The 288,358-nt window shown below is 42.3% G+C and overlaps 4 protein-coding genes and 1 long non-coding RNA gene across 11 annotated transcripts in view; 2 read left to right on the top strand and 3 right to left on the bottom strand.

The window, feature by feature from the left end:
* Nucleotides 1–6,838, top strand: part of LOC115470132 (lysosomal acid lipase/cholesteryl ester hydrolase-like) — a 208,158-nt gene extending 201,320 nt beyond the window's left edge. For all 3 annotated transcript variants that reach the window (XM_030203069.1, XM_030203068.1, XM_030203071.1), the window contains exon 10: nucleotides 3,080–6,838. In XM_030203069.1, the coding sequence (XP_030058929.1) occupies nucleotides 3,080–3,316 (237 nt within the window). In that variant the 3' untranslated portion in view covers nucleotides 3,317–6,838. The remainder of the gene's footprint in view (nucleotides 1–3,079) is intronic.
* An 18,558-nt stretch (nucleotides 6,839–25,396) lies between these two features.
* Nucleotides 25,397–69,858, bottom strand: ANKRD22 (ankyrin repeat domain 22). Of its 2 annotated transcripts, XM_030203072.1 has the most exons (6): nucleotides 69,690–69,858; nucleotides 53,728–53,919; nucleotides 51,311–51,418; nucleotides 47,438–47,515; nucleotides 36,149–36,247; nucleotides 25,397–25,899 (listed from the first exon to the last, which is right to left on the bottom strand). In XM_030203072.1, exons 1-6 carry the CDS (start codon nucleotides 69,708–69,710, stop codon nucleotides 25,822–25,824), a joined length of 576 nt encoding a protein of 191 aa, XP_030058932.1. In that variant the 5' UTR covers nucleotides 69,711–69,858; the 3' UTR covers nucleotides 25,397–25,821. The 2 variants fall into 2 exon arrangements, with proteins under 2 accessions (XP_030058932.1, XP_030058933.1); XM_030203073.1 differs by lacking the exon at nucleotides 51,311–51,418.
* Nucleotides 69,859–94,171: 24,313 nt separating this feature from the next.
* LOC115470134 lies at nucleotides 94,172–103,234 on the bottom strand. Its single transcript, XR_003942128.1, has 2 exons — nucleotides 103,130–103,234; nucleotides 94,172–94,234 (listed from the first exon to the last, which is right to left on the bottom strand). It is a non-coding gene; the product is annotated as an uncharacterized LOC115470134 (long non-coding RNA).
* Nucleotides 103,235–103,328: 94 nt separating this feature from the next.
* STAMBPL1 (STAM binding protein like 1) lies at nucleotides 103,329–220,328 on the top strand. 4 transcript variants are annotated; one of them, XM_030203064.1, is made up of 11 exons: nucleotides 103,329–103,426; nucleotides 154,631–154,714; nucleotides 165,194–165,411; nucleotides 168,979–169,054; nucleotides 174,256–174,351; nucleotides 181,048–181,405; nucleotides 186,126–186,250; nucleotides 192,867–193,004; nucleotides 199,392–199,504; nucleotides 208,274–208,373; nucleotides 220,005–220,328. In XM_030203064.1, exons 2-11 carry the CDS (start codon nucleotides 154,631–154,633, stop codon nucleotides 220,059–220,061), a joined length of 1,365 nt encoding a protein of 454 aa, XP_030058924.1. In that variant the 5' UTR covers nucleotides 103,329–103,426; the 3' UTR covers nucleotides 220,062–220,328. The 4 variants fall into 4 exon arrangements, with proteins under 4 accessions (XP_030058924.1, XP_030058926.1, XP_030058925.1 ...); XM_030203066.1 differs by having other exon boundaries at nucleotides 103,349–103,414; XM_030203065.1 differs by lacking the exon at nucleotides 103,329–103,426 and adding an exon at nucleotides 103,494–103,574.
* Nucleotides 220,329–239,567: 19,239 nt separating this feature from the next.
* Nucleotides 239,568–278,325, bottom strand: ACTA2 (actin alpha 2, smooth muscle). The gene is made up of 9 exons (XM_030203063.1): nucleotides 278,227–278,325; nucleotides 276,155–276,327; nucleotides 273,379–273,507; nucleotides 262,874–262,984; nucleotides 258,697–258,781; nucleotides 257,790–257,951; nucleotides 247,229–247,420; nucleotides 243,642–243,823; nucleotides 239,568–239,861 (listed from the first exon to the last, which is right to left on the bottom strand). The coding sequence occupies exons 2-9, from the start codon at nucleotides 276,281–276,283 to the stop codon at nucleotides 239,718–239,720; spliced, it is 1,134 nt and encodes a 377-aa protein (XP_030058923.1). The 5' UTR covers nucleotides 276,284–276,327; nucleotides 278,227–278,325; the 3' UTR covers nucleotides 239,568–239,717.
* Nucleotides 278,326–288,358: the final 10,033 nt, after the last annotated feature.

Genomic DNA, 288,358 nt, shown 5'->3' with positions numbered 1-288,358 from the left:
CCAAGATTGTTTCTCGCTTCCATGTGAATCAGCAGCTCTGTCTACCCTCCTTTCGTAGGGAGGACTACCCAGAGGAGTACTCTGTTCTCAAATATCTAGATGTGAGACGAGTCATCATCAGATACTTGGAAGTGACCAATGATTTCCGGAAGTCGGATCATCTGTTTGTGCTGTTCGCAGGTCCTCGTAAGGGTCTGCAGGCTGCCAAGCCTACAGTAGCACGATGGTCAAGGAAACCATTGCAGCGGCTTATGTGGCCACGGGGAAGTTGCCGCCTATCCTGCTGAAGGCTCACTCCACTAGAGCACAGGCGGCCTCGATCGCAGAGGCCGGGTCCGTCTCCTTGGAAGAGATTTGTAGGGAGGCAACTTGGGCATCGTCTCATACCTTCTCCAGACATTACCGCTTGACTGTGGCTGCTCGGGCGGAGGCCCGGTTTGGAGCTTCAGTGTTGCGGTCAGGGATTTCTTTGTCCCGCCCTGGGTGAGTACTGCTTCAGTACATCCCACCAGTCTATGGCTTGATCGGCATGATGATATGGAAGGTAAAATTATGTATCATACCTGATAATTTTATTTCCATTAATCATAGCCAATCAATCCATAGCCCCTCCCAGATATCTGTACTGTTTATATTCTGGTTGCATTTCAGGTTCAAGTTTAGTCTTCAGTTCCTGTTCAGGAGGACTTCGTGTTCAAGTTTTTTCAATTGGATTCTTCAGGAGTTGAGACGATTTCGTGTTACAGTGAGCTGCTGCATTCCTCTCCCCTCCGTTTTACGGGGCTGGATTGAGACCTAAATTCTGCCGGCGCTCCCTCCCGCTTCGTGCTGCTGTAGGGCAGCTTTGTACCCCTCCCGCTTCGGCGGTGTTAGGGTCAGTCAGCTCCTCCCGCGGTTGCAGGATAAGCCAGATCCCACCCGCATCGGCGGGTGTGGTGTCCCTACCCCGCTCCGCGGGGATGAGCTGGACGGATTCCCCTCCCCCACTTGTGTGGGGATGAGCTGGGTTGATTCCCCTCCCCCGTTTCGGCGGTGGTGAGCTGGGCAGAGTGTCCCTTTGTGGGTGTAATTCTCTAAGTGCTGAGTCCTGCGGATGGAGCTTTGATATCGACATACTGAGGAGTTTCCGGCAGCACATGACCACATATAGGGAGGCAAAAGGATTGCTCTTTATCTCCACCTGCTGGTAGATGGACACAACCCACCAGTCTATAGATTGATCGGCTATGATTAATGGAAAGAAAATTATCAGGTATGATACATAATTTTACCATATCTATGCTGACGATGTGACTATCTACATCCCCTTTTAGTCTTCCATAGCCAAAATCTCGGCGGAAATCAGGACAGTCTCTCCATCATGGTCAATTGGGCTAACACATTCAAATTTAAACTTAATCGGGGAAAAAACACAGTGCCTCATCCTATCATCCCAGTTCAAGAAGTCTGTACCTGCAGGATATAATATTAGAGGCTGTGGATGTGTGTGAGTGTACTGGGGGTTAGGTCTTAAGGAATACTGAGGTTACTTTATGTTTTATTAGTGGGATATATGTGTCTACCTATTACCGAAATAAAGGTCATTTATAAAGTATGATGTTTTGAATAGTGAGAACAGAGTGGATTGGGTATGCTCTCTGTATGCCTACACTCATATCCCAATACTTCAGATTTCGCATGGGGACACATCACTTCCAGTACCGAGTTCTGCTGTTTGGCCCCACATCAGCTCCCAGGGTGTTTACCAAATGTCTAGCAGTAGTCGCAGCGCCGCTACGCACACTGGGAGTCCGTGTGTTTCCCTGCTTGGACGGTAGGCTGAAGAAGAGCACGTTGAAGGATGGTGCTCATCAGTCTATGCAGAGAACTGTTCAGGTGCTAGAGCTACTAGACTTCATTTTAAAACTACCCCAAGTCCCATCTATTCCCTGTTTAACTTGGAGTTCATAGGAGCCCTGCTAGATACAGTGCAGTCGTGCGCTTATCTCCTTGTGACACAAGCAGACAATCTGGTTACTCTTGCCACTCAGTTTTTTGCCAGCCATCAGGTTACAGCTCGGCAGATGAAGTTACTAGGCCACATGGCCTCCACTGTGCATGTTGCTCCCTTGGCACTTCATATGGGAACTGCCCAGTGGACCCTAGCTTCCCAGTGGTGTTAAGCCTGAGGGGACTTGGGGGATGTCATCCGAGTGACCCCAGAGTTGGTTCAGTTCCTCCTCTGGTGGATGATTGGACTCAGTCTGACCTTGGACCTTCCATTCCATTCAACTGACAATGGATGAATCTCATTTGGGGTGGGGAGCTCATGTAGATAGGCTTAACACTCAAGGCATATTTAAAAAAAATCACCTATTAATAGTACTTCCCTTTTCACAGCTATATTTTGAATGTCTTCAAATAAATCTCTGTCCACTACTTCCTTCTATGAAGGAGGCCTGTATAACACACCAGTGTAAATACATTTGCCATTCCCTTCTTCCATATTGACCCACAGTGCCTCTTCCTTACCCTGTAGTCCTGTAGTTTATCTTTTAACATATGCCACTCCCCCCTCCCTTTTTTCCTACCCTGTCTTTCCTGAACAGATTATATCCTAGTATAACTATATCTCAGACATGGTTCTCTGAACCATGTCTCTGTGATTGCCACTAAATCCAAATGCCTCTTCCATCACAGCCTCAAGATTTAAAACCTTATTTCCCATACTTATTTTCCAGACTTAACTCTAAAAGTACTCAACTAGAGCTGTACCAAATAGTATATTTATTTGGCCAGATATGAATAATGAAAAATATTCAGCCAAGTGTGAATACCGAATACGAATAATGGGGATTGAGCTTTAACACAACAAGGAAGCAATGAGAAATCAAAGATCAAGTGTTTATTTCCATATGATTTAGCACAGTAGATCCACAGATTATTCGTATTCAAATTTAAATCACTGTTTGTCCAAATACGAATAATGTATTTGGGGCACTATTTGGGCTGAATCAAATACAGATATTCAGTACAGCCCTATACTTAACTATTGATTTTTTTTTTCCCTATTCATTAAACTGTACTTTTCTTGTCTTAGTCTACTCCTCCTAGGTACAAAATAGAAGACATGGAAGTACCAACTTCAATTTGGACTGGTGGACATGATATTCTAGCAGATCCCATAGATGCTGCCATGCTACTTACTCAAATTTCCAATCTTGTCTACCACAAAGTTATTCCTGAATGGGAACATCTGGATTTTCTCTGGGGTCTTGATGCACCTGAGCGTCTGTACAAAGAAATGGTTGACTTAATGAAAAAATATTGTTGCTAAACCTATGTAGAGGAGCCAGTTTTCTTCTGTTTTGGCAACAAGACTTATTTTTTTGAAGATCAAAAGATACTCCATGATTTGCTTTCTGATCTGTTGTTTGTAATCATGTCTTTATATTTGAAATTCTGAAGGAAAAAATAGGTGTGGTAGCCATGTTAGTCCACTTTTAAAGGTAATCAATTGAAATAAAACAAAATAAAACATGGAAAATAAAATAAAACAAAATAATTCATGTTTCAGGGGAGGCTTTCTGAGGCCAACCACATTTAACATTAGAATTAGTTTTCCTGATATCTGGTGTTAACAGATAAGTTGAAATCAAAATTTTGACTGAAGTGATTGAATTTTTTGGCTTAACCAGACTGGAAATATCTAGTACAGTTAGTGATTGGGATACGTCAATTTTTTGGAATGTACTTATGCTACCTTTATTTTTGTACAGTACAAGAGGCAATGCATCTCTTTCTATATCTTGGTGTTGCACTGCATAAAGAGTCTGGTTGCTTGGGGTTTTAATTTTTGTTTGTGGTAAATTATTGGAGGGGTCTGTATGTGCCTGAGGCCAGGTATTCTGTAAGGGGTTTCTGGAGTGTAGACCCTTGGAAGGAGATGTGGCAGAAGGGCCAAATTAACTGGATTCACAAGTAATATCAGAAAAAGCATTTATTTTAAAACAAAGTAAAATTTAAAATCTATATAATTTAGTGTGAAAAATATGCAGATAGCCACCTTGTAAACCCCTTCTCACATGTTGGCCCGATTACTGTTCACTTTTCTCTAATGCAGCCTAAAATCAAAATTAGTTTGACACAACCCTGACCTACATTATTCTTCCCAGGTTTTCGTTGTCTTGTGTGTTGACCTTGATTAGATTGTAAGCTCCAAAGAGCAGAAATTGTTTATGCCTGTGTGTGTACATTACTGCATACATCTGGTATATGTTATGCAAATAATTAATAATAAGGCAGTATCAGCAATATGTTTTGTTATATTTGGAGTCTAACCAAGAAGCTATTAATATTAGTGTATAAAGCCGTGTTTACATCTCAAGTGCCTTCTCCACTATATACTTCTAAATCAGGTTTTTCATACTGTATCTTCCCAAAGAAGGTCTGACTGTGGTAGGATTGAACGTCAGGTTTTTCTCTGTTATTTATCAGTGGGCTGGAAGCCAATGAGAAGAGGGGACAACAATTTAAGCAACCGGTTATTTCCATTTTATACTAATAAGGCCAACATTAGCTGGCTCGTAAGGAGAAACTAGCCAAGAAATGTGTGATAAATACGTTAAGTGATGGATTTTATTGTTCAGGTGGCAGAGCAACATGCAAAGAATGCAACAGCTACACTGGCTCCCAGTAATGGCCAGATTTCAATTTAAGATCTTGGTGTTGACTTTTAAGGCTTTTCACGGGGACTCTACAGGTTACTTGATCAATCATTTTATATTTTTCAATAGGAATCATGGCAGAGCTACTAGAAATTTATTTTTTTAGATTTCCCTTCTGTTTGTAAATTAAAGACTTCCAAGGTAACACAAACCTTTGAGAACAACTCCGCTCAAATGTATAAAGCAGCAACCTGCAGGAATAGCAGGTGATGGTTGTAAATTGTGAGATAAATATTTTAATTACGGAGGGGAAGAAGACCTAAGACCCGTGACAATTTCTTGATCAATAAGATCACCTTAATATAGTCACTTCTGTATAATCACTGGTCTTTCTGCCAACTTCCTCCTTAGATGTACAGTTCATGCGTTTTAACATATATAAACATTCTAAAACTGAATCAAAAAATAAACCACAGCTACTTAGCTTATTGTTTGTTTGTTTGAGGGCCTCCCCAACAGTCCCGTTTCGCCACCTGGGGCTTCATCAGGGAGAGAGAACCCCTCTGCATCAAACTGTGGAAAAAACCCAGCAAACTGTTACAGCGTTAACAGTTTGCTGGGTTTTTTCCACAGTTTGATGCAGAGGGGTTCTTTCTCCCTGATGAAGCCCCAGGTGGCGAAAAGGGACCGTTGGGGAGACCCTTAAACAAACAAACAAACAATAAGCTAAGTAGCTGTGGTTTATTTTTTGATTCAGTTTTAGAATGTTTATATATGTTAAAACGCATGAACTGTACATCTAAGGAGGAAGTTGGCAGAAAGACCAGTGATTATACAGAAGTGACTATATTAAGGTGATCTTATTGATCAAGAAATTGTCACTGGTCTGAGGTCTTCTTCCCCTCTGTAATTAAAGACTTGCAATTTTCGTTATCAGGCTGCCTCTAGTTGGAACTCCCTTCCTCCTTTTTTGAGGAACACAGAGCATTATTCGGAGTTTAAGAAATTATTGAAAACATTACTGTTTAGAAAATGCTTCTAATTTATATATGTTTATTTTAATTTAGACTGGGATTATTCTGTGTAATTGTTGAACGTATGCTCTTTTTCTTCATGTTATCTGCTTAGAACTTGTTGGTTGTAGCGGGTTATGAGACCTTGATATAATGTAATGCTCACTGTTAGACTCCTAATGCCAGAAGATTTTAAAAGTCCCAATATCCAAGGGTTGTGTGTTAAAATTAAATTCTTTACAGTAAGCCACTTTGGTTAGATCTGACATATAAAAGAGGCTTACTGTATGCATGAGATGAAACATATTAAACATATTAAAAACACAACATATTGGGGTCAATGTACAGCATGTGAATATCAGCTGTGCCTGCATAACTTCCAGGCTCCATCAATGACTGGATATGGCCCAGCATTGAATATCTGGGTCTAATTTAGCTGACAACAATCATCACATAAAGAAGGAATAGTGACCTAATTAATTTTTTAATTATCAGACATTTTATATAGGTTCTTTTCTCAGAGACCCAATATAGAAGTATGTTTCTATTTGGTAGCCTTTGATTTTAGTGCTGTGTGAGTCTTTATTTTAACATGGTAACATAATGGGTGCCAGCAGATAAAGACCAGTTGATGTATCCAATTGAGATTCTACAGGTTGTGTAGATGAGCATGTTCATTCCCATATATAACTCATCACCAGCTGCCTCCTCTCCCATTTCTTTTTTTCTTGTCCTCTCAACCCCCCACTGCCCTCCATATCTGTCCCATACATGCCTAAAATCTGTTGTTTTAAGGACCCTCACCACCTGTGCTGGTAGGCCATGTCAGGAATGCTAGTCTTAAAATCTTAAAAAATTAACGATGAATACAACACCTAGTCCCCATTTTATGTCTTACTATCAAATTTTATGATAATTCCCTAGCTAGCAAAATTAGTGAAACTGTTTTAACGTTTGCCCTGGTTTATGGTGCATTTCAACAGATAATGATGACTCAGAATGTGCAGTGCATTACTGCTCCTAAGGTGATATATTGCAATTAAAACATTCTCAGAACATATAGCATAACTCTAACAGCTTTACTGTGCAGTATTTATAAATCACTATCCAGTATTTATAAATCACTATCCATGCAAATTGTACAGTATTTTGATTAAAGCTGAATGATCTGTTTTACAATGATGGTGTTCTGTTTTTTTAAATGATCTGCTATATAGTCGCATAAACAAAGCTACTACTACTTATCATTTCTAAAGCGCTACTAGACGTACGCAACGCTGTACACTTGAACATGAAGAGACAGTCCCTGCTCGACAGAGCTTACAATCAAAGCTAAGTTTAAATAGAGAAATATTCTTGAAATAAAACAGGATTTTCTTTGGGAAATACCTACAGAGATTATACTGCCTGAAAACTCTGAAGCTTCAGATAACAGTAGGTATTTTTCTGTCACTGGAGGACTTACAATCTGAATGGTGGGTTAAGTGGTTTACCCAAAATCACAGGGAACTACAGTGGCTTAAGATTCTTAAACTTTCCAAGGTCAGCTTTGTTAGCGCATGCTGAGATGGTCAGAAAATGTTTCAAAGAAGTGCTTAAGCCTCCAGCAGAGACATTTAGTGATAGCTCAGTACCTGGTTTTACCAGGTAGTAAGGGTGTAATTGGTAACAAAGATGTAAAACTGATGGATTTTTTGGAATCGCCTTCATTAGATCTTAAGCTCAAAAACTACACTTCTAGTGTCATTAGAGCTGGATAGAGATACGATCCTAAAATTATATTTGTTATATGGATCACGATTTCCTGGGTTCCAAGATTAAGATTTTTCCTGATCAATCGAGTAATACCTAGAGGCACTGCTAAGAATTCTTGGCCCTGGTCCCTCAGGCATAGGCTCTGGGGATGAGCTTTCTGCTTTGCTTTCCATGTACATAAGCACTGCCATGCTGGGAAAAGACTAGAGGTCCATCAAGCCCAGCACTCTGTCTCTGACAGCGGCCAATCCAGGCCCCAAGAACCTGGCAAAAACCCAAAATTTAATATTGATAAATGGACTTTTCCTTCAGGAATCTATCCAGACTCCTTTTAAACTCAGCAAGGCCAGCTGCCGTCACCACCTTCTCCGGCAATGAGTTCCAGAGTCTAACTACGCGCTGAGTAAAGAAAAACTTTCTCCAATTTGTTTTGAACCTACCACATTCTAATTTCATCTTGTGTCCTCTGGTTCCATTGTTAGAAAGTGTAAACAAACGCTACACATCCGTCCGCTCTACCCCACTCATTATTTTGTAGACCTCTATCATATCACCCCTCAGCCGCCTTTTCTCCAGGCTAAAGAGTCCTAGTCGTCTTAACCTCTCCTCATAGGGTAGTCGTCCCATCCCTTTTATCATTTTTGTCGCCCTTCTCTGCACCTTCTCCAATTCCTTTATATCTTTTTTGAGATGAGGTGACCAGAACTGAACACAATACTCCAGGTGTGGTCGCACCATGGAGCAATATAACGGCATTATAACATCCTCATGTTTGTTTTCCATCCCTTTTCTAATAATACTCAACATTCTGTTCGCCTTCTTAGCCGCAGCAGCAGCACATTGAGCTGAAGATTTCAACGTCCTATCCACGATGACTCCCAGATCCCTTTCTTGGTCCATAACTCCTAAAGCGGTACCTTGCATAACATAGCCGTAATTCGGGTTCCTCCTTCCCACATGCATCACTTTGCACTTGTCAACGTTGAACTTCATCTGCCATTTGGACGCCCAGTCCCCCAGTCTCACAAGGTCTTCATGCAATCTTTCACACTCCTCCTGCAACGAGACGACCCTGGATAACTTTGTTGCATCTGCGAATTTAATTACCTCACTAGTTACTCCCATCTCAAGGTCATTTATAAATATGTTAAAAATCAGCGGTCCCAGCACAGACCCCTGAGGGACCCCACTAACTTCCCTTCGCCATCGAGAATACTGACCATTCAACCCTACTCTCTGCTTCCTATCCCTAACCAGCTCTTAATCCACAATAATACACTGCCTCCGATCCCATGACTCTCCAGTTTCCTTTGGAGTCTTTCATGAGGCACTTTGTCAAACGCCTTCTGAAAATCCAGATACACAATATCCACCTGCTCCCCTTTATCCACATGTTTGTTCACCCCCTCGCAAAAATGCAGTAGATTTGTGAGGCAAGACTTCCCTTCACTAAATCTGTGCTGACTTTGTCTCATCAGCCCATGTTTTTGTATGTGCTCTGTAATTTTATTCTTAATAATAGCCTCCACCATTTTTCTCGGCGCCGATGTCAGATTCACCGGTCTATAATTTCCTGGATCTCCTCTGGAACCCTTTTTAAAAATCGGCGTTACATTGGCCACCCTCCAATCTTCTGGTACCACACCTGTTTTTAGGGATAAATTGCATATTACTACCAGTAGCTCCACAAGTTCATTTTTCAGCTCTATTAATACTCTGGGATGAATACCATCCGGTCCCGGTGATTTGCTACTTTTCAGTTTGCAGAACCTGCCCCATTACATCCTCCAAGTTTACAGAGAAATCATTTAGTCTTTCTGACTCATCCGCTTCAAATACCTTTTCCGGCACCGGTGAAGACCGAAGCAAAGAATTCATTCAATTTCTCCACTACGGCTTTGTCTTCCCTGATCGCCCCTTTAACACCACAGTCGTCCAGTGGCCCTACCGATTCTTTAGCCGGCTTCCTGCTTTTAATATACCTAAAAAAAAATTTTGCTATGTGTTTTTGCTTCTAAGGCTAACTTTTTTGCATTTGGCTTGACATTCCTTATGTTTTATCTTGTCTTCAGTCGGTTCATCTTCTGAAGGATTGTTTTTTTGCTCTAATAGCTTCCTTTACCTTACCGTTTAGCCATGCCGGCTGACGTTTGGTCTTTTTTCCTCTTTTTCTAATACGCGGAATATATTTGTCCTGTACTTCTAGGATAGTGTTTTTGAACAGCATCCATGCCTGCTTCAAGTTTTTTTTTTACCCTTTCAGCTGCTCCTTTCAGTCTTTTTTTTCACCGTTCTTCTCATTTTATTGTAATCACCTTTTCTAGAGTTAAACGCTAGTGTATTTGATTTCTTGAGTTCACTTTGTAGCCAATATCAAAACTGATCATATTATGATCACTGTTATCAAGCAGCCCTCGCACCGTTACCCCCCCCCCCCCCACAGCAGAACATGAGCTTCACTAATGAGTAAGTCTAGTATTTTTCCTTCTCTTGTAGGCTCCTGAACCAGCTGTTCCATGAAGCCGTCCTTGATTTCGTCAAGAAATTTCACCTCCCTTGCGTGTACCGATGTTTCATTAACCCAGTCTATATCGAGATAATTGAAGTCACCCATTAATATTACATTGCCCTTATTATTCACTTCCCTAATTTCCCTTGTCATTGCTGCGTCCGTCCGCTCGTCTTGGCCAGGCGAACAGTAGTACACTCCTATCACCATCCTTTTCCCCTTTTCACGTGGAATTTCAATCCACAAGGATTCCAATGGGGGTTTTGTCTCCTGTAATATTTGCAGCCTATCCAAGTCTAGGTTCTCATTTACATAAAGTGCTACCCCTCCTCCAATCCTAGCCACCCTATCGCTACGATATAATTTGTAGCCCTGTATAACTGTGTCCCATTGGTTATCTTCCTTCCACCAGGTCTCAGAGATGCCTATAATATCCAGTTTTTCATTGTGTGCAATGTACTCCAGCTGTCCCATCTTGTGCCTCAGGCTCCTGGCATTTACGTATAGACATTTCAATGTAGGCTTGCTGTTTGGTTTTTTTTATTACGTTTAATACATGGCTTTATTAATATGTTGTCCTCTGTCTGGAATCCTATCTGTTAAAGTATGTTTCTCAGCACCCTCTCAGGAACTAAACCCAGCCCCAGAGAACTCCTTCCAGGCAGCCCAGCCTTCCCAAACACAGGAATCATTCCAGCAGAAGGAAAAGGCAAATTACCAGGACAGAAATTGAACATAATTTTAACAGAAATTACTAGCCCAAAAATTTACACTAGCAAGTATAGAATAGATAAAGAGGCTTTAAGGAGACTTAGGACAGACCCAAAAGTGAGAGAACAGATTTTTTTTTTTTGCTTTTTATGCGAGATTTAGTTGAGAGAGAATCAGACAGTTTTAAGAGAGACAAACGGGTTTTGTTTTTTTTTAAAACACAGTTTAGCCTAGTCAGTCAAACCAGTTCAGAAGATCCCCCAGCAGCACAGCCCACAACTCCAAAGTAAGTGAGGTTCTGTTTTTCTGCCCCTTTTCTTAACACACTACCTAGCTGTTCCCACAGTTGATCCTCCTCCCCTGCCTGCAGACTGTTAAAACAAGCTAGATTACTTCACTAGTTAGAAAAACTCAGCACCTGCAATATAACTCCAGCAGAAGGAAAAGGCAAATTACCAAGACAGAAATTGAACACAGTTTTTTACTAGCCCAAAAATTTACACTAGCAAGTATAGAATAGGTAAAGAGGCTAACTCCAGACTCCATTCCTTCTACATTGCTGCACCGTATGCCTGGAATAAACTTCCTGAGCCGGTACGCCAAGCCTCATCTCTGGCCATCTTCAAATGTAGGCTTAAAAACCCACCTCTTCGATGCTGCTTTTAACTCCTAAACCTTCAACTGTCCCCTATCCCTATATGTCCTTACCCTTATCCCTTACTTGTCCTGTCTGTCATAATTAGATTGTAAGCTCTATTGAGCAGGGACTGTCTCTCCATGTTCAAGTTTGAAGTGCTGCGTTTGTCCAGTAGCGCTATATAAATGATTAGTAGTAGTAGTTTAAGGAGACCCAAAAGTGAAAGAACAGATTTTTTTTTTTTTGCTTTTTATGCTAGATTTAGTTAAGATATAGAGTCAGACAGTATTTGTTTTATTTCTTTTCAGAATGATTCTTATGTCTTTAGTGATGCCAGGTAACTGTTAGAATTTGTAGTTTCTAAGAAAGAGTTGAAAATAAAGACGACCTTCCTGTAGATGGATTGGGAGCATTGTTATAGCTGACTGTGGCATTTCCTTTGACTTCAACGTCTTCTCATAATTTCCTTTTAGTAATTTCTATGTTTTGGCTTCTATTACCTGGCATTGTGGACATATGGGATAAGTTTCTTGTATATTTTTCTTTTTATGAGAAATGTCTTTATTTCTTCAGTTGCATTCATTTGATGTCTCACATCACTCATACCTTTTCTTACAGAAATATGTATACCATATGTCTTTTGCCTTTTTTTTAATTCTTTATTTATCATTTTAAAGTTAATACAAAGAAACATTCTTTGAACAGATACATCCATTTTAGGTACATTAAAATTAAGGAAATATTTCTACAAAAAAAAAGAAATCTTTTTCAAATTGGATTTATAGTCCTCAAGAAGAATGGATTCAAGATGGTTATAACCAAAGGAAATTGGTATAATAAGAAATAATATATAACAAAAATCAAACAGTGGTTCCCTTTAATACATTTACGGGGGATTCTTATTGGATTTAGGTCTAGTCACTCTTCTTATCAAGGAATGATCTCAATTGTTCAGGTTCAAAAAATATATATTTCTTCTCCTTAAATATCAAAATACATTTACAAGGAAAATGTAATTGGAAAACAGCCCCTAAGCTAACAGATTCCTGTTTCATATCTAGGAATTTCTTCCGCCTCTGTTGGGTCCAACGGGCAATATCTGGAAACACTGAGACTTTGCTTCCTTTAAATACCGGGTGAACATTTTAAAAATAAAGTCTCATCAAAGATTCTTTATCTTGTATAAAGACAAACGTTACAATTAAGGTTGCCTTAGTCTCAGTGTTGTCTATAGACTGTTCAAAAAGGTTTGTTAGGTCCAAAGATTCTTGTAAATTAGCTTGTTTAGGAATATCTTGTTGCGAAGGTGCTTTTGTTTCCAAGTAGTAGATTTTTTGTAGAGGGGGCAGTGTTTGTTCAGGATAATTATATACCTCCTTTAGAAATTTGGCAAACATGTCCTTGGGGGCTACAAATTTAGATTTTGGAAAGTTTAATAGCCTTAAATTCAGGTTCCTTGTTTGATTCTCCATATTTTCTATTTTCCTGTGGATTAATATTCGATCACCTGAAATTTGGACTTGTTGTTGAAATACTTTTCCAATTTGTACTTCCAAGTCTGCTTGCCTTGCCTTTAATCCCTCAGTCTGATTTTTCAAAAAGTTTATCTGTGAGGCATTATTCAAGGAGACAGTAACAAACGAGGTACAGACCTTGTGAAGAGATTCTAACGCCGTCCAAATTGACTCCAGAGATACTTCTTGGGGTCTCACCAGAGGTTGGATCGCTAAAGCGCGGGAAATAGCTTCCTGCTCAGCTGTTATCAGCGATTCCACACTGGTTTCCCCAATTGCTGTTCCTGGTAATCTCTGGGTTCCCGGCGCCAGCCCCTGGTTCACATCAGGCGTCGCTGCTATCTCCGGAGCGCGCCACTCCTTCGAAACCACCTCACTATTGGGTTTCGGCACTGCTGTTCCGGGTGCACGCGTCGGGGTCAAGGGTCCCTGTTTGCCTTTTGATCGCCCTTTAAGCTCCCATTGTCTCCTTCCATCGTTTCAATATTTGTGTTCCTTTGTTACTTTCCTTAACGACACTTCGATTGTCTCGCATTACTCTGCACAATGTAATCCATAACCAATTTGTAACAACTGTATTCCCATCATTCATCTCATATTGTAAGCCACACTGAACCCGCAAAAAGGTGGGAAAATGGGGGATATAAATGCAATAAATAAATAAATGTGATTTGTATAACTTGAAATATGTAAAAATAAAGGCTAAAAAAAAAAAAAAGCTACAGTGGGACTTACAGTAGTGGGCTGAGGGCCAGGGGAGCTCACTTCATTAGGCTAGTCTGGCTGAATTGCCTAAGTCATGGGCCCTTTTATAAAGCATCAGTAAGCCCAACGTGGGCTTACTACACGCTAACTCAGGACTACTACCGCTCAACGCGGCTGCTGGTGGTAGTTCCGGCCCGCCAGGAAAAATATTTTTTATATTGCGGTGCTAACCTGATGGAAATTGGGCATTGTTGTGCGCTGTCCGGGTACCACCAGGTTACTACTACTACTTATCATTTCTAAATTGCTACTAGACGTACACAGCGCTGTACACTTGAACATGAAGAGACAGTCCATGCTCGACAGAGCTTACAATCTAATTAGGAGACAAACAGATAAGGGAATATTAAAGTGTGGATCATAAAATAAGGGTTCTGAACAAGTGAATAAGAGTTAGGAGTTAAAAGCAGCATCAAAAAGGTGGGCTTTTAGCTTAGATTTCAAGACGGCTAGAGATGGAGCTTGACGTACCGGCTCAGGAAGTCTATTCCAGGCATATGGTGCAGCAAGATTAAAGGAACAGAGTCTAGCGTTAGCTGTGGAGGAGAAGGGTGCAGATAAGAGATTTACCAGTGAACGGAGTTCCTGGGGAGGAATGTAGGGAGAGATGAGAGTGGAGAGGTACTGAGGTGCTGCAGAGGGAATGCACTTACAGGTCAATAAGAGGAGTATGAACTGTATGTGGAAACGGATGGGAAGCCAGTGAAGTGACTTGAGAGGGCTAATATGATCAGAACGACACTGGCGGAATATTAGTTATGCAGCAAAATTTTGAACAGATTGAAAAGGAGAGAGAGATGGCTAAGTGGGAGACCTGTGAGAAGCAAGTTGCAATAGTCTAAGCGAGAGGTGATAAGAGTGTGGATGAGGGTTCTGATAGTGTGCTCAGAAAGGAAAGGGCGAATTTTGCTGATATTATAGAGAAAGAAATGACAGGTTTTAGCAGTCTGTTGAATATGTGCAGAGAGGGAGAAGATGACCCCAAGGTTACGAGCTGATGAGACAGGAAGGGTGAGAGTGTTATCCACAGAAATAGAGAATGGGGGAGGAGGAGAGGTTGGTTTAGGAGGAAAGATAAGAAGCTCAGTCTTGGTCATGTTTAGTTTCAGATGGCGCTGAGACATGCAGGCAGCAATGTCAGACAGGCAGGCTGATACTTTGGTTACTGCTGGAGCCCTTAGTGCCACCTCAGTGGGTGGTGATAAGGGCTTCCTACCGCATGACTACTTTTTTTTGGTGGGGGGGGGGGGGGTTTAACCCACTGCAGTAAAAAGGACCCTGGTATGTGGGGAAAAATGGCCCCCGCCAATACCCCAAAGCCCTTTTCCACCCATAGAACCCCTCAGTTTGTGTAGACAAATGTTTTTTTTTTTTTTTAAATAAAATGTGTACTACTAGCTAAAGATGCATGTATATGTGGCCAGTATACAGAAATGCTGTCAATTGTATGAACAAACCCATCCAAGTCTAGTTCCAGATGGAGTACTTCTGCTTACATATTGCCATTTGTAAATGCAGATTCTGGATATTTCAAGTACGTATGCACAATAGTAGAAGGGACCCTACCTCAGAAGTCCCTCCCACTTTGTCACAGGTGTGGTGAATTTACTCCACCATCAAGCATTCCTCCAGTTCTCAAGAGACTAGTTAGTTGGGGTTATGTATGATGTTTGAGCAGGTGCAAGTATAAGTAGATCTCTGTTCTTTTAACAACATTTATATCTTCATTGTAAAATACAGAATATATACAGTGGTGGAAATAAGTATTTGATCCCTTGCTGATTTTGTAAGTTTGCCCACTGACAAAGACATGAGCAGCCCATAATTGAAGGGTAGGTTATTGGTAACAGTGAGAGATAGCACATCACAAATTAAATCCGGAAAATCACATTGTGGAAAGTATATGAATTTATTTGCATTCTGCAGAGGGAAATAAGTATTTGATCCCCCACCAACCAGTAAGAGATCTGGCCCCTACAGACCAGGTAGATGCTCCAAATCAACTCGTTACCTGCATGACAGACAGCTGTCGGCAATGGTCACCTGTATGAAAGACACCTGTCCACAGACTCAGTGAATCAGTCAGACTCTAACCTCTACAAAATGGCCAAGAGCAAGGAGCTGTCTAAGGATGTCAGGGACAAGATCATACACCTGCACAAGGCTGGAATGGGCTACAAAACCATCAGTAAGACGCTGGGCGAGAAGGAGACAACTGTTGGTGCCATAGTAAGAAAATGGAAGAAGTACAAAATGACTGTCAATCGACAAAGATCTGGGGCTCCACGCAAAATCTCACCTCGTGGGGTATCCTTGATCATGAGGAAGGTTAGAAATCAGCCTACAACTACAAGGGGGGAACTTGTCAATGATCTCAAGGCAGCTGGGACCACTGTCACCACGAAAACCATTGGTAACACATTACGACATAACGGATTGCAATCCTGCAGTGCCCGCAAGGTCCCCCTGCTCCGGAAGGCACATGTGACGGCCCGTCTGAAGTTTGCCAGTGAACACCTGGATGATGCCGAGAGTGATTGGGAGAAGGTGCTGTGGTCAGATGAGACAAAAATTGAGCTCTTTGGCATGAACTCAACTCGCCGTGTTTGGAGGAAGAGAAATGCTGTCTATGACCCAAAGAACACCGTCCCCACTGTCAAGCATGGAGGTGGAAATGTTATGTTTTGGGGGTGTTTCTCTGCTAAGGGCACAGGACTACTTCACCGCATCAATGGGAGAATGGATGGGGCCATGTACCGTACAATTCTGAGTGACAACCTCCTTCCCTCCGCCAGGGCCTTAAAAATGGGTCGTGGCTGGGTCTTCCAGCACGACAATGACCCAAAACATACAGCCAAGGCAACAAAGGAGTGGCTCAGGAAGAAGCACATTAGGGTCATGGAGTGGCCTAGCCAGTCACCAGACCTTAATCCCATTGAAAACTTATGGCGGGAGCTGAAGCTGCGAGTTGCCAAGCGACAGCCCAGAACTCTTAATGATTTAGAGATGATCTGCAAAGAGGAGTGGACCAAAATTCCTCCTGACGTGTGCAAACCTCATCATCAACTACAGAAGACGTCTGACCGCTGTGCTTGCCAACAAGGGTTTTGCCACCAAGTATTAGGTCTTGTTTGCCAGAGGGATTAAATACTTATTTCCCTCTGCAGAATGCAAATAAATTCATATACTTTCCACAATGTGATTTTCCGGATTTAATTTGTGATGTGCTATCTCTCACTGTTACCAATAACCTACCCTTCAATTATGGGCTGCTCATGTCTTTGTCAGTGGGCAAACTTACAAAATCAGCAAGGGATCAAATACTTATTTCCCCCACTGTATATACTTGAAAGGATGGCCTAGAACACACCTCCTTTCCATACATGTAAATCTCTATGCTTGCAGAGCACATGGTATGGCTGGCTTAAGCTTTGATGCCATGAGCAGGGCCTTGGTTCGCCCCTTAAGGGCACCAAAAGCCCTGACTCACTGCATCTCTTGTTGCTGCCACCTGTACAACCACAACTGTTAAACATGAGAACAGATACTTCCAGTTTTCATGTTTAAAGCTGTGGTGGTGCCAGAGCCAGCAATGGGAAAAGATGAGCAAAGCAGTGGAACTGAAGACACTCTCTCATGTTGCTATCTGGAGTAATTTGAGAAGAAGGAGGCTGACTGCAAGAGGACATGGTAAGTAGCTGATGCTGAGGTGGCTGGGACTAGAAGAGGCTGATGCTTGTGAGGGGGGGGGCTCAAAAACTGTAAGGGTGCTGGAGGGACTTGGAAGCAGGCTGGAGTTGGAAGTCTGATGGTTGAGCTGTGACAGAAGTTGATGTTGGGGGTGATACAGGAGAGAACAGCTAGCTGAATGAGATAAAGAAACAGGCATATCCAGGAGAGATGCAGAGGATGGGGCATAGGGATGGATGCTGAGGAAAGGTAGGGTCAATGGCTATTGTAGGAAGAAGTAGGTGGGTGCTTGGGAAGGGGAGGAGGCACCAGGAAGGCAGCCTACTGGGGACATGGGGGTGCAGGAGCACAGGGACTCAGACATAGGCAGAGACCCTGGGACTGGGTTGGAGGCCAGAAGACAGGCTTTAGGAGTGCCAGGGTATTTGGGAATGTAAAGCCGAATTTGGGATGTTTGTAGGATTGTGAGTGAGGACTCAGATTCAGTAAGGTGGAAGAGTGGGAACTTGGGATAGGTGTAGTAGAGACTAATAAGTTGACCAGGCATAAGATGGACAACAGGGACTAAATGTTTGGGTGAAGGGTATGGGTTGGGCTGTGAGATGACGCAGGAAGATAGGGACCAAGCCCAACCTTCAGCCATACGTCCTGCCCCCTCTGCCACCCAATGGGCAGCTCAAGGCCTGAGACCATCCCTTAGTCCAGCATATCCCCTTCTCTATATCTCCCCCCAAATAGTCCAGCATCCAACAGCCCACCAGCTCCCCTACCCTCCAGCCTCTCCCTTTTCTCACCCTACCTTCCCCTGCACATTATCCAGCATATCCCCTTCCATATCATGCACCCATTCATCATATCTCCCCCTCCCCCTTCTGTTGCTGCTGTCACTGCCCTCCTTCTTGTGGAGCTGAACAGAAATTTGAATTCAGTTCTCTTATGGGGCCTTGAAGCACAGGCTTGTGCTCGGATGCTGATGTGTCCAGCCCCCACCACTTGGAGAGGAAGCCCTGTGTGAGAGGAAAGCGAAGCAGGACATAGCACTTCAGTACAGTCCTCTTGGAGAAAAGGCGGCTGAGGGGTGATATGATAGAGATCTATAAAATAATGAGTGGAGTTGAACGGGTAGATATGAAGCATCTGTTTACTCTTTCCAAAAATACTAGGATTAATGGGCATGCAATGAAGCTACAATGTAGTACATTTAAAAAGAATCAGAAAATGTTTCTTCACTCAACGTGTAATTAAACTCTGGAATTTGTTGCCAGAGAATGTGGTAAAGGTGGTTAGCTTAGCGGAGTTTAAAAACGGTTTGGATGGCTTCCTAAAGGAAAAGTCCATAGACCATTATTAAATGGACTTGGGGAAAATCCACTATTTTCTGGGATAAGCAGTATAAAATGTTTTGTACGTTTTTGGGATCTTGCCAGGTATTTGTGACCTGGATTGGCCACTGTTGGAAACAGGATGCTGGGCTTGATGGACCTTTGGTCTTTCCCAGTATGGCAATACTTATGTACTCTGCTTCAGGGCCCCATGCTGGAACTGAAATTGGGGTTGGCTCCAAATGGAGGAGGGCAGTGGTGTGGCAGGAGCAAGAGAAAAGAGGTAAGAAACAGTACTCCTAGCCTAGTGGCAGGGCCAGCCCTGGTGGGGGGAGCAATTTGAATAATTTGGAGGGATTGAGAGGCAGTTGAAAGGAACAGCATGTAGAGAGAGAAAGCAAGGAGACCAGTTTTTGAAGGTGGTGAGAAGGGATGGAAATAGGGTAGTTAAAAGGGAGAATGGAAGCCTGCTAGGGTGTAAAACATAAGAAAAGGGATGATGAGTGACGGAACGGAAGGAGCTGAGGCTGGTGAGGGATGAGAGGCAGAAAGTGGATGAAGGGGCAGCGATGAAATAGAGAACAAAGAAGCAGAAGGATCAAGGGAAGATATGGAAAATGAAGTAAAAGAAAATGGAAATGAATCCTAGAAGAGGACTTAGAAAACCAACAAGCAGAAGTGGTAGAGTGAGACTAGGACCGCTGAATTGCAAAAATAATATGATTAACCAAGGTACCAAATTTTTATTTAACAAATTGTGTTACAGATATTTCCAAATAATGGAAAACAATATGCTACATAGCACATAATCAGTTCATAACTTTTTCTTGTGGTATTGATGCACACAAACTCTAACGTTAACTATGCGATTCATAGCCATTAACAACCTTTCTGTTTAGGTCTGTGCTTCATATGACCTGTGCCATTTTTCTTTAGCCTTCCCCAAGCATACTAAATCTAAACACCTACATGCATCTCTCCCTTTCACTCTTTATTCATCCTCTCCCCATCCTCCTCCTCCTCTTCTTCCCAGGGACAACAGCTAGAGCTATTTTGCACCTTCATGTCTCATGGGCCAATGCTCAGAACTCCTGTGTTGTATAGGGAACCACACTGGAAAATACAGTGGAACCAATGCACAAAAATAACTTCCCAGTGTTAACAGCATGTAAATTATATACACGCTGTGAAAGGGGGAGGAATGTGCATGTGCACAAGAATTTAAAAAAAAAATGCTCACTTGAAAAGTGTACATTAAAGTACAGAAAACAGGTGCCAATGTGTGTTTCCACTTTTCAGTTTTCCTCAGACTTGCACACATTTGTTTCTCACTGCTGGGGCTCAGAGGCTTGCATGGGGTGGCCTTCCTCTTTCAAATAAAATCAAAGCCATCAGATTTTATAAGGAAAATAATGAGAAATCCTAACCATTCAATGCGACCTCAGAGCTAGTGGTAGGTTTACAGTGTTAAGGCAGGGTTTTTTTGGATTGGGAAGGATTAGCTAATGACCTTATTTACATCATTTGCCTACATTTAAATACAATTTGCACTAATCTTTGGCGTGCACATTGTTTCCTGTGCTACGGCCTTCTGATCCCATTAACGCTTGCGTTAGGCCTGTGTTAATTGCCTCGAGCGCCAGTGGTTAGATTTTCAGCATCAGCCCATCAGTGCTCCACACTGCAGTCTGATTCACACATCTTGTTAAATTACTGCAAGTTGTATTGTGCTATGGCTGATTCCTTACAGCTTGCAACTACCTAGCTCTCTGCTAAGGTTGATTCATTCATGGTGTGAGGGTGTTTCTCTCCCACCAAGAGTTTAAGTATAGTCTTTATGACCATTAGCAGCACTGTTTATATGAATTTGATTTTCATCTTTTGCAGTTCACTTCATCTTGCATTGCATTATCTATGATCTCCAGTACACTTCCCAAACCCCTCCCTCCTGCAGAGAGCTCTGCCAGCTGTGGGTATTCTGGGAAAAGATGGATTCCAAGACCCCACTTTTGATTTGCAACTTCACTCCTCTCTCTTGTAGTGTATACCTTATGAGGGACTTTGTACTGCATTTCTTGCAAGCCTTCATTAGCTGTTATTAGTTGCTCTCTAACCAAGAAACTAAAATGAAAAAAAACAAATGGGGAAGACCAAATATCAACCTAAGGGTATAAACATTTAATACCAAGAAAACATAAATAGAAGTCTCACATAAACATAAAATACATTCAATGCAACCCTGCATTTCTGCGCAAAAGGTGCCTGTCTCGGGAGTCAATAGTAATCCTACAATAAAAACACAAAAAATAGTGTAATACATATTACAACAGATACATAATTATGTAATTATTCATTAAATAGGGGGGGGGTTAATAAAAATTTTATTATTTGTTGTGATACGTATTGCACCATTTTTAAAATATTGTTTTATTGTAGGATTACTATTGACACCTGAGGCAGGAGTCAATAGTAATCCTACTATTGACATCTGCCTTTTTCCTTATTATGCTCGTCTTATTCCTTCTGGGCTTACCTAAGAAACACTGAAGGCTTTGTCTTTGTAGAGCACAGGGTTCATCCTCTACCGCCTATCCCCCATGGATGAGCAATCTAAGATGGCTGTTGCGTATATATTGGCTTGGTTTTACCAAGAGGATCCCTTTTAGGAGCAGTATATAGTCCAGTTGGGCATATAGCTTATGTGCTCCTGCATAACGGATAAAGTCTACCCCAGAGGAGTTAAGGAATCTCCATACATCTATCAGGCTTAATTCAGACATTGTAAAATTTACTCCCTTTCTTGTACTATCTTTGTGTGGTGTCCTAGGAAGTTAGCAGTCTACTACAGGATTACTTGTGATCTTAAAGTTTCCTAAAACCATTCTTGGTACTTGCTATACTGTTCAGCTATTTTTGCCAGCAAGCATACAGAAAGATTTTGTGCTGGTACACATTTGAGACATAGACATGAATAAGACCTTCTCATCTCTGCAGTAGTCCTATAATCATCACATATCTGCCTTCTGGGTCTTGCTTAATTTTTTGTAATTCCCATGTGACTCTAAACTTAAAATAACCATTCCGCTCTGTTTTCTATTGAAAGCTGAGAATATCAGTTTCCAACCCAACCCCTCTTAAACTTTGTTCCCCTTGTGCTAGGTATCTTTCCTGCAGGAAGGCTATATCTGCTTCTTCCTTTTTTGCAGTGTTGGAATGCCTTAGTTCACTTTATTGGAAAGTATGCCTCTTACATTGCCTGCCCTGCTTCCCCGCATGTTGCGCATGCTCAGTTTCACTACAACCAAACATGCACGTGACAAGAGGGAAGCAGCGCTGGAGAAACACTTTAGCTGGTGGGAGTTGGGGACCCCTGCCAGCCAAACCAAGAGCCCTGGATCCATTTGGCATTGCTGACACAGCCCCATCAAAGTGAATGGGCTGTGTTGGCTGTACTGCACAGCCAGCTGCTCATGCAGCTTTGTAAATGGGGGCCTAAATTTGACTTCCAGAAGCTCCCTCCCACATTTTCCTATGTCATTGGTACCCACGAGAACCAAGACAGCAGGCTCCTCCCCAGCACTGTCTAAAATCTTATCTAGGTGTGGCCTGAGGTCCACCACCTTTTTACCAAGTAGGCAAATGATCAAGCGATCCTCACATCCATCAACCACCCAGCTATCAATGACCAAATCTCCAACTACAATGGTGAGTTGGTTAAGTAAACAAACTTACAGTGATAATGTTCTAATCACTACATACAGGGGCTTGGGCCCTGGCCTTTGTAGAATCGGTTCTGTGTCAAACTATTACAAAAATGTAAACTGGCCCACAATTACAACTTTCTCAACAAACAATGGAAACTTCATGCTGGACCACTGGTACTGTAACAAATCCAGTCAGCAACTACTTCAAGAATGATCAGCCCTATACCTCCTGCCACTGTCTCACCATCTCTCTCTCAGATCAGTCCCTTAGCAATTTCTCCATGAAGAGAAAGCTCCTGTGGTAAATCAAAAACAATTACTGATTGTGGAGGGTCAATCTCACTTTCACAGGGAATTGCAGCCTGAATTTGATCCCTCCACCGAAAAAGCGTATGTAGTATCGGGGCAGATGAGAAAAGACTGCTGGTTCTGCACTTGTGAGCCGGGTGGCAAGACATCCACACATGCATAGTGGGAGCGCTACCGCAAATTCTTAAAGCTATAGTATGCTTGGCATTGTTTCACACTGGGCACTATGGATGACATCCCCCTCATGTGAGAATTAACTAGGCTGCTTGTCTTTGAAGAACAGGTAGTTCTCACTGAAGTTTTCAGCCTTCCATCATTACTCCATAAAATGTCCCTCCTTACCACATCTGGGACACAGCTGGATTTCATTGACCAAGGTTCCTTGTGTTCACCAAACCAGACACTGTTTTGTAGTGTAGAGCCCTGCCCATTCCCCAGGCATAGCGTTACAATATATATAGAACTCTCCATTCTAGGAGATTCCCAACTTGTTCAGTGCTGAAGCTTGTAACAGTGACTCTGCTAATTTATGAGGTGAATTCATCACACTCTGTATCCAGTGCGCATGCGATACTTTGCATAAGGCTAGCTAGTGTTAACTAATTTTTCCTCTGGTTTAAAGCATTTCTGCCTTAAATCAGGGAAAATATTAGTTTATATGTCCTTCCTTTTGGTGCGTTTCTACTGGAAAGTTAATGCTGGGCAGACTTCTACAGTCTGGGTTCAGTAAATGGCAAAAAGAGGTCAGGATCAAGGCTAGTGTGGGCTTCAATGGCAACTCAAGCAATTGAGAAGTAGGACTGATGCTGGGCAGACTTCTACAGTCTATGCCCCAAAATTGGCAGGGAGAGATAGAGATTAAGAGGGGTATTTTCAATAAAATAGCTAAGTCCAATTTTGGACATTTTGCTAGAAACATCTAAAAATTGAATAGTGAACAGCCATTTTAGAACCTGAAAAACATCTATCCTTTTGATTCGAAACACCTTTTTCCTAGATGTTTTGTGCTCAGTGCAGCCTTTTTGTGTGTGTGTGTGTGTGTGAGGGGGGGGGGGGGGGGGGGGACCATGTTGGAAAATAAAATGTCCAAGAGAAAAGCACCAAAAAGCAGCCATTGGGATGTCTGGGGCCCATCATTCTTAGTAGACTGACCACACAGACATCCTAGCGAACTAGTGGGCCAGCCTAAGGGGCACTGCAGTGGACTCCACATAAAAGGCCCCAGGTGCACATCTCAGCATAACCCCCCCCCCCCCCCCTCATATTGTATGGTAAGTCCTTGTACACCCCTAAAATAGCTCTCAAGCTTGTAGGCATCACCTATATATATTTTGGAGGACTCACATATTCCACCACAAGTGTACCAATTAGACTGGTATATGGGCCGGGGTCCCTTTCTGTATAGTCTACTGCACTGATCACTAGCTACTCCTGGGACCTGCTTGCTGCTCTAATAGAAACTGCCATTATATGTGAAGCTGTCATAGAGCCTCATATATACTGTCACAGTCACATGTTAGAGGGCTGGGAGGGGTTCATGCCTTAATCCCTCTTCCAGTGGTCATTTAGGGCACCCTTTGGTCACTTACAGGCTCATTTTCGAAAGAAATGGACATCCAAAAAGTGACATAAATCAGCACTTGGATGATCCAAATCGGTATAATCGAAACCCGATTTTGGATGTCTTTGTCAGAAATCCGTTGCAAGGACGTCCAAATCTCAAGGAAGCATATCAGAGGCATGTTTGAGGCGGGACTTGGGTGTTCCTAAGACTTGGAGGTCTTTGAGCCATAATGGAACAAAGCAAATTCGCCCAGCAGTAAAACTGGGACATTTTCACCCAGACCTGTTTTTATCACGAATAAGGCACAAAAAGGTGCCCGAAATGATCAGATGACCACTGTAGGGAATCGGGGATGACCTCCTGTTACTCCCCCAGTGGTCACTAACCCCCTCCCACCCTTAAAAAACATGATTAAAAATATTACTTGCCAGCCTCAGATGTCATACTCATACTCATGTCCATGACAGCGAATGCAGGTCCCTGGAGTAGTTGAGTAGTAAGTGCAGTGCACTTCAGACAGGTGGACCCAGGCCCATACCCCCCTACCTGTTACATTGGTGGAGGAATCAGCAAGCCCTCCAGAACCCCTCTGTACCCACATATAGGTGCCCCCTTCACCCGTAAGGGCTATGGTAGTGGTGTATAATTGGGGGTTGTGGGGGGGGGGGTCGGGGGGCTCAACACACAAGTTAAGGGAGCTGTGTACCTGGGAGCATTTTATGAAGTCCACTGCAGTGCCCCCTAGGGTACCCGATTGCTGTCCTGGCATGTCAGGGGGACCAGTGTACTACAAATGCTGGCTCCTCCCATGTCCAAATGGCTTGAATTTGGACATTTTAGACTTGTACATTTTTGGTTTCGAAAATGGCCAAAATCAGATGTCCAAATCCAAGGACATCCATGATATTTTCGAACACAAAGATGGATGTCCATCTTTTTTCAAAAATCACCTTCGCCCTGCCTCTGAAAATGCCCCTCTTAGTCATTATTGAAACAGGTCTAGCCAAAAGTCTTACTTTTGCCCCTTGACATTTTCATTTTGTTCTATTATTGCAGAAAAATGTCTTATCTTTTGGGGCTGTCCATGTCCCGCACAAGTCACACCTCTATCATGCCTCCTTGAAATTTGAATGAACTGTGGAGCAAAACATCTAAAATCAGGGTGTCTAAAATTGCAACTTGGACGTTTTTGAGAGAAAATTGTTGTCCTGCCACCTTATGATGTTTTTTGGACGTGTGTTTTTTGTTGTTGTTTTTAATGAGGTTCTAAGTATACCAGTGCTTAATCATAATGAAGTGAAACCTGTGCAGAGTGCCAGATTTAGCTATGGCCACCTTGTTGGGCAGTCGGGGTGGATTGTGCAGTGGATGGATTGTGCAGGTCTTTATCTGCCAACATTTGCTATGTTGCTGGGAGTTAGAACTCCAGATGGTTTAGTTTTGCAAATACTGTGATGGAAATAAACTTTATTCCTAAACCAGGAATGGGACTATATCAGGATATCACAATTTGTACTATGATAACAGCTTGTTCTATATTTTGACAATGCAAAACTACTAAACACAGTCTTTGTCTTCTGAAAAGAAGGGCCCCATTCAAGAACCTTACCATGGCTGTTTAATAATTAAAAAAAAATATCGCTGACCCAACTTAATGAATAAGAGTCCTTAAAAAGTACAGATTAGGAGGTTTTCCTCAGCGACTGTAGAATCTTGCTGAATTTTAACTGCCTTGCTATGTCCTCTGCAGTCTCCCCATCCTGAAAGAAAGAAAAGGTAGAAGTGGATTATTCAGTTCCAGAGCTAACATACAGCTTTTATTCCAGCAGGAGAATGATGAAAATTTATAATAATGCCTTGGTGAGAAACAGGAACCGAACATAGCACAGAAATAAGTACATAAGCATTGCCATGCTAGGACAGAACAAGGGTCCATCGAGCCCAGCACCCTGTCCCCGACAGCGGCCAAAAGAACAAGCAATTTGTCCCGCCCATCCTAGAAATATTGTATTATTCCCTCGTCCATTCAATAACATTCTATGGCTTTTTTCTCCAGGAAGCCATCCAACCCTTTTTTGAAGTCTGCTAAGTTAACCGCCTTAACCACCTTTTACGGCAGCGAATTCCAGAGTTTAACTACTCGTTGAGTGAAGAAAAATTTCCTCCGATTCGTTTTAAATTTACCACACTGCAGCTTCATCGCATGCCTCCTTGTCCTAGTATTTTTGGAAAGCGTAAACAGACGCTCCACATCAACCCGTTCCATTCCACTCATCTTATAGACCTCTATCATATCTCCCCTTAGCTGCCTTTTCTCCAGGCTGAAGAGCCCCAGCCTCTTCAGCCTATCCTGATAGGGAAGTTGTTCCATCCCCTGTATCATCTTTGTCGCCCTTCTCTGCACCTTTTCCAATTCCACTATGTCTTTTTTGAGATGTAGCGACCAGAATTGAACACAATACTCATGATGCGGTCGCACCATGGAGTGATACAATGGCAGAATAATATCCTTATTTTTGTTTTCAATCCCTTTCCTAATGATACCCAACATTCTATTTGCTTTCCTAGTCACAGCAGCACATTGAGCAGCAGTTTTCAACGTATCATGTACGACGACACCTAGATCCCTTTCTCGGTCTGTGACTCCCAACGCTGAACCTTGCATGACGTAGTTATAGTTTGGGTTCCTCTTTCTCACGTGCATCACTTTGCACTTGTTCACATCAGAGGTGTAGCCAGACTTCGATGGGAGAGGGGTCCAGAGCCCGAGGTGAAAGGGCACATTTTAGCCCCCCCCCCCCCCCCCCCCCCGGCGCCGCCGACCCCCCCCACCCACCGCCAACTTTCACCTCCCGCCGCCACCGCAACCCTTTTGACCCCTTCCCACCGCCAACCCTCTCCCGCTGCGTACCTTTGCTGGTGGGGAACCCCAACCCCTGACAGCTGAAGTCCTCTTCTCGGCCATGCAGCGTTGCCGAATGATCTGATCAAGTTTGAATCTGTTTCTCTGCGTGCATCTGACGTCCTGCACGTACAACGTGCAGGACGTCAGATGCATGCACAGAAACTTGATCAGATCATTCAGCAAGCAACGTCGCGCGGCCGAGAAGAGGACTTCGGCTGGCGGGGGGGTTGGGGTCCCCCGCCAGCAAAGGTACGCAACAGTGGCAGGGGAGGGTTGGCGGCAGAAAGGAGGGTTGAAAGGGTCACAGCAGGGGGGTCCAGGGCCAAATCGACAGGGGCCCATGCCCCCATGATAGCTATACCCCTAGTTCACATTAAACATCATCTGCCATTTAGACTCCCAGTCTCGTAAGGTCCTCTTGTAGCTTTTCACAATCTTAACGCGATTTGACTATGTTGAATAACTTTGTGTCATCGGCAAATTTGATTACCTCACTAGTTACCCCCATTTCTAGGTCATTTATGAATATGTTAAAAAGCAGAGGTCCCAGCACCGATCCCTGAGGGACCCCGCTAACTACCCTTCTCCATTGCAAATATTGACCTTTTAATCCTACTCTCTGTTTCCTATCTTCCAGTTTTTAATCCACAGTAAGACACTACCTCCGATCCCATGTCCCTCTAATTTCCTCTGTAGTCTTTCATGAGGGACCTTATCAAACGCCTTCTGAAAATCTAGATACACAATATCAACCGGCTCACCTTTGTCCACATGTTTGTTTACCCCTTCAAAGAAATGCAGCAGATTGGTGAGGCAAGACTTCCCTTCACTAAATCCATGAGGAAAGAGTGAAGGAATGACCAATGAATAGCTGGTATAGAAATAGTTGTGGGTGTTCCAAGAACCAGCCTGAATATCTTTTCTACAGCAAGGAGAAATAATGCCACAAGTCAAATATCCATTTATATAATCTTGGAATTTTGCTGAATTAAGGAATAAAAAGAAAGCCAAATAGCACCCAAAAATATTGTTTTGTCCCCATTACATGGGGCAGCTTGTGCTTTCTGCTTTTGAAAGAAGACATGTCTCTATATTAAGTTGTATATATGGACCAGATCCCTGCATTTCTGCAGTCCTCTGTGACTAGACTTTATTAACACCTGTGTTCTGCACTCAGTGTTTTTTAGAGCTTTGTTACTTCTTGTCTCTAGGCATGAGAATGGAGAGAGATGGAAGCTGTGCCTAGGACCTAGTGTGTTGAGAGACCTGAATCTAATATGCTAAGGCAGTAGACTACTACTTGTTTTTCCTCTCAGGGTTGTACTTCATAATGATTTTTTACCTGTGCCTATTGATTTCAAGGTCCAAATTACCAGTCACTGCCAGTTTTTCCTCTCACACAAAGGGGTTGATCACAAACATGGACTCACTTTCCCCACCCCCTGTTTACAAAGCCATGCTAGTGGCTGGCGGTTCAGTAATGCCGACACAGCCCATTCGCTTGAATGGGATGTCGGCATTGCCGCACGGCTTTGTAAACAGGGGCTGTTGTATCTACAGATTCCCTAATCCATCTCAACTGCTTCCTCTGCACTTCCTCTGCGCTGGCCCCGCCTCTTCAAAGAGGAGGTGAGGCCGGCTGTAAGGAAGCAGTCGCAGGCAGCAGCAGACAGCCCTGGCAGTGCGCGGATTCGCTGCAGAAGAACTAGTAACAACTCTGCCGCCCAGAAAAAGATGATGACAACGGAACGGAGGGCAGCAGCGTAGCGACAGGACGGACCCGGTGCCGTGCAGCTTTGCTGTAGACTGCGACGCTGCCCGAAGGGGAGGGAGGGCCCGAGGGAAAGAAGGCCTGCAGTGTGCACCGTTGCTGGGTGGGCCTGAGCCCAAAGTGGGTGGGCCCAGGCCCACCCGTGGCTACGCCCCTGAATTGAAGTGTTAGAAAATAATCAGAGAAGCAATAATCTCAGGTTTATTAATTTCCCAAGAATTAAAACAATGTCACCAAAAGAAATGCTACTAAAATACATGAAAGATATACTTCAAGTTCCTGAAGAAGCAATTCCTCCGTTTCTACAAGTATATTACTTGCCGGTGAAAGCACCAGGAGAACAAGAGATCTCAGAATCCCCTTTGGACGTGTCACTATTACTAGAGACTTCGGACTCTGAAAAAGTTATTTCTTGTACTTTGATTGCTACAGTGGTACTGGCACCTGACAAAGGGTGAATGATGAGACTTTTCTTTAAAAATAGAAACAAAGACTTTTTTGGATTAAAAATAAGAATATTTCCGGACGTCAATTTCTTCTAAGTAGACCTGGAGTACAACAGCTGGGTGCTTCTTTCTTTTTGCATTACCCATGCAAATGCATAGTTAGATATCAATCTATTAAATATGTACTCTTTGAACCTAAACATCTCACTGAGTTCTTAGTAACCAAGAGAACTGAAAGAGAAACTCAAGTGTCCTGAGAGAAAAATGTTTCTTGCAGCTCCACAGCTTTCGCTCTTATTTTCTTCTTGTTATAATATTATTTGAGTTCCTAATTCTCCAAGTTGTAAATCTTGAATCGTATTTGTGGACTTTAGTGGTTTAAATATAAATTGGGGAATGAAACATTGTTTTGTATTCATCCCTTTTCAAGTTATCAAATTTTCTTTAAATTATCTTGTATTTAACTACTTTCTGTACAAGCGTGTTTGCTTGGATTGTAACTTTAAAAAATATAAATAAATAATAATTTAAAAAAAACATAACAGTCCTTAACAAAAACCTGAGGGCTATATTTTGATAAATATCTGCAACAAGGGTCAAGAAAGCTTTAGAAGAGCAAATAAAAAAATGAAAAAATAAATTGCATTTTCAAAAATCAATACATAATTAAAACATACCATCTCAATAATTCATTTGTAACAAACCATTCTCAACCCAAATACTAACTCATTCTCTATATATTAGAAAGAATTAGTCATATTATATACACCTTTTAACTTTTTTTTTTTTTTTTTTGTAATCTTATACAAAATTTCGATTCAGTCATCTGTGGGAGTACGAGTTATTTATAGCCTGTTTATGAACCTAGCAAACTGCTTTCAAGCATATTAGGTATAGGTTTAGATGAAGATATACTGGCCGGTATTCAAAATGAGTTAGCTACTGACGAGTTAAATCGTTTGTTCAGATCTATCCGCTAATTTTTAGTGGCATTTAACCGGTTATCACTACTGAAAATTAGGTGTTCCAGGAGTGGAGTCAGCAGCTGACCAGTTAAGGACTAATATTCAGCTCTTAACCAGTCAGGGTAACTGCATAAGTGGGACCACATAAAACCACAGTCCTATCTTTATTAATTAACCCAGAGCTGCTTAAGTTCTGAATATTGACTTGACCAGCTATGCATTAGCCAGCTCTGCATAAACTGGATATTCAATGCTGAAGCCAGGGCATGGCCTGGCATTGAATATCCAGGAAAAATGCCGACAACGGTCAGCAAAATGCTCACCACAACTGGTTAAATATTGACCCCATAATATATATGAAGTGACTGTGGGGAGAAACATTTACTGATTTAACTAACTGAAGATTAAATTGAACTATTGTTATTGGTATTATGTCTTTACATCTCTACTGCGCTTATTTTTGAAACAGAAAAACATCCAAAAAGCAGCAGATGGACATTTTTCTTGCAAAAAGGTCCAAATCGTCGTTTTCAAAAAACAGTTTTAGACATTTTTCTGTGCACTTTGTCTGCAGTGTGTCCTAATCACAAGGGGGTGGGATTTGGGCATTCCCACAACTTGGACGTTTTTCTGCCATAATGGAACAAAGCAAAAAGCGTCCTGGGCTAAAAGCTGGACGTTTTAGTCAATCATGACTGAAACAGATTCTAAGTCATAAAAGATGCCCCAAATAACCACTGGAAAGATTAAGGCATGACTCCCCTTACTCAGTCAGTGGTCACTGACCCTTTTCCATCCCCCCAAGATGTGAAAGAAAAAATATATTCTAGCCTCTATGACAGCGTCAGATGTTATGGCCATTCCTATTAGAATAGCAAGCAGGTCCCTGAAGTAGCCTAGTGATAGGTGCAGTGCACTGTACAGAAGAGGGACCCAGGCACCACTCTAACTGGTATACTTGTGGTGGAAAGCGAGAGCCCTCCAAAACCCACCATACCTACAGTGGGGGAAATAAGTATTTGATCCCTTGCTGATTTTGTAAGTTTGCCCACTGACAAAGACATGAGCAGCCCATAATTGAAGGGTAGGTTATTGGTAACAGTGAGAGATAGCACATCACAAATTAAATCCGGAAAATCACATTGTGGAAAGTATATGAATTTATTTGCATTCTGCAGAGGGAAATAAGTATTTGATCCCCCACCAACCAGTAAGAGATCTGGCCCCTACAGACCAGGTAGATGCTCCAAATCAACTCGTTACCTGCATGACAGACAGCTGTCGGCAATGGTCACCTGTATGAAAGACACCTGTCCACAGACTCAGTGAATCAGTCAGACTCTAACCTCTACAAAATGGCCAAGAGCAAGGAGCTGTCTAAGGATGTCAGGGACAAGATCATACACCTGCACAAGGCTGGAATGGGCTACAAAACCATCAGTAAGACGCTGGGCGAGAAGGAGACAACTGTTGGTGCCATAGTAAGAAAATGGAAGAAGTACAAAATGACTGTCAATCGACAAAGATCTGGGGCTCCACGCAAAATCTCACCTCGTGGGGTATCCTTGATCATGAGGAAGGTTAGAAATCAGCCTACAACTACAAGGGGGGAACTTGTCAATGATCTCAAGGCAGCTGGGACCACTGTCACCACGAAAACCATTGGTAACACATTACGACATAACGGATTGCAATCCTGCAGTGCCCGCAAGGTCCCCCTGCTCCGGAAGGCACATGTGACGGCCCGTCTGAAGTTTGCCAGTGAACACCTGGATGATGCCGAGAGTGATTGGGAGAAGGTGCTGTGGTCAGATGAGACAAAAATTGAGCTCTTTGGCATGAACTCAACTCGCCGTGTTTGGAGGAAGAGAAATGCTGCCTATGACCCAAAGAACACCGTCCCCACTGTCAAGCATGGAGGTGGAAATGTTATGTTTTGGGGGTGTTTCTCTGCTAAGGGCACAGGACTACTTCACCGCATCAATGGGAGAATGGATGGGGCCATGTACCGTACAATTCTGAGTGACAACCTCCTTCCCTCCGCCAGGGCCTTAAAAATGGGTCGTGGCTGGGTCTTCCAGCACGACAATGACCCAAAACATACAGCCAAGGCAACAAAGGAGTGGCTCAGGAAGAAGCACATTAGGGTCATGGAGTGGCCTAGCCAGTCACCAGACCTTAATCCCATTGAAAACTTATGGAGGGAGCTGAAGCTGCGAGTTGCCAAGCGACAGCCCAGAACTCTTAATGATTTAGAGATGATCTGCAAAGAGGAGTGGACCAAAATTCCTCCTGACATGTGTGCAAACCTCATCATCAACTACAGAAGACGTCTGACCGCTGTGCTTGCCAACAAGGGTTTTGCCACCAAGTATTAGGTCTTGTTTGCCAGAGGGATTAAATACTTATTTCCCTCTGCAGAATGCAAATACATTCATATACTTTCCACAATGTGATTTTCCAGATTTAATTTGTGATGTGCTATCTCTCACTGTTACCAATAACCTACCCTTCAATTATGGGCTGCTCATGTCTTTGTCAGTGGGCAAACTTACAAAATCAGCAAGGGATCAAATACTTATTTCCCCCACTGTACATATAGGTGACACCTTCAGGCAAAAGGGCTATTATACAGTTGTGAACAGTAGGTTTTTGGTGGGTTTTGTAGGGCTCCCCTTGCAATATAAAGGGGTAAGGGTGAGATGTGTACCTGGGACCTTTTATGTGAAGTCCACTGCACTGCCCCACTGCTCTGCTGGCATGTCTGTGTGGCCAGTCTACTAAGAATGCTGGCTGCTGCTACATCCAAATGGCTTGATTTTGTGCGTTTTTCACTCGGACATTTTTTTTTTTTTTCAAAAATGTCACAAATGAAAAACGCACTGAGCACAAAGTCTAGGAAATGGCCATTTTCGTAACAAAAAGATGTTTTCAGGTTCTAAAATAGCCATGTTCACCACTTGATTTTTGGATGTTTTCAGGAAAACGCCCAAAATTGGATTGAGACATTATTTCGAAAATGCCCCGCTTTGTGAACTGTTAGTTTTTGATTATGTATGTTTACTTGTAAGCTGCCTAGATTTGTAGATGAGCAGGGTATATGAGATTTTTTAAATAAATAAATACAAATCTGGTAAAAAAAAAAAGAAAAAAAAGATGATATATAAAATGGTCATTTGATATACTGCCTTTCTGTGGTACATTACATTTATTATATGCAGGTACTTTCTCTGTCCATAGTCAGCTCACAAACCAAGGCATTCTTTTACTAAGGTGCATTATAAGTACATGCTAACAAATGAGTGTGCATTAAGTGCTGTGCAACCCACAGGTATACAATAGGCTGTGTGGCATGTAGCATGCATGAAATCTGTTAGCGTACCTTAGTAAAAGAATCCCTAAGTTTTGTGTCTGGGGGAATGGAGGGCACTGACTAATTCTTATTTTATTTATACGTTTTTTTTCCTTCTTTTTTTTTTTTTTGATACTGCACAGCTTTTCTGACCCCTGATGCAAAGGTTTATCCAAACATTTTCTTAAGGACTGTAATGTTTTAGTAAAATATTGGGGTCAATATTCAAAGTGATTTAAGTGAGTTAAATCGCTTGTTCAGGGCTATTCGCTGATATTCAGTGTCACTTAACCGGTTTGTACCTCTGAATATCAGCAATGACAGCTGAACTGAAAGTCGGCTATTTTGTAGGTGGTCTGGGGCGGAGTTAGCACTTATGTAACTCAGTGCCAATATTCAACATTAAGGGGCCCTTTTACTAAGGCATGCCAAAAAATGGCCTATGCTGGTATAAGCACTTGTTTTGAACGTGCACAGGTCCATTTTTCAGCGCACCTGCAAAAAAGGCCTTTTTTGTGGCTGAAAATGGACTTGCAGCAAAATTAAAACCAGCGCACATCCATTTTCATCATGAGACCTTACGGCTACCTATTGACGTAGCGGTAAGGTCTCACACATTAACCGGGTGGCAATCGTCAGTACGCATACACTATTGATTACTGCCGGGTAAGCGCCACACGCTAGAAAATTTCTACCATGTGATTTGGACATGCTTTCTCCAATTAGTTTTAAACATTCTACCTATTAGTTTCATGAAGTGCCCCTTTGTATTATTTGAAGAAGTAAATAACTGTTCCCAACTAATCTGTTCCACACAATTCATGACTTTATAAACTTCTATTATATCCACTCTATCATCTTTTCTTCAAGTTGAGGAGCTGTAACCTGTTTAGCTTTTCATCAAATGGGAGATATTCCAATCCCTTTATAATTTTTGTTGCATTTCTCTGAACTTGTTCTAGTTCTTATATATCAGTGGCCCAGCAATGGGGGAAAAAAGCATTTCCATGTATTCTCAAAATGAATTTTTTTCAACACCAGGATAGACAAGTGACCCAAACTTTCTGATCTTAATTGTCAGCTAGGAGAATATATTTTTAACACCAAAGAAAAGTAAAATGCAGATTAATTTTTCAAAATATTATAAATAAGCAATAACACTTTAAATATAATTCTCTCATTGATCGGTAACCAATATAATTATTTAAGAACAGGGGTAAATATGTTGGAAAAGAGAACAGCCAGAAACTCATGGTAGACAGTTCTAAATAGAATGAGTTTCAAGAATCTAATCAATACTAAACTTTGCATGACGGATCTAAATCTTCCAGAGGAATGCAATCCTTCAATTTATTAACAGCCATACTTTTGACACTACATATCTGTTTTTTAAACAGATATGAGTCCAGAATTACTCCCAAAGTATGTACAAAGTATGAATGTATCTTGAAGTTTTAGGATAGCACTATCAATCGACCTATCAAAAGTGAAGAAAAATGATATCATCAGCATACATTCTATAATGTACAATAAGGGCCCTGCTTAGTAACCCTTGCTATAGGTGCGCTAGCATTTTTAGCACGCACTAACGCTAGAGAGACCCATAGGAATATATGGGTGTCTCTACCATTTAGTGCATGCTAATTTTAGCACACAATAAAAACGCTAGTGCGCCTTAGTAAACAGGGCCTAGAGACTTCAGTTTATGACACAAGGGAACAAAAAATGTTAAATAAGACAACAGAAAGTGAAGAACCTTGCAGAACACCTGCAACTAAATATCTCAAGCCAGAGATCTGATCCATAATTCAAAATTCTTGTTTCCTTCTTCCCAGAAAGGAACTGAACCTATCCAACATGGTTTCTGAAAGCCCACAAGACTTTAAGCAGTGAAGTAAGATGGGATGATTTATGATATCAAACACCGCAGAAATATCCAACATAGCAGTGGTCTTTACCCTGCCACATAACATCAGTTGTAGAAAGCAATAATGATTCTGTACTGTGGGCTCTTCAGAAACAATACTGGAAAGTGTCACGAAGTTCTGCATTTAAAAAAATATATCATCCATCTGTGACAAAACAACCCTTTCAATAATTTTGGCAAATATCGGAAAAATAGAAACTTGCCTGTAATTAGTAGGTTTCAAAAGATCTAGAGAAGTTTTTTTTTTTTCAAGAGAATTCTTAGAGTTGCCATTTTTAATGAATCAGGTAATTTACCTGTTTAAAAAAGACAAATCAGCAATGGCTGTTACAGCCAGACCTATGGTTGAACCCATTGTCTGAAGAGTATATGGAGAAAATAGACTACCAGATGAATTAACTGGCCTTGTTCAGCTACCTTCCTCATCACCATTTTTATTTCTGATTCACCTTCCCACTTTCCATGTTCAAGGCGAAGTAACATCTTACTTCACTGCCAACCTCAGGCACTCAGGTCTTATGGTAGTGTTTATCACAGATTTCAGATCATTCATCAGGTCTCCCCTCTCCTCCTGACTCTCTTTTGTAAGTTATGTGCTTATCTGATTCCTTTCTTTAGCTGGATTATCATTCTGTAGGCTTACCAAATTCTTTAGTGAGGGGTCAGCATGGGCTTCAAGAAGAATAGAAATGATTCCTTGGTTCTTCATTTTACAGGCATAATGAAGAGCAGTGTTACCATACTATAATTAAAAAAAAACTGAAAATAAATACATGCATTTTTGTCATCTGTTTTCAGTACATTTTTTAAATGAATAATCTCTTTTACTATTTCTGGCAGCAAGCAGATAATTTAATTTGGCCTTCAAAAAGTTGAGATTCAAGCATTTCAAAAGAGGTTTAATACAAAGGTTTCATTTTGATGGATGCTAGTATTAATTATTTTAGTGGGGACCTAACAACATGGTATTTTTTTTTTGTTGTTCAGATGACTACAACAGTAATAATATATCACCAAATAAGCATAACTATCAACAGCCTGCCAGAACTGGTACTGGCTAAGAGATCAATTATCTCTGTGCAAGGTTTCTAATGAATAAACAAAAACTCAGTATAGTAATCTGTACCAGGAAACAAATTCTGATCATGTGTAATTAGAACAATGGGGTATCTGAAGGCTGTTTAAATAAGTACTGCCACTGAAGTCTTTTTAGTCCATTCCTTTTTCTTACTGCTCTCATTAAGTCTTACAAGAAGCCTGAAGGTGCAGACTTTTCAATCAATCAATCAGATCTATTTATTAAGATGTTTTAATGTGTATTGTGTTGATATTGTAGGTAGCATACTATCTACCTCTATAACGTTATGCCAAGAGAAACTCAAGTGTTGTTCTCCCAGCGTGTGTCTGCCTTAGCTTCACTTATTTTAATTTATTTTACCTGGACCTCAATGCATCCACCCTTGGCACTTCACCTTTAAGGCGGACAAGCCCTTTCATTACAAAAGGACGCCAAAGTTATCAATGGAGCTGATCCTATCACAGGTCCTTTTTTTCTTTTTTACCCCGACCGGTAGTTCAGATACCAATGTAAAAAAACTATCTGTTTGAAAGTATCTGCTTTCTGTTTCCTTGATTTGAGATTTAAGATGGAGGCACGATCAATTTTAGCCTTGTAAGCAGCAAGAGAGATGAGCTCACCCCTTAATGCCGCTTTAAAAGCTTCCCAAATTGTAATCATATGAAGAGTAGAAGAGGAATTATTATTGAAAAAGTCTTTGATAAAAGCTTTTAATTTTGAAGAAATATCTTCTTCAGCAAGGAGGTTTAAAGGAAGTCGCCATAGTGGGGACCGTCTAGTATGGAGGGAGGACCAATTCAAAACTGGTGAGACCGGTGCATGATCAGAGACAATAATTGGAGAAATAGTGGAAGCAAGTACTGACTCAATGAGAAAGAAATAGGCACACTTGTTAAGGGGGGGCCACACACAACCGGGCTGAAGGCCAGCGAAGACTGAGAAGAAAGGGAGGGTACAGGGGGGATGGGCCAGCTAGTGAGTAGAGGTAGGAGCAGAGGGGGCAACAAAGGATTAACAAGGTAAAGGAGGGATAAGAAGAGGAGGAGGAAGAGAGCAGGAGCAGGAGCGAGGGACAGGAAGGGCACAGGGAAATCATTTTCAAATTAGGAGGCAGGAGAAGAGCAGCAGCTTCTGAATTTTTACAGGCACATGTGTTTTGTATCCGCCCCGGGTAGCCTTGGTCGACCTCGGCAGAGCTCGTGCAGGGTACAGGCAAGAAAGCTCTTCCAGCAAAGCAAGATATTCCAGCGAATTGAAAAACATCTTACGGTATGTGGGCTGTTATTTTTGCTGCTGAAATACGCGGGAGCTCTTGGCCCCCATTTAGCTTTTCTCCTGCCATGTACACGCGATAAAGGGCAGTGGTGGGCGTCCAACTCCGGATCCGCCTGTTCATGGTTTGGGCGTCCTTGAATGGGGACGCCTATCTCTATCTCCGAGGTACTTGGGCATCCCCACAGTTAAGGGCAGTGAAGTATGTGGGCACTTGTGGGGGGGCGCCCACCTCCCGAGGTACTTAGTCATCCTCAAGTTAGAAGGCGGTGGGGTATGGCAGTGTCCTCGCGGGACACAAGAGCACTTAACAGCGCTCATTTCAGCCGGTTACGGCGTGCTTCGAGGAAGTTGCCCATCATGAAGGCAGTTTGGCATTTGGGCGCCCTCGCGGTATAGGGCAGTTAAGAGCACTCAACAGCGTTTGTTTCATCCGATTAGGGCAGTTTTCCATCACAAGTGGAATTTTGGGCGTCCGTGCAGTACAGCACAAGCAGGGCTGCACACATGCAGTGTTCGGTCACCCAATAGGGTTGATCTGAAGGATGGACAGCCATCCCGTGCAGGGAGTTTAAGGACGTCTAACATTGGCGTGCATTTTAGCAGATTGGTAGGGATGATCTGAAGGATGGACGGCCATCCCGGGTAGGGAGTTTAAGGACGTCTAACATCGCCGGGCATTTTAGCAGATTTGGTCGGCTAAAAATAAAATAAAAACAATATGGCAGCGGCCATTTTAACCTGCACACCACTGGGGTCAGCCATTTTGGCAAAGGGCCACACCCATGATGCACGGCTCACCCTATTTTAAACAACCTCTTGTGGAGAATAGAGGAGTAGCCCTGTGGTTACAGCAGCAGACCGCAGGTTCATTTCCCACTGCAGCTAAAAAAACCCCCCCAAAAAACAGGTACAGCTTTTAATGTCAAAGTTTTAAGGGGACTGTGCATTAGAAGGGTTCTGCATTATGCTGTATTCAGGATATGTGTGCCTTAGTCTCTCCATTGCAGCAATGCCGTCACAGCTTACCAAGAAGACTACAGTCTCGGCCACAGCGGCCAAGCGGTCGGCGAATGCCACTGTGTCCAAGAAGCTGAATAATGCAACCCCAGCGTGCAGAAGCAACAGGGGAGCTGCGACCGGAGCTGTGACACCACAGGGACAACCAGCGTCGGACCTCGACGCTCTGATGGTAGAGCTGAGGAAGTAGATTGAGCAGCACGGTGTTTCCTCTGTCATGCACCAGCTGCAGTCGATGGGGTCGGGGGCACCAGCGGAGGACCCATGCAATAACAGCCATACTGCCAGTACCTGCATGTGGTAACTCCACAGACGACACCTCACTCACACCAGCACAAGGTCGTGAAACTTCATTAGTAGAGGTCATTAGAACTGCAGTGCAGGAGTATGAAGCCAGATGACTAGACCCCATTGCTCCAGGACAGTCTACGGTGGAGGCAGCAGTTAGTCCCCCTGACTCCACGTTGAGGGTACCCGGCCCGGGAACCATTCAGATTGAACGGGAGGGGGTATTTCACCCCAGGAGCGATGCACTGAGCGGCGTTTTCACCCTGTCCACTTGCGTCTCTAAGGCGATGAAGGAAAAAATTTGGAAGAAGGAGTTCATTGACATATTTTATTTTCCCTCCTTATACGGGAGCTGGATGAGGAGGTTAGCACTGTCACTGATAGATTAAATTCTCTGTTAGAACGTGATAGGAAATCCAAGATATTCAGGTCCCTCACGAACTGGATATCAGCGTTTCACATATTTATGACGGTGGTAATGGAGAAAGAGCAAGAAATGGGCTCGTACATGGTACGGTATATGGACTCTATTATTAGAGCACATAAGAGATACGGGGGATGGACATGGCTTAACTGTGACATTAAATTCTGGAGAAGCATGGCAGATAACCCCTCAATCGCATGGAAGCATAGAGTCATAGACTTATGGTTAGACGAGATGTCGGCCCATAGACCTTTTCTACAGGACAAAGGCTTTAATCAGCCAGATGGCATGGTACAGCGGCACTGGCAGCCCTTTCAGGCAACACAGTCAGGGCAGAAGCAGTATGTATAACAAGCAGGAAAGAGGCTCTGCAGGCAATATAACAATGAACATTGCACTTGGCACCCGTGTAAGTTCTGACACGCATGCTCAGTGTGTGGGGGCGGACATACTGCTGTACAATGCTGGCTTCCTAAAGACAGGAGGCAGCAAACAACTCAAGCAGGGCACGGTCCTGAGGGGAAGAGCTCCCACTCCCATCAGGCTTGAGGCCATGCGACGATGGTTAGCCCGGTCCCGGACAGAAAGGGTGCTGAGGCTGTAGCCGCAGGTTTTCAATCAGGTTACGTGATTCAATACACAGGTCCGCTGCCCCTGTCACTTCACTGCCCCAGGAATGCAACCTCCATTCACACACATCACCAAGTAACTAAGGACAAGATAACCAAGGAACTGCAGCTGGGTAGAATAGCGGGGCCATTCTTGAACCCCCCATTCTCAGCAATGATAAGTGTCCCCAATAGGCGTCATACCGAAGAAGGAGCCGGGGAAGTTTAGGCTCATTTCTCCAATATAGCATCCTTCATTACATTTTTTACACTGAATGATATATACCACATTGGAAGATGAGCAAGTGAAAGATCCCTTTATGTTGAATATCTTTCAGTGTAAAAAATGTAACTAAGGATGCTATATTGGAGAAACAGGCCAGATGCTTAAGACAAGATTCAATTTACATAGACATCACATGAACAATACAGCCAGTAGGGCCCCCACCCCGGTGGGACAGCACTTCACAGAACCAGGACACTGTACCAGTGATTTCACAGTGAGAATACTGAAAGGTAACTTTAAAACCATACAAGAACGTAAGACCTTTGAAGTCAGAATGATTGAATATTTTAACACCCAACAGAAAGGACTTAACAAGGACCTGGGGTTCCTAGCCCATTATAAACCATAAAACTGTATGTCTCTGTTGATCACCCTCCCCTCCCCTCACCTACCCACACCCATCCTGTTAGAATATCAATGATATGCTATGATGTCCCCATGCATACCTCCGACCCACCCCCATGCTCCCACCCTGTCAGACTGTCATAGTAATGCTTGAATGTTTTCACTTTTATACACTGTCAGCTAGCACATTTGCTTATTTCCGATCTGACGAAGAAGGGCAACCTTCGAAAGCTAATCAAGAAATGTATTAAGTTATGTCCAATAAAAAAGGTATCATCTTATCCATGTTTTATTTTGTTTGATTTCTATTGAAACAATATTGGAACACCATGTTTCCTTCCTAGTGAAGGAGAATCTATGGAGGATGAAATCCAATTACACTGTCTAATAAATGGTAAAGTAGAGGCACAATGGGTCTCCTGTAAGAAAATTATCTGAGGTTTATATTCACTTGTCGACTGCTGCAACATTGGCTATGCAGGGTTGCCTAGCAATCTCCTTAAATGATTACAAACAGTTCAAAATACTGCTAACTCCTCTCACATGCTAACTGTTATGACCAGTGTGTTTTTTCTAGCAAAAAAGGTGCTGGTACTCAAATGCTAGGCTACCCTTCAGGGGTGGGGTGATCACTGAGGGACTCACCCCACAATGGCCAGGTCCCCTGCAACCAGTTACTGAATCTATCACAAGACAGAATTGATGTAGAGCCTTAGCTCTATCATTAAAACTTGGGGTCCATGGGTCAATTTTAGCAGGCAATGGAAAAGGTGACAGTACTCAGTACTCCCAAGTACCCCCTCAAAAAAAAAAAACCCTGCTTATGACCATGTTTAGTCTCTCCTAGCACAGCACCACTGGCTTCCTATTTCTTTTCATGTTCAGCATAAAATTTTCATGCTGACTCATAAGGTCCTTCATTCTGGGATCCCTGTATGCTACGTTCTACCTTTAAACATTGACTCTCAGTGTCTTCAATCTATTGCTCCTGCCTTGAGTCCACCCGCCTCTTTGCTTTCTTCTAAGATGCCTCCTCCCTCTGGAACTCTTTCTGCATATCTCTGTTCTTAGCAATCCTACTAGAAATTCAGACCCACCCTCAAAACACATTTATATTCCCTGGTGTTCCCAGGGACCAAGTGAAACCAGATTGACCAGCTGATAGCTCTGTGGCCTCTCTTACCTTCTTCTTCTTCTTCCCTTCCTACTCCTTTCTCCTGATATATGTTATGTAGTTCCTTTCCTTTTTTGTTTATTTCAATTGTAAACCGCTTCAATTGTTGTTTGAAAGGCGGTATAATCAAGCGCTCACTAGGCTAAAGTAAGATTGTTCAAGCCTTATTGTGTAAGGATTGCCTCCATAGGCACAGAATGGAGGAAAGTCTTTTCTCAGATTTTAAATGTTTTAAAAAATGTTATATGTAAAAGCTCTTTGTCCTTACAGTTACTGGTTTCTGCCATTAGAGGGAGCACAGAGATTACTGCAGGAAAGTTTGGAGCCTAGATAATAAAGGGTCCTTTACTAAATTGCGTTAGGTACTTAAGCGTACCTAATGCAGCAAAAAAAAAAAAAAAAAAAAAGATAATACGGGACATGTATGTAAAGCCTGCAAGTAAACGGTACCCACAAACTTTACACATATACGGCCTAATAGATGCAGAAATTTGTGTGTGTGTGTGTGCAATTTAATTGAATAACAAGCCAATTAATGCCAAACAATGGCACTATCAATGACACTATCTCAGTTAGACTACTGTAACGTGGCATACATAAGGTGTAAGGAAAGCACAATAAAATCACTACAAACCATCCAAAACAGAGCAGCTAGACTCATTTTCAAAAAGTCAAAATATGAAAAAGTTATCCCACTACTCAAATCACTACACTGGCTGCCAATCAAAGCAAGACTAATCTTTAAAGCCAGCACCCTCATTTTAAAAATACTGTTCGGAATGACAACGGAATACGTGCAAGAAATGATAGAACTATCACCAAGAAACGCAAGTCCAGAAACCAGAAGTTACCTTCTTCACCAACCCAATTGCAGAAACATAATGTACAGAACCACCAACACAGCAGGATTCAGCTACCTGGGATCAAAATTGTGGAACTTGTTACCAAAAGCCATAAGAAGCATCTATAACTATCTTCAGTTCAGAAAAGAACTCAAAACACACCTTTTCAAAAATTTCTACAGCTAACCATACAAGTCTCACATGTCCTCTTAAGAAGCCCCGTTGAACTGAAACTTGCTTTTGGATAATACAGAGATACAAGAATGCATAAATAAATAAAAATAAATAAATAATTGGGCACTAATCAATTATTGGTGCTAATTGGCATTAATTAAAGTTGATGCACACATTTTTAGACATTGGGAATTTACGTGCAGATCTGACAAGGGAGCACAGTTATAGGAGGGGCATGGGTGGATTAGGGGCGAACCTGAAACATGTACATTTTTAAAGAATGAGTGAGAACTGCACGTAATTTAGGCACAAGAATTTGCACTTAGTGTAAATCCTCACACCTAAAATTGAGTGCTGATCCCGGAGCCAAATGCTCTTCTATAAACAATGCCTAACTAAGCACCATTTATAGAATAGCGTTTAGCTTGAAATTTTATCAGTGTCACATATAGAATTTTGGCCATATGCTTTAAAAGTTGTCCTATTACATTCTCTGTCAACACCATCTCTTTACCAAGCTGTAATTGTAATGTATGCTGAAATGTCCTGGCATATACAAATAACCGCTCTCTGAACAAACCCAGAGAAGAACTACACACACACACATGGCTCAGGGCAGTGCCAGGCAAGTGTGCGTGTCGACAGGACCCCGCGCAGCCCAAGGACGCCGCTTGCATTGAGGTAGGGGACATGACAGAATGAAACTATTAACATTTTTATCCCAACAATTTTATTGCTCTACAATTCAATCTACTTTGCTTTTAGTAAAACTAAATTTTGAAAATGATTATGACTCATCAGGGTGCGCATTAATCCACCACAGCTAAAAAGATGTTCAACAACTGCACTATCAGAAAGTGGATTATTCAGTCTGATAAAAAGTTCCTTCAAATTAGACCAGGCTGCAATATTACTGATGTCTTTTAACTGGGTCTGCAGGTCAAAAGGAATCTCTGTCTGAAACACTTGATTTCCTTATAGCAAAGAATGCTTTATCATCTGCATTAGTAGTAGTACTAATTATTACTTGCATCTTCATTATCATTGTTATTCTGTCCAATTACAGAGAAGGATTTCACAAAGTTGAAGTCATTGTCTGTTCTTGTCCAATGTTTCGTCTGATGACAAACTGACAAACTGAAAAGTTTCCATACATATGATATTCTTGCAAGAACTGATGCAAGAATATCATATGTATGGAAACTTTTCAGTCTTAAGGCCAGACAAAAAGACTATCAATCCAGTGGACAGTCACGCCAATGTAAAATTTTCCAGCAGTCTGTTGTGATAGACATATGGGTCTGTTCACCAAGAACTACAATCAGTTTCAGCTTCATCTCCACTTCAAAGTGACGAAACTCATCACTGTTTGACTGGAGACTAGTAACCAGTTTAACAAACACAGCCAACTCTACTGTTCTCATTGGCTGTATTCACTGAACACCAACACTTAAGATGAGATGATCCACTGTTTGTGTGATGAGGTTTGCAGTTGCAAAATCCTGTTCCGGGTTTTGCTGTTTCATGTGGTTTACTGAGGAATCATTATTTAGGTCTCTCTGCCACTTTTACTTTTAACTGCAAGTATCAGAAGTACCTAGGTAAAAGTAGTAAAAATTGGTAAAATTACTACTTTGGTAAAAGTAACAAAATGTTCCTGTACTTCTTTACAAGTAAAAGTAACAAAACTTTTACTTAAGTACACTAACTAGTTACATTTACTTAGTTACTATATAATATTGGCAGTGGCGTACCAAGGGGGGGGCGGTCTGCCCTGGGTGCACGCTGCTGGGGGGGGTGATGCGTGCCTGTCTGCTCCGCTGGTTCCCTGCTCTCTCTGCCCCGGAACAGGTTACTTCCTGTTCCAGGGCAGAGGGAGCAGGGAGCCAGCGGAGCCGACGGGCGCGTGGCTGCTCCTAGCAGCCAAGAAGACACCTGGGGGGGGGGTGTTGATGCGCCGAGGGGGGTGTTTGATGCGCCGGGGGAGGTGTGTGTCATGCTGCACCCTGGGGGGATGGACGGCGCTGCATCCGGGGGGGGGGGGGGGTGCACAGCGGTGATCCGCCCCGGGTGGCAGCCGACCCAGGATTGCCACTGAATACTGGCTACAAGATTGAGGTATTTAGAACTGGAGCCCACTTGCAGATTGTTGCAGCAATGAAGGGTCGCTCAGATCCTACGACAAGTAAGACTCTTGTAAGTTAATTTCAGGCTGGGAAATGTTCAAGACAAAATATACTAGTAATTCTTTAAGTGAAAACTGTAAACTACTAAACAAATGGAGGCTAGTATCATATAATTCCTCCTGGTAGTGTAGAGACCCTAAGGCTCTGACCCATAAGGAATTAGAGAGACTTCTAGTGGTTCTACTAGAGAACTTTGAGGAGCTGGCTCTCCTAACCAGTGACTGACAATTGTAGGAAAAGATACCCCTTGGAGAGAAACTCTGCTGGTGTACATATACCCAGCCCAGTAAGAGTTCCTTTCTTTCTAGCTTCTGCTTCCCTGGCTATTACACCATTACACTAAGGGAAGAGAGTCTGGCTATCTCAGGCAGTGCTATCTGAAGAAAGGAGGAATGGAAAGCAGTACTAGAGCTGATTAAGCTGCTGAACATTCACCAGGTAGAAATAAGAACTGAGAACCAACTCAGCACCATATCCTTCCAAGGAGGAGGAAAGAAATGCTGAATAATCCTGCATGAGAACAGGAGAGGGATAGATGACAGTCCCTGAAGATTTACAAGGATAAAGAAATCCAGCAGCAGAGCTCTGATTCGGGGGTGGGGGTGGGAGATACATGTATTAAGGATTCAACGGTCAATATTTAACTGGTGCAGGTCACATTTTTAAAATGTTGATCATCACTGGCTAAATTAGCTTTGAATATTCAGTGCCGGGCTATGTACGGGCACCAGCATTGAATATCAGGGCCTGTCTGGACTGAAGCTAGCAGCTGGAACTTATGTGAGTCCTGGCTAATATTCATCCAGGACCTGCATAAGATGAGTCTCGGCTGAATATAAACAGAGTCCACATATCCCCACCCCTCCCCTCAAGCACTAGAGGTTATAGTGGCCATTTTCTCTTAGGAACTGCAAAGAGCAGAAGCGAATAGGGTTTGCTCTTGCCCCAAGGACTGCTAGACCTTCCGAGCTGGTAGATAGGCCCAGAGTGGGAGAGAGGGGTGATGAGCTTCAGGCCACAGCTCACAGCTAAGTGGATGTCGACCAATATTCAGTGCTAGCACTCGCAGAGCTAACTGGGAAAAGTTAGGACTGCTATTTATGCATTCTTACATGCCAAGATAGCTTTGTGAGCACTGGCACTGAAAATTGCTAACCCCCACATAACTCCCAGCTCTTCTCCAACTCTGCCCTCTGTAATGTGATGAAAATGATAAAGGGGATGGGAATGACTTCCCTATGAGGAAAGGCTAAAGCGGCTAAGACTCTTCAGCTTGGAGAAAAGACGGCTGAGGGGAGATATGATAGAGGTCTATAAAATAATGAGTGGAGTGGAATGGGTAGACATGAATCGCTTGTTTACTCTTTCCAAAAATACTAGGACTAGGGGGAAAGCAATGAAGCTAGAAAGTAGTAAATTTAAAATGAATCAAAGAAAATATTTCTTTACTCAACATGTAATTAAACTCTGGAATTCGTTGCCAGAGAATGTAGTAAAAGCAGTTAGCTTAGCGGGGTTTAAAAAAGGTTTGGGTGGCTTTCTAAAGGAAAAATCCAAAGACCATTATTAAAATGGACTTGGGGAAAATCCACTGCTTATTTCTAGAATAAGCACCGTAAAATGTATTGTACTGTTTTGGGATCTTGCCAGGTATTTGTGACCTGGATTGGCCACTGTTGGAAACAAGATGCTGGGCCTGATGGACCTTCGGTCTGTCCCAGTATGGCAATACGTATGCTCCTTTCCTGCCCACTTTCAACATGGCTGCTTGGTGCCAATATTCAGCGACACTGCCTGGTTAAGTGTCCCTATCTGAAGCCGGCCTGCAGAGCACAATTTAAGTGGACAGGAGCCTCTCCAACCCATTTAAGTCACTTTGAATATTGGGAGCTCAGTAACTAAAGGCTCGGAGAGCCCTGAAGAAATTTATGAGACTAAAAATGTTGGAAACTATTTTTTCTACTTTACGCCTGTATATAGTTGATATTAAGCTTTGTACCATTTTTGCCTAAAGACTCCCAAGCAAAGTAAAATCCTTTTTTGTAAACACAAATTGTGGCCTGGACTGATTTATTTTGTGAAAAGAGGAGGAATGAATGGATTTTGTGAAAACTGGTCTCAGCCCTGACCTTCATACAAATCTTAAATGTTTTGTAAAAGCACCCCCCTCCCCCAGCTATCTGGGCATGAAAGGGTTAGTGTAATTTTAAAGAACCATAAGCCAAAAGTACTTACATAATCTGTAGCATTGACATCAGTACCTGCTTGAAGTAACATTCTGATTATTTTTTCATTCTGCTTACTCTTTGATATCTGTGGAAAAGCATAATGTGAAACACAAGTGAAAGTGGTCTCTAGCAGATATGATGACATGCTTTTTAAATAAGTCCCATCCAGTTTTAAATATTATTACCAGATATATTGAAAATTAAGCCTTCAAGAGGTGTATAGTCAAGGCTGGAAATGGCCAGTAGACAATTTGTTTTATTTATTTAATATTTATTAATTTTTAAAGAATCCAACCATTAAATCAAGACTCAACTAAATCAAAAGAGGAAAAGTAGTTAACAAGATGTATGTAAATCTCATACATGAGCAAAGAGAACATCCTTGTATAACTATTTTTAAAAAAAAGGTAAAATGGGAGATGGGCATCACCAAAGAAAAGAAAAACCAAAACGCCCACCAACTACAGTGTATTTTGCAAGCCTGAGACAGTGCTGTGACTCTGCCACTGACATCATCAGCCAGGACATTTAATTGCTGGAGCTGCCTGATGGTGGCTCACGTAAAGTGCGAGCAGAAGGCAAAGTGCCCCTTAGTCCCTTGGAGAACCTCGAATTATTGTAGTGACCTTTGGATGAGTTAAGTTGGGAAGGGGTTTATTGATTGAATATGTGTTTTATACAGTGTGTTCCTTCTAGCAAAAAAGGTGCCGGTACTCAAATGCTAGGCCACCCTTCAGGATTGGGGTGATCACTGAGAGACCCACCCCATAATAGCCAGGCCCCCTGCAACCAGTCACAGAATCTATGACAAGACAGAATTGGTGTGTAGAGCCTGAGCTCTATCATTAAAACTTGGGGTCCATGGATCAATTTCAACAGACAATGGAAAAGGTGCCGGTACTCAGTACCCCCAAGTACCCCCTCAAAAAAAGCCCTGGTTTTTTATCTATTCTAGTAGTGCAAGGCAGACGGCATTATGGGGATTTGGGCAGCTTGTGGAAAAGAGTGCAGAGGGAAAGAGTTTAGTCTCAGTAAAATTGAAAGAAGGGATTAAGGTGGGGGTGTGTTGCGCTGGGATTGATAATGGATTGAAGGTTGCTTTAATTAATGCTAGATCTGTTTGTAATAAGGTGCAAGTTTTGTATGATTTGCTTTTGATGTTTTATGTACTACTGAGAGTTGGTTGCTCAATTCTGATCTTGCCACTGTTTCTCAGTTAACTCCACCTGCATATGTTGCTATTTCTTGTTTACGAGGTATGGGGGTAGGGGAAGTGGGGTTTTGGTGGTTTTTAAATCTATCTTTAAAGTAGCAGCATTGTAAAGATTTTGTTATTCCTGCTTCTATGGAGTGTTTGCTTTTGAAATCATCTGCCCACTGAGGATTTCAGCTTCTCATTTATCAGCATGGATTGAGGCAGTCACGACTGCTGGTTTGTTGCCTCAGAATATTTTGATTCTAGGTGATTTCAATATACATGTGGATCAGCTTGCATCTGATTTGATAGTTTGGGATTTTATTTTTTTTGATGTCATGCTTGGGTTGGCAGAAATTTGTGTCCATCCTTACGCATGAAAGGGGACATATTTTGGATCTGTTTTTTTGTCACTCAGATTTATTTAGTGGATGGAGTTCTATAATGGGTGATTTGGGGCCTAAGTCTTTGATTGAGGCTGTGGAATGGTGGCATGAGTCTTTGGAATTAGTCATGGATAATTTGGCTCCTATTCAAATGTGTAACAGCTATTGTGCCATCTATATTGACTCTTTGTATTAAATACTGTATAATTCTCTCAAATTTTATTCAACACATTGCTACTGCTATCATGTTAAAACTTTTAACACATACCAACATCACTACATATTCTTGCAACCACTCACACCTACAAACAACATAACAAATTACGTATACTAATACAAATCTCAGTCCATATTCCTCATAGTCGCTGCAAGATGATAAAGTCTATAGTTCCTCCGTTGCAGAGAAATAATTGTTTGTAAAGTGTATTTCACGCTGACCTTTTACTTAATATTCCCATGTATCAATGCTCAATAAAACTATAATTCTCCACCAGGATAGTAGATACTTGCAAGCGTTACTGCTGTTTCCATATTCCATAAAGGACAAGAGGACCATGCGACCATGCTGTAAGAACAAGAACCAACATGGAGCCAGCAGTTTTCGGTAAAGTGATGAAGAGAGAGTCACATGGTCCTCTTGTCCTTTATGGAATATGGAAATAGCAGTAACACTTGCAAGTATCTACGATCCATTCTCTGACCTTTGCAGTGGTTGGTCCCTGTTTATGGAATGCTCTTCCTCTTTCTTTATGGCAGGTTTCTTCCTATGTTTTGTTTAGAAACCAATTAAAGGCTTTTTTGTTTTGTAGAGCTGTTGGTGGGTCTGTCTAAGGGTTGGGTTGTTTGTAGGGTATGAAGAATATGTGTTTTGTTGTTATTGTATGACATTACTGGTTTGTTTGTTTTATTGTAACCCGCTCAGAAGTTTGGATGGGCGGGCTACTGTTAAATAAATAAATAAAAAGGAAAACAAGCAGAAACATTTGCCACAATTATTTCTACAGCTTACACGCAGATATCTCCGATACTGGGAAAAGAGTGAACTAGGGAGCGTAATGTAAGATAAATTCCAGGAACCCTTTTACCAACTGTATAATAAAAAGATGAAAGGTTATAATAATCTGACACAAGACACCATGACCACTAGGTATATGAGCGAATTGCCACCTTATCTTACCATACATCTGTGATCCAGATAAAAACAAGAACAAGTATTCCAGCAACCTCTATTTTGCATATTTCATAAGTTCTTTTACTTAAAGTCTCTTATAGCTTTATAGCTTCGTACTGTTTTGAACACTTGCCATTCTGGTTATCTGTAAGATCCTGCATAGTCATTAAAACCCTTTAAATCTGATTTACCAGTCACTTAATCTTTCATTGTCTCAGGTAGAAATTTAAACTCCCTACCACCACCCTGTTATACAGCCACACTAGAGGCAGCCAGTGCGGTAATGCTGACACAGCCCATTCAACGTGAATGGGCTATGTCGGTATTGCCTCATGGCTTTGTAAAAGGTGTGTGGTTGGGGGGGGGGGGGGGGGTAGATTGTAAGCCCTCTGGGAATAAGGAAATGCCTACTGTACCTGAATGTAACTCACCTTGAACTGCAACTGAAAAAAGATATGAGTTAAATCCCCCAAATCCTTTCCCTTTCATAAATATGGAAAAACAACAGGAAATTTTGTTCCAAATAATATTCTGGAGTCTGTGTGTGTGTTGTTTTTTTTTTTTTTTTTGGGGGGGGGGAGGGGGATTTGGGAGGGGAAGCTTTAGAAGAATTTCTGCCTCAATCTAATTTCCATGATTAAAGTATTGTTATTATTTTTCCTTTAAAAGTCATATATTTACATAATAAATATATATTTTAAACTATTTGATCTGTATAAGCAAAGCAGCACATGATTAGAAAACTGATGAACCACATTTTAATAATAGACCGAGCTGAGCCCAGGGCAGGGCCGCGACTGAGACCGCAGCCACCCCCTCCACTCGGGCTGCAGCTGCCACCGCCGCCCTCTCCCAACTCAGGCCGCCTCCACCCCCCACCCCCTACCTTCCTGCTCCTGCTCTTCCCTCAGTCTGTCGCTCTCATGCTCTTGTGTGCTGGGACGGGGTTATTGCAATCATCTGGGTCCCGACATACAGGAGCAGGAGACAGACAGACACTGGCACTGGACCCCTCTTGGAGGCTGGGCCTGGGGAATCTTGCCCCCCCTCTCAGCGACCCTGACCTGGTACAGTATTTCCACACTCACTGCTCCATTTTATCTGCTTTCTAACACATGCTACACTTACCATGATAAGGTATCCAATTAGCATAACTGGCATTAGGATGATAATCAACAGGTAGTCAAGGAAGGTAAACCTTCTTCTTACAGCATAATGTAAACATGTTCTTTCTTTCTGTAATTTAAGAAAAAGAACATTTGCATTAATATTTAGAAGGGTTATTTCCCAGGGCCAGTGCTTCCATCACCTGACTAGGTAGTTGCCTATAGTGCTGAAATTCTGGAGGTAGTAAAAAGATAGTGGGCAGTGGGCAGGTAGTTTAAATAACCTCCTCCTTCATACTCCAGCATTTCCCTCAGTGGCCTGGTCTCCAGGGTTGCTAGGTAGGAGGGCATTTATTAGCATAGTTTCCCCTGCTCTACTGGGTCAGTCTCGCAACATGAACCATGAAATCCCATAATCTCGTGGCTCATATTGTGAGACTGGCCCCATGTGCCAGAGGAATCTGATATGACATTAAGCACAGTGAATGAGAGCTAGGAGAACCATTTGAGTAGGGCATCCAGGGGACAGAGAGGTAATTTAAACTACATGTCCCACTGTGCACTACCTTTTTGCCATATCCAGAATCTTGAGGTGCTGAGAGATAGGTTGTGGCTGTGGCAAGGGTAGAAAAGGTTTGCTTAGGGCAGTGTTTCCCAAACCTAGTCCTGGTCATAGATTTGCATGCAGTGGAGGCAATGCATACAAATCTCTCATGAATATTCATTGTGGATATCCTGAAAACATGACTGGCTGTGGTGCCTCCAGGCCCAGGTTTGGGAACCACTGGCTTAGGGTGTCCAGAAGCCTTGCGCCAGCTCTGTTTTTAACCATTTGAACTCATACCATATGACTTGACATTATGGGGGAAGTTTTCAAGCTGCATCGGGGCCTTAAGTGGTGGTATTTGCCCCTTAATGTGACTGAAAGGGCTCTAACACTGCTTTTCATGCCCTACTATGGTGACAGATCACCAAGGGTTACATAGTAATGAGATGCAAAACATGCAAATGCATGTAAAGCAGCTCATTACTTCATATGAATCAGAATGTAACTTGCATTGTGCATTATTCCCTGGATTCTATATATGGTGCCTAGAGTTATGAGCAGAAATCGACACGCATAACAGATTCATGCATGTAACGAGCCAATCAGTGCCGATAATTGGGTGTTAACAAGCAATTATCGGGGCCTGCTTGAATAGATAAGCTTTAAGGTGTTTTCTGAATGTAACAACATGAGTAGCTACTTGCAATTCTTCTGTATGAGAGTTCCATGAAGTGTGGGCTAACCACCACAAACCTCCAGGAGTGGTGGCTGGTCTAAATGTATAATCTGAAACAATGGAATGTATAATAGACAACAAACTTGGGGTTTGGTATATGAAGCTATATTTGAAAATCATAAACCAAAAAACATATCATATACATCCAGTACAGAGGTTTTCAATCCAGTGCTTGAGATACACTCAGTCAGGTTTTCAGTATATTCACCGTGGATATGCATGAGTTAAAATTTGCATGCACTGTAGAAAGTCACCCTCCAGTGAACACAATATCTTAAAAGATTTACGCGATCAATAAATGGAATACCAGAACATTCGCAAAATTTGAATTTAACTGATTTTCTTGAAAGGTCTGAAATTTCAGATCGAGTTACATTGCTTGTTACTTTTTCACTGGAGTCGGATAAAAACTTGGTATTGCGTACTTATTTCCAGAAAATGAATGCTATCTTTATGGAAGCTAAAATCCAGATCTTCCCAGATGTAGCGAAAGAAACTCAAATCAGGAGGAAAAAAATTGATGGTTTTCAAACCAAAAATTCTTTCACTTGGTGGAACTTTTCTTGTTAAGTTTCCTTGTAAATGTATGATTTCTCTGCATGGAGTTAATTACCTCTTTTCCTGTCCCAAAAGACTACAAGAATTCATTACTGCTAGAGAGAATGTGAAAGATACCCCTGAAATGGTATCTTCCAGTTGAATGTACTGTCTAGGTTGCATGATCCTAAAATCCTTCTGGTCAATGCGATGTATTATATAATGTTTATTTCTGACATGTATTTAATACTTGGAGCTTCTTTCCTATTCTTGGATCCTCTCATTGTGGACAAATTATTTTGAATTTTTCTTTTCTTATTAGATTTACCGTATTACATTGAATATTGTGAATTCTTAAAGCATTTTCATATCATCTTTATGTAATTTTGTGAAAATTAATAAAAGATTAAATAAAAAAAAAAAATGTGCATGCACTATTTCTTGCATATTCGTTGTGGGTATCTTGAAAACCTGACTGATAGGATTCCCGAGAACTGTATTGAAAATCATCGACTTAGTAACATGCCAAGTTATTTTCAATAATATTTTCATGAATCATAAATAGTTGCATCTTACTGTTATATATTTATTTCTGTTGGCTGTCATGCTATAATCTCACCTTGTTTCTGATGTTCACATCAGCCTTCCTGTCCAACAAGTAACGGATGATTCTAATGTGTCCTTGTCTGCAAGCACAGATAAGAGGGGTATCCCCACCAAAGCTGTCCTGAATGTTTAAATTATTCTTGTCCCGCTCCACCAGCATCTCAACTTCATTTAAGTCATTAAAGTATGAAGCCTGGCAGATAGGCTAAATTTTTAACAAGAAAGAAAAAATTATGTTCACGTTATGGGCGTAAAGTCTTATTGAAATGAATTCAAGCAATTTGCATCTCTTCAAAACATTCTACAGCTAATCACAAAGATATTGTCACCTTCCTTTCAAATCTACCTCTTCAAAAACTATATGAATAAATATCACCAAAACTCTACAATTGAACACAAAAGCTACCGCTACCTTTTCTACTTCAAATTCAAAAACTCTATGAATAAGCACACGAACTATAGATGCCCTCTAAACTTTGCACAACATTATTGCAATTCCACCAAAATGTAAGTCATTTTGAACCAAAACTTGTTTTTGGATAATAGTGGGATACAAGAGTGCATAAATAAATTGTACACATGAAGTGTAGAATCACTCTGAGAATTGTGTGTTGATAGAAGGCTAGGCAGGGGAGAAGAGGCAAATGGATGTAGGGCTATAAGGTATGGTTGAGGCCTGGGACAGATAATAAGAGTGAATCAGTACAGAGGGCAAATCACTCTGGGGTAAATCCTGACCATTCAAGACTTAGGGCCCTGTTTACTATGCTGCATTATAGGCATGTTAGTGTTTTTAATGCACATTAACCATGTACGTACGTTAACTGTGTACGTGCCTACAATATCCCTATAGGCAACTACATGCCTTAGTAAAGAGGGACCTTAGCTATTACCTGTACACTCTTCTGATTTTCATCACCTCAATCTGATTCAGATCTATGGGCTTCCAGATTAATCAGAACTAGCCTCTAGCAGGATTATAGACGTCATTCATACCTACTAGCGGTTACCCTTTCCCCCACTTTTCCTTGGCCTGGAGCCTCACACTGTGGCTGTCCCTGGAATTGGTATCAATGATGTAAATTCTTCTCAAGCAGTCCTGCCTGTGTAGAGGGAGGGGGCACTTACATTTGCAACCAAATCTTCTAAGGTAGACTTCCCTACTCTGAAGACCCTTTCAAACATTGCTGCCTGGGGGCCCTTAATTTCAGTGTTTGCTTCATCCTGCTTTTTATGTATCCAACTAGTTGTTATTGTGGGTTGGCTGAGATGCCTTCTTACCATTTCCTCCCTACCCCACAACCTCCCCCTCCCCCACCACAAACCCCCTAACCTCAGCAATTTTGAATAATACTTTCCAAGCAGGGTTGGTAAAGAGTATACAGGACATTTCTAGGCTGACAAGCTTCTTAATCTGGTCCAGGCTACTGTCTCACCCTACATGTTGCAATGTCAACACGGTTTCTATACATGAGCTTGTTGGCATGCTTTTTCAACATCCAAGGCAGCAGCACACTTGATAGCATCACAGACTAGCAGGAGGGAGGGTCTCATTGAACTTCTTCAATCCCCTGGAAGAGGGTCCAATAAAGTCTAACAATGAAGCTGTGATGACACTTTTCCTAGAGCTACCAAGTTACTCAGTTGAAAGATGCAGATTGTTGGCTAGTGCTGGATTTTTGACAACCTATTCTAATGTATCCTGGAACTTAGTGGCTCTGCCTTTCCCCAGTAAGCTGCTGAGCCTGGGAGCTCTGGTCAGCTGTCTCACACCACTGCTCCCACTTCCCCGCTTAAAAGGAGGCAGCAGCCCCTATACAATCAAATTTAAACACTTCTGTGAACCTGAATATTACATAAAAACCTTGCAAAAACAAAGCAAGAGACATGGTTTTTGCCTGGTACAGTGTTTTCATCTGTAGTTGTCCTGTTGTTCATAGGGTGAGAATAGTCCAGGAGATGCTATATAAACAAAAGAAAACACTGTACACTTAGAAAATGGAGATGAAGCAGCGAAAATTGACCAGTCATAACAGTTGAAGGTCTAGCTGGCACAGTGGAGGCAAACACCGCAAAGCTTAAGCTGGTGTGACAAGTAAAAGCATTCTAAACTGCTGGGGTATCATTAAGTAAAACATCCTTTTTGGTGATTCCCAAATATTAGTATATGAGGGATAAAAATCAAACAAAACAAGAAGGGCAAAAAGTATAAGTCAAAGTCCTTGTTTTAGTCCTTTGATATGACTAGGATTCCCTTCAAGGTATGCTCCTCTCTTCGCCATACTTCTCTGTTCCTCAGGGTCCCATGCTGGATACCCCAGAATCCTTTCAGATGTCTCTGTAAGGTATACTCAACTAAATCTTCTGTTCCACAATACTGTCAGTGTCCAATGCCATGGACTTTTAAAGAAAAATCCTACAAGGAAGGGCAAACTGGGGAACTCACTTTTCTACTCAAGAGAGTGAAAAAACAGGAATTCCTTTCAGCAAAAATCTTTAAAATGTCATTTGTGCTCAAGATAGACCAGGAAGACTACTCTCTCACACCCTGGGACTAGATTTCTCAGTGGATCTGCGATGCACTCTCTGGATATGTTATGCCCTATTCTCAAGCATCAGGATTCATATTGCAGGCATGCACGTTCTTCAACAAAATCCCTGTTTCCATGACCGTCCTGTAGTGGCTTTGCAGCATGGAAGAACTATAGGGGAAATGATTAAATTTAAATCTAGGAGAAATAGTGACTGAAATGACCGCTACACATAGTTGTTGTGGAGCTTCTCAATGGTGCCAGCTTACAATGGAAGGTAACTGCTGGACTGATCCTCATACATCTTTATACAATTTATGCGAGTAGGAATACTAATTGTACTACAAGAAATGTCATTTATATCATACAATGTCCTTGTGATAAAATATATGTCAGCAGGAGCAGCAGACCAATAAAGATTCATTTAACAAAACATAAATCTAAAATATCAGTTCATGTTGAAGATACACCATTGGTGAAGCATTGGTTAATGTTAGGCCATTCAATAGCTGATTTACATTGGTGAATTATTGACTCAGCAGTCAGTGGGTGGGAGGGTGGCAATCATGAGCAAAATTTTAATTACAAGGAACAAAATTGGATTTTATTTAGATTCAGTTGAACCTAATGGCCTGAGGGGCCCTTTTTCTAAGCCATGTAGGCGCTTAAGTGCACCCAACACATGCCAATTTGGAACTACTGCCCGGCTACCATGTGGCCCATGCGGTAATTCATTTTTGGCGCGTGTTCACTCACGTGCGCTAGAAAATATATTTTATTTTCTGGTGCATGGTGAAAATCGGGCGGTAACTCTGACTTGACATGTGTAGGCAATTACCACATGGTTCACCCGAGAGACCTTACTGCTAAGTCAATGGCTGGTGGTAAGGTCGAGGCACAAAATGGACACGCGCCAATTTTTACTTGCTGCATGTCAAACCTGGTAAGCGGGGTAAGCACCGCAGGGGGATGCCTGCCTTCAAGGGCACCGCTGCAGCGCTGCACCGCCATACCGCGCCGCCCTTGGTGCTTTAAATCTTTAATTTACCTCCGTTCCAGCAGCCACGTCATTTGAAAGCCCTGCCCCGTCTCTATCCTTCCCTCCCTCCATGAGTTCGTTTCGCAGTCCCGCCTTCTGAGGTCATGTCCTCGAGGGCGGGACTCTGAGGGAACGAACTCATGAAGGGAGGGAAGGCTAGAGACGGGGCAGGGCTTTCAAATGACGCGGCTGCTGGAACGGAGGTAAATTAAAGATTTAAAGCACCAAGTGCAGCGTGGTATGGCAGGGGATGGGGCGAAGGAAAATCGCTGGACAGGGGCAGGGTGGGAAAAGAGAGAAAGGAGATGCTGGGGGTGGGGCGCGGGCGCCAACTCATAGTCTGCTGGGGGGCGTGGGCGCCAACTCATAGTCTGCTGGGGGGCGTGGGCGCCAACTCATAGTCTGCAGGGGGGCGCCAGAGACCCTAGGACTGGCCCTGAAGCAGACGCATGTTATCATTTCCAAATTTTATAGCTCATGACTTGGGCTAAGCCTGCTTGCTAACTTGTCCCTCAAAAGGCCAAGAAGACAAAGGCTAGCTGTTTGCCCTGCTAGATCATAGATAAGGGAATAAGTTACATATACACAAAGCTGGCTGATCTCTGCAAAATTTAGACACCAGACAGCACTATACTAAACAGGCTTTTAGAAGTTGAGTCAAACGCCACGGCCACGTTGGTGTAAGGAGTGAAGAATTAAGTAATCAGTTCTGAGACTAAAAGGTATACGATCATCATGATGAATGGTACACCTTTTTTTTTTTTAAATATGTTGAGATTCTTTATTGATTTCTTTATTTCAGGGGCTTGCCTTGAAAAAGTAGAAGTGAAACATGTGTCGGTGTATTGCTCCATGAGATTTGTATGCAGGATTGGATTTTAAGTCCCCTGAAACCACTGATTAAGATAAGTACATATTTCTTGCAATTTCAAGAATTTATGAAGTGTTTTCAAGTACATTAATTTTGAAAAGTGGACCGATGGTGAGAAAAGGTGGAAACTACTACTGAACCACTAAATGAGCAGTGGAGTACCGCCTCTGATGGTCCGAAGATACTTTCTTATGTGAATGATTTTCTAATTCAGTATAACAGCAGTAGATCTTTATTGTGTGCACATGCTAATGTTGCCTTTAGCGTGCAGCCATTATCTATTTTGTACGCAGTAAGGGCTCATGCACTAACACTATATTAATCGGTTAGCATGTGGTAATGCAGATGCGCAGCTTAGCACAATTAGCACATTCTGTGCTCCCAGAATGCTCTCTCCCAGAAAAATTTTATTTTAGCATGTGCTTTGTGAGTTCACATTCGTAACTTAACGTAGGATGCCTCAGCGCAACCTGTGGTAAGCTCTTTTAAGCTGCAGTAAGCACATGCTAGTACTTACCATAGCTTACTAAAAGGAGCCCTAAGTAATAAGGATACACTTGTAGGCTTAATATTCTATAATATCTCCGGTTAGAAAATGCTAGGCCAAACTCAGTTAAGTCTGTTTTTCTATGTAGTAATAAAAAGTGATTTAAAACATTAGATCCACATCCAGCTACTGTTGCAAGTTGTAGAGGTGGAAAATGTTTGCTGTGAATCTCACATTTTGCTCTTCATAGAATTGGCTGTGTGCACTGTGATAGTGATAAAGATCTAGGTAGAGAAATATTTTCCCAGTAGCTTGATAAACCAGTTATTAAACCTTACAGGGCTCATTTCTCTTACAGATCTGCTGACAGCTTTTATTTTTCACCCATCCTCCTACATGATCTTTACCGTTCACCTCAGAAAGGTTTGAAGTTGCAATTAAAAGTATTATTTTATAAGGCTGCTCTTGGGAGCCAATCTATTTCAGCATAACAAAAGGATAGTGCTATAAGAATGTGGGTTATAATTAGAGCTTCTGATTTTGGCTTATAACCAAGCCCCCCCCCCCCCCCACCCCCCCCCAAAAAAAAAAAACCTCAGATAGGAAAATGGGATTTTGATTATACTGATAAATTACAAAACTAGGCTAGCTTCCATGCCTTCCAATGATGTCATCCAGATGCTGCTTTCGCATGAGTCAAGAAGAGATGGAAGGCAGCAGTGGATGGCATCATAGTGGTATTGACAAGTAATCCTTAATCTTGATGGAGTGCTGAGAAGGAATCGGCACTTGTGAGTTATGCACCTCCTGGGAAATCGTATTAAAGCTTGGGGAAAAGAAAGATTTGGGTTAAACTCATAAATTCTGTGTTTATATAGAAGCGTATTTTCAAAGCAATTAGACTTACAAAGTTAAACAGTAACCTATAGAACTTTGTAAGTCTAAGTGCTTTGAAAATATGCTTCATAGTCAGTTACGGCATAGCTACACAGCAAAATTCCTGTTGTGTTTATTAAAGCCAGTTCAGGCACAGCTTAGCAACCAAAACTTTCAGTTTAGTATTTAATACTTCCACCCCAACTCCCACCCACCCCAGGCTTTTGCTTTAAAAGCTATTAAACCAACTAAGAGGATAGGGAGGAAAATGTGCACCTCAAGGTTTAATTGGGCATCTTCACCAACAAGTTATTACCCCTTAGGAATAGGTACGTTTCTAGGTTCCTGCAGTTCGACTTGAAGCGAACATAACATACAGGATACCTAATAAGCTTAAGGGTCTTTAAGTTAGTTTAAGTATCCCTACTCCCTTAGCAATTTTTAAATAATTGAAGAACTCCTCAATACCAAGATGTAGACAGCAATCCAGCAGTGAGATGGAGGTTTTTGCAGGGAGTGCCACATGTATAGCTATCTTCCAGTTGGAGAGAAGTCATATGTCTATACTTGGTAAAAAAAAGCTCCTAGTTCTCAGGGAATGAGTTTGATCTATGAAGGCTCAAGTAATAGGGATGGGCAGTCAGAACATTTTTGTTTCCCATGTTGTTTATAGGAATGTTCATTTTTTTTCAAGACCCCCCCCCCCCCTTTTATTTTCATCATAGGACACAACAAAATGAAAATGTTCTGGGACCCTTTCCTGTGGCCCCTCCTGCATTCCTGTAAGCCCCCTGGTGCCTCCCTGAATCCCTGGTGGTCTAGCAGGCATCTGTCAGGGCAGGTTTGGTTCGCTCCTGCCCATGGCTGCGGCTGTATCTAGTGTGGTGATTGTGACCTTTCACCCTAGTCTCACTTACTGCTGGATTGAATGGTTGAGTAATAAAATTGTTGGGATAAAACATTGATAGCAGTTGCATTCATTGTAGTCTCAGTACTTTTACTCAAAAAGTACTATAATTGGGAATTACTTTTATTTATTTTTTTTTTACTTCTACTTAATTAAAAAAAAACAAAACAGGTATGTGTATTTTCCTGAACTTTTAAGTACTAACAAATACATTTATTTTTACTTAAGTACTTTGAACAGTGAGATTTCACCAGCTAAATTAGAACAATGTTGAGATGTAATGACAGAGTGGATGGCTTGATGGGTCTATTCAATAGGAAGCAAGCCTTGCATAAAGTGAGCAACTAAAGGGATTCATCTTCTACATGGTGATATGTCAGCTGCATTAAGGTGAATGCTAATAGAGTTCATTTTTAACTCTGACTCAGAGATGTAAAAGGTATTCACAAAGATGTAAAAGGAATACCACACAGCAAACCTCTTTTACTTAAAACCATAAGAACAGCTAAGATTTGTGATGTTCTCAGACAGATCCAGGACAACCATTGTTATCCTCTTAATATCCAGGCAAAGAAGAACTTGATGTTGGAATGCAAGTGTACCTTGTGCCTAAGCAATCAATGTTGGAGAATTCCACATTTCATTGGCCTACTTACAGGTAACTCCTAAAAGAGAGGAAACCACACCTCCCTTGGTCAAAAGGGAGCTATGAAAGTCTTCTCTAAGGGGGTCTTTTACTAAAGATTTAGCTCGAGTTAACTGCAGCAGGGCCCATAAGAATAAAATAGGCCCTGCTGCAGATAACAAGAGCTAATCTTTAGTAAAATACACCCTATGAGTGGAATCACACATACAGAAGACCTTCCCCAATCTAGGAGGATGGTAATTGAGGCTTCTCTGTTGTGAATTTCTACACTAGAGCAGAACTAAAGGAATTTCCTGTTCTGAGGAGATGCAAAGAGGTCTATCATGGATGTTCCACACTCATAAAAAGTCAAACTTGCTACTTTTGTGGTTGAAGTACATGGCTTAGCTTTTCTGTTAGATATGTGACTCCAAGAATCATACCACTTCCACATTCTGACAGTCTCCCAGTTCATGAAGAACCTGTTCTTCACTGCTTGCTGATGAATAATTTTATTGCCTAAGCAGCCTCTGAACATCTTCAGAAGAATTTCATACTGCCCTTAACTCCAGTAAATTTTTGTGATAAAGTTTTTCTTGTGATGACCAGAGACTTTCAATGTGAATGCATCTATATGGACTCTCCAGTCCAATTTGGTGAAGATAATTTGTACAAAAGAAATAGGAAAAGGAATTCTTTTGGCCATATTTCATAAGAGCATAAGAACATAAGCATTGCCATATAAGGACAGATTGAAGGTCCAACAAGCCCAGTATCCTGTTTCCAACAGTGGTCAATCCAGGTCACAAGTATCTGGCAAGATCCCAAACAGAAAACAATTTTATACTACCTATCATAGAAATAAGCAGTAGAGTCCATCTTAATAATAGGTTATGACCTTTTTTTAAGTAAATTATCCAAACCTTTTTTTAAAACCTACTAGGCTAACTGCTTTTACCACTTTCTCTAGCAATGAATTCCAGAGTTTAATTACACATTGAGCAAAGAAATATTTTCTCCAGTTTGTTTTAAATTTACTACTTACTTTTCATTGGTCCATCCACCAGGATAGAGAGTCTTTGAGAGGTTTGATGACATAGATCACATCCAATGAGCTCTGAATGGCCTGAGTCCACTGTGAGCACAAGATCCACTGGGCTTTTTCCCATTTCGAGAACCTCAACATGCCCCATGAAGTTGTCCACTGATTAATTCAAATCTCCTACACTATAGACATCAGCATGGAGAGCCCTTCTGGTGGAAGAAATTCTTTCAACTGAGTCATGTCTAGCAAAGCTCCTATGAATTCCATTTGATGTGAGGTGCTCAAGTAAAATTTTAGGTAATTTATGACAATTCCTAATGATTCCATTTCCCAGAAGATCATGTGCATGGGATCTCTGAAGCCCTTTCCTGAGATAGACTCTTGACTAACCAATCATGCAGATAGGGAACACAAGCATTCCCAGGCTGTGTAGCTGTGTCGCTACATTGGTTAGACATTTTGGACTAGATTCTATATATTACGCCTATAAAATCTGCGCTGAAATGAAATACACCTAGGCATATTCTATAAAGTACATCTTAATTTAGGTGTACTTTATAGAATAAGCCTACTTCCATGCAGTTTATACAATACTCTAAGTACACATCAGCAAAACTAAATTTAATCGTAGCCAGCTATGCAAAGTAAAACTTGGTGTAAAAGCAGATGCCTAAATTAAGCGCAGATGAGGTGTATTCTATAAAAAGGCACATAGATTTTAGAAACACCCATGATTTGCCCATTGCACACTCCCTTTGCAACTATTCAACTTAGAATTTATGCACATCATGTTATAGAATACGCTTAGACAGTTGTGCTCATAAATTCTAATTAATGCCAATTAGTGTCAATAATTGTTTAAGTGGCAATTATCAGCACTGATTGGCTTGTTAACTAATTAAGTTGTATGTGCAAATACAGAATACGACTGGATTTGTGCGTGCAACTTATCTCACGCTATATAGAATCTAGGAGTTTGTGAATAAACATGATGTTAATGCTCAGGCGAATGGCAGGACACAATGGCAGTGACTGTTCCCTATTACAAATCTGAAATATACTTCCACTGGCTGCAAATATACCTCTCTTTGGTTGTTTGCATCTTTTAGGTCCAGAGAACATAACCAATATCTTTCTGAAGGAAGAGAATTAAGGTACCTAGAGAAATCATCTTGAACTTTGCTTAAAAAAATGTGTTCAGTGCTCTTAGTTATAGGATGAGACAGAATACCTCTATTTTATTTGTGTCCTGGAAATACTTGGAGTAAAATTCGCCATCCTGTTTTCCTTGTGAATGGGTACAACAGTATTGGTCTCTAAGAGGGCGAAGTGCTCTCTGATAAGTACTTCCTGATGCTAATTTTGGCCAAGATATTCTTGATGGGCAATTTGGTGGTATGTCAAACAGACTGAGTTTGTACCCAAACTGAACAATTTATGCTATTAGGGACCAATGGTTTACATAAACCTTATGCAGAGGCCCCTAGGGTTCTACTTCACTGAGAATGTTAGAGACCTGGCTGTGTTAGGCATTGGGGTTTGTTTTTTGTAACTAATACAAGTAACATAGTAGATGACGGCAGATAACGACCTGTATAGTTCATCCAGTCTGTCCAACAAGATAAACTTATTACGTAAGTTGATCTTGATTTGTCCTTGCCATTTTCAGGGCATAGACTGTAGAAGTTTGCCAGGCACTGTCCTTGTACTAAAACTCCTGAAGTTGATGTTGAAGCCCCTGGAAAGCTGCACTCCAGCCCACTCAAATCTATTCATCCACGATCAGGGCACAGACCGTAGAAGTCTGCACAGTACTGGCCTTGTTCTTCAACTTCTGAAGCTGAATCTGTCCAGCCACAATCAAGGCACAGACCATAGAAGTCTGCCCAGTACTGGCTTTGCTTCCAAATTACTGGTGTTGCCACCTAATTTCAGATAGACTTCTTTGGATTAATTCCTTCTGAACAGGATTCCTTTGAGTTTATCCCACACATTTTTGAATTTCATTACCATTTTCATCTCTACCACCTCCTGCGGAAGGGCATTCCAGGTATTTACCACCATCTTGGTGAAAAAATATTTCCTGACAATATTCCCTTCAACCTCAATTCATGTCCTCTAATGCTACCTTTCAAATATTTGAACATCTGTATCACATCACCCCTATTTCTCCTTTCCTCCAAGGTATACATGTTCAGCTCAGGAAGTCTCTCCTCATATGTCTTGCTATGCAAACCCCATATCATTTTTGTCATTTTTCTCTGAACTGCTTCAAGTCTTTTTACGTCCTTAGCAAGATATGGCCTCCAAAACTGACAATACTCCAAGTGGGGACTTACCAATGACTTATACAGGGGCATCATCACCGCTTTCTTCTGCTGGTTTTACCCCTCTTTATGCAGCCTAGCATCCTTCAGGCCACAGCCAGCACCTTGTCGCATTGTTTCATTGCCTTAAGATCTCAGACACCATCACCCAAAGGTCCCTCTCCTGAGCCAAGCTTACCAGTCTCTCCCCTCCTATCTGGTACAACTCTTCTGGATTTCTGCACATCTTTGCATTAAATTTTAACTGCCAGACCCTTGACTATTTTTCCAACATTTGGAGATTCCTTCTCATGGTTTGTGCTCCCTCGAGGGTATCCATTCTATTGGCTATCTTCGTGTCATCTGCAAAATGGCAAACTTTTCCTTCTAACCCTTCAGTAATATCTCGAGGCACTCCACTACTCACCTTCCTTTCCTCCGAGCGGATTCCATTTACCACCACCCTCTGTCGCTTGTCGGTCAATCAGTATCCAATCCAGTTCACCACTTTGGGTCCTAAGTTCAGCCCTCTCAGCTTATTCATGAGTCTACTGTGAGAGACCGTATCAAAGGCTTTGCTGAAATCTAAGTAGATTACGTCTAGCACATGTCCTTTATCCTGTTCTTTAGTCACCCAGTCAAAGAAGCCAATCAGATTCATTTGGCAGGATTTTCCTTTGGAAAAGCCATGTTGCCTCGGATCCTGCAACCTGTTGGCATCTAGAAAGTTAACTATATTTACTTTCAGCAGCGACTTCATTATATTTTTCCCTAACACCAACGTGAGGCTTACTGACCTGCAGTTTCCCACTTCTTCCCTGTCTCTACTTTTGTAAAGAGAGACATCATCAGCTCATCTCCAATCCCATGGAACTTCTCCCATCTCTAAAGATCTATTAAATCCTTAAGAGGTCCCGCCAGGGCTTCTCTGAGCAACCTCTCTATCCTGGGATGTATCCAATCCAGCCCCATAGCTTTGTCCACTTTTAGATTTTCAAGCTGTTTATAAACGCTTTCTTCTGTGAACGGTGCAATATCCACTCCATTCCCAGATATGCCCTTGGCAGCCAACTGCGGTCTTTCTTCAGGATTTTCTTCTGTGAACACAGAAGTGAAGTATTTGTTTAGCACATTCTCTTTATCCTCATTACTCTCCACACAGCTATTTTCAGCAACTTTCAGTCTTACAATTCCATTCCTATCTTTTCTCCTTTCCCCAATATATCTGAAAAAGGTCTTGTCACCTCTCTCTACATCTTTAGCCATTTTTTCTTCTGCCTGTGCTCTTGCTTGCCATATTTCCCTCTTCGCTTCTTTGAGTTTAATCCGGTAATCTTTTCCGTGATCCTCTTGTTGCGTTCTTCTGTATTTGCTCTTATTTTTTCAGCCACTTGTTTGGAGAACCATATAGGCTTCCTGTTTCTCTTGCTTTTGCTTACTTTCCTTGTATAAAGATCTGTTGCTATATTTATAGAGGCTTTCAGTTTGGACCACTGCACTTCCACTTCTCCTATGCCTACCCATGCCATCAGCTCCTTCTTCAGGTATTCCCCCATTTTACCAACATCAGTATGTCTGAGATTTTTTTGTGTCTGCACTCCTCTTTTGCTCTTAAATCAAACCATGTTGTGTGATGATCACTATTACCTAAGTGGGTACCCACTCAGACATTGGAAACACTTCCTCCATTTGTAAAGAATAGATCCAGAATTGTTCCTTCCCTTGTGGGTTGTCACCATTTGTCTGAGAAAGGCACTTTGACAGGCATCCATGATCTCTCGACTTCTTTTGGATTCTGCTGACGGAACAGTCCAATCCACATCAGGCAAGTTGAAATCTCCCACCAATTGTGCCTCCCCTTTCATACCAAGCTTATGGATATCTTCTATCAGATCCTTGTCCAGCTTCTCCATTTGTGTACTCCAATAAACATCTGATTGATCCCTACCAATCTGCTATCTCTTCTTTACATAAACTTTATGCAGAGATCTCCAGGGTTCTATTTCACTGAGAACTGTAGAAACCTCTAGCGGTCCTAAGGTACTAGACTTGACTTGTGTAAGGAAAGATGTAAAAAGGATGGCTTTTCAACCCTGCTTTGATCGATAATGAACTCTGAAACCTTCTGTCTTTGACCAAAAGTAACTTTCCTTGTAAATACAAGACTTACCTCTAATTAATTTGGTAGGATGGTGCTTGTTTTCGGAAGTTCAGCCTGGCCACCTGGACTTGGAAAACATGTGACCATGTTCCCACAGTATGGCTTGTTTACCTATTCTCAAGCATTCTGTAATTTTCCTTAGTTCTGAACATGAGTTCTAAGCTTAATAAAAAGGGGGCCTTGTTGCAGCAGAACTTTGGGGCTCATCTGTGAGTGGACACACTGTGCAGAGGACTTGTTCCTGGTCAAAGAAGCTCCTGGCTCTCGTGAACCGGGCCCCTCCAGCTGATGTTAAGAGCCTGGATGATGTAAGGACTAGTGATGTTGTATATATAGTGTATTATTGCTTCTTTTCCTGGTCTAAGAACTTTTAGCATTGCTTAGATGTAGAGACCAGTGATGTAATGATTGTTTATATAGCTAATCATTGTGTGTATATAGCTTAATCATTATATATATATATATATCTTAATCATTGTAGATTTTAGCATCTCTAATAAAGGTTTCATTTCTCTAATACGAATCCAAAAGAATCCATGGTAATTATTGAGTAGTCTGTGTCAGTGAGACAGGCTGTAAATCCATAGCAGTACAACTTGTAATTACATCCACAACTTCTGGATCAAGGGCTGTTTCTTCTGACCAATGGCTGACATGGTAGGAGACACATAGATAAACATGGTTTAATGAGACAGTCTCAACATGGATTCAGCCAAGGGAAGTCGTGCTTCACCAATTTGCTTCATTTCTTTGAATGTGTGACTGCACATGTGGATAAAGGTGAGATGGTTGATTTAGTGTTTCTAGATTTTCAGAAACGGTTTGACAAAGTCCCTCATGAGAGACTCCTGCGAAAATTAAAAACTTATGGGATAGGAGGCAATGTTCTGTTGTGGAATAGGAATTGGTTGATGGATGGAAAACAGAGGGTAGGGTTAAATGGCCAATTCTCTCAGTGGAGAAGGGTGAATAGTGGAGTGCTCCAGGGATCTGTACTGGGACCAGTACTATTTAATATATCTATTAGTGATCTGGAAATGGGAGAGTGAGGTGATTAAATCTGCAGACAACACAAATCTATTCACAGTTGTTAAAATGCATGCAGATTGTGAAAAACTGCAGGAAGACCTTAGGAAGTTGGAAAAATGGGCATCCAAATGGCAGATGAAATTTAATGTGGGCAAGTGCAAAGTTATGCACATTGGGAAGAATAATCCAGATCATAGGTTATTTGATGCTAGGTTCCATCCCAGGAGTTGGCACCTATGAAAAAAAATCTGGGTGTCATCATTGACAATATGCTAAAATCTGCTCAGTGTATGGTGGCAGTCAAAAAAGCAAACAAAATACTAGGAATTATTAAGAAAGGAATAGAAAATAAGACCAAGAATATTATAATACCTCTGCATTGCTCCATGGTGCGACCACACCTTGAGTATTGTGAGCAATTCTTGTTGCCATATCTTAAAAAAAGATACAGCAGAATTAGAAAAGTTTCAAAGAACAAAAAAATGATAAAGGGGATGGAATTCCTCTCATATGAGAAAAAGATTACGGCTCCTCAGCTTGGAAAAGAGATGACTGAGTGGGGATATGATGGAGGTCTACAAGATACTGAGTGATGTAGAATGGGTAAATGTAAATCAATTTTTTACTCTTTCAAAAAGTACAAAGACTAGGGGACATTAAAGGAAGTTACATGGTACTACTGTTAAAATGAACAGGAGGAAATACTTTTTAACTGAACGAATAGTTAAGCTCCGGAACTCATTGCCACTAATGGGGATATAATCATATATGTAGCAGGGAATACAACAGATTGGATAGACCTGATCCTGCTACTGGACTGCTGTCTATATCTTAATGTTTTTATTTAAGGTTGTTTATAAAATGGGGATGCTTATTCCAACTTCAAGTCCCTGAAATTTATTTGGAGTATTTTATGTTAATTTGTCAATGACCTTCAAAAGTACTTCAACTGACCTATTGCTGAGTTTAGAGTTACTCACTTGTTGATGTGAATCCCTAATTGACTTGTGAAGTTTCCCTGCACCCTCTTAATTGGGATAATGGTCTATATATCAAAAAATGTTATTGGGGTGGGTGAGAAACAGAGAGTGTGACTGGGAGCCATCAAACACCACTAATCATAAAATGCTTTACAGCAACATAATGCCCTTTTGAAAAAAAACATTTTTCTTCAAATACTATGAGGCATATTTTCAAAGCACTTTGGGAGGCTAAGTTCCATAGGTTTCTATGGAACTTTGGGAGGCTAAGTGCTTTGAAAATGAGCCCGTATGTCACCCATCAATCAATGTATTATTCTATAGACACAGAATGAATTTAACCCACAAGCTTTCTCCTTTTAAAAGCTCTATCACACACAAATCAAAGAAACCCTGCAGTGCTTACCCTTCCTTCCTCTCTCCCGCCCATAAAAAGGCAGCTCCCAGATCACTAAAACAAAAACTGGACAAGATAATAGAAAATCCTTCACATTTTTTCTGAAAAATCAATTGTTCAGTTTAGGCACAATGTAAATGTGCTCAGTTGCTACAGTGCAAAAGTATTGATTAATTTCAGCTTTCGATATACCATTACATAGAATCATGCAGTTTACTTTTTATCATTTAGAATCAGAAGTAGCAAAGAAAATGATCTATGTCACCAAAATATGAGACAATCTAGTATAAATTACATGTTGCTGTTCCTTTTCCAGTCCTATTTTGTTTGACTTCAATCAAATGTCATTCCATCTATGCTAAGATTTAGCAAGTTCCTCCCAACTCTTAGCTACTGAATCAAGTGATCAGTCTTAAACAAGCCAGCTTACTACTTTCACACAGAATCTGGTTTAACCTGATGAATGAGTGAAATACATGTAGGAAGTGGGAACAGGTAATGACAGACTCATTTATTCTTGCTAGTTCATTCCAATAATCTCATTTAAAGTACAGTGTAATGAATTTATCTATTTCAGGTGCTGTAATCACCTTAAGAAATTCTTAAACATGTTAGATGTTGTATTGTTTAATATTCCACGAATAAGTATCTGTGAAGAAATCGAATGACAAATATCAACACAGCTGACGTTTCCATTCTGCATTTTGTAAATTGCACATACCTCTGAATAAAGTATCCCCATAACTGTTCTTCTTTGTGAGGCTCTGGCTAAAAGCTTGTGTTGGACACCTGACCAACAGGCTCACTGAAATTTGCCCACCACTCAAAATTGAAATAGTAGAACACTTCTGACACAGCACAGACAGAAGATTCTTGAAGCAGGCTGGAAGTGTGAGAAATGTACAGTTTGTAAAGCCCCGCCCTAGTGAGGTAACAACTTACGCAACACTAGGGAAAACCAGTATATGCTGAAACAGGTAGGGTTTTCTGAATTCTCTTGTAAATATTCATGGCTGGGCAAACTGGATGGGGTAGTCACTTTCTGATTTCATCTACTATTTCAGATTCAGACTTCAAAATGGTAAAAAAAAAAAAACCTCACAAAACATCAAGGGAATAACAATAAAGGAGGTCATTTATACAATTAGGGTAAGCACCAAACCAACCACCCACGTCAGAGTCATGGAACAGCAGCTGAGCCCAAAGATGCATGTGTATAAGCTGCGCGCACAAAAGTGCTGGCGATTTTATAAAGAAACTTGGCCAAATAATCTGTTTCCAGATTGGGAACATATTAACATATCCGGCACCATTTGAACATCTATGCTTCAAATTTTATGAATGTGCATGCACAACAGCAAGAAAGGAGAAAGTATTCATTCTCACAGGGGAGGTGGATTTTCGAGAAAGGCAGGTGAGCAAATCTCCACTATTATCCACTCCTTCAAGCCTCAGGTCGCAAAAGATTAGTCAGAGGTTATGCACGATTTTGAGCAGCTCTAATGCCAGTAGGTAAGAATGCTAAGGTATATGTAAGTCCCTGTTATAAATTATGGCTTACATGTATATTTTTGTATTATATCATTGAAGGACAATAACAATTCACCACCATCACATTATTTAAATGTCATGTTATAAATAGTATGTGTGTGAGAGTGATTCCCAGATATTCAATGCCGGGCCATGTACAGACTTCGGCATTAATATTTGGTTTCAGTTAAGTCAATATTCAGTACTTAACCAGCCATGGGTTACCACATAACCCATGGAGTGCAGGAGTGGCCTAGTGGTTAGGGTGGTGGACTTTGGTCCTGGGGAACTGAGGAACTGAGTTCGATTTCCACTTCAGGCACAGGCAGCTCCTTGTGACTCTGGGCAAGTCACTTAACCCTCCATTGCCCCATGTAAACCGCATTGAGCCTGCCATGAGTGGGAAAGTGCGGGGTACAAATGTAACAAAAAAAATAAAATAAAGAGCCCCATTTATATGGTTACCCTGGTCGGTTAAGTGCTGACTCTGCTCCCCAAAATAGCCGTTTTAACCTTAGGCGTTAACTGCTAATTTTTAGTGGTGATAACCAGTTAAGTGCCAAAGAAGAGATTTAACTGGTCTGCAGCCATTTCCAGCCAGATGAATCATTTTGAATATCGATCAGCTATTGTATAGATATATATTGTGGTATAGAGATTGAGTGCAAGGGGCTGAAAGAGACGATGAGAGGAATAATACCCCAGTTATGCCACTATAGGGAACTACATTAGAAGATGTGAACTACAACTTCCATGAGACAAAGGGGCATGCAGTCAGCAGCAGGAAGGAGCCTGGAAGAAGAGTGGAGACTCAGGGCCAGATGCACTAAACTTAACGAGCCATTAACGAGCAAGTAGTAAACCCTGGCATGCACTAAAGACTTTTTTCCCCGAGGACGGTAGCAGCAAACGAAAACGGAATGCAGATGAGCAAATTGTGTAGAAACCCTATTGTAATGAGATGCACTAACCTTTTCCGATTGCCTTAACACTGGAAAATCTAACGAGAGGTCTGTACCTCTCATTGAGGCTGCGTGGGATTGAAAAACTGCTACAAAAGTAAAAAAACAAAAAATCAGGGGAAAAAAGTCAAGTGCTTGTCAGTGCAATAATAAAAATGTCTATTTTGGCCGTCATTCCCCCACTGCAATAATAAAAACGTCTTTTTTGGCAGTGCTTCACTCAGCTGAGAGACCTTGAAGTCCCTGAGCCAGGGAGCCAGTAGGATACTAGCTGCTTTAATTAAGGAAGCCTGTTCCAGGAGATTAGGTACTACTATCAGCTTCCTTAATTACTCTCCTTAAGTGCTAAGAGCAGGGTTTAAAGACAGGGTATTCCTTTATTTCTTTGGTGGTGGAGAGAGGCAGAGGGAAGAAAGGCAGCACTCTCTACGTTCAGAGAAAGGAAGGGAAAGAAAGCTGCATTCCCTGGGTCCAGTAAGGAAGAAAATTCTCTAGCCAGAAATATTTAACCAGGGGGTTGATGTAGGACTAGAAAGGGTGACTGGGACCTGAAAGTGAGGGAGAGGAGTTTCTCTGGACCATAAGTCTTGACCCCAATGCCATGTGGTTGTTGGGGGTTGAAATAGGATCCCCAGGGGCACTGAGTATCAGAGGTGCCAAGGGGGTCTTGATTTTTGAGGGGGACATTTTAGTATATATCCCCAGCCGCCCTGCCCCACTCTGCCTTGATCCCACCCACTCTCTCATGGCTCCACCCCCTGACACACCTCAATCCCACAACTATTCTACAAAATATTTTATTTACACCAATGACTGCAGGGATGGGTAAGAGGGAGTGTTTCAGTTCACTCTATTACAGCCCTATCCAGCATCTATTCCCCCAGGGGCATAACCACAAGAGGGACTTAACTCCCCCCCCCCCCCCCCCCCCCCCACACACACACACTTTGTGCTTAAACCCACTCCAAAATTGTGGCACTGGATGAACTGTTGGCTGAGATGCCCAAGACCCGCTATCTGAAGAGGTCCACAACATGAGCCCCCTACCATGCGGCTTGAGCAGTACAGCAGTCTGCAGCATGCTTCAGCCACCAATGCCGGCCCTCCTGCATAGGCTCAGTTCAGGCACTTGCAAATGGAAAATAAGATGATACTTTTTTTTATTGGACTAGCCTAATACCTTTTTCAATTAGCTTTCAACTACTAATACTACTTATCATTTCTATAGCGCTACTAGACTTACGCAGCGCTGTACACTTGAACATGAAGAGACAGTCCCTGCTCGACAGAGCTTACAATCTAATTAGGACAAACAGGACTAATTTTAATACATTTTTGACTAGCCTTCAGAGGCCATAACCTCCTGCCTCAGGTCAGGACAATATACTGCTGTTATGGTATCCTCTCCTGACCTGAGGAAGGAAGTTTTGGCCTCTGAAGGCTAGTCAAAAATGTATTAAAATTAGTCCAATATAAAGGTATCACCTTATTTTCTATTTTGTTTTTTATTTGTATTTATTAACCTTAATTAACACAGCTACCACATTACTTTATCCTAAATTAAAAATAAAATTATTTTCTTTATCTTTGTTGTCTGGCCATTTACTTTTTCTAATTGTGTTGGTACCAGTCTCTTGTTTCTGCTTTCCTTCATCGTCTCAACTCTCTTGCCAGGGTTTCCTATCCATTTCTTATTTTTCTTTCAGCTTTCTTTCTCTACCTCTCTGTCCAGATTTAATTCAATCTTACTATCCAGTCTTTAATTTCCCTCTTTTTACTTCATCTACCTATGGCTTTTCATCTTTCCCTTATCCTTGTTCTCCCCTATGCCCCTTCCTCTTATTCTCCAGTCTTTCACTAATGCTATCCTCTCCCCCCTTTCCATCCAGCATCTCCCCTTTCTTTTCCTACCCTTTCATCCAGTGTCTTCCCTCCTTCTCCCCATCCTTCCAGTGTCTTCCCCTCTTTATAGTCTCCTCTTTCATTACCTTTCCATCCAGCATCTTCCTTCTGTCTCCCTACCATTCCATCTAGCTTCCCTCATTCTCTCCCCACCCTTTCATCCATCTACCCTTTCTTTCAGTACCCTTCCATCCAGTGTCTTCCCTCTCTCTTGCTACTGTTCCATCCAGCTTCCCTCTTTCTTGCCCCATCTTTTCATCCAGCATCTACCCTATTTCACTAGGATACTCCAGCGATCTGCTTGCTGCTCTAATAGGCCTGGCCATAACATCTGACATAAAAAAACAGTACATACCAGCCTCTTTCACATCTTTGGGGGGTATATGGTGGGGGGCTCATGCCTTAATTCCTCCACTGGTAATCTAGTCATTTAGGGCACCATTTTGTGACTTAGTTGTGATTGAAACAGGCCTGTCTAGACCAAAATGTCTAACTTTGGTCTAGACAGGGTTTCTACAGGTCAAGAACTTGAAGGTACACTGAGGTGTAAATTAACATCAGATCCAAAATTAATGTTATTGGGGTTGAGGCTATCTAAGGTTGTCTAAGGGGAGAAAATAAGGTTGGTTGATGCAAGATGTGTAATTGCTCATAAATAGAAATGTTTAGAAGTACCATTGCTGGAGGATTAGAAAGTTAAGATATATTGTTAATATGGAAATATTATAATATAAAAAAAGATTGGGGGATTGGCCTGCTCTGGATGAATGAAGGAATTTGCTCAATATTGGGGTGCTCAACACCCACAGGCACCCATTGAACTGGCTCCTCTGTTCACAATGGAGTAGTAGATGCCACTAGAGGTCTCTGTCATCTAAACAAAGCAGAACCTTAGAGGTTTCTACATATGAAAGGTGAGTAATCATGTATAGATAAATAAATAAATGAGGTAAGCCGACTATCAGCGGCAGCTAACTGTTAATTTCTCTCTGGAAACCACTCACCACAAAACGGAGTGAAAAAGTAGCACCCTCTCATTAAGCATCTGAATGTGGCAGCAGCTCTTAAAGACACAACCTCATATTCCACCTTTCTACTATTTCATAAAGTGGACTTAAATGGTCAGTTTAGGTGCAGATTAGTGATAAGTAGAAGTTAAGGTCACAATTTAAAAAGGGTCACAAATGTATTAAGTTACGCCAATAAAAAGATATCACCTTCAGCCTATTGACCCTTATGGAAACATGTTCAAATGGACTAACAGAGCTACTACAACATTTGACTCCAAGAGCCAAATACATTAACTAGAAGAAAAATGAAAAAGCAGTAGGAGCTCATTACCAAAAAGAAAGAAAGTTTTCCCAAGTTCCGTGCTTATCTCTGGTCTAATTTATTCACTTTCATCTTGTGCAGTTGTTTCACTAGATCATTCTCTCTTTCTGAAACTTTTCACACACTGCTGGTTTCTCTCTCTTAATGCAGAAGGGTTAGAAGAAAAAGTAAGACTTTCTGTTGATGACAGGAAGATTGGCAACAGAGTGGACACCCTGGAGGGAGTGGAATGCATGAAAAGTGATCTACAAATATCAGAAGCTTGGGCTAATGCTTGGCAATTAAGCTTTAATAGGCAGAAATACAAAGGAACTGTATGCAATAGAGGAAGGAGAGCATGGGGTGATAGTATCTGAGGATCTTAAGGTGGTGAAACAACATGACAAGAGCCTCTGTACAAGCTGTTGATTAAATCTTATTTATTTATTGGGATTTATTAACCACCTTTATGAAGAGATTCATCCAAGGCAGTGTACAGCAGGTACTGTTTAACATAAAAGTTGCAATTTTGTTAACAGCATAACAATAGTAAAACAACCAAATATAACTACAATAAATGAGTTAAAATAAATTGAAACCTAATAGGGCTACCATAAAACAGTATCGAAAACACACAATTAACAGCACTGAAATTCAAATATCAGCTCTGCCAAAATCTGAGTGGGCTCTGGCCAGCACATCTAGCTTGTAATGCTTCACAAAGGAATGGAGCGACGACCTGTCGCCGCCTGGCAAATCTCCATCAGGAAGTCAGCCCATGCTTCCGCCCAGGTTGCCCAAGTTCGAGTCAAGTGTGCCCTCAATCCAGGCAGAACCCTCTGTAAGTAGCCTTGATAGCCCCCCCCCCCCCAATCTGCCTGGAAACAGAGGTCTTGGAAGCTGCCTGACCCTTGAATGGTCCATGGATCAGCACGAACAGGTGATCAGAAACTCATTTGTCTCCTTCATATAGCGTAACAATGTCTGCGGACATCCAGCGTGTCCAAATTTTTACAAAAATGTTTCTGGCACCGGATGGGATTTGATATACTGCCTTTCTGTGGTTATAAACAAAGCAGTTTATATTTTATAAATAGGTACTTATTTTGTACCTGGGAAAACAGAGGGTTACAAGACTTGCCCAGATTCACAAGAAGCTGCAGTGAGAATTCAACTCAGTTCCCCGGTTCTCAGGCCACTGCACTAACCATTAGGCAATTCCTCTACTTGTCTCTATAAAAAAATCCTAACCACTGTGGCTTCCTCAGCCTTGGAGGCACTTCATCCTCCTCCAGCCATTCTTCCTCCTCTACTGGGGTACCAGGATAATCCCCGTCAAGGCTAAAATGGAATTCGTAATTCCCTCTCCACCAATGCCTCTTTCATGGAGATTTTAGGCTTCTTGGTCCCTGATGGCCCATCCCTTGGAGGATCACACATTTGCTGTCCCTTCACAGACCTTCAGCCACCAGACTCATTTAAACAAAAGGCTTTGCAAATGAACACAAATTCAGGACAAAACCCCTAAATTGTGTGCCCTGAGCTGTAAAGTGGCACTCTGCCTGCTTCAGCCCTTCCTTTAACCTCTACCTGGCTCAACACCAGAGGCCGTCATCAACTGCTTTCTCACCTGCAGTACCTAAAATGGTGTTTCATGCCAAAACTGGGGTCTTCTACTGAATTGGGATTTCTTCCCCTCAAGCTGTGGCCTGCTTCCATTGTTTGCAGTTTCTTGCTGCCTGCTGCAAGAGCTACATTAGCATGCACCACTGAACATACATGGCACTGGCCACTGAATTGCCTGAGCAGCAGGTGTCACAGATTATACAGCACTGGCCAACCAGCCGACCCTTACTGCACTCTGCTGGCTCCATGACCAACTGGAGTACTGTGTTCAGTTTTAGAGGCCATATCTTGCCAAGGATGTAAAAAGACTCAAAATCTCAAAGACTGTCAGAGGAAAGCGATCAAAATGATACGTCTGTGGCAGAAGATGTGTAAGAAGAGAGTTGAAGACTTGAATACTTATACCCTGGAGGAGAGGAGAGACAGGAGAGATATGATAGACATTTCAATTCTTGAAAGCAAGAAACAAAACAATCTTTTCCAAAAACAGAGAAGCTACAGAACTAGAGGATATGAAAAGAAGTTGCAAGGAGGAAAACTGAAAAGAAACATCAGGAAATACATTTTGATGGAGAGAGCAGTAGATGCTCTTTCATGGGAAGTGGTGGGGTTGAAAACAAGTGATGGAATTCAAAAAGGGTTGGGATAAATATAGTTCCTCTATATGGCAATGTTCTCAATCCAGTCCTTGGGGCACACCAAGCCAGTCTTGTTTTCAGGATATCCACAACGAATAGGCATGCATGCAAATCTCTCTCATGCATATTCCTGGTGGATATCCAAAAAACCAGACTGGCCAGGTGTGCCCTAAGGACTTAGTTGAGAAGCACTGCTATATGGCATGAAAATGGAATATAAGTATAAAGCAGTGGTTCTCAAACCTGTTCTGGGGGACCACCGGCCAGTTAGGTTTTCAGGATATCCCTAATGAATATGCATTACCATCATAAAATTATTGTAATATATATTTCACAAATAGCAATAAATCATTATTGTATCACAGATCTTTATTCAATAACAAATTCACAATATATAAAACCTAAACAAACCACTAGTCGGTTAGTTACAGTACCTACTATAATAGTCTTTTAACATGGCAGTCTGTATTATGCTTGTAATCCAAAATAGTTTAAATAACCGTTCCTTGAAATGAATGTCACTTACCTTCTCATTAATAGGCATCAATCATCTTGTTCGAAAAGTCTCTCTCTCATTATCTAAATCTTTCTAAGCATTCTTGAGGATTAAGAATTTATAATGCACCTTGGTTCCTTGACGATTCAGAATACGTATCTCAGTGAAACAATATAATTACAGTGTTCATTAGACCTAAGGAACTTGCCACAGATAAATTGAATAGGATGTTGGAGGATTTAAATAAGGAATTGAGAACTAAAGTAGATATGATTAAACAGAGTAGTACTGCAGTAGTATTTGACCAGCAATGGGTAGAACATCTACAGGTGATAGGTATAAACATGAAATCAGAGGGCAAAAAGTGGCCAAATATAAATGGGGTCATTTGGATTATACTAAGGGGATTTGTGTTCCCTTGGATGGATAGAACCTGCAAATCACAGAGAAATAAGAAAAATAAAAGTGACATGAATTCATTGAGCGATTCCTCAGGAGAGGACACTCAGTGATAGTGAACTTATCCATGGGAACATCTAACCCTCAGGTTTTTTTTTTAACCTACCTCCGTTCAAGGAACAACCGCGGCAGTCAGACCCCAACTTCAAGTCAGAAGGAATTAAACATGGGGCCCTATTTACTAGGGTGCGCTGGCATTTTTAATGCTTACTAAAAATTAGAAGTGCTACCCATGTAGATGCACTAAAATGCTTATGCGCCTCTAGTGCGGCTTAGTAAACAGGGCCCATAGTGTTTAATGTATCATCTAATCTTTAACTTCAGTGCAAAAATCTGTTTTAAGTTTAGGTATGTCATTTGTTCCAGCAACTCCGTATGATGTTTTTAGTGAGGTTGTTATCTACAGAGATTTTTTTGTAAACTGAGGTTGCAGGTTCACTTTGATCCTCAGCAGGACAGTGATCTGGGTCAGAGGGACCCCTTCTTCTGAGAATTACATTTCTACCATCTACTTGAGTTCCACCTGGACCAATTGATTCTATTATTATTTTTAGTGCTTGGTTATCAGGAAGATTCAGACGATGCAGACTCAGTTTGATATGAGGTATTACAATTTATCAAAGGTGCAGAAAGAAGCTTTAAAACAATTACAACAAGATCATTCTATCATAATTTTGTGAGCTGTTAAAGGTGATGGGGTAGTGGTCCAGAATATGAGGCCAGTATGTACAGGAGTCAGCTTGATGATTCTCAATATTATCGTCATTTGGCAGTGAATCCAACGAGGGAATATTTGGAGGATATAGTTCAGATTTTACAATCAGCAACACAAGGAGGTATTATTACGTCTATAAAGTTTAAATATATGTATAGGCAACATCCTATAGTGCAGGTATCTATTTTGTGCCAAAAATTCATAAGTCCCTCAGTAATCCCCCAGGGAGACCTATCATCTCTGGTAAGAGCTCCCTTATGGAGCGCTTATTGCAATACCTGGACTTTCACATCCAACGTAGAATCACTCAAGCAGATTCTTTTGTACGAGACTCATCTTATTTATTACAAAGTTTAGAGCTCTTACAGTTACCGTGTGATCAACAAATAACCCTGGTGATTATGGACATTAGTGCACTGTATATTAATGTTCCTCAGATAGCAGCACTATCATCGATTCATGCTGAGTTGATTCAGATATCATTATCTTTGGATAAAATTGAGTTTCTGGATCAGTTAGCTGAATGAGTAACATTGAAAAACTATTTCATGTTTCAAGGTGATCATTACTTGCAAATTAAGGGCCACCTTTGCCCACCTGTACATAATGGAGTATGAATACAAGTATGTATATCAATCAGTACACTCAACTCATGTATTATTATGGAAGCGATTTATAGACAATGTTCTGCTGATTTGGAGGGATGACCAACCATCTTTGGAAAGTTTTTTGCAGTATCTGAATCAAAGGGATCCTAATATTTCATTCACTTGATAAATAGGGGATACTACTGTGAATTTTTTAGATGTTCAGATTACATATACTGTAAACATGATGAGGTTAATTGTGAAGAATTGTGAGGATGGAGCTCTCACCTCAGGCTCCCAGGTCCCTCTTTCACTCAGGGTGAGCTGGTTCTTAGTATGCAGATTTTATGCAAATTCAGATCCTACCCCTTCTTACTCGGGGTGACCTGGTTCTCAAAAAAAAAGCAAACAGAGTCAGGTCTTATCAACAGGATTTCTGCCATACAAATCTTTATTCCAGCCCATGGGGCACACCTCTGTTAGCTTAAAACACTTCCACAAGCTCAACAGTTCTTCCAGCTTAACTATTTCATTTCTTCCTCTCAGTGCAATCTTCCAGTTTAAACATTTCTTCTTGCACAGTCCAATGTCCCTTTATTTCTTCCCCCTGAGCCCTTTCCCACTGGCATTTGGGCTCAGTACTAGCTCAGTCCAGGACATCCAGTCCCTCCTTGTAGCACACCGCTTTACACACCCAGTCTCTTCTCAATATTAACTCTGGGACACACAGTACCTCTTCACTGTTCTAAACACAGCCTTGGCATCTGGGACACACAGTAGCTCTCTGAACACACAGTTCTTAGCCTGGCACTCTAGGGCCTTCTTACCCCAGCCAGCTTCCCTGCCTTGCACCCAGTTCACCACAAGTCAAAAGGGCTCAGCCAGTACTTCACATGGGGATCTCCAGCTCCAGCTACCAGCACCCCTCTTCAGCTGCTAGCTCCTCTCCCCTCACACTTCAGTGGGGTATTAAGTGGATAATGACCCAAACAGGACCCAGCCCATAACCGGCTGCACCTGTTTCCACCTCCAGGACTCTCCCCGGTCCTAGCGAGCTCCAGCTATACCTCCCCTTTGACTCACCTAGCCCTTCTCCCTGGACATTTTAGGGGGGTCAGCGCCCTCTAGGGGCCTAACCAGGGTAGGACAGCCTCATAATCCTTACATACCCCCACCCTTAAGATAATTGCTGCTCAACCTCAGCAACTCTTTAAGCCTTTTCCACTGAGGAGCAGCAATTCCTCCATGAGGGCATACTCTTTTCAGGCTCATCCCTGTTCTATCCCTGGGTCTCACCAACCCCCCCCATCTAGGCTCCTCATCCCCCTCTTAGCACATCCCATGGTCCCGGGCCCTTCCCATTCACCAGGCCCTGAGGGGGTCCCCCTGCAGCGGGCCCAACCTGACCCTCTTCTCCTGCAGCCCCCTCCCACCACTTGGGCGCCCGCCAATACCATGAGCCCTCCGAGGGAGGGGTCACCTAGCTCGCCTAGGTCCCTTATCTTTCTCCTTAGCCTCACATGGCCTGGCCCTTCCCCCCCCCCGTTCCCGGAGGACCTGAGGTGCCTACCCGCAGCCGGTCCTGTCTGACCATTCCTCTGCGGCCACCTCCTACCTCCCGGGGCATCAGACTTTACCACGATCCCTCCGAGAAAGGGGTCACCTGACGACACTTCTCTTAGCACCACACATGGCCCGGGCCCTTCCCTCTCACAAAAAGGGTGCCCGCCGTTTTACCATGCTCCCCCAGGCTGGGTCCCCTGCAGTAGGTCCCTTTCAACCCTCCCCCTGCAAGTCCCAAAACCTGGTTCATAATGTCCAGCTTTAATAGCTCCTGTCCAGCGGTAGTTGACTCTGGTGAGTGCTCTGGCCTTTTCCTCTCCGGCTGGAACTTCTCTCCGGCTTCTCAGGCCTCCATCCTTCCTGGCCGTCCGCTGGGGTGCAGCCTGCAATCACAAAAACAAAATCCAAGTGTGGCCTGTTTTCTCTCCTGGCCCCCTCACTTGTGCTGCACCCTCCCTGTGTGTCCTCCTCCCCCTCCTGGGAAGGGGCTTGTGGTTCCCCCATCCCCTAAAGCCACTCCCAAACCTCCAGTTCTCACTTACGTATCCACTCTCACCTCCACCCTACTTTACCTGGGGTAGGTGAGCAAAGCGCTTTTGCTAGTGTTGCCCCCTCGCTGGGCTTCTGGAACCACCGCCTCTGGAAAATCCAAGGACACCTCCATCTCACGCCGACCCCTCATCTGTTCTGATCCGGAATCCAACTGCTCCCACGTGGATGTTCAGTATAGATCCCACCACTGCCACCATTTGTAAACATGATGAGGTTAATTGTGAAGAATTGTGAGGATGGAGCTCTCACCTCAGGCTCCCAGGTCCCTCTTTCACTCAGGGTGAGCTGGTTCTTAGTATGCAGATTTTATGCAAATTCAGATCCTACCCCTTCTTACTCGGGGTGACCTGGTTCTCAAAAAAAAAGCAAACAGAGTCAGGTCTTATCAACAGGATTTCTGCCATACAAATCTTTATTCCAGCCCATGGGGCACACCTCTGTTAGCTTAAAACACTTCCACAAGCTCAACAGTTCTTCCAGCTTAACTATTTCATTTCTTCCTCTCAGTGCAATCTTCCAGTTTAAACATTTCTTCTTGCACAGTCCAATGTCCCTTTATTTCTTCCCCCTGAGCCCTTTCCCACTGGCATTTGGGCTCAGTACTAGCTCAGTCCAGGACACCCAGTCCCTCCTTGTAGCACACCGCTTTACACACCCAGTCTCTTCTCAATATTAACTCTGGGACACACAGTACCTCTTCACTGTTCTAAACACAGCCTTGGCATCTGGGACACACAGTAGCTCTCTGAACACATAGTTCTTAGCCTGGCACTCTAGGGCCTTCTTACCCCAGCCAGCTTTCCTGCCTTGCACCCAGTTCACCACAAGTCAAAAGGGCTCAGCCAGTACTTCACATGGGGATCTCCAGCTACCAGCACCCCTCTTCAGCTGCTAGCTCCTCTCCCCTCACACTTCAGTGGGGTATTAAGTGGATAATGACCCAAACAGGACCCAGCCCATAACCGGCTGCACCTGTTTCCACCTCCAGGACTCTCCCCGGTCCTAGCGAGCTCCAGCTATACCTCCCCTTTGACTCACCTAGCCCTTCTCCCTGGACATTTTAGGGAGGTCAGCGCCCTCTAGGGGCCTAACCAGGGTAGGACAGCCTCATAATCCTTACAATACGTTTGGACAGTTTCACACTCAAATTTACCATAATGACATAAGAATACTATTCTCTAGTATAGTAGTTTTCATCCTCATCAGTCAAGAAATAATATACTGGGGGGGGGGGGGGTTGTCAATTTTTGAGGGTAAAGCGATTGTGCTCTGATCGACAATCATTTATATCTCATATCAGGTATATGGAAACATGTTTGTTTGAATTGGGGTTACCCAAGAAAAGTTATTAATAAGGCATTCAAGAGAGCTTTTAATGCTCAGAGACTGTGGCTATTTACATCATGAGATAAGTCTAGGGATCAGCGTATAACATGTGTTTTGCCTTATTTTTTGTAGGTGTATTCAATTCAACAAATAATTTGTAAACATTGGAGTATTTTCTCTTTCCACAATGGGTTTGAATTTAGACCCAGATCTGCATATACTGGGGGGTGGGGGGGAATTTGGGTGAACTGCAGAAAGGTGGCAGGCAACCTCAGGATTTATCTGCACCACAGGGACACACCAGCTGTGTGTCCCTGTGTATATTGCAGATTTGCAATTGTTACTGATAGAGTAATTAATCCTAATACTGGGAAAATATTTAGGCTGTTGCAAAATACTAATTGTTTGTCCAATCAGGTAATATATGGGATCAAGTGTCCTTGTAATCACTGGTATTTGGGACAAACTAAAAAACAAATTAAACATCAAATAGCATAGCATCTTAGTAACCTTACGTTGAATCACAGTGAAGCACTCCTCGTGTTACACTGGCAGCGAATTTGACAGAGTTGAAGACCTATGTTTTGTAGTGCTTCAGCAGATTAGATTACCACGAGGGCATATCAATGGTGTTGATTCGCAGGGAGCAGAGAATGATTTTTAATTGGAACACAGTTGAACCATGAGGTCTTAACAAGGAAACTGAGTAGGTGTGAGTAGGTTCTTTTAGGTTTTATAAACACGTCATTTCCGCTGTTTGGGCCAGATGCCACTGAGGTAGCCGAGCGTTTGACGGCTCCCCATTACAAGAACTTTTTTTCCAGGAGTACCTGAGCGAAATGTTTGCACAGCTATGTATGGTACTCAATTGGTATATTCTTTTTGTATAGTAGAATGTAGGCTGATTATTTTAGTGTGGTTTATATGTATGATTTTATTTTATCATGTTATAATTATAGTCTCCAAGATGCCATAAGGCAAAACGTGATGTCATGTCAAGACTAATAGTGTGGTTTGGAGATTAGTCCATTAGCAATTGGAAACTGTGCATGCTGTTCTTGAGCAGTGTCTGAGGAGATCCGCTTCTGCATCTGTGGAAGTTTGTTTGGCAACTATTTTCAACTCAAGAATGTTCAGCGGAATTTAGAATAAGAGAGATTTTTCCAACAAGATGATTGACGCCTATTGAAGATAAGATAAGTGACGTTCATTTCAAGGAAAGGTTACTTAAACTATTTTGGATTACAAGCATAATACAGACTGCCTTTTTGAAAGACTACTATAGTAGGCACTGTGACCAACCGACTAGCAGAGGTTTTATATTCTGTGAATAAAGATTTGTTATAGAATAACGATTTATTGGTATTTGTGAAATATGTATTACAATGATTTTATAACAGTATTGTAGATGCATCATTATTTAAACAAGATAGAACAGGTTGATTGTGAAGTAATGAATATGCATGAGATATTTGCATATAATAGAGGCAACAGGCATGCAAAACTGTCTCATGCATATTCAATATGAATATCCTGAAAACCCAACTGGTTGTGGTCCTCAGGACTGGTTTGAGAACAACTGGTACAGAGCACTTCCACTCACAGTAAAATAGCTTTCAAACTTTTAATATATAATAATAAAAACAGTATAGAGGACGGTAGACTGCATTGAGAACCAGTTACAACCCTAAAGACAAAAGAGGAATAACATCTATGAAGAGGCAGGTACAACTCCGACTGCCTTTCTGGGCAGAGTAGATTGACCATGCTGGTCTTTATCTGCAATTGTTTACTATTACTAGGCTATGGCAGTATCCACACCTCTCCCTAACCCAGCTTCTCCCTCCTTATGCATCTCCAACCTGTTGCATTTTCCCTCCTGTTCTTATGTTTCTCTCCTCCTCTACCTCTATTCATCCCCAACCTGTTCAGTCTTTTCCCTCCTATTGTTACATTTCTCCCCCCCCCCCCCCACCATCTTTCTTCCTCCGCCTCTATTAGTGTCTGCTTCTTCAAAGAGCTGCCACAGGGGTGGGGAACACACACAGTAGTAACTCCTGGTAGGTGAATGAGAGAAGCATTAGTGGGAGTTGGAGGTCAACAGACAAGAGAAGTGGCTCCACAGGATCAGGGGATCAGATGGTTTAAAGACTTCTTAACAGCAAGAACTTATCAAGTAATTTCAAACTCAAAAAGGTCAACACTATGGAAACCTGAATGTGGAGTACCACAAGGATCACCGCTCTCACCAACACTTTTTAACTTAATGATGACACCTCTAGCCAAATCACTATCCAACCAAGGACTCAACCCATACATCTATGCAGATGATGTCACGATATACATACCGTTCAAACAAGACATAACAGAAATCACAAATGAAATCACACACAGCCTCCAAATAATGAACTCATGGGCTGACACATTCCAACTAAAACTAAACACAGAAAAAACACAATGTCTCATCCTGTCCTCACAATACAACACAAACAAAACCAATACCATAAACACCCCAAACTACACACTTCCGGTCTCAGAAAGCCTGAAAATGTTGGGAGTCACAATTAACCGAAATCTCACAATTGAAGACCAAGCGAAAAACACAGCGAAGAAAATGTTCTACTCAATGTGGAAACTTAAAAGAATCAAACCTTTCTTCCCAAGGGAAGCATTCCGCGGCCTAGTACAATCAATGGTGCTAAGTCATCTAGACTACTGCAACGCCATTTATGCTGGATGCAAAGAACAAATCATTAAGAAGCTTCAAACAGCGCAAAACATAGCAGCCAGACTCATATTTGGAAAAGCGAAATATGAAAGCGCCAAACCTCTAAGAGAAAAACTACACTGGCTCCCATTAAAAGAACGAATTGTGTTCAAAGTCTGCACCCTGGTCCACAAAATCATCTACGGGGAAGCCCCGACCTACATGTCAGATCTTATAGATCTGCCTATCAGAAACGCAAAAAGATCATCACGCACATTCCTCAATCTCCACTATCCTAATTGTAAAGGGCTAAAATATAAATCCACATATGCGACCTGTTTCTCATACATCTGCACACAGCTATGGAACGCACTACCGAAGGCCATAAAAACAACACAAGACCTAACCATCTTCCGAAGGCTACTGAAAACAGATCTTTTTAAGAAAGCATACCATAAATATCCATCTTTAAACACTACATAATAACATTATACACAATCTATACTCAGGAACCTTAATGCTATACCAAAATGTATTCTTCTTTACCTTGTATGTACATACATGGTATATATATATATATATATATATATATATATATACACACACCATGATCTGCTTCATATATGTTATGCTCCATGTATGTTACCATGTATGTTTGCACCTTAACGCATTACCATTTCTTATTCTGTTACCCGGAAATGGCAACCGCTATTACGACAAATATGTTTGCACCTAACGCAATACCATTGTAATTCTGTTACCCGGAAATGGCAACCGCCATGACGGCAAATGTAAGCCACATTGAGCCTGCAAATTGGTGGGAAAATGTGGGATACAAATGCTACAAACAAATAAATAAATACTTTAGAACTAGAAAGAAGCAGCTAGAAAAACAAAGGCAGATAAAGACCATATGGCTTATCCAGTTAGCCCATCCATGTCATCTACTCTCCCTTTCATTCCCGTAGAGAGCCTATGTCCCAAACTTTCTTGAATTCAGGTACAGTTTTCATCTTTACCACCTCCACCGGGAAGCCATTCCACAAATTCCCCATCCTTTCCATGAAGAAGTATTTCCTCAGGTTATTTCCGAGTCTATCCTCTTTCACCTTCATCCAAGTCCCTCCTCATTCCAGAGCTTCCTTTCAATTGAAAGACTTGCCTCCTGTGCATTTGTGCCACATAGGTATTTATTTATTTATTTTTTTTTATTACCTTTATTCAGTTTTTATAAAATCTCACAAAATAATGAGACATTGCAATCCACATTAAATTTACAAAAGGAAAAAGAAAACTATTAAAGAATATAAATCTTTCGTCCACAATTAAAGAAAAACTGGATCCAAAACTTTAGAAATACAATATAAAGGAAAAAAGAAAAAAAAAAAAAAAGCACATTTGCTACCTCTATAGGTCTAACTCCTGCCTGCTATTCAGGGAGGGCATACAACATTCACTTCAACTCTTGCATCTAGGAAATCATTAAGCTGCTTTGGATCCATAAACTGATACTGTTTAGACTCTAGCAGTATATTACAAATGCAAGGAAAACGTAATACAAAATTTGCTCCTACAGCCTCGACTCTGGGGCGCAGCGCCAAAAAGGCCCTGCGTCTCATCTGCGTTGGCTTAGAGAGATCAGGAAAAATTCTGATTTTAGAACCCATAAACAGACTTTCTAAATGTCTTAAGGAAAGTCTTAGAACAGCATTCCGGTCTGGCTCCAACACAAAGGTGACCAACATAGTAGTCCTATGAGTGATAACTTCCAACGAGCTTTCCAGGAAAGAAGTAAGGTTCATTGCTTCACCCATTGGTTGCAGGGGGATCTCTCCCAACTTCCCTTTAGGGTTCCAGATGTATTGGGTACGCGTAATGGGGGGCAGTGAATCTTTATCCATCCCTAGAATCTCAATCATATATTTCCTCACCATCTCCAAAGGAGGAATTAAAGGAGACTTGGGGAAATTGAGGAACCTTAAGTTAAGTCTTCTAGCCTGGTTCTCCAGGTATTCTAAACGCTTATGAAGGAAATTATTGTCCTTAACCAAGGCTGCTTCTAAAGTCCCCATTTCTGAAATCTTTGATTCCACTTTTTCCATTTTAGAGGACTGCTGCGCAGTCACCTGTGCCTGCATCAGAACGGCTTCTGAAAGAATTTTAATATCATCTGTATTTTCTTTAATCATACATTGCATAGAGGAGTGAGTGCTGTAAACCATGTCCCATAGTGACTCAAGCGTCACAACGGCCGGTTTCGTTATACCACTTGTTGGTAAAGGGGGGTGTGGCAGGGCCTCACGACGCGAAAGTTTGGAAACTATTTCCTGGGGTAATACCTTTAAGGCCAATAAAGCCGAAGTCTCTCGGTCCTGGGTCCCGCTCGTATCTGCTGCAGTCTGCCCCTCTAACAGCGCTGGTTTCACCCCTCCGGTGTCCTTTCCTGCACAGGCTGCTGCAAACAACTCACTCCCCGGTTGCCGTGGTGCCGTGCGTTCCACGGGGCTCAAAGAAACCCCGTCTCCGCTCTCCATCGACGTCAACGCGTCAATAGCTGCAGAGGGAGTTGAAGCACTCAGAGGTCCTGTTTGCGTCTTCGGAAACTGCAGCGTTGTCTGTTTCATCGACGAACAGGTTCCAGGAGTTGAGGGGACCTCCCTCACCTTTCCCCTCCGCTTTCCCATCGTATTCGACGGGCCGAAGGTCGCGCAAGAAGCAGAAACCCCGCACCTTCTTTCCAGAGCAAATTCAGGTGCGTGTGGTCAGAGCGCCATCTTGGATTCCATTCCTTCGCCACACAAGTATTTAAACGTCTCTTTCATATCTCCGCTCCACCACCTGTCTTCCAAAGTATACATATAGAGATCTTTTGTCTGTTCCCATATGCTTTATGACAAAGTCCACTGATCATTTTATTAACCACCCTCTGAACTGACTCCATCCTGTTTATATCTTTTTGAAGGTGCGGTCTCCTGAACTGTACACAATATTCTAATGTGTCGATGATCAGTGCTCTGAAAATAGTGCCAGAACAGCACAGGGCTATAACGCCCCTATGATCAAAGCTAATAGCATGCAAATTTATGTGTGCTATTAGCTCTAATCATAGGGGTACTTCTGTGGGAGGACTGTGCCTGTGCATGCGCCCAAAGCACAATCCTCCCACAGAAGTTGTTTGACAGGCCTGGGCTGTCAAAAGCCTGGATCTGTCAAACAGCAGAAGAGGTTTGACAGGTCCGGGATTTTCTCCCAGACCTGTCAAACCTAAGCCCGCCCCCCCCCCCCCCCAAACACAAGACCTGAAAGTCCGGTGGACTTCAACACCCCTCCCCTCCCAAAGTACAAAAATGCCCTAGCGCTCCAGTGGGACCACTAGCTTCCCACTCCCCCCATCACACAAAAATGCCTTGGTGGTCCAGTGGGCCGCTATCTGCCCCCCTCCACCCCCCAGCGGCCTACCTCTCCATAGTGGTGGTAGTAGTTGGAGGAGGGAGAGACTAGCAGTCCAACAAGTATATAAGAGTAGGTTAGAAAAAATGTAACTTTGACCCACAGCAAAGATATTTGCTTTTCTTTGGTGCTCGTTGTAAGATATAGAGAGGAAGCAATTATATGAAGACAATTTTCAAAGGAATGTGCCCTTATAATTAAGCAGTATAAATTTCCTAGACTGAGAATTGCCCTCCACTGCAGGGGTATTCAGAAAGGTGTGCTCTGATTTATTCTTAGTGATGGGGTCACTTGGCTTTTCTTCTGTTAGACCCACCTTTCATGAAAGCAATGATGAGGACCGGTTCACTGGCGCAGAGACTCTGATGAGAGAGAGAGAGAGAGAAGGGTCGCAAAGTGTGAGAGAATGCCTTCAAACAAGAGAGCAGACATTTCTGGAAAAATTGCTATATCTGTCAGGAGGGAGGAGTAGATGGCAGTAGACAAGAACCATGATGCCTGTTTACTTATTGCTAGGCAGGGGTTTCTCTTTAACCATGAATGGTGCCCATATTGGTGTAACTTGCACAGTGTAAGGGGGAGGGGGGGTTCCCTGTGAAATCTTGTTTCAGCAGCAGTGCTCAGCAGAGCCCGGCACGGACATTGGCCAATTGTCCTGTTAAGAGCTGTGTGAAGCAGAGTTGTCTGCAAGGCTCATCTCTGTGTTTCTGCTCATCCCCTACGGTCTCTGCACATGGGAAGTGGGGATGCGATGTAGTGTTGTCACTGGCAAAAAGTATAAGCAAAGTTCTTGTGAATAACATGCTGATTGGTTTTGCTAAATAGTGCTGTTTAGTGAGGTGGGAACAAGTTCATAGATGTTTTGTGTCTGCAGGGGCAGGGACATGGAGTATTTTTTTCTAATACCTGCATATCCTGCAGCAGTCATGAAAAGTTTGTGCTGTTTGCTTAGGGCATGGTATCAAGTTACTGTGTAGCAGAAGAGATGATGTCCAGAGAATGAAGACCAGAGTTTTGCTCTGTTGAGCTGCGTGCAAGGCTGCAGCAGTGCAGAGACACAGGCTCAATATAAAACAGCTGCTTTAAAAAAGGTAAGAATGCCAGTGAGCTGGGTGGAAGAGGGGGAACACATCACTGTTTTCTAGTTCAGTATATGAGCCGGTGTTGCAATCCTCCCTTTCCAGCACAGACTGTGTTAGGTGTGGACTGGGCTGGGCCAATACAGCCTAGCAGCTAATTGATCGATTTTCACATTCTCCAGGATCTGAAAAGGGTAAAGTCTGCTGCTGGTGGGTTGCTCACAAAGAAAGGTACAGGGGGGATTCTACCTCGCATCTCTGTGTTTATCAGCCTCTTCGGAGAAAGGGCTCTTTGAATATAAATATCTAGGTATGTTGATAGTCCCTGAAAATGCTGTGCATATGTAATTCATGTAGACCAATTATAAATACATAGTAATTTCAGGACTGGATTTAGGAATAGGCAACCAGATGTTGAAGGCACTAAATACTTGGGCCAAATAAAAGCCTGATTCAGTTGCATTAAAACCTTACTCTATGATCTCTTGGGGAGAGATCTCACCTCCCCATTGCTCTCTGCCAGTACCTTAAACGCAGCCCTGAATAAATTCACTATGATTTTTTTTTTAATCAAATCACTAGGGCTGGGGGCAATGGGAGGAGGAACAGATAGGTAGCTCCAGCTTACTCATATTATCTGGGATTGTAGGTTTTTGCTGCTCAAAGTTCTCTTCTGCAAAGGTGGCTCATCTTAAAAAGTGAGACTGAAAACCAATCAGTGAGGAGAGAGAGGGAATTCTTACTCCCTTCCCCCACAATTCAGCATCACTTCCCCCACCACCCCAATCCTTATGGTTCAACATTGCTCCTTCTCTCTCATCTCCCTCCCTACTCTTCAGCTCTGGATCCAATATATTTCCCTCTCCCTTTCCTCCCACTGTCCAGCATCTCTCTCACATACAATAGCCCTGTCCTATCTTTAAACTTGTGTTTAGCACTAGCGGCCACTGGCAACAGCAGTACTTCACACACTGCCTGCAGCCAGTACCGGAGCCATCCCTATGCTGCATTTCATAACCTCTGATACAACGTCCTGCTCCCAGGGGTTGGGATGTGGCAAAAAGAAGACTCCAAGACTGGTTGCAGGCAGTGTGTGTGAATCACTGCTACTGCCAGTGATCTTTATTTATTTATTTATTTGTTACATTTGTATCCCACATTATCCCACCTCTTTGCAGGCTCAATGTGGCTTACAATTCGTCATGGATACTGAAATAGAAGAGAGTATACATTTGGTTTTACAGAGTGTTTTGGGTTACATGAAGATGAAATACATGATAGTATAAGAGCAAAAGGCATTATAAGGTAATGCTGGATGTATTAAGGGTTGTACAGTTACATGTGTTGCTCATTGTGATATAATCTTGTCAAAGAGATAAGTTTTTAATGCTTTACGGAAGTTGGTCAATTCATAGACCGTTTTCAGGTGACGTGGCAACGCGTTCCAGAACTGCGTACTCATGTAGGAGAAGGTAGATGAGTGCATTAGTTTGTATTTCAGGCCTTTGCACTTAGGGGGATGAAGATTGAGGAATGTACGAGAAGATTTCTTTGCGTTCCTGGGTGGTAGGTCTATTAGGTCCGACATGTAAGCTGGGGCTCGCCATGAATGATTTTATGGACTAGGGTGCAAAGCTTGAATGTGATCCGTTCTTTAAGTGGGAGCCAGTGTAGTTTTTCACGTAAAGGTTTCGCGCTTTCATATTTTGGTTTGCCGAATATTAGTCTGGCTGCCGTGTTCTGGGCAGTCTGGAGTTTTTTAAGTATTTGTTCTTTGCAACCAGCGTAAAGTGAATTGCAGTAGTCCAGATGACTGAGTACTAGTGATTGTACCAGATTGCGGAAGACAGTCCTTGGAAAGTATGGTTTGATTCTTTTTAGTTTCCACATTGAGTGAAACATCTTTTTAGTTATGTTTTTCGCATGGTTCTCAAGTGTCAGGTGTCGATCAATAGTGACTCCAAGAATTTTTAGGGTGTCCGAGACTGGTAGATTTAGTTTAGGTGTGTTGATGGTGGTAAATTTGTTCTTGTTGTATTGTGAGGTGAGTACTAGGCATTGGGTTTTTTCTGCATTGAGTTTCAACTGAAATGCATCTGCCCAGGAATTCATGATGTGTAGGCTTTGCTTGATTTCGTTGGAGATTTCTTTTAGATCTTGTTTGAATGGGATGAAGATCGTTACGTCGTCAGCGTATATGAATGGATTTAGCACTAAAGACTAGTTTGAAGGTAGAAGAGGGTGAGATGTGAGTTCAGAGATGACAGACGTGAGTGGGAAAGGACAGAGAAATACTGGACAATAGGAGGGAAGGATGTTGGACCTGGGGGAAGAAAGGACAGTGAGGAAAAAAAGATGATTCAAAGAGGGAGAGGGAAAAGCAAGACATCCTCTGTGCCAGGAGTCCCCAAACTTGTGCTCTAGGATCTTAGCAGAATTTAGAAAGCAAACTAGGCAGATCCTTCAAAATTTATACTCCAGATGCACTGCTGGAAAACCTTGGTCATTGGTCTTCACTCATTAATGTGGTGAATTTATTTCTTTGGGATCAGCCATCCTTGGCATCTCCATCAACAGCTGCAATTCTCTCATTTTAAGCAACAACAACAATTCATCATCATATGTACAGATTACCTTACAGATGAAATACATGAGAAAATCCAGTTGTAATTGCCCTCATTCATCTAGTTGTTTTTGTCTTTATTCCTTTTTTTTTTTCTGGCAGTGGGCTATTGTTGGGGAGTATCTTCTCCAAGATACACCTTCAGCACCAGAGTACTTGTAATGGGGTCTTCCCTTCCTTCATGGACCTGTGTTCATTGCTCTTATAGCACACCCAAACCTAAACGGCCCTGCTGGACAGGAGTTCCAAACACAGAGCCGCTATACCAAACCCCAACAGTTTAACCAGGCACTGGGCCATTTCTATTCAGATCTGACAGTGGAATCCCCCATAGGCAAAAGAGTAGCACAGTAGATAACTATCTGCCATCATCTACTATGTTTTGTCGACGGCAGATGAAACCTGTGAAACCCAGGTTCAGAGAGATAGTATTAGATAGTTGCCATGTTCCTCCAAGTTATAACATGAGAGAAAAACTAAAAAAACAAAGACAAATTTAGGTTGAAGAGAAGTTTTGTCCAGGGAAAAGGTCTGAACAATGAAGTCTCAAGCTCTAGGGAAAGCTGTTGCATTAGAACAGACTTTTTACATTAAGGGCTTCGTAATAAGAGGCGTAATTGAAATCAAGAGGGTTGTGGAACAGTGGTTCTTTCGTGAAAGTAGTGTGTAAAAGCTGTGGTATATAAGGTCCTAGAATTTCAAGTTCTTATAAAATTCAGAACAGTTCAAAGGTGTAAAACTGAGGGACATCTAGCAACAAGAAAAGAAAAATAAAAAAACGAACACCACTGTTTCTAGACCTTTAGTAGAAAGCTGTCATTATCAGAAATATATGCCTCTTTCATGACTTTGTTGAAGAAGTGAGTTCTAAACAAAAAAAAGAACCAAGTCAGAAATTTACACACTCAAAATACCATTTTCAAGCAGGCAAGCGCTCTGTCCATTTCAGCTGGCTACACGTAACTTGGGTAGATTATACCAGCTACAGCAAACCAAGGCTAACTACAAGCCAGTAAAGCTGTATGGTGAGGGCTCTAGCTAGAGAGCCAGCATATCACTGTGCTAGTGACAGATGTGCCATATGAATCTGTAACTTGTTGTCTTACTTATACAAAGTCTCCTACCATCCTTTAAACAAGTCAAAAATCCAATGTTCAATTTCCATGCAAATATCTCATAAAATACTGTTTTGTGAAGAATATTTTGTTCACATCTCCACAGGCACCTTTATTAATAGTAAGAGGGCTTTTGGAGCTGCAGCTGTATCTGCTGTTATGTCTAAATGCTCCTGGAACATAGTTGCATTTTTGCTACTTCTTTGTTATTTAGTTACTTATTTCTTTTCAATGTTCTGTCTTCCTCCTATTGTGGGCTATTAAAGTATTTTTCTTTATTATGTATAATTTAATTTATGATAGTTTATATATCTTTTACATTTTTCTGCATAAATATAAAATAAAAAACATTGTCCACGTCTGACTGCATTGGACAGACAAAAATACCTGTCACCAATGCCACCACTTTCACACTGTTGATCTTTTCACCATGCTTCTCCCCCACCTTTTCCCTACATAATTGCTGCACTTGCTCGTGGGCCAAGTTCACTGTATGGATGTTGACAGTCCACACATCAAGGGATGCACTCATCTGAGAAAGGCCAACACAGTTGTTTGTTTGTTTTTTGTAACGTTCCAGGGACATTTATCCTAATCCATCCCTTCCAGCATTCCACAGGCCATCCTGGAAAAGATGGGAAAATGATATTAAATTCAAACAGCAAAAATACAATAGAAATAGGTCCTAGTTATAAATATTGCTTAGTTAACTGGAAATCCAGTAGGTATAAACTGTATTATTTCTGACTTTACTTGTTTTGGACTGCTTTGGGTCCCTTCCTCTTACTGAACTGATCATTAACAGTTCAGTATAGATATGGCTTGCAAGTACTTTATAGCGGTTTTGGGAATTCCTTCTGAAGTATTACCTTCTTTGGTTAGAGCAACATACATTTCTCTAACTGGAAAACGTGTTAAAGACCAAGAAAGAGATACAAGGACTATGGACTTGACTTCCAGAGAAGACTCTAAAAAAACAGTTATCAAACGAAGAACTAGATTAGTAGTTATGTGTGCCACCTGACTGGAACCTGATAATGTGTTTATACTTTAATCATCAAAAACTTTTTGGGGGGTCTAGTATATGTATGTTTCCTGATTTATCACGTTCTACGCAGCCTGCCATGAGTGGGAAAGCGCAGGGTACAAATGTAAGAAAAAAAAAAAAAAGAGGCGACGAGAATTTCAGATTGTCTCAGCTCTTGGAGCTAGTTACTACTACTACTACTTAACATTTCTAGAGCGCTACTAGGGTTACGCAGCGCTGTACAATTTAACAAAGAGAGACAGTCCCTGCTCAAAGAGCTTACAATCTAATAGACAAGTGAACGGTCGGTCCGATAGGGGCAGTCAAATTGGGGCAGTCTGGATTCACTGAACGGTAAGGGTTAGGTGCCGAACGCAGCATTGAAGAGGTGGGCTTTAAGCAAAGACTTGAAGATGGGCAGGGAGGGGGCTTGGCGTAAGGGTTCAGGAAGGTTGTTCCAAGCATAGGGTGAGGCGAGGCAGAATGAGCGGAGCCTGGAGTTGGCGGTGGTGGAGAAGGGTACTGAGAGGAGGGATTTATCCTGTGAACGGAGGTTACGGGCGGGAACGTAAGGGGAGATGAGGGTAGAGAGGTAGTGAGGGGCAGCAGACTGAGTGCATTTGTAGGTAAGAAGGAGAAGCTTGAATTGAATGCGGTATCTGATCGGAAGCCAGTGAAGTGACCTGAGGAGAGGGGTGATATGAGTATATCGGTTCTGGCGGAATATGAGACGTGCAGCAGAGTTCTGAACAGACTGAAGGGGGGATAGATGGCTAAGTGGGAGGCCGGTGAGGAGTAAGTTGTGTTGGAATGTATTGTATTTTTACATGCATTGCCTGTCACCTATTATTTCTCTGTGATTACTCTGTGACCTCTGATGTGAATTACTTAGAGAGGTCACACAGCTATGCAACTTCCTGTGGGGGTTAGACACAGCAGACACAGCACATGCAGCACATGGAGCACATGGAGCTCATGATCTCTCCTAACCTGAGAGGATCTATGGTGGTGTGAGCATCCATTACCATCTAAGCACATGGAAGGAGCTGATAATACAAATGTATAGTAATATGTATATATAAGCCTGTCTGATTATAATCTAACTACAAACTGTGAGTAAACAGATGTTTTGTTACTTCAACTTTAAAGTGACTCAGCAGTGAATTATTCAGGGGTGAATGAGAGAGAGATGAAGAAAGAAATTAACATTTCTAAAGCTGAAGCTGTGTGTACTAAAATCTGCTAATTATTTACTACAAATAATCCAACAAAAGGGTTATGGGCCCAGAGTCCAGGAATTGAAAAAGAAGAGAAATATTACCAGGCAGAAAAAAAGGCCACATTTTTCTCTTAAGTTTTAAAGGAAAGATTCAGTCTGTCTCTCTCTCCCCCCACACAGCAGACAGAAGGCTAAGAAAATGGCTGAGGGAAGAAATTCACCATTGTTCTATTCTCTCAAGGTGCCTAGATTAACTGAGTTTAATTATCAGCAGTGGGAATTAAGATTCATATGTTTCCTTCGAGCAAAAAGATTAGATATATGCTTAGACCAAGACAGAACAGCTGAAAATATGGCTGAATGGGACAATGCAAACTATTATGTGAAGTGCATGCTTTTGGAAGCTCTCTCAGAGAAACAAGCCATATTAGTGGAGGGAAAAGATACACCAAAGGACATTATATATAAACTGAGAACTATGTATGCAACTACATATGCAAAGCAGCAACCAATTTGGTTAGCAGAGTTGAATGAAACCAAATTAAGGGATAAAAGTAAATGTAATGATCACATTATGCATCTTATGTCTTCATTTCAAAAGCTAGAACTTTCTGGAATTCCCATGTGTGATGCATTGAAAAGAGCATTTCTTTTTACCTCACTATCAAAGAAGTTTGATGTTTTTAGGTCTGTAAATGAGGCCATTGAAGGGCAATCTTTTGAACAGGCAACATCAAAACTAAGGCAGGAATGCATAATAAATGATTCTGAGGAGATGTGTTCTCAAAGCAAGTCAGAGAGAAATGAAACAAATTTCTTGGCAAAGAACAGAGGAAGGCGGAGCTATGGGAAAACTCCACCCAAGGGCAAGCTGATTTGCTACTTATGTGGAAAGGAGGGACATGTATCTAAATGGTGTAAGGAAACACAAAACACTCCCTCTAGCTCACCTAAGCCAATGGAACTAAAGAATTTTCAAACCAGGAAATGTATGAAGGACAAAGATAAACACAAGGGCTTTCTAATGGCAGAAAAATCTTTGACTATGGTAAATAATAATTCAAATGAAAGTACTTGGATTTTGGATTCAGGGAGCACATGCCATTTAACCAATTGTAAAGATTTCTTTCAGGAAATGTGTCCAGAGGAAGGTATTCTTAAAACTGCAAACGCAGGGACTGCTAAGATCCAAGCAAAAGGGATTGGATTCTTAAAATGCAAAGTGTCTAATGAAGTTAAAGAAATTCCTGTAAGTGATGTCTTGTATATTCCCCAAGCAGTTTGTAATATGCTTAGTGTATCTACATTAGATAAGAAGGGATTTGCGATTCATTTTGAAAACAGTAAGTGCACAATCTCTAAAAATGATGAAGTGTATGCTGAAGCTTTTATGCATAATGATGTTTATAAGCTGAACATTTCAGGTGAAGCCTCACATATGGCGCAAGTAAGGAAGAATGATGGTAAATGTAGTCTGGAAATCTGGCACCGCCGCCTGGGACATCGTGATTGTAAGGTGATCCAGGATCTTTACAGTAAGCAACTGGCCACCGGCATTCAGATAAGTGCAGATGCTGGTAAAATGGAGAAATGCATAGACTGTGTTACTCAAAAAGGTGTGAGACCCTCATTTCCTGCATACACAGGAAATAGGAGTAATAAGTGCTGGACTTAATACACAGTGACTTATGTGGACCGTTTAATATCCCATCATTGGGAAATAACAGATTTGTGCTAATATTCTTGGATGATTTCTCTAGATATTGTGTGGCCTATTTGCTGAAAGAGAAAAGTCAAGTCACAGACATGCTGAAGAAATACGTAGCCATGGTGAGCAATAAATTTGAAAGAAAACCAAAGGTTCTTCAGACCGACAATGGTGGTGAGTTCACTTCACAAAGCATGTGCACATTTCTAGAACAAAAAGGCATTCAGCATATCACAACAGTAGCTTATACACCAGAGCAAAATTCTGTTGCAGAGAGAAAATTTAGGTCACTTGTGGAAATGACCAGATGTATGCTGTCAGATAGCAATCTCCCTAAAAGACTATGGGGGGAAGCCATTCTCACAGCAGTGTACCTACAAAACAGAATGCCAACTAAAGGCGCTGAGCGCACACCACATGAGACATGGCATGGTAGGAAGCCAAACCTGTCACACATAAGAACATTTGGAAGTACAGCATATGCTCATGTACCAAAGCAAAGAAGGCATAAGCTGGATTCCACAACAGAAAGGGGCATTTTAGTTGGCTATACTCCAGGACACAAAGGATATAGAATTTTGAATCTGAAAACTGGCATTGTTGGCATAAGACATGTTACATATTTTGATGAAAACAAAAGGGTTGATAAAGGCTGGATTATCCCAGATGAGCCTTATCATCCAGAATATGAAACTAGAACCATAATAGACATGCCAGTGTATATAAATGCCATACCAAGGCAGATGTCTGAAAGCAACTCATCTGTATCTAACGAGGAACAGGCAGAGGAAACAGACACAGAAAGGATCATGAAGAAGACAGTACAGTTGGAGAAGGGGAATCAATTGGAGAAGAACTCTCAGATTTAGAGGATGCGGAAAGGTCAGACCAACCTGTTGTCAGACGCTCATCCAGGGAAAACAAAGGTGTTCCACCCCCAAGACTGTCTTACCTAACAAAGTCAGCAGAAGCTCAAGAGCCCTTAACATGGGATGAGATTGAGAAAATGCCAGCAGAAGAAGCTGCTGAATGGCATAAAGCTGCACAAGAAGAAATTGATGCATTGGATAAAAATAATACTTGGATTCTTACAAAATTACCTCCTGGCAAGAAAGCTATAGGATGCAAATGGGTATTCAAGTTAAAAAGGAATGCACAAGGAAAAGTGGAAAGGTATAAAGCAAGATTAGTGGCAAAGGGATATCTTCAAAAATATGGAGAAGATTTTGATGAAGTGTTTGCACCTGTAGTGAAACACACGACAATTAGAACACTTCTGAGCATTGCAGTCTCAAAAGGCATGCAAGTCAACCACATTGATGTGAAAACAGCATTTCTTCACGGAGATATAATTGAAGACTTGTACATGGAACAGCCAACAGGTTTCATAAATACAAAACAAAGACAGCTAGTGTGTAAATTAAACAAAGGTCTTTATGGATTAAAGCAAGGTGCAAAATGTTGGAATGAAAAATTGCATGAAATATTGACAAATTTAGGATTTAAGCAAGGTGAAGCAGATAAATGCTTGTACACTAGGTGCACAAATGGACAATATGCATACATTTTTGCTTTTGTTGATGATCTGCTCATTGCAAACAAAAGTGAGCAAGAGTACAAGGACATTGTAAAGTGTTTAAACCTCAATGTTGAGATAAAAGAACTGGGTAATGTGTCATACTATCTTGGTATAGAAATTGAGAAACAAAATGATGGTTCTTATCTTCTAAGCCAGAAGCAGAAAATAAATGAGCTTATTGAAAGTTTAGGTATGCAAGATGCCCAAGTTGTAAGCACTCCCATGATCACTGATTTTCTGAAGGATGAAACAGTAAGAGAACCTTTACCAGATAACATCCAATATAGATCAGCCATAGGTAAGCTTTTATATCTAGCTACCACATACAGGGCTGATATAGCAAATGCAGTAGGAATTTTGAGCAGAAGGGTCAGCTCACCTACCAAATCAGATTGGACTGCAGTTAAAAGGATGGTAAGGTATTTAAAGGGTACCATTGATTGTAAATTAAAGATTTCAGCCAATAGTAATCCAAAACTAATATGTTACTGTGATTCAGATTGGGCAGGGGATCATTCTGATTATAAATCCACAAGTGGATATGTGTTTATGTATGGAAATGTACAAATTTCATGGGCCAGTCATAAACAAAGTATTGTGAGTCTGTCTTCTACAGAAGCTGAATATGTGGCCGTATCGGAAGCGTGCAGAGAACTGATGTGGATTGAAAAAACTTATGCTGGATTTCGGAATAGCTGAAAAGAGACCAATCCAGATAATGGAAGATAATCAGAGCTGCATCCGACTGTCACAGAATGACAAGGTTCAGTCACGCACCAAGCACATCGCAACGAAATACCACAACGTGCGAGAGTTGGCGAAAGAAGGGGTCATCAGTCTACACTATTGTCACACCAGTGAGATGACAGCTGACATCATGACCAAACCGTTACCCAGAGAACATTTTGTGAATCTGCGTATAAAGCTTGGACTTTGTATGAATAAATAATTGCATGACAGTTATGCATGAGAAGGGGTTTGTTGGAATGTATTGTATTTTTACATGCATTGCCTGTCACCTATTATTTCTCTGTGATTACTCTGTGACCTCTGATGTGAATTACTTAGAGAGGTCACACAGCTATGCAACTTCCTGTGGGGGTTAGACACAGCAGACACAGCACATGCAGCACATGGAGCACATGGAGCTCATGATCTCTCCTAACCTGAGAGGATCTATGGTGGTGTGAGCATCCATTACCATCTAAGCACATGGAAGGAGCTGATAATACAAATGTATAGTAATATGTATATATAAGCCTGTCTGATTATAATCTAACTACAAACTGTGAGTAAACAGATGTTTTGTTACTTCAACTTTAAAGTGACTCAGCAGTGAATTATTCAGGGGTGAATGAGAGAGAGATGAAGAAAGAAATTAACATTTCTAAAGCTGAAGCTGTGTGTACTAAAATCTGCTAATTATTTACTACAAATAATCCAACAAGTTGCAGTAGTCCAGGCGAGAGGTAATGAGAGCGTGGACGAGAGTTCGGGTGGTGTGTTCAGAGAGGAAAGGGCGAATTTTGCTGATGTTAAAGAGGAAGAAGCGACAGGTCTTGGCTATCTGCTGGATATGCGCAGAGAAGGAAAGAGAGGAGTCAAAGATGACTCCGAGGTTGCGGGCAGATGAGACGGGGAGGATGAGGGTGTTATCAACTGAGATAGAAAGTGGAGGAAGAGGAGAAGTGGGTTTTGGTGGAAAGACGATAAGCTCGGTCTTGGACATGTTCAGTTTCAGGTGGCGGTTGGACATCCAGGCAGCAATGTCGGATAAGCAGGCCGATACCTTTGCCTGGGTCTCCGCGGTGATGTCTGGTGTGGAGAGATACAGTTGGGTGTCATCAGCATAGAGATGATACTGGAAACCATGAGATGAGATCAGGGAGCCCAGGGAAGAGGTGTAGATTGAGAAGAGAAGGGGTCCAAGGACCGATCCCTGGGGAACACCAACAGATAAGGGGATGGGGGTGGAGGAAGATCCATGAGAGTGAACTTTGAAGGTGCGGTGGGAGAGATAGGAGGAGAACCAGGAGAGGACAGAGCCCTGGAACCCAAATGAGGACAGTGTGGCAAGAAGTAAGTCATGATTGACAGTGTCAAAAGCGGCGGATAGATCCAGGAGGATGAGGATGGAGTAGTGGTTAATAGTTAATAGTTATATATTAAAAGTCTTGGCTCTTGGAGCAAGTTATATATTAAAATTCCTTGAGGAATTTTGTATTCCTTGAGGGTAAATCTTATTTGTTTTTTGACCCTAGACAACTTCAGAATATTTTGTCCAGTAATGCAACTTATATTCCTTAAGGATTTTGTACCTCAGAGAACATAATGTTATAAGACTAACTGTCCTGTAGTCTATGCTAAATATGTGTTAATATTCCCCCCCCTCCCCCGGTTTGGCCCTCTTTTGTGTGTGGGTTAAAGTATGTTTGAATTTTTGCTCATTGTTAAGTGAATTGTAAAAAGTAAAATTTATAAAATACACGTTTTAAAATTTTTTTTAAAGACAAGTTGTGTTTAGCTGCCTTATACAAGACGTTCCCACAATAATCCCTAGCAGGGCACTAATGCTCTCACACAAACCCCCCCCCCCCCCCCTCGTTTACTAAGCCGGGCTCTATCGGCATTGCCGCATGGCTTAGTAAACAGGGAGAGGGGTAAGTTATATCCGATTCAAGAAATGTGCAGGACAGGGAAGGAGAAATAGGGGTGATATGATACAGACGTTAAAATATATGAAAGGTATTAATCCGCAAATGAACCTTTTCCGTAGATGGGAAGGCGGTAGAACTAGAGGACATGAAATGAGATGGAAGGGGACAGACTCAAGAAAAATGTCAGGAAGTATTTTTTTCACAGAGAGAGTGGTGGATACTTGGAATGTCCTCCCATGGGAGGTGGTGGAGATGAAAACAGTAACAGAATTCAAACATGTGTGGGATAAACATAAAGGAATCCTGTTCAGAAGGAATGGATCCTCAGAAGCTTAGCCGAGATTGGGTGGCAGCGCCGGTGGGGGGAGGCGGGGCTAGTGCTGGGCAAGACTTCTACAGGTCTGTGCCCTAAAAAAGGCAGATACAAATCAAGGTAAGGTATACACAAAAAGTAGCACATATGAGTTTGTCTTGTTGGGCAGACTGGATGGGCCATGTAGGTCTTTTTCTGCCGTCATCTACTATGTTACTCTAATACGACCATAGACCTATTTTATAACAGCTCCACTCAAATACAGACCTCTTAATAGTACACATGCTTCTGTTGGCCATTTACAGATACATACACATCCACACAATTTTACAAAAGCCATTTCCACATATAGAACGTGCTTCACACAGAGAACATGCTTTATAAGATTATATTCAACGTGGTTAAAATATACATTTTTACAAAACTGCATCTTAAGTAGATGTATTAAGAAATGTATTAAGTTATGTCCAATAAAAAAGGTATCATATTTTCTTTTCCATGTTTTATTTTGTTTGATTTCTATTGATAACCTTAAGAGTGGACTAACACGGCTACCACACTCCTCTACAAAACTGCAGCAACAATACAATAAAGCTATAGGTCATAGAAAGGTTTTGCATTTACGGATTCAAAGTCAGTTAAGTGTGGGAATATACAGTGCATGTGCAAGTCCATGCACACATAGATAAACTTGAGTGCAATTGCAGGAGCGTAGGAGACGCTTTGAAGGCTCACGAATCTCGAAGCCCTTCACTAGACATACGAGGGATTTCCAAAGATAGGACCTGCGCCCTTCCTCCATTGGGGGCGTCCAAATAACCCCAATACAGGGACGCTGACGAGGGGACGGTGTAAAAACCGCAGATCTGGCTTTTACACCGTCCCCGCTGACGAGGCCAAAGCTGACTCGACATATTGTCAACATCTCCAAACGCGACGAGAAAGGAAACCCGAGGCAGAAGACATCCTACAACTCGCACAAAGCCGTGCTAACATCTCTCTTCCACCTCGTCCTACCTTTCAACTTATCCTTGAGAAATCACCGGCGGCATTACAGTAGCAGCACCAATTCAAATTTAACGACTTACACCTACACCACCACCAACCATACATCTGCGTAGAATCCCGCCCCCTTCTGACGCAACTTCCTGGTTTCGCCGGCAGAGGGGGCGGGATGCCAATGACTGAAAGAAGGTGTGGCAGAGGGGGCGGGGCGTTGGGGAAGGAACGCTCAGGCCGGACGGAGAGTCGGAGCAAAGGAGGTTGTATTGTAGGAGTTGCTGCTGTTGCTCTCACTCGAAGGAACGTTTAAAGGTAGGACGTCGAGGGGGGGGGTTGAGAATAAGGGAGAGAAGCCAGTCTAGGGGCCGGGAAGAGAGGCAGAGAGATTGTGCTGGGGAGAGGAGTCTTGGATCCCTGAATGCATGTGTAAAGGGTGCTCGGCGTGTGAGGATAGTCAAATGTATGTATCTCTGCTTCTAGTAATTGTAATTCTAGGATGTGTGTCCGAGAAGGGATTTGGCTTACTTACATTACCACAAAACTGTGTCTCTGCTGAAAAACAACTCGAGGATATCGTGTCAGATGGGAAGTACTATGATTAGGGGCTTAGAACCCGTGGAGGACTTTGATATGATATGAGTGGATTGAAGTGGATCCGCATAGCACATACCTTATTCAGATACCGGTTACTTTGTTGGTATTGCAGATTTTATATGTGCTACCTGCCAATCATATGTAGATTAATGAAAATGAAAGGTAAAAAATTATGTACAGAGTAGTAATCGTAACTGTAAAACAAAGTTATAGGGTGCAGAAAGGACAAAAAATAATTATTTCCAGATGTTGGTACTGGCCTGTGTTGTCCCTGGTCAAATTACACTTCTGGTTTGGTAGTTGCCTATGACATACCTGTAGCAGCTCTTGTCTTGTTTCCCAGTGTTATACCTACTTTGGGTAATGTTTATCTCTCATTTTTTGTTTTTCTTTGCTTTTGTTTTTGTGTTTTTCTTTGCACAGTACAGAAGTAAATATATTTCTATTACCATTTTTCTGGTGTTAGGTTGCAAGCAGAGAAGCTTTTATCAGCATTTTCTAGGAAATCAAAGACTCACCAAATACCGAACAAGTGACCATGTGTGATCGTGGTTGGGAATTCTGTTATTATGCAGTTAATTTAGCTTTCCAGTCTGTTCCTCCAGAAGCAGGTGTGTTGGTGTACAAGGGGGCATACTGTAATATTTGTATTGCAGCCTTTTCATAGCTGTTTGCTTTCTGGGTGTTAATTGTGATTTGATATGGCAGGTTTGCTAAATTATATGTTTGTACTTTTTCCCATAGTAACACAGTAAATGACAGCAGCAGGTAAAGACCAAACAAGCCCACCCAATCCGCCCACAAATAATGTCTTACATTGGGTTAAAGTGCATATGGATTCCCGCATAGAACCTAGCACCCTCTCTCCTTTCCCCAATATCCCTCATCTAATCTATCAAAGTAACTGCCACTTCATACAAGGTTTTATGTTACTGCAGAGTGTGGATATGCTTGTCTTGTAAGGTAAGTAATTAGGGGAAATGTCCTAGTTCTGTTCTGCATCTGTTAGTAATTATTTTACTCACACTTTCTCACCATATCCTTAAGTGAAGTATGATTCACTGTATAGTATATGGCAATTAACTGTTTTACATCATGCAAGGTTCCACGTTAGGAGTCACGGACCAAGAAAGGGATCTAGGTGTCGTCGTTGATGATACGTTGAAACCTTTTGCTCAGTGTGCTGCTGCGGCTAAGAAAGCAAATAGAATGTTAGGTATTATTAGGAAAGGAATAGAAGACAAAAATGAGGATGTTTATAATGCCTTTGTATTGCTCCATGGTGCGACCGCACCTCGAATATTGTGTTCAATTCTGGTCGCGGATGAGTGGCCTAGTGGTTAGGGTGGTGGACTTTGGTCCTGGGGAACTGAGGAAGTGAGTTCGATTCCCACTTCAGGCACAGGCAGCTCCTTGTGACTCTGGGCAAGTCACTTAACCCTCCATTTCCCCATGTAAGCTGCATTGAGCCTGCCATGAGTGGGAAAGCGCAGGGTACAAATATAACAAAAAAAAAGATAAAGCGGAATTAGAAAAGGTGCAGAGAAGGGTGACGAAAATGATAAAGGTGATGGGACGACTTCCCTATGAGGAAAAGCTAAAGCGGCTAGGGCTCTTCAGCTTGGAGAAGAGGCATCTGAGGGGAGATATGATAGAGGTCTATAAAATAATGAGTGGAGTTGAACGGGTAGATGTGAAGCGTCTGTTCACGCTTTCCAAAAATACTAGGACTAGGGGGCATGCGATGAAGCTACAATGTAGTAAATTTAAAACGAATCGGAGAAAGTTTTCTTCACTGAACATGTACTTAAACTCTAGAATCCGTTGCCAGAGAATGTGGTAAAGGCAGTTAGCTTAGCGGAGTTTAAAAAGGTTTGCACGTCTTCCTAAAGGAAAGGTCCATAGACCGTTATTAAATGAACTTGGGGAAAATCCACTATTTCTGGGATAAGCAGTATAAAATGTTTTGTACATTTTTGAGAATTTGCCAGGTATTTGTGACCTGGATTGGCCACTGTTGGAAACAGGATGCTGGGCTTGATGGACCTTTGGTCTTTCCCAGTATGGCAATACTTATGTACTTATGTACTATTTTTCCAGGACAGTTAAGATACTGGAAAATCTGAAGTTTCTGCCAGGTGCCTGTTTACCATTTTTTCCAGTATACTCCATTACATTCTATATGGCAGTGACCTGGAAATAGATGAACAGTCCTTTGAAGGCTGGTATCAAGTACTAGGTCACACTGCTGCCTTCCTCGTTTAGTTGTAGTTTCCCTGTTTAGTTGTGGAAGTAATGATTAGGGAGGTCATACTAGTGGTAAGGAGAGGAGAACCAGTTCTGGATGTGGAGCCATTGGGGATACATGCCCCATTAAGCCCTTCCTAAAAGTATGCTTATGCCTTCTACCATTTTCTCCCATTCTTGGTGTTCTTGTCTGCTTCTAGAAGCTGTCACTTCTGTAATGAGTTTGATGCCCCGTTCCCTGCTTTTTCTCAGAGTTTCCACTTTACCTCCCCCACCATGGCAATGCTGGTCTCTATTTTTTCTGGAGCTTAATTTCTTTCTAGTGCTTCTCTCCTTCCTCAGAAGCATTTCTGCTTTTTCCCTTCCCTAGTACTATGCTAGCACTATCAAGCAAGGGTGGGAATCAGAGAGAAAGCAGGCATCAAGACCCTCAGAAACAGGCAAAAAGAAGAATGAAAGGTAAAAGTCATAGAATCAGAAGAGAATGTTGATGGAGGGAAGGAAGCAAACCTTGGTAATGGGTGGCAGAAGACAGGAAAGAATACAGTGAGGAGGGTCAGGATCACTGGGATGGGGAGAGGAAAATACAGATCAGGTGGGGTGGAAGATGATAGGTCACATTTTGGAAGGTTTGGTAAGGGAATAAGGCGAAAGGTGTGGGAACAGACACACAGTAGTAAAAAAAAAAAGAGACATAAAATATATTTAAGAGAAGTCAAATGCAAAAAAAGTAAGAGGAAACTAATAATGAAGAGACAGTAATAAGAGAGATGGAAAAGAGGAAGAGAGAGAGAGAGAGAGTGAATCAGATGTGAGACAGAAAAAGCTGCAAGAGCAGTTTTAGTTTTGATGATGATTTCCTGCTGTCATTTTTTCCTATGGTTACTCACTTGGCTTGTTTGATTCCTGGTGTCTCCTTAGTTTGCCTGTCTGTTTTTTTTTTTTTTTGTAGCTTCTCCATGTCTGGCAAGGACAACATGCTGTTTGCAGTACCTACAGATATTCCTTCATGGCCTCCTTTCTTATGTAGGAAACACACCTGAGAGGAAATGTAGTGTGTTCTCTCAATCCCCTCCCGCCCCTCCCCCTCCACCAATGTAACTATGGCCCAAGGTTGGAGACTTAGAAGAGTTGTTGAAACACCAGTCAGTATAGAATGCGTGTTTGGTATAGGGCTTTGTTCCTTGAATGCAGGGTACAGGCATTTTGAAGATGATGGCACCGTGAGTGGGCATTGCTCCTGCCTCATTCAAGATACTGGGTCAGGGAGCTAAGCTTGGCTTCATGGGTGGATGGGGAGGGGGGCTATGGGGTCACTAGACCAGGGTATTTTTTTAATATTAGGAGGGGGCTGAGGTATGTGAGGTCGGTGTGGATGCCACTAGAAACTAGGGATATGTTTGGGGGGGTCAAGAAGAGGTGTGGGGTTGGAGATGCTTTGTTGAGAATTGAGTGAGAGGCTGATGCATGCCACAGCATACTTGTGTGTGTGAGGTTGTTTTTTTTTTTTTAATGTCAACTCTTCCTATCAGTGGCTGAGCCAATCACCGCTAAGGAACTGACGGAAACGTTGCCATTTAGGGATGAGCCTGTGGATTACTGCTGTGATTTTAACATGGCAATAAGTTTATGTGCTCATTGATTAGAACATGCTGTGGCATTAATTTCACAGTAGAGTGAAATTAAGGCTTTGTGCATTGGCCCCAGAGGAAATAGTCGATTGAGTGAAGAAGTACTGAAAATGAACTTGTGAGATGTGGGAAACGATACTTTTCAGTGATGAAAGCACTTTTCTGTTTCTTTGTAGACCAGGTTCACACATGTAGGGTGATATCCAGGTTAAGAATGCAAGCCAGTGTGTTTGAATGTGTCTGTTGATGATCATGGCTTGGGCTTGTGTGACAGCAAGTGGTCTTGGGGTGTGCTCAAGTCATAAGTGGTATGGTAAATGCCAAGAAATACATCGAGGAACTGCAGAAATGCATGATTCCATTCGCAGAGAGGACAACAGTGCCCAATGTCATTGAGAAAAAGCAGTTCTTGACTGGAAGAAATCCAAGATGATCTCTACTCTTGATTGGCTAACCAAGTCGCCAAACTTGAATCCAATTGAGAACTTGGATATTTCCAGTGTTATTATATGCCACAAGTGGCACCCTGCATCAGAGAACTGACAGGGGCACTCACTACAGCCTGGAATATAGTGGCCCCCAGCCATCATCTTCCAAAATAGGTCCAGTCAATGCAAAGCCACCTGCAAGAGCAAAAGGTTGACCTACCAAATACTAACCATCATTAACACACACCCAAATGGCTCTTTTCTTGTCTCATTTAAAAAACAAAATTAAATATCTTTAATTTTAATCATATACTCTCTGATTCTATATATATGGCATGATCCTGAGATGCGCACACATTAATTGGTTAATGAGCTAATTAATGGCAATAATTTGGCACTAACAATTATTGATGTTAGTTGGAACCAATTGGAATTTGTACATGTTTCTTGCTACATGTTATTCTATAACTGCTCATCCAAATCCCACTCTTTTTGTGGCTTTTTGGCTAACAGGTTTATGTAGATTAGCTGTTGAGCACTGTCTGCTGTCCTTCATTTAACAATTGTTCTCTCCCTCTGTCCCTCCTTACCACCTGTGTCTTAGTCTATATGTATTTACTCTTCTTGTTTTAGAAGTTAGTATTATTTACTGTGAATATTATATAACCTAGGCCACTTTATCTCCCATCACTTGCTCATATGATTTGTGAACTGCTTAGATATTTGATTTTAAATGGTGGTATGTCAAATAAACATGACTATTACTAGCCCATTGAACATTCAGTGAAGGTGATTTGGTTCCCTCAATTCTCTGGGCTAATACCAACGTTCTCACTCCATTCTCAGGATGCGTATCTCACCTTCCCTGCACAATGCCCCCTTTTTCCCCTCTTGCTGCTGCTATGGTCTTCTTCAGTTCCGGCCTGTGGTCCTGTTGTGTTCAGTTCCAGTGGCTTCCCTCTCCCTGTCTTCTGCTTTGTCCACTTCAGTCTTGCTGGTTGGTCTTGGTGCTTCCTTTGACCTTGTGTTCGTCTTTCCATTCTGCACAGCATTGAAAAGAGTGTGTGCTGTCCGTGCTACATTCGTGCGCTGTATCGCAGGAAAGTAACCAAATACAATAGATTATCTAGAAATGTTAAGTCACAATATGAACATCCACAACATAAAAGAAAGTCTGGAAGTTGGTATCAAGTCAGCGTAAAGTCAAATAATTCTTGACTATTATCCCATCAGTGGTCTTAAAAAAACCCTTCATCAATATTTAATAGTTAATTCAGAATCTTATTTTCTCTTTCTGTGTTTATCTCCATTGTGCTTAAACTTCAGTATCCTAGTGTCATCCAGTCAGAACCAGAATACCAAAAGAACATAACACTTCATCGGCTATATGCTCCTCTATTCATTCAAACAGTCATGAAGGAAAATATCAGAGAAAACTAGTAACTCCCAGGATTTGGAAGCTAAAAACAAAATTCATTCCTTTATCACAGCATATTTCTATTGTGTTTTGTGCAGCACAAACAAAAAGGAAACTGGTCCAGAGCCTTTTATGGAAACAAAGTGATTTTGGGCTGTTTTTAAAGTACTAATATAATGGTGACGGCACTGCTCTCTCAGTATGTAAACCCATTTGCAAAGAGAAGCTGAAGAAAGTGAAGTATTGTAAATCTTTTTATCCACATCACGTTACACCATATTCAAAGTTCTGGGGAAGGCCCAGCTAGGTCTTCAGCAATTCAGTGAAGGCACTCAAGGTTGAACTTTTGTCATTTTATTGTGTGTGTGAGTGTGTAAATATATATATATACGATGTCGCTGCCTTGTTAGCACTGATCTGGTGAGGCTAGGGAAGACCGCCTGCTGGCTTAGTGATGCAGAGGTGGCAGACGGGTGGCTAGGTTAAGGCTGGCAATGGGGTAAGAAGAGCAGGCATCTTTTGGTGAATTTCATAGTGTGTCAGTTAAAATATATATTTGAGATAATAGTTGTATTTTAGTAATTTGTATAATTTTAAGTTAAATATTCACGTGGAACTGGATAAATATGAGTGGATAAGTGTAACAGGATGCAAAATGTTAAACTTTTCTTCTAACTGAATAGTGTTTACACAGAAACAGTGCACTGTAAAGTATAAATATTATTTGCAAAACGAACAAAATTGATTATTTTATTTTGGGATTACACATGGTCCTATAAAAACAAGTCGTGGTCCATGCAGGTCATATCACATAATTTAGAGGTGGGCTGAAAATTCCTACTCATAAACCTGACCAGGAAAAAGGATATTTTACTTGCAGATTTACATAGGCATAGAAAATGATGGCAGATAAAGGTCATATGGCCTATCCAGTCTGCCAATCCATTATATCTACTTATCCCGAAGAGATCCTACATGCTCATTCCACACTTTCTTGAATTTCTGGTACAGTCCCTGTCTCCTGCACATCCTTATCAAAATGTCTCCACCACAACTCTCTTCTTCCAGCCCTCCTCCAAAGTATACACACAGGTCTCTTCTCACATGCCTCATGACGAAGACCACTGACCTCCTCAGCATCTGCTCTCCAGATGAGACTGACTCCTCTCCACCCGCATTCCTCTGAAGTGTGGTCTGCAAAACCATACACAACACTCCAAACAGGGGCCCTACCAGACACCCACACAGACACCATCACCTTCCCCCTCCTGTCTGATTTTTAAATAAGGAATGACTCATTTCACAACTCAAATGTCTCTGTGCTTTCAGTGCCTCCAGTGCCGCTTCCATATTGAGCTGATCTGTGCCTGGATGTTAACTGCAGCCTTCACTGAGTGTGCTACTGTAAGTAACATACCCATAGTCCTTGAAGCAGCTCTGCCCTCCTCTGGCACAGACGTCCTTACCAGGGAGCTTGCACAGGAAGGGATTGGATAACCAGAGGGACTGTGAGTTTGGCTGCGGCTACTACTGGCCTTGAGAGCAGCTGAATCCAGGCCATCCTTGCTCCTCTGTCAAGGTGCAGATCTAGTAAACAGGTGGAGGGTTGGGAGGTGTTATTGCTAGGACCACTTAAGTGGGAACGCCTAAGGTAGACGATGTGCACCTTCACTTATAACATTTCCGTTTCTCTTCAGGTTGAGCATTCTGGTACATAGGAGCTGCTAGGATTTGCAGCACAAACAACCCAAGAAGGAGGGATTGGGCACAAGATAGCAGGCAGAAGAGGAGGCAGGAGAAGTGCTAAGGGGGAGCTAATCCAAAAATAAAGGCGGAGGGAGAGGCAGAAGTCAGAGAAGGCAGAATATGTTCATTTACTGGTAGACAAGCTGAGATCAAACCCCAAGGAACAACAGAGAACAAGACAGTCTGAGTTCTCATGAGAAACCTATCCAAGGATAAGGAAGTCTAGGAGTTTCAAGGTATATATGCACAGAGAACCAATCAGTGGAATGCTTCTACAAGGGATCTTCAAGAGGGACCAGTCAGTTGATGCTGTGTCATAGGGCTGGGACAGACACCAGTATAAAAGCAAGAAGAGGATTGGGCTCATTTCTTTTTTGGGGGCCATCTCCTGTGAGGTAATTGTGTGACAGTACTTCTATTATTATTATTATTGCATTTGTACCCCACATTATCCCACCTTTTTGCAGGCTCAATGTGGCTTACAGAGTGTTGTTATGATGCAGTCATTACATTATCTTAAATACATTCAATAATCGGTTGAAGGGGTATGGTTTAGGTGTAAGGTGCTAGGTAAGGTATTGTGAAAGGTGTTTTGATGCACCTGAGTAATTTGAGAATGGTTTATTAGGATGTGTTTAGTAGACTTTGTTGAAGAGATGTGTTTTCAAAGCTTTGCGAAAGCTAGTTAGATTGTCCATCGTTTTCAGGGCCATGGGTAGCGCGTTCCAGGTCTGTGTGCTTTTATACGCAAAATTAGTAGCGTATGCCTGTTTGTATTTAATTCCTTTGCAGCTGGGGAAGTTCAGATTGAGGAATTTGCGGGCCGAGTTTTTGGCGTTTCTAGGCGGTAGGTCCTCTAGGTTTAACATATATAGTGGGGCATCTGCGTGGATGATTTTGTGGACGGTAGTACAGATCTTGAACTCAATTCGTTCCTTGAGTGGTAGCCAGTGAGGCATATTTTCAAAGCACTTAGCCTTCCAAAGTTCCATAGGTTTCTATGGAACTTTGGAAGGCTAAGTGCTTTGAAAATATGCCTCAGTGTAGTTTCTCTCTTAGAGGTTTCGCCCTTTCGTATTTAGTTTTTGACTGCTTATGAAATCGGTGCAAAAACTGACTGGCATAAATCATCCAAAGAATTCACCCAAAACCTCTCTTCTGGCCAAGTGCACTAAATATTGTATTTAACCCTTGGAGTGTTGAGGGTCTGCAATTGATTAAACTCATATTCTGGGTTCCCCTCCAAAATGACTGGTCCAGTGGGGTATCCTTCATTTTTATAGTGATGTGCTGGCTTAACTAGGGATATGTGAAACACAGTGGGCATATGAAAAGAGGGTGATAATTTCAAGCCCTTACTTACCTTCAACAGGCATTTCTTGAGACTGGCATATATAGATGATTGCCCTATAAACATTGCAGAACACTTTTGACGTGTTGCTGATGGAAGTCTGGGTGGAAAAATATTGTCCAAGTATCTTTTCAACATATCTCTAAATTATAGCTGTTTGATCAACAATTTTCATCACAATTAATCAACTGACAGTGATTTAATGTATTTTGAGACTTATAAATGAAAAATTAAGTAAACTTACTTGTACAGATAGCAAATAAAGAAAATCAATCAGAAAAGGAGATAAACAATCTCCTGTGAAAAGATGATAGGTAAACATCAAGCTCAAGTCTATAAAGTGAAAGATCCGATACCTTAGAGGAGTAAATAAAAGGAAATTTCTATTTGGGGGGGGGGGGGGGGGGGGAGGAAGGTAAGCCACAAGCCAATTATGAAGAACAACATTAATTACACCCCATCAGCAGGCCCACCCGGAGGGTCTCTTACTGACAGTCTCTTAGTAATCTAAAATGAAGTTAGATGTGAAGGTTCCCAGAAACATACTTGTTAAATTGATAGTATATAATACATTTGCATGGAAACTTTAGATAAAAAAAGCCCCCCCCCCCCCCAACTGAACAACTCCTGGTCTAAGTAACAGAAATTGTGTTCGCCTCTTCTGAGTTGCATGTGATTCATCTGAGAAAACCAGAATTTTTCTTATGATATAAGACTTATTTTTAGATCTAAAGTAATAATTGATCAACAAATCTCTGGTTCCTATTCGGCATGTGTGTGACAGATAGAAGAATAGGAGACTCTGAGTTTGACAGCCAAGAAGTGGCGTGAGCTTGTGTTGCACAGACCCTGGTTCAGTCACTGAAACTTTGACCACTGTCTGCTGTGGAATAGCTGTGGAAGGAGTCTGTACATCTTTTAAGCTAAGTGAAAATTTTTCCTGCACTATGTTTAATTTAGAGTTTTTGGGAGATTTTTCAGCCCGTGATGAAAGAGAGAACTCCTGTAATTTATGAGCTTTCTTGCACAGATGGAGTCTGTTGAGGCTTTTCCTCCCTATTTTTAAGAAAACTGATACAATTATAAATCAAAGTACTCGCCTTGGATTCTTAAGTTGTTTTATGATATATAAATTATCATCTTCAGGCTCATTTTCAAAAGAGAAGGACACCCATCTTTCCACACAAATCGGAAGATGGGCGTCCTTCTCACAGGGTCGCCCAAATCGGCATAATCGAAAGCCGATTTTGGGCGTCCCAAACTGCTTTCCGTCGCGGGGACGACAAATGTTCACGGGGCGTGTCGGAGGCGTAGCGAAGGCGGGGTTTTGGCGTGCCTAACACATGGGCGTCCTCGACCCATAATGGGAAAAAAGGGCGTCCCTGACGAGCACTTGGACAACTTTACCTGGTCCTGTTTTCTTATGACCGAACCACGAAAAGGTGCCCGAACTGACCAGATGACCACCGGAGAGAATCAGGGATCACTGCCCCTCCCACCCTCAAAAAACATCTTTAAAAATATTTTGTGCCCGCTTCTATGCCAGCCTCAAATGTCATACTCAGGTCCATGACAGCAGTATGCAGGTCCCTGGAGCAGTTTTAGTGGGTGCAGTGCACTTCAGGCAGGTGGACCCAGGTCCATCCCCCCTACCCTGTTACACTTGTGGTGGTAAATGTGAGCCCTCCAAAACCCACCAGAAACCCACTCTGCCCACATGTAGGTGCCCCCTTTCACCCGTAAGGGTAGTGGTGTTCAGTTGTGGGTAGTGGGTTTGGGGGGGGGGGTTGGGGGCTCAACAGACAAGGTAAAGGAGCTATGTACCGGGGAGCAATTTGTGAAGTCCACTGCAGTGCCCAGTTGGTGTCCTGGCATGTCAGGGGGACCAGTGCACTACGAAAGCTGGCTCCTCCCACAACCAAAGGGCTTGCATTTGGTCATTTCTGAGATGGGCGTCCTCGGTTTCCATTATCGCCGAAAATTAGGGATGACCATCTCTAAGGACGACCTAAATGTCAAGATTTGGGCGTTCCCGACCGTATTATCAAAACAAAAGATGGACGCCCATCTTGTTTCGATAATACGGGTTTCCCTGCCCCTCCACTGGGACGTTTTGCGAGGACGTCCTCAACAAAACTTGGGTGTCCCTTTCAATTATGGCCCTCCTTGTGTTCCCTATATTTTTTTGTAGTGGTTTTGTAATTCTGTCATATTGTTCTTCATTAAGTAGATCACTTGTTGACTTAGAGAATGCACTAGATATCATGCACCTGCAGCAGAGGGATGTATTTTAAATAGGTGTATTATATATATATAATTTTTTTTTTCCTGTTAGATCTCTGAGTACCATAAAGCGTAAAAAAATGAAACTACCATACTGGGATGCATTTCCCCAGCCATTACTGTTTTCAGAGCACAGATATTCCTTACATTATGTTTATTTCGGTTCTATGGACATTAGAATGACTTGAGTAATACATGAGTGGCCGTAGTTCTGTAAGTGGAATTTAAAAGAGTAAGTATGCTGCTAATAGTATGTTTTCACTAATAATGCATTAATGTGTGGTAGCATCATAGCACGGCTTTTAGTCAGTTAGCCTTACTATCGGTGTTTTTACAGATCATGCATTACTAGAATTGAAGGTTGGTTTGTGGTATGATATCTGTAATTAGAGTGCTTGCAGACCATTTGCTAGTGAGGTATAATGTTATGTGTCATTAATCTGAGGATGGAAGAGCTGTTTGTATTTTCACATGCAGTGCAGTAGTTTCCATGAATAGACCTCTGTTACTGAAACTGGCAGAGTAGCAAAAGAAAGGATGTCTTTATAGAAATAGTTGTCTGAAATAAAATAAAAGAATTATCAAAGTAATCTCCTTGAGTATTATACATAGAAAAGTTACATTTTAAGTCATTGTAACAAAGTAGATACAGCTCATGGTGATTATACACAAAGGGTTACAAAATTCAGTAGTGGGGAAGGGGGCTAGGGACCACTGCAAAATGGCCACATGAGCTCTTTGTTCCTTTCATTTATTTTTATTTTATGCTGCAGGGACCGGTTTATTTTTACTTGGCTCTCCAGAATTTGATAGCTGAATTCCATAGCCTGCTTTTGGTAGCTTAGCCTGTGGTCCAAAGGAAGTGCTAGCAGATAGCAGTGGCTGAGGCTGTGTTCATCGAACCTGCAGACGATTGGTGGTGCAGATGGCTTGGGCTGACTGAGACAGGAGGAATGAGCTGGCTGCATAGAGGGTGAAGTCCAAAAAATGACGTAGAACTTGCAAATCCTCGCTGAGTTCAGATTGAGATGGTGGTTTCCTCTGAAAACTCCCTATGAGTAAATGTGCTGAGGGCCTCAGCACCATCCGATACAATGGATAGCTAATCTGAGGTCTTCTTCATTGTAGCTTGTGCAGGCCCAAATCCTTCGAGAAGCTCCCCTGGAACAGCCTTCATTCGGTTGCCAGAGGATCTGAGATTTGAGTAGTGCTAAAATTTACTTCTTCAGTATACAAAGGTTCGGGAACTTTTATGCTATAAACGGTATGATCTCAGGCAGACCAGATCCAGAGGCCAGATGGCTTTCTTCTTGAATTGTGTCAGGTCCTGGTATTTAGGCTACTAACTGTTTTTTTTCACAAGCTACTTCCTCTGGAATACAGCGAGACTTGTGCTGAAGCTTCTGCTAATGATAGTTTGATCTGGAGTTCTATGTCCTCCTCTCTCCTTAGTCTACCATTTATAGATGCTAAAGCCTCCTATGCAGAGTCTTTTGCCAAATTTAGCAGAAGCCCTAATTTATTAATGACGCTTTCTTTAAGATGATAGCATGTTCTTCAGCTGCTGGGATGCTGCACCTGCCTGATGCTCTCATGATAAGTCTCAAGTCCTGGATTTTGTTCAAGAGAAAATATTCTCAGGGTAGATCTCTCTTTAGGTCATAGTCGAATTCAGAGTTGAACACCATGAATGACCAAGTCAACCAGAATGAAATAAACATCAGTGGTTCCAAGACCTTCCTCTAGGCAAAGATGATCAAGTACATAAGTACATAAGTAGTGCCATACTGGGAAAGACCAAAGGTCCATCTAGCCCAGCATCCTGTCACTGACAGTGGCCAATCCAGGTCAAGGGCACCTGGCACGCTCCCCAAACGTAAAAACATTCCAGACAAGTTATACCTAAAAATGAGGAATTTTTCCAGTCCATTTAATAGCGGTCTATGGACTTGTCCTTTAGGAATCTATCTAACCCCTTTTTAAACTCCGTCAAGCTAACCGCCCGTACCACGTTCTCCGGCAATGAATTCCAGAGTCTAATTACACGTTGGGTGAAGAAAAATTTTCTCCGATTCGTTTTAAATTTACCACACTGTAGCTTCAACTCATGCCCTCTAGTCCTAGTATTTTTGGATAGCGTGAACAGTCGCTTCACATCCACCCGATCCATTCCACTCATTATTTTATACACTTCTATCATATCTCCCCTCAGCCGTCTCTTCTCCAAGCTGAAAAGCCCTAGCCTTCTCAGCCTCTCTTCATAGGAAAGTCGTCCCATCCCCACTATCATTTTCGTCGCCCTTCGCTGTACCTTTTCCAATTCTACTATATCTTTTTTGAGATACGGAGACCAGTACTGAACACAATACTCCAGGTGCGGTCGCACCATGGAGCGATACAACGGCATTATAACATCCGCACACCTGGACTCCATACCCTTCTTAATAACACCCAACATTCTATTCGCTTTCCTAGCCGCAGCAGCACACTGAGCAGAAGGTTTCAGCGTATCATCGACGACGACACCCAGATCCCTTTCTTGATCCGTAACTCCTAACGCGGAACCTTGCAAGACGTAGCTATAATTCGGGTTCCTCTTACCCACATGCATCACTTTGCACTTGTCAACATTGAACTTCATCTGCCACTTGCACGCCCATTCTCCCAGTCTCGCAAGGTCCTCCTGTAATCGTTCACATTCCTCCTGCGACTTGACGACCCTGAATAATTTTGTGTCATCGGCGAATTTAATTACCTCACTAGTTATTCCCATCTCTAGGTCATTTATAAATACATTAAAAAGCAACGGACCCAGCACAGACCCCTGCGGGACCCCACTAACTACCCTCCTCCACTGAGAATACTGGCCACGCAATCCTACTCTCTGCTTCCTATCTTTCAACCAGTTCTTAATCCATAATAATACCCTACCTCCGATTCCATGACTCTGCAATTTCTTCAGGAGTCTTTCGTGCGGCACTTTGTCAAACGCCTTCTGAAAATCCAGATATACAATATCAACCGGCTCCCCATTGTCCACATGTTTGCTTACCCCCTCAAAAAAATGCATTAGATTGGTGAGGCAAGACTTCCCTTCACTAAATCCGTGCTGACTTTGTCTCATCAGTCCATGTTTTTGTATATGCTCTGCAATTTTATTCTTAATAATAGCCTCCACCATCTTGCCCGGCACCGACGTCAGACTCACCGGTCTATAATTTCCCGGATCTCCTCTGGAACCTTTCTTAAAAATCGGAGTAACATTGGCTACCCTCCAGTCTTCCGGTATTACACTCGATTTTAGGGACAGATTGCATATTTCTAACAGTAGCTCCGCAAGTTCATTTTTTAGTTCTATTAATACTCTGGGATGAATACCATCAGGTCCCGGTGATTTACTACTCTTCAGCTTGCTGAACTGACCCATTACATCCTCCAAGGTTACAGAGAATTTGTTTAGTTTCTCCGACTCCCCCGCTTCAAATATTCTTTCCGGCACCGGTGTCCCCCCCAAATCCTCCTCGGTGAAGACCGAAGCAAAGAATTCATTTAATTTCTCCGCTACGGCTTTGTCCTCCTTGATCGCCCCTTTAACACCATTTTCGTCCAGCGGCCCAACCGACTCTTTGGCCGGTTTCCTGCTTTTAATGTATCTAAAAAAGTTTTTACTATGTATTTTTGCTTCCAACGCTAATTTCTTCTCAAAGTCCTTTTTTGCCCTCCTTATCTCCGCTTTGCATTTGGCTTGGCATTCCTTATGATCTATCCTGTTACTTTCAGTTGGTTCTCTTCTCCACTTTCTGAAGGATTGTTTTTTGGCTCTAATGATTTCCTTTATCTTACTGTTTAGCCACGCCGGCTGACGTTTAGTCTTTTTTCCCTTTTTTCTAATACGTGGAATATATTTGTCCTGAACCTCCAGGATGGTGTTTTTAAACAGCATCCACGCCTGATGCAAGTTTTTTACTCTGCGAGCTGCTCCTTTCAGTCTTTTTTTCACCATTTTTCTCATTTTGTCGTAATCACCTTTTCTATAGTTAAACGCTAGCGTACTTGATTTCCTAGTTTCACTTCCTTCAATGCCAATATCAAAACCGATCATATTATGATCACTGTTATCAAGCGGCCCTCGTATCGTTACCCCCTGCACTAGATCATGAGCACCACTAAGGACTAAGTCTAGTATTTTTCCTTCTCTTGTCGGCTCCTGAACTAGCTGTTCCATGAAGCTGTCCTTGATTTCATCAAGAAATCTTATGTCCCTTGCGTGTACAGATGTTACATTACCCCAGTCTATATGCGGGTAATTGAAATCCCCCATTATTATTGTGTTGCCCAGTTTGTTTGCGTCCCTGATTTCCTTTAACATTTCCGCATCCGTCTGTTCGTCCTGGCCAGGCGGACGGTAGTACACTCCTATCACTATCCTTTTCCCCTTTGCACATGGAATTTCAATCCACAGTGATTCCAAGGAGTGTTTTGCTTCCTGCAGAATTTTCAATCTATTTGATTCAAGGCTCTCGTTAATATACAATGCTACCCCTCCACCAATCCGATTCACCCTATCACTACGATATAATTTGTACCCCGGTATGACAGTGTCCCACTGGTTATCCTCCTTCCACCAGGTCTCAGAGATGCCTATTATATCTAATTTTTCATTTAGTGCAATATATTCTAACTCCCCCATCTTATTTCTTAGGCTCCTGGCATTCGCATATAGACATTTCAAACTATGTTTGTTGTTCCTAAGTACATCATGCTTAGTACTTGACAGTATTAATTGGCAATCTTTTGTCTGATTTTTATTGTTATTTAAAGATACCCGATCTACTACAATCTCTTTTGCAACCTCACTATCAGGATACTCTATCTTCCCTGTTATGGTGATATCTTTGAAAGATACCTTATCCCGAACCATGCTCTTTTGAGCGACTGTCGGCCTTCCCCCCATTTCTAGTTCCCCCCATTTCAAGATCCTATAATCATTACCCAAGGACACCCCTTTCACACCTGATTGTCATCCTCACATTTTTGGAGTCTCTATCCTTTAGCTTCACGCTATGAGCTCTAGTTTGTGAATTTATTATTTTTTTATAGAAAACTGCACCTTCCCATGTTTTATTGAACCTGTTAAATGTTTGAAGGTCTGAGTTGGAGGAAGACCAGCTTTTCTTGGCCATGTATGGCATCTTGAAAAGAGAAGGCAGCTCACTGCAACAGGATTGGTGCAGGCACAGCAGGGATTGGTGCCAGTAGATGATGCTGTGGCTGGGTTGTCTACATCAGAATGATGGAGCTCCTGATGTTGTTGATGGTGACGATTTTCTCTAATTCACCTCTCTTGGAAGTGTTGGAATCGGATGAGCAGTATGTTCCATTACCACCAGTTTAATCTCATTTACCAGAGTTTCATTTGGAGAAACCTCTTTCTCTGACTCTCGAGATGCTGTGGTTTGCTATTGATTTCTTGAGGAAAGTATTATCTGTGTAGTTTAAATTTTTGGGAGTTTAGCCATCTAAACTAACAACTATGGTTACCTTTCATGAGGAAGTACTTGCTGCTTTTAATTTGAAATTGGGAGCCATAGAGGATCAGATTTAAAAATTAGAAAATAATCTTGTCCTTGATAGGAAAGTGGAAAATATGGAGAATTTTGCTAAATGTTGAATTTTTATAAACTTTCCAAAAGTACTGCATAGTTCACCAAAAGAAATGTTAGAAAACTATATGATGGATTATTTGAATCTGCCTGTTGATTCTCTGTCTTCTGTTCATGTTTTAACTTTTCTGTGTTCCTTCTACTAAAACTGAGACCACAGTCATGAAGCAAACAGTTTAATTTCATCTGATTGTTTAGATGTCTCCAATCATCTGACTTCCCCAAGAGATTGTATTTTGTCTACTTGGTTTCAAGATTTGCCCATGATTTGAGCCTGATAACACCTTGATTTTGGTGTTAAGATCATCATACTCATTATAAAGCAAAGCTTGCTTTATTTTACTGGTAAACTTGTTTGTATTTCCTGATGTACCTAGGGCTGTTTGAAGGAGGAGGAAGCAATTTCTGATTGAGGCTTGGAGTTTTCTAAATTGGGGCATAGTTTCTATATATGGCGACTAAAGTTGTGTGTGTAAATTGGCCACAAGGACAATTTGCATACGCAACTTAATAATTAACAAGACAATCGGCACCGAATTGGCCACTAACAAGAACCAATTGGTACTAATTAGAATTTACGCACGCAACTTTCTAAGCGTATTCTGTAAAGTGGTGCACCTAAATTCTACTATGTGAATTTCAAAAGGGAGTGTGGCGTTAGGGGCATGGACGGGTCATGGGCATTCCTAAAAATTATGTGCACGGTTATAGAACTTGCCCAGTCGATGCGGGCATTTACCCCATGTTTTAGTTGGTGTAAACAGGACCGCCGAGAGGGGGGACAGGGGAGACAAAATTCCCCGGGCCCGGGCCTCCAAGGGCGGCCTGGCGCCACAGTCCCCTCCACCCACCCACCCCCCTCCGTCCACCACTGGGCCGGGCCCCCCTGAATTCAAATCATAGCGCCTCACCTCGACCTCGCTCCGTGTGAAAGAAGCACAGCAGCGGCAGTCTGCAGATGGCCTTCACTCCCTGTGTCCCGCCCTCGCGCAAGTTACATCAGACGAGGGTGGACACAGGGAGGCGATCTGCAGACTGCCGCTGCTGCGCTTCTTTCACACGGAGCGAGGTCGGAGGTGCTATAATTTGAATTCAGGGGGCCTGGCTCGGTGGTGGATGGTGGGGGGGGGGGGGGGCGGCAGAGACAGGGCCCGGCGCAGTCTCTCAGCGGCCCTGGGTGTAAATGGTTAGGCATGGGGACGGGCGCTATGTATTCTATAAACTGTGCCTACGTTTATTCAAGGTTTATAGAATAACGCTAAGCATGTTTTTTTCAGTGCTGATTTTTTTTTTTTAATTTTATATTTATAGGCATCATATGTTGAATCTGGTCCCATGTTCATTCAGTGTGAAAGAACAAGTTTAGAAATGTTCAAATCAGCCATTAAGGATACCGGCCTATTCACTTGTTTAATTTTAGCTAATCTGAATTCTCATGTTACTGATGGGCAGCTTAAATGCTGTGCCATTTTGTAATGAAATCTCTGAGCTCATTCTGTGATTTTATTTTATTTTTTAGAGACTAAGTGCAAATGCTTCTGTTCTTATGTTATGCTGCTAATTTTAAAATTAAGGCATTACAGCTGAAGAACTAATTATCTGAGGAGCAGATTGTGTCTGGCACTGCAGAAATCAGTGTCTCTTGGATGCTGCTTTTCTCTAACACGGATCAGTCACATGGCTCACGTAATCTGCCATGTGTCCTGAATAGTGTGCTGTGTTTTCCAGAGCTTTCTAGAAAATCTTGGAAAGCCTTCACAGGCACTGAGAAAGGGAGGGGAGGTTTAGTCTTTCTTGTGGTGATTAAGCTTTTTAATGTCAAATCAATTTCATAAGTTTAAAAGTTTGATAGGGGCTGATGCATATCCTAGGACATACTTGCTGGTATCATCCACTTGGAATCAGATTTATTTGCAATTACACAAGAAGCTGAAAATTTGACAGGTTTTAATAGTTTTTCATTCCTGTGGAGGAGTAGCCTAGTGGTTAGTGCAGCAGACTTTGATCCTGGAGAGATGGGTTTGATTCCCACTGCATCTCCTTGTGACTCTGGGCAAGTCACTTAACCCTCCATTGCCCCAGGTACAATGTAGTTGCAAAAAAACATAGAAAGGTGGTATATCAAGTCCCATTTCTTTCCCCCTTCTTTTCCTATATTGAGTGTATGTTTTTATAGTTGTTCCTCACCATTATATGGGCTCTGTAAACCACCAAGAATCTCCAGTGTGGTCTATAAATCATGAATTGGTAACATTAGAGTCTGTAATGTTTTTTTCCCCTGTTATGCAAGTCTGTGCATTCCCTTTCTCTACTCTCTCATCCTTTTACTTGAGAACATATTGGTGAGGGCTATGAAGCACTGGATTCATCTTGATCTTTCTGCAGCATTTGATAATGACTACCATGATGGATTATCCTGTATGTATAACAATCTCTTAGCCTACATAATACCATACTGCATCAGTTTCACGTTTTCATGGAATAGAGCCTAGTATGAGGTGTGATGTGGGAGTGTATTGGGCTTTTGCATGCTTTTATGTCCCTAGCTCACTTTGTCTCCATTCTTGTTCCATCTGCCCTTGCTGCCGCCCCCCCCCCCCCCCACCAAGAGAATGATGGTGCATATGGTGTTGAAAATGGTCGGTGTGATATGTGGTCATTGGCATATTTAAAAGGAGACCAATGGAACCAAGTACAAGCCATGAACGACTGTTTTATAGGCACTTATTGAATGATTCCTTCAAAATTCATGACTCTGATGTGGAACTGTTGCTGTCAGTCTCTAGAAAGATCCAAGCTGGAGCCTTTCCAAATGAAAAGCTGATTAGCCACCCAGGGATGTCAAACACCAGGCTGGGTTGGACGATTCGACAACCACAAAGAACAGGACCCAGGGCCTAGTGAGGCTCGTTCTGAAAGTGCAGGAGGTTCAGGAACTGTTGCAGAGCGCTCCATATAGGCTCATGAGCCTTGGTCTTTTCTGCTGGATAGCAGTTAGAGCTTCCCTTCATCTAGTCAGCAGGTCTTAACTCACTGGGGGAAGAGCAGAATGGAAAAGGGAATCCCAACAGGTTAGTAGGTTAAGAGTACGAGTAAGGCCTTTACCTTAACTGTGACCCAGGCCCTTCTCTACATGTCTCCATGCAACCTTGTTCAGACACTTAACTGGTGTCTGGAGGCTTAGCACAGCTGACTTCTTCCAGAACAGCTCCCTAGACTGGTCCAAATACTTGATTAGCTCACCTGGAAATTGCTTGTGCAGAGGGAAGGAACTTGGCCTGAATCTAGGATATGGAGGCTGGGTTAGACACTCTTAATTGAAAAGAGAGAGAAAGCCTTTGCTTGTGGCATGGCAGTGAGCATAAGGGCATTCTAAGCAGTTGATCTAGTTTTTATTCCAAGCTAAAACAGCATTTCTTTTGTATTAACAAAAAAACAACAAAAAGGCCCATTGCCTATAGTGAGCACCAGAATGAATGATTTTAAAGTCTGGCTGTACTAGGGTATGCCAGTGTGCCTTACTGCTGCTTGTACTAAATTTAGATCGGTGTTCATCGCTGCTGGTTGCACTGAGTAGGGCTAACTCTCATTGCCCTGAGTCATGCAAGAGTAAATGAGCAGCACAAATGTAGATCAGCATCGTCACTGCTATATGCACTGGATTAAGACAAATTCTTATCGCTACTGTTGGCACTAGGTATAAGCTGAGATCCACTAGTACAGCCTGCATTGGGGTAGACCAGCACTTATTGCATCTACTGTGATCAGGTGAGGAGCGAGGGTCGCCCAGCAAGGGAAGCAGGGAAGGGTAAGTTGCTTGGGTACCCTAGACCTCCACGGGAGGACAGAGACGAAGGGCCAGAATCAAGAGTGCAGGGCCAGTTGGGAAAGCAGCCTGTCTCCTTCACCTTTGAGTTCAATGAAGCTGAAAGACTACAAGTCCCAGCAGCCCTTGAGAGAGAGGCCTGATAGGATGAGGAAGTGTTACCCCTACTCGGGGCTTTTTTTGAGGGGGTACTCGGGGGTACTGAGTACCGGCACCTTTTCCAGTGTCTGCTAAAATTGACCAATGGACCACAAGTTTTAATAAAAGGCTCAACACACCAATTCTGCCTTGTCATAGATTCTATGACTGGTTGCAGGGGGCCTGGCTATTGTGGGGTGAATCCCTCAGTGATCACCCCACCCCTGAAGGGTGGCCTGGCATTTGAGTATCGGCACCTTTTTTGTTAGAAAAATTGCACTGCCCCCACTACGAGTCCCCAGAATCCTAGGGGAAAGGAGGAGGATCTGGGAGGGCTGGATGAACAGAATAGGAAACAGCTGGGAGAGGGGAATAATGATGATGGGAGGCAGCTGGTAAAGAGGGCTGTAGAGGAGCCCATGGACTGGCAGTCTGAAGAAGGTGGAGGAGGATTGGAGAGAGAGGAGATTGCAGGAGCCCATGGACATTTCAGCCTTAGCTCAAGCTAAAGGTGGGCAAGTAAAAGGGCTCCTGGCCACATGGTTCTGTGACTTAGTGAAAGAGGGAAAGAAGTGGCTGCAGAAGCACTCCAACAGGGGCTGAGGGTTTTCAACTGGGGTCAGGAAGGGGGGCTGTCAGATGTTAGAGGCTGACAGAGGTTGGGTGGGACCCCTTTCAACTCCCAGGAAGTAATGAGAAGGGAGTGGAGGGAAAGTTGGATCAAAATCTGCTGATTGTGTATATCAAGGACTGTGCTGAAGAAAATAAATAAAGGAAAAAAGAAAGACTGTTGGTCTGGAGTTTTGTAAATTCTGGACAAGGGGATCTGGAGGAGGGACAGGCACGGGAGGGCTGTCTCTGTGTTTTCTCATGGCAAGAGGGCTGCTCAGCTGGGAGTTTGAGGAATTGCAGTGGCCTGTAGATTACCAACCTATGAAGGCCCCGTGGGGTCACGTCACACTACACTACACTGTGAGTAAGTTAGTGTTTATCGTGACTTTCTAAGCTAGGTGAAGACTGGTGCTTATCACTATTCTCGCTTGGTAAAAACGAATTCCACCAGGACTATACAAATTATAATTCTCAATGCCCAGTCGAAAAAATATATCAATGGAATATATGATTGGCCATAATTTAAATACTGGTATATGGGGAGGTTTGTTTATGTGTAATGATGTTGTAACCATGAATGTGTGAGTGGCATTAGTTTGAGCAAATGTCTTTTCCCCTATTATTTTATATTTATGCATGTTCTAGTCTTTTATTGTTGTGCTTGATAAAAGCCAGTGTTCACTATGGCTGGCTGAGCTTAAATGGGGCCAGCTGATTGTGAAGGAGCAGGGGCCACTACACAGGATGATCTACTTAGGTGAAAGTCATACAAGTAGGGGGATGGTACCTCCCCTCAGCAGATTAGGCAGGTCCTCCTTGTTGGTCCAGATACTCTGAAAGAGAGAGTTAGTATCTGACCCGCCATAGCTGGAACTGTTGGGGCAGTTGGTGTTTTAACAAGTGATTGGCGACAGAGCAGAGACAATGGTGGCTTGGACATCTGAAAGGACACCATGCCTATAGGACACCCACTTGTGCATTATGTCATCTGGGATTGAAATTACAGTTTGGGTGAACAGCCAGTAGAGAAGTCTGTGTGTGTGGTGCAGTACTATAGAACACAGCTACTGCTTTTTCCTTCCTAACTTAGGGGTAAACTTTGGTACATTCCAAACTAAACTGGTCAAGCAAGGTTGAAGAAGAAGATACAAGCTTGCCTTACATGATGATTGTTGTGCAGGCACATGCTGAAACATGATCATTTCAATTTGTGGTTGTAATAAAGGTCATAGTGCATCTCCTTGTTTTGCTATCCATTGATCCATTCCTTTGGCCATCTCTACTCTGACTTTGTGTTCCTTGAGTTCTACCAGAGCAGTCCGAATCCATACTTCAAAAGCCTTTGGCACACAGAACATACTGGATAGTAGGGCACTAAAGCAGTTCAGCATAGATTATGCTGGCATATTAATAATTGGTAGGAAAGCAATGATTTTCCATAGATGCACTAGTTAAATGAAGTTCAGTGCCTTATAGAAGGTATAGTTGAGGATAAAAGGGCAAACAAGGCCCTAGCTTTAGCATGAGAATACTGAAGGACATCGTGGCTGCATCAGTCTGTATACAAAAGCCAAGAAGTTTGTTTGTCTCCATGTACTGGCAGGAGGGATTTAACTCGCTAGTCCAAACTGATCTGGCAAAACTCAAGGAACAACAATTATCAGCAAGGCATAAGGAGGAAGCCCATGCCATCATTTAGTAATGACACTTAGAGGGGCATTTTCGAAAGAAACGTCTAAGTCAGAATTTGGACGTTTTACAAAGACATCCAAATTCCGAAACGGGAAGGAGGTCATTTTCGAAAAAGATGGACATCCATCTTTTGTGTTCGAAAATACCATGGACGTCCTGCAATTTGGACGTTTTGCGATTTGGACATCTTTGATTTTTGGCCATTTTTGAAAAAAAATACATCCAAGTCTAAAACGTCCAAAGGGGACGTGGGAGGAGCCAGCATTTTTAGTAGACTGGTCCCCCTGACATGCCAGGACAGCAATAAGGCACCCTAGGGGGCACTGCAGTGGATTTCATAAAATGCTCCCTCCTTTTACCTTGTGTGCTGAGCCACTAACCCCAACTGTACACTGTACAGGTGAAGGGCAGCTATATGTGGGTTTTGGACGGCTCACAGTTTCCTGCACAAGTGTAACAGGTAGTGGGGGGATGGGCCTGGGTCCACCTGTCTGAAGTGCACTAAACTACTTAAGGGACCTGCATGCTGCTGTTATGGACCGGAATATGACATCTGAGGCTGGCAAGTAATGTTCTTCAACACACTTTTTGGGGGTGGGAAACTGGGGGAGTAAGGGAAGGTCATCCCTGATTCCCTCCAGTGGTCATTTGGGGCACCTTTTTGTGCCTTATTCATAAGAAAAAGAGGTCTAGCTCAAAACGTCCAAGTTTTAATGCTGGGTGTTTTTGCTTCGTTCCATTATGGCTCAAAGACGTCCGAGTCTTAGGAACGCCCAAGTTCCACCCCTATACGCCCCCTTGAGATTTGGACGTCCTTCTGATGGACTTCTGAGAAAGATGTCCAAAATGCGGTTTTGATTATACCGATTTGGATGTTCCTATGAGATGGACGTCCAAATGCCGATTTATGTCGCTTTTTGGACGTCCATGAAAATGAGCCTGATAGTGACCAGAATCAGTATTAATGTTTTCCTTTCCAGTGGAAGTGGCATTATGTGGCTAAAGAATGTCACTGCAATAGCTGGCCTGAGCAGTTTAGAAGGGATTATAAAAAAAAAATAATAATAATAATAAAAAGGGGGGGGGGGGAATCCCTACGAAATTGCAAATGAACACTTATGGTGCCATATCCCAACAAGGCCATGTGTAGTTGAGCTGGCATACATTTGTACATATTTGGATGAAGTTGTCGAGACTATTAAGATACAGATTTTGTACTGTTTCTTTTTTCTATGATGATCATTGTGTAAGCCCCAATTATGTATCACTTTGAACACTCTGGAAGAGACTAATCAAATATAAATGTGTAAATATTTTATGTTGTGTCTTGGACTGTGTTGGTCTTTGTAGGAGACCCGAATTCTGTAGTGCATAATTTCTCTTATTCTTCTGGTTGGAGGGAGTAAAATTGTAGGTTTAGTCTAATAAAATCTCTACTCTGTTTAAGCATCTAGTTTGTCATTACAAGATAATTCAATGACAAACTAGATGCTTAAACATTGTCACAATAATACAGGCCCTAAAAAACATGGTTTGTTACTGTAATCATAGAGGTGACTCTGCCAGTGGTGTGACTCCCCTCCCCCTTTCTGGTTTTCTGCCTTAGATCTATATAGGTCATTAGAGGTTACAGGAGTTCCATTTTATTAACGCATACTGTGAATTAAATGTTTAGCCTGTTTTGATGCAGGAAGATTTGTTTCATTATTTCCACTCATGGTTATTCATTTTTATAAATAGAAGAAAACTATATTTCAAGATGAATAAAAAGAACATGCCAGGATTTTCCAAGGAAATGATGCTCATGTTCTTTATAGCGATTGGAGAGACAGACCTTTCTGAGTCCTTGAATGGATACAGATGTAAGATGATCTTTGCAGGCAGCTCTTAGAAATATTCAGGGTTTTTAGAAGCAGCTGGAGACTAACTGAGAGAGGAATGGGCTCATTGTGAATGCTGGTTGCAGCTGTGCAGTTCCAGTCAGGATCATCTCTTTTAGCCCACATTCCTATTTTTTTCCTCTTCCTGCCTTCTCTAAATGTCCTCTTGTCTCTTCTCCCCATCTGCCCCCCTCATTGTCCTCTTCTTCCACTCATTTTCTCCTGTTTCCCATCCCTTTTGTATGTTGCTGCCCCTCCGCAATTCTTTTGTTTTACCTTTTGGCACACCTCAGATTTTCTCTTTCTGGGTTCCAGTTTTCAACCCCCTTCTCTTGCCTGTCCCTGCCTTCAAAAGTGATACCTCTGCTTCTGCATGCCCTAGACCTTCATATGCTCCCCTTCATCATTGTTGTGTTATATTCAAACATTTACTAGTGTTTCCAGGGGTATTTCCAGATGTGCATCAGGTATGCTAATTAGTATGCAGAGGCACCATTTGTCCCAGCATCTGGGGGCTGTGTCTTCAAATCCTTACTAGTGTTTCGGGGGGGGGGGGGGGGGATATTTCCAGATGCGCATCAGGTATGCTAATTAGTATGAGGAGGTACCACTTGTCCCAGCGTCTGGGGGCAGTGTCTCCAAATGGGCAAGTTTTTGTAAATACCATGACAGTAATGAAGTTCACTCCTAAGGCAGGGCATGTGGAGTGTGATCTCAGGCTCCGAGTACTGCTAACGCTTTGCGTCCGAGGTCTTCCTTCTGGAGTTCAAAAGATGTAAGGTGTATAGGCAACCTGTCCAAGAGTGCTTACATTCTTTTTAGTCAAGCCTGTGGCTCCCAATATAATGGGAAATATTTTGGTATCTTTCTGCCACATTTTCTTGGTCTCTGACTGCATTTTTTGTGTTTTTAGGATCTTCTCCCTCTTCAACTGATTCAAAGTAATCACTTGGGGCTGATATCTCTATGATTAATGCCATTCTGGTGTTTTTCTCTTTCACCACTGTCTGCTTTCCTTGCATCCACCTTTTTATCTGTTGGGATGGAGATGTCTCAGGTGATCATAATTCTCTTAGGGTCTTGATCTCAGTGGTTTTCTGGTACAGGGGTGCTTTAATATTTCCAATGAATGAGATGTGCCATTCCTGTGTACATAGGAGCCAACTTTTCAGAATTATTGGGGGTGCTAAGCTCAGTGGAAATAACCCCTTCCTGGACATATAGAAGGAATTTTCTCAATAATGGGGGTGCTCAAGCACCCACAGAGTCGGCTCCTATGCCTGTGTAGAAAGATTCTGCTATCGAAAACTTTGCAGCCAGCTTTTACTTACACATCTACACATTACAGATGTTGTACCATTTTTTTTTCTGTGCAGGTTGTGAACCATCTCGTCTGTAATCCGCTGTCCTGGGTGCCAACTAAATCTGGGGTGCTCCACAGACATATGGTGGTTTCCACACAGGAGCATTCTCTAGGATTTCTGAAGTCTTTTTTTCTCCACATTTCATATATGCTAGCGATCACACACCTCCAATACCCAGGTATACAATAGTGGAATTTGTGGGTTATATATTTTGCCAACTAAATCTCTCATCCTTGGGTTTCAGGTTACCTGTCCTTAACCTTTCATTTGTCTGCATTTTGATCCACGTATGGTTCCTGGAGCAGAACTTTTATTTCCTATCTGGTTATAAGGGTGTGATGAATTTTCTAGCTGTCTTCCCAATAAGGAAGGCCAAGGGCTATTTCTGGGATAAGCAGCATAAAATGTTTTGTACTTTTTTGGGGATCTTGCCAGGTATTTGTGACCTGGATTGGCCACTGTTGGAAACAGGATGCTTGGCTAGATGGACCTTTGGTCTGTCCCAGTATGGCAATACTTATGTACTTATGGGAGAAGTTTATATGAGGTAAAAGTTGATAAAAGGGAAAGTTTCTCCTCTTACTGTCCCCCCCACCCTCTGAGAGCTCAGGATTGTGCAGTCTCGGGCCTGATGGAGGGTTGATCGATTCTCTCGTTCTCGAGGTCCGGGTGATAACTTAGACCCAGGACAGAATGAAGGGTTTATTCATCCTTTCAGGTGACAGAGGAATAATAAAATTGTGCAGAGCTTTTCACCACCTGGATTGTGTTAGCTGAGAGTATAAACAGTTTAGCGGTGAGCACCTAAAGCTGGAGAAGAGAACCTGAGGTCAGAAGCAGATTGCCGATGGGTCTACAACGAGTGAAAGTTCTATGGGACAGGGCTTTTAGCAACCTAGGAAATATTTTTGAGAGATTGCTACTACTACTACTTATCGTTTCTATAGTGCTACTATAGACGTACGCAGTGCTATACATTGGACATAGGACTCCCTAGAATTCATGGAGCCCATCAGTGAGAAAAGTGTGACATGTTGATTCAGATCAGAACCCAGAAGCAGAGAGAGACAAGAGGTTCTGCTAAAGAATTTCCAAGATGCTGGGTAAGTAGAGCAGGATGCACAGAAGAGAGAACTAAGAGGAAGTACATAAGTATTGCCATAATGAGAAAGACCAAAGGTCCCTCAAGCCCAGCATCCTGTTTCCAACAGTGACCAATCCAGGTCACAAATAAGATTTCATAATAGAACCTCTGTGTCTATTTTATACCTTCCTGTTTTTCATGTTTTCTGCCTGTGAAGTAACAAGTGAACTGTTTATTTATTCACCCAGTTAATTATATTTCTAATCATAGTTTCTGGAGTGGGAAACAGCTTTGTTTTTTTTGTTTTTTTTTGGGGGGGGGGGGGGGGGGGGGTTGAGCATCTGAGCTGAAGGTGGAAGATTCAGAGGGTGCAAAAGTATTCACACTAGGGCAGGAATGGTGAACACCTAGGTCCTCGAGGGCTGCCACCCAGTCAGGTTTTCAGAATTTCCCTAATGAATATGCATCAACAATATGTTTGTACTGGGTTAACTTAATACTCAATAACTGTACTAGGTATTATCAATATCAACATATACACAGTTATCCTTAGCTTTTATTTTTTATATATATGCTTTATAGCAATCAATATTCCATAACACAATAATACAAATACCTACATTCATACCACCCATTCATCCACATTCATACCATCTACTACGTAGAGACTGCTAACTAATACAACTTTTGGCTATCTACCACACCACAAACCTAGTAGTATTAATAGTCCAAATGTTTCTTCCCAGTGAATACCAACTCCACTAGTCAATTATCTCAACATAGTCATTAACATACAACTGAGCAGTGTTATTGTTGTTTCCTGTCAACATTGAACTCCAATCCCAGATCTGATAGTGAATTCACAATGAGTTCTTAACCAGCCATTGATTAACTCCACAAACTAGTGCTCCTTATGTTGATTGCACCTGCCTGCTGATATCATTCCACCGTGCTTATGGTTCAAGGCTTAGTGGTAGAATCGCAATACCCAACTTTTAACATGGGCCATAATCCATCCGCTGTAAATCACCCCAAACTCTACACAGACTGTGTTTTGCTACTTAAGCGCCTTCAGGAGTTGGGTTCCTAAATGGATCAATACAATAATAAACCTTTATGGTTGAAGTAGGCTGCCCTACATTCTACACTTTTACAATATTCATGTACTTACAATTTATCACTATACAGTTTTTCTGGATACAAGACGGGAAGGAACTCAACCGTCCACAGGCACTCATTCCCAGTGTCAAACACCAGCGCATGCGTGTGGACTGCTGACTTACAACACAAATTTAAAGCTCCCTTAACCATGCCCCTTCAAACATTCAGCCGGTTCAATGGTGTTCCACGTAAAAATTATCCGCTGTTCTTCACGCAACAATATCAATGGAATGTTCCCCCCTCTTCCCCTGTTACTAATTTTCATCAATACCACAAACCTTACATCTTGGATCCTATGACCTGCCATGCCCCAATGAGCTACTAAAGGTGTTTCTTGTTTTACCAGGCGTATATTACTTAAGTGCTGGACTATTAATACTACTAGGTTTGTGGTGTGGTAGATAGTCAAAAGTTGTATTAGTTAGCAGTCTCTAGTAGATGGTATGAATGTGAATGAATGGGTGATATGAATGTAGGCATTTGTATTATTGTGTTGTGGAATACTGATTGCTATAAAGCACATATATAAAAAATAAAAGCTAAGGATAACTGTGTATATGTTGTTAATGAATATGCATGAGATCTATTTGCATGCACTACCTCCATTATATGCATATAAACCTTATACATATTCATTGGGGAAATCTTGAAAACCCAACTGGATTGCAGCCCTTGAGGACTGAGGTTGTCCACCCCTGCACTAGGGTCTTGAAGATAATTCTTCCCTCTGATCCTCAGGACACAAACCAAATCAAATCTGCAGCCCTCAGAGTCACAGCACCATGGAGTCTGCTACACACCCATAGGGAATACATCCCAATCCTCATCCAGAGTGGAGGAGTGGCCTAGTGGTTAGAGCACCGGTCTTGCAATCAGAGGTGGCCGGTTCAAATCCCACTGCTGCTCCTTGTGACCTTGGGCAAGTCACTTAACCCTCCATTGCCCCAGGTACAAACTTAGATTGTGAGCCCTCCTGGGACAGAGAAATATCCAGTGTACCTGAATGTAACTCACCTTGAGCTACTACTAAAAAAGGTGTGAGCAAAATCTAAATAAATAAATAAAATTGGATCAGTGTGCCAAGGATATTATTTTCTCAGATATGTTAATATTCAGTTGAATTCATTCTTTCTTTCCCCCACACATTGGGCCACGGTAATGCCAACTAAAGCCCATTCACTTTGATGGGCTTCATCTGCATTGCTTCACAGGAACCACTAGTGCAGCTTGATAAGAGGCCCATTATTTGTTGTGGTGCTGGCTTTTTCATACAACTTCAGAGCATAATAGATCACCTCTCTGCTTAACAGTTGATTATTTTATTTAAATGCTTTATTTGCCTTTCTCTAAATGTGCTGTGTATTTTGTAGTTGTGAGCGAACAGCTCCATTTTGTTTCATCAGTCCAAAGCACTTTGTTTCAAAACATTTCAGCTATCAAGGTTTTCTTTTGTGTACTTTAGAAGGTGACTTAGGGGAGAGATGCACAAAGCTTACCATCCTAGCAATGTTGGCTTTAGATTGGTTGTAGCAGGCCTAAAGCAAACATTATTGAGCATCTAATGCACAAAGGAGTTCTGCATGGCTTTAATTGTTTGCCGTAGCAGCTACGGATAATCCAATGCAAATATATTACAAGGAGCTCATCAGTAGTAAAATGAGCATTCTGTACAGTGCACAGAAAGGAGCACCTACCTTTTAATGTGTGCATTTTTCCAGCAGGTCAGGAGCTGTCCTTGTGTGACTGATATCAGGCCCAGGACTGTGAACAGAGAGGCCCCAGAGATCAGGAGGCAGCAGATAACCCAGGAGTGTGTGGTTGGGGGAGGGGGGAACTGCCACAGACCATATAGCACACAGCCACTGTCTGAGAGGAGCCTGACAGCTCTCCTTTGATAATTCTTTGGCTTGTACTTGAAATGTAACCAAACAAAAATAAATGAAAGGGAGAAAGCTATGAAGTTGCACCAGGGCAGGTTATATCTGAATTCAGTTCACATCAGCCTCAAGGTCCAGGAGATGTCTGCAAAGAAAATCTTTAAAGCCTCCCGCCTCCCCCCCCCCCCCCCCCCCCCCCCCGGGTTTAGGCACAGGCAGAAAGTGAACCCCCAGATTTGTCACAGGCAGGATCTGAGCCCACTGGCAGAGTTTGCAGCAGCGATTCCTGGGCATGCACAGTACATGGTCACATACTGAGAGACTTGTATGTGCTCTAATCACTTTCCCTTGTAGAATTTCCGTGCATCTAATTTTGCATTGCTGTTTATGAATCGGTAGCTTCAACTGCAGCTGCTGTATTTAACTGTGAACTTTGAGTATCAGATCCTTAGTAATGTGGTCATAGAAGTTTCCTTCTGTCAGCTCTCCCATGTAGATTATTGCTGTGTGAGCTACAATGAACCATGGGCCTGGACATAGTGTCTCCAATGTCAACAAAGCTTTTCAGCAGGTTGTTTGAAGCGTGTGAGTTCTGGTCAGTTTTTGGCCAGTTTAGTCGGGGATTTTTCTTGAGCTTCCAGATCTTGCCTGGACTTCACCAGTTTTGTGTAACTTCCATTTGTAAACATTTCTGATCAGATTGCTAGCTGGAAGTGTGTGTATGTGGTTATTTTATTTGTTTATATACTTCCCAGTTTGTAAGAATGAATTATTTTCACTGCCAAATGCTCAGGCAGCAGGAATCTATGGCTATTGAAAGTAGAGCAGAACTTCCCAAATTGAGGGTCATGATCCCCAAAAGGGGTCACAAAACCCGTGTTTGGAGGGGTGGGTACTCCATAGAACATTCTTAGTTCATGGTGGTCATGTGAATTGGGGTCACAGTCACAGAAAGATGGGTGAACACTGTAGTAGAACATTAGTCACAAGTTGAGCAGATATTCTGACCCTTCTAACCTCTCAATTGTGCAGTTTTCATCTAATTTGAATTTCTGCTGTAAACCACCCTATGCTTTAGCACAGTGATTTGCTTGAGACTTTCCTGCACTGTTCTTATAGCTGATACACAAAGACTTCTTGTATGGGAAAATCTTGAGTGAAACTACTGCACTAAAGAATACAGTACAGTGGACATGAAAAATGTGTGCAAAATACTTGAATAAAGCATGTCTCCTGATTCAATGCAGTTTTTTCTTACCCTTCCTTTAAAACTACATCATTACTCTGGCTCAGAGCAGGTATAAAGATGCAGCACAGGATCAAAGGGATCATTTGAGGTGAAATGTGGCACTTTGCTTCCGATGACCCAAAACCCTCGTGGCCAGTAGACCTAAGACCCCCTCTCCTCTCCCCGATGGTTTTTATTTTACTTCGCAAGTGCCCCAGCTTCTCCCCCCACCAAAAATATATGCTGAAGGCCCAGTTGAACAGCACGGGGTGAGACACCACCATTAGTCATGATGAAGGTGTGGGGGCAGGAACAAGTGGGCATCGCTGCTGTCTCTAATGTTAAGAGGTGAGTGGGTGGGAGGTTCTGGGGGTATCGGGGGTCAGTTGGATCTCCAGTGTATCTTCATTGTGGAAGGATCCATAGGCCACCAGAGTAATCTTTGGGGTAGGTGATTGAGGGGGACCAGATGGTGGAAGAGATCGGGGATTTGAAGCCCTTGGGTCACCAGGGCACTCTGGGAAGGGGCTAAGCAATGAGGTTTGCCATTTCCTCCCCTCACCCTCCCCACTGACAGTTTGAACTTCGTGGGTGTGGCTTGGATCTCTTTCAGGGAGAGAAAACTAACAACTTATAGCAGCAGCTTCAGAGAGCATTTTCCATCTCACAGATAGGCTGCAGAGAATACCTTCTCCTGCTTTAGACTTAGCCTGGCCTCAGAATGACATCCTATAGTATATCTCCTATCAAACTGAGCTCTCTTTTTCATCAAGCACTGCCATTTCCTCCCCTCACCCTCCCCACTGACAGTTTGAACTTCGTGGGTGTGGCTTGGATCTCTTTCAGGGAGAGAAAACTAACAACTTATAGCAGCAGCTTCAGAGAGCATTTTCCATCTCACAGATAGGCTGCAGAGAATACCTTCTCCTGCTTCCACCCACCCTACCCCTCTACCCACCCACCCCTAGAGTGACATGTCTTATATAACCTCCCTATCAACCCACTCATTACTTTACCTCACCCATTTCTATTCTTCTATCACCTTCTCCCACTACTCCAACCAGAGTTACACCTAATCACACTGACCACCCTTCAACATCTTCTGTCCTTCTGTGACTGTTCTCTTGTGCTTGACTGCTTAAATATTTTAAATTTAAATGCTTTACTTTTTGTCTATTAGATTGTAAGCTCTTTGAGCAGGGACTGTCTTTCTTCTGTGTTTGTACAGCGCTGCGTACACTTTGTAGCGCTCTAGAAATGTTAAATAGTAGTAGTAGTAGGTTTGGAGAATCCAGCATGGCTTTGCTCTCGTTCACTGCACGGGTTTGAACTTGGTGTGGCACAGGTGACAACCCTTTGTCGATCCTGCTCACTTGATCCTTGCCCCAAAGTGGTAGACCTGTCCTGCAGTTGGAGCAATGTGAGCTGCATGCTGTCAGTAAATGTTGGGTCATGTAGCAGCTTGCAGCCTCCCCCCCCCCCCCCCCCCATTTACAAATAAAATTAACTGGAGGAACAGCTGTATGTCCAGATTTCTTTATGGCAGTCTGCATGGTCTCCCCCTTTTCCTTCTCTAGGCACATGGTGGTCTTGGAGTTGGCGGAGACGAGAGAATGAGTAGAACAAGGTATTTCACAGCATACAAAGGGGATAGGGCTTATAAGTCTACTGCAACCCCTTGGCCCTATTGTTAAATCCAGAATGCAAATATTTTATACTTATCAGCAACTGATTTCACTTTGTTGGAATTTCTGCAGAAACGCAAGCTTCTGTTTTGTACTGAATTTCAGTTTATGAAAACCTGCAATTGTTGATCACCTATTTTAGACAGCTTTTCTTAAACTCATTTAAAAGGCAGCTGCAGGTTCCTCATTTTGATGGTGCAGTAAGAAATAGAAAGGCAAACGGTATTTCTCATTTCCTTTTGGAACAGAACTTGATTCTACCATAGTCTCTTTATGAAAATTGTGTTTCACTTCTCTTCTTGTGGTGATGGTGTAGGCAGGGCAGGTGTGGATAGTCTGTGTGGCTATAAAGTTTTAACATGCCTTGAAACTGAGATAGGTCATGCTTTATTTGCTATCGTTTGTTTAACAGAGTCTAGCCCAGGAAAAATTGCATCTCCAGGGATTCCCATAGTTTCATCTTGTGTGGTAAAGCAGTTTGCCCCATCCTATCTCTAGTGAAAACATTTCATAGATAAGATCCTTTGTATTTCTTTCCTTTCCTGGTTTAGTAAGGGTGTGCTGCATTTGCAACAAAATGTTTTGCTGATAACTATTTTTCTTAGCGTGTGCACTGTGTGTGCTTGTGCAAAGAGGCCATACTCTTATGTGTCCTATATGACATTTGTTCCGGAACAAAAGAAAATCCAGTAATAACCGACACACATTTTCAGGCTGCCCATCGCTATAGTTCAGTGCCCTCTATCCCTCACCTATCACAATGCAACTCATGTAGAAAAAATGAGCAGTGGTGCCGTGCTTATTATATTTATGACCTTAACTCTAGAGCTTGACCAAACCTAGAATTTTTAGTTTCTGCTGAAACTGAATCTGTGACTGAAATTGGCTGCTTTGTTTTGGCAAAAACCAAAACCATAAATGAAAATGCCCTCACCCACACCCAACCAAAAAAAGCCTGCCCCTTCCTCCCCTGCCTGACACCTGTAGGCCCTCCCCAGGCCTACCTTAGGAAGCATTGGTGGTCTGGTGTTTCTGCCCTGTGTACTGCTTCAATTCAAATGGCTGCCGAGACTGTGGGAGGTCCTGGCAGCCATTTTGCATTTATGACCAGCAAGAGCTGACATGGCATCTGTGCACTAACCAGTTAGCGCATTCCAATGTAGCTGTTCTAACTGGTTAGCACAAGAATGCTCACTCTGCCTTCTGCAAAAAAAAAAAATAGCACACAGTTAATGAGCGCAGACTTGGCAGTTAATGCAGGACACCCGAGCATGTGCCATGTGCTATACCATTTTTAGCTGCATTAGGTGCGCTTTAGCAGCTAATCCATCTTAGTGAAAGAGCCCCTTTAAAACTATTGTGTGAAACGAACTGAAAAAATGTAAAAAATGTGGACAAGGCCAAACGAACTAAAATGTTTGATCTATGCACAGTCCTAATGGAAGCCCCCTGTCCATGCAGGGTTCCAACCACAGAATGGCTGCAGGGACCTCCCGTGACAGTCTTGGCAGCCATTTCCAGTGGAGCAGTGCAGGGGGAAGGAGTGAGTGTGGTTCGTTTCTTCCCTTGAGGAGCCCATTAGACCACAAAGGCTTTCTAAGATAGGCCTGTGGAGAGCGTACTATTGTTGGATGGGGAGGGGGCTGAAACCCAGATTTTGGATTAGTTTATGTGCCAAATCTGAAACCAAATCTGAAATTTGGTTGGTCTCTACTTAACACTGTATGGTCCTCCAACCTTTCACAATTGTCATGTGCCTTCTCCTTTCTTGGTGATAGGTCCTTCTCAGAGGAACATCATTACTCCAGCTCAGATGCAGTACAGGATCAAAGGGGTCATTTGAGGTGAAATATGGCAGTTTGCTTCAGATGGCCCACCATGTATCTACTGATCTTCCTTCCAGATTTTGAAGAGTATCTGAAGCACTATGCTAGGGCAGTTTTGGCTCTTCAGGTGTATGTATTAGAGCCGTGTTTCGCTTTCTTCTCCCTACATCTTGAAGAGACACAGAGCGTTTGCGATTTTGATGCTCTTGCTACCAACTAGACCTTGGTATGTCTTAACTCAGTCAATGTTTGAGAGTCTTTTAGTGCTACAGAAATAAGCTGTGGTATTGGCTTTAGACCACAGATCACTCCCTCGGTTCTCTTCCTGGAACTGTGTGTGTACGCTCCTCTTCATGTTAATAATGGAAACTCAAATTTCAAAATAATGAAGGTATTCCAAATCCAAATTGCTTGAACTGCTGCTACAGGACTGAAACTATTTATTATTATTATTATTTTTTTGGTGTATAGGTTTATCTTGTGTGTGTGTATGCGTGTGGCTTTCTTATTCAGCTGCCTTGCACATATTAAGTAACCACTTAAAGAGCAACTTTATAGCCTAGGTGCCCACATTTACACGGGTGTTACACATGTACATGTAAACATATATGTGCTAGCAGGGTACCTAAGCACCATTTTGCAAATACCTGTTTATCCTGTATGACTCGTATTTGCAAGGGGGAGCATACACAGGGGAGACTCAGCATGGACAGGACTTGGGTGGGGGCTCATACTTTTGTATATAACTTACAGAATACTGTAGGTTTATGCGCCCCTGCCACACTTAGCATGCACAAATACTCCAGCTCTGTTGCTGATGCGCAAGTGCCTAAATGTTAGACCTGCCGATATGAGGTTACTAGTATTCTATAATGGAACCTAGGCATAGAATAGGGCACTTTTGTTACAGAATTTTCCCTTTTAAATAGAATGGACATATGTTGCAGATCATCTCAGAATGTTTGTGTGAGAGTGGGGCCAGGGCTATACAGCATACTCAATCTTGTCATGTATGTTGGATAGGCTTCCAAATTGGTTCTTGAGAATCCCTTGCTAAATTATTTTATCAAAGCTAAACACTTCTTACCAAAATGAACAAGGGTGGCAATTGTAGATTGGGAATCATGGCAAACTATTTCCTGAAAGAGAAACTGCATGCTAGCAGAATACCTCCCCTGGATCACTTATGCAGACCACAGAAGGATGCTTACCAAATGATCAAAAATCAGAACAAGAAACATACAAATTAAAATGAAAACTAAAGATGTGTTTTCGGTTTGTTGGTGTGACTTAAAAAATTAGGGAGGGGGGAGTTATCAATGTGGGTTACCATTAAGATGGGTTATTTTACTGTTGACCTGGGCTATTAGTAACTAGTTCTCATTGCATAAAATGAGAGCTGTACTAAAATAGCACGCATTAGTGGTAAAACTAACCCATCTTAATAGTAGCCCATGTTGATAATTTCCTCTCCCCCCCCAAAAAAAAAAATATGTACTAAATCAATTTAATGCATGTTAGGGGATATTTAAAATATTTAGGGCCACTTTTATCAAGCTGCACTAAAAAGTGGCCTTAACGTGCCCTTGTGCAGGTTTTTCCCGCATGCTTAGGCCATTTTTTTAAATTGCAGATGTAAAATGGCTTTTTTGCATTTTTTTTGTATTAATGGCCATGCACTAATATTACTGTTGGCATTCGGCCATTAAAAAAAAAATTGCCACATGAGCACTTACTGGGTGGTAAGGCTCTTGTGGTATTCCTGCACTAACCAGTTAACGCGCATGTCCGTTCTCCCCAGACACACCCCCCTCCCGCCCCCCAAAAATAATTTTGCACATGTTTAATGTTCACAGAGTTGGCAGTTAACCCAGTTCGCCTGAGTGTGTCCCATGGTATGCCATTTTAAGTTGCATTAGGTGTGTGTTAGCAGCTAATACAGCTTAGTAAAAGTACTCTTTAAAATTTTTAAAATTAAAAACTATTGTATGAAACTGAAAAAAATGTACAAAAATGGTGACAGGGCCAAATGAACTAAAAATGTTTGCCCTATGCACAGTCCTAATGGAAGCCGCCCTCCCCCTCGCAAAAAAAATATACTTCAGCAGTAGAGAAATAAATAAATAGAATGTAATTTTTCATGTACTGTGCAGCTTTACCAAAGCTGACAGAGAAAACTGTACTTTATTAAAAAATAAAATAAGAAATAAATGCAGGGCAGGCTTCTACAGTCTATGTCTCGAAAATAGCAAGGACAGATCAAGATCCTGTACATGTATTTTATATCACACTCGTATCCTGTGCTATGAATCTGTCTCTGAGGGGGAGGGGAACACAGGGTAAGGTTGATAGTGAGTAAAATGTAAAGTTTGCAACATTGTTGGATTGGTGGCTTAATCAAGTATTGACAGTGAATATGAATATGCTACATTAAACTTATAAAACCACTCTTCCATGATTGTATGATTCCCCTATTTGTGATCCCGGTGTTTTATCATGACTGAGCGTAACCTGCATAGAGTGGCAGTGCAAGTTCTGGCAGCCTTGTTGGGCAGAGTGGATGGGCTGTGTGGGTCTTTATCTCCTCTCATTTACTATATTACTAAAATAAAAACCTGTGTTCTCCTAAGGAGGTGAGGGAAGGACTGAATAAAGGACTTAAGGTAGAGCAGCAAAAAATGTGGTATCCTGGGACTATATAATCTGACCAGGGACTATATTGAGTATCAGCAGAATCTTAGATTTAATAACCATATTTCTCAGTTGATCTCATTGTCGTTTTACTAAGGGGTCCTTTTACTAAGGTGCGCTGAAAAATGGCTTGCGATAGTGTAGGCATGGGTTTTCAGCACGCACCAATCCATTTTTCAACGCGCCTGTAAAAAAGGTCTTTTTAAAAATTTTGCCGAAAATGACGTGTGGCAAAATCAAAATTGCTGCGCATCCACTTTGGGTCTGCGACCTTACCGCCAGCCGTTGACCTAGCAGTAAAGTCTTGTGCGATAACGGAGTGGTAATTTCCTACGTGTGCCAAATGCCACTTGAAGCGCATCCGTACGCTTGTCAGAAATTAAAAATTATTTTTCAGCTGCGCATAGCGACACGTGGCAAAAATGAAATTACTGTAAGGGCTACATGGCTTAGTAAAAGGGCCCCTTAGCCAATTATGCAGGATTTGTACTTATTTTACAGAGTCTGATTTTGCTCAGTTGCTTTATGCTTATGTAATTTCATGCACTGATTATTGCAATGCATTGTTTGATAAGAGTGATACCTGATAAAGAGTTTTAGACTCCAGCATGTTCAAATTGCAGCTGTTCAACTTTTGAAGAGTTTAGTTTTATGAGATCATATCTCACCTATTCTTTCTTCATTGCATTGGCTTCCAATTTAAAAAATGTTGCATTTTCAAAATGCTGGTGTTGGTGTTTAAAGTATTTCACGGCATAGCACCAAGATATGTTTCTGATAAGCTGCCGATTTGTACTCCTAAACAATCATTACATTCTCAGAGTGAGAGGCATTTCTTTTATCTCTTGCCAGATCCTTTCAGTTAGTGTGCTTTGCTCTCAAGCTTACTCTTATTTTATGACCTGGTTGTGGAACAAGGTTTCTTCCTCTGTGAGATCTATTGATCTTTTGGGATTTCATAAGGCTGTTAGTTTATTTGTTTAAATCTAGCAATTTGATGAGCTGCAATGGAAATTGTTAGGCTGGAACCATTATTCAATTAAATTTTATTTTGTTATATGTTGCACTTTTTATTTTATTATAAATGTAATGCTGTAACCCGTTCTGGGCACCATCATGAGGATGGGCTAAATAATGGAATGAATTAATAAATAATTTAAAAAAACATCTGTAAGTGGCATTGGTCTGTTTTGCTATTAGGTGGTGCACACATGCATATACCATCCCCTCCCTACCGTGGAAATAAGAGATTTAAGGAAGCAAACAACTGTGCATTTCCCCACCCTTCCCCATCTCCTCTTTTGCCAAACCACTTCCCTATGGAAAGGTCCCAGCAGGGTAGAGAGTGGTCATCTTCTTTTGCAGCACCCTTCTCTTCTGTACTCGCTCTTTGATTCCTGTTGGCGAGGTGAGACTAGCAGCCCCTGGGAAGTAGTACTTTTAGAACAAATCTGAGAAAACATTTCTTAACTTGGTATGGAAAAGAAAATAAGATGATACCTTTTTTTATTGGACATAACTTAATACATTTCTTGATTAGCTTTCGAAGGTTGCCCTTCTTCGTCAGATCGGAAAATTTTCCTATCTGACGAAGAAGGGCAACCTTCGAAAGCTAATCAAGAAATGTATTAAGTTATGTCCAATAAAAAAGGTATCATCTTATTTTCTTTTCCATGTTTTATTTTGTTTGATTTCTGTTGATAACCTTAAGAGTGGACTAACACGGCTACCACACTCCTCTACTTAACTTGGTATGTAATTAAGCTCTTGGAATTCATTGTCAAAGAGTGTGGTAAAATGGTTAAGCAGGGTTTTACAAAAGGGTTGGCATGTTGCTAAAATAAAAGTCCATAAACCATCAATAAGGTGGACTTGGGAAATCCACTGTTTATGCTGGGATAAGCAGCGTAAAATATTTTTTGGGATCCTGCCAGGTACTTGTGATCTGGATTGGCCATTGTTGGAAACGGGATGCTGTGTTTGATGGATCTTTGGTCTGTCCTCCCAATACAGTAATGTTTCTGTAGTTATGGTGGGAACAAGATAGGAATTGGGGATTGAGTGACAGATGGAACTGATGTAATAGGGTTGGAGGTTAGGATAGGGAAGGGGGATGGAGGGATTAGGATGGGTGGGAGGGCCAAGTATTCAGGACAGAGGTGATATGACAGAGGCAAGGGAAATCAGTGTGCTCTTTTAGAGAATTCCACCAGATGTAAACTAGTTATTTTCCTTCTGTAATTTTGAAATTTTCATTCTACCACTTTTATTATGTCTTTTTCATTAAATACAGAATGGGGGAAAAAAGGATTTATTAAATTGGCCCCTTCCATTATGTAGTTTCCTACTATTCCAGAACCTGTGGGATAGTTCTGTCCATCAATCATAGAAAATGCCACCTCACCTGCTCTTATTCCTTTTATCTGTCACATTATCAACCTCTCACTTTACACTGCAACAGTCCCTTCTGCCTTTAAACATGCTGTGGTCATACCTCTCCTTAAGAAGCCTTCACTCGACCCTACTTGTCCCTCTAATTACCGACCCATCTCCCTCCTCCCTTTTCTCTCCAAATTACTTGAGCGTGCTGTTCACCACCGCTGCCTTGATTTTCTCTCCTCACATGCTATTCTTGGCCCACTACAATCTGGTTTTCGCCCTCTCCACTCAACCAAAACTGCGCTTACTAAAGTCTCCAATGACCTATTACTGGCTAAATCCAGAGGTCTCTATTCCATCCTCATTCTTCTTGATCTTTCCGCTGCTTTTGACACTGTCGATCACAGCATACTCCTTGATAACCTGTCCTCACTTGGATTCCAGGGCTCTGTCCTTTCCTGGTTCTCTTCCTACCTCTCCCTCCGCACCTTCAGTGTTCACTCTGGTGGATCCTCTTCTACTTCTATCCCTCTGCCTGTCGGCGTACCTCAGGGTTCTGTTCTTGGTCCCCTCCTCTTTTCTATCTACACCTTCCCTTGGTTCATTAATCTCATCCCATGGCTTTTCCTACCATCTCTATGCTGATGACTCTCAAATCTACCTTTCTACCCCTGATATCTCACCTTGCATCCAAACCAAAGTTTCAGCGTGCTTGTCTGACATTGCTGTCTGGATGTCTCAACGCCACCTGAAATTAAACATGACCAAAACCAAGCTTCTCATTTTCTCCCCCAAACCCACCTCCCCACTCCCCCCATTTTCTATTTATGTTGATGGCTCTCTCATTCTCCCTGTCTCCTCAGCTCGAAACCTTGGGGTCATCTTTGACTCTTCTCTCTCCTTCTCTGCTCATATCCAGCAGATCGCCAAGACCTGTCGCTTCTTTCTTTACAACATCTGTAAAATCCGCCCCTTTCTTTTCGAACACTCTACCAAAACCCTCATCCACACCCTTGTCACCTCTCGTTTAGACTACTGCACTCTGCTTCTTGCTGGCCTCCCACTTAGTCACCTCTCCCCTCTCCAGTCGGTTCAAAACTCTGCTGCCCGTCTCGTCTTCCGCCAGGGTCGCTTTACTCATACTACCCCTCTCCTCAAGTCGCTTCACTGGCTCCCTATCCATTTTCGCATCCTGTTCAAACTTCTACTACTAACCTATAAATGTACTCACTCTGCTGCTCCACAGTATCTCTCCACACTCGTCCTTCCCTACACCCCTTCCCGTGCACTCCGCTCCATGGATAAATCCTTCTTATCTGTTCCCTTCTCCACTACTGCCAACTCCAGACTTCGCTCCTTCTGTCTCGCTGCACCCTATGCCTGGAATAAACTTCCTGAGCCCCTACGTCTTGCCCCATCCCTGGCCACCTTTAAATCTAGACTGAAAGTCCACCTCTTTAACATTGCTTTTGACTCGTAACCACTCGCTTCCACCTACCCGCCTCTCCTCCTTCCTGTACACATTAATTGATTTGATTTGCTTACTTGACAACTTGTACCCAAATTCATACCAATAAAGTTTCTTTGATCTGAATTTTATCCCCACATCTTTCATGGCTACAGTTTAGTGATTGTGCCTCAGGGCCTTGAGAAAAGAAGGTGGCTTTACTGTACTGGACTTGTTTAACAAAACAGGATGAATAGTGGGTTTTGTATTCATTTTTAAAAAATATAACAGCAGGCTGGTCTAGTGGTTCAGAAGCAGTGTTATGTGATGTCATGCACAGTGATCTGACTTTGATTCCCATATGAGGACTCTTCTCCCTGCCTTCTGAAGCATCCCTAACAGCCAAAAGGGTTAGGGAAGCCTCAGCCATCAGTCAAATGATATTTAGTGGCAAGGCAGAGACCATTGTTCACAATGATCGAAGACTGCTGCAGTGTCGAGTGGTTTAACAGGAAAGAGAAGTGTTATAAAATGAAGGTAAACTACCCTGGGTGAATGCAGGATGGCGCCAGGTTCCTAGCTCCAATTATAATGAGCTAAGGCAATTAAAATAGGTTATGAAGGAGACCAGTGGGTCAATAAAAATAAAACTAGGAGAATAAAAGCTTAAGCTCCCCTTTCTAGGATATTATTATTACACTAGTAAAAAAAGCCCCGTTTCTGATACAAATGAAACGGGGCTAGCAAGGTATTCTTCTGTGTGCATGTGGGAGTATGTGTGTCCCTGCCCTCTGCCCTCTGTCCCCTCCCTCCTCGGAGGCGAGTCCTTCAGTGTTAAGTTTCCTGCTGTGTTTGTGTTACAGAGATAGTGAGGACTTCTGCCCTCTCTCCCCTCCCCCCTCTGAGTCCTTCACTGTTACAGAGAGAGCGATTTGATTTCGTGCTTTGCTGTGTTTTCCTTCACTGTTTGTGTTACAGAGAGCGAGGGCAGGGCAGACACTCATGGGGAAACCGGATATCTCTCCCCCTTCACACTTCCGGCTGGAGGCTTCATTTAGAACGTTGGTGGTGCCTTTTATATATAGAGATTTGTACCCCGCGCTTTCCCACTCAAAGTAGGTTCAATGCAGCTTACATAGTAATAGGGATTACAGGATATTGATAAAGAAAATAAAGAGTTGCATTACTAAACATAGAAATGATTTATTGGGACAAAGCTAACATGGAGTAGCCAAAGGAAGGCTTGTTTTACCAATATTTTTGAAGGTGTGAATAAACATGTGGATAAAGGTGAGCCAGTTCATAAAGACTGGCAGATATTCGGCACACGGTGGTCAGCATTTTCTTAAATGCTGACCACTGCAGGCAGATTTAGCCCCGGATATTCAAGCACAGGAAGTGAATACTCGCAGCTAAATAAACGTAAGGTAGCCACTGGGGATTATTGTTTATTCATGTACATAGAAAAATAAAAATATAACAAGTTAAGAACAGAATGCAATAAAATTAATAAAACAGTTTATCAAACATAGAAGTATACGTACGTAAATGGATGGGAAAGGGAAAAGGGAGAGAAATGAGTAAAACAGGCAAGGAAAAAAACTGCTCATGTGATCAGGCCTCGTCAGAACTTAAGACATCATGTAAATGCCAACCCATAGGCTGATTCAAAATACAAAGTTTTCAATTGAACTTTAAATTTTGTAAAAGATTATTCAGATCTAATATAAACAGATAAGGCACTCCAAAATTTTGGAGCCAAAAAAAAACACTTAATTTCATTATGCATTCATAGGGAGCTTTTTTTGATGCTGGGATAGGGTTACAAATCTTTAAAGGCACCTTCAACTTAAAAAGAAAATTTATATTTCTCTACTGTAAGAAAGGAACACTGAACATTTTTAGTACATTACTATTGTGTTCAAACTATTAAGAATGCGATTTTTTTCTCTTGGAATGAATTAGAATTGAATCAGCAAGACCGTTGGTGATTCCATCTTTTTAACAAGCCTTGGGGTGTCACGAGACTTCTGCCTCCTTTTCTTTGCCCTGTTGAGTAGATAGCTGTGTGGTTCTCCCTCCCCCACAGCCTTCTAGAATCAATCTGATGTGTTCTATCACTGAGTTCACTGAATTTTTTATGGACACATTTTTCTGCTGCATAATGTCTTCAGGTTGGTGCTTGAAAACAAAATATTATTTTTTTTCACACTGTAACATGAGAGGGGCAGTTTAGTTTGCTGTGCACAGAAAACACTGAAGCGGAGGCCAAATCTTAAAGGGCTCAGCTGCAGTAGCCTTTTGGAGGACCTAAGGAGCTAGGATTGTTTTATTGGTAAAATGATGCCACACTCCCAAATGGTAAACACCAGTGATTTAGTGAGCACTCTCCTTATAGCTGCATTTTCTTAGTATGTATGTATGTATGTATGTATTTATTTATTTGTTACACTTGTATCCCACATTTTCCCACCTATTTGCAGGCTCAATGTGGCTTACATAGTACCGTAGAGGCGATCGCCAATATGATCGCCGGTATGAACAAATACAGAATGAGGTTGTGGTAGACTAAAGTTCATGCGTGACAGACAGATTTAGGAATCATGAGGAGGAAGAGTTAATTTATGTCCAATGCGAGCTTTGGTTTTGTTGCAGAGTTGAGGCATTTAAGTTGGATCGTTTGGGTATGCCTTTTTGAACAGGTGAGTTTTTAGTAGTTTCCGGAAGTTTAGGTGGTCATATGTTGTTTTCACGGTGTTTGGTAGTGCGTTCCATAGTTGTGTGCAGTGGCGTAGCCAAGGGTGGGCCGGGATGAGCCTAGGCCCACCCACTTTGGGCTCAGGCCCACCCAGTAGCAGCACACCTATGATGTGGCTGGCAGGGATCCCCAAGCCCCACCATCCGAAAACTTCCAACAACTGTCCCTCCTGCGTACCTTGTAAATAGCAGATCTTCGCCTCCAGTGAGCAGCGACTGATACATACTGCTCGTTCCGGACCCACAGCCTTCCCTCTGATGCATTCTCCCACCTATGCGGAAACAGGAAGTTGCATCAGAGGGAAGACTGTGAGGCCAATATGAGCAGTGTGTATTAGTTACTGTTCGCTGCCAGTGAGAATCTGCTATTTAAAAGGTATGCGGGGGAAGGGGGATGTTTGAGAGAACATATGGCATGCAGGCGAGAGAGGGCGAGACCATATCACTTGTGGGACAAGGCGGAGTTCTTCTGCCCACCCATCTTGGGCCCAGGCCCACCCAAAACTGGGTGTCTGGCTACGCCCCTGGTTGTGTGCTTATATAGGAGAAGCTGGATGCGTAGGTTGATTTGTATTTGAGTCCTTTGCAGCCTGGGTAGTGGAGATTTAGGTATGTTCATGTTGATCTTGATGTGTTTTTGATTGGGAGGTCAATGAGGTCTGACATGTATCCCGGGGCTTCAGCGTTGATGATTTTGTGAACGAGGGTGCAGATTTTGAACACAATACGTTCTTTGATTGGAGCCAATGTAGTTTTTCTCGTAAGGGTTTTGCACTTTCGAATCTCGTTTTTCCATATATGAGTCTGGCTGCTGTGTTTTGGGCAGTTTGGAGTTTCTGTATGATTTGTTCTTTGCATCCCGCGTAAATTCCATTGCAGTAGTCTAGGTGGCTTAGTACCATTGATTGTACCAAGTTGCAAAATATTTCCCTCGGGAGGAATGGTTTCACTCGTTTGATTTTCCACAGAGTGGAACATTTTCTTTGTTGTAGCTTTCACTTGGCTCTCTAGTGTGAGATTTCGGTTGATTGTAACTCCAAGAATTTTCAGGCTATCTGAGATAGGGAGGGTGTAGTCTGGGGTGGTTATGTTAGTAGGTTTGTTCGCGTTATATTGGGATGAAAGGATTAGACAGTGTGTTTTTTTTGTGTTTAATTTTAGTTGAAATGCGTTGAAATGAGTGGAGTTGAATGGGTAGATGTGAAGTGTCTGTTCACGCTTTCCAAAAATACTAGGACTAGGGGGCATGCGATGAAGCTACAATGTAGTACATTTAAAAGAAATCGGAGAAAATTTTTCTTCACTCAACATGTAATTAAACTCTGGAATTCGTTGCCAGAGAATGTGGTAAAGGCGGTTAGCTTAGCAGAGTTTAAAAAAGGTTTGAACTTCTTCCTAAAGGAAAAGCCCATAGACCGTTATTAAATAGACTTGGGGAAAATCCACTATTTCTGGGATAAGCAGTATAAAATGTTTTGTACATTTTTGGGATCTTGCTGGGTATTTGTGACCTGGATTGGCCACTGTTGGAAACAGGATGCTGGGCTCGATGGACCTTTGGTCTTTCCCAGTATGGCAATACTTATGTACTTATGCCCATGAGTTCATGATGATCAAGCTGAGTACGATTTCTTTGGTGATTTCTGTTAGGTCATAGTAACATAGTAGATGACGGCAGAAAAAGACCTGCACGGTCCATCCAGTCTGCCCAACAAGACAAACATATGTGTAAACCTTACCTTGATTTGTACCTGCCTTATTCAGGGCACAGACCGTACAAGTCTGCGCAGCAGTACTTCCCGCCTCCCAACCACCTGTCCCGCCTCCCATCACCGGCTCTGGCACAGACCATATAAGTCTGCCCTCCACTATCCTCGCCTCCCAACCACCAACTCCTCTTCCCCCCACCTGCTCCGCCACCCAATTTCGGCTAAGCTTCTGAGGATCCTTTCCTTCTGCACAGGATTCCTTTATGCATATCCCACGCATGTTTGAATTCCGTTACCGTTTTCATCTCCACCACCTCCCGGGGGAGGGCATTCCAAGCATCCACCACCCTCTCCGTGAAAAAATACTTCCTGACATCTTTCCTGAGGCTGCCTCCCTTCAACCTCAATGAGGACAACTCTTCCCTATGAAAACTCCGGTCAGCTGTAGGGTCATCCAGCTCCAAAGCCAACAACTCTGTCTCCTCCAGGCCACCCTCTAGATCAGACCTGCCGGAAAGGGCCATCAGAGACCCTGGAGGGGAGGGAGGGGCCAGATTCCACCTCCAAAGCAGAAGGCTACACCCTCCTCCTCTTCTCAGGCGGTACCAAGGGAAGACAGCCCAAACATTTCCTGCAGAGAACCCCCTGGCTGCTGAGCCTGCTTCATTAGGTAAGTAAAAGGACATAAGTCATGGGGAAAAGGGACTGCCTCCCCCAACACCTGAGACGCCCCCTCCTCAGGCAAACTCCCAGGCTCAGCCTTCTCCGAAGCACCTGCCCCCACCCCAGGAACCCTGGCACGACGGAGGAGCCACGTGCTCCGGAGCCAGCTGCTAGCGCAGTTGTGTCAAAGAAAGAAGGCGGATAGCGTGAATGGAAAGGCGTCATATCTTGCAGTAGTATTAGTGCACACTCCCATGCAGGTCATGTCTGTAAGGGATGGATAATGTGACATTGTCTGTGTATACAAAAGGGTTAAGGCCTTGATTGGATAAGGACTTGGCTAGTGGGATCATCATTAGGTTGAAAAGGAGCGGTGAAAGTGGTGATCCTTGAGGTACTCCACAGTCTGTTTTCCATGGTGATGATATGTTCGAGTTTGATTTCACTTGATATGTTCTAGTTGTTAGGAAACCCTTGATCCGGCTAAATACACTTTCACCAATCCTGAAGTATTCTAGTATGTTTAGTAATATATTGTGGTTTACCTTGTCGAACGCACTAGACATGTATTGTTTATACACTGGTTTCTAGCACAGATTATTCACATATCTGTTCCCCATTTTTTGTTCATGTGAGAACTCTTGAATCAAATACTTCTTTGGATATGAATGAATTTGTTTTAATGAGGTGCTTGCTTATAATCAGTTTGATATGAGGATCAGCAGCTTTAGTATAGAAATGTTTAATAGTAGTAGTAGTAGGATCCTTTAATTTTGTGGTGATAGGCTGTAGTACAAGTGCAATGATAGTTTTGTTTTGAATGCCTTGTAAAATTCAGGAAAGAATATTCTAGTTATTTGTACTGTTTTTGTATTTCATTCTTCCAACAACATTAATGTTTTGCATGCAGCAACCATGCAGAGGTTTTGAACATACAGTTCAGCAGCCTGTATTGATTTACCCTTATTTATCTGTGTCTGAGTAATCACGTTGACTCAGTAAGGCATCCAGAAGATGCTAACACTAGAATATTTTCATCTGAGTAACACTTTTGGGAGGTTGTGAACAAAATGCTTTTATCAAGTATAAAAGAAAGTAGAGGAGGAACAAAATGGTACTATAAATGGCTAGCAGTGTGGATACTCTTGATTCCCTTACAATATGTGTCAGCATTTTTCTCCTTGTGAGAATTTTTGACGATAGCTAAGAGGAAGGCTGGCTAAGGTATGGTCCAGCTTATGAGTTCAGCATCTGGCTTTTTAGGGACCTATGGATGCCCGGTGCCCCATTACAAGCAGCAGAAGGGGTATCCGTTCCTGATGGAGCTGAATGCCACACTCAGTTTTTGCAGTTGCTTCCCTTTGCCACAGCCATCAATGTGACATAATAGTGTCAGATGATCCAGGATCTCTGGGGAATTGGTGAGCTACTTGAAAGAAACATAGTAACATACATAGTAAATGACGGCAGATAAAGACCTGAACGGTCCATCCAGTCTGCCCAACAAGATAAACTCATTTTACATGGTATGTAATACTTTAAATATATACCAGAGTTTGATTTGTCCCTGACTTTCTCAGGACACACACCGTAAAGTCTGCCCAGCACTGTTCCTGTACTAAAAGTTCTGAAGCTAACGTCGAACCCCTTTAAAATTTACACTCCAGCCCATCCATATCTATTCAATCACGATTAGGGCACAGACCGTAGAAGTCCACCCTGCACCAGTTTTACTCTCCAAATACTGGCGTCGCCACCCAATCTCCACTAAGAATCTTAGTGAAGATTCCATAGATCCATTCCTTCTAGAAACAAAAGCAGTTCTATGATTTCTTCTGTTGGGCTGGTAACATCTTGGCTAGAAGTGAAGAAGACAATCATCAGTCCCATGCTGGAGTGCTTTCTTTGGCCTATATTTCATCTCCCCTGCCGACAGTGATCCAGGGTCCATTTGTGGGAGGATATGGGCTTTATGGGAATAGGAATATGACCCCAGAGGACATTTGGGAGGCAATGATGAGAGCTGAAGCTACTCTTTGGGACTTATTGGTCAAACCATGGAATTCACTAAGAAGACAGTGGTGAAGCTTGGAGAGCACGAAGGTAGGTTGGGAGGAGAAGCAATTGGACACACTGAAATCTCAAATAGCCATGGTTCAGACATTGAGAGTAGCCTTTGTGAAAAATAGGTTGGCTTTGCATTTCAAGTTGGAAGCCTTGGAAAATGAGTAGGGATGAGAATTTAAGACTCAACTTTATCTAGATTTCTGGGTCCCAGTGAACTTTGGTAGATGTATCTAAGAGACATCTTAAAGATAGCTAAATCTGAAGAATTGGGATCTTGTGTAGCCATGGTTCAGATATTGCTCTTGAAATTCTTCCATCTTTTGCTGTGTGAAGAAGGTGATATGGACTCCCTTTAGTGTTATCTGCCTTCCTGGAATCTTCAAGCGACAGTTTTTTCTACCAGAGCCACTTTTAAGTTTCCTTTCAGATTTTGCTCAGTCTGATAAATCTATCATTTTTAAGAATCATTTCAAATTTAATTTTTCAAGCAAAGAGTGGCTGTGCTTCCAGATGTATCTAAGGTCACTCAAGTTAGGAGAAAGGTGATAACTCCATAGGCTATTTTACTTTTATGATATTTTATAATACATTTGCAGGGGAACCTAAAAAGAAATATCCTGATCAACAAGAACCTGCGTGGAGATAGTACTTCTGATGTAAAGTCTCTTGGGGTGGTCTTCCCTCGTGTGTGACCCCTGCAAACACTGCTACTGCTTATTTCTATAGCACACCCACATTTTGGTTAGCTCTACAAGAATAATTCATGATTTTAATTTTTATAGTTCTATTGGATGTACGCTGCACTGTACATTATAGTAAATATTCAGGTATAAGTCTCTTCCCAAAAGAGCTTAGAACCTGTGGATACCTGAGGCAACGACAGATAACCAGCTTCAGTGGGTGAACAGAAACTACCTAGATCAAAGTCAGTTTTCTAGCAGAGGCACGAACATGTGAAATGCAGTTCATACTCAGAGTTTCTTTTCCATCCAGTGCCTGTATGTATCTATCAGGTAAAGTGAGTCTCATTCCTGAATTCTTAGGCTTTCAGTCTTTGCTCTGTATCAGCCCTTAATGTAGTTGGATAGTGTTAGACTAGTAATCTCCTATCTTTTAGTACTGCTATATGAAACACGGGTAAAATGACCTTTTTGTCTGGAGCTGTGACAGTACCATTTGATTTACAGAATTTACAGTGTGAGCCTATTTGTGGTAAATGCATGTTCTTATCTCATGTGTGATTAATCTTGGTCACTGTGAGCTGGCAGTTGAGCTTCTTATTTAACCTTTTGAAGGTGGTTTGTCGTCTGACTGCTTTTATACTCTGCATATTGTTTGAACTGTTGTGGAAAAGAGCAAGTCTTAAGACTGTTTAGATTTCTGAAAGGTGTGGCAGTGTTCTACACTTGTGTTAACCTAAGTGAACCTAGGATTGCAAAAAGGTATAATGAATTGGCTTATAGTATCATTTTGGTGGAGAAACAATTTAACATTTGCCAATAAGTTTGTAGAGGTTATTGATGGTTAAATCTACTCTGAAAGAGACCTTGAAGAGAAAGCATAAACCTATTTGTTAATTCCCTCCTCTGCTGCCCTTACTGTAACCCTTGAAAAACAGGTCAGACTGGATTTCAGAATACTCTTACCGTATTCACCCTTGTTTTTATATTTTTATTAACATTGCTTTCAGTAAACTATAACTGGTTGATCTCTAGTGCATCTACTACTCACAGGTTTCTGACATTGGTTATGTTCAGCTCTTTTGATGTTATAAAGACAATAGGAAAATTAAGTTTAGACACATTTGCCTGTATTTAAACCACCATTTAATCCAAATTGCCCCAATAGGTAAGCCTTGAGGGAACTTGTGAAACATAAGAGATTTGTAATGGACATATCTATTTGGTTTGTATATATTTCTGTGCAATTGATTTTTCTTCATAATGAGAGTGCATAAGTGCAGTCTGACACAGAAATTTCATATTCGCTATTAACCCATGGGTAAGGAGCTAGTTTGGTAATAGCTATGAAATGATATTGATTTTTTTCCTCATTTGTCTTTGAGTGTAGATGGAAGGATTGGGAAGACGATGTGAATATGAGAAGGTGCAGAAAGAAGACAAAATGGAGCAGCCATTTACTGTCGGCTCACTGGTATGTCCCAAGTATGTGTTTCACCATAAGCAGGGAAGATGTGTCATGGAAAATACAAGATTTGCAGTGAATATCATGACGGAATGAAAGGCACATTTTCGTTTTCCCTTCATGGATTATAGCCATGAGTTGAGCAAGAATGTGACTTTACTAAGCTGCGGTAAGCATTAATGCATGCTTACCACAAGGTAAAAAGCACTGCCGTGCGGCTCGCTCAGCTGTCCCGCAGTAGTTTTGAGATCAGTATGTGATTCCCACTGGCTAAAAAATAGATTTTATATTTGCATATATACATCTCATACATATTCATTATGGTTATCTAAAAAAAATAGGCTGGATAGAAACCCAATTTATTGGACAGTGAAGATTTTTTACTGAAATGAGCTAGCACCGAGGGAGTTTGTCTCATGGTGCCCCCACTCACATCCCCAAGGACAGTGCACACTATCCCTCTCCCCTTCCCCTCACACACTTCCCTAGAATATCAATATACCTCCTGGGAAAACAGAAGAAGGTATACTGTTACAAATCCATTGGAGGAAAATATACCCTAGCAAAACACAACACCACACACAAAATGGTATTGGTAACCTGACCTTCCAACTCCCTACAACATTACAAAAGAGGCTCAGCAACCCCACTACCTAACCTTCCATCTCCCCACAACAGCATAAAACACACACACTATAAAAGTGGGTCAGGAATATACACACACACTTACTGTAAACGTGGGTCAGGGATCCAAACACAAACAAACAAACATACACACTAAAAGGGAGTGAAGGATCCACACACACACACACTAAAAGGGAGTGAAGGATACACACACACACTAAAAGGGGGTGAGGGATCCACACACACACACACACACACACTGTCTAAAAGGATGTGAGGGATACACAGACACACTAAAAGAGGGTGAGGGATGCACACTCACACACACACTAAAAGAGGGTGAGGGATGCACACTCACACACACACTAAAAGAGGGTGAGGGATGCACACTCGCACACACTAAAAGAGGGTGAGGGATGCACACTCACACACACTAAAAGGGGGTGAGGGATGTGCGCACACACACACTAAAAGGGGGTGAGGAACGCACACACACACACTAAAAAGGGTTGAGGGATGCGCACACACACTAAAAGGGGGTGAGGGACACACACACACTAAAAGGGGGTGAGGGGCACACACACACACACACCAAAAGGGGGTGAGGGACACACACACACACTAGAAATTGTTTAAAAATATGCATCCATGCATTGTATGCACAAAAATCCTTAAAATTGTCATATTGCCTATGACATATGCTTTATTTTTGTTGCCATGCTGTTAACTGTCCATAGACTTTTATTTGTATTCTTTTCAAAATTTGTATATACCACTTTGTGATCTTAATTTAATGGCTGGGAAAATGGTTTAAAAAATTAAGAGCATTTTATTTTTTCTACTTGGGCCTGTTGAGTCTACTCAGTCATTTTCACCGTGCATTTACACTGCAGTCTCTCTTAAGAGAGTATTGCTAACTAGGTTATTCACAGTATTACCCGTTTGCTGCTTTTTGGTCTTCTTCAGATGTCTTACTCTTTTTGACTGCAAGTTGGAGGGTAAATTTAAATAGTCTGTATAGCAAATCAACTGAAAAGAGAAAATTAAACTAGCGTAGTAATATAGTAAATGACGGCAGACAAAGATCTCAGCCAGAACTACACCCACTATTTAATGCAGTGTAGACTCTGTCATGATACTGGTGTCTCAAACAGGATAGTTGGCAATTTGCCACCATGCCAACCCACATGTAGGTAGTTTATATATGATGCAGTCAAACATTATACCACAATGTCATTCCAATAGTCTGAAGAATGGTTATATTATTATAGTTGTAGCATACTGTCATTCATTAATACATGAAAAAATCAACAGTATTGCTAATAACATTTTACTTACTAATTTCATCCTTAAGGTATCTTCCCCTCCCTCACTGAGATACACAGCACCCACACTCGTAGCATATGATATTAATGTGATATAAAGATTTGATCCTAAGTACATAAGTATTGCCACACTGGGACAGACCAAAGGTCCATCAAGCCTAGCATCCTGTTTCCAACCAGAGCTGGTCTTAGGCAGGGGTGACAGGAGCGGTCGCACAGGGCCTCGCGCCTCCAGGGGCCCCGCGGCGCTTCCTGTCGCTCCCTGCCATATCGTCGCTCAGCTGCTTTCCTTCCAGCCGCCCTGCATTTAACAAGTTGCAGCGGCGGCAGCAGCAGCAGCGAAAAAGCAGGTTCGCCTTTAAGCCTTCCCCTTCTCTCTCAGCGTGCACTGATGCAGTTTCCGGTTTCCGTGAAAGCGGCACAGTGCACACTGAGAAAGAAGGGGGAGGCTTAAAGGCTAGAAGCGAGCCTGCTTTTTCACTGCTGCCGCTATAACTTTTTAAATGCAGGGCGGCTGGAAGGAAAGCAGCTGAGGAAAACTGAGGGCACAGATGGGGCTGGAGTAAAACGGGTTGGGACCTGAAACTCAGGGGCTGAAAAGGGGGGTAAGTTAAGTTGGGGGCTGGGGCAGGCAAGCCGCTGGACATGGAGGAGAGGGCAATCGCTGGACATGGATGGGAGGGGATGGGATGGCAGGGGACAAAGGAGAATCACTGGATGCGGATGAGAGGGGAGGACGGGGCAAAGGAGAATTGCTGGGCATGGATGGGTGGGGAGGGCAGGGGAGAGAGGAGAGTTGCTGGACATGGATGGATGGATGGGGAGGGCAGGAGAAATGCTCGACATGGATGGAGATAAGGGAAGACAGGAAGGAGATGCACATGGATGGAGGGGAGAGAAGAGAGGGCAGGGGACAGAGGAAAATTACTGGATGTGAATGAGAGGGGGGAGGACAGGGGACAAAGGAGAATCACTGGACATAGATGGGAGTTTAGGGCAGAGGAGAATTGCTGGTCATGGATGGGTAGGGAGGGCAGGGGAGAGATGAGAGTTGCTATGGATGGATGGAGGGGAGGGCAGGAGAAATGCTGGACATGGATGGAAGTGAGGTAAGACAGGAAGGAGATGCACATGGATGGAGGGAAGAGGAGAAATTCTGGATATAGATGGAGGAGAGGGGTGAGTTGAAATACTGGATATGGATGGAGGGGAGGGAAGAGAGAGGACGTAGATGAAGATGAATGGAGGGGAGGAGATAGAGGAGAAATGCTGGACATGGATAGAGGAGAGAGGGAGGAAGGAGATGCATACTGACGGAGATGAGGGAAAGGGAAAAGAGGAGAAAAACTGCACATGGCTGGAGAAAATAGGCAAAAGCTGGATCCACTCTATACCTCCTCCAGTCAAGTCCTCAGAGGACCCAGCTTTTACTTATGGATGTAGGCCAAGAAATGAAGAAGAAAGGAGGAAAGTAAAGAAATAAATGGAAAAGGAAGACCTGGAAGTGGAGTTAAGTAAGGGAGCAGATAGAGAGCAGCAGAATCAGAGACTGGGACCAACATGATCAGAAAAACAAAGTCACAAGACAACAAAGGTAGAAAAAAATCATTTTGTTTTCATTTTTAGTGTTTGGAATATGTCCAATTTGAGAATTTACATCTGCTGTCTTATTTTGCAATGTATAGCAATGTTCTGTTTTTCTGGTATTGTATGCTAATTTGGTTTGTGTCATTTTGGGTATACTGGAGCTGTAACAGCTTACAGAAATTATTTATAATGGAAAAAAAAAAGTTATTTTTCTTCTCCTGTACTGGTGTAATATTTTCAATGATTACTGTTTATATACGCCATGGCTGGTAAACGGGTGTGGCTAAATGTGCCAACATTGTCCAGTTCAGCACACTATTAGCAGCCAAGTTCATACAAAGTTAATTATGTTCAGTGGAAAATAAATCTGTTGGCTCAGGCTGCTTGCTATCTGAATATTCAATCACTGTTTCATTATTGCTACCAAGTATTACATATTAAGAGGATTAATTTTAATTCATTTATCTAGTCCTTATGTGCACATGGTTTTGCTTTTTAAACCCAAAGGTTTCCTTGTATAGCATTTTTCATGTTTGAATTAGTTTTTGTATACAAGTTTTGCATGATTTGTCTTTATTTGAAATAAAAGAAAATGTTTAAAACATATCTTGTCAACAAGGGGCTGGGCTAGGTGGGGGCGGGGACTGGGGGGCCCAGAGAACTGGTCTGCACAGGACCCCGCAGTTGCTAAGACCGGTTCTGTTTCCAACAGCGGTCAATCCAGGTCACAAATACCTGACAAGATCCCAAAAAAGTTCAATACATTTTATGCTGCTTATCCCAGAAATATGCAGTGGATTTTCCCCAAGTCAATTTAGTAATGGTTTATGGGCTTTTCCTTTAGGAAGCTGGCCAAACCTTTTTTTAAACCCCGCTAAGCTAACTGGCTTTACCACATTCTCTGGCAACAAATTTGAGAGTTTAATTACACATTGAGTGAAGAAACATTTTCTCAGTTTCTTATTAAATTTACTACTTTGTAGCTTCATCGCATGCCCCCTAGTATTTTTGGAAAGAATAAACAAACTATTCACGTCTACCCGTTCCACTCCACTCATTATTATATAGACCTCTATCATATCTCCCCTCAGCTGTCTTCTCCAAGCTGAAGAGCCCTAGATGCTTCATCCTTCCCTCATAGGGAAGTCGTCCCACCCTCTTTATCATTTTTGTCGCCCTTCTCTGTACCTTTTCTAATTCCACTATATCTTTTTTGAGATGCGGTGACCAGAATTTAACACAATATTCGAGGTGCATGGACCGATACAAATGTCCTTTGCCATTTTTGGGACACAGTCTGTAGAAGTCTGCCTGGCACTGGCCTTGCTATTTAACTACTGGAGTTGCTGTCAAAGCCCAACTCCAGCCCATCCTGAATAAACATTCAGGTTTGTACCAAGCTTCTGATATTCTTTTCCCCCTAAAACTAGACATTCATAGTGAGCTGGTCCTCCTATATACATGACTTTGTTTTAGTGTATTTGTGTCTTTAATGTTGTATTATTCATTATGATGTTACTCTATAAATATGACACAGCGAGAGGGCACCAGCAAAGTTTCCACAGCTGAGTAATAATAATCCAAGCCAGAAAATAATTTAAATGGTTAAACAGCTGTTTATGTAAAGTAGCACAAAATGTACTTGAAAATCCTGAGCATCCCTAGCATGGTCACGTTTCAGGTTCTAAAACTCTGCCTCAGAGAACTAAGCTATACATCTAATTAATTAATACCCAAGGCAAGGCCCCTGGTGGTTTTTGTTCGTTTCCTTCCCTGAGTCTGGTCTACCTGGATTTCTGTAGAGGTGTGGCAGAGCAGTTCCTCTTCTCCCCTCCCCCCTTTTTTTTTTCTTTTTTTTGACTGAGATGCTGTTAGAAGTCTTATACTCTAGAGCCTGCTCAGGAATTAATTATACATCTGGTTTTGTTTATCTTTCTTCTCTTTAATTTGACCCTCCTATGGCTATGGCAAAAAAATATCAAGGTGAGGAGCAATCCAAATAAATAACATCAACTACTGTACCAGCTGTCATCTCAACACACAAATTAGTTTTGAGTATTTCTGCTTAAAAGCAGAGACTAATTCTCTTTGCACTTTTTCCCCACTTCAGAGCACGGTGAAGTCCATGTTTAGTTAAAATGTTGGTTCAAACATTCTGTAAAAGTAACCTAAATGTAATTTGCTAGTTTGTCACTGCTGCTTATGCATGTGCCTGTACTGCATCTCAGATACGTTCTTTGAGGACGTTCTTATAGAATATGCTTTTAGTGTTAGCAATTGGTTATGATGGAGCTAAAGCATTTCACTGTGCCTGGTTTTTGCAGTGCACAAACCCCACCAGAGACAAGTAGTTTGACAACACTGCTGCTGTAAAAATTCTAGAGGGTGTTTAACTTGCACGGTACTTTCTGTTGCATGTATTTCTATGGGTGTGGTTGGGACAGGCCGAGATGGGGGACTAGAGTGCCTGCAAATGCCTGTGAATATCAGGACAGTCTGGGAGTGAACATTCCGAGCCTAGTTTGTACATGAAGATTGGAACTGAGATGTCCAGTTTGGGATGTGCTCAATTCCAGTGGTATTTTTTTTAGGTTCTTCTGGCATTTGCAGTAGGAGCTGATATTTTCTCCCCCCAACAAAAACATATTTGGAAAAAATGATTGGCACAAACCCGGCAGCTTCCATGTGGATTTGTCAGCACTTTGACGTGGAAGAAGTAATTTTACAACTTCCACATGTAAGTGGCACCACTTTACAGACTTACATGTGTGTCACCAGTAAAGTAGTGAGGCTTCAGTTTTAGCTTGGTTTCATTAGCTCAATCCCATGGTTCAACGAAGTACTGAAAGAACTAAAAACACAGGTCAGAAGACTAGAAAGAGCATGGAGCAAAAAAAAAGATGAATGGAAACAGTTACAAAGAACATACAAATACAGCATCAGACATACCAAAAGAATGTATTACAAAACCATAATAGGACCAGATTACAAGGACACACACAATCTCTTTTCACTCGTAAACAATCTCCTAAACACCACACGGGTCACCTCAAATAACACAGAGACCCCATCGGCAGCCAACCTAGCGAAGTATTTCAATGAAAAAATCACAAAGCTCCGAAGCATGATACCAAGTAACACCATTGAATATTCAAGCATCCTCGAATGCTTAGACCCAGTACCCGGGGAATACCCAGCTGATCGATCATGGACCAACTTTGACTTAATTTCAATAGATGAACTCACACACTGGCTCAATAAATATGGCAAATCTCAGTGCAAACTCGACATTTGCCCTACCAGCCTAATAAGAGCTGCACCCAAACAATTTAAAAAAGACCTCACGAATCAAGTAAACTATAGACTCCTACATGGTCTCTTCCCCACGGAAAATGGAAACATACTACTCATTCCGTTGCCAAAAAATGCCAAGAAAAGCACAATGGACTTAACCAATTACCGACCAGTCGCCTCTATCCCACTCACTACAAAGTTGATGGAAGGCATAGTGACAAAGCAGCTCACGGATTATCTGACCAAACACTCAATTCTACACGAGTCACAGTCAGGATTCCGATCAAATCATAGCACCGAAACCGTACTAGTATCTGCAATGAACTCCTTCAAAAAAACAATTGCAACCGGCAAGAACATACTCATATTACAATTCGACATGTCTAGTGCCTTCGACATGGTGGATCATGGAATACTATTACACATACTAGAATACTTCAGAATCGGAGTCCCAGTTCTCAAATGGTTTAAAGGATTCCTCACCACTAGATCCTACCAAGTTATAACGAATACTACCAGATCAACCCCTTAGACACCGGAATGTGGAGTCCCTCAAGGATCCCCCCTTTCACCTACAATCTTTAACCTAATGATGACACCACTAGCCAAACTCTTGGCCAATCAAAACCTTAACCCCTACATATATGCCGATGATGTCACAATCTACATCCCGTTTAAGAGTGACTTAAACGAAATAACCAACGAGATCAACCAGAGCTTCCAGATCATGCACTCATGGGCAGACTCATTCCGGTTAAAGCTCAATGCAGAAAAAACCCAATGCCTAGTTCTCACCTCCCAATACAACACAAACAACTACTCCACTCTAACCACACCTTACTGCACACTTCCCATCTCAGAAAACCTGAAAATTCTTGGCGTCACCATTGATCGAAACCTCACACTCGATACCCACGTGAAGAACACAACGAAAAAAATGTTCCAATCAATGTGGAAACTCAAAAGAATTAAACCTTTTTTCCCAAGAAACGTCTTTCGCACCCTGGTACAGTCACTAGTAATAAGCCACCTGGACTACTGCAACGCTCTGTACGCAGGCTGTAAAGAACAGACCATTAAAAAACTCCAAACAGCCCAAAACACGGCAGCCAGACTCATCTTTGGAAAACCTAAATATGAAAATGCGAAGCCCCTAAGAGAGAAACTACATTGGCTTCCGCTCAAGGAACGTATTGAGTTCAAGATCTGCACAACCGTGCACAAGATCATTCACGCAGATGCCCCACTCTATATGCTAAACCTAGTGGACCTACCGCCCAGGAACGCCAAAAGATCGGCCCGCAAATTCCTCAATCTGAATTTCCCCAGCTGCAAAGGAGTGAAGTACAAACAGTCTTACGCTACGACCTTTGCATACAAAAGCACACAGTTTTGGAATACGTTACCCAAGGCCCTGAAAACCATGAACAATCTAACAAGCTTCCGCAAAGCTCTGAAAACGCACCTCTTTAACAAAGCTTACAAAAGTCACCCTCAATGATACAAATCATCCCCCAAACCACCCAAGCACACCTAAAACACTTCTCACACAACCTATCCAACATCTGCCGATCTATATCCTCTTTTACCTCAGCTTATGATCAACTGTATTTAAATCATGTACTGACTCTATCATAACCTAACTCTGTAAGCCACATTGAGTCTGCAAAAAGGTGGGATAATGTGGGGTACAAATGCAGTAAATAATAATAAATAATTTTGGAGGTGGAAATAAAGTACATGAGATTAAGGAAAAATGACTTCCTTAATCCCTTGTGCAAAGCGCTGGCCAAATGAGCACTTTTTAAAGCCGTAAATAAAAGAAATATACCTACACGTGCCTTTTGAACTGTTATAAAACTGGAAACTTTTTCCCATGCATGTGTATTCCCTTTGTAAATGGGGAATATATGTGTAGATTTTAGTCCCATCTACATGATGTGTGGCTGTCTGAAATTTGGTGTTTACTAGGGCTGTACATACGCATTAACCCATTAGTGCCCAATGTTCCCATAATAAGCCATTATTATGGGAACATTGGGCACTAATGGGTTAATAATGTATTAAATGTTTAACTCGCATTAAAATTTTACCACGAGTTAACTCAGCTTGCCCAACGCGCTCTCCCTTTTTTTCCCCCTGCCGGGACCTTATCTCTCCAACACTCCAGCAGCCCCCTCCTCTGCGTGCTCCAAGCCTCTCTCTGTAACAGGAAATTGTCAGAGGGAGTGGGACTTCCTACTACAGAGGCTTCGGGTGGGTGAGGCAGGGAGAAGGAGCTGCTCATCCTTGTGCTGCGCCGTGAGAAGCTGCTGCTGGGTGAGACCCCGGGACAAACAAAAATAGAGATATGGGGGAATGGGGTGGGCGGGAAAAAAAGAAAGTGAGTGTGTTGTGTGGGGGGAGGGGGACCACAGTGGGAGAAGGAAGAAAAGAGAAAGTAGAGAGTGAGAGAGTGATGATGGAGGGGGAGGGAAACCATGGCGGAAAAAAGAGGAAAAGAGAACATGTGGAGAGAGTGATGCTGGGGAGGAGGACTGTGGAGGGAAAGAGAGAGAGGGAGACCCTGGGACAAAAAGAAAGAGAGAGACAGATGTGTCCCACGAGGTGGGGGCAGACCACGGCAGTAAAAAGAGGAAAAGAGAAAGTGGGAGTGTGATGGGGGGGGGGGGGGGGAACCACAGGGGTAGAAAGAGGAAAATAGAGAGAGAGATATGTGTGGGGGGGGGGGGCAGGGTATTAGAGGGGCAGATGCTGGAAATAGGGGATGGAAGAATTAAAGAAGGGAGGAGATGGTGCCAGGGAAAAGGAAGGGAGGAAATGGTGCCAGGGGAGGGAAAGAAAGATGGGAGGAGATGGTGCCTGCTTTCTCTGACAGAACGTTCTGTTACAGAGAGAGGCTTGGTACCAGATGAGAAGCAGCATTCTTTCACTGCAGCGGTCAAGACTGAGGGCTGTGAGGAGCAGGGAGAGGGAGTTGCTGGCATGCTGGGAGAGGTAAGAGGAGGTGCTGGGGGGAGGAAGAGAGAGAAAGATATGGACCATTGGGGGGGTAGAAGGACAGATGCTGGTAATAGGGGATGGAAGAATCAAAGAAGAGAGATGGCTACAGAAGGGAGGAGAGAAAAAAAGAGAAGGGAAAAATTATGTTCATGGATGGAAGGAAGGAAGGAAGGGAGGAGATGGTGCCAGGGGAGGGGAGAAAAGACAGGAAGAGAGGAGGGGAAGGGAGGGGAGAGAAGATGATTATAAAAATAAAATCACTGGACAACAAAAGTAATAAATATATAGATATATTTTTTAGTAGGGCTGCACAATTAATGCACACTTAGCTGTGTCATTGGAAGGAGCGTGACTGAGATCAGGTTGTATGAGGACATCTCCCACCATCACTTGGAGCCTCTGACCCCACTCAAAGCCAGATCATGCGATCAATCGCGCAATTAAAATTTTTAAGCAATGTACAGCTCTAGTATTTGCATCTCTTTGTGATAATACATATGCAAATGCCACTGTTTATACATGGATTCATTTCTAAAAGAAAGTCTTTCTACTTCTGGTAAGGAGTGTGGTAGATGGGGGAGGGATGGGGCACAATGGGTGACTGAAATTCTTCAATAAGGAAACTCTTTTAATTTGCCTTCTGCTGAATTTACAGAAGAAGCTGGCAGCTGTGCCTGACCACACAGATGTTTCCTTGAGTCCCGAAGAGCGGGTGCGTGCTTTAAGTAAACTAGGCTGCAATGTCACAATCAACGACGACATTACTCCACGCCGCTACTTCCGATCTGGGGTAGAGATGGAACGGATGGCAGCTGTTTATTTGGAGGAAGGAAACCTGGAAAATGCATTTGTTCTTTATAACAAATTTATAATGTAAGAAATTGTTTACTACTTCCTAAATGATGATATGCTGTCTGGCTAAATAGCTTTGCTTAGTTTTCCTTCTCTGCTAACTTGATGATTGTGTTTGTCATGGGTGATACGTGAGAATGAACAGAATGTGATGCAACAAGGAAGTTATTGTGATAAAATGAGGAAAGGAAAACCTGAACACTTGGGTGGAATGTCTTACGAGTAAAGGCTCTCCATGTTTGTAAATGGGAGTCAGGCTCCCAAGTGGAGAGCTTTAGATTATAACTTTTTTTTTTTTTCACAAAGTTCCCCAAAGAAGAGAATAAAATGACACACAGTGAGACTGGATTGCTCTTCAGAGCAGTGATGGTAGCATGGCTTCATTGAATAGTGTGACCACATAGCATTCTGCTCACGGAAGCAGTCTCTGGACTTTTCTTAGTGCTTGGACAGCAGAGAACATGCTTGGACTGCTTTAGGATACGGACTAGGCTCCCTTGTATTTATATCCAACGCAGGCATCTAGAGACAATGTGGAAATGTTTGCTCAAAAGTCCAGAAACTGTACTGTATATATTTTTCTTATTGTCTTGATGCATTCCCTGAAATCCAGGAATAAAGAATAATTAAGATGACTATATACTTACTGAGCAAAGCCTTTAAAAACTCATAACATTTTGGTTTTATGTAATTTATTTCAAATATTTTTTTGAGATAGAAGCGGGCTATAAGTGCCAGTTTAAGTTAAACTGCACGGTTATTTACAGGTACAGAACTGTGCAGAATTATCCAGGAACAGGCTCATGGATAAGCCGTGATTAGAGCAGATCAGAATGTAGTAAGTTATAGTGATATCTGAAGCCTTCTCTCCACCCCTCCCCCCATGCCCACTATTTTGCTGTGTAAAGACCAACTTTAAAGAATCGCAGTATATTGAAGCAGTAGTTTTAAGGCTCTTATTAGATTAAATATTTACTTGTATAAGAATAAACGCCTAGAGTGATGGAGAAAAAATGTTTTTGAGTGTGCTTGCTGAATGAGGCATGTTTTAAAAAGTCAGTGAAATGGTGCCTAAGGGTGCATAGCACTATATATCCACAATTTTTTCTTTTCTTTTCTTGAGTGCAAGCCTGGAAAGTATTGCAGCGGTGTACGTTCAGGTACACATTATTTTGGATTTTGGGTCTTGCTTTTTGGGCACTGACACCAGGGCTCCTGGGATCCCTGGTTAGCACACAACTGGCTGATAAGCTTTGCAGGGAGTCCAAGCAAAGCCACGGAGAAAACACACTAAGCCCATAATAACCGAGAAAATAACATCCATTTTACAATGTAAAATACCATATGCTAAAGCCTTTCTGGAGGCATTCCAGCTTGGTGACATTATGAGTTTGTGATGTGGCATTACAGTTCCTGTCATAATCATATGCAATTCCATCTCGTGCATGTTCATTAGGATTAGTTTGAAAACTCTATCAGATAGTTTGTGGCCCTCAGAGACTAGAAAGTTCCCTCCACATGATTTAGTACATGAAAATATAATAGGAAGCCCTTACTGAATTTTGGAATAAGAGATTTTTAAAATGAAGCCAGAATTCTTCCTTGTATCCAAACTGTATGGCTCACATTTGTTATAGGATACTAGCACTTATGCACATATAATGCACACTTACATGCATTACAAAGCTGTTCTAGAATTTTCTGTAAGTTACATGCTAAAATGCTGCATTTAGATGTGAACAGTTATATCTGGCACACCAATGCCAACTTAATCTAGTGTCCTATAATGGCATCTTAGCACATAGATGCCTTTTAGAACCGGTGCTTAACACATGACATTGGCACACCTAAATTATGGCATAATTTCTCCATTTGGTACAGTTCTACCACAGAATATATATCATATTTCCAGATGTGTTGCTATGCCTTGATTAGTGCTAAAAGCAGTGGAGTTTGTTTACGAGAGGAAGAGATACAAAAAACTGGTCGGCCTGGTGGTTCAATGGCAGAATTTCACTGTACTCCCAGTCGGCGTGGGGATGCTGCAGAGTTATTGTTCAGCAAGGAGGTTTTATGACAGGAGATGGCATGATGTAAAAAAATTGAAACAATCTCCCCTGGGCTGCAGCCATATTGTACTTTAAACAAACTATCAGCTAACAGTTACCAAAAAGAAAAATCCAAATACCTGACTCCGCAAACGTGAAGAATAGGTACAAAAAAGAGAAAACATCTTTAACTTCTTAGACAAGATGCTGCCTTCGTTAACTGCCACCTAAGCATTTTCCTACCTGTTCTTCTCACTTCCAGTTCGGTGCATGGCACCTCGTCTGGTTTGAAGCTCGTCTCTCCAGGGCACTCAGTTTATGGCTGAAATGCTGACAATAATTTTTTATGCTGTTTTAGTGATTTAATAATTTCGTTCATGATGTATAAGTAAGGGAAGCCTTCAAATAAAAAAAAAAGCTGTCAAAAACAAAACACACATAGGCAGTCATAAGCGGTTGCTATTGTTTTTATATTGAAATATCTTTATTGTCATCTTAAGCAAAAATAAAGGCATATAGCACTCCACTGAAATCCACAATACAGCATTGCAAGTAACAAAGCAAGATCTGGAGCACTGGCAAACACATTTTGAATATAATCCTCCCTTTCACAGACCCCTCAAACTCCCTGAGCCCCTCCTAACAAAAAGAATGCAAAAACCATTGAGGTTTACTAAAACAATATAAACCTCATATTTGCTATTGTTTTCAATAGCGTCTGCAAATGTTTGGGGTCACTCAACATGGTGGCAAGCTGTGCCCATGCCTTCAGCCCAGATGATGGGCCAGATAGGTTCTTGCCGTCTCCTGCCATAAAACCTCTTTGGTTCATGGGAATTCTATTCATTGTGCTTTGATGACATCCAATGGCCAGTTTTAAGGGGCCTGCAAGGCCCTCTGGTGCATGGACCCTGGCCAGACTGTAAGTGCAATAACGACTAAATAAGTGGAATGGGATATGAAGTAGGAGAAAACAAATCAGCAATTACCTGGGGATATGAAGAGTCATAGCATCCGATTTCAGCTTGAGCTGGAAGGAGCAGGAAGAACCTGCTGAGTCAAAAATAAATAAAAGGGTGTATTTATTAGCTGCTGGAGTTTGTTTTTGTTTTATATTTTGCTTCTTTAGGCTTCTAGTTCTCCTAGAGCTCTGCATCCTGAGCCTTCATTTGCAAAGCTTTTCCCTGTTTTTGATGCTACCTTCCATCTAGTCTGTTCCATCCTCAGCCATGGTTACAAACCATGGATGCTTCTGGAACCTGAATCTGGTCAGTAGGTGGCACTGCTGAGTGATAACTGGTACTCCCTCTCCCCAGAAAGAGGGGAAGGCCTGTAAACACTTCCTCTTCTGCATCCCTAGCTGTGGGTGACCTGACAAGCAGAAGTCTGACTCAGAAATCAAACCTTGATTTCTCATGTGCAGTGTGGAGTGCTGCCACCAGGCTGGGGCCTGAATTGACTTATAAGTTTTTAATTTTGCACTTGTTTAATAAAGTCCTTCTAATAGATTTTTATTTCTGATGTATACTTTAATTTTTAGCTTGTTTGTAGAAAAACTCCCTAATCATCGAGACTATCGGCAGTGTGCAGTACCAGAGAAACAAGATATTATGAAGGTAATGTTTTTGTGAGTTTATCTTGTGCATTATCAATCCCTTTCAGCACTGGTGATAAGTGGGAGTGTAACTTTATTATGGCAAACATGGAGAGTGTGTAATATAAACCAGGCTTGCTTGTGTACAACAGCACAAAAATTGATTATAAAAACTAGCCATACTGTCCCCAGTGAAGTTTGGGGGGGGGGGGGGTGGAATCCCCTCCAAAATCAGCACCTGACTTGCTAAGGTTCTTCCCTATTTTTTCCTGTGGGCAAAGTAACTTTAAAGTAAATTAGTTCCTTAAGGTGCCACTGGAAATCACTGGCAAAAGCTACTAGTCTTCCTCCCCCCCCCCCTCAAAGCATGCTGTCAGCTGTGTAACAGCACCTCCTTTATGTAAATAGGCTGTTGTCTGTTTCAGGTTATCACCATAGTGTCTCCCCCCAGTCCTCTCTCTCTCTCTCTCTCTCTCTGTCTCTGCCACCTATTAACCTGCTACCATTCGGCTCTCTGTAAGCTTGAACCATGAGAGACTGGAAGCAGGTTGATATTGGCAGTTTCAAGTCCCATGAGACTTAAAAACTGAGACTTCCTGCACTGCATGTTTGAAGCTTACAGAGAGCTCAGGCGTACTGCAGTGCAAGAGTGGGAAATGCACCGTTTGAGGTAAGGGTACAAAACCAAAATTTGTGGGCTATGAAATCCCAAACACCAATGCCCAATTTCTAGGTGCCAGGTGACCTGGGTTTTGTTGAGCCCTGGGGGCAAATGTTTGCCAATTTAGGAGGATTTTAACCTTTTTTTTTTTTTTCCCCTAAATGTGTTTGGGATTTTTTTAAACAGTCTTTTTAGTTCAAAATATGTTTTCTATAAATTAGGGATGAAAATGGGTTGGTCTTGTTTATTTGCAAGTCTTAGGCACTGAATGGAAGGGAAGGTGTAAAAAATTACATTAAGATAATCTACTAAAAAAAAGAACCGGCTAAACACAAGATGGCTGCATTTTGAAAGTATGTTCCCATTCATCAGTATTTCATTATTATATGACAGAATCCTGGGAGATACAGCCACTGAATGACATATGACAGGCTTAGGCTGCCAGTGAATAAGTATTATTCAGTGTATTTGTGAGGTTCTGCTGCCAGCCTGCAGCTGGCTTAATTTCCAGGAAGAGTTCTTGACAGAGTGAACGTCCACCCTTCCACCAGCAGGTGTCGGTATGGATCACTTCACTTCTATCTGCCTTATTCTCACTTCCTTTTGAGGGGCCACCTTTGTTGTTTCTGTCCTAATATATATTTCATTTCACTTCCTTCTGCCAGTTGCACTTGATTACACAACTTAATGTAAAATCACTCAAAAGTGTGGTACAAAATAAGATAAAGCAAAAATACAAACAGTAAAAAAGTGATATAAAACTTGATACAACAAAACCATAAAAATCCAACCCCTTTACCCGCCTCACTCTCTAGCCAAAAAGCTCCAGATTTACCACTAACAAAGACTTTTCTGTGCTAGAAACAACTAAGATTTAACCCTTTTATGAAATTGCAGATAGTTTTGGGGTTTTTTTTAAACCTCACCTGCTTCCTTTGCCAGAGCTTGGCCCTCCACTGCTCTAGCATGTATTTTTTTATTTTCTGATACCACCAAGTTCTACTGTTTTGGATCCTGATTTCCTGATACGATATCCTTTGACCCCTGCTTATTTGCTGTGTTTCTGCTACTGTCTGTGAAAAAAAGAAGACTGCCCCCAAAGAACAAAGAAAAATAATTGGGGGAGACCAATGTAATTCCAACCAGGGGAAACAATTTATTGATTACTACCACTACTATTGATAATACTAAAAATGTGTAAGATACAAAGGCTAATAAGTCCAAAATATCAAGACGACTGAATGGACTCGACACGGTCTTGCGTTGTGGCGCGGCAAGTGCCTGCCTCAAGAATCGGAGATATTCCAGTCTAGTTGACAGTGGAAAATTGTTAGCCGGTGAATGGTAGTACAGGGATGTCAGCCAAGAAGTCACACTATAACATAAAGCAAAATGATAAAACAATAGCATGTAGAAATGAGAAGATCAATAGAACAGGGCTAAAACGTTAACACTTTGATCTAGACCTGTTTCAATCACGACGGAGTCACAAAACGGTGCCCTAAATGACCACTGAAGAAATTAAGGCGTGACTCCTCCCTTAATCCTCCAGTGGTCACTGACCCCCTCCCGTTCTCCAAAGATGTGAAAGAAACGGTACATACCAGCTTCTATGACAGCGTCAGATGTTATGACCAGTCCTATTAGAGCAGCAAGCAGGTCCCTGGAGTAGCTGGAGTAGCCTAGTGGTTGGTGTAGTGCACTATAGTGAAGGGGACCCAGGCCCATATCCCACTCTAACTGTTACAGTTGTAGTGGAAAGTGTGAGCTCTCAAAAAACCCCACCAAAACCTACTGTACCCACATATATGTGACACCGTAAGCGCTATTGTAGTGGTGTACAGCTGGGTACAGTAGGTTTTTGGTGTGTTTTGGAGGGCTCACCATATAATATAAGGGGGTACCTGGGACCTTTTATTTGATGTGCAGTGCCTCCTAGGGTACCCCCACTGCTCTGCTGAGATGTCTATATGGCTAGTCTGCTAAGAATGCTGGCCTCCCCCTCCCCCCATACATCCCAATGGCTTGTTTTGTGCATTTTTTCTCTTGGACATTTTTTATCTTTTTCGAAAATGGTCCAAAAAGATAGACATACTAAGCACAAAAACATCTAGCAAATGGCCATTTTTGAAACAAAGATGTTTTTCAAGTTCGAAAATCACTATGTTCGCTGCTTGATTTTTGGATATTTTCAGCAAAACGTCCAAAATCGGATTTAGACATCATATCAAAAATTCCCCTCCACAGGTTTTAAGTTCACCTGTAAGCAAAAAGTGATTCTCATTTGAATAAATGGCTGACTGTACTAAACAGGCTTTGGGGATCTATATGCTAAGCTTCTAGGCTGTGTTAAAACGAGCATATCAACTTGTTTGCCAGTTTTGACACTAACATTACATCTGGCTCTAAGACCTGATGTTTTAAAAATGTAAAATGGAGCATGAAGAAGCATGGATGCATTAGCGAGAGTATGGCCATTGTAATGTGGCTCTCTGTTAGGTAGCTCAGATTTGCCTTTATCTGGCCCATTTTGCTTTGAGCCAATTAATGTAGAAAAATCAACCCTGCTGCACCCTTCCCTTTGAGAGAAGCATGAAGAAACTTTAACCTTTCCCCTTCCTACCCTTCTCCCCCTCCTCCCCCCCCCCAGTATGAAAGGGCATTCAGGCTGATCATTCTAAATCCCCCCACCCTCCAATGTTACAAGGGCCTTCTGTTACCCCTCCCCCATTTCTGTGAAATAAAAATGTTGGGTCTTTGAGCCAGTATTGGCATCGTCATTTTTGACTGTGGCACCATTCCTCCCAGAAAGGAAGCCAGATACTTCCTCCCAGTGATGATCCTGAAGATCTTTTGGAGGGGTGAGTGGAGTCTAGATTTGAGGGTGAAGAGGTGCAATTTTTATGTCTTGTAGGCCCCATATTCAGAGGGGTGGAGGAAGTTCGGACTCGAAAGATGCCTTGGTTCCTTTAAAGACTAGGCTCATACCATGCTACCCCAGAGTGTCTATTGCCCAGTTTAAAAATGTCCCCTTAATGCATGGAGATTGAAGACATGGAAAAACTCATAGGTGTCGGTGGGGATCAGGTGGGTTCAGACCTGGAAAGATCTAATGTTTTGGGCTGGGAGGGGCTGGAGGACCTTGTTAGTTTTTAGGGGGGAATGAGGGTCAGGCAAAGGAGGCCTGCTTGATGTTTTAAGGGTAGGGCAGGCAGATGGGGTTTGGTCTGAAAGGTTGTGTTAATGTGTTTTGAGAGAGTAGGTCCCAAATACCTTTGTGGTAATTTGGGGGGGTGCGGTTCAGTGGGTTAGGGCCCAAGCGGCGTAAGTTAATGTTAATAGCCTTAGATGTATTTATCTTTTGTTATCTTATACCTCATAGGTAATAGTTCTGTCATTATTAAAGTCCTGCTGAGACCACTTGCATTTAGGTCATTTGCATTCACATTAGCATTACGTTCGGGCAACTGGTAGTGTCTCTCACACACACACACACAACGTGTGTACTATATGGTAATCAGCTAACACGCATTTGACATGATCATCAATGCTCACATCCTTTTGTTTCACTGGGTGCTAGAAATAGGAGATTGGGGTGCATAGTACTCATAAGTACGTAAGTATTGCCATACTGGGACAGACCAAAGGTCCATCAAGCCCAGCATCCTGTTTCCAACAGTGGCCAATCCAGGCCACAAATACCTGGCATGATCCCCAAAAAAGTACAAAACATTTTATGCAGCTTATCCCAGAAATAGTGGATTTTCCCCGTCCAATTTAATAATGGTCTATGGACTTTTCCAAACCTTTTTTAAACTCCGCTAAGCTAACTGCCTTTACCATATTCTCTGCCAACGAATTCCAGAGTTTAATTACACGTTGAGTGAAGAAACATTTTCTCCATTTCGTTTTAAATTTACTACTTTGTAGCTTCATTGCATGCCCCCTAGTCCTAGTATTTTTGGAAAGCGTAAACAGACGCTTCACGTCTCCCCGTTCCACTCCACTCATTATTTTATAGACCTCTATTATATCTCCCCTCAGCCATCTTTTCTCCAAGATGAAGAGCCCTGAGTTGAAATATAGTACTTAAGGGTTAAAGGGTGTTTTCAGTGCCTTTACTGCAAGAGTTGGTTTTATTGCTGGCTCCCTGCAGCATAAATCATTCTGAAACATTTTGAAAAACAATTCACATGTTTTTCTGTTTTGACTTATAAGCTTTATTTGTAAAATACATTATGCTTAATTTTATTTATTGCAGTCAACTATAATTGTCAATTGCAGTCAGCTGTACTATACAGTGTGTATTTCTGTAAAGATTTGTATCTTCAAGCCACGTTGAACTTAAACATTGTATGGGGAAATGTAAGATATAAATGTCAAAATACACTTATTTATTTGTCAGTCAAAAAATCATGTGTACAATAGCACTTATCTGAATGTTCTGACTGAAAAGTTGTAGAAGTTTTAAAAACAGTAAAAATCCTAGAAAATTACAAAAATCATAGTTTTCACATCATACTGTCCCTCCCAAAAGCTTAACTGACATATTTTATTTAAAGAAATTGAAGGATGTGGCGTTTCCCCGAACAGATGAATTAAAGAAAGCTCTTTTAAAGAAGTACGAAATGGAATACCAGGAACATATCCAAGGCAAGGTAAGTTTGCAGCTTATTTAGGATTTTGTTCTTATCTAGTTCTTTCCCTCAAAATCTGAACTCATTTCATGAAGCTTTCTTTGTGTGCCTCTCATCACGCAAGTAGCCTCTTGATTTGGGTCTTCTCGTGTATGGCACTAACTTTCCTAACATCTAGGATTATTTTTAATTCTAGGGTAAAGACCTGGTTTTCTTCAGCTTATATTTAGGCAGTTCATGTATTGTTTGGGCCACTACTTTATTGTTGTGAATCACTGCTCGCTGCTGGCAACCTCTAAAACAAGAAGACAGCTTTGAATGGGGGGGGGGGGGCACAAGGGAGGGAGGGAAGGATGCCATTGCACATTAGCGAAGGAGCAAAAAGGAAGGAAGCCTGATGATGGGGGAAGGGGGAGAGGGAAAAAGAAGAAATGCAGGACTGATGGTGAGGGGGGGGGAGGAAGAAAAGCTGGACCAATGGTGGGTGGGTGGAGTGGGAAGAAGGAGGAAAACTGGACCAGTGGGGGGGGGGGGGGCTTGCTGTAGAGAATGAGGGAGAAGGAAAAATGCCGGACCAATGGTGGGTGGTGGAGAGAAGGAGAAAAGCTGGACCAGGGGTGGGGGGAGGGAAATAAGTAATAAAGATGGACCGTTGGTTGGTGGGTGGGGGTAAAAGCTGGACTAATGGTTGGTGGGGTAAAGGAGAAAAGCTGGATCAGTGGTCAATGGGTGGGTGAGGGAGAAGGACAACAGCTGGATCAATGTGTGCAGTGGGTGGGGGAGGAGGAAAAGCAGAAATATTGGACCACTGGTTGGAGTAGAGAGGAGAAATGGGGGATGGGTTGGGGAGAGGGAGGAAGGGAAGGATGCCAATATGCATTAGAGAAGGAGCAAATAGAAAAGAATATTGATCGTGGGGTGGGGGGGGAAGAAGAAATGCAGAACTGATGGTGGGGGAGAGAAAAGCTGGACCAATGGTGGGTGGGGTGGGGAGTAGGAGAAAAACTGGACCAATGGTGGGGGGCTGGCTGGCTGGAGGGAGAGAGAGAGAGAAGGAGAAAAGCTAGATCAATGGTGGGTGGTGGGGAGAAGAAAAGCTGGACCGGGGGGGGGGGGGGGGGGGGGAGAAGGAGCAAAGCTGGACTATTGGTTGGCTGGTGGGTGGGAGAAAAGCTGGATCAGTGATTGGTGGGTGGGGAAGAAGGCGAACAGCTGGAACAAGGGGTGGGGGGGGGGGGAAGAAGGAGAAATGATTGTTTGTTTACTGACTTGAGACGTATGTTTTTACAGACTGTTGTAAGCCACATTGAGCCTGCCCGTGGGTGGGAAATTGTGGGATATAAATGCTGTAAATAAATAAATAAATATTGGACCATTGGCTGCAGAGGAAGAGAAATGTGGACGAAGGGAAGAGAGTGGAATTCTAGATATGAAGTGGGAAAGAGTGGTGAGATACCGGGGAGAGGAGAAGAAAGAGAGAGAGGTGGAGGAGATGCCAACTATGAGAGAAAAGGAAAAGAAAGGGATAAGAAGGAGACGCTGACTATGGAGGGAAGGAAAGAGAAAAAAGAAACTCCATTGTTGGCCAGAAAGGAGAGAAGCTGCACTGTTGAGGTAGGGAATGAAGAGTGGACAGGGAGATGATAGGCTACAAATGTTGGGTTGGGGGGGAGGGAAGATGTTTGGCTACAAGAGTGTTAGGGGTGGAGAGGACAGAGAGGGAAGATGTTGGGCTACAACAGTATGGGGATGAAAGTGCTTCAGTAAAAAATACCCTTGCTTCCTTTTGCCATTGCAGGGCACTACTGCTTCATGCCATCCAGCTTTCCAAAATTTCTGAGGAAAACAATATGGTAACGAATGTGTAAATGTTGAGAAAAACACAGATTAGTCCAAAATTTTGTTGATAAGGTTGAAAATTTGTACTAATGTGGGTCATATTCTTTAATAACATTTTTAAAATTAAATATTTGAATTTTTCTAGTATATGTACATACCAGCTTCCTTTTATTCCACAAATGAAGTACTGTGCATGTAGGGGTAAGTTCAGTTCTCGTCATGGCCCCATCCTCAGTTCCACTTCCGTTTTTGTGTACAAATTAAGCTCTGAATATGCCTGGTCCAGTCAGTTCAGCTCTATGAATGACTGATAACTATTGAGTGTAAAGTTGTATAGATTGTTCAGAGGATCAAAACTCATAAACTCTAATATTTCTGGATAATTATGTTAATGATAATATACTATTTATATGGTATCTTGTGTTTGAAGATCTCTTGAGAACTTTGGGCAAATCTCTTTCAAATTTGCCACGTAGTTAACAAGGAGTTACTCGGTAAATCCCTGCAGATGGAAAAAATTTCTTTCTCAGCAGGGATAGAAAGGGATGATTTCATTTTGCAACACTCGTATGTGCTTTTCTTGTGTACTTTGCACCTGTGGTAAAGCAGGTACAAAGTCTATGGACGTTTTTTTGTTTCCATAGTGTTTGCATCACTTAATTTTAAAGACAAATGCTATAGAATTTCTCTTTGAAAATTAACTTGCTTTCTGTTGATAAAGAGACTCTGGGGACCTGTGGGCTACTCAAGTAGTTCAAAAACGAATCCCCACAATCATCAGATCATATAGTTATTCAGTTAATATTCAAAAACATTTATCAGCATAACTGCTGTTATTGTCCAGATAGTACTGCTGAATACCCTTACACTCTCTCAGTAGTACCTGGATAGCACCGGGTGGTCTGTGATCAGAGCTGGGGTGGAGTTGACTGTTGCCGGTTAGCAGTGATATTCAGTCTAAACAGATAACTATCTGGATAGTTAAGGTAGCAAAAAATGTAATCTGGGTAACTATCCGGATAGCAGGCTGAATTTTTTGCTGTCCCAATACTGTCATTTAATATCCAGATGTACTCGTAATTCAGCCATAGCCATGGTGGTTGGCTTTAAAAAAAAAATAAGTTGCTGTCCAACCTGGCAGAATATCACTACATAGTAACATAGTAGATGACGGCAGAAAGAGACCTGCATGGTCCATCCAGTCTGCCCAACAAGATGAACTCATATGTGCTACTTTTTGTGTATACCGTACCTTGATTTGTACCTGTCCTTTTCAGGGTACAGACCGTATAAGTCTGCCCAGCACTATCCCCGCCTCCCAACCAACACTTGCTGATCAAAATGCAGAATTGAATCAGTGATGGCAGAATATCACTGATTCAATTCTGCATTTTGATCAGCAAGTGTATAACACAGCTCTAATCAAACAAGATCGCCATGCTCAGAGTAATATTTACAGCATCTATCCTGCATCCTTTGGAACAGCTATGTATCCTTCCTTCCAAGCCATATTTTTACCATCCCCCATCACACGTTCTCCACTCACTCCTGTTCCCATCCCCTATTATTTCATCTCTACTCTCACCGCTTTTGCAGTTCGTTGAGAACCACTTTCTCTTTTAGCTTCTGTTCTGCTTACAGTCTAGTATAGAAACCACCCCACACGTCCCTATTTAGCAGGTACTCGGCAATTCCCCATGTTAACATCTAACAATTTCAATTGCATAGCTTCTAACACAGCTCCCTTCTGTTGCCCAGTTGTGGGAAGAAATGGCTCCATCCACTGTAGTAGCATGCATTTCCTGACTATCATTTAATGCTAACCCCACAAACATCCACACTCCCTTATTTCTGCTACTCCTTCTGCTTAGCTCAAAAGAATAAAATGTAGTGTTAGTCTTGCCAGGATCAGAACCTTTGTTTGAAGCATCCTCTATCTACTGCACTGTAGACTATTGGCTGTAGAAAAGCTTTTTCATCCTTAATGTGCAACAGTTGCAGAGCTTTCTGTGATCTGCAATTATTATTATTATTACTAGTAAAAAAGGCCCGTTTCTGACACAAATGAAACAGGCGCTAGCAAGGTTTTCTTCGGAGTATGTATGTTTGGGAGAGTGTATGTGAGAGTGACTGTTTGAGAGTCAGAGTGAAAGAGTGAGTGTGTGAGAGAGAGAGTGAGTCTGGGTGTGAGTGTGTTTGTGAGAGAGTGTGTGTGTGAGAATGAGAGTGTGTGCAAGTGTGTATGTGAGACACAGTGTGATAGAGAGTGTGTGTGTGTGGCCATCCATGCTCCTCTGTCCCCTGCCCCGTCCATTCATCCCTTTCCAGCATTTCCCCTCTTTGCCTGAGGCCTGCCCTGCAATCCATATCCATCCATGGCCATCTGTCCCCTCCATTCATCCCTATCCAGCAATTCCCCTTTCCCTGAGCTCTGCCGTCCCAATCCATGGCCATCCATGTTACTCTGTCACCTGCCCCCTCCATTCATCCCTATCCAGCATTTCCCCTGTCTGCCTGAGGCCTGCCCTGCAATCCATGCTCCTCTGTCCCCTGCCCCCTCCATTCATCCCTTTCCAGCATTTCCCCTCTCTGCCTGAGGCCTGTCCTGCAATCCATATCCATCCATGCCCATCTGTCCCCTTCATTCATCCCTATCCAGCAATTCCCCTTTCCCTGAGCCCTGCCCTCCCAATCCATGGCCATCCATGTTACTCTGTCCCCTGCCCCCTCCATTCATCCCTTTCCAGCATTTCCCCTCTGTGCCTGAGGCCTGCCCTGCAAACCATATACATCCATGCCCATCTGTCCCCTCCATTCATCCGTATCCAGCAATTCCCCTTTCCCTGATCCCTGCCGTCCCAATCCATGGCCATCCATGTTACTCTGTCACCTGCCCCCTCCATTCATCCCTATCCAGCATTCCCCTCTCTGCCTGAGGCCTGCCCTGCAATCCATGCTCCTCTGTCCCCTGCCCCCTCCATTCATCCCTTTCCAGCATTTCCCCTCTGTGCCTGAGGCCTGTCCTGCAATCCATATCCATCCATGCCCATCTGTCCCCTTCATTCATCCCTATCCAGCAATTCCCCTTTCCCTGAGCCCTGCCCTCCCAATCCATGGCCATCCATGTTACTCTGTCTCCTGCCCCCTCCATTCATCCCTTTCCAGCATTTCCCCTCTCTGCCTGAGGCCTGCCCTGCAATCGATATCCATCCATGCCCATCTGTCCCCTCCATTCATCCCTATCCAGCAATTCCCCTTTCCCTGAGCCCTGCCGTCCCAATCCATGGCCATCCATGTTACTCTGTCACCTGCCCCCTCCATTCATCCCTATCCAGCATTTCCCCTCTCTGCCTGAGGCCTGCCCTGCAATCCATATCCATCCATGCCCATCTGTCCCCTCCATTCATCCCTCTCCAGCAATTCCCCTTTCCCTGAGCCCTGCCGTCCCAATCCATGGCCATCCATGTTACTCTGTCACCTGCCCCCTCCATTCATCCCTATCCAGCATTTCCCCTCTCTGCCTGAGGCCTGCCCTGCAATCCATATCCATCCATGCCCATCTGTCCCCTCCATTCATCCCTATCCAGCAATTCCCCTTTCCCTGAGCCCTGCCGTCCCAATCCATGGCCATCCATGTTACTCTGTCACCTGCCCCCTCCATTCATCCCTATCCAGCATTTCCCCTCTCTGCCTGAGGCCTGCCCTGCAATCCATATCCATCCATGCCCATCTGTCCCCTCCATTCATCCCTATCCAGCAATTCCCCTTTCCCTGAGCCCTGCCGTCCCAATCCATGGCCATCCATGTTACTCTGTCACCTGCCCCCTCCATTCATCCCTATCCAGCATTTCCCCTCTCTGCCTGAGGCCTGCCCTGCAATCCATGCTCCTCTGTCCCCTGCCGCCTCCATTCATCCTTTTCCAGCAAGTCCCCTCTCTCCCTTCCATGACCCCCCCCTCGCATCCATGCTCCTCTCTCTCCCATGTCCCAGCCTGGCCCGCCCTCTTCTCCTCCCCCCCTTCGCATCCATGCCCCCCCCCCCTTCGCATCCATGCATCGGGTTTTTTTTTTTTTCTTCTTTTAAAATGTACCTCCGTGGCGGTTCCGGCAGCGAAGCGTCAGGGAAGGAGGCGGCGCTCCCGACGTCTAGGTTTCCCTTCGCTGTGTTCCGCCTTCTTTTGACGTCATCCTTGACATCAGAAGAAGGCGGAACACAGCGAAGGGAAGGCTAGACGCCGAGAGCGCCGCCTCCTTCCCTGACGCTTCGCTGTCCTTGACGTCAGAAGAAGGCGGAACACAGCGAAGGGAAGGCTAGACGCCGAGAGCGCCGCCTCCTTCCCTGACGCTTCGCTGCCGAGCGATGCGATTGGTTGAGTGTCATTGCTCCGCCCTCGACGTCATCACGTTTGACGCGTGGGCGGGGCAGACACAATGGGATCTCACCCCCTTCACTTTTGGCTAAAAGAGGCTTCATGGAACGTTGGAGGTGCGTTTTATATAGAGAGATTATTATTAATTAGATTTGTACCCCGCGCTTTCCCACACAATGCAGGCTCAATGCGGCTTACATAGTAATTTGAAATACAAAGTACATCAGTCACTTGTTGCTACTATTTGGGTTTCTGCCAGGTACTTGTGACCTGGATTGGCCACTGTTGGAAACTGGATACTGGGCTATATGGACCATTGGTCGGACCCAGTATGGCTATTCTTATGTTCTTATATTCACTTTAAAATGTGCATTTTTACTGACTTTCCTAATGAGATCTATACCGATCTTCAATTAGCCACCAATAAAATGGCCAGTTTATCTATAGGTTAGACGCTGTCTGATGTGATTTGTGTTTTATGAACCTCTCCTCTTCCAAACTTTTCTAGAACAAACTGCAGGCTGAATACCTAAAGAAATTTGAGCAACAGCAAATGATCGAAGAAGAAAAGAAGCGAATTGCACAGATGCGGCAGCAGCAAATTGAAACGCAACAGTTCGACTACTTTGAAGATCAGCTCAGGAAGCAAGATTTAGCCCGTGATCAGATGGACGTTAAAGGGCATTTGAAGGCATCTGAGCAGGTTGACGAGAACATATTGCCCTGTTTTTCCATGCCTAAAAATACCACCTTGTCTAACGTAATCTCCGATCAAGTCCTTAAGAGTGATGCAACTATATATGCTGGACAGTCTCCTCCAGTAAACAGAGCTTTAAAGCCTGCAGCCACTTTAAGTGCCATACAGAGTAAGTTCAGTTCTTCTGCAATGCTCTGGTCCTTCCTTCAAAGCGCCATTTTAGTGAAACTGCATGCATCTTTTTCATTGTACTTTTCTAAGTGGGTGTGTATGTATTTGCTTGGTGTCCTGCTGAAAGACTTCCTGAGTGATAAATGCCATTTTATAAAGATGTGAGCCTTGAGTTGGAAATAGTTATATTTGCTGGATTTAACATGTTAGTGCCTATAGACAAGACCTTTCTGTGAAAAGTATATCAAGGTTGTTTACAAAAGAAAATAAAGCACATAAAAAGTAATAAAGCAAACTAACAACAAAGAGTCAGGGTTTTCACCAACTTCTAGTGGTGATCAGCCATGTGCTGTTTGCTTGCTGTCATGGCATGGAGAAAAGTCCAAGAAAACAGGGCAGTCTATCTGCAAGATCCAAGACGGCGACACAAAAAGCAGAACAGATGAAGAAATTTATATGAAGATGAATTTATTCAACCAACAATGCCAGACACAGGCTATGTTTTGCCCACACATGGGCTGCCTCAGGGGCTATAAACACAATCATATTAACAGTACGCATATTAATACATATTTAAATAATATAGTAAAAGAATGAGTTAAACCATGAATAAAATCCATATAAATAAAAATATGAATATACAAATACATCTAAACCATAACATACAGCAACACAAAGATATGGAAAAAAAACTTATATATAAAATCAAGCCTGCTCAGGATTTTCACAGTGAATGCGCATGATGAGGTACGTCTGCTTTCAGTAGAAGCAGTACATTATTATTATTATTATTATTTGTTGCATTTGTATCCCACATGATCCCACCTCTTTGCAGGCTCAATGTGGCTTACATGCATATTTGTTCTGGAAATCCTGAAAATAGAAAGGTTTGTAATTCTGACTCTGGCTTGGGGATCTCTTGGGACAATGCAGACAGCTTCCATGGGCGTGAGCGCACAGTCACAGAGAGGTCTACATGCAAATTTGTGGCTGCACAATGCAGAAAGAGGTTTTAAGCAAAAGTTAATCTGCATGGTAGGCATCGATGCACAGCATATTAAGATGAATGCTAATGAAGCAATTAGTTTTTCTGCCATAGTGCAGAGAAGTACACAGAAGATTTTTAAACAAACACACTGCGAGAAATTTACCTCCACATCTGAAGAGGCATTGAAGAGTTAGTCGAGAGGTTTTAGTCCCTGTTTTTAATTTTTGATGTGAGCATAACAAGTGCCTGAATAGGAGGTGACAGGTCTGAGCAGAAAAAAATGATATCTATGCATGGACTGGAATGTTCTGCGCATAAATTTTATGCACAAGAAATCTTTGACGCTCATTGTGCATCCTTCTATGTACGGCCAAGGATGTGTGAGAAGAGGAAGAACTATTTGCCAAGGCACTCTTCAACCTATTTATTAAACCATGGCAAAGGTTCACTGTTAATGGAGATTTTTAGTGTTGGCTGGTTTAGGTAAAAATTCAGGGTATGTTAACGCGCATTGTTGAGCCAAATTTTTAAGTATAAAGTTCTGGAAGTATGATTACCAGATTGATATTTGGTAAGCCACGATTCCAAAGTGCCACACCACTCTGTGAACAATTGCACTGGCTTCCTATCAAAGAACGCATTTCTTTCAAAATCTGCACCTTAGTCCATAAGATTATCTATGGAGTAGTCCCAGATTACATGATTGACCTAATCAATCTCCCAATTAGAAATAGTACCAGTTCATCACGGTCTTACCTGAATCTCCATTGCCCAAATTGCAAAGGACTAAAATACAAGACAACCCATGCGTCCAACTTCTCATACATAGGCACGCACCTGTGGAACACATTGCCACAAGAGGCGAAAACAATTGATTACCTAAAATTCAGAAAGTCATTAAAGACTCACCTATTCGGAAGGGCATATCCAAATGACCCAACTTAAATGACTCAACCCTGCAACACCTCACTATTAAAGATCGTATTGGACATTAATGACCTCTTTTACCTCAACCCAACTTGATTGAATCTTATCTTCCCTTCCATTTTGTACCTATCCCGTACCGGATTTGGCGAATGCCTTCACGGTATTATGTAAGCCACATTGAGCCTGCAAATATGTGGGAAAATGTGGGATACAAATGTAACAAATAAATAAGTCTAAAGTCTGTAGAATAACATTGAGGACATGCACAGATGTATGCTGACCATCTTATTTTGCTCAGAAATGTATATAGTGCTAGCTGCCCTTGCTGTAGATCCTTGTGCACATGCATCCAGCAGGCTTTCCCTGATAGCACACAAGTTCTGCATCCTTCAAATATGCATATGATTAGTTTACTCCATCGAAGTGGAGTATTTTCTTGGTAAGTTTGTGGTACAAGCCATGGACTCAGCCAATGGTACTCGGCTGTACTGCGTGGCTTTCTGAAACAAAGTGAAACCAATGTAAAACCACCTGGTTACGACAGATTAGGTGAACAAAGTTGTTTTTAAATCTGTGCATAGATTGTTACACAAAGTTCAGAAATGTATGACCAGTAGCAGTATTTTATAACTTGAGGGAGAGGGACCTTTAGATTTCTGAATTGATAGATATGTAAAAGGGTCAGCAAAGAAGTTGTGGCTAATCATTTTTAATTGGACTAACCTGATACGTTTGTGACTAGTGTTATCCTTCTGAGAGCTGTATCATTTTCATCAGGTCAGAGCAGAATGACCTAAAAATGAAGTAATTCTCCAAAAAGCTGGTTGCAAATGTAGTTAGTCCAATCAGATATAGTCTACTACTTGTTTGTTGATATGTTGGTTTATTTGCATGTTTAGTAATACACAACTGCACTGCTAATACCAAAGGAGATGCACTGAACCTGACCTATCCTATTTTAATAAGATTCTCAGGAATGTTGAAGACTGAAATAAGTGCTAGGGATATCACTAGCATGCATTCGGTTCGTCAACATAACCTTAAAAATGTTTAGTGCAAATTAAATTGATTATTGATTTAGTGCATGCACTGTTGATTAGTGTGCATTGTTTTTAACATCTTAATTTTTTAAAGATAATTGTATGAAATGATATAAAAAAGTTAAGAAATTAAGGAAAAAAAACCCAAAAGAAAAAAAATATTCTGCATATTTCTAGTACTCCCTTTCCTGTATGCTGAATGCAAACTGGAGGGGAGGGTTTTGGTGAGTTTAAACCCATGTTAGTCATGTTGTTGGCTGCCAGGTTTAGTTTACAGACTAAAACAAAAGTGATCAGCTTGCAGCTAACCCCAATTTAATATATCATTTCCCCCCAAATTAATCTAACAGGAGCATGTTGAGATGTCTATTTAAACAAGTATGCTTTTCTATTTAAACCTAAATTACTTTTGTTGCAAGTGTGAGGTTTTCCATTTAGGGGCAAATTTATTAGATGTTTACATGGGTAAAACCAATGTTTTGTGCACAGATATAGGAATTTATAAAATTTATCCATGGTATATGCTTTAGAAGCATTTTTATGGAGGGGGCCTAGGTATGTATTTTATACAATATGGGCTAGATTCTATATATGGTGCCTGAAAATTCCGCACAGAAAAAAATACACCTAGGCGTATTCTATAAAATAAGACCTATATATTTTTTTTTTTTAATTTTTTTATTTATGAGTTTCAAAATACACATTCATATAAAAATAAATGTCAGAAAATCAGGAAATACAATAAAAAAAAAGAAAAATTAACATACTCCTTCACTATCATTTTATAGAGTATGCTTAAATTTCTGCATGGTATATAGAACACACCTTGCACCTTTCCACGCGACCAAATTTAGTCACGACCATTTATACCATGTTTGACTCGTCGTAAATCCCGATGCCTAAATTAGGCGTAGAGCAGATGTATTCTATAACAGTGCGCATAGATTTTAGAAGCGCCCTCACCCCACCCATGGCCAGGCCCCATTTTCTACTATGCAACTTAGAATTTAAGTGCACCACATTACAGAATATGCTTAGCGAGTTATATGTATAAATCTTAATGCCAATTAGTGCTGATAAATGCTTGTTAGCATCTAATTAACAGGCTGATTAGCTAGTTTACCAATTAAGTTACGCGCATTGTTATAGAATATGCATCGATTTCCATGCTGAAATTAAGGCGCCATATAGAGAATTCCAGGGTATAAAATAAAATAGGAAAGGTTTGCATGCCGTGAAGCAGATGGAACAGTATGGGGAGGTAGTTAGTGACAGTTATGCGCATATGTCCCCTATATATAACAGGTATAATGCACAAGTTAGGAGATAAAATTGCCCTTATAGCACCCATTTTAGTAAGACACATAGGCCCTAATGTGTCTATGTAAATACCACATGTAAACCTGCAGCCATGGGTGTTTATGCCTACTCAGGACCAGGTGTAAATATTAGCATGTAAAGTATGCTTGTATGCATGTAAATTGTGACTCCTCCCAGAATATGCGTACATCAGGTTGCGTGGAAGTACGTGCCACCTTATCACCATGTGTCTTGTGACTTATGTACCACTTGAGGTAATTCTGTAAAAGTCCTTATATGCACACAGAGTTTGTAAATTACTCCCCCTTCCCTCTTACTACCTCAGCCTATCCTAACATCCTCATCCCCTTCTTTCTCTGCAACTATTTTTTTTCCTTCTATCTGCTGGAAACAAACTGCCATTGACTTCATGTGCTCGATCCTTTTTTTATTTTAAAAAATAGATCAGATGATTGAGGGGCTCCGAAGCGTAGTGTTGCCAAGGGATCTGTCTCACAAGTTTCTGCTACTGGCAGATGCAAACACAGCACGCGAAATAGAGACCTGTGGCATTCTCTGCGGAAAGCTGGTAGGGGCTAAACCTTTATTTCTAACAATGCTAAAACAAATCTGGATATGCATTCTAAATAAGCTTTCATCAAACAGCTTTGGCAGGCTTGTTAAGATAGGTATGAAATTATGGTCCTCAGTTTGTCCTGTCAGATCACTACACAGTGCTAATTTTTTAGTAAGTCATAGTCAGCAAGTTCTCTTGTACAGCTATCAGCGTACAATTGATATATGTTATGGATCCTATACTTTCTGCAAAATCCTTTTGTCATCATAATTATTTAATACTGGAAAACCAGAAACATGAGCTACAATAAATAACGTCAGTGGACTCTTAAATTTTGAAGTTTAGCATACGATACTCTCAGATTTTGTGCCTCCTGAGTGATTAACTTTCAATCTTCAGTGGTACTCGGCTGTTTTTGGGTGGAAGGTAACTTACAATATGAAACAGCTTGTGAATGTTATAGGTCAGTTTGTAGAGTAAAATTCTCATCTCCTCTGCTTGCTTCTCTGCTTTTAGTAAAGATTCAGAAATGTGGCAAGTCCAGTATAGGTATAATATTTATAAATCAACAAACCACCCAAACTTTGGGGGGGGGGGGGGGGGAGAGGAAAACTCAACATGCTGAGTGTCAATGGAGAAAAAAACCTCTGTGACAAATACAAAGAAAACAGGCGAAACCCAGGCTGGCTTTCTTTTTTGCATGAGTGTCCTCCCCTGATGAAGCTTTCAGTGAAACGGGGCACCTATTGGGAATGGCTAAAATGCCTTTTGCTCTTCAGCACATAATGCCTTCAGCCTTATAATCACTGGATTTCTCTATATGTGCTCTCTAAGGATTTTTTAGCATGTTATTAAGTCTTAATTTAGGGCCTCTTTTACTAAGCCGCACTAGCGATTCCCGGTGCGGCAAATGAGAGGAAGGAAACCCATTCAGTTCCTATGGGCTTCCTCTCATTTGCCACATTAATTTCTAGGACGGCTTAGTAAAAGCAGTCCTTAGTGTTTTGCTATTATTCCATTGAAGTGATTTGTGGACACTGGTAATATAGGTATTTTGAGCCCTATATATCTTTTGTAAATAATGTAATTTTCTGACCTATGATGGTGATTTATTATTTTTTTTTTAATTCAGGGTGTAAGTTCCCCTTTTTTTTCTCTGTATTTGTCACCAAGGACGTTTCTCCATGGACACTGTGCAGGTGGAGTCCCCCCCCCCCCCCCTTTTGTTTTTTTACACAGTTTGGTTAGTTTATTGATTTGGATCATTTTTCCCTCTTTCCCAGTACAAGGCTTTTGTTTAGTGCATATAATATTTATAAATTAATTTTATTTTACATGCAGAAAATAGCTGTCAAATTTGGATGGGCTTATAAAAGATATATAAAGTAGGCAGCATAAAAGATAGCTCCTACTTTTATGAGATCTGTTATTTGGTGTTTAGGTGGCACCAGAGTGTATGGATGTACTTTTATAAAACACTTATACATGTAGAAAACATTCATGCATGTGTATCTGTCTTGAAGCAGCTATAAATTTGTGCGAGAGCATTTGTGTACAGTTGTTCTGGGATCCAATCCATTTTATAAAGGCACTTAAGTGCTTGCAGTCTCAATAGACAAGGAGAGCAAATGCAGGCACACTTTCTGGTGACATCATCTAATGTAGCCACAGTGCCCAGAGCTCTCCTCCAGCATGATTTTTTTTGTTTGTGTCTTTGTTTTTGCTTTTAGCGAATTTGTGCAGGGATTCCCTCCTTTCTCTCAGGAGCATACGGTGATTGTCTGTCTACTCGATCTGCTGGCCAGAACCAGACGCGGCTCTCCTGCCTTCTGTCACAAAGCAGATTTTTAAACAATCTGCTTTACCAAAACCATGATGATCTGCCAACACAAACCTCTGTCAATTTGACTTGGTTCCCAGCAGCACTTTGTCAGTGCTACTGCTGAAAATGGCAACTTTTGCTGTGTCTACCCCAGCATGGCTTGTTTTGGTTTTCTCGAGGGTAGCATTGTCGGCTGAGTCCCTGGGAGCAGTTCCTTTCTCAGGACCAGTGATTTCTATCAGGACTTTTATTTTTCCAGATTTCTAGCAGCCAAAACTTATCGTTTCATTGTGTGAATGTGAAACAATGAGGCCCACTGAGGATTGTCAGAACTCGCAGTCTGCAGCCCTTTGCTAAATCCACAGGAGATTACCCTCCAGTCCCAGGAAATGCAAGCACAGGCAGACAACTGGGAGAACCATTTTAACAAGGACTCCTCAACAAGTCTGGCACATTTAGGTTCGCAAATCAGTGCAGATGTAGTTAAATATCCTCTGAGACAGGAACTTTGTGAGAATGTGTTTTAAAAAAAATCTTGATTTACCAGCTTTTTATGCTTACCCAAACGGTGCACAAGTAACAAAAAGTAGCACTGAGACATTTTTCATTTTGTATTTAGTTACAAAACTGATAGGATAAACATGATATTGATTCTTACAGATTTTAACAATTTTTATTGATGACAAGTCCACCAATAGAAGTATACAAAGAATCCAATCGCAGAACATACATAAAGACCAAGAAGAAAAACGTACAAATGGTCATCATGCTTTTTACAGTCCCCCCCCCTTCCTACTCACTCGACCAGTTTAAAGCATCTGTTAGTGATGACAACCCTAACCCCAAAGAAATAAGAGAACGCCAAATGGTTAGTTAGATATCTTCAACAAAATAAACAAGAAAATTACCCCCATCCCATTCCCAAAAGGTCCCCCCCTCCCAACCCTCCCCCCCCCCCCCCCGGGAATCTCCCTCAATTGAGACATAACTATAAAGGGGAAGAGAGAGCTCTATTTCTTCTGACTCTCCCCTTCCTACAGAAAGAAAATGAGCATTCCTAGCAGCCCCCACCCACCAAAATCCACCCAAACTTCACCCATATCCCATATACATCCCCCCCCCCCCGTCCCCATGGGAGTAAACTAGAAAGGTAAAGCAAAACTGGGGAAAAACAGAAACACCACTTCAGGTGTCACAGAAGTAGGGATCAGGCTTCATGTTCGAGGAGAGAGGTGCTGTACAAAAGGCTCCCAAACCAACCAAAAGCATTTCCTTTGCTTCACTGTGAGACAGGCAGAATGAGCCTCCCAGGTTAATAATAACCAGACCACAGTACGCCAGTGCCACAGATTGGCGGTATCCCTCAAGCACCCTGTTTGCAAGACACATTTCACACCCACTATACATGCCTTATAGGGAAAATGTTGGTGCCCTTTTGAAAGGGAGCCTCTGTATGTTCCCAATCCTAATAAAAAGCTGGAAGGAAGAGATTCTTTGACTATGAGCACCTGATGCCAATATCCCTGAATGATTGGGCATGTCCAAAGCACATGGGATAATGTATTCTGTATCACTTCACAGGCACTACACTGAGGAGACTGGATACACCCAGCATGGAATGCCCGTCTCAGAGAAAAAAGTAAGCTCCTTTTAGAATATGAAAGAGGCATTCCCTATACCAAGCACTGTAGACTATCTGTGGAATAAGGTGTATCATCTCTCTATATAAAACGCACCTCCAACGTTCTAATGAAGCCTCACTTTCCCAACGTTCTAAAAGTGAAGTGGCTGAGATTGCTTCTCCACCATGAGTGTCTGCCCCGCCCACGCATCAAACGTGATGATGTCGAGGGCGGAGCAGACACTCACTGACCGTGTCACGCTTCTGATTGGGCATAGGAGATGCAGTATCCGCCCTTCACCACGCCCCCCAAAGTCACTACACCCCCCCAAGTTGCCACCACTACACCCTCCACCCCCCCACACCCACCCCCCCAAGGTCGCACCAACCACTGTTCCACCCTCCACCCCCCCCAAACAGGTTGCCGCCGCTCACCCCCCCCCCTACATCAGCTCAGCGCCACTACCCCCCCCCCCCCCCCCATCCGATACAAAAAAAAAAAACCTGCAAAAATGCTTTTAAAAGGAAGCGGGGCACCACAGGCAGCCTTCGGCTGTCAGCTGTGCATCCGCTCCTCCTCTCACCTGTCACGTCGCTACGCATGAGCTCCTCCGGGGTTCTTCTCCAGGGGCAGTGACATCAAAAGTGAGAAGAGGAGCGGATGCACAGCTGACAACCCCAATGGCTGGCTGCGGGGCCCCGCTTCCTTCTTAAAACCATGTTTGCAGGTTCAAGTCTTTTTTGTTTGTTTTTTGTTTTTGTTTCGGACGGAGGGGGGGGGGGAGCGGCGCTGAGCTGATGTAGGACAGAGGGGGGGGGGGAAGCGGCGGTGACCTGTTTGGGGGTGTTGAGGGTGAAGCAGTGGCTGGTGCGACCTCGGGGGGTGGGGGGGTGGAGGGTGGTAGTGGTGGCAACTTGGGGGGGGTCTAGGAGTGAGGGGCGGCGACTTTGGGGGGGGGCCTGGCGGAGGGTGGATACTGCGCCACCAACGTTGTAATGGGACGTCATCTGTCCTCCTGATGCCAGAAGGGAGGGGGTCCAGAGTCCTGATGGGAGAGGGAGGGGGAGGGGTCCTGAGACCAGAGGGGGAAAGGGGGGTCCTGAGACCTGAGATGAGGGGGAGAGGGGGACCAGAAGGGGGAGGGGTCCAGCGTCCACACAGAGGGAGGGGGCAGGTATCTCTGGCACACACACAGTGTCTCACTCTCATACACTGTCCACCACACACTCTATGTGTCACACTGTGTCACATTCACACACTCGCACACAACTCTCATTCCCACACACACACACTCTCTCACAGACACACTCGCACCCACACTGACACTCTCTCTGTCACACACACACATTCACACACACTCTCTCTCTCACAATCACTCTCACACACACTCAAACATACACACACCGAGGAAAACCTTGCTAGCGCCCATTTAATTTGTGTCAGAAACGGGCCTTTTTTTACTAGTTCAAAATAAAGCCTCCTCCCTCAAATGGTGACCCAATTCCACATTCCATCTTGCCACAATGAGGGCATATGATTTTTGAGGCATCAGCACAGTGAGGGATTTATGAAAGTAAGACACCGACATACGATGTACCTGAGAGGATGTTAAACCCCCCTCCCCCCCCCAAAAAAAACTGCAATTGGAAGACCATGTTCAAAGCATACCCTGAACGTGAAAGCTGAGACACATAATGGGCGATTTGTAAATATGCATAGAAATTTCCTTGATGTGCCTGCATTTGCCCTGCTTGCCTATGGAGAAAGCAAAGTTGCTTACCTGTAACAGGAGTTCTCTTTAGACAGCAGGAGAATGCAGCCACACTTAAATCTCCATGTCTAACCCAGGGGTATAGCCAGAAATCCATTTGTGGGAGCATATATTTTCTCTCTTCTCCATCTCCCAATGCTGGCCCAGCTTCTTTCTCTGCTCCCTCTGCCCCCTTCCCTGTGTGAATCCAGTATCTATCTCTGCTGCTGCTTGCTTGTGCTCCCTCTTTTGTGTGGGTCTGGTGTCTGTCTGCTCCCCTGCCCCCTCCCCCAGTGGTCCTCCAATCCTGGCATGTGACCAGCAGAGGCAGTGAAATAGACTACTTGTAGCTGGTCCTGCCAAGGCCTATCCTCTGTTACATCCCACCTCCTGTGATGTAATTTCCTGTGGGCAGACGTGACAGAGGAAAGCCCCAGCAGGACCAGCCAGAGGCAGTCTGTTTCACAGCCTCTGCTGGTCACACGCTGTGACTGAAGGACTGACTGACGGGGGGAGGGAGCATAGAGAGACGCCAGATCCACATGGGGGGAGGTAGAGGAACTGCTATTTTGGGGGGGGAGCCTGAGCCCAAAGTAGGGGGTCAAGCCCCCACTCGCCCCTGCCTACATCACTAGTCTAACAATTACTTTTTGTTCACATACATGTACAAGATCTCATGCTCTGAATTACCATATGCTTCTGAGGGGAACCCTGGCTACATCAGATGATGTCACCAGAAAATGCATCTGCTGTCTATGAAGATCTCCTGTTTAGAGATAAGTAAAATAAAACACACTTTTCTGAAAAAAATGTTAGGCAGCTTCATTTAATAACATGTATGCATCATGAATAAATGCAGCTCAACTAAAAACCATAGAACAGTTTTAACTAGAAAATCCTTTGGTGCATATATTTCTGAAATTATAGTTATTTTGTCTGTGTTGTTTGTTTTTTTTTTTTTTTGGGGGGGGGGGGGGAGGCAAAATGTTGCTCCATCTTTTGGGTTTCCAGATCAGTTGGAACCTGTTCCTATTGTGGTTGCATTGTTGTGCGCCTATGTTCACTCACAACAGGGGATTATCCTTAATCCCTCTTTTTAGCTAGGCCAGTCATTATAGCGATGATCATTTAGTGGGGTGGGGGGGGGGGGGGGCATGGCCATCTCTGGAGCATAGTACACATGCAGCCATATCTGAACATTAGATGTCACTGTTGCACAACAAGTGGGTTGCCTCCTCCCCTTGGGCCACGAACACGGTTTCCGCAGCATCCTCAGCTCTGGATGGCATATTAATCAGAGGCCAGACTTGCAGCTCAACCCTGGAAAAGTACAGCACTGTTTTTAGACAGATCCGGTGTCAGTATTTGTGTATGGCTTTACAATCCAAACCTTGTCCTTCCTGATGGAATTGTCCAATACTTTTGTTTTTACAGACATATAATGAATTTACTATTACCCATGTAATAGTGCCAAAGCAGTCTGCTGGACCAGACTACTGTGACATGGAGAAAGTGGAAGAATTATTCAGTGTTCAAGATCAACATGATCTTCTCACGCTAGGCTGGATCCATGTATGTCCTGATATTTTTTCAACAGTAATAGACATGTACAATTGTTTCTTCTTTTTCTCTGAGAGTTTTCCATAGTAAGTCTGGGTAAAAAAAGTAGAAATTTGAATCAGTGTCTTGAGAGAGCATGTCTGATGCAGTAATTTATAGTAATCTTTCACTCTATTAGTGATGTCTCCTGGAGAAATAATTGTATACCAATTTCTTTAAGAACATGAGAACATGCTATACTGGTTCATACTGAAAGAACAGTGGATTAAACTAAAAGGAGCTATAATAACGGCTATAAATGTTTATGCAAGGAAAGTAAATAAAAGCGAGTTTTAAAAACATAAAGACAAGGTAAGCATTCTAAAGAATCCCAGAAGGGTGAACACAGGAAAGAATATCTAGTAAAGCTAAAATGCGCAAGGAAAGAAATCAGCACGGCAAATGCACGAGTAGAAGAAAAGATTGCTAAAAAGGTAAAGTAAGGTGATGAGACTCTTTCCAGGTGTGTAAAAGATGGTGAGAGAGGTCAGAATTGGAGTTAAAAGATTGAAAGGTGACAACTAATATGTAGAAGCTGACAGAGTAAAGGCTAAACAATTTGTTTAGTTTCCATTAAAGAAATCTTTGGAGAGAACTTGCTGAAGACTGACAAGGATGCCTAAGGGAGTGGGAAAGATACCACATTACTCACAGAATGAAGTGAGTGGAACTTGTAAAACTAAAAGTGGATAAGGTCACAGGGCTGGATGTGATATATACTTGGATACTAAGGGAGCTCCTAGAGACCAAGGCTGGTTTCCAAGCAGTGTGACACTAAAGGTGCTGACGAAGGTTTTGCAGTCAAATGGCTCTTATGTTTCATGACTCATATTTTCATAGTTCTGGTGGTGCATACAGAAATGGACATTGCTGCCCCTCACTATCTTTCTACCCTCATCTCCCCTTACGTTCCCGCCCGTAACCTCCGTTCACATGATAAATCCCTCCTCTCAGTACCCTTCTCCACCACCGCCAACTCCAGGCTCCGCTCATTCTGCCTCGCCTCACCCTATGCTTGGAACAACCTTCCTGAGCCCTTACGCCAAGCCTCCTCCCTGCCCGTCTTCAAGTCTTTGCTTAAAGCCCACCTCTTCAATGCTGCATTCGGCACCTAACCCTTACCATTCAGTGAATCCAGACTGCCCCAATTTGACTGCCCCTATCGGACCGACCGTTCACTTGTCTATTAGATTGTAAGCTCTTTGAGCAGGGACTGTCTCTCTTTGTTAAATTGTACAGCGCTGCGTAACCCTAGTAGCGCTCTAGAAATGTTAAGTAGTAGTAGTAGTACACAACGAAACTGGAAATACGTGTAGTAAAGGCTTTTATCAACTAGCTCTTGTTAATAAGATTGACACAAAAATTGACATTGAGCACAGGCATGATGGCCCATGGTATTTTCAATTTCTGTATCTCTCATAGACAAGGTAGAATACACAAGAGTTTCTCTTAAATTGTGTCCCCCTTTGTAAGCTATATATAGACCTGTTTGCAATATAGGAGGTATTGAAATAATTTGCCAAAGTTTAAACATGATCTTGGCTACCTGAGGAGCTAAAGTAGAACAGCCTAAGGTGCAGACAGATCTATCCATAGTCTTTCTAGGCGTGTCCATCAGAAGTAAAGGCTTTTGGGCATAAAAAGCTCTCAAATATACTTATTTAATAATTGCATAAGGATAACCTCCACTAGTGTGCTCCACAATAAGTCTGCTTGTTTAAATTCCAAGTCTGTGGAACAGATTCTGTGTCAATGAAGAAACTGTCCAGTTGGGAAAGATAACCTTAATTAACTTGGACGATGACTATTGAATTTGAGCAGGGAGTTGGGGTCTACTGCTTTTCTAAAAATCAAAGTGTGTAAACAAGACTCTTTCTAATAAACAAAAATGTCCAGATATGCTTATACCGTGTTTGTCACTTGTAGCAGTAAACTTTAAATGGACATTCAAAGAGTTGAGCCAAGCAACAAACTCAACTAGGAATTCTGAAGTAGCATCCCCCCCCCCAAAAAAAATAGTCATCAATAAAATTTCCATTACACTACATTCTGAAACCACTCAGATGAGTATGTATCTTAGAGTAAATTTGCAGTGCTAGTGGCACTTTATAACTGAACATACAAAAAGGATTCTGTATGAATTCTGGTGTTACATCAGTGACAGCAGCACAAATTCCATCTACAACAAGGTACTGTATGAAATGTCACAGAACCCTTCAAATGGACACTTGGAAACATACCATACTATACCAGCACCAACTTAACTGAAAGTGCTCCAAACTTGCCTATGAAAAGTCATCCCTGCAAATATTCTAGAACACTAATACACCTCCAGCCAAGAAAAAAAGGATAAGGGAAACATTCTACTCCTTTACTGAAAGATGCAAAGAAAAGCACAAATGATTTAACAATTACCGTCCAGTAGCATCCATCCAGCTAATAACCAAACTGATGGAGGGCGTAGTGACGAAACAGCTCACTAACTACCTAAACAAACACTCAATTCTTCATGAATCTCAATCAGGATTCCGGACGAACCACAGCACTGAAACAGTACTAGTGACTTTAATGAATAAATTTAGGCAAGCAATTGCATCTGGCAACAACATATTTCTCCTGCAGTTCGACATGTCCAGTGCCTTCGACATGGTTAACCATGAAATACTACTACATATCCTAGGATACTTTGGAGTTGGAGGTAACATTCTTAACTGGTTCAGAGGATTCCTGACTACAAGGTCTTACCAAGTAACAACTAACGTAACCATATCAGACCCATGGACACCTCAATGTGGATATTAAAGCACCCTCCGTCTCGGTCACAGAAAGTGCTAAGGTTTTGTTAGGAATGCTGTAGCAGTCTCTGCTAAATGTTAGCTTGTGCTAAAGTGCCTATTTTTATAGAGGGCAATATTCAGCCAGTGACGATCAGTGTTTCTTTTTAGATGCTGACCTCTGCTAGCTAAATTAGACCTGTATTTGCAGGCCGGGCCCCATTCGGGTCTTTGACCATGCCTGGAAGCTATATGGGTAGGGCCGATATTCAGTACCATGCCACATAGCTAACTTGACATAATTAGGATCTCTATTTATTTAGATTTTGCTCACACCTTTATGTGGTCCAACATGACTAATGAGCCAGGGCTGCTGAGAGACTGAACTGGGCCCAGGGCAGGGCTGCTGCCGCCCCCTCCCCCCCACACAATTGTCACCGCTGCCGCAATTTAAATACCTTGTTGGCTGGCAGGGATCCCGAGGCCCTGCCAGCAGAAGACATCTTCCTCCAGCGCTGCTCTTCTACAGATTGCCTGCCCCTCAGTTTCAAAACCGAGCATGTGCACCTGAGAGGAAAAGCAGCCGCTCAGCTGGGCAGAAGAGCAGCGCTGGAGGTGCTCCTCCAGGTCTTCCCCAGCCTCCAAGTGGGGCCTGACCACGGCGCTGGAGTTGTCTCTCTCTTGCTCCTGTCGGGACACGATCACTCGGGTCCTGTCAGGAGTAGGAGAGAGAGAGAGACACCCCGGTGCCAGGCCCCCCTTGGAGTCCAGGGCCTGGGGAATTTTGTCCCCCCTGCCTCTCCCTCGACGGCCCTGTAGTGAGCTATGTGGGCACTGGTATTGAATATTTCTGGTGCACACACAACTCGCACCCTGCCCCCAGACTACCATGTGGTCAATATGGATACTTAGCAGCACTGTCTGGTTATGTACTGCTGAATATCCTCTCCTGTGCTGGCCAGCATGATTTAACTAGGTAGGAGCAGCTCCTTCATGGTGAGATTTGTTTTGAATATCAGCCCCTTAGTTTTCATATTTGAGAGATTTAGGAATAACAGCTTTATTCAACCAACAATATTTTTTCTACTGAACAAGAGACAATCAATTGAACTAGAAATTGCTTGCTTTCGTAAGCAGATTTCTAAACTGTTCCATCTTTTCTCTCATGGTATGTAAACAGTAAACTCTGCTTTTCAGGAGACTTGAAAAAAGGCTTATGCAGGGCAGTCATAATTGTATGATGTCTTTCTTACTGGCATATAAATAATCATTACAGACAAATGCAGGCTCCATGTTGACTCTGGAAGTAGAATCATGTCATGTGTGGGAGTTCTAACTCGCCCCATTAAATCATTTATCAGCAATTACACCTCTGTTAGCTTTTTGTAATACAATAACTAGCCACATGCTCTTCAGTCTCGTAAATAAGTTCCCACTAGCCAGGTTACACATCAGATAAGGGGAGCTATGCTTTTGGAATAATCTCTCCCTCCTCCAAAATGTTGCTCAGTTGCTAGCATTACATAAAACTTTCTTCCCTGCACTGTCGGCTCATCAACGCTTTGGGGTCCAGTGTGTAAATAGGGAGTAAATCTGTGAATCCTTCATTGGTAGTTCTTGGTTTCAGTTTCTTACCTAAAATCCTAAATTTGACTTCCAGAATCTCCTTACTGTAACTTTCTATATCTTTGATACCCACAGCCCTGACAGCTGGCTCCTCCCTAGAGCACTCTCAAATCTTACCTAGGTAATGTGTGAGGTCCACCACCTATACAGTAGGTCAAGCAAGTTACCTATCGGCCATCCAGCTGTCAACATCCCTACTTTGTCTCATCTCTTCTTTCTTTTAGGCTCCTCTCCCTCTTCCTCAGATTCTTCCCTTTCATCTGTTCCCCTCTCCTTTAGGTTCCTCTGTTTCTTGGGGCACAACACTACAGGCAGAGTAGTGAGAAGCCAGCACTGTGAGGACACAGTGTGCACCTTGTCCCTTCAGCTGCTTGTCCCAGTCTCCTCTCCCCCCCCCCCCCCCATGAGGTAAGCGCTTCCTTTGTAATAAGGTGGCATGAGAAGAGGAGACACGGAGTGTGTGATTCTACTTAGTGTGTCCCCGCATTGCCATCCTGCCCTCACTATCCTGTTGCTAATGTAGCTGCACGGAAAGAGGAGAGAGAGAATAATTTTGGTGTAGTTTTTACCAAGCCACCCTGTATTTTGGAGATGTCTGTGGCCACCCTACAATTCAATATATGCATTCTGCAAGATGTGCACTGGCTGGCATTCTCTTTCCTAGCGCCTGCTCATACTTTACTTTCCTGCTGATTTGTATGTATAGCATTGGCTGTTAGTACAGGTTAAAATTACCAAAGTTTATTAGTGACCCAGTATAATTAATTACCACAGTTTACTTCCTCAAAGTACATCTATATGGTAATATTTCAATTGAGCAAAACCATCCAGATATTATAGCCAAAAGGCTATCTATATTAAATCTAAACTACTTGAACTGCTCCTACAGCACTTCAATGGATTAACCAGAACTGTGCAAGTGAACCTTTGCCCTAGTTGTGAAGAAGCTTTAGCTACTGAGCAGGTTTCAATATTCTGGGCGTAGGAAAATGATCTCAGATTCCAGAAAACATAGAACCTACGTTCTGTGCAATATATGTGACGATGTTCCCAGCAGTGGAGAAGCTTACCCTAACGAACCAACCTAACCTTATAAGCCCACCCACACAACTCCTGCTCTGAAGATGATTTTACCTTACACCCTGTCTCCTAACTCCTTATACTCCTCCCCTAGTCTTCTTGTCTCCATCTTCCCTACACCTCACCCCTCCCAATCTCTTTCCTTTTGCTTATCATGCCTTGTTTACCTTTCCATGTTCAATTCACCTATTCTTATAACCTTACTATTATTATGTCTATTACAGTTTGTAATATTCTCCTTATAATACTTTGTAAAACTATTTACTATGTAAGCCGCATTGAACCTGCTGTGTGTGGGAAAGCGCAGGGTACAAATGTAATAAATAAATAAAGGGGCAGGGTCAGTATACACACGTGTGCTGATTCTACAGGTGTTTATATGCACAAACATCTGCCTCAGAGTAGCTGCAGCTTTCCAGTGTCCTGTCTTATAAAGGCACATGCAGCATATCTGTCTGATGATAACTTTCCTGCCTAGGTATCTATGATATTATTACCCTCTAATGATCCAAGGCAAACTAAGCAGATTGAGTGCTGAACGAGCCTGAGCTCTTTGTGTGGAGGAGTGGCCTAGTGGTTAGGGTGGTGGACTTTGGTCCTGGGGAACTGGAACTGAGGAACTGAGTTCAATTCCCACCTCAGGCACAGGCAGCTCCTTGTGACTCTGGGCAAGTCACTTAACCCTCCATTGCCCCATGTAAGCTGCATTGAGCCTGCCATGAGTGGGAAAGTGCGAGGGTACAAATGTAACAACAAAAAAAAAAAGAAGGATCACTTGATCTCCAGGAGAATGAGTGTTTCTGTTTGCTGAACTATGCTATGCTGTTGTCCTCCCTTTGGATGTATTCATTATATAAAAATTCTCCTCTTGGTTTTGCAGACACACCCCACACAGACTGCTTTCTTATCCAGTGTTGATCTGCACACACACTGCTCATATCAACTAATGCTGCCAGAGGCCATTGCTATCGTGTGTTCTCCAAAGCACAATGAGTAAGTTATTGCCTTTTAAACATTCTCCCTCTTCCAGACCCACCTTTCATACCTGGGGCAAGGTATTTATGAAATTAAGAAGAGAAAGGGAACAGTGGGAAACAGTGTGCATTTTTTTTAGTCTGAACTGATTTATTGTTTGTCTTCTATTTTATCTGTTCATTTAGGGAATTAACAGTATAATCATAATTTACATTTTTTTCTCTCTTAAACCAATTGTGTACCTAACTTGTTGTAAATTAAAATGTGGAGAGCATTTAACCAAACAGAATATATTTACAACTAGTTAGAAACCAGTTTCAGATATACTGGAGAGAAAGCAAACTGCAGAGTACTTAGGTCAGGGGTAGGCAACCTCAGTCCTCGAGGGCCGCAACCCAGTTGGGTTTTCAGGATTTCACCAGTGAAATATGCATGAGATCTATTTGCATGCAGTGCTTTGTATGCTAATATATCTCATACATATTCATTGTATATAATCATCTACTGAGTAAATACTTTTTTCTAGTTACAATTAATGTCTTTCAATTTGGTAACTGTTATAACAACATTAATTTATCAATATCTCAAATATTCATAGAAATCCCTTCCCACAATATTAACCATACACTCTTCACATTCATACCAATATAACTATAAAAAATATTACTGGGTGAGGAAGTGACATCAGCACTGAGAGATTTTCTTGGCTCCGTCGGAGCTTGAGGGGAAATTGATATAAGGATATAAGCCTATACTTGCTGAAGTTTTAATTACAAAATCTTACCTCCTGAAGTGTACAAACAATGGCAGATCGGAATAGACTGGAAAAATTTAAGTATAATGCTGATACGCGAGTTTGCACCTCAGGAGCTCTGCAGAAAGTGGCGGGGCTCTGGAGCAAGATGGCGGATTTGGACTCGGGTTCTGAAATGTATCACATGGATATACCGGAGAGTGAAGGGGAGCTGACAAAGCGTGATGTTGCCTGCTGGTTCAAGGATTTGAAGGCGGAAATGTTGGCGGTCAGAAAAGACATTCAATCCGCTGTTTCGGAGTTGAGGATAGAAGTACAAGACATCAGAAACCGCTTAGAGCAGAACGAGGAAAAGTTAGAAGGACTCGATTAGAGACTTACAGGGGCTGAGAGAGGAACTCCAAACACAGAAAAAAGCAAGAACAGGTTTTCAGATGGCATTAGAAGACCTGGAAAATAGGTCTAGATGCTGCAACTTGCATTTTAAAGGCATCCCAGAGGAGGATAAATACAAAGATAGTGCCCAAGTGGTGCAGGAGCTCTGTACCTTTATTATGACCTCCGGAGAGGGAGCTGTGGGAGACTCTGGGACAGTTAACATTAAACTTGATAGAGCCCACAGAAGTATGGTGCCTCAGCAAGAGTCTACCCCTCGAGATATTATAGCATGTTTCCATGATTATTCTGTGGAGGAAAACCTGGAATCTCGGAGAAATTAAATGAGACAATTGCAAAGTTCAGGATTTGGCCAAAGCCATTCTTCAGAGGCGGAGAGATTTGCGCAAAGTCACAAAGTATTTGCAGCAGGCTGGGCTGCACTATCGATGACTTTATCCTTTTGGATTATTACTAACAGTGAGTAGTCACACACGAAGGGTGCAGAACACTGTAGAGGCTTGGAAGGCTTTGTCTGACCTGGGTTGTTTGGATCTACCAGTGCAGGTGACCAACGGAGGCTCAACTGTAGTGCAAGCCAAGGAGAAATCTGTATGGCAGAAAGTTCGATCAGGTTAAATGAGTCAGCCACAGTCACGTGGACTTTGGACTATTTCTGATTTACTTTTTTTTTCTACTCTTCATTTCTTTGCTGCAGAAATTCTATGTGAGAGAGATTGGTGGGGTTTAATACCAATGTAGCGTGTGAGTTCCTTATACAAGATAGGTAGATAGAAATGAATGTGTTGGGGTAGAACATTTTGGATAGGATGCTGTGTATTGTTTGCAGAGTGTGGTACATATGCTATGGATGAAATTGTGGGGGTACAATGGGCTATTAAGTAATTGAGTAGTGTGCATGGCCTCTCTGACAGTGACGCATTTCCTCAAGGTATTTACTGGCCAGAAGGGAGTTTGGTCGATCTGTCAGTAGGAAGGGGAGGGGGGCATGGGTGAGGGAAGGGGACATGATATTAGGATTAAGGGTGGGTTCTTGGAATGTTAATGTTAACTGACCCAAGGAAACGTATTATTTTTCGTGAGCTTAAACGCTTTCAGTGGTATATTCTCATGCTCCAGGAGATTTGTATTAGGAAAAGGGATGTTTCACTACTTCATCATCATGATTACAGTCAATGTTTTGTACATGTGGCTCCTCAGGGAGGGAAAATGGGAGGGGGGAGATTAATGGCATATTAAAAGGGGAATTACTTTGTTAAAGCATATATAGGGATGGCTTAGGGAGGTGCTTGGCAGTAAGGGGACATGTGTATGACCAACAAGTAACATTTATTCATTTACATGCCCCTAATTTGGAGCAAGGAGATTATTTTTGCTCATTACAGGATGAACTTTTTCTCAGTTTGTTAAAGGGCTGATAGTGATGGGAGAAGACTTTAACTTATCTCTTACAGCTTTAGATTGTTCTAAGGGAGGGAGTGGAGTTAGTCTGGCCCAACGCCAAAAACTTTTACAGCTGGATAAGGATTTAGACCTGTTAGATGTTTGGCGATTACAGCATCCAGGCCAACACTCCTTCTCATTTTATTCACATTCACATCTTACTTATAGATATATGGTGTAGCCGCAACTTGTGAAACAGGGTGCAGGAGTGAAATATTGAAAGTATACATGCCTCTGATTATGCTCCAGTTTGAATGAAACTGAAAGACCTGAGGGTGAGACACCATACGTTTTGGAGATTGAATGAACATATTTTAGGTGATGCTAAGGTCTGTGAAGAACTCCGTGGGGTTATTCAAGCTTAATTGGACTTGAATGGCACGAGAGAAGTTTCAGATGGGACTTTATGGGACGCCCTTAAGGTGGTGGTCCGTGAACAACTTATTAAATGGGGGACGCGGAGGAAACGAAAAAGGGAGAGGAAAGACCTAGATCTGTGCTCTCAGTTGGTGCATCTAAAAACTATTCATCAGTCGGGGAGAGATCTGGCCATATTAGAACAACTGCAGAAATGCAGAACTGAGCTGCAAAAGTTGCAGGTAGAAAAGCTGGAGTTTCTTAGGCGTCTAACTGAACAAAGGTTTTATGAATTTAGCAATAAATCAGGAAGGATACTGGCCCAAGATCTCTGAAAAGTGTCAAAGTATGCAGATAATCACAAAAATTAAGGGGACTGGAGATATTATCTATTATAAAGATGAGGAGATCCAAGCACAGTTTAAGTTTTATAGCACTCCGTATAGTAAAGGTGAAGAGATCACAAATGAGGAGATTGGGATTATTTGTTTAGACATGGTTTAAAGGGTCTGCAAGATAGAGACTGTGAGAACCTGGAAACTCCTATAGCTCTTGATAAAGTCATGCGGGTAGTAAAAGGTCTTAAGGAGGGTAAGATACCAGGGGTTGATGGCTATACTGCAAAATTTTATAAGATCTTTGTTGCTGAGTTGGGACCACTCCTGTGGCAAGTGGGTAACTGGTTTTCGAGGCCAATCCTTACCTGTTAGTATGTGTGAGGCAGGGATCTCTGTCATATTGAAGCCTGGTAAGGACCCTGTGGTATGCGGATCTTATAGCCCAGTATCACTGCTCAACACAGATGTTAAAATCTTAGCTAAGGTTATGGCAGATCGTTTGGGTTTGGTTCTCTCATGGATTATTCATACCGATCAATCGGGCTTTGTGGCATGGAGACAAGTAGCGGACAATATTAGGCATACTCTCAACATAGTATGGGAGGCACAAAGTCAAGGAGAGTCTATGACCCTATTAACCACTGATGCTGAGAAGGCATTTGATAGGGTCAAGCTGCCCAAATGTTTTTGGTTTGGTCGAAGAGTTTATATGAAGTGCCGGTCACTCGTATCAAGCTTAACATGGGATATTCTTCCCAATTTTCTATAATGAGAGTGACCTGGCAGGGGCTGCACCTTCTCCCCTTTGTTTGCTTTGTCAATTGAACCTTTGGCCCAAAGGGTTCATTCATTGGTAGATATTAAAGGAATCCGGATAGGGGACGAGGAACACAAAATAGCTTTATTTGCTGATGATATTCTGTTTTATGTGAGAGTGCCTCAGTTGACCTTGCCTATAATAATACATTTCCCAACAAGGATGGTTAAGAGCTGACCCAGATGACACTGAACATTTAAAGAATTTATGGTCCTCTCTCAGGAAGGTTAAGGGGACTATCTCTCAATTTAATATCGCTTTATTCAGGGTTCTTGGGTTTATAAATATTCATATATGGAGCATTGAGAACGAGACTTTGGGTGTAAGTGAGTGGAAGGCCATGTGTTTGGTGGTCCTGTGGGAAGATTCAGGAGTTACAATGAGGATAACCTCAGCACTGGACATTGTCTTCCCATGTGACCCCAAATGGTGTTTATTGGGGCTGGGTAATAGAAGAGGTCCCAAGTGGCAATGTCATCTCAAGCGTATGTGCTTAACAGCTGCTAAAAGTGTTATTGTGGCTCATTGGAAGCAGGCAATGGGGCCCACTTACTTGGCGCATGAAGTTAACCCTTTTTGGGGATTTGGATAATTTGACAGATCATAAACTTGGGTGTTATAACTCATCAGATGAAGAATGAGTTCATGTTGATCTATTCTTGAATGCTACTTAAATTCTTGAAGGGTGAAGGGGTGGGATAGGATGTGATAGAGGGGGAGCTGGGAGATTATTTGGATAAGCACTTTGAAAAATCCACTGAATGCTTAAGATTTCAATGCGATTTATTTTTTTTGGGGGGGGGGGGGCTGGGACTCTATTGCAGCTTAAAATCGCTTCCTTCATCACATATTTGGGCAAGCAATATCACCTCAAAAATCTTATCTGTATTTTTACTCCCAATATCCTTTTCCAACATCGAATTTCTTGTAATGCTGTTAACAGGACGTTGGGAATAAAAATACAGATAAGATTTTTGAGGCGATATTGCTTGCCCAAATATGTGATGAAGGAAGCGATTTTAATCTGCAATAATAGAGTCCTTGCCAAAAGGATTTTACTAGAATGTTGCATAGATATATTGCATCATTGTCTATAAGTGCCTCGTGATACAATAGGAGGACTACTGGTCTAAAAGCCTGATGTATACTAGTAGGGAGTTAAGAGTAGTTGTTTCCTGTAATTCAAGATTTAGGGAAAATCATTTAGGGTTTTAAAAGACACAATGATATCTATAATGATACAATGATAATATCTATTAAGTTTACATTGTGATAGTCTAATGATGGGGATTATTAGTAATACTAGTAAAAAAGCCCCGTTTCTGATGCAAATGAAACAGGGGCTAGCAAGGTTTTCTTCTGTGTGCATGTGGGAGTATGTGTCCTGCCTCCCTCTCTCCCTCCCTGTGCTGTCTGTCCCCTCCCCCCTCGGAGTCGAGTCCTCAGTGTTAAGTTTCCTGCTGTGTTTGTGTTACAGAGATAGTGAGGGCTTCTGCCCTCTCTCCCCTCCCCCCTCTGAGTCCTTCACTGTTACAGAGAGAGCGATTTGATTTCGTGCTTTGCTGTGTTTTCCTTCACTTTGTGTTACAGACAGAGCGAGGGCGGGACAGACACTCATGGGGAAACCGGATATCTCTCCCCCTTCACACTTCCGGCTGGAGGCTTCATTTAGAATGTTGGTGGTGCCTTTTATATAGAGAGATTTTTTTAGTTATATTGGTATGAATGTGAAGAGTGTATGGTTAATATTGTGGGAAGGAATTTTTATGCATAATTGAGATATTGAAGAAAGAGATTTTGATAATTAAAGTTGTTATAACAGTTACTAAATTGAAGGATACATATTTATTGGGGAAATCCTGAAAATCCAACTAGGAAGTGGCCCTCGAGGACCGAAGTTGCCCACCCCTGACTTAGGTGTAAGATCCTAGGTAGACAAGGAATCATGTTGCACAATAGGATATGTGGTTTGAGTTGGATTAGATGCATGTTTCAGAAACTGGGAGCAATTATTGCTGAGGATGTGTCATACTTCTGTCCAGGTGCATGTTTGATGAGTGCACGTGTGGTCCCAGACTAGCACACATGGTTCATCAACTGATGGGGGTTGCTGCAGTGGAAATCTGAGGTAGCTTCACTCACTTCAACTGGCGGTCAGTGGGAGGAGAAGCGAACTGCTTATTAGAGTGGAAGGTTTGATGCCATTGCTGTTGAGTTGGCAGCAAGGCGATAGTGGCGGGAGGGTGCTGGGATGAAACATGCCACTGTGCATTGTTTTGTCATGTGCTAAAATGAAGATATTTTGAGAAACCACTTTTTTTTTCATTTGTTTTATTTACTTACTTACAACTTTGGACTATAGAGCTTTGGACTATAAAGAACCGAGTTCTGAGTTTGCAGAAACATGGTGGTTGAATGTGTGTGTGTGGCAAATTTAGTATATTTCTTTCTGAATGCAAGGCAGGGTTTTCTTCAACTTGACATTTTACTAGAGTTGTCCAGTAGATCACCCGCTATCATATTGACTGTAAAATGTGTGTTTGACTGCTAAGAAACAAATCGATACACAAGTACAACTGTAAACTGATTCTCATCTTTTCCTCATTAAGGTAGATTAGCTACATTTGTTATATTGATGCCAATTTAGTATACACTTAACCCCAGCTGATTTAAACAAAGTTTCTAAAAGGTCCTTGTTCAAATAAAATTGAGCCTCAGATTGCAATGCTGGGGTGAATATTATACTCTGTTTTTGTTGCAGTGAAGTCAGCCAGTGTACCATATTCAAAACAGTAAGGAAGGAGCCCTTTTAGGTTGTTGTAGTGTTCAGTACATTCTTGTGAGGTTGCCTTTGTCTGCGATGGACAGTCTTCCAATTTGCTGTAATAATATAGGCAAAGATAGTAGCTTGGTATGGCTTGCTATGGTAGATGCTTCCTCTAGCACAAGGGTATGATTAATCAGTCTTGTGAATATTACAGAACTGTGAGGTTTTCTATATGGTCGTGGAGACAATTCTCATGCCACCTGTACAAACCTGACATGCTGCTTGTACCTCTGGTTCTCTGCAGGGTGTGTTCAAACTATTCCTACCTGCCCTAAATTTCTAATTCCAGTTGCTAGTGTCTTCAGCAGTGGTATGTGGTCAAATAATTTGATTTTAACTGAAGTGGTGATTTATTTTATTTATTTATTTCATTTGTATCCCACATTTTCCCACCTATTTGCAGGCTCAATGTGGCTTACATGGTACCGCAACAGCGTTCACCAGTTGCAGTATGAACAAATACAGGTGTTATTGTGGTAAAAGAAGGTTCGTGTTTGGTAGATACATTGGGAAGTTAGGGAGGGGAGATGAGGGTTAAGGTATGTCCATTACAATCTTTGGTTTTGCAGTGTTGCAGGAACTTAGGTTTTTATGTTGAGTCGATGAGATATGCCTTTTTGAACAGGTTTGTTTTTAGTTCTTTCCGTAAACTTAGGTGGTTGTTCGTTGTTTTTATTACCTTTGACAGAGCGTTCCATAGTTGTGCGCTTAAGTAAGAAAAGCTGGATGCATAAATTGATTTGTATTTGAGTCCTTTAGTACTTGGGTAGTGGAGATTTAGGTGAGTTCGTGCTGATCTTGTTGTGTTTCTGGTTGTGAGGTCTGTCATTTATCCTGGGGCTTCGCCGTATATAATTTTATGAACCATGGTGCAGACCTTAAAAGCAATGCATTCTTTGATTGGGAGCCAGTGCAGTTTTTCTCGGAGGGGCTTGGCGCTATCGTAACGTGTTTTTCCAAATATAAGCCTGGCTGCTGTGTTCTGGGCGGTCTGAAGTTTCTTTATTTCCTGATCTACTATAGGAATTACCTTTATTTGCTATGGTTAATAAAAAAAATATTTAAAAATCAGCTCCATCGCACAGAAGTGAATTTGCTTTTCAGATTTGTTGCAGTTGTCAAATTAATACCAGTAACTGGTGTAACTTGGGGCATTTTGTTTGTGTAAAACCAAATGCTTCATGTGGTTTAATTTGTGTGCAAAAGACTTTTAGAAGTACAAACACCAAATGTAAAGAGAGAAGTGACTATTTATTGCCTCATAATTGTTCATCATTTGCTTTTTTGAGAATTAGATGACCGGTGGTGCAGGTGGTATGCTGAAACTCTGCTGAGTTGGGTCTTTTCTCAATAAATTTTTTAATTTGCTGATGACTTTGATAGCTCCTCTTTTCATAGCTGGTTCTGTCTGTAGGACATGAAGGGGCCTAATTATTAAGCCGAGTTAGCTAATAATTAATGCAAGCACCACACTAATGGTTGACCCGTCATTTTAGCAGTTTACAAATTTCCTCATTAACAGCTAATGTGGAATGGGATGGAGAATGGGCAGGGGCTGGAATGTGAATGTGGAGTAAATTACTGTATGGTAATTGTTAAAATGGCAGATAAAGTCTTGCCATTAACACCTCCTGAATAGGAGTGGTTAACTGCATTGCGTTGTCTTCAGTTGGCCAATTCCAAAAAACTCTTTCTTTGCGTTAAGTGAATGGGAAATTGCTGGGATCACCCCAGTAATTAACTCAGAGGATTTTGCAGTTACCACATACTAACTACAAAACCTGAGCACACTTTAAAAAATGGGGGCTGAGATCTTTAAATCTAAGTGTGTCTGTTATTTGTGTGTACTTTTCAGCACTGGGATATTCAGACTTACCAATGCTGGAATGCTTGAAGTTTCTGCTTGCAAGAAAAAAGGATTTCATCCACACAGCAAGGATCCCAGGCAATTTAATGTAAGTACAGGAGAGATTGTTATTCTGGAGACAGGTGGGGAAGCTAATGGTTTGTTTGGGTGGGTTTTTTTTTCATATTTCTATTATAGCTGAGTTTTTTCCCACATTTTCTACATATTAAGGGAACACTGTACAAATTTGTACAGTCATTACAGTTTCATGGGAAATTATTTAAGCTTTCTCTTGGGATAGAACAGAAAATGAAAATTGCCATTCATTTCAAATCTACACAACAACATTTTGTTCTGACCTGGTTTCCCGCTCTACTGTACATGTATCTTTTAATTAGATGGTATTACTGAAGCCCGAGTATATTTTTGTATTCCCTCTTATGCAACAAGAAAGGAAAACAGACTTTCAGATGAGTTAAAGTGCCATAAAATTGTGTTCAATGAACAAATCAACAAAAACTTTTTTTCATATACATTTAGAATAGACACGTTGTTTCCTAATTGCTAGGAAATAAAAATGCCTTAAGTATTTTAAAAGAAAGCATGAACCTAGAGTACTGTGGACAATGAAGAAGCAAGCAAAAACAGCAGACTGGACAAAGAAGGCTGGAAATATTTATTACAATTCTTCAGACTGGCTCGACAAGGCCTGCATCAGGAGTCTGTAAAGGCTGCAATAAACAAGGTCTAGGTGAGATTTAGACAATACTAAAAATCAATCACAGTCTTTGAAGAAGAAGAAATCACAGCGTGTCAACAGCAACATAACTGGTTAATCAAAAAAAGTGTCAAACAGTTCTCCCACCAAACACAGTTACTTCGCTGTTTTGACACGCTGCGAATTTCTTCTTCAAAGGCTGTGATTGATTTTTAGCATTATCTAAATCTCACCTAGACCTTGTTAATGCAATCTCTACAGACTCCTGACACAGGCCCTGCTGCCGAAACACAGTCTGTTTCAAGTCATTTTGACAAATTGTAATAAATATTTCATGCATTCTTTGTCCACTCTGCTGTTTGTTGCTTGTTCTTGTTCCCTGTGGAGTGTGCTCTCTTGTTTACTTGCGGTTTCAATGAAGATGCAAGACAGGAAGACACTTGATGCCTTCATATTACGGTGCTGGAGAAAAATACTGCTTATACCTTGGACTGCTCAAAGAACAAATCAATCAGTATCGGAGGACATCAAACTTAAGCTTTCTTTGGAAGCTCAAATGACAGAACTTCAACTTTCGTAGTTTGGACACATCATGCGAAGAGAGAGATCATTAGAGAAAGATACACATGGCAAGTTTGAAGGGTCAGTGCAAAAGAGAAGGACTGGCAATGTGATGGATCAATAAAATAACAGCAGCTATGGACACCCCTCCAATTAGCCACCTGACTGAAGAAAGAACACAGCTCAAGGCAACTATCCATAGGGTCACCATGAGTCAACACTGACTCAACGGCACTTAACAGAATACTATGCAATATCTCCTGTTCTCACATGGCAGAGAGTCAAGAGTTTAGGAGCTGTAGTGGTTTTAGAGAAAAGTGGGTCATATTTGAACACCAAGATGTCTCCAAACCTGAAGTAGTATTTGGCTTTCCAGACCTCACAATTCCTTTCCTTCAAGTGCTAACTAGTATTTTGAGCTTTTTATGGGATTTGTTTATTATTATAATACGCCCTGGGCATTTATTTTAGGTGGTGCAAAGTAGAAAGTTGTTAAATATTTGCTCTGCTCAAAGTCAAATGATGGCACTTTTTAACTTGTCTTTTTTAAATTGTAGATGTAGCACTGCCCTTTCAAATTCACAGTGCCTGCCCGAGAGTAGCCATCATGGCTAGAGTGCACAGAATAACTTCAGACTGTATTTGTTAGGGTTATACATCCATTTGAAATGACAATAGTTTTTCCCATGTCATTTCATATCGTTTATGAGCTGAAATGACTAGAAAAAAAATGAGATTCTGGGTTCCTTCCTATATCATTAAGTAGGCACCTGTTGAGCAGTAGCGTACAGTATTAAATGTTCAGATGGTACCTGTTGCGTCTGTAGGCATCTGTTGAAGATTAGTGCACTTGTTAAATAAGGCACACTAACGAGCAACATTGCACACTATTTACAAAATTGCATACAAAACAAATGTAAGAAACAAAATTAAAAACCTGCAAATAACATGAAAAGAAAAACAAAGCATTTTTTTGTCTGCATACACCTAGAATTTGTAAGTTCCATGCTGTCAGTAATGTGAATTTGTCCTACTCACTCAATGTGTACATTAGATGCTGTGCTGAATTGACTATAATGTACTGTTGATACAGGGCTAGATGACCATCGGTCTGCCCCAGTATGTCTATTCTTATGTTCTTATGTATGTCGTGTATTTTTGTGTAGTAATCTTCTTTGTACCATTGGCTATTAGAAAAGGTGGAATATAAGCTCAAATTTAGAGGATCAGAAACCAATTAATTAAAAAACAATAAGATCCTCATAGAAAACCCTGTATGTTTCCTCTGGTTTTAGTTATGTAGTAGCAGGATAAGAGAACAATGTGTGGGTTGAAAGGTTTGTGATGTTACTAACTGCAGAGGATTGGGATTGACTCTGGGACAACGTCTCCAAATGTTGTATTGAAAATTATCTTATGCCCTTCAAGGAAAAAAACCTTATAAATAATGACAGATCTTTGGTGCCTTATAGACTAACCAGATCATCGAGGTATGAGCTTTCAAAAGCGATAGTCTATCTCATCAGGTGTTACCCGTAGCATGACTGAAGCAATATAGATTTGTATTATTATGTGCTGCTGCCCTGAAATGGAGTGGAGGAGTAGCCTAATGATTAGCGCAGTGGAATGAGAACTTGGGGAACTGGTTTCAATTCCCACTGCAGCTCCTTGTGACCCCGGGCAAGCCATCTAACATTCCATTGCCCCAGGTACAAACTCAGTTTGTGAGCCCACTAGGGTCAGAAAAAGTACCTGCATATAATATATGTGAACCACTTTAGTTGTACCCACAGAAAAGAGGTATATTTATTTTATTTATTTATTTTATTGCATTTGTATCCCACATTTTCCCACCTATTTGCGGGCTCAGTGTGGCTTATAATACATTGTAAATAATGGAAATACGATTTGTTACAATTCAGTTATGGATTACATAGTGAGAATTTAAGCGAAGACAGAGTCAAGGTATCGTTAGGGAATAGGACAAGGAAAAGAACAATGGAAAGAGACAACGGGAAATTAATAGGGTAATAGAACCTTAGCAAATGAACATTCGGTATCTAATCCATGATCCTTCACTTTTATCCTTTTCGTTCATACCAGACCAGTCCATCCCAGTAGGATATGTCCATCGACCACTGGATATAGACAGAGAGAAAAAGTAGTTCAAAGTGATTCACCCCAAAGTGTATTGTGCAGCCATTGGATATTTAATATTTTCTTTCTCCAAACAGATAGTTGCATCTCTTACTTGGTGCTTCTCAGCTAGCTCCTGACCCAGTGTTATCTGGATGTCAGTTGAGCCAGCTCCTGACCTAGTACTATCTGGGTGTCAGTTGAGCAAGGGGTGTCCTCATGGATAGTTTTAGCTCCTTTTTAAAGATTTGGCTGGAGCTTGGGTGACACTCATTGGCGCCGGGTCCCTTCCCCTCCCCCTCTCCTTTATGCTAAGTAGTAATAATGGCAAGGCTATAGGCTGAAAGGATTTTATACTCTGGTAAGGCAATATTTATGTATTTGTAACTGGGTATTTTACCTTAAATTTTTATATTTCTCAGCCATTCTGCATTGAGTTTTATTTTGTACTTCATTTTGAATTGTCACACTGAGGGCGGAAACTTCCTGCTCTGCAAGTCTCTCATAATGCTTTCATTTTCATAGGTTCATTTAATTCTGAGCATTTAGGAATATTAAGTCTGAGGACTTAATATTCCTAAATGCTGAAAAGACATTATTTTTTTATTCTTTTAGCTGCTAGTGATTTCAAAACTTTTTACTTACATTTTTCCTCGGCCTATTTTTAGCTCATTTACTCCTTTTGTGCTGGTCACTGCCTCTGCTTTCCTGCACTCCTTTTTGCCTTTGGGCAAATTTCTTGGCTCATTGCTGACTCCCCCCACCACCCCACCCCCAGCTTTGGCTTCACCCAGCTTAACCAAACAAAGAAGTGAGGTGAATGCAAAGAGGATTTTCAATGTTCAAGGACATTTATTGGAGTCACTATAGCAACACATCAAACCTCTGAGCATATAATGATGGAAATAGATTGCATATGTTGAAAGAAAAAAGCAATCCTTTGTTAATTCAGACAAAGTGTGCCCATATGAAGCCAAGCACTTCTACTTTGCTATGTCAAAACTGTTCCAGAAAAGCCGGAGTATTGAGTATTGTATGCTCACACTCTGAAACATGGCCGTATTGGGTCCTTGATGTGTTGCTATCGTGACTGCAGTAAAGGTCCTTGAACACTGAAAATCCTCTTTGCATTCGCCTCACTTCTTAGTTTGGTTTCTACACATCTGTGAGGATTTGGATTCTTTCCCTCCTTTCTTATGTCCTTCACTTAGCTTAAACTAACATCCTAGTTAAGTTTTTATCTGAACGGTACTCTCTCTCTCAGGATTTCTCTTAACAGGCCAATGTTTGATAAGGCACTGACAGGCCAATGCTCAGAACTCCAGCACTGTAGGGAACAGTGCAGCAAAATAAATTCCCAATGCTCAACACTGATAACATGCAAATTATATGCATGCTGTTAGCTTTGAGCATTGGGAAGTTAAGGGAAAGAAACGTGTCTGGCATAAGCAATAAACAGTATTATACAAAGGCTTCACCACCTTCTTATGCAGCTGCATCAGCAAACTGTATGGTGTTCCTCTGATGGCAAACTTTGAGACAGCTGCTGCAGCAGCCCATTGCATAGCACTGTTGATTGACTATTTGTTTGACAGTGGCATTGTCAGCATTCCATCATACGCTGTAGCTGTGCAACGGTGGTTAACTGAATGTCTCAATTGCAGGCCAACATCGCATGCTCTGCGCTCCTTTGGTACTACAAATCTTCCAAGCTACAGCCTAAGTAGCTTGAACTGAAGCACAGAGCAGAGGTCATAGGTTCTAACTTCACACTAAGTGCTTTGAAAAGCGACAGCAATCGGCTCTGTGGTGCAGATTCAGTGCTTCATCCGATAGAAGTTGTCTGTGGAACACTTTTTCTGAATCAACCAGAGCAACTTTCTTTTAGCATTATTATAGCTAACCCAAGCTTAATGCACCTGTAGTTGCAGTGTCCAGCCCTTATCAGCAGATGTCAACTGCATGGCAGCTACAGTGGCTGCTGGTATACCACAGTTCATTGACTCACAAGTTCACTTGCAGCTGTATTACACAGTGATCCTTAACAGATGTTGGCTGTATGGCAGCTACACTGGCTTACCACAGTACTTGGGCAGCTGTATTGCACAGTTATTCTATTTGCTGGAAGGCACAAGAATCCTAGTTCTTACCAGAAGGTGTCAGCTGTATTACAACTCCACTGACTGCTGGTATACCTCAGTTCATTGACTCATGAGTACCCCAGGCAGCTAGAAGATTCATCAGAGCATATCCTTTTGTGTATAAGTATTCGTGCTAGCATAGTTGACACTGTAGTATCAGGCCCAGATGCATCAAACAAACGTTACAAACTCTAAAACGTTAAAGTCCCTAACGATTTTTAAAAAACGAAGAATGCACCAAAAAAACAAGTCGCACAAGTTCGGTGTGGTACTGTAAAGTACAATGCACCAAACCTGTGTAATCCCCATCCGTGATCGGCCCCTAAAGCATGCGCAGAGCAGCCAAGCATTATGCTGGCTGCTCTGCACGTGCCACAAATGTCAAAACTACAAAAAAAAAAAACCAAAACACAAACACGTGTGTTTTGGGATGGGGCAAAGGCGCTCGTCAAGAGCGTCCTTCACGTACGTGCTTGCCCCCGCCCATCCCCACCCGAGTATGCCAGTGCTTCCCGCTTCCCCCCTGCATCCAAACCAATCATCAATTCAAAATAAAAAACACTAACTTTTTGGGATTTTTAGAAACTTTCAGGCTGCCCTGGCACCCCTCCTTTCCCTTCCTGTTTCCCAGCTCCGCCTCCCACCATTCTCCGCCCCTGTGCTCCGCCCCCCCAGATCGTGGCCGCCGCTCCCCCCCTCCACCGGGCCCCCCTCCTTCCTACCGGGCCCGCGCAGCGCCTTTCAACTCTCTAAGGCGCTGCACGGGCAAGAAGAATGCCGAGTTGTTGCATCTTCACTGTCTTCGCGTCTCCTTTGCTGCTGGGCCCGCCCCCTGTCTGATGTAAGTAACCTACGTCAGACGGGGGCGGGCCCAGCAGCAAAGGAGACGCGAAGACAGTGAAGATGCAACAACTCGGCATTCTTCTTGCCCGTGCAGCACCTTAGAGAGTTGAAAGGCGCTGCGAGGGCCTGGTAGGAAGGAGGGGGGGAGCGGCGGCCACGATCTCGGGGGGGGGGCAGAGCATGGGGGTGGAGACGGAGAATGGGGGGAGGCGGAGCTGGGAAACAGGAAGGGAAAGGAGGGGTGCCGGGGCAACCTGAAAGTTTCTAAAAATCCCAAAACGTTTGTGCTTTTTATTTTGAATTGATGATTGGTTTGGATGCAGGGGGGAAGCTGGGAGCACTGGCATATTCGGGTGGGGATGGGCGGGGGCAAGCACGTCCGTGAAGGACGCTCTTGACGAGCACCTTTGCATTTTTTTGATTTTATTTTCTTTCCGTTTCTTTTTTTAAGCAGGAAGGAGGGGGGGAGCCACGTTTTGTGTTTTTTATTTTGTTGCTGTACATGCCAGCATAGAATTTAAGGTGCAGGGGTAAGCGGGGAGATGACAGCTCAGGCCTTAACGACAGGTCTGAGCTCACGTAAAATTTCAGATGGTAAGTGATTCGTTGTAATCGTCGGTATGGTTAGTGCATTGCTAACTGTTCACGTTTGAATTGGAAGTGACTAGTTTGCATTCCGTTTTTGTTATCTGCTAGCGGCTTCCGAAAAAGGCCTATAATGCATGCAACGATGGAAATTTTCATCGTTAAAGGGTCGTTAATGTTTAGTGCATCTGGGCCTCAGTCTCCTTTTGAAAGATTTGACAGGCTTTTTTTTGTCAAGATGAAGGAATCTGTTCTTCTTCCAACCTACTGTGGTGAGCATAAGGTCTTGATTATCTCTTAGACTGAAACACATCTTATTTCCTTGGTGGTAAGATCAGCTGTCCTATTGAGCTATGTGTTTTACCATTGCTTAAGGGTTCTCTGGTCTAACCTTGTTTCTCGTTTATCTGTCTTATGCTCCTCTCTTACTCAACTGAAGGGGTCCAGTATATTGCCTAGTGGGAAAGATTCTCCACTTCTTATGCCTATGGTAATGTTAATGTTTTGTTTGATCCGTGACATTAAGTTTGGATAGCTTCCTCTGCCAGCAAGTAATTTGTATGCCATCCTTAACTGACGTGTCTGTGTCAGTTTACAGCTCTGCTGCTCAGGTCAACTCATTATTAGCATGACAGACACCCCTCTTGATGAGCTCACAGCTCGCCAGCTCTGACAGACTGCCACTTCACCAGCATCTTTAGCAATGCATTGGCCAGAGATAATTTGGTCAACTAGCTTTTCATTCCTGCTGCTTTCAGCTATTTTATCTGGATGTTTCCATCCGCTGGAACCTTTCTTAAATAGGCAAATCTTTCTTTAGTTAAAAAAAAAATTCATCGATATTGATAGGTATAATCAACTCAGCAATCTTCAGAAACTAGTGCTATCTATATTTTTCGAGATGTTTTCTCAAATACTGTGGTGGTCTTCTCATGCTGACTCACTCAGCTCTTTCACAGGCTGTGTAATTCACATCTCTTTGTAAGTGTAGTAGCTCAACATCCTAAATAGCTCTCTTTTCACCCTGATTGGCTATTGAGGGGTGCTGTCTGGGTGCCTTGTTCTTCCCTGTTATATGTTATGCTTCCTCTGATGTAATTTCCTGTTCTGCCTGTGCAGGATATGTCAAAGGGAGAATTGGCACTGAGGTGGTGCCTTTCGGTCACTGCGGTGCCCCTGACAGGCCAGGTTTGTGGGTGCTGTTGGATGGCCGGAAGCGGGAGGGAGGTAGAGAGAAAAGCTTCTGGCAGCCGGGGACAGTAGGTGGAAGTCGTGTTTGCTGTTGGAGGGTAAGTCTCCCCAAGCCTCTTATACCCAATGATCAGCACTTATTTTCAGGATCATATGAATACATTTGGTTTCAAAATCAAATCAAACCATACAAGGGTTTTAAATAAATAACTCTTATTTTGTTCTGTCAAATGCCCTCTCAGCATCTATTGACAATGCCACTAGAGAATCCTCAGATGACTGAGAGAGAGAATATTCCAAAACAGTCTAGAGTTATCGGATGGTCCTCCAGGGGTGAAGCCATTCTGATCATGGTGAATTAAAGAAGTCATGACTGTTTCATTTTATATGCCATTATTTTGTTATCTATATTTTTCAGTGAAATTGGTCTGTTATTTTCTACTCTGTTATGATCTTTATCAGGTTTGGGAATGACAGTTATTAATGTTTCCAGAAAGGAGCCTTTCCAATTATCTATTTGTAACAGTGGTATAAACTAAGAAGTTTGGCACCTACAATATCTGAGAAAGCTAGGTAAAATTTGATGTTAAAACTCTTCATTGCCTTTTTAGTTAATGATTTGATTGCTTCTAGAATTTCTTTTAATGTAATTTATTTTTCTGATTGTAAGTTTAGGTTGGCAGAGTCTTTAGGGTGTTCATGAAATCATGAATTCATTAACCATGAAATCTTGACTTTATCGGAGAATTTAACCTCTGACTATATTATTATTATTATTATTTATTGCATTTGTACCCCACACTATCCCACCTTTTTGCAGGCTCAATGTGGCTTACAGAGTAAGGTTATGATAAAGTCAGTACATGATTTAAATACAGTTGATCATAAGCTGAGGTAAAAGAGGATTTAGATGGGCGGATGTTGGGTAGGTTGTGTGAGAAGTGTTTTAGGTGTGCTTGGGTGGTTTGGGGGATGATTTGTATCATTGAGGGTGACTTTTGTAAGCTTTGTTAAAGAGGTGCGTTTTCAGAGCTTTGCGGAAGCTGGTTAGATTGTTCATGGTTTTCAGGGCCTTGGGTAACGCATTCCAAAACTGTGTGCTTTTGTTTGCAAAGGTCGTAGCATAAGCCTGTTTGTATTTCACTCCTTTGAAGCTGGGGAAATTCAGATTGAGGAATTTGCGGACCGATCTTTTAGCGTTTCTGGGCGGTAGGTCCACTAGGTTTAGCATTGTTTGGAATTGTTGAGCAGTATCCCTTTCTTCAAAATGAGAATTCCCTTGTGTATCTATGATGTGAGTGATTTTAGTTCCATTCTGTTTAGATTATAGATATTGTGCAAGTAAATGACCCAATATGTTGTTTTTCTGCATAATGACGTTTGTAGAAAGATAGAGGAAGAGGCCACTTTAATAGTTATAGTTATATTCTAATGTATTTAGAAATGATATGGAAGTCAGACCGACAAGTGAAGTGATTAAATTTGCAGATGATACAAAACTATTCAAGGTTGTTAAAGCACGTACGGACTGTGAAATATTGCAGGAAGACTTTAGGAAATTGGAAGACTGGGCATCCAAATGGTAGATGAAATTTAATGTGGACAAATGCAAGGTTATGTACATTGCAAAGAATAATCCGAATCATAGTTACCTGATGCTAGGGTCCACCTGGCTTTCATCTCCTGACTCTTTGGTCTCACTGTATGTCAGTAGAGGATATGCCTGCATGATCAGAATTGATATTGGCTGAGTTTGGCATAGGTTCTGGTTTTAACCGACAGTGTTAATAAGAGCACCATTGCTTGGCTAATCAAAATACTGAAGATCATATGGCTGCACAATACCCTTTAGGGCAAATCACTTAGAACTAATTTTTCTCTCAGTCTGCCCGCTGATTGATGGACCTAACTCATTGGTCTTCACTAGTGTGATATAGGACTAAAGGAAAGAAAATTGTCAGGTAAGACACAATTTTTCCTTATGATGTGTCTGCTACTTTTTATTTTTATTTATTAGGATTTATTTACCACCTTTTTAAAGGAATTCACTCAAGGTGCGCTGTACAGAAACAATAATTCAAACATGAGCAATAGACAATTACAGCAGTAGAAATATTCAAATGACAATACAAAGTATGGCATAGTATACTACTTACAGTGTCAACATAATACGTAACAGAACATTTTAATAGAGTAGGGTATAAGCAAAGATGGAACATATAGATAGGTAAGAAGACTTAGAAAGTAAGGTGAGTAATTTAAAGAGAGGTGCATATGAGGTCAGAGAGATGGTTAAATATTATCTCAGCTAGGGTAGGAGTAGATAAACATGTCCTGCTGCAGTATATGCAGCTGGCGTCACTCTTTGTGTGTGTGTGTGTGTGTGTGTGTGTGTGAGTGAGACTAACACGTTAGTTACTATTTCCATTAAAGGCCTGGTTGAAGAGCCAAGCTTTCACCTGCTTCCTGAAGTAGAGATAGTCTTGTGTTAAGCAGAGCCTTTCAGGGAGTGCATGCCAGAGTGTGGGGGCTACTCCGGAGAAGGCTTGCTTGCAGGTATCACATTTAGGCTCATTTTCAAAGCACTTAGCCTCCCAAAGTTCCATAGAAACCTATGGAACTTAGCCTCCCAAAGTGCTTTGAAAATATGCCTCATTGTGTAATGTCTTTTGGAGAGGGTGTGTTTAGTGAGAGGACCTTAGTGTCCTTGGAGGTGTGTAGAGGATCATCCTATTCAGGTACTTTGGGCATTTCCTTTAAGGGCCTTGAAGATCATACATAGAGTTTTAAATTTAGCCCTGTATTGTACTGGTAGCCAGTGAAGTTTTTGTAAAAATGGTGTGATGTGGTCATGTCTCTTGCTGCAGCATTCTGAATCTATTGGAACTGGTGCAGGCCCTTTGTAGTCAGACCATTGTAGAGTTCATTATAGTAATCCACTCTTGATATCATGGCATGCAAAATGTGTCCTACCTGATGTCTGCTAATCTAGTCTCCTCTTCTGTGTGATTCCTGATTATCTGCTACTGGTAAACAGGGCAGTCTCTGGACTTTTTAGACATGCTTCCTTTCTTGGTCATTTTTAATTGGAAAATGTTACCGTTCAGAAGGATTAAAGCTGAGCTTCTACAACAAATTCTAATGTTATACATTCGATACTTTAATTATCCTGTTTGATAACATAACATCCCTTGTTATAAGGAAATTGGGCAAATCATAGGATTTAGAAATCTATTCAGCATGGCTGGACTTAGCATTGAAAGCCTTAAAGCAATGGTTCCCAAACCTGGTCCTGGAGGCTCTCCAGCCAATCAGGTTTTCAGGATATCTGCAATTAATATTCAGGAGAGAGATTTGCATGCACTGCTTCCACTGCATACAAATCTCTCTCATGAATATTAATTGTGGATATCTTGAAAACCTGACTGGCTGGAGTGCCTCCAGGACCAGGTTTGGGAACCACTGCCTTAAAGATCCAGCTATTGCAGTGCTAGAATAAATGGTGTACAGATATTGTCAATTTAATTTCCTATTGGTATGAATAATTGATTTATTTCTCTTCCAGATATGTACACATGTGACTGTAAAAGACATAAAAATAACTGTACTGGATTTGAGGTGATACGACTGAAGACCAAACATGATATGAAAGCGGGAAAGGGGCTGCCAGTTTTCCTACAACATTTTCAGAAATAATGACTGAAGTTTTATATTTATAGATTTTAAATGTATTGTTTGATATTTATTGTTTCGCATTTTGCATTTTTTTTTCTGTACAGATAGGTGTCACAATGATATTAATCCTTTTTCCGATTTGTATGAATGTGAGTAGGTGATCTAAGAATAAATGAACCTTTATACCACACAGGTGAAATGCTTACAGTGCTTTGGTGGTTATTGTGCAGTATTTGGCTTGTTTCAAGGCTCCACGTTTGTTATATAAAAAGAACATGCACAAAGCTTTGTTTCAAATTTGATTCAGATATATTTTGCTTAATTTTCAGAACTAAAAAACAGTTATCCACAAATCATATGTTAGTGTAAAACAATATTTACAGCCGAGTGACAAACTGTACAAACCAACTGCCATCAGATCCTCACTAATTGCACACTAGAGTAAGATTCCAAGCATAGCCTTGAAAATAGTAGTACTGTCAGTCTATTTATTTAAAAATATTTGTAGTTTGCTTATTCACCCAACGTGTAATTAGACTCTGGAATTCGTTGCCGGAGAACGTGGTACGGGCGGTTAGCTTGACGGAGTTTAAAAAGGGGTTAGATAGATTCCTAAAGGACAAGTCCATAGACCGCTATTAAATGGACTTGGAAAAATTCCGCATTTTTAGGTATAACTTGTCTGGAATGTTTTTACGTTTGGGGGAGCGTGCCAGGTGCCCTTGACCTGGATTGGCCACTGTCGGTGACAGGATGCTGGGCTAGATGGACCTTTGGTCTTTCCCAGTATGGCACTACTTATGTACTTATGTACTTATTCACAGTTCTAAGACAGGTACAAAATAACATACATAAAATCAGCATAAAACACTGTTTCAATACAAATCAACTTGCCAACAATATTCTACCACTTAAAACAAAATAATCATGTAAAAACACAGCGAATTTATGTACAAGTGTGCATCATGAAATGATTACACACTGATTTTTATATTCATTTTGCACGACTGTATTGAATCAAGTGTAAACCCCCTAGTGGTGGAGCGGGTAATTGCAATAAGTAAAGAAATAAATATATAGGAATGTCACAGTTTCAAATAGGGTTCCCAAGTAAACTCCACGCAACCAAGGGATTTGACAAGAAAAATATTAAATATTTTATTAAATGGTAAAGTAAATAGAAACATTTGGATATGTTCCTAAATGTTGGTACCAACTGTTAAAGTTTGCTAGTATTAAATAAAAATAGTGCAAGGTGTTAAATACTTTGTGATAAGTTACAAAGGCAATAAGATGTTCAAAACTACAATCACAGTTACCAAAACCCCAACCCCACTTCTGCAATAACACAAACCATCCCAAATATATATATATTTTTTTCAATTTGTGTGTACACAATAATGTTACCGGTGTATCAAATCTTCGCTAGCATCGCTGCTCTCTTGCATTGGGTACCTTGGTCTTCTCCACATCCACATCTCTTTGCTTGGCGAGGCCAGCTCACCGGCTCAGGAACTCCAGGATACCTACTGCTCTGACTCAAAGAACTAAAAAAAAAATGAAAATCCTGACTCCTTGTGCTCGTTGTGTGTGCTAACCTCAATCAGTATTTTCTTTGGCAAGAGACCTTGTCGGCTAACTAAATTCAAATAAAAAGATAAGCAAGGGAAATTCCTATCTAGCCCTCCCAATACATGACCCCTTTTTAAAATTTTGTTATACACCCTCTACTCAAACTGATGGACTGCTAAACTAAACCTGCTAAAGGCAGGCCCTTAACTACAGGCACTCGCAGGGCTCGAGGCTTAGGTTGGGCAGCTGCTTCCCCAGGGCAGGCTCGCTTAGGTGGGGACACTCGAACCAGCAGGCTTCTGTGCTGGATCCTTCTGAGGCAGACACTCTAAAAAAGTTCCTTTGGAGTCTGGGCACAGTGCAGGGGGGGGGGGGGGGTCTCTCTGTCTCTCTCTTTGTGGGGATTCTTCCCTTTCCAGATAGGCCTCTTCTTTACAGGACAGGCAGTCACACGGCCAGCTTTCTCCTCTCTGAACAGGCAAGCATACACACGGAGGGATGCACTGGGTGGACTTCTCTGGGTTTCAGGGCCCTTGCCACACTGCTCTCTATTCAGCTCTGCACTGTTCCCTCTACGTCTCAGCTCCCCAGTATGGTCCCTCTTCCTCCTCTGCTTCTCTCTCTGCCTGAAAAATGGCCTCTGTGGCTAGTGCTACAGCTCCTCTTCTTGGCCCCAGCTCGCCTGTTCCCCTGTAGCTCAGCTCCTCTTTTGTCCCCGGCTCGCTCCAGACCCCCTTTTCCTCCTCCTCTTTTCCTTTCTGCTTTGGTGCCCGGACCCTTACAGGACTCACCAGTTCTCTCTCTTCATCTGGGGCTCGTCAGTGGGTCCTTCTCTTCCAGCCTGCAGCTCAATCCTGCTTGGGTTTGATCTTCTCCTCCAGCCTGCAACTGCCTCTTCTTGCCTGAGCTTGCCCTTCTCTGTCCCTGCTTGCAGCACACTCCTGCCTGGATCTGATCTTCTCCTCTCAGAGCATGCTTTCAACCTTCTCTCTTTGCCCGGGCTTGCCTTTCTGTTTCTCAGGTTGCTGCTGGGCAGCTATTCTTTTTCTGCAGTTCCACCCCTCCTGTCCCCTGGATTGGCTTTGAAATTCACACCAATCTATGGGTCAGGCTGCCTCCTACCACCTCATTGGTCCAAATTCATGCCTTTTACCAGATCCTGGCTCCTATTGGCCACCTTCTACACTGCCCCTCAGGCTTGCCTCACATGCCCCTCAGTCTCCCAGCTCTCCCTGGGGCCTCAGACAGCCAATCAGAAGCCTTGTAACAGGCTTTACTGCATATCCCCCCAAAATTACAAACTCATAAAATTTAAACACACCTCTGGCATCTATGGGCACCTGAGTTCTTAGTTTTATAACGGTGCTGGAGCATTTTAAACATTTTAACTAAAAGGTCAGTGCTGTTTCTGGGCTGCTCTGAGACCTCTGTACCTACCTGTCCTCTGCAAGATGCCCTCCTCTCAGGGAAAGGGGGGGGGGGGCAAGGTAAAGGCTTCTTTTATTTTTCTATATGTACACACGTTTGTAGGAGACCAGTTTGAAGGTTGGATTTGTCATGTTTGGACAACTGGATGACTCAGGGGACTGGCAGAGGCTTACAGAACCTTTTGCTTCTAGACCACAGGCTGAGATGCAGCTCCTGAGTAGTGATAAGGTCACTATTGTCTCCGTGTCATTTGTGAGGGCCATATTAAACAGTGGCATGATTTCCAGTGGGCTGGTGTCCACATTATTGAAAAGAAGCACTTTTCATAGTTCTGTACTAACATCATTTGCAAAGAGGCCAAAGATTGCCGAGGCATGGAAAGTGAATTATATTCCCACCCTTAGTGGCAATCCTTCATATGGTGGTGTGACGAAGGTTCCATTTCTGCCCCACATCTGATATCTGTTCTATGGATGAATAGAGAATTTTGGTTTCTAGTTCTCAGCCCAGCCACAAAAAATAATATCACATTACTACGACTACTACTTATCACTTCTACAGCGCTACATTAATTTGTTTCTTCTGTGAGATTTATCAGTTGACCACTCGGTGTCTGTTTCAGTCTTGTAGTTGTAACTAGTCATGCACAGCTATTTGTTTTAAGCTTCCAGGATTTACATAACTAAAAGAATAAAATGTAAGTTCAGAAACCAGTAATGTGGGATAGCGTGGGGAAAATGATTGAAGATTTCCAGACAAATAAAAGAATGGACTATGCACCTGTGATAATCGCGGGCCCTGTCCTAGCCTGAAGAAGCTACCAGAGGGTGCTCTCGTAGTGAAAACCCTGTAAAATGCCAGGAACTGGTCAATAGAGGGAGCTCCAGCAAAGGCCTGGCATATAGGGGTCTGGGAGGACCCATAGAAGGAGATTCCCCTTTATGAAAAAAGCCACCTGGGAGAAGGTTCTAGAGCCAGGGGAAGGGGCCAGAAGGGGTATGGAGGGGTGGTAGCAGCCCTATATAGAGAACACTTTAGGAGGAGCAGAAGAGAGAAAGGAAAGGGGACCTCTAGGAGCTAAAGGAAGAACGGATGCAGAGTGACTTGTAAGCAGACTCCCAGGAGATGGACCAAGACTAAAACTAGATCCTGCAGTGCCTGTTAGATTCTATCTGTTAATGCTATTTACAAAGCTTTTAAAACTAAGTGGAAAAGACTATGGAGATTAGCTGTTAAAATTTGCTTTTTATATTTTTATTTGCCTAACACTAATCTCCAATTTCTCCTTTAACCCCATTCTTTAAGTTCCCAAAGCACAAAGCAAAGTAGCGTTCACTTACCAGAGAAACATCCTCTTCTCTCAGAACTTCTCTGAAAGAAAGTTCAGTGGGACCGTTCCTCTTTATATAGTTTTGAATCTAAGGGGCCTCTTTTAAACAGGCTCTTTGCAGCTGACTCAGCAACCTATGCAAGTATTCTACTTTCCCACACCTTAATTAACACTTAATTGAGGTTGCTGGATGAGCTACCTCTCCAGCAGCCAAGGAACAAGAAATAACTGCCAGAGAAAGGTCCTTTTCTCTCAGAACTTATCGACTACTGCACAAATATCCAGGAATACAATTTTTTTTAAAATACCTTAATCATTGCACAAGAGTTGCATTCAAAAAGCAGCATAATGGTAGAGTGGTATAATTAGAAGTCTGCAATTATGTATAATATATAGTTGAAAAACCTATACCAAATATAAGTTCAAACTTATCTTTTGTGGTGTTCCAACTTCAAAGAGTTACTGAGATCCCAAGGTGACTGAGTGTGTAATAACCACTTCAGTGAACTATTTCTGAGCACTATCACATTTATTTGTTATTTTTTTAAATTTGTATTCCTGGATATTTGTGCAGCTTTTTAAAATCACCTTTACATGTGTATGACTATCTACTGTTTGCATGTGGGAATTTATTTCTAAAATAATGGCCATAATGTTGTGTATACAAAGCTGTTTGGAAAAACTATGCAAAATCACCAATAAGCTGAAGAATCACACAAATAGGTTCATTAGTGATTTCACAGTGGCAAGATTTTGGGCGCCTAGGATGAGAGGCCACTGGGGAGGACCTATCCAGAGCAGGCTCCATCACTAAATTGAAATCTCTCACAACTAGCAAAGCTTGATCAGTGTACAGTGTTCAAAGACTCACAATCTTCCTATAAAATGCAGAGTCAGGTACATTGGGCCCATAAATCATTAGTAATATGAAAACAGTCCCCTGACCAGTCAATTTAAGCATTAAAAATCGCCTGGCATCATCATTATAATAGGAGCAACCTTACAGAACAAGTTTTTATGGGTAAGGACAGCTACCCCATCTCTATGACTGGTAGCTGAGGAGTAAAAAACTTGACCCACCCACAAACGTTTTAATTTTTCATGTTCTGAGTCAGAGAGCCTAATTTCCTGGAGGCAGGCCACCTGTGCACCCTGGTGGCTCAAAGTACTGTTTAACTGGTGAGGTGATTCCTCCCACATTCCAGGAAAAGATCTTACTGACACTCAGGCCTCCCTTCAAGTAGGAGGTCAATTAAGGACAAAATAACCCAATAAGTAGAAGGAAAGAGAGACACCCGGAGTGCCCAGCCTCCACCCCAGGGCAAATCCTGAACAAATAAAAAAAAATGTTTTTCTTCCAGTAAAGGTCTCCCACTCCACCCCAAAGAAAAGAATCCCCACCCTCCACCCCTGAAATACCCCTAACACCATTTAACCTAACTGCCAACCAACACATAGCACGTTGGTCAGTGAGACACACGATGCGATGCCAGTGGATCCTCCCCTCTGACTCTCCACCCAAATCATTGCGGGAGAAAGTAAAACAAACTACAAATACCAAACAAAATCGAACATCAACACTAGCAGACCTGCAAATGGAATAATATGGTTAGTGGTCAAAGTACACAAAGAAATCAGCAACTCAGAAAGGTTTGGCTGAGGGCCACTGCTGTTAAGAAAAGAGAGCATGCATATTAAAAACAACTCAGCAAGGAGTGAAGGGACGTGGCTTTGAAGAGTCAGTAATAAAGTCTTGTGCTTGCAGCTAATCCAAATGAGCACCACAGTCCCTCTGTGTAAATTTTGAGTATAGCTGGATAAAGCAACATAAATAGATTATTTAGCTGTGAACACAAAGGTGTAAAATCTGTGGCGCTTTCCAGCAGAGCTTGTGAATAGTCCTGAAAATTTGAACTTTCACATATCATATTCAAAGGTATCTCTCTTATTATGAATTGCTGCAGAACTGCAACTTCATGCAGATAGTTATGAACCTTTACAGTGACAACTCAAAGGCAGGACCGCACCATCCCAACGACAGCCCAAGCAATGCATGTTCTCCAAGCACACCAGTCCCAGGCCATTGAGAACAGTGAACTTTTGCTGAAGCCAGTCCTCCAAAAGGAGCCCTAGTCGCTTTTCCGGCAGGGATTCAGGCAGACCAACAAGCGCAGGTTATTGTGCTTTGAGCGACTTTCAATATCTTCCAGTTTTTGGTTCCTGATCTTTCAGAGAAGTCTGCAGGGCCTGCAATGCGTCAAGTCATGGTGAATCTCATCCTCTGCTGCCGAATCACTCTGACCGAGGCTACCCCCATTCTGCGTGTTGCCTCTGCCAAAAGAGTCTCCACACTGGACAGTTGATCCAAAATTTGGGCTAACTTGAATCATTACTGTGGTCAGTTGAGAAAACTGTTCTGAGGGTTAGGGGTAGGAGGGGCTTAGTGATGGGGCTTAGTGATCACTTAGGGATGACCTTTCCTTAGTCCCCGATTCCCTCCAGTGGTCATCTGGTCATTTAGGGCACTTTTTGTGCCTTATTCGTTATAAAAACAGGTCTAGCTCAAAAAGCAGGGCCGTGCCTAGGGTCTCTGGTGCCCCCCTGCAGACTATCGGTTGGCGCTCCCCCCCCCCATCCAGCAGAGCAGGAACAGAAGGGAGCAGGCAAGTAAACCGGACCTCAGGAAAAAATAGCACTGTATGTATCCCTCATTGATAAGTCTCTGACTCTAAAGTTTAGCAATTTCATTAAAGCAAAATGTATTTTCACATATCACATCCTATCCAAGGAGAATTTTTTATATATGTCACCCGTCTGTGGTAAAACTTCACACAGTATCAAAATACCTCTAATATGTAGTCGTACCAGCCGAGGAAACTAACTGTGCTCAGCTCACAAGAGACAGAGTGAACATAAAATAAAACTTCATCCTTAAAAGATAATATCGGATGAATGCATGAAGGTGAATATGAATTCCTGTGAATGGAATCAATTTGATTTACAATAAATCCAGATACTACTCCCTCATATATATAACAAAAAAGTATTTAAGTGGAATGGAATTATTTGACTGTACTGGTAAACAGAAAGAAATACTCTATTGCATTCTAATCTCCTTTGCACCAAAGGATATAATTCAGATCAAACATTTATCTCTGATCAACTATCTCAGATCAAATATTTATTTCAGATCAAATATTAAGGTTTCCTTGCTTACAGTCACTTAAATCTACCTAGCCTTTATATAGCTTATAGGATTTAAACACTCTTAAACTGAAATTCACCCTTTTCTATTCTTCATAAACTTCAAGTAATCCTGAAATATTCAGATCCTTTTCTCACTAGAGAAACTTCAATCGCCACCAATCTCTTTTCACTTATATTTTCTCATTTACCACAATCAGGCACTCTTTTATAACTTCAGTCAACAAACACAGGAAGTCACAGCTGGATGTCTCTCTTGGCAAAGGACAGCTCTCACTCTGTTCACTTCCCGGGCAGATTTCTTAACAGAAGCTGATCATCCAATCAGAGAGCTCTATTTGAATGCAGATTAACATACAGACACTCTTGGGAATGTTTGGTGAAAAACACCGGACTAATTTGCATATGATTTAAACAAATCTGAGCATATGACAACCAAGTACAGACTCCCAGCAACTGAATTCTGCAATTAGATTTAAGGCAAATACTTTTAAAACTTATTTTTAGCACTTTTAAAATTTCAGGTTGTCTTTAATTTGAATGCTGTTTCAAACTCTGAAACTCACCCTGACTGAGGAGCTAGCCCCAAACCGAAGCATAAATAGCAATCTGGTTGTATTCTCATGTAACTTGAAGAGCGTGCTTGCCTCAATTAATACTGCTCCTTTGCATGAAAAGGGGAGGGCAGGAGATAGGAGAATCACAAGTTCAGGTGAAAGATTTTGCAAGTGAGCAGACGGACTCGAAGGCAACAAGCGCTTACCTCGCTTACCGCATCAGCACGGCCCTGTCAAAAAGTCTTAGTTTTAGTCCTGGACAGTTATGTTTTGTTCCATTATAGCTGAAAAACGTGTTAGGAATGCCCAGATCTGCCCTTAACACATCCCCTTGTGACTTGAAATCACTTCTGATGGATTTCATAGAAAACGTCTAAAAATTGTTTTTGAAAATTCCTATTTGGATATTTTTGTGAGAAAAATGTCCAAATGTAGATTTATGCCACTTTTTGGACGTTTTTCTCTTTTGAAAATGAGCTCCGTAGGCTTGATTAAAAAGAATTTTCAGGTACAGTTGGGGTAAGTTGCCTATATGTGTTACATCTTATGAACTCCAGAAGGAAGCTCTGTGGCATGGTGCAAGTATGATGGCGAGCGGAGCAGTAAATTTGAGACTGAGATCATACACTTGAAGCTTGTCACTGTCATGAGATGTGCAAAACAAACCCGCTTGGACCTGAGAGATCTTTTTCCAATGAGTTGATATTGGCAGCATTATGCCCAGATATTCAATGCAGGGCCATATCCGGGCACCAGTTAAATATCCAGGTTTATGTTGCCCGCTATAATATGCGCTCGCATGTGATTTTTGGTGCCTAAAGCTAGGACTGAGTTTTATGTGGTCTAATTTGTCCAGTTAACTTAGGCAATTAAAGGGCCCCATAGGTAGCATGTGCCAAATCAGCCCTACCACAGGTGCCAGGTGATAGTTCTGAGTTTGGTACACACAGCTCCTGTGGAACTGCAGGAGGCATTCCCCAGTGGTAATGGGCAGTGCACCCACATTGCCACTCACCACCTGAGTAGCCCATGAGCCTTATCATTTATTTACATTTTGCTCACACCTTTTCCAGAAGCAGCTCAAGGTGACTTACATTCACATGCACTGGGTATTTCCCTGTCCCTGGAGAGCTCACTATCTAACTTTGTACCTGAGGCAATGGAGGGTTAGGTGATTTGTCCAAGATCACAAGGAGCAGCAGTGAGATTTGAACCAGCCACCTCTGGGTCAGTGGCGTACCAAGGGCGGGGCGGTCCGCCCCGGGTGCACGCTGCTGGAGGGGTGCAGAGAGCAGCCGCGCGCCTGTCGGCTCCGCTGGTTCCCTGCTCCCTCTGCCCCGGAACAGGTTACTTCCTGTTCCTGGGCAGAGGGACCCGGCGGAGCCGACAGCCGCATGGCTGCTCCCAACACCCCTCAAGCAGCGTGTGTTGATGCCAGGTATGCTGATGCGTCGCGGGAGGGGGTAGTTGATGCTGCAGGGGGCGGTGTTGATGTGTCGGGGGGGGGGGGGGGGTGCAGCCAACCTAGGAACGCCACTACTCTGGATGTCAAGACTGGTGCTCTAACCACTAGGCTACTCCTCCACGCCTACTAAATAGGAGGCGTTAAGTGCTCAGGCAGTAAATGGCCGTGTACTAATTTTATTATTAGCGCACGGTAGAAATTCGCCTAGCAAGCACCAATTTCATGCACCAGAACTAGCGTGGGCCACTTTTTGCCATGGCTTATTAAAAGGGCCCCTAAGTGCTGAATATTGCCATTTCACCACATAAATGCCGACTCCGGCCCAGACCACCCATAAAATAGCCAGTTTTAACTTTAGTGCTCATATTTAGCAGCACTAACTGGTTATATGCCACTGAATTTCAGTGGATAGCCCCACACAAGAGATTTTACCGGCTAGGAGCCTCTCCTGGCCAGTTATATTGCTTTGAATAGTGACCTGTAAACATCCAAATCCTAAGCTGCCCACAATACCAACTATTTCAATAATGATGACAAAAGTCACAGCCATCCTACCAAGGCTCTTCAATCCAAGTAACCACACTGCCTCCAGCCCTCCCCATTACACCCAAAGAGGTGACCACCTTTGCAAAGTGGCAGTGGCCAAAAACTCCAAGCCACTTTTACAAAGTAGCGGCAAGCCCAATGTGGACTTACCGCTCACTAAAAAGGAAGTATCACCGGGCTACCACAGCAGCCCGATGGTAGTTCCCACCCCCAGTGCACGTCATATCTGGCACTACAGAAATAGTTTTATTTTTGTAGTGCCAATGTGTACCTGGCAGTAATTGGGCAGTGCCATGCGGTGCCTGGTTACCACCGGGTCAATGTGGGAGCCCTTACCACCACCTCAATAGGTGGCGGTAAGGGCTTCCCCCTGAAATGGCCGCGCTGCAAGTGCTTCACTTGCTGCATGGCCATTTCCTGAAATAAAGACCTACCTTTTACCTACTGTGGTAAAAGGGAGCCTTGGCGTGCGTCAAAAAAACACGCAGATGACAGCGCAGGCCCCCTTTTGGGAAGGAATAGAGAATGAAAGAGATCATTATCATGCCTCTGTATTGCTTCATGGTATGACCGCACCTTGAGCACTTTGTACAATTCCTGTCACTACATCTTCAATTTGGAGAACAGACAGCAGAGGGTAGATAAGATAAAGGTCTTACAAAATCCTGAGCGGAATGATTGTTTACTCTTTCAAAAAGTACAAAGGCTACAGGACATTCCGTGAACTTATGTGGAGGGGCATAATTGAAAGGGGCGCCCAGGTTTTCCTGATGGCGTCCTCACAGGACGTCCTCGCGAAAGGGTGGGGAAACTCGTATTATCGAAACAAGATGGGCATCCATCTTTCGTTTCGATAATACAGTCGGGGATGCTCAAATCTCCACATTTAGGTCGTCCTTAGAGATGGTCATCCCCGGTTTTCAGTGATAATGGAAACCGAGGACGCTCATCTCAGAAATGACCAAATCCAAGCCATTTGGTCGTGAGAGGAGCCAGCATTCATAGTGCACTGGTCCCCCTGACATGCCAGGACACCAACTGGGTGCCCTAGGGGGCACTGCAGTGGACTTCATAAATTGCTCCCAGGTGCATAGTTCCCTTACCTTGGGTGCTAAGCCCCCCAACCCCCCCCCCCAAACCCATCCCCACAACTGTACAACACTACCATAGCCCCAAGGGAAGGAAAATGGGACTTGATATACCACCTTACTGAGGTTTTTGCAACTACATTCAAAGCGGTTTACATATATTCAGGTACTTATTTTGTACCAGGGGCAATGGAGGGTTAAGTGACTTGCCCAGAGTCACAAGGAGCTGCAGTGGGAATCAAACTCAGTTCCCTAGGATCAAAGTCCACTGCACTAACCACTAGGCTGCTCCTAGTACTCCTAGGGGTGAAGGAGGCACCTACATGTGGGTACAGTGGGTTTCTGGTGGGTTTTGAAGGGCTCACATTTACCACCACAAGTGTAACGGGTAGGGTGAGATGGGCCTGTGTCCGCCTGCCTGAAGTGCACTGCACCCACTAAAACTGCTCCAGGGACCTGCATACTGCTGTCATGGAGCTGGGTATGACATTTGAGACTGGCAAAAAAATATTTTAAAAGTTTTTTTTTAGGGTGGGAGAGGGTTAGTGACCACTGGGGGAGTAAGGGGAGGTCATCCCCAATTCTCTCCAGTGGTCATCTGGTCAGTTCAGGCACCTTTTTGAGGCTTGGTTGTAAGAAAAAATGGACCAAGTAAAGTCGCCCAAGTGCTCGTCAGGGGCACCCTTCTTTTTTCCATTATGGGTCGAGGATGCCCATGTGCTAGGCACGCCCCAGTCCCACCTTCGCTGCGCTTCCGACACGCCCCCGTGAACTTTGGTCGTCCCCACGAGGAAAGCAGTTGAGGACGCCCAAAATCGGCTTTCAATTATGCCAATTTGGGTGACCGTGAGAGAAGGATACTCATCTCCCGATTTGTGTCGAAAGATGGGTGCTCTTCTCTTTCGAAAATAAGCCTGTTATTAAGGTAGACTTGAGGGAGACGCTGCTTATTGCTGGGAGGTAAGCAGCATGATATCTTACTTGCTTTTGGGACTCTGCTAGGTACCTCAGAGCTGGATTGGCCACTGTTGGATACTGGGCCTGATGGACCTTTGGTCTGACCCAATATATAGCAATTCTTATTTGGTGATGGTCTGCTGCCAGTGTATCACTGGGATTCAGCAGCTAACAGTGTGGGACAGGATTGCTTGTAAGGAGTGCCTGGTGGAGAAAGTTTTACCCCAACGGATGTTAAATATGGCTGAGGACTGTTGCTGCAGTAGCTAGGTTATATGAATTGGAACCAGGACTGACTCCATGGGGTACATGGCCTGGGTTAATCTGCTTCAGTAAGACCCCTCCCCACACACACACACACATTACCTCATGAAGATTGCATAGTGGGGGAATTTCCTCACTCCCTACAAATTAAGTAGCAACAGGTAGGGACAACAGTTACATTGATGGCCAGGGCTTTATACACTGTCCCTTTAAGAGGTATGAAAGCCTTGGCAACCATCATGGCTGCAACACTAGCCAGCTCATATTTAAAAAAAAAGATTTGTTGGGGGTAGTGACCTTTGGAACAACAAGGCCTCGATGTCCCTAATGTTTATTCCTAGCTGGCTGCTGGAGAGGACTAAAAGGAAGAGCAGGATCAGTGGTGAAACTAGGAGGCCAGTAACCGCTACAAAGCCAGAAGTGTAGGCTGTATCACATTGCCAGAAAGAAGAACCTAATGAGAGGTTAAATGAAAGAGAGGTTATGACTTTGAGCTGAGGAACCAGCCAGCGAACCCAGAAATACCAGCAAGAATATCCCCCATTTGTAGTGGTCTGAAGAAGAGTAACTTTTTTTTCTTCCTTTATTTTGTTCAAATGTAACAGCTTTGTTTAATTTGATTTAAAAAGAATAAAGAAATATTTAAAAAAAAGAAATACCAGCAAGAATACAATGGGCTGCTCCTGCCATGATCAGCCCTTTCCTGATGGTTCCCAGAATATGATGTGGGGAATGGCTATCATAACAGAAGGCCTGTTGAAATTGTACTGATTTTCAACCCTAAGGATGACCCTGATTGGGAGGGATATAAAATAAAGAGAAATCCTTGGGGGCCCAAAGGAGACCAGTCCGGTTGAGCCTAAAACCTAAGGGGGTGTCCAGACTGGCCATTTTGCCTGTTGTTGATAGTGATTATAAATGGTGAGGAAGTAACATTGCAGTTAAGCCTTGCTTGAATTATATGTTCTTTTCTTTTCTTTTTTTTTTTTTACTTGTCTCCAACATACATCAGATACTCTGTCCCTTTCTAATATTATGATTAATAGTCTAATGTGAAAATTTAAGGATTGTAATGTTTAGTGTTGCCACCCAAGCTCTGCCACGGAATCTTAGTGGAGATTGGGTGGCAACACCGGTAATTGGGAACTAAAACCAGTGCTGGGTGGACTTCTATGGTCTATGCTTTGATTGTGACTGAATAGATATGGATGGAGTGTAAATTTTAAGGGGCTTCGACATTAAATTCAGAAGTTTTAGTACAAGAACAGTGCTGGGCAGACTTCTACGGTCTGTGCCCTGAAAATGGCAAGGACAAATCAAACTCAGGTATGCATACAGAGTATCACGTACCATGTGTAATGAGTTTATCTTGTTGGGCAGACTGGATGGACCATACAGGTCTTTAACTGTCATCATAGACTATGTTACTAGTATTAAATGTTTCCTTTATTATGGTATACATATCCTTCTCTTTTCAATGCTTCTGTTTGCAAGTGGCTACTTGTGATGATACAGTATATAAAATTTAACAAATATAATATTTTTTTTAAAAACCTTTGGGGGTTGGAGAAAATTGCCAGGACAAAAAAGTCGGGCTGACAGTTACAAACATAAACTTGCTGGAGCGCAATATATTCCCATAATGCACTGCAAATGAAGGTGATGTTCCTTATATAATGGGTAATTGTATAAACTAAATGCCCGCATTTATGTACCCCTTCTGTATATACATGCATAGAATACTAGTTACACTTACTGTGGAAATGCCAGCAGGATGCCTAAGTGCCATTCTACAACAATGTGTGCAACTTACATTGTGTACACTGGGGCATAGACACGGGCACTTCTACATCTAACTTACTGTAAGTTACACATGTCCTGCCACCATTTACATGGCAGTTCTACTGGATTCTTGTGTAAATGTTGGGACTTTTAATGCATTGGAATAAGGGAAGGGAAATGCGACTTGATATATCACCTTTCTGTGGTATAGGAGTAGCCTAGTGGTTAGTGCAGCAGACTTTGATCCTGGGGAACTGGGTTCGATTCCCACTGCAGCTCCTTGTGACTCTGGGCAAGTCACTTAACCCTCCATTGCCCTGGTACAAAATAAGTACCTGAATATATGTAAACTGCTTTGAAAGTAGTTGCAAAAACCTCAGAAAGGCAGTATATCAAGTCCCATTTCCCTTCCCTTCCCTACATTCAAAGCAGTTTACATTGTTACATTGTATATACAGGTACTTAGTTGTACCTGGGGTAATGGAAGGTACTAGTAAGTCATTGATGGAAGCATTAAATATTGTGGCTCTTTATAAGGAGAAAAGAAATGTTAGGAATCATTGAGTTCCAAGGTTTACAGAAGAACTATGATCCACATCCTTGTCACCTCTCCCCTCTCCAGTTGGTTCAAAACTCTGCTGCCCGTCTCGTCTTCCGCCAGGGTCGCTTTACTCATACTACCCCTCTCCTCAAGTCGCTTCACTGGCTCCCTATCCGTTTTCGCATCCTGTTCAAACTTCTTCTACTAACCTATAAATGTACTCACTCTGCTGCTCCCCAGTATCTCTCCACAGTCGTCCTTCCCTACACCCCTTCCCGTGCACTCCGTTCCCTGGATAAATCCTTCTTATCTGTTCCCTTCTCCGCTACTGCCAACTCCAGACTTCGCTCCTTCTGTCTTGCTGCGCCCTATGCCTGGAATAGACTTCCTGAGCCCCTACATCTTGCCCCATCCTTGACCATCTTTAAATCTAGATTGAAAGCCCACCTCTTTAACATTGCTTTTGACTCGTAACCACTTGTATCCACTCGCCTCCACCTACCCTTCTCTCCTCTTTCCTCTACACATTAATTGATTTGTTTGCTTTATTTTTTGTCTACTAGATTGTAAGCTCTTTGAGCAGGGACTGTCTTTCTTCTATGTTTGTGCAGCGCTGCGTACGCTTTGTAGCACTATAGAAATGCTAAATAGTAGTAGTAGTAATTTGTCTCATATCAAGTTATTAGGTTGGAGGAATATAGAAATAAGAGATGCATAGCATCATTCGTTGAAATGTCTTGGAACTGCAGCATTCAGAATAACGTACATTGAAGAGTAAATTGTATGTGTCTTGAGTTTGTTAATAATATTATAACACGTGTATGAGTTTTATTATTGTGAATGTAATTTTGCAATCCACCTAGAACTTTAGCGATACATAGATACTGGGTTACATTGGTAATTGGTATAATGGAATCTGGTTGTCCAGATGCTGTTATAAAACAGGCTCCTACCGCCCTTCCTCGTGGTGTCTAATTGGAGGTGCCCAGTTGTAGAATTGCCTCCACAATGTACAATAGCCATACTAGTCCAGCTAAAGGTTCCTTTTATTGGAACAATGTAAGATCTGGTCAGAAATGTTACGTGCATGAGCTTTAGAAACTCTATGGACTGATTCTTCAGCTGTCTGGCAGCTGTTGTTCTTCCACAGTAATATGTAAAATTCCTACTGAAAATGGAAGCAGTCATGTAAGCTGTGTCTGTGTGGCAGGCTACACCCTCCTTATCTTTTATGGCATTTGCAGAGTTGGGGGGGGGGGGGGGGGAGGAGAACTATCCAGAAAGACTACAGGGATCTAGAAGGCTGTGAATATGGGCAACTGCCATGCTAGCACTGGAAGCTATTTACTGTTATTTTTAAAAATGAGCAGTTATTATAATACAATAAATAATACAGAAGAAACATGAAACTGAAAATATTCCAATTGCAAGTCCACATCAAGAGGAATAATAAACTTCAAATCTGAAGAAATAAAGAAAAGAAAATCTAACATAAAATATAAATGAGAGAGGGAGGCAGGCAAATCACTATGTTAGAACCTTAAGTTATTCTATCCCCATCTGCAAAAGAAATATTCACTCATCCAACATATTTTAATAATGAGCTTACTAACCAAAGGGCCCTTTTATAAAAGCGCAGCAAGTCTACTGTGTGCTTGCCACATGGCTGTTCAGCTCTACCACTGGGCTCCCGTGGGATCATGATGGTAGTTCCTGCCCCCACCATGCACCATTTCTGGTGTGTCGAAAAGGTTTTTCTTTCAGTGGCAGGGCACACCCGGCAGTAATCGCTGCCCGGTTACCGCCGGGTTCCCTCAGGAAATGGCCGCACGACAAGTGTTTAATTCACCAACACAGCCATTTCCATCCTTTTTTTAAAAAGCCTTTTACTAGTGGCTGTAAAAAGAGGACATTGGCATGCGGCAAACCTGCGCACCAATGCTACCACAAGGCCACTTTTACCGCCACTTGGTAAAAGGAACCCTAAAAAAAGCTTTAAGTTGAGTGGGATCTAGAAACACAGAATGGTTGTTCTAATAGTCAATTAGGTATTTGAAGGGAAATTTGAGGGAATAAAAAGCAGCGGTAGCTATTTAGATTATTGTATTTAGATTATTGTAAGTTTTGTGGTTGACAAGGTGCTGCTGGTAAACTAACTACTACTACTACTTAACATTTCTAGAGCGCTACTAGGGTTACGCAGCGCTGTACAATTTAACAAAGAGAGACAGTACCTGCTCAAAGAGCTTACAATCTAATAGACAAGTGAACGGTCGGTCCGATAGGGGCAGTCAAATTGGGGCAGTCTGGATTCACTGTACGGTAAGGGTTAGGTGCCGAACGCAGCATTGAAGAGGTGGGCTTTAAGCAAAGACTTGAAGACGGGCAGGGAGGGGGCTTGGCGTAAGGGTTCAGGAAGGTTGTTCCAAGCATAGGGTGAGGCGAGGCAGAATGAGCGGAGCCTGGAGTTGGCGGTGGTGGAGAAGGGTACTGAGAGGAGGGATTTATCCTGTGAACGGAGGTTACGGGCGGGAACGTAAGGGGAGATGAGGGTAGAAAGATAGTGAGGGGCAGCAGACTGAAGCAGCAGAAGGAGAAGCTTGAATTGAATGTGGTATCTGATCGGAAGCCAGTGAAGTGACCTGAGGAGAGGGGTGATATGAGTATATCGGTTCTGGCGGAATATGAGACGTGCAGCAGAGTTCTGAACAGATTGAAGGGGGGATAGATGGCTAAGTGGGAGGCTGGTGAGGAGTAAGTTGCAGTAGTCCAGGCGAGAGGTAATGAGAGCGTGGACGAGAGTTCGTGTGGTGTGTTCAGAGAGGAAAGGGCGAATTTTGCTGATGTTAAAGAGGAAGAAGTGACTAACAAAGAAAAACAATGGAGTTGATGAGAAAGGCAGGATTATAAAGATTTCCTACCTTTCTCGTCAATGCCGCAGTTTTTCTTTGTTTGCTTGCTCTGTGCGGAGTGCGGACTCTTGTTTCTGTTTTTGCTGGTGGTAAACTAAACAGAGGATCTTGCACACTCATCCATCCATTGCAAAGGACTACAGAAGAGCAAGATGAGAACCGTCTTGAATAAAAAGAAATATTTTACAAGAGGTCACACTGCTTGATTGGAAGCTGGGTTATTCTTGCCTATTCTTGTCATTCTGGTCAAACTAAGTAGGGAGATAGAATTGAAGTAATTAGTCTTTTTCTGCCATCATGTACTCTGATTTTTATATTGCATCTTAACTGACTTCTAGGAAAAGAAGGTTATGAAGATGAAATAAACAAAACAAACAATCCATCATCAGTCTAACCCAATACAAATACACAATCATTCCCCATCCTGAGTAGAAGACCATAAAGTTGACACAACCTTAGGTGTCGGCGTACCTCAGGGTTCTGTTCTTGGTCCCCTCCTCTTTTCTATCTACAATTCTTCCCTTGGTTCATTAATCTCATCCCATGGTTTTTCCTGCCATCTCTATGCTGATGACTCCCAAATCTACCTTTCTACCCCTGATATCTCACCTTGCATCCAAACCAAAGTTTCAGCGTGCTTGTCTGACATTGCTGTCTGGATGTCTCAACGCCACCTGAAATTAAATATGACCAAAACCGAGCTTCTCATTTTCCCCCCCAAACCCACCTCCCCGCTCCCCCCGTTTTCTATTTCTGTTGATGGCTCTCTCATTCTCCCTGTCTCCTCAGCTCGAAACCTTGGGGTCATCTTTGACTCTTCTCTCTCCTTCTCTGCTCATATCCAGCAGATTGCCAAGACCTGTCGTTTCTTTCTTTACAACATCCGTAAAATCCGCCCCTTTCTTTCCGAGCATTCTACCAAAACCCTCATCCACACCCTTGTCACCTCTCGTTTAGACTACTGCAATCTGCTTCTTGCTGGCCTCCCACTTAGTCACCTCTCCCCTCTCCAGTCGGTTCAAAACTCTGCTGCCCGTCTCGTCTTCCGCCAGGGTCGCTTTACTCATACCACCCCTCTCCTCAAGTCGCTTCACTGGCTCCCTATCCGTTTTCGTATCCTGTTCAAACTTCTTTTACTAACCTATAAATGTACTCACTCTGCTGCTCCCCAGTATCTCTCCACACTCGTCCTTCCCTACACCCCTTCCCGTGCACTCCGCTCCATGGATAAATCCTTCTTATCTGTTCCCTTCTCCACTACTGCCAACTCCAGACTTCACGCCTTCTGTCTCGCTGCACCCTACGCCTGGAATAAACTTCCTGAGCCCCTACGTCTTGCCCCATCCTTGGCCACCTTTAAATCTAGACTGAAAGCCCACCTCTTTAACATTGCTTTTGACTCGTAACCACTTGTAACCACTCGCCTCCACCTATCTTCCTCTCTTCCTTCCCGTTCACATTAATTGATTTGATTACTTTTTTTTTTTTTTGTCTATTAGATTGTAAGCTCTTTGAGCAGGGACTGTCTTTCTTCTATGTTTGTGCAGCGCTGCATACGCCTTGTAGCGCTATAGAAATGCTAAATAGTAGTAGTAGTAGTAGTGTTGGCAGACGCCACCTCCCCTTACTGTGTTTTGAGAGAGAGAGAGACTGGGTAAAGAGGGTGTGTGTGTGGGGGTGGGGGGAGAGATAGAGAGACTCATTCCTAGCCATATGTACTCCATTACAGGTCAGGAATAGCAGGTATATCTTTTCAAACAGAATGACACAAAAGGGTTCCATTTGGCTAAATAAATAAGTTACCATATTGGTAGCATATTTAAGCTTTATTTATTTAAAAATACATTGTATCCAATTAGAGCTACTACTAATTTTGGAATGAAATTTTTGGAAAGTACTGTTACGTACATTCACAGTTATATGCTGAAATGTAAATATACATAAAATATACGGACGTTTAAAAGCATTTGCGGTGAACGATGGATGGACCAGCTTCATCATATTCCGGCTTGCTGATCCACATCTGCTGGAAGGTAGACAGGGAAGCAAGGATGGATCCACCAATCCAGACAGAGTACTTCCGTTCAGGAGGCGCAATGATCTGTTGTAATAAAAAGAAGCACAAAAGTTACATGTGCCAAAGATCTTAAAAATAAGCTTGCCTTTTTGAAGTAGACTGTTAAAACTGAAAGGCTGTTTATAGCTATTCTGCATGCTGTTTTAGATTATTTAGGGCTTCTTTTACGAAGCCGTGCTAGCATTTCCCACGTGACAAATGAGAGGAAACCCATAGGAACAGAATGGGCTCCCTCTCATTTGCCACACCAAGAACCAGTTGTGCAGCTTTGTAAAAGAAGCCCTTAAATTTGTAATTTTTCAATTTATATTTTGTATTTCTTATTTTTTCATTACTAAATTTGTAATCGTGAATAAAGTTATGTTATTTACTTATTTTATCCCACTGCAGCTCTGTGGGACTCTGGGCAATGGAGGATTAAGTGATTTCACCAGAATCACAAGGAGCTGGGGCGGGGGACATACCTTTAATCGCAAAGTTATAATCGAAATGCAGCCCTAAAAACAGACACATGTAAAGTAACCCCTTTTGATATCTACTTGAGTACTGAACCCTCTCTAACAGTGAGAAATAATAACTCCAGCTGAGGAAAAAGAACTAGCTGGCTCCTATGTATAACTGTGGTTCCCAAACTGTAGGTTGTGACCGCGAATGGGGCCCTAAAATTTTCATTTGGGGTCAGGAGGACCACATCTGCACCAAAAATGTAGAACAGTGATATCAGCCCGCACAGTCCAGACTGATGCTACAACCTAAAGGGGCTGGGTTTGTGCAACAAGAATAAACAGGCATGCCTTCTGCTTTGCCTGTTTATAGGGAGTTCCTTGGAAGTAGACAGAGAAGCAAGCAGATGTTTCTTCGGATGCAGGGATTGTGCCACAGTCAGCCCATGCTGCTGTAGTTCTATGGGAGCGGCTCATAAAGGAAAAAGACTCTTTGAAGCAGGCATCTTGTATGCTGAAACACGGTTGCTGTGTTGAGTCTTAATATTGCTTTTAAGAAATAAATTTGATTGGTTGAACCAGTGGTCTGTCCAGCCGGCCTTCATTTTCCACTTTGAAACTTGAATAAGAACATGCTTTCTTAAATTCTCTTACTGTGTTTTCCTCTGTCAACTCCCTTTTCAGTCTGGCTCTGCTGTAGTCTGAGACTGAACATAGTTTATATAGAAAGTCATGTGTTAAACCAAATCTGTTTCAGAAAAGGTCCAGCACAGTATGGAAAAAAATAGTATATACTGGTATCTGTTATTGCATATGAATGCACAATTCTAAATATCTATACAGTGGAATAATGCATCTTTGCAAATATTTATTCAAAAGGAAGACTGATGCAATGATTATATAAAAAAAAAGTGGACTGAAGTACAATACACACTTAAGGTGGCATGAATTACAAATGCCTATATACTGTGTATTTCACTTTAAAACTTGCTCTTCAAAAAACTGTCAATAAAAACTAACAGATGAAAGGCCAATCTTGTGACTCGGCAGTGTAGATGGAAGTAGTGTGTTTGGGAGAGATGCTGGGCTCTTGCTTCCAGAAAGATACCTTTCCTCATACAAGCCAGGATGGAAAGTTATCTCCATGGTGACCCCTATCCTTTTCTGTATACAGTTCAACTCCGTTTGCAGACTTGCAAGTGCATTCATTCTGCAGCTTCTTAGTATCTCTCCTCTCTTATCTCTCTCCCTAAGCTCATCAGGTAAGTCACCCCCTTCTTCTCCACTGCCAACTTCAGACTCCGTTCCTTCCATCTTGCTGCACCAGTCACCTGGAATAGACTTCCTGAGTCGGGATGTCATGCTCCGTCTCTAGCTATATTCAGATTCAGGATAAAAGTCCACTTTTTGAGGCTACTTTTAACTCTTTATTCACCCCTTATTTACCTGTCAAGTACTCATGTTAATTAAGTCAGTGGTTCTCAAACCTGTCCTGGGGGACCACCAGCTAGTGAGGTTTTCAGAAAATCCCTAATAAATATGCATCCTTAAATATATAAACAGAGCTAAATATTTTGAAGGAACAGAGATTGATTTATAGCTGGAACACGGTTGAGCCTAATGGGTTAAATAAAGAGGTTGATTGGACATTGTTGATGACGCTATAAATAGGTTTGGGAGGGAGTCACTCTTTGTCTTAGGTTTGTGAAAGTGGGGCAGAGGTGCACACTGCTAATGAGTACCATGGGGTATGTCTAACCGAAGTGAGAGGCTAAGGAAGGTATGAAATGTAAAGTTTTAAAGGAATTTTTCCTATATTTTGGTATGTTTGTAGGATAGTCATAATGCTGTTTATTATATGTTTTAGTATGGTCTCCTGAAGAAGTATGAATGAAACATGGCCAGTGTTGAGACCAAAAGAGAATTAAGAGACCTCAAGAAATTGAGACCAAAAGAGAGTTAAGAGACCTCAAGATATCTTGAGGTGTTTTACAAAGGTGTTTGAGTATGGATGAAGATTTTATGTGATACCCGAAGATCTCTTACGCAGTGTGAGGTTTTCCTCAGCTGCATACCGGACTACAACTTTCAAGCTTCAAGTGAGCGCTATTATGAACTAACGACTAGTTAAACTTTGAGAATTTGGAGAAAGTTGATTTTTTTGGAATTACTTAGGATTTTTCCGGCAGCAAAGGAGCACCTTGTGAAGAAGAATTACATTGACATTTGGGCATTTCATATGGACATAATCACTGCAGAGAGTGGGTGTAGGTTTGAGTTGTGATTTGCTTTTAATATTATTGTTTAATAAAGTTGATATGCTTTTAAACAGTGAGAATGAGTAGAAGAATGTACATTATAGGAAATTATATTATTGAATTAGTCTTCTGATTTTTCATAATAAATATGCATGAGAGAGATTTGCATATAATGGAGGTGACAGCCATGCAAATCTGTCTCACTGGTTTTAAATCATTCCCATGATAAATAGAACTCCATCATCTCTCATTTGACCTATTTGTCTGTCTGTCTTGAATATATTGTAAGCACTGTCGAGCAAGGATTATCTCTTACATGTTTTGTGAACAGTGTTGCGCATGTCTAGTAGTGCTATAGAAATGATAAGGAGAAGAAGTAGTAGTGGTACCTTAGTTGGTTGCTCGAATAGTGGAAATTGTAGTAAAAGCAGTTAGATTAGCGGGGTTTAAAAAAGGTTTGGCTAGCTTCCTAAAAGAAAAGTCCGTAAGCCATTATTAAAATGGGGGAAATCCACTCCTTATTTCTAGGGTAAGCAGCATAAAATGTATTGTACTGTTTTGGGATCTTGCCAGGTACTTGTAACCTGGATTGGGCCACTGTTGAAAACAGGATGCTGGGCTTGATGAACCTTCAGTCTGTCTCAGTATGGCAATACTTATGTACTTATGGTAGAGTACCAGCATCAGAGGGTTAAGCCTTCTAGACAATGTTCCTGCTCAGCAGCTGGAAGCTGTGTAGGAGTCCTCTGCTGGCATTCATGCTAGTAGAGGTGGTGCCAAGACCTGCCCATCTCTCATGATGGCAAGCATGATATTTTAGCACCACCTCACAGGGCAGAAGTCTCCAGTGAAGTTTCCAGCTGCTTAGCGGGAACAATGATTGTAGCAGATTTCTCTTTTCATATCTGTCAGCTGGGAAGCCAGATTCTATGATGCAATTGTTGGGAAGAATGTAATAGAAGAACAAAAGGATGCTAAAAACCAAAGCTTCCTGTAATTTGCTCAGGACATTACATATACCTTGGTTACAGCTTGTTTTCTGTTAGCAAGAGGAATGGTTATTGATCATTGTTCAGTGAATAAAAAAAATCACGTGATCATACCTTGATTTTCATAGTACTTGGGGCCAGAGCAGTGATTTCCTTCTGCATCCGGTCCGCAATGCCCGGGTACATAGTGGTGCCACCAGATAGCACATTATTAGCATAAAGGTCCTTTCTGATATCAATGTCGCACTTCATAATGCTGTTGTACGTGGTTTCATGAATACCAGCAGATTCCATACCTGTAAGTAAAGATAGAGAATTAATATTAATGGTGAAGTAGTTAAAAAAGGAGCACTTTTACTAAAGCATGCTAAAATCTGGGCTTAGTGCACTGTAACGTGGGATTTTCCCACACGCTAAATCCAGATTTAACATGGCACTTTTTAGAGCATTTCTATTTTGTTTTTTGTAGGTTGTGCACTAATGTTCCTATTAGTTCAAGGAACCTACAAAAAATTAATGCAGGAGAACTTCCTGCGTCCTATTTGGAAGGTGCAAGTACACCTGTGTTATTTATTTACTTACTTAATTACCGCCTTTTTGAAAGAATTCACTCAAGGTGGTGTAAGGATAAATCAAACACGAGCAATAGACAATTACAGCAGTAAAAATATTCAAATAACAATGCAAAGTATGGCGTGGAGGGGCATAATCGAATGGGGCGCCCAAGTTTTCATGCGGGCATCCTCGTAGGACGGCCCCATGAAGGGGCGTGGAAACCCGTATTATCGAAACAAGATGGCCATCGATCTTTCGTTTTGATAATACAGTCGGGGATGCCCAAATCTCAACATTTAGGTCGATCTTAGAGATGGTCGACCTAAATGTAGAGATGGTCGTCCCCGGTTTTTGGCCATAATGGAAACCGAGGACGCCCATCTCAAAAATGACCAAATCCAAGCCCTTTGGTCATGGGAGGAGCCAGAATTCATAGTGCACTGGTCCCCCTGACATGCCAGGACACCAACCGGGCACTGTAGTGGACTTCACAAATTGCTCCCAGGTGCAAAGCTCCCTTACCTTGGGTGCTGAGCCCCCCCAAAACCCACTACACACAACTGTACAACACTACCATAGCCCTAAGGGGTGAAGGGGGCACCTACATGTGGGTACAGTGGGTTTCAGGTGGGTTTTGGAGGGCTCACATTTACCAGCACAAGTGTAACAAGTAGGGGGGGATGGGCCTGGGTCTGCCTGCCTGAAGTGCACTGCATCCACTAAAACTGCTCCAGGGACCTGCATACTGCTGTCATGGAGCTGGGTATGACATTTGAGGCTGGCATAGAGGCTGGCAAAAAGATTTTTTTTAAGTTTTGTTTTTGGGTGGGAGGGGGTTGGTGACCACTGGGAGAGTAAGGGGAGGTCATCCCTGATTCCCTCAGGTGGTCATCTGGTCAGTTCGGGCACCTTTTCACGGCTTGGTCGCAAGAAAAAAATGGACCAAGTAAAGTCGGCCAAGTGTTTGTCAGGTATGCTCTTCTTTTTTCCATTATCGGCTGAGGACGCCCATCTCTTAATCATGCCCCAGTCCCACCTTCGCTATGGTGCCGACACACCACCGTGAACTTTGGTCATCCCCGTGACGGGAAGCAGTTGAGGACGCCCAAAATTGACTTTTGATTATGCCGATTTGGGCGACCCTGAGAGGACACCCATCTTCCGATTTGTGTCGGAAGATGGGCGCCCTTCTCTTTCAAAAATAAGCCTGAATAGTTTACCACTTGCAATGTCAACACAATATGTAATAGAATATTTTCATTGACAGTGTAGGGTATAAGCAAAGATGGAACATATAGATAGGTAAGAGAGTAAGAGGAGTTAGAAAATAAGATGACTAATTTAAAGAAAATTAACCCTGCTTTATCCAGTTAGCACTGCATGTTAATCAGGACACACTAGTTGGATAATGCAGGAATGCCCATTCCCCAACCATGCCATGCCATGCCATTCTGTTTCTGAGTCTGATGTCCTGCACGTACAACGTGCAGCGACGTCAGACTCAAAAGAAACTTTCGGCGCCAGCTTCAGTGGAAAAATGAAAGGACCTCGGCTTGGCTGGCGGGGGTTGGGGGTCCCCCGCCAGCTGACGGAATTCTTTTAAAGGCAGCCGGCAGCGGCAGGAGGACGCGGACCTCGGCTGGCGGGGGTTGGGGTCCCCCGCCAGCGAAGGTAGGCGAGCAACGGAGGGGGAGGGTTGGCAGCGGTAGGGGGGTCCAGGGCAAAATCTGCGGGGGCCCAGGCCACTGAGGCCCCACGCAGATACGCCCCTGGTTTTAACACTGCCTCCATGTATGAAAATCTATCTCATGCATATTCATTGTGGATATTCTGAAAACCCAACTGGTTGTAGGTGTCTTGAGGACTGGTTTGAAAATTACAGAATTAAAAGCCCAAAAAGAAGTGGTTACCCTCACCCTCCCCCTTGCCAAATAAAAAGATGAAAATAAAAGGTTGAGGCATGCGATGGAGACTAAAATGCTATAAACTTGATTCCTAGTTGCAAAAGAGATTGACTGACACTCAGTGTAACAGGTTGATGAGGGCAGAAGGCTAAACCCACAAAGGGCACAGCAGGCCGGTGTGGGCCATGAGACAAATTGTAGAGAAGAAATGGTGAGAACATTTAGGATTAGAACCACAAGGGGTACAAGTGCATCGGACGTGAAGATGTGCAGTGAGAGGCGATCAGTTAATAACTTTAACATCAAAGGGAGATCATCTCATTCTAATTTGTTCATTTTCTTGACTATTTCTTTCCTACTCATTTGATTTCGCCTGCTGTGTTCTGCTTTGGTTTAACTGTCTGCCTGCTCTCAGGCAGTCCCCTCTGCCATCACAAACATGGGATGGTCTCAGGGCAGTAGTAGGTGCTGTTCCAACCCAGCTACCCCCCACAGCCCACAGTGTCACTATAGGATCACTTTTTATCCAAGGCCTTCCTGAAACCTATGTAGAGAAATAGCAGCAGCAACAGCAGTGAAGGTGAAAGTGTGAGGGAGGAGGGGAAGGTAATGGTTGGGGCCGGGGAGGCTTAGCCTTCCCAAGCCTCTTATACAGAGCACCTCAGCTGCAGTATGTGTGGATGTTTAAGGCTCTGCTAGAGCACAGTATCTGATTTTGTTCTGATCCCCTGGACCAAAAAGGATTATTTGTTCCCACTGTGAACAGATAAATTAATACAAAGCAGCACATATTGAGAGCAATTTCCAATGAACATGCCTGGGTGGAAAGGAGTTATGTGGGTAAATTGCCCAGGCTGAAAGTTACCCTCCCCTCGGTGCCTAAACGTGCTTGTGTGGTTTCACTACCACAGCTGACAAGGACAGGATTTGAGTAGGGAAGGGAAAATACATGCAACGATTTCCTTAGGAAGTCCTCCTGCATACTTTTTTGTACATGTGGTCCCTACTGGCTCCCAGATTTTCAAAGAAAGTTTCCCTTTGAAAATTAGCTCACAAACTGCAAGCTACCCAGCAGCTGCTACTTGTATAAACAGCACATCCTTACTCTGCAAAAGTGCTATAATTATTTGTACACATTGGGAAAGGGAGGAGAAAAGCGGCTCCACTTTAGATAACAGTACTGTAGTTTCAAGCACATACACTGAAGCTTCCTTTAAAAAAAAAAGCCAAAAGCAGACTCACCAATAAAGGAGGGTTGAAAGAGGGTTTCTGGACAGCGGAAACGTTCATTACCAATGGTAATCACTTGACCATCGGGAAGTTCATAACTCTTTTCAAGAGAAGAGGAGGAGGCAGCAGTGGCCATTTCATTTTCAAAGTCCAAAGCCACATAACACAGTTTCTCCTTAATATCACGGACAATTTCACGTTCAGCTGTTAAGAAGCAGAGTCAGATTTTAGAATATTGAGAGAGAATGCATATATTTCCCCATCTAGCATTGTTATTTGCTTTGATTAACATTTCCTAGTGTTTTAAGGGAGATAACTTTACATACTGCACTGTATAAGTAGGAGGATGGGCATCTTATTAGAAAGGACAAAAGCAGTACAAAGTTTGTGTAGTGGACCTCTAGCTGGTTAGGGCTGAAATTCACCGTTGAGGTGAGTCTATGGCCAAATATACATCTCCATTTCTTTTACCTTTAAATCGTGGCCCACAAACTTTAAAGGGATCCCTCCCTAGTTAGTGAGCTTATTATAGCAGTGGTGTAGCTATAGGTAGGCCTGAGTAGAAACAGGTCCACCCATTTGCGCCTCGGGCCCACCCAGTTGTGGTGCCTCACTCCCCTCTCTCCCTCTCCTCTGTTGGTGGCCCATCATCTGCTCTTCTATCTGAACACCCCACCCCATCCCTCCCTGGTGTTCCTCTGAGGCATCACCAGCAGCAGCAATTCGTATTCGCTGCCTGTGTTGGCCCCACAGGCTTTCCTCTGCTGCATCCTGCCCTTGTGACTTCCTGTTTCCTCAGTGGTGAGACATGGCAGAGAGAAGCCTGCAGGGCCACCACAGGCAGTGAATATGAGTCACTGCTGCTGCCAGGGATGCCTCAGAGGTACAATGGAGAGGGATGGGGAGAAGGGTGTCAGAAAGAGGGGGAGTTGCTGATCCATGGGGGAGGGGAGAGATGCAGATATGTTGGGATCGGGGCAGAGGGGTGGGAGGTAAGAGAGAGATATATTAGATGGAGAAGGGGTCAGAGGGGAAGGTTTAAAAAAACCCCTGAACTTTATATATATATTTTGAGAGGGGGGATTTGGAAAGGGCAGGGGAGTTTCTGAGCTATGAGGGGTAAGAAGTCAGGGTCAAAAGGGCCCACCCGATTTAACTCTGGGCCCACCGAAAATAGCAGGTTTGGTTACACCACTATATGATACTAACAACAAAAAGGCAAATAAAAATCAGTACAAAAAATGATAAGAATTCCAGAGACCAGAGTGCCTTTAAGAAAAAAAAAGTCCCTTTTAAAGGGAACTCCAGTATTTAACAAGTACATACAGTATAACTGTGATAAAATATATAAAGCAAATTCTCCACAGGATTAGAGTTAATTGGTTGCAATACTGATTATAACTCTTCCTCAAAGAAACATTAAAAGTTCTCCTTGGAGAAACTTCACACACTTCCAACTCCAGCATATTTTATAGGTCTAGTAGGTGGTAGATAGAGCCCCTTACTCTTGAATAAGAAAATTCCAAGTCTCTCCTAGATATTCAGTACACCTTTTCTTCTCAGGTTAGTTACCTTAGATGAATTACTGAGTCTCTAGTCTCTCTCCTAGTGGGGTGAGTGTACTCTTATACCAGTAGTCATGGTAGTTAACTCTCCTTCAGACGTTATAGGTCCCCTGAGTGTTCGAAGCTTGCCTTGTGAACAGGTTAAGGATAAACCCCTTAGCAGGTGAATTACCCCCTGATACCAATAGGAAGTTGGCACTCATTGATTCCACTGCTTTCAGCCTTTAGTTCCTTCTCCATTTGGGACTTAACAGATGTCAGCAGTTTCAACCTTTGCTCTTCTCTGACTAGGGTTTAAGATCCAGTCTCCATTTTGACTCGACCCTCTGCCTTAGGGCATTCTGTGCCTCAAAGGTAGGGTTACCATATGGCTCCAGAAAAAGGAAGACAGATTGAGCCAGTCTGGTTTTTACTTCCATTGTTTTCAATGGAAGCAAACCCCGGACAGGATCAATGTTTCCTCCTTTTTCTGGAGCCATATGGTAACCCTACTCAAAGGGCCAGCTGCGACTCAGACTGACCTCTCTGAACAGTTCAATACAACATAGGAAAACTTCAGTCTCTTCCTTGAGGCTACAGGGAACAGCTGATTAACTGATTAGCAGTCCCTATATTATTTCTCCTACTCCTCCCTTAATTCTTTGAGCAGGGTGTTAAGACACTGGTGAGCTCCTGGGGCATTCCCCTCTTTCTGCTCCTACTACTACTACTACTATTTAGCATTTCTATAGCGCTACAAGGCATACGCAGCGCTGCACAAACATAGAAGAAAGACAGTCCCTGCTCAAAGAGCTTTCAATCTAATAGACAAAAAATAAATAAAGTAAGCAAATCAAATCAATTAATGTGAACGGGAAGGAACAGAGGAGGGTAGGTGGAGGCGAGTGGTTACAAGTGATTACGAGTCAAAAGCAATGTTAAAGAGGTGGGCTTTCAGTCTAAAAGGTGGCCAAGGATGGGGCAAGACATAGGGGCTCAGGAAGTTTATTCCAGGCGTAGGGTGCAGCGAGACAGAAGGCACGAAGTCTGGAGTTGGCAGTAGTGGAGAAGGGAACAGATAAGAAGGATTTATCCATGGAGCGGAGTGTAGGGGTGTAGGGAAGGACGAGTGTGGAGAGATACTGGGGAGCAGCAGAGTGAGTACATTTATAGGTTAGTAGAAGAAGTTTGAACAGGATTGCGAAACGGATAGGGAGCCAGTGAAGGGTCTTGAGGTCTTCATCCTTCTTAGCCGGACTCCCTCTAGGAGAGGAAAGATATGTACTTGGGTTTTATACTTCCTTCCAAAAGCTCAAAGTTGAATTCTATTGGATCAGAATCTCTGAATGTTGCCACCTACTTTGATTGACATCTGTTTTCACAAGCAGGGACAAGAATGCTCTTCTGCAACGCAGTGACATAGTGATTTGGCAGCCTGCTACATCTGTCTTAGTCACATACCCCCAGATTCTATATGTCACCCAAAGTTGGGCACACAGTTTTGGACACCGAGGGCAGATGCATGCAAATTAATTAGTTAATAGGGCACCAGCAATCAATAATTGAGGTCAATTGGCAATAATTTGGAGGTACGTGTGCCTCTGCTCTAGGCACTATTCTATAAAATCCATGCCTAAATTTTATAGTGTGCAACCACAAAGGGGTGTAGCCATGGGAGGGGCATGGGTGAATCAGGGAGCAATCCAAGAGATTAGGTGTGATGTTATAGAATATCATGATTTATGCGCCAAATTGCTGGAAATTGGGTGCCAGTATTTACATCAGGTTTTGCCAGGCATAAATGCTGGTGCCAGTGTTGGCCCTACCATTAGATCAACTCAGGTGGGGGCCTCAGGCAGCAGCAGCAATTCTCATACGCTATGCTGCTGGCACCGGCTTCTTCTCTGTACTGTGGCCCACCTTTCTGATGTAACTTCCTGTTTCCTCGGAGGTGGGCCGCAGAACAGAGAAGAAGCTGGTGCCGGTGGCAGAGCAGCATATGGGAATCGCTGCTGTTACTGACTTTTGAAAAGAACAAAAAAGAAGGTAGGCTTGGGGAGCAGGGTTGAGGAAGTAAGGGAGGAGATGCTAGATGGCAGCCAGGGCTGGTGCCCAAAGTTAGGTGTGAAATCCATGCTAAGCTATAAAGGATGCTCTGTGCAGAGCAAATTTTATAGAATGCTATCTTATTTTTATTTTTTGCTCACACCTTTTTCAGTAGTAGCTCAAGGTGAGTTACATTCGGGTACACTGGATATTTCTCTGTCCCAGGAGGGCTCACAATCTAAGTTTGTACCTCAGGCAATGGAGGGTTAAGTGTCTTGCCCAAGATCACAAGGAGCAGCAATGGGATTTGAACTGGCCACCTCTAGATTGCAAGACTGGTGCTCTAACCACTAGGCCACTCCTCCACTCCACTAGGCCACTCCTCCACTCTTAGCATGGATCTTCCTGGTGTCTAACTTTGGGTGCCATTTACTGAATCCAGCCTAAATTGTATCTAAACTGTAGGGTATCTCATTGCAGACAATAATGCACTTTAGTGTTAGGAATGTGTGGCATAACAGATGGTGAACTTCAATGCATTTGTCCAAATGAATAACATCTGTGGTCCAATCTTATAAAAAACAATGTATGTGAATTTCCTTCACTGCTCTTGGCAGGGCTACAAGTCTGGAGAGCGTCTCCATTTGTACTGGCTACCATCTGCTCATGGAATGTCAAGTGCAGTGCCGGCATCAGAATCTTCCATTTTGGGAGATGTTTAACCAAAGAATGATTACTTTTAATCAGATTCTTAGTCTTGAGCTTACTGTCAGTGGATTAGCACTAAAATACCAAGGCCCTGTTTACTAAGGTGCGCTAGCATTTTTAGCGCAAGCTAATGCTAGAGACACCCATAGGAATATATGGGAGTCTCTAGCATTAGCACGTGCTAATTTTTAGCATGCGGTAAAAATGCTACCGTGCCTACAGCATGACTTAGTAAACAGGGCCCTAAGCTTTCATCTTTAGTTTTGCAAGGCCCTTTGGTCACTAAATTAGGGGCCTTTTTACTAAAACTTAGCATGCACTAACAGACACTAAATAGCACATGGCCCATATGTACAAAATATGATATGCAGCATTTAGAGCACGCTAATGTCTGTTGGCACATGCTAAGCTTTAGTAAAAAGGTGTAGTGGAGGGGCATTTTCGAAAGAAATGTCCAAGTTGAAATTTGGATATCCTTGCGAAACGTCCAAATCATAGTAACATAGTAACATAGTAACATAGTAGATGACGGCAGATAAAGACCTGCATGGTCCATCCAGTCTGCCCATGACAAACTCATATGTGTATACCTTACCTTGAATTTGTACCTGTCCTTTTCAGGGCACAGACCATATAAGTCTGCCCAGCAGTATTTCCCGCCTCCCAGCCACCAGTCCCGCCTCCCATCACCGGCTCTGGTACAGACCGTATAAGTCTGCCCACCCCTATCCTCGCCTCCCAACCACCACCCCTCTTCCCCTCAACTGCTCCGCCACCCAATTTCAGCTAAGCTTCTGAGGATCTATTCCCTCTGCACAGGATTCCTCTATGCTATCCCACGCATGTTTGAACTCCGTTACCGTGTTTCATCTCCACCACCTCCCGCGGGAGGGCATTCCAAGCGTCCACCACCCTCTCCGTGAAAAAAATACTTCCTGACATCTTTCCTGAGTCTGCCCCCCTTCAATCTCATTTCATGTCCTCTCGTTCTACCGCCTTCCCATCTCCGGAAAAGGTGCGTTTGCGGATTAATACCTTTCAAATATTTGAACGTCTGTATCATATCACCCCTGTTCCTCCTTTCCTCCAGGGTGTACATGTTCAGGTCAGCAAGCCTTTCTTTATACGTCTTGGAACGTAAATCCCATACCATCCTCGTAGCTTTTCTTTGCACGGCTTCCATTTTTTTAACATCCTTCGCAAGATACGGCCTCCAAAACTGAACACAATACTCCAGGTGGGGCCTCACCAACGTCTTATACAGGGGCATTAAAACCTCCTTTCTTCTGCTGGTCCATCCTTTCTCTATACAGCCTAGCAATCTCTAGCTACTGCCACCGCCTTGTCGCACTGTTTCGTCGCCTTCAGGTCCTCAGATACTATCACCCCCAAGATCCCTCTCCCCTTCCGTGCCTATCAGACTCTCCCCGCCTAACACATACGTCTCCCTTGGATTTCTCCTCCCCAAGTGCATCACTTTACATTTCTTCGCATTGAATTTTAATTGCCAAACCTTAGACCATTCTTCTAGCTTCTTCAGATCTTTTTTCATGTTTTCCACACCCTCCGGGGTGTCCACTCTGTTGGAAATCTTGGTGTCATCCGCAAAAAGGCAAACCTTACCTTGTAACCCCTCGGCAATGTCACTTACAAATATATTGAACAGAATGGGCCCCAGCACCGATCCCTGAGGCACTCCACTACTCACCTTTCCTTCCTCCGAGCGAACTCCATTTACTACCACCCTCTGGCGTCTGTCCGTCAACCAGTTCCTAATCCAGTTCACCACTTTGGGTCCTATCTTCAGGCTGTCTAGTTTATTTAAGAGCCTCCTGTGGGGAACCGTGTCAAAAGCCTTGCTGAAATCTAAGTAGATGACGTCCATAGCACGTCCTTGATTTAATTCTCCCGTCACCCAGTCAAAGAATTCAATGAGATTCGTTTGGCACGATTTCCCTTTGGTGAAACCATGTTGTCTCGGATCCTGCAACTTATTGGTTTCCAGGAAATTCACTATCCTTTCCTTCAGCATGGCTTCCAGGGACGGGGAAAACCGTATTTTTGAAAAAAGATGGATGTCCATCTTTCGTTTCAAAAATACTGTCAGAGACGTCCAAATCCTTAAATTTGGACGTCCCTAGACATGGATGTTTCTGACTTTCGGCGATTTTTGAAACCAAAGATATCCATGTCAAAAATATCCAAATGCAAGCCATTTGGAGGTGGGAGGAGCCAGCATTTGCAGTGCACTGGTTCCCATGACATGCCAGGACACCAACCGGGCACCCTAGGGGGCACTGCAGTGGACTTAATGCTCCCAGGTACATAGCTCCCTTAACTTGTGTGCTGAGCCCCCCAAAACCCACTACCCACAACTGTACACCACTACCATAGCCCTTACAGGTGAAGGGGGCACCTATATATGGGTACAGTGGGTTTCTGGTGGGTTTTTGAGAGCTCGCTGTTCCCTCCACAAATATAACAGGTAGGGGGGTATGGGCCTGGGTCCACCTGTCTGAAGTGCACTGCAGTACCCACTAAAACTACTCCTGGGACTTGCATGCACTGTCATGGACCTGAGTATGACATCTGAGGCTGGCATAGAGGCTGGACAACATTTTTTAAAGATGCTGTTTGAGGGTGGGTGGGGGTTAGTGATCACTGGGGGAGTAACAGGAGGTCATCCCTGTTTCTCTCTGGTGGTCATCTGGTCATTTCGGGCACATTTTTGTGCCTTAGTCATAAGAAAAACACGTCCGGGTGAAGACGGCCAAGTGTTCGTCAGGGAGGTCCTTGCTTTTTCGATTATGGGTCAAAGACGTCCAAGTGTTAGGCACGCCCAAGTCCCGCCTTCACTATGCCTCTGACATGCCCCCTTGAAATTTGGACGTCCTTGCGACAGACTGCAGTTGGAGACGTCCAAAATTGGGTTTCAATTATACCGATTTGGACGTCTCTGGGAGAAGGACGTCCATCTTCCGATTTATGTCGAAAGATTGACATCCTTCTCTTTCGAAAATCAGCCTGTTAGTGACTTCAATCATATTTTTAGTGAACACGTAGCCATGTGACTGAGATGCATTATCCCACCTGTCACTAATGTCTCAGGGGCCAATGTAATAATCTGTTTTAGAACTGGGAACTGAGCTTCAGCGCAAAATGTTCTAACCCACATGCTAAAAAATACTCTTTTACTCCTAAATCAGTAAACAAATGGCATACAAATTACCAATATGTTAAGAAAATGCAAACTAACATAAAAAAGTTAGAGCACGTGCTGCTCTTTCTTTTTCATTAAAAACAAAAAGAGAAAAAATAAAAAAAAACCCGTACAGGGAACATTAATAAACAAAACAGAAAAAAAACCCCATGGGACCGTATAAGAGTTATGAAAGAATTTGGATTTATTAAAGACTTTTGATATATAGAAGATGTCTGGTAACGTTTTTTGAACTTTGAAATTAGCCCCGTGTGCAGGGTGTGAGCTTACTCCATTATTTTTTTTATTGTTTTTGAATTGTTGTTTTTCCTGGTTTGTGCAGGTTTATTAAGTTTTTCAGAGTTTTTATTTTCCTGTGGGGTTTCTTCTGTTTCTGCTTTTTCTTTCTCTTTCAGTAGGCATAAGGTTTTATTTCTTTCCTGTCAGTGTATGAGCCAATCCCCATTAGGTATACAGTACCAAATAGAGATTGGCTAATATACTGACAGGAACAGAAAAAAAAAAGACTTCCCCTGAGGTTATCAGCCGTGTCATCCTGAGCTGGAGCACCCTGCATCTGTGCACAGGAAAGTCATCAACCAGTGCCACTCTGAAACTGCAGCATCACCAGTAGACAGATAATATCGCAATGTCCTTTTCATATTTTATCTTTTTATCTATTTATTTATTTCAATTTATTGTCTTTTTGAAGAAATTCACCCAAGGCTGTGTACAGCAAGAATAAGATATGCTGGAGATAGGCAACAGACAATTACAGTAATGAAAATATTCAAACAGCAGTACACATTATTGCAGAGTATGCTACTTACAATGTCAACACAATATATGGTACATAAAACATCTTAACAGACAGCATAGATAGTAAGCTGAGGTGGAATACAGAGACAGACAAGACAGAGTAACAAGAGGTAGATGGAAAATAAGGTTGACTAACTTAAGGAAAAATTGCCTATGCTGCCATCTTGAAAAATGGTGGCATCTGATCCTAGCCAAATAAGGGTTGGCTTCAAGATGGCAGCTCCAGAGGCAGACATGAGCGAGCATTACACCTGTCTCCTGGACCAAGGTGAGTGAAGGGGGATTGGGAGTGTCCAGGGCTCACCAAAGATTTCTTTAGGGAGGCTTCCAGGCCCACTAGGTCCATAAGGGATTTCTTCAGGGAAGGGATAGGGGGTTTCAGGATCTTTGTAGTGCTGCACTTTACCTCATATGACCCTTTGCTGCCATGCTAGAATTTATTTTATTTTATTTTTTTGTTATATTTGTACCCCGCGCTTTCCCACTCATGGCAGGCTCAATGCGACTTACATGGGGCAATGGATGCTCCAACCTGGAGCTGGGGGAAAGATTCAGTGCTACAAAGGAAGTAAAAAAACAAAACAAAACATGCCACTGAATTTAGCACATTGTTTTTAAAACTTGGGATTAATTTCTGATTCAGGTCTTTTGCATGTGTTTTAAATGCGCATCATATTACCCTTTAACTCAGTGGTTTTATAGCAGATTTTTCCATTCCAAAAATCTTATTGTATCAGGAATAAGGTGATCATAGGAAAATCAGAAGTAAACTGCGGTGCAAAAAAGAACAATGCAGTTTATTATATTGGCCCCTCGGTATTTTATCTCATAGAGGTCAAAGTTCCAAGAGCACAAAAACTGGGGTTCTTTTACTGCTGAAAAATGGCCTGAGGTAGTGTAGGTGTGGGTTTTGGATGTGCACAGATCCATTTTTCAGCGCACCTGTAAAAATGCCTTTTTAAAATTTTGACCGAAAATGGACGTGCGGCAAAATAAAAATTGATGCATGTCCATTTTGGGTCTGAGACCTTATCGCCACCCATTGGCTAAGCAGTAAGGTCTCGCGCATTAACCGGGTGGTAATGGTCTGCATGCGTCAGATGCCTTTTACTGCCCGCAGAAAATAAAAATTATTTTCTGGCATGTGTAGGGGATGCGTGTCAAAAATGAAATTACTGCTCAGGCCATGTGGTAGACGAGCGGTAACTCAGATTTGGCGCGCTTTAGGCACACGTAAGTGCTTATGCGGCTTAGGAAAAGGGCCCCTAAATGCTACTTAGGAAGTTAGTCACTCACTCCCGGATTCTATATAGCATGCCTAGAGTTATGCGTGGTTATGCGAGCAAATCTAGGCGCATTCTATACGCGGATAAATTAATTGTTTTTTTGATGCTGTTAAGCATTAACAGCTCTTAACAAGCAATAACGAGCACTAATTGGCAAAAATTTGAATTTACAAGCATACATTGCTAAGTGTATTCTGTAATGTACTGCGCCTAAATTATAATGTGCACCAGGGGCGTAGCCAGACTTCCGTGGGAGGGGGATCCAGAGCTCGAGGGGAGGGGGCACATTTTAGCCCCTCCCCCCGGCGCTGCCCCCCCCCACCGCCATTGCCGCCCCCCATCTCTGCCGCCCCCCCTTCCGCCGTGAACCCTCCCCCGCCGCCACCTACCTTCGGTTTTGCTGGCGGGGGACCCCAATCCCCACCAGCCGACGTCCTCTCCGACCGTTCTGCTGCAGTCAGACTCAGAAAAGTCTTCTTCCTTCAACAGTTGCATGCTGACGTCCTGCATGTTGTACGTGCAGGACGTCAGACTCAGAGAACAGAACTGTTCTACGCCACTGATGTGCACAGGCAAAAAAGGACGTGGTCAGGGGGCGTTTCATGGGCAATCCAAAATCTACGTGCATTGTTATAAAATAGGGCCAGCGTAAATCTACAGGCAGGGATTTACACCAGCTTTTCATTGGCATAAATGGATGCGCATAGATTTTCACACAAAAACTACACCTAAGCATGTTCTAACATGCGTAGATTTATGCACGGTATTTAGAATATGCTTAGGCACCATATATAGAATTGGGTCCTCATTGCCTATGGCATATTGGGGAAGGAGATAAAAACAGAAGAATAAAGTGGCAAAACTCGCAATGTCACTCTCCCATTGTATTTCTTCAGTGAATAAAATGTGTCCTCTGTCTGACACATTTCATAAGCATTGCATTATCACATTCACAGCTTCAACAATCTTACCAGTAGTAACAAAAGAATAGCCACGTTCAGTCAGGATCTTCATGAGGTAGTCAGTTAGATCACGGCCTGCCAAGTCTAGACGCATGATGGCATGGGGCAAGGCATAGCCTTCATAGATGGGCACATTATGGGTGACACCATCACCAGAGTCAAGCACGATACCTTATGGAAAAAGGAACAGGTGTAATTTTAGCCAAAGAAACTTCAGAGTTGTGTGGGTTTTCAAAAATGGAAACATGGGGGTAGCCAGGGAGTTTAGTGGCAGTGATGTGCCAAGCAGAAGCACTCAGATTCAATTCCTATTTCAGGTCTTATACCTCCTAGGTTGGCCAGAGCTGGAAGTGGTTGAGAAACAGTGAGTTAGTCATCATGCTAATTAGCTTAGCAGGGTTTTAAAAAGGTTTGGACACGTTCCTAAAAGAAAAGTCTATAAACCATTTTTAAGATGGACTTGAGAAAATCCACTGCTTATTCCTCAGATAAGCAAAATAACATCTGTTGTACTCTTTTGGGATCTTGGCAGGTACTTGTGACCTGGATTGGCCACTGTTGGAAACAGGATATTGGGCCTGATGGAGCTTCAGTCTGTCCCAGTGTGGTGATGTTTATATACTTATTACTATGCAGTGACTTCAATTGTGGCTGAATTTAGGGTCCATGACTGCAGGGTCTGGAAGGAGCCCTGGTGCATGGCTCCTGGCAGGAGAATGTTGCTGCAATCATTGGGCTAGAGTAAGTTAGGACGGCGTACAAATTAGAGAGAAAAAGATCCAGTGAGCTGCAAATGAAAGCTTATGTGCCAGATCCCAGCCTTAATATTGATTGGTCTGGAAGCCCAAAAGAGCAGGAGAAATGACTAGGTCAAACACTTCTGCAACTACCAATCCTTACTCAAAAAGAAACCTACCAGTTGTACGCCCAGAAGCATAGAGAGAGAGCACCGCTTGAATAGCCACGTACATAGCTGGTACATTGAAGGTTTCAAACATAATCTGAAAGACAATCAGAAATATTGCTGAGGACACCCATAGCTCTAATAGTTGAGAGCTTGATTTCCCTTCTATTGGTTGTTCTTTCCTAGTACAAAAGTATTAGTACCTGATGCGATCTAAAAATACAAAACTTAGGAACAGCATAGATAGGTATGCAGATGACATTTTTATTTTCTGGCATGGTGATGCAAACACATTAGAGGCTTTCTTAGGGGTCCTTTTAGAAAGGAACGCTGAAAATGGCTTGCGATAATGTAGGCATGGGTTTTGGGTGCGCGTCGATCCATTTTTTAGCACGCATGTAAAAAAGGCATCTTTTTTTTTTTTGCTGAAAATGGACGTGCAACAAACTCAAAATTGCCGTGCATCCATTTTGAGTCTGAGACCTTACCGCCAGCCATAGACCTAGCGGTAAAGAATCTGGGCAGTAATGACCTACACGTATCAAATGCCACTTGGCACGCGTCTGTTACGGCGCCAGAAAATAAAAGATATTTTTCAGATGCATGTAGTGGACGGGCGCCAAAATTGAAATTAACGCAAGGGCCATGCTGTAACCGGGTGGTAACTCCAATTTGGCGAGCATTCGGCTCGCGTAGGTGCACACGTGGCTTAGTAAAAGGGGCCCTTAATTTGGTTAAATCAATGTGATTCACATTTAACCTTTAAACTTCAATATGATCAACAATAAATCTCATTATACGCAAAAAGGACTATGGTTTTGAGATTACACTATACCACAAACCAACAGACATGAATGTTTTTTTTACATTTCTCTAGTTTTCTCAATTCCTCACTCAAAAGGAATCTACCACATTGTCAGTTCCTGAGATTAAAAAAGATTTGTTCTGATCACGATGATTATCAACAACAGGCCACCATCATGAAAGATAGATTTACTAGGAGAGAGAGGATATCTTCAACAATGCATTCATGATGGTTATATGAAATCCTCCATGCAATCCCGTACAGAGCTCCTAAGAGATAAACCAAAAAAGGTTCCCCCAGATGCAGTTTGCACAATCAGACATTCACATATTTCGCACCAAATAAGCAAAATTATCAGGAGACATTGGCATATTTTAGAAGACCATAATTGTTTTAAGAATAAGAATTTAGGGGCCCTTTTACTAAGCCACATAGGCACCTACACGCGTCTAACATGCGCCAAATTGGAGGTACCGCCTGGTTACTGCATGGTCCTTGAGGTAATTTCAATTTTGACACACATCCAATACGCGCGTCTGAAAAATATTTATTTCCTGGAGCGCATAGTGGATAAGCGCCAAGTGGCATCTGACACGTGTAGGTCATTACCGCCCAAATTCTTAACCGCTAGATCTATGGCTGGCGGTAAGGTCTCAGACCCAAAATGGACACACAGCAATTTTGATTTTGCCGCATGTCCATTTTCGTCATTTTTTACAGGTGCGCTGAAAAATGATTCTGTGCGTGCCCAAAACCCGCTCCTACACTACCGCAGGCCATTTTTCAGCACGCCTTTGTAAAAGGACTCCTTAGTAACTGCATACTCTAGAGGGAGAAATTTAAATGAAAGGTTAGCACCATCTACACTTCCAGTTTTGCTTGCTGAACCACATCAGATTAAACACCATGGACATAGAGATTGTGGCAAATGTACTATTTGTCCACATGCAATCGAAAGCGATATTTTCACTCATCCAACCACTAAAAAGAAATATATTCTACATCATACTTCTGAATGTAAGACCTTCAATGTCATTTATATCATTAGATGTCCATGTAATTTATTATATGTGGGCAAAACAAAACGTCAGGTAAAAACAAGATTAATAGAACATAGGAGTTGTATAGGTAAAAACATCATTTCAGGACCTCTGGTCTCCCATTTACAGACACTTAAGGCCCTGTTTACTAAGGCGCGTTAGTGTTTTTAACGTGCCTTCAATTAGCACACACACTAACCATGTAGGCGCCTATAGGGATATTACAGGCACGTACACAGTTAAAGTGAGTTAAAGACACTAATGTGCCTATAAACAGGGCTTAGTAAACAGGGCCCTTAATCACAGTATTGATGACCTGCGGTTTTTTTGTGTACAAAGTATTACAACCATCACCAAGAGGAGGCGATATAGATTTAAAAATTACTTACAAGAGGAACAAAAATTATTTTTGAATTTGACACACTTGTACCGCATGGATTAAATACAGACTCTGACTATAAATGTTTTTTGTAATCATTTATATTTGTAGATATACACAAGCATATAAACATGTGGCTTTTTTGACCAATGTGGGGAATGCCGTATGATGTTTATCACTTCCTTTTTTATGTAACATCAGTTTGTGGCTTCACTTATATATCACTATATTTTAGCTATTGTTTGTTTAATGGTTCCTTCTTTTTTAACCTTATTGTGCCTTTTTTATCCCACTGTTGCTCAGGTTGTGAGCCCTTGAGCCCAGGCCGAGGCCTAGTATAGGTGTTAGGCCGAGGCCAAGGTTGGGCTGAACAGGCACTACACACTACCCCAGCTACCAAGCTCTGCACACACACACACACAGAGCAACCAACTTGCACCTCCAGAAAAGGGAAGATATGGCATACAGGCGTGCCTCATGGCCTATCGGGAACCCATGTACTCAGAATTCAAGCAGACAGGCCTCACGGCCGAACCAGAACCGACTCATACATAGGGAGGGGAGAAAGGGAAGCACACAAAGAAACACGTCAAGCAGAACCCCACGGCACACAAAGGAAATGAGGGTCTGCGAAAATAAAGATACTTTAGGTGGAGACCCTCAGCAGACAGTGAAAGAAAAAGTCAGCAAAAATGGAGTGCGGAGCCTAACACACACACCCAACACAGAAAGGGATTAGTGCTTAGCAATACAGAAGATAGTTACAGCAAAGGAAAACTAGAATGGTCACAAGGGTAGACTGCACTAAGCAGACAACTGCCAGAAGCAGGGAAACTCTGCAGACAAAGGGTTAAACCAAGCTCTGAACGCACAGCTGCCAGAGGCAGGGAACACTGCAGATAAAGGGTTAAACCAAACTCTGAAACACACAGCTGCCAGAGGCAGGGAACACTGCAGATAAAGGGTTAAACCAAACTCTGAAACACACAGCTGCCAGAGGCAGGGAACACAGCAGATAACGGGTTAATCAGAAGTACAGGGAAAGAGCAAACAAACAGCCCCCCAGGGAGAGAAACAAAGGGGCCGGAGTCTGCTACAAGGGCAGGACTTGCAAACAGAATACAAACACAGCACACAAGGGTAACTCCGAAGGAAGGGGAACTAAAACAAACAAACTGGAACAGGACGAGGTAGGAACTCACCACACAGCACCACAGCCAAACAGAGAGAATCCCAGGTGCAGAATAAAGAGGTAATTAGACACACGCTGGAAGCAGCCAGCAGACAGAGACAAAGCAACAGAAAACTGCAAGTGAGGTAAGGCGTAACCAAACTCCATGAAAACACAGAGCTAATAGCTCAGACAGAGCGAAGGGAAGGCTTCAGCAGAATAGGAATAATGCCAAAGTAGGGGTTGTAGGGAAAGGTAAGCTTAAGTAGATCAGACTGACATCAGCTCAGCCCCTGACGGGCCAATAAGGAGCAGTCCCAAGCATTCCCCTGTCTGACTAGCAGAATTCTAGCAGAATTCTAACAGAATCATAACACCCACCTTTTTATTTTACTTTTTCATCATTTTTGATATGGTCATTTTTATTTTTCATTTTTATCTATATTACACATTTACATTGTCCTCTATAATTATAAAGACAACAAGTACCTGGGCTAAAGAGGAGCCTGATTCTGCTTGCTGTAGGACTGTGCTCTATGATCTCTGGGGAGGAAATCTTCCCTCCCCACTTCTCTATGTTTGCCAACATCTTAAATCCTGGTCTTTTGATGAATAGGGATGTTATGTGTTTACTGGCCAATGGTAAATGTATAACTTCCTTTAAAAAAATGGCCCAATTATTCTCATCTAAATGCTAAGTAAAACAAAATTAACCTAATAATGAACTCTGACTTCAGTCTATCACTCCAGTCTAACCATGCAAATAAATTATATGCTGGGAGAAACATGGCTACCTGGGTCATTTTCTCTCTGTTGGCCTTAGGATTTAATGGAGCTTCTGTAAGTAGAGTTGGATGTTCTTCAGGCGCAACACGGAGTTCATTGTAAAAACTGTGATGCCAGATCTAGAATTGAAAGCAAATGAAAAACTGGAGTAAACAACTATTACTTAATATGATGTCACCATCCTTAAAATTTGAAGTAATTAGTTTAGAAACCACCCTTTCAGACCAGGTCACAAAAGGGCAGTGTGCAACTCAGATCATTGATAAATTACAACACACACAACAAAAAATGAATACACTTTCTACAAAATCCTAATAAATAGAAAAAAAGAAAACAAATAAAATAAAATGATACCTTTTTTATTGGACTAACTTAATACATTTTTGATGAACTTTTGAAGGTAACCCTTCTTCAAAAATTCAGAAATGAACAAATAATGACATATATCAGAATACTAGTAAAAAAAAGGCCCGTTTCTGACAGAAATGAAACGGGCACTAGCAAGGTTTTCCTCGGAGTGTGTATGTTTGAGAGAGAGTGTGTGTGAGAGATAGAGTGTGTGTGTCAGACAGAGAATGAGAGAAAGACAGAGTGTGTATGTGTGTTTGTGTGAGAGAGAGAGTGTGTGAGAGACAGAGTGTCTGTGTGTGTGAGACTGTGTGTGTGTGACAGAGAGATAGAGTGTGATAGACAGAGAGTGTGTCAGAGAGAGTGTATGTGAGATACAGTGAGTGAGTGTGTGCCCCTCCCTCTCGCAGGTCCCCCACCCGCACCTCTCTGGTCTCAGGACCCCCTCCCCACCTCCCTCTCCCCTGCCCCCCCCTCCAGCCATCCATGTCCAGCGACTGTCCTCTCCCCCTGCCCCCCCTGCAGCCACCCATGTCCAGCGACCCTCCACTCCCCCTGCCCCCCCTCCAGCCACCCGTCCAGCAACCCTCCCCTCCTCCTCCCCCCTGCCCCCCTCCAGCCACCCATGTCTAGCGACCCTTCCCTCCCCCTCTGCACATCAAACCCCCTTGCCACCCGCAGCTGCCACTGGTAACGCTGTCCGGCCGCTGCTGCTTCTCCTATTGAGCAGACCCCGGAGGAGCGCAGCGACGTGAGAGGCGAGAGGAGGAGCAGCTGCAGAGCCGACAACCAATGCCTGATGGCTGTCTACGGTGCCGCGTTTCAGGTTTAAAAACATTTATGGCTTTTTTTCTTTTTGTAGCGGCAGCTGCTGCTCAACAGGAGAAGCAGCAGTGGCCGGATAGCGTTACCAGTGGAAGCTGCGGGTGGCGAGGGGGTTGATGTGCTTTGGGATGGGGGTATTTGATGTGCTTCGGGGGGGGGGGGGGTGTTTGATGTGCCCGGGGGGGGGGGGGCTTGGGTGATGCGCCGAGGGGGTGTTTGAGCAGCGCACTCACAGCTGATTCCCAGGCAGGGGGAGGAGTAGGGAAACACGCGGAGCAAATTGCTCTGCGTGTTTCCCTACTCCTCCCCCTGCCTGGGAATCAGCTGTGAGTGACGTCAGCCTGGCTACGGAGCCTAGCTCAGCAACTCCAGGAGCCACGGACACAGGCAGCTACTTTAGAACGTTGGTGGTGAGAATTATTATATAGGATATCTGTGAAGCATAAGCATTCCAATGACAGTCTTATGGGGAAGGTAGGGATGGAGGGGTGAGAAATAGGGATAGATAGATGGGTGATCAGAAAGTGACAAAGCAGTATAATTTTATGGTTTATAATGTGACTAGTAAAAAAGGCCTGTTTCTCACACAAATCAAACGGGCACTAGCAAGGTTATCATGTAATGGCGATTATGTTTTTAAGGGAACCGTTAGGAGAAACGTTCTGTCATGATAAGTAATAATTGGGAAGGGTGTATAATGAGTAATATGCTCCAGGGGTATGAGATATGGATTGTTTTACCTATGTTTTTTTTTATTTTAATCTTTCTTTTTTTGTGATTTTTATTTATAGTATATTTTAAAAGGTAAAGAGTACGCAGACTCCATCCATGTCCAGCATTTCTCCTCTCTTCCCTCCCCTCCATCGATGTGCATCTCCTTCCCGACTTCCCTCCCCTCCATCCATCCATGTGCAGCAACTCTCCATTCTCCCCTGCCCTCTCCGCCATCCGCCCATATCCAGCAAATTTCCTCTCTCCCCTGCCCCCATTCATCTATCCATGTCCAGCAATTCTCCTCTCTCCCCTGCCCTCTCCTCCATCCATCCATGTCCAGCAACTGTCCATTCTCCCCTGCCCTCTCCTCCATCCATCCATGTCCAGCAATTCTCCTCTCTCCCCTGCCCTCTCCTCCATCCATCCATGTCCAGCAACTCTCCATTCTCCCCTGCCCTCTCCTCCATCAATCCATATCCAGCAAATTTGTGCCCTCCCCTGCCCCTCCATCCATCCATGTCCAGCAATTCTCCTCTCTCTCCTGCCCTCCCCTCCTGTCCTGTCCAGCGATCTCTTCTCTCCCCCTGCCCTCCCATCCTCTCCTGTCCAGCGATCTCTTCTCCCCCGCCCTTCTCTCCAATTCCAGCCATCTCTTCTCTCCCCCTGCCCTCACATCCATGTCCAGCGATTCTCCCTGCCCTCCCTCAGCTCCCTGACAGCCCTCCTATCTGTTCTCCCCCCCCTGCGCGTTTAACCCTTTTACTTTCAGGCGCAGCGACAGCAGTGAAGAGGACAACAGAAAGCTAACGGCGGTAATAAATTCCTGTGATAAAGTCTTTGGGTTCAGCTCCTTACGAAGCACCTAGCGAAACAGGAGCTCGCTGTTGGGCATAACCAGCAATCACAGAATGCATCGCAGCTAAGTACCAGTTTTGTTGAATACTTTAACATAAAAATAAATCAAATTGAGATTTTTTAGACTTGTGATGATACTCGCAAAACGCATATATTTTCAAGAAAGAAACTTTTCTAAAGTGCGTTAAGCGAATTAGACCGCTAAGCTAAAAATTAGCAACAGGTACCGAGAGTCTGAAGTCTTTTCCTCAGTTTAAGAGATACATGGAGAGATATGCTTGCTTATAGTGTACTTTAAGATTTCCTTTACTCATGCAAGTACCAAGTAAATAGTAGTTTAACTGTGCAATCATGGAACTCAGAGTCAACCTCCTCCAGAAATGGACAAATTTGCTTTACTAGTAAAGAGACCATGGATCTGAAATATAGTATTAGAGGATGATTCTAATGATCAGGCGGAAAGACATGATCTCAAATGAAAAAGTGCATAAGTGGAAGGTGGACAACCCTGCTAGAACACAAAGATCTGGTGGCAAATTAGCTAATAGGTTGTGGGAGGGTATGACAGAGGGTAAAAAGAGTACAGGCATAGAAAAAACTGGTGCAGCTGATGACAACGAGCTATCCATAACCAAGAAAAATTCTAACTTTTGATGTCTACATTTCTATAACAGAACAACCTCACTAAAAGCATACACTGCCGTACATAGAAATGGGTTCAAAAAGGACCAGAATCTGGGATCACAATTGTAAAGCTCATCTGTAATCTCAGAATTTAATAGTGAGCAGTTTTAATTGGCTCATGATTTGAGACTGACATAAGAATATCTCAAAATATCAGAGAAAAATATCCAGTTTCAGATTTTACTTTTTCCCAGGAAGTCAGGTTTTTGGGATATGAATATGTTTGAGATAGATTTGCATAGAATGCAGGTAGTGGTAGTGTATGCAAATCTATCTCATGCATATTCATTGTGGGAAACCTGAAAACCTGACTAGCTAGGTGCAGAGATGCCAAGGGTGGCCCATCCCAAAGCTGGAGACTGACCACCACAATGCTGGAGATTTAAAACCAATGAGTGAGATTTGTCTCGCAGGCCCCTGCCATGACTTAAACCAGTTCTAGCATATGTACATTTTAAAACTGACATATTTTAATCAATAAACAGAAAATATTTTTTCTACCTTTCTGTTCTGGTAATTTTACTTTTCTAATCATGTTGGCCCCAGTCTCTGGTTTATTATTTCCTCTGTCTTCTCTTAACTGTCTTGCCAGAATCTGTTTGTCCATTTGGCACCTCTTTTTTCTCCATGTCCACCATCCATCTTCTCTCTGTCCTTGTCCCTATCTTGCCACCATCTTCTTCCTCTATGTCCCTATTCTTGCCCTGTCAAACATAACTCTTCTGTGTTCCTAACCCCAATGCCCTCCCCCCAACTATTTTTGATTCTTTTTGCAACTATCATGCCTTACTTTTTGAACTGTTTGTCTTTTCGTTTTTATCTGTTGTATCTGGAGAGGCCATAAAAAGGGAGATTTTATTATAAAGTTATAATGGTCTCCAGTCTTTTCCTAATTTACTGTGCCTAATTACTATTCCACAATATGTGACCATCTCTGGGAAAAGGTGACTAAAGTCTCCAGAAACAAAAAATGAGATTTTAATTAATTCTGTTAGAGCAAACAATTGGTAATACAACAATCCAAACCTCATCCTTTTGTGTGAAAAAATAAAAGTTCAACAGTTGCAAACTGCTTATGGACCCATGTGTGGTGGTAAGGTCTCTGGCCAAAAATGGACGCACGCTGGTTTTTATTTTGCTGCACGTTCATTTTCTGGATCCTTAAAAAGGCTCTTTTTCCGGGACGCGGTAAACACTGGTCCGGCACGCACCAAAAGATGTGCTCACACTGCTGTAGGCCACTTTTTGCTGCAGCTTAGTAAAAGGGCCCCATAGTTTGGGAACCACTGGGTTAGACTGCTAGTGAGAGCTGGAGTCACAGCATAACAAACCACTCTGCAACCCGGAACAAGAAGGTTAATTCCCTATTAAGGTGGGTGGGAGGAACACTTTTAAGCTTGCTTTGCCGCTGCTGCTAGTCTACAGAAGCAGCAGCAGGAGTGTGTGTGTGTATGTGTGTGTGGGAGGGGGGTATAGAGGAGGCAGATGCTGGATTATGGTGGGAAACGGGATTAGGCTAGATGGAAGAGGGGAGAGAAAGAGGGCAGAAGCTGGGTGGAAAGGGGAGGGGGACAGAAGCTGGATGGAGGGAGAGAGAAGAAGGGTAGAAGTTGGCCTGAAGATGGGAGAGAAGGTGGGCAGAAGCTGGATGGAGGAGGGAGGGAGAGAGAAGGTGGGCAGAAACTGGATGGAAGGAAGAGAGAAGGTGGATAGAAGCTGGATGGAAGGGAGAGAGAAGGTGGACAGAAGCTGGATGGAAAGGAGAGAGAAGGTGGGCAGAAGTTGGATGGAAGGGAGAGAAAAGGTGGGCAGAAGCTGGATGGAAGGGAGAGAGAAGGTGGACAGAAGCTGGATGGAAAGGAGAGAGAAGGTGGGCAGAAGTTGGATGGAAGGGAGAGAAAAGGTGGGCAGAAGCTGGATGGAAGGGGGAGAGAAGGCAGACATAAGCTGAATGGAAAGGGGAGAGAAGATGGGCAGAATTTGGATGGAAGGTAGAGAGATGCTGGATGGAAAGGGGAGAGAGATGGGCAGAAGCTGGACGGAGGAAGGAGAGAAGGTGGGAAGAAGCATAAAATCTTTTCTTGTTCTGAGATTTTGCCAGGTACTTGTGACCTGGATTGGCCACTGTTGGAAACAGGATACTGGGCTTGATAGACCTTCGGTCTGTCCCAGTATGGCAATCCTTATGTCCTTATGTATGGAAGGTAAGACTGAATACCATCGGCGGCGGCAGCGACAGGGGGGGAGGGGGACTTGAGAGGAAATGTGTAGCCTAGGGGCACCATGACCCAAGAAAGTTTGGGAACCATTGCCTCAGAGTGTGATTAGGATAATTTTTAAGAAGCAGAAGATGCATGGCATCACCAACACTCTGCCTAGATCAGAGCATCCTTCCACAAATCGGGATTGTGTGGTAAGGTGGCAAGAAGGAAGCTATTACTCAACAAGCCTACTTCAAATCCCATACAAAGTATGCACAAGAATACTCAGGAGATACTAGAGTCTTGTGGCAAAAGGTTTTACAGTCTAACAAAAGCAAAATAGAACTTTTAGGCCTGAATACAAAGTTATATTTAGGACAAACTCCATGCAGCACATCATCCAGAGAAAACCATCTTTACTGTAAAACATGATAATGGCAGCTGCATGATATGAGTCCCAGTGCACTTTTCAGGACAGAAAGGACAATGAATGGAGTCCGTATCTCCGTATCTCAAAAAAGATATAGTAGAATTGGAAAAGGTACAGCGAAGGGCGACGAAAATGATAGTGGGGATGGGACGACTTTCCTATGAAGAGAGGCTGAGAAGGCTAGGGCTTTTCAGCTTGGAGAAGAGACGGCTGAGGGGAGATATGATAGAAGTGTATAAAATAATGAGTGGAATGGATCGGGTGGATGTGAAGCGACTGTTCACGCTATCCAAAAATACTAGGACTAGAGGGCATGAGTTGAAGCTACAGTGTGGTAAATTTAAAACGAATCAGAGAAAATTTTTCTTCACCCAACGTGTAATTAGACTCTGGAATTCATTGCCGGAGAACGTGGTACGGGCGGTTAGCTTGACGGAGTTTAAAAAGGGGTTAGATAGATTCCTAAAGGACAAGTCCATAGACCGCTATTAAATGGACTGGAAAAATTCCTCATTTTTAGGTACAACTTGTCTGGAATGTTTTTACGTTTGGGGAGCGTGCCAGGTGCCCTTGACCTGGATTGGCCACTGTCGGTGACAGGATGCTGGGCTAGATGGACCTTTGGTCTTTCCCAGTATGGCACTACTTATGTACTTATGTACTTATGTACTTATGGAGTAAAGTACAGAAAAGGCCTTGAGTGAGTAAGCCTGCTGCCCTCGGCAAGAAAGCTGAAACTGGGATGGAAGATTATCTTTCAGTATGACAATGACACAAAGCAAAGCACAATGTAGCCAAACCTACAGGAGAGTGGTTAAGAAATGGAAAGATAAAAATCCCTGTACAGTACCACACTTCGCATGCTGTGGTGAATGCAGAACACTTTGCTGCCCTGCTTCCAAACATTCAAAACTATTCATCAACGCTCCTGTAAAAGTAATACAACACCTACAAGTATGTCACTAAACTGATTGCTGGGAATTTTATATTTAATTTGACGTGAATGTGCTATTTGAAGACCTATTCTTTTCGAACTCCATTTCCTAGAAAGGTTGGATATAGCCTAACACCATCCATCTTAGCAGTCCAGTCCTTGTGTTGCACAATGAAGTCTACAGACATACCACCAAGGACCGTCTTCCGTAACTTGGTTCAATCATTGGTAGTCAGTCATCTAGACTATTGCAATGCACTTTACACGGGCTGCAAAGAGCAAATACTCAAAAAACTCCAAACAGCCCAGAACACTGCACCCAGACTCATATTTGGAAAATCAAAATATGAAAGTGCTAAACCACTACGAGAGAAACTACACTGGCCCCCACTCAAAGAATGTATCACATTCAAGGTGTGCACCCTAGTTCATAAAATCATCCATGGTGATGCCCCAGCCTACATGTCAGACCTGATAGACCTATCACCCAGGAACGCCAAAAAATCATCCCGCGCACTCCTCAATCTTCACTTCCCTAACTGCAAAGGTCTAAAATATAAACTAATGCACACATCAACCTTTTCCTATATGAGCACACAATTCTGGAATGCTCTACCGCGCAACCTAAAAACGATCACTGAACTAGCCAGCTTCCGCAAACTACTGAAGACCTATCTTTTTGATAAGACATATCACAAAGATCAAAACATGTGAAACCCCACATATATCCAGAACTGTCTTATAATGCTTTCTTGCTATTTCACTACTATGCGTTATCATTATCATGTAACCCAAAATCCTTCTGTACTACCAATTGTTTATTCTCTTCTCATTTCCACTATTCATGATGTATTGTAAGCCACATTGAGCCTGCAAAAAGGTGGAAATTGTGGTATACAAATGCAACAAATAAATAAAATAAATAAACCTCATTGGCCCCATGAAACAAAGAAACTCTGCTCTTCTCCATAGGATGTGCAACTGGGGCATGTGATGGGGTGCTGTAGCCTGGTTCTGCCACAGCATTTGTGATCCGTGGAACATGTCCACCTCCGTAATTTTGCCAGAAGAACAAAAGAACATAAGAACAGCTATACTGGGTTAGACCAATGGGGCATCTAGCCCAGTATCTAGCACAGGCCTAGTAGGTCTGTGAATGAGCACTGCAGTCGACTAGCAGCACCATAGAAATGTTAAATAGCAGTAGTAGTAATGAAATTTGATAGCTCCTTATTTGTTTTGAGATCTACCCAGACTTGAGACTCAGACTGGCCACTGTCAGAAGCACAATGTTGGGCTCAGTGGACCTTGGTCTGATTCAGCATGGTTTTCCTTATGTTCTTATGTAACTATAACACAGCAAAAATTTAGCCTATAAATATATTGCAAGAACCTTAATCCCAGAGAGAACTATGACTGAAGTGCTCTACAGCAGTGCTTCTTAATCTTCTCCTGGAGGCACACCTATCCACTTGGGTTTTCAGGATTACCACAATAAATATGAATGAGATAAATTTGAATACACTGGAAACTAACTAGATGCAAATCTATCTCATGCATATTCATTGTGTCAATTCTGAAAACAGGAGTGGCTAAGTGTGCCTCCAGGAGAGAGTTTGAGAAGCACTGCTCTTGAAGATCACTTCTTATCTCTTGGACCCTAGGGTTCCTCAAAACATTCCCAGCTATAGGTACTGTAATCCATATTTAATTGGAAAATAATTCATGCTATATGTGATAACATATCCATTTTCTTCTTGTCTTCATCTAAAGTCATAGTTTTTTCTACTGATGAGCACATTTCAGTGCTTGTGAGCTGGCCTTGATAAGATGCTATACTCTACAAAGGCTGTTTTCAAGCAGTGGACAGACCGAAAGGTGTTGCATGGTCTATGTTTCACCATAATTACTCAGATCTAGTAGACTAATCTCCATTTTGCATGTCAGTTCTAGATCTGCTGACTCAGGTATACAGGTACTAGGGCCTTTCATGTTGTCTGTTTCTTCTCTACCCCTGCAGGAAGCTGCAGTGATCGGTCATCCAAAATCTAATTAATGCTAACATTATCATGGCCATTATTTTTTTTTTTTAGCACATCCCAATGAACCAGAAGACTGTGCAATGGTAATTATGTGAGGACTGTAATAATTTTTTTGTTTGCCAACCCTATGTATATGTACTTGTGATTTGATCTGTCAAAAAATAGTAGTATCCTATTCATTGTGATGAATGTCTTAGAAACTACAGCCTAGTTAGCAGCTCAAAAACATTGTAGAAGTGATCTCCCAAACACTTGCAGGTTTGTGGCTTAGGTTAGACAGCAGCTGCAGTCATGAGTTTAAACTTGCTATACTGCAGCAAGATTTGAGGAGTGGGAAAAGGAGGTGATGGGAGGAGAGGTGGGGAGTAAAGGATTGCTGTGGCAGTGAAATATTCTGCTAGGCTTCATTTTGGATTGCATGAAAGGATATGGACACACAATAGTGAATTTTAATGTGTATGATTTTGATTTGTTAAACTTATCAGACAATCTGACTGTGCCAGTTACATATAGATGTGATTGTGCTCTGATAATTAGTGTTAGTTGCTTATTGGGAATATTGGTTCTATGCACAGTTCTGGTAATTTTGAATAAATAAACACTTAAAAAAATAAAACTGACTCCCCACAACAGATGCTCTATTGGGGGAGAATACATATATCCATAAAAGAAACATGAAATGCCACAACTGGATAACTCTCCATCCCCTAACTCAATAATTTGTGGAAACACATTTAGCAGCGTTTACTATGAGTCTTTTGGGATACGTCTCCACCAGCTTTGTCAATATTATAATTACACCATTTTTCCTGGGATGTTGTTTTTTTTCAAAAATGGTACTTACAGATGGACATGTTGAGCCTGAAACAATCTAGCTCAAAGTCATAATTAAACCAGAAATGTAGATGTTTTTCTGGTTCGATTACTGTTTTGGCAAAACATCTGGATTTGGATTATGACATCATATCGAAAATGCCCCTCCACATCTCTACTGATGTTTGTTGATGATTATGGGGTTTGAGAATTATCCTTCCTTCCATGTGTCATGTTTTTGTTTTCTGTCAGAACCCCTCTGTGTGCTATAGCCCAGCCACAGCTCAGCTCTCTGCAGGTCCAATGTGCTCAGTATATAAAAGCGTATGGTTATGTGTTTTACTATTTAATTCTAAAGACTGAGATTAATGTTTATACATCATGACTGTAGCACTTGCCTGCTGAGGAGAAAAACAGTAGCTCTCTCCAATTTCAGTTTAGTCCTCAGCGCCCACCCAGCCAATTGGGTTTTCAGGATATCCAGAATGAATATACATGAGATGCACTTGCTCAACTAGACCAGACTGAGAACATTATTTCATTAGGAGATTAATTTCAAATATAGTTAACATTCCTAGATTTAAACTACAACAACGAACATGTCCTAAATTAGACACAACACTTTGGGCCTTTGCATTCAAACTTTTGATTCTGACCGTAACTGTACCTTTTCCATGTCGTCCCAGTTTGTGATGATGCCATGTTCTATCGGGTACTTCAGGGTCAGGATTCCTCTCTTGCTTTGAGCTTCATCTCCCACATAACTGTCTTTCTGACCCATTCCTACCATCACACCCTGCAGATCAGACAACAAAACTCATTTGAATTTTATAGAACTGGATACTGAAAAACAATGGCTTGGAAATTGTATTGCTTATCTCATTTTGTAAATCCTAAGTGACAGAGCATAGCAGTGCCAGATCTGCAGTAAGAAATAATTATCAATCAATCTTATGGCCAGCTATGTGAATCTTATTCTTGTGTTTCCTTGTTGTTCAATTTTAATGGCAGATGTAAAGTTAGTTATTCTTACTTATGGATTTTGCTCACACCTTTATCAGATGTAGGTCAAGGTGGGTTACATTCAAGCTTAGTAGATATTTCCCTATCCAAGGAGAACTCACAGTCTAACTTGTACCCAAAGCAATGTAGGGTTAAGTGACTTGCCCAAGGTCACACAGAACAGCAGTGTGATTTGGACCAGGCTTCCCTGGGGTTCAGCCCACTGCTCTAGCCATTAGGCTACTCCGCCATAGAAAGAAGCAAATGTATTTCATAATGCACAGAAATATTTTTGAAGACATGAATAGACATTTGTAAGCAGCAAAATAGCTGAAAAACAGCCAAACACAATCTCAAAGGGTCATATGAAAAGAGATTGCACAGCAATAGCTAACTAGTGGGAAATACTCTCAGAAACCAAGGTCTTTGCTAAGGTCTGAACACCAGGACACTGATATCTACATGAGATTTTTTGTGCCTGTGATCTTGTCTCATTCATAGGGTATGATATCCCACCTGTTTTCAAACAAAACTATTCACAACAAAACTAATGATTTGAAAAACATAATCAAAAATGAAAAATTAAACATTCCAAGCTTAACATGAATAAACTTAGCTTTTTCAAGGCTGGCTTGGTAACCCCACAATCCAACTGTTAACTTTCATAGAAAGAAGCAAATGTATTTCATAATGCACAGAAATATTTTTGAAGACATGAATAGACATTTGTAAGCAGCAAAATAGCACAAATTACAGAGGTGCCAAAAAGATCAAGGCTTGTTTGCAGGACTGTACAAGTGAAGTAGGCAGCATCTTGTGCCTTTTCACTAAACGGCAAGAAATTGAGAGCTCTTAAGATGGTCCAAGAGTTCTTTATATTGACTGGTCAAGTAGGTTCTGACATTGGATTGAAGTTAAATCCAAGCATTTCTGATGCTGCTACAAAAGCACAGGGTTTTTAAAAACTCTATGTTTACAGCATTATTGCAGGTACTTTAGTGTGACTTAAAAGTCTTAGACAGACTGAATGGGTCAATTGGTCTTTAGCTACCACCATTTACTATATTACTGTGTCCAAGATCTCCATCTAACTTCAGTGTAACCTTCCACAGAAAGGACTGTCAAGTGACACTTTTCATTCAGGAAGAAATGGAAACCGTAAGGAAATAGTGGTTGTACACCACTTTGGATGAATTAAGCCCTCCAAAAACTGGTATATAAATTCTTAATTAAATTAATGTTAGGGACTGTGATTGTGTGGAAGGTAGGAAGGAAAATGGAGAAGGGTGGGTCCCATGACTGAAAATATCCATTTTTTGCCTGTGATGGTGAAAACCAGGGTAGAAAGATAGCTAGCTAGTCTAGGGTTCTATGTACTAAGCATTTCCTGTATAGACACAAAGAGAGAAAAAACTCTCAAGTACCTGCACCTCTTAGGAGTTTAAAATACCTGGACAGGGCAACAGATCTCCAGGTTAAATAACAGCACCAAAAGATCCTAAAAACAAATACTTCTTATTACCACCTACTGAACCTATACCTGAAAATCTTAACTAGTCAAAAATGCAAAGGAATCTTTTTTTTTTTACATTTCAAAAATCCTATAACATATCTACTGCTAAACACTGAAGTACTGCATATTGAAATGTGGAAAGCTCAGCAGTGAACTTAACTAAAAGAATATTAAATACATTGAGTAAGGTAGGAGTCACTAAGGGAGTTGTTTACTAAAGCTTAGCTTGAGTTATCTGCAGCAGGGCCCATAGGAATAAAATGGGCCCTGCTGCAGATAACTCGAGCTAAGCTTTAGTAAAAGACCCCCCCCCCCCCCAAGTCCTCAAAAAGATTACAGTATAATATGAATACCACAAAGGCTGGATTATAATTTTCCATGGCAAATCAATAGCAAATCAGTAATGTATTCTCATTTCTATACCAGTACTCTCCAAAATGGCTCTAACACCTCTTAGTATATTATACGGTATTTTCACCCATTGGCTGATCATCCTGATCTAGTTTTCTTTACTCTCTAAGAAACCTGCCTCTTGTTTATCGTATCATTTTTAAAATCATAATTTATAACCTCCTACGGGAGTGCCATAGGCAAAGAAAGGCAAACTATTGAAGAGCAGTCTTATGGCTCTAACACTTGCCAGATATTTTGGAAGTCCTGTTTGTCTTTACCGTACAGAACAGACTGACAAAAGCCAACACATAATCTCTTCAAATTAAGCAAATGCAGACTGGAATTCATTTGACAATATTACAACATTTCATTCTACTCAGCTTCCATAAGAAAACCAAAGAATGTGCTTCAGCATTTGGATGCAGCACCACGCTGCTATATCAGATTTTTTTTGTCTTACCCCCAAGACCCAATTTATTCTTGTGCAGTACGTCTATTAGAAGTGTCTCAATGGCATCACTCCAGTGTTACCCACCTGATGCCTGGGCCGTCCCACGATGGAAGGGAAAACAGCTCTCGGAGCATCATCCCCGGCGAAGCCAGCCTTACAGAGACCAGAGCCATTGTCGCATACCAGTGCTGTAGTGTCCTCCTCGTCACACATCTTTTCCTAGTCCAACTTCCTCAACCCCTCACAAGCAAAACTTCCTAAAAGGGACAAAGAAATAGAGTGGAATAATTAGGGCTTTCCTTCTACACTGTGACAGACCACAGTGCAATCAGGTGCCAAATTCACCAAATCTGAGGAGACAAATTATAGGGAGCATAGCTAAAACCAATCAAGTAATACATTTTATTTATTTTCGGCTATGACATATGTCCTTTCCTGTTGTTTTAATGTAATTTAGACTGTTTTGTTTTGATTGGCAAACTAACTTGAATGGCTTTGCCAAGAACAGAGTATAGAAAGTTTAATAAATAAAATAAATATTTAAATAAATGATAGAGAAACGAGACAGAAATTTGTTGTCTGGCATGTGACATACAAACTTCAGAAGAAATGATTGCAAGGGACGATAATGTTCAACGTTAATCATGCTGTTTCAGAAATAGTCCAGCATATGTGTATAGAAGTAATTATGTCTGAAATCCAGTTGATTTTTCCTGAAGCTAAAACAAGATTGATTTAAAAAGTAGGTTTTTAAATCAAATTTCTAATCTCTTCATGTTTTAGTGTTTTGTGTGCATCTGTAGTGCTACTATGAACAGTCCGGAGTTATAAAATGCATGAAAAAGATTTCAACATCTACACTGATTTGTATTAAAGAAAGTACAACAGAGAAAGTCAGTGTTAGTCTACTATGGTGAGTATTTCCCCACAGGGACGGTGCTGCTGCACAACATGAATGAACAGCCTGGTTTGGAACAAACCATTTCCTAATTAGGAAATAGTCTTTCCAATGTCTGTTTTTGGAATAGAATTCTAGGTCAGGGCTTTTGTTCAAGCACCAATTCCAGCCCAGGCTGTGCCAAAAATGACTGGCAGGGGGAGGGGTGAAAAGAAAGCCACAGTTCAAAGCTCATTGGACTCTAACAAGAACCATATTTAGTAATAAGCCACAAAACTCGAGGAAATCAAAGTTTGAAGAGTCAGGCAGAGCCCTCTGCTGTCAAGCTCTGATTTCTTGCAGCATGGCCCTGCAAAATGTAGTCTGTATTTTCCAAAATGAAAGAACACAGTACACAGTGTTTCCCACACAGCTAGAGAATTGGATTGTGCTACTTGTAATCCTGCTCCCTCTGGATGATAGTGAGGGAAGCCCATAAATATTTATTTGGATTAGCTCACACCTTTTTCAGTAGTAGCTCAAGGTGAGGTTACATTCAGGTACACTGGGTAACCCTAAACCCCATTTCCTTCCGGTCTCTTTACTGCTTTAAGAGTCCCTTAGAAATACCTTCTTTAAAGATCACCCCGAGAGTTCACAGGAACACCTTAAACATTCAGTTCTGAAAGCAGTGCTAGGTTTATACAGATGATGATAATGATGATGCTTAGGGACAGTAAATCCCTTCCCAGCAGAGTTTAAAGATACGACTGCAGCACTGTCATAGAATATTTACCGGAGTAGGATGAAACTCACATTTTCAAAACAGGTACCTCAGCATGGTGGGGAACCCTCATGAATCCATGCATGCAGCATTTTAAACAACATTCAGATCTGAGCTACAAAACCAATGGGCAGCAACTATTCTGCATCTACTACCAGAAAGGTGCAAATGACCTAGAGAGCACAAACTTTATGTTCACAGTCACAGATCAAATCATTTGCAGCAAACAGTTTGTCCTAAAGAACTGCATTTATCATTTTCATTAAATCTTATTCTACTATTACAGATAATCCTGTAGTTTCTAGTCTACAAATAGCAATTTCAATTACACGTTATTAATACAAAGCAAACACAGAAACTTATTTCTGAACGGAAGTCAAATTAGAATAGCCTCCCGCATCAATCATCCAGTTTTCCCTCAATGAGAATCGTTGTGATCTAACTTGCTTACTATGGCTTCTCTTTGTTGTTATAGTACTGTTGTGTTTCACTTACCCTGACAGCTCTTGGCTGGGGTTAGCTGCTCCGGATGGTGCACGGTGAATCTTGCAAGTTGTTTGATTATATAGCCCCTTGCCCTGTTCTCCTCCCACCGGCTTCCCAAACAAGGAGCACAAACAGACTTCAACTCCATCTCCCATTCTAACGCAACCATATAGGGACCTCAGCACAAAAACCTCTCATCTGGATGGACAAGGCTCTGGGTCTCTTCCATTGCATTCCATTGTAGTACTTGTGAAACCGGAGGAGAGACTTCAACTGTGGAACATAAACATATTAAAACTTCAGGACAGCTGCTAAAATACACTGACATACTGTACTCCTGACAGACAGTCAGTCTTTGGCAAAGGACATGCATTCCAGCAAAAGAGACACGAGCTTCTGGTATAGCATAAAAGGTAGTATTTCAAGGTGCAATACACAGTGAAGAAGGCTAGTAAGGCTAGTAAGGTCTGACGTGCACAGATCTGTCAGAAGTTTAGTGACATGCTTGCTATATTTTTAAGATTGGCACGAACACAATTTGCACTACTAGAACTGAAAACATAACCATTTCCATTTGTTGTGATGTATAACAAATTGACTGTAGAATTACTGTATGGGCTGTCTTTATTTATATAGAAAAAGCCTTGTGTAATATGAGAAAGCAACGCAAAAAAGAGCAGTGCGTGGCATTTTTTTAAAATACACTGCTAGGATGGGATGGAGTACAAAAGGCGTTGGTTGCTCCAACTCCCACGAGGACGCTATTCACCAGTACTGTCAGGAGACTTGTACCTTCATTGTAAAATCTAAGAAGTTCTGGAAATATTTTTTTACTTTCATTTCAAAATTGAACTCTGGGAAGCCGAAGAACTTTTCTTTCATGACTCTCTGTGGTTTTGCTTTTTTTTTATTAACCTACATCCTTTCAAGTTACTTGGAGGAGTAGAAGCGCTGCCCATTCAGAGAACTGCTGTCAACAGAGCCACTGTCATCACTTGCCCCTTGCATTGTTAATGTGGGCAAGTTTATGGATAAGGTTAAGGCTAATTTAAATGCTAATGAGAAAGCATTAAAAAAAAAAAATAACAGTTAAACCTGTACATTGCAAATAATGGGCCTTATACAATAAATGTTTTTTCCACAGGCAGAGACTCCTAAATTCTATATATGGTGCCTTAAGTTGTGCACACTAATTTGGCCATGCGGCCAAATTGCATGCACTAGTTAATTTATTAACAAGCTAATCAATGCCAATAATTGGTATTAACAACCAATTAGTGACACTAATTGGCTTTAATTAGAATCCACATGCGCTACTTTCTAGGCATATTCTATAACATGGTGCATGTAACTTCTAATGCGCGCACACTCAAAAAAGGGGCATGGCCATGGGCGTGGCCACAGATATGGCCATGGGCGTGGAATGGGCAAGTTGTGGGCATTTCAAAAATCTATGCATACTATTATAGAATACACCTGCAGGTATTTAGGCCTGGTTTTAGGTGGCCTAAATGAGTGCACCTAAATTTTAGGTGCAAAAATGTTGTGTAAGCATATTCTATAATCTATGCCTAACTTTAGGCATAGGTTATAGAATTGCACTAACCGAGTGGTTTTATGGTGTCAATCAGTGGCGTAGCTACGTGGGACCGGGGGGCTGGGTCCCCATAGATTTGGCCCTGGACCCCCCGATGACCCACCCGACCCTTCTCCCACCGCCAACCCATCACCATCGCCTGCCTTTGCTGGCGGGGGACCCCAACACTCGCCAGCCAAGGTCCTCTTCTTCTCGCAAAAGGCTTCTATTTCTGATGTCCTGCAGAAACAGAAGGATAGCTTAGAAACTGGTAGGTGTGAGGAGCACTTGGTCACTTGGTGTGAAGGTGGTGGACCTCACACATTACCTAGATAATATTTTGCACAGTGCTGAAGAATAGCCAGCTGTCTTAGTATATGTGGGCACCAGTGACAGAAAAGTATGGGAGGGAGGTTCTGGAAGCCAAATGTAGACTCTTACGTAGAAAGTTGAAATCCTGACCTTTCAGAGCATCATTCTCACAAATGTTTCCTATTCCATGCAGGACCCAAGATACAGGCAGAGCTTCAGTCTCAATATATGGATGAGATAATGGTACAGGGAAAAGGGATTTAGATTTGGGCAACATTCTGGTAAACGACGAGTCTAATTCTGTAAAATGCCCTCTTCCTTAACTAGGATGGAATCAGGTTGCTAGCAAATATGTTTTAAAAGTAGATAGAGTAATTTTTAACCTAGAATCTGGAGGGAAAGCTAGAGTCACTCAGGAACATATGGTTAAGAGTAAGCATATTGGCAAAACAGAAAAGTTAGGACATTCTGATTGAGAGGTTACAGTAAAGACATAAATAAGCTTTTAAGGGAGGGGCAGATGGAGATTAAAGATTGCAAATTAGCCCTGTCAACTGCTAAGCAAGTTTTAGATACAAGCAAGAAACCCCCCCCCCCCAAAAAAAAAAAACCAACAACAAAAAAACATGGTGTCCGGAAAAAACAGGACCCCTTACATAGTTTCAGAATAGTTTGCAATTGTTTCAACATTTAGTATGACAGTGCTGCCACCAACAGAGTGTCTTTCCAACCACAATGTTCTAACAGCTAGCTAAACCCAGTATTTCATTACCAGTGAAGACTTCATCACAGGATAAGGAAAGCAAAACACTTACAATTTTAGTAGCAAATGCTATATAAGTGGTTTGGTTATTGTATATCGATCTGTGTAAACTGTATTTGTGATTATTTGATTGAATGATTAAGAATTATTATTGTGCACCGCTTCGGACCCATTTGAGGAATTTAGCAGTATATTAAGTGCAAGATTAGATTAGATGTGCTGGAACAAGAGTCTGTTCTGTGATCAGCTCCTCTCACTGAGAGGAAAGGCTGGGCAGATCGGCTACTCGCTGGCTGGTAATATGTAAATACTATTATGGGTGAAAACACCATGAATTACTGAGAATTGAGAGTACAAGCAGCAGAATTACTCATTCAGAATGGAGAACTTTTTAAGCCTCTCAGACACACTGGCTCTCATAGAAATACAGCTCCTCCTTCTGCCACACTGCCTTCTTTCTCCTCAAAATTAATAGAGACATTCGATGGGAGGGGGAAATCAGCTCCTAACCCAGCATGCATAGGGGCAGGCAAGCCAGAAAAAGAGGTTCGCAAGGCACTGGGAGCAGGGAACATGTGCTCAGACAAGGCCAAGAAGGAAACTACTGAACTTCAAGGATTTGTAGACCATAGCACAGCAATGCTTACTATATATAGAGTCTTATTTGCTCACATTTCAATGGGGGAGGGGGCAGCACATTCCCTGCCTGGTATAAGTAGATACTACTATTTAACTTTACCAATAATCAAACATAATAAGCATGCAAAGTCCACTTGTAAGCTGGATCTTTGTTGTTTGAAGTACTTCTTGTTTATTGCCATCTCTCTAGGCGACTTCCTCCATGCTGTCTGGCAGAAGCTGAAAGGAGAGGCACACAACACAAAACATGACAACATAAAAAGAGAGTGTTTCTGAGTCTCTGGAGTGAACCACAGTCCTTGGAGTTCATGTCTCTTTGTGGGGTACAAGGATCACTGGTTCAATGATGACTCTGATGAAGAAGTTTGTTGCTTTCTGTACAAGTCTAGTGTCAGAGTTCCCACGTGGTGCCAAATTATCTTTGATGGTCTTCAGTTCTGTATTTTTGATGGCACTTTGGTGACAGGAGTTTGGTCTTTCATTAGCTGGCTGATGAAATGAAGACGCAATTTGAATAAGGTGTGCTATGGCTCTTCTGAGCATTGCCCAACTTGAGAAACAAGAAAAGCGATGGGCTGTCATGCTGCTTCCAGAAACAACACTGCCGTGAGATGTCGCAGTAGCTATTTTGTCAGGGAAGCCACAAGGGGCAGGAGCAAGTAGCCTTCGCTCCTACCCCAAAACCCCCCACAGACCACCAGGGACATCAGGTAGGCCTGAGGAAGCCTACGTAGATTGTGTGTTGGGGGGGGGCATTCCAGGGGAGGGTGGAGGGAATTGTTCATGACAACAGGCTGGGGGAGGGGGAAGGCAAGCAGGGGGCTTTGTTGGAGGGCCAGGAAAGGATCAGGGGCTTTTTCTAAGCAAAAGAAATTATGTGGGTCCTGGCAAATATTCAGCCAGGACCCGCATAATTGTCTTATGCGGGCCCCGACTGAATATCAACAGGGAACCACATCAGCTCTGGTGGCCAGCATCAGGAAAATTAGCCCTGGATATTCAGTGTTGGGCCCTACACATGGCCCGGCACTGAATATCAGGAGCTATAAAAATGCTGTCACTGGTTGAAAATCAGCCAGTATAGTTTTTACTGTTTTCCCATTCTCCTTCATCCAACCACAATTTTAACCTCATGCTGTATGTTGGCTGCATGTACCTAAGTTCTTTGTGTCTCTCTGTGTCTGTTCTGTTGTATTTCTGATGTACTTAGATGTGATTCAAAGGAAAAGAAATGCTTTTGATGTGACTGTTGAAATTATCTATTGCCTCTGTCCATATTGTTCTTGCTGTACACCGGCTTGGGTGAATTTCTTCAAAAAGGTGGTACATAAATACAAATAAATGAACAAACAAAATATATTAGTCTTCTTTTTATTACGTAGTCTATCTTGTGTGCTTCATGTATTCTCCTTTTTCTGTTTGTGAGTATGTTGAGGAACTTTGAAAAAAAGATTGCGTTGGAGGCAAAAACACAGAGTAAACATCTTTTTAGGTATATTAAAAGCAGGAAGCCGGCAAAAGAATCAGTTGGACCGCCCATCTTCAAATCATTGCTCAAAGCCCACCTCTTCAATGTCGCCTTCGGCACCTAACCACTACACCTCTACTCAGGAAATCTAGACTACCCCAACTTGACATGTCGTCCTTTAGATTGTAAGCTCCTTTGAGCAGGGACCGTCCTTCTTTGTTAATTTGTACAGCGCTGCGTAACCCTAGTAGCGCTCTAGAAATGTTAAGTAGTAGTAGTAGTAGATGACCGAGGAGTAAAAGGGACAATTAGGGAAGACAAAGCCATAGCGGAGAGATTAAATTAATTATTTACTGCGGTCTTCACCGAGGAAGATTTGGGTGAGATACCGGTGCCAGAAATGGTATTTGAAGCTGATGAGTTGGAGAAACTGAACGAATTCTCTATAAACCTGGAGGATGTAATTGGGCAGTTCTACATATTGAAGAGTAGCAAATCTCCTGGACTGAATGGTATTCATCCCAGAGTAATGATAGAACTGAAAAATGAACTTGCAGTGCTATTGTTAGTAATATGTAATTTATCCTTAAAATCAAGCGTGGTACCAGAAGATTGGAGGGTGGCCAGTGTAACAGCGATTTTTAAAAAAGGTTCCAGAGGAGATCGGGGAAATTATAGACCGGTGAGTCTGACGTTGGTGCCAGGCAAAATGGTAGAGACTATTACAAAGAACAAAATTACAGAGCATATTCAAAAGCATGGATTAATGAGACAAAGTCAACATGGATTTAGTGAAGGGACACAGGGAGAGAAGGCCCGAAGGGAAGCGATCTGCCGCTGCGCTTTCACATGGAGGTGAGGTGCTGTGATTTGAATGCAGGGGGCCCGGTGGTGGACGGAGGGGGGCTGTTGACGGAGCCGAGGGCGGGCGGGTGAGACTGGGGACTGTGGCACCAGGCCGCCCTTGGAGGCCCGGGCCCGGGGAATTTTGTCCCCCCTGCCCCCCCCTCTCGGCAGCCCTGGGTGTTACACATGTAAGTGGCGGCACTGACATGTATGTGTTTGATTTTGAAAAACTGCATGCACAAAAGAGAGAGTTTTTAAGACCAGATAGATAAGCAGAACTGCATCTTCATTCACTCCTCAAAACACCAGGTCCAAATAAGCAGTTAGCTCACACTTATGTGTGAAGCAGTGGAGGTGTATGTGGAGTAGGTTTTTGAAATATGTGCATTCGCCTTGTAAAATAGGAAGTCCATGTTTATTTTAAAAGTCTGCTCACACCATGTCCAGAACACCCCCCCATGAAATCAGTGTGTGCTGTGAACATACACATGAACTGTAAGTAGCAGCTTTTCTAAAATCCCATTTGCACACATAAAAAGTAGATTCAAATGTCCTCCTTCTTCAATCTAGCCTCTCTAATGTCATGAGTACCGAAGTAGACTCATTTTCATTTTATTTTATTAAATGTATGAATCATTATTATTTTTTTTCTATAGTTTAGCACAAAGTGATGTACAATGTCTTATAACAAATAGAAGTTTTTTCACCGGCAGAATACCAGGATACAAAATCTGTAGGGATGTGCATTAATTTGAAATGACTTGGATAATGTCAACGACATTTCCCACATTATTTCATATCATGTGTTTGCCTGAAACAACAGAGAAAAGCTAAGTCAAATCTATGAACTGTCATGATCTGCTTTGACTTATTGACTTTACTCTTGCTGCATATTTGTGTTTGGTTATTTGTTGAATGTATTTTAATTGTGTATGTTGATTTGTTCCCTGCCTTGGTAAAGGTGGGCTAGCAATAATAAAAACATAAACATGCCCAAATCATGAAGAGTGCCCACTCTTTGGAAAGAGTATGCACTATGTGCAAATAGGGCAAACCTTTTGTGAAAAGCGCTCACAAATGAGAAATAGTTACGATAGTGCCCCCAAAATAAAACAAAATTCTCATAAAAATCAGGGCAATTCCATAAATTGGTGCCTCAGTTTAGGAGCTTCAATGCTGTGCACATAGTACCAATTCTAGAAGAGCATCTTGGTGTCAAGATTCTGTTATAGAATACTAGTGTAGGTCAGCATTGGCCCATGTTTCGGTGTGCCCTCTTACGCCATGCCAATGGCAGGTGTAAGTTGGCACGCCTAGGTACGTCAATTGATGTGCCTAATTAATAGTATTCTACGAGAGTGCATAACTGGGAGATGCCGATGGCCCATCCATGCCCTGCCCACAAGTACAGCCCCCTCGCAGTTAGACACTACTTTATAGAATAGCGCCTATTTCATAATATGTATTTATTTTCATATTTATGTTCCACTGTGAACCAAAGCAGGTTATAATAAAACACACATATTACAATCTCAAAAAAGATATGCAGGAATTGGAGAAGGTGCAGAGAAGGGCGACAAAAATGATAAAAGGGATGGAATGACTTCCCTATGAGGAAAAGCTGAGAAGATTAGGGCTCTTCAGCTTGGAGAAAAGGCGGCTGAGGGGTGATATGATAGAAGTCTACAAAATAATGAGCAGAGTAGAGCGGACAGATGTGAAGCGTTTGTTTACACTTTCAAACAATAATAGAACCAGGGGACACAAGATGAAGCTAGAATATGGTAGATTTAAAACAAATAGGAGAAAGTTTTTCTTTACTCAGCGTGTAGTTGGACTCTGGAACTCGTTTCCGGAGAATGTGGTGGCCTTACGGAGTTTAAGGGGGGTTTGGACAGATTCTTGAAGGAAAAGTCCATTGAACATTATTCATTTTTTTTTTTTTTGGGGGGGGGGGGGGTTGCCAGGTTCTTGAAGCCTGGATTGGCCGCTGTCATAGACAGGATGCTGGGCTTCATGGACCCCTTGGTCTTTTCCCAGTATGGCGGTGCTTATGTGCTAATTTCATAAAACATACATAAATAACAACAATCCATTCTCCCCCGGATTTTATATATGGCGCTTTGAGTTGGGCGTGCAAAATTTTGGACATGTGTCCAATTTGTGTGTGCAACTTAGTTGAATAACGAGCTGATCAGTGCAGATAACAGGGCAATAACAAGCAATTATCAGCAGTAATTAGAATTTACATGCAAATCTTTTTAGGTGTATTCTATAAAGAAGTGCACGTCAAGTCTAGTGCGTGGATCCAAAAAGGAGGAATGGCCATGGGAGGAACAAGGGCAGGTCAGGGCATTCCTACAATGTATGTGTGTTGTTATAGAATTAGGGGGTATCGTGCCTAATTTATGCATGGGGATTCACACCAGGTTTTCATTGGTGTAAATGGTCACACCTAAATGTAGTCGTGGTTTCTGGTGCTAAGTACTATTCTATAAACCGCGCCTAACTGTAAGCATGGTTTACAGAATAGCACTAAAGTACTATTTTTTTTGTCAACGATTTTTTAGACACCATTTATAGCATCTAGTCCTCTGTGCATAACATCAAATAAAAACCTGACCAGCTCTATACTAAAAAGGCTTACACAAAATCGTATTTATTTATTTTTCATATATATATATTCTAGTGCACATAGACGTCTACCCATCAATAAATGGCAGCTTTGATGCACATAAGTGGCATGTACCTCTAGGTGCCAGTTTATAGAATTGCCCCAAATGACAATATTTTGGCTGTATATTGTGCACATTGCACATTGGTTCCTGAGAGCTTGCAGTCGCTAATCATTTCAATGGAACAGTCAACCGCCACTGTAATTAGAGTCTGACTTTAGTGTGTGATAATGGAATATGTTGTCTCAAGATACATTGGATTTCTTTGCATTTTCATTTTTTATATTAAGCTGGGTCAGTAGAGAAGAAGTACAGATATCGACACCTGTAGAAGATTTGGGGCCTGGCTTTAGAAAATTCCACTGAGTATGTACAGTGGAGGAGTAGCCTAGTGGTTAGTGTAGCAGGCTTTGATCCTGGTTGAACTGGGTTTGATTCTTACTACAGCTCCTTGTGTCTCTGGTCTAGTCACTTTAACCTTACGTTGCCCCAGGTACAAAATAATTACCTAAATATAATACATAAACTGCTTTGATTGCAACCACAGAAAGGCAGTATATCAAGTCCCAATCCTTTTCCTTCACAAGTGTAATACAGAGGGGTTGGTTTGGAGGAAGACAAACATGCTGCTTTAAATCTACTAAATTTGATGCTCCAGAAGTTTGTGGGTTATGAATACAAATTTACATGATTTGCATGATGTTGTTTCTAAATATAAAACTTTGCTGGTAGAAGTGAGGTGAAATAATACTGTTGTCTCGCTTTCTTGTGTAGCCTGTAGAAAGATTTCCGAGTCATAGCATGCAAGACTTCTATGAGTCATAACATGTTTACAGTGATCGGATGGATCTGTAGGAAGGAAAAAGAGAAACAAAATATGTATAAAGCTGCATATAGGACAGTTTAGGAAATTAATGATGGAAATGTGTTATTCTGAAGAAAAGCAAGGGTTGCAACAATCTTTCAGTGTTCTTCCAGTTATTAGCAAGTGGCATGGCAAGGGTTATAGTGCTCATATCTACCTTGCAGGGGAGAGATCATAGGGTGACATAATCTGTGGTCTCCCATTTGTAAGGTGGAGTGGTGTGGTGGTGTACAGGGCTAGGATGCGTAGGGAGAGCCATTGGAACCACATTTAGGGGGGGAGGGGCGTTATCAATGGAAGCTACCAGTGATTAGTTCTCACTGCATAAAATGAGACCTGTGCTAAAACAGTATGAGTTAGTGGTAGCCTAACATGACTTAATGGTAGCCCATGTTGATAACTATGACTCAATGTAATAAATGTTTATTTTAATTTCTTATATATCACTTACAACCCCAAAAGCTATTGAAGCAGTGTACATTCAGGTACAGTAGGACTTTTTCTGTCCCCAAAGGGTTCACCATCTGAATTGGTACCTGAAGTAATGGAGAGTTAAGTGACTTGTCTAAGATCATATGGAACAGAAGTGAGATACAAACCCTGCCTTTCTGAGTCTCAGCCGGCTGCTCTAACCATAATGCTACTCCTTGGCTGTTCTGAAATATCCTATTTGTCCAATCTATGTGTTTTGACAAGATTGTAAGCGCCACAGAGAAGAGCTGTCTCTTGTATGTATCTGAACAGTGTTGGATACGTCTAGTAGCACTTTAGGCGCAGATTCCCAGATTCTATATAAGGAGCAGCAAGTCGCGTGCTTTAAATTGGGTGTGCACCTTAATTGAGTAATGAGCCAATCAATGGTGATAACTGGCCTATAACCAATTATCAGCACTAATTGGCAATAATTGGAATTCACAGCCACTTCATTCTAGGTGTATTCTAAAAAGAGATGTGTGTAAATTCTAACATACATAGCTGAAAAGGCGGTGTGGCATGG

This window comes from Microcaecilia unicolor, chromosome 5 (genome assembly GCF_901765095.1).
Source record: "Microcaecilia unicolor chromosome 5, aMicUni1.1, whole genome shotgun sequence".
Lineage (NCBI taxonomy): Eukaryota > Metazoa > Chordata > Amphibia > Gymnophiona > Siphonopidae > Microcaecilia > Microcaecilia unicolor.
This window is presented reverse-complemented; position numbering and strand designations above follow the sequence as displayed.

Bases quoted from the DNA above. Each gene is read 5' to 3' on its own strand.
- ANKRD22 (XM_030203072.1), bottom strand. From the start codon at position 69,710: ATGGGGATACTTTATTCAGAG. The intron at 53,920-69,689 runs GTATGTGCAATT...TTAAAAATTTAG, and splicing joins TGGGGATACTTTATTCAGAG to CCTATCTGCCAGGCTTCATA. The intron at 36,248-47,437 runs GTAAGTACTTTT...TTTTAATTATAG, and splicing joins ATGTCAATGCTACAGATTAT to TATGGTAACACTGCTCTTCA.
- STAMBPL1 (XM_030203064.1), top strand. From the start codon at position 154,631: ATGGAAGGATTGGGAAGACGATGTGAATATGAGAAGGTGCAGAAAGAA. The intron at 169,055-174,255 runs GTAATGTTTTTG...TTTTATTTAAAG, and splicing joins AGAAACAAGATATTATGAAG to AAATTGAAGGATGTGGCGTT. The intron at 193,005-199,391 runs GTATGTCCTGAT...TTGGTTTTGCAG, and splicing joins TCACGCTAGGCTGGATCCAT to ACACACCCCACACAGACTGC.
- ACTA2 (XM_030203063.1), bottom strand. From the start codon at position 276,283: ATGTGTGACGAGGAGGACACTACAGCACTGGTATGCGACAATGGCTCT. The intron at 273,508-276,154 runs GTGGGTAACACT...TCTGATCTGCAG, and splicing joins TGGGACGGCCCAGGCATCAG to GGTGTGATGGTAGGAATGGG. The intron at 239,862-243,641 runs GTATGATCACGT...TTATTACAACAG, and splicing joins CAAGTACTATGAAAATCAAG to ATCATTGCGCCTCCTGAACG.